Raw genomic sequence first — 261568 nt, forward strand, 5'->3', positions numbered from 1 at the left:
AGCTTTGGAGCCTATCCTGGCACTTGTTCTGTAGACCAGGCTGGCCTCCAACTCAGAGATCCGCCTGCCTCTGCCTCCTGAGTGCTGGGGTTAAAGGCGTGCGCCACCAACGCCAGGCAAGAATATTTTTTGTAGTGTTCATGAACCAATGTACAATTTGAATCCCAGTGGCCAAAAATAACATTTGATCGGGCTCTACCCACAGTTTGTTACATGTCCCTGTGACTTTCTTGCTGAGGTGACAATTGAAATAGTTGGGACAGAGACCAGAGGTTAATGTTTGACCCTTGTCAGGGTTACTGACCACTTTTATAAAATGAACTTTAGGTTGTTTTCTGAGTAAACATTCTAAGACTGTCTATATGCTACATATTTTTATCTTAAGATTGCCAGGGAGAAGGCTGGGTGTGTGCCTATATGCATCAGTTTGACTCTGCTATCTTTGTGTCCCGGAAAATGCTCTTCAAAACTACTGAGCTGCATCATGGGATTATAAGGCCAGGTTCTCAGGATCTTTGCTGGTATGGGTCTCCGGCCCTCCTGGGGGACAGTGAAGCAGGCACACACACAGCTGGGCTTCTTGTCCATGACGACCAGTCTCTGGCTGCCAGCTGGGAAGAGATCAGTAGTCAAATGGCACTAGTCACTGGTGTGGGCTGCCCCATGTTGGGCGCCGCCTCCTTTTCCTCTGTCTCCCCTCCAAGATGAGAGAAGGTGGCTTCAGCCAGCATGCTAGGGTGGGTAGCACTGCTAAAAACTTGCCAGCTGGGCTGGCAAGATGTCTTAGGGAGTGAAGTGGCTTGACGCCAAGCCTGACAACCTAAATTCAGTCCTAGGGACCCACATAGTCGAAGGAGAACCAACTCTTTGGTTTTTCAAGACAGGGTTTCCCTGTGTAGCTTTGAAGTCTGTCCTGGAACTCGCTCTGTAAACCAGGCTGGCCTCGAACTCACAGAGATCCGCCTGCCTCTGCCTCCCAGATGTAGGGATTAAAGGCGCGCGCCACCAACGCCCAGCCAAGAACCAACTCTCAAGTTGTCCTCTGGCCTCCACACTTAGAATTTTTAAATGTAATAAAAAATTAAGACAACTTTTGGGACTAACAGCTCTGGACCAAACTCTCCTGGGGCTATGGAAGGGTCTGCTTAGACCAGGGAGATCTGTCCCGTAAACTCAGGTGAATGCACTCTTAGGGGGGTTGCTACCGTTATGCTCCAAATAGCTAACAAAAGTGGGTTCTTAATTTCCAACCTATACCCATGAACAAAGAATGATCACAGTGTTCAGTTTTCAAATGAAACACTTAGTGTCTTTCAATGCCCTCATTTGTATTTTGCAACGTGATCGCAGAGGGAACTTTTGTAAAGGCAATGGGTGGGTTGGGGAGATGGCTCTGTCCGCAGAGAGGTTGCCTTGCAAGCCAGAAGCACCGGGTTCAATCCCCAGATCCTTGTGCAGATATCTATGTGTGGTCCCATAGACCCTCAACCCCAGACTGGCAGATCTCAGGCTCGATGGTCAGCCACTATAGTCTTCCTCAGGACAGGGAGAAACTGCATCAAAAACCGTGGGGCCTAGAGATCTGGCTCAGCAGTTAAGCACACTGGCTGCTTTTGCAGAGGACCCGGGGTTCAATTCCCAGCACCTTCATGGCAGCTCACAAGTGGAACTCCAGTTCCAAGCAATCTGACGCCCATTCTAGCCTGTAGCATCAGGGACACAGACGTACATGCAGACAAATACCCATATGCTTTAAATGAAGTGTGGATGGTGCCTGAGGACGTGCACACCTGCATGAACTCAAACACGTAGACACAAAGAATGTAAGAATACCTGATTGCCTGTCATCCGCCAACACGTGGTAATACCCACCTACACCTCCCTTACTGTTAACTGTGTAACTTCCCACTTTTCAGAAACTTTGAGATTTTTGTATCTAGTTTTTTGTATCAGCTTCACCAGGTTCACCATCATTGGCAAGACAGGAGACAGTTGTAATTAGTCTGCTTAGTGTTTATATTGACATTTGCTAATACCATAGACTATCAAAAGACTAGAGTACAACCAGCAGGTCCCTGTACCTGCAGTCAGTATTTCCCTCCTGGTGACTTCACTTCTCTACAGTCTGCTAACCGGGACTCAGTTAACAAATAATGCAAAGAATTAGGGGAAGGGGGTCCTTTCCAGTCTAACAATCTACGTGTGTTTTAATATAGGCATACCCACTGCACCTAACCGCTACACATCCAGAAGTTCTCACAAGGGCACAAACAGCTACTGAGTGCCACATTCTCCCTAATAGAAGGCGCTGGAGACGCCTAAGAGGTTATTTTAGCTAGGGTTTCTATTGCTGCGATGAAACCCCATGGCCAAAAAGCAAGTAGCTTATGCTTCAGCATTGCTGTTCCTCACTGAAGGAAGTCAGGGCAGGATCTGGAGGCAGGAGCTGATGCAGGGGCCATGGAGGGTGCTGCTTACTGGCTTGTTATCTTTTTTTGTTTTGTTTTGTTTTTTTGAGACAGGATTTCTCTAACAGCTCTGGTTGTCCTGGAACTCACTCTGTAGACCAGGCTGGTCTCGAACTCGCAGAGATCCCCCTGCCTCTGCCTCTGCCTCCCAAGTTACACAGAGAAACCTTGTCTCGAAAAGCAAGCAAATAAAGGTTACACAAAGAAATGCTGTCTCGAAAAACAAGAAAAAACAAGCCAGTACAGGGACCATCTGTGCAACAGAGTCCCACACAGACACACGGATGGTTATACAAGGTACAGGACAGGAAATAAAGCAGCCACATTCCTGTAGTGTATCCTCCCCCTTCCCCATTGGTAAGTGGGGAAGGCTGAGGATCCCTTACCCAGAATGCTTGGGACCAGGCACATTTTGGATTTCAGAGTCAACAGCTGGCTACCCCTAACCAGAGACCCCAGTATCTGAAATGTGCTAACTGGCAAAGACAGTGGGAACCCCAGTCTTCAGAATTGAGAGTGGCCAGGAGAGTCCCAGAGGACACCCTGAAATGTCAGGAGGGTCTCTGACTTGTCTACAGCTAGAATGTCTGGTTTTTAATCACAACAAGGAAGATAGTAAAAATCTACCTGGCCTGAAGATTTATTTCTCATAACCCTTCCTGATACAGCCTGCCTCTAGCTCCCTGGAGCCTTTCCCCCACATCCAGTGTTCTGGGGGATCTGAAGCAAGAACTTCCGACTTTGCCGTCGCTGACATCTTGGCCAGATAGTTCTTTCTCAGAGAGTCATCCTTTGCAAGCCCCTAAGCAGCACCCATGCTTCCTGCTCCCACTTGTAACAGCCACAGATGTGTCTAGATATTACCAAACAGTTGGCGATATCATCCCTGGTTTAAGATAATCTGCTCTTGCAGGAGCCCATGCCTCTGCTCTTGAGCATACATTGAAGGTCAATATCCTGTGGTCTGCTGTAACTTAGAGATGTGGCTTGGTATCCCAGATACGAGGAACCTTCTAGAAGAAAGGCTCCAGCTGGGTCTAGTAGCACACGCCCGTCACCCATCAATTCCCAGCACAGTGGAGAGTTGGTTTCACAGCCGATGGCCTGGGTTTAAAGTTCACCTCAGCCTCGGGTCAGGTGTGTGACCGGACAGAGCGGTTACTAACATTCAAATGAGTAGAAAGATGAAGTGGTTCTCGTCATGCCCAGTGTGCATAAACTCCTGCAGTAGTATCAGTGGAGTCCTGTCTAATGCTGAGAGACCACTCTGAGTTGAGAGAGCTACATATGGAGAGAGGCCTGGAGACCGGTCGAATTCTGTCAGTCACGTAAGCCCCTCCACGTCCTTTTTTTGGGAAGAGGAGTATTGAGACAGGGTTTCTCTGTGTGGCCCCGGCTGTCCTGGAACTCACTCTGTAGACCAGGCTGGCCTCGAACTCACAGAGATCCGCCTGCCTCTGCCTCCCTAAAGACGAGCCACCACACCCAGCTTCCATTTTAAATAAAATTTAAAAGTAAAATTAAAGGGACTGGAGAGATGTCTCAGAGGTTAAGAGCACTGACTGCTCTTCCAGAGGTCCTGAGTTCAATTCCCAGCAACCACATGGTGGCTCACAACCATCTATAATGAGATCTGGTGCCCTGTCTGATGTGCAGGCATACATGCAAGGAGAATGCTGTATACATAATAAATAAATCTTGTTTTGTTTTGTTTTTTTACGAGACAGGGTTTCTCTGTATTGTTTTGGAGGCTATCGGTCCAGCCCGGCCTCGAACTCACAGCGATCCGCCTGCCTCTGCCTCCCAGTCTGGTCTACAAGATCGAGTTCCAGGACAGCTTCCAAAGCCACAGAGAACCCCTGTCTCTAAAGAACAAAACAAAGTCAGATTTCACTTCAAATCTCTCCCCCACTGTGACACCCATTTGATGTGGGAGAAGACAGTTGTGCACAATGGCCACTGCCCACCTGGTGCCCCTAGAGCAGGGCCTCCCAGCGCCCATTGCTGGAGGCCATTTCCAGGCTGTGTGCACCTTTGGACAGCTCCCTGACTCACTGCTGACAGGCAGAGGGGTTTTACAGGAAAGTCCAAGGCCTGTGTGTCCTGGGTGTTCCCTGGACCTGCTGAGCTGGCCCTGCCCTTCACACCGTGGTGTGGGGTGATCATCTACCACTGTCACACCAAGACCCGTTTCCTCTGGGCTGTACTCAGGCGTGACGGAGCCTTCATGGAAGACTAGTCACCCCATGACTGTGTGATAATAGCCTGCGTGGAGAGTGTCCCCACCTACAGACAAGGACAGGGGGACTGCTCCACTCAGAGCCCTACCCTGCTCTCAGAGACCACCGCTCTCCAGGCTCTGGTCATCCGTGCTTGGTTCCGGGGTTTCTGTGGCTTGTCGGGGATTGCTGGCACAGAGGACTCCATATGACTTTTCCTGTCTTTCAAGATGTGTTTTTATTAAGCCAGGTGTAGCGACACACACTTTCAATCCCAGCACTTTGGAGGCAGAGGCAGGTGGATCTCTGAGTTCTAGGCCAGCCTGGTCTCCAGAGCGAGTCTAGGACAGCCAGGGTCACACAGGGAAACCAAACAAACAAAACCTCCCCAAAACTGTAAGGGCTGCAGAGATGGCTCACAGGTAAAGGTGCTTACCTCCAGGGCTGATAACCTGAGTTTGATCCCTGGGGCTCACAGGGTGGAAAGCGAGAGCTCGCTCTTGAAAGCTGCCCTTAGACTTGCACACACGTGTTGTGGCTTCTCGTGCCCCCACACCACAGAATAAACAGCCGAGCTTCATAAAAAAAAATGTAGCTGGGTCATAGATGTGTGGTGATGATGCCAGAAGCTGCGTCAGAATGACTGAGTAGCTGCTTCCTCCCTGGGAGCCACAGTCATTTCCAGGGAGAGGGAAAATGTAAATGGAGAAGGAACTGAAACCCAGAAACCACAAGGCTAATGGATTTGTTGAGGATGAAGCTGCAGGACTCGGTGAGGCCGGTTGCTGCCAGGAGCCAAACCTGCTGTCCTACTCTGGTGTGACTGCCCCGGAGTGCGGACAGACGGCCTCACCTGTGCCAACAGAAAGGCGACACGGACGTCCTAGACCATCGACACCAGAGCAGGGAACAACAGCACTGTGTTCAGACAGAATTATTTCACGGCCAAGAAAGAAAATGAGCTGCGGCCAGCGGGGCATGATGGCACGTACTGGAATCCTAGCATTTGGGAGGTTAAGGCAGGAGGACCAGAAGTTCAGGGCTAGCCTAGGCAACCTAAATCATAGTAACTCAAAGGATTCTGCCTTCTTTGCCCCATATTATCTGCACACCAGGGACTATTGGTAGCGAATGAAAACTCTTTGGATTATTACCCTGGATCCTAGCATGTAGGGGGAGGGGAGGAGCCAGTGCTCTTAAACCCTGAGCCATCTCTCCAGCCTCAATGTGGACTTATTTAAAAACTCACAGATCAAGCCGGGCAGTGGTGGTGCACACTTTTAACCCCAGCACACAGGAGGAGAGACAGGCACATACATCTCTGTGAGTTTGAAGCCAGCCTGGTCTACAAATAGAGTTCCAGGACAGCCAGGGTTGTTACACTCTGTCTCAAAAAACAAAAAACAAAACAAAACAACAACACACAGATCATTCTCTTTTAAATTTTTTTTATTTATTTGTCTGTTTTCACAGGTCAGTCTGGGTCTGCTGTACCCTAAGTCCTCCAGGAGTGACGAGGGAGAAGATACGTGTGCAGGAACTAGCGACTCTAGCAGACTCTGGCTGTAAAGCCAGATTGGGGGACCTAGGGGTGTTGCGGCCTCAGAAAGGCAAAGGAAGGACATTCCGGAAGGAGCTAACACCCAGGAGTGGTGACAGCCCAAGGGGGGGGGTGTTCCAGGTTTCGTAAGAAAGAGGTGGGCGTGGAGGGTGTCTCGCTAGGAAGCTGGGGCCGGAAAGGCAGAGGCTTCCTCACCAAGGATGGGTGAAGGAGGGATTTGCCTCGAGGGCGCCTGGGAGGTGCAGGGTGGGTATCACCTGCTCCTCACACTGAGTCAGGCTGCTCTGGAGCCTCTTTCCAGGGGCCCAGAGTTAGGTGAGGTGTGCTCTCGTTGTGAGAGCGAGTGGCAGAGGATGCTTTGAGGGAGGGGCTACTCCCTGTCAATCAAGATGCTATTCATTTTCCTTTCTCGTTTTCGCAGGTGTATGTGTGTGTGTTGCTTGTGTGGGGGCACCGTGCGCATGGGGGCGTCTGCACGTGCAAGTCCAAGGCTGAGTCTTAGGTCAGAACTCATCCTTAATGCATCTTGCATCTTATTGGTTGGGATTGAGGAAGTCTCTCACCCAAAAGCTGCTCTGGCTAGTGTGGTCCCCGTCCTCCGCCCCCGCCCCCGGCCCCCCAACCCCGCCCCAGCCGGTTTACTCTGGAGATTCTCCACCTTCTGGAATACAGTGGGCTACCATGCCCACTTGGTAGCTCATGTACGTTCTAGAGATCCCAGTCGTAGCCCCCATACTTGGGTGTGTTAACCACTGAGCAAGCTCCCCAATCCTATTTGCTTATTTTTGAGAGGTACTTGCTGTATTTCCCAACCTGTCTCAGACTCACTGTGTAGCCCAGGCTGGCCCTGAACATCCTGGCTCTCCTGTCTCCACCTTCTGCATGCTAAGACTGTAGGCATGTGCCACCTCGCCTGGCTGTGAGATGTCCTTTGTGTCTCTTCTAAAGTGCTTCTCTAAAAAGACATATATTTAGTAGTGGGTCCTGGAGAATGAACTCAGGTCGCCAAGCTTAGTGGAGATGCCGTTATCTGCTGAGCCTTCTCGCCGGTCCTCATTGCTGTCTTACATCTGGGGCTGTGGCTTGGTCTGGTGGAGGTGTCGAGGTGGGGTGGTTTTCACCACAGCCACCGACAACACACTCTGCCTCCACGCTCCTCTAGCCCAGAGCTGTCTCCCAGCCAGCACTGGCTGTCTCCCCAGGATAAAAGGGGGTCCCTGGGAGGGACTCAGACAAGGAGGATGGGACTGAACCCTGTCCTGTGGTTACGGGCTCTTCCAAAGGACTCAAGTTCAATTCCTTCTTGTTTTTTATTTTTCCCAGATAGGGTTTCTCCATGTATCCCTGCCTGTCCTGGAACTCACTCTGTAGACCAGACTGGCCCCAAACTCAGAGATTTTCCTGCTTCTGCCTCGGAATGGTGGGATTAAAGGCGTGTGCCGCCACCCCGGGGCTTCTGAGTTCAATTCTCAGCATATTAGGGGCCCACAACTGCCTGTAACTCCAACTCTGGGGGATCCAGCAGCCTCCTCTGTGGGCACCCCATCCCCTTCCTCACACACATACGCACATAAATTTAATGTTGAAATCTGTAAAATATTTATTTTGTTTCTAGCTATCTGGGTTATTCTGGGGCAGGATATACACAGGTGTCAGAAGAGGCCAGAGGTATCCGACCGACTACAGGCACCTGTGAACCACCGCGTGTGGGTGCTGGAACCCAACCTTGGGTCCTCCGGAAGAGCAGCCGGTGTTCCTAACTAATGACTCATCTCTCCAACCTCTGGAATGTTTTTTAACTACAAGACCTTTCCTTTACTCATTGAAGTTTCCTATACATGTATGCATGTGTGTGGGCATGCCTGAGTGTGTGTCCATAAAATGTATCTTGATTGTATCCTCCCAGGCCCCTCCCCGCTCCTCCCCTCCCCTCCCAACATGTCCCCCTTCGCCTACACGCCCTCTCCTTTTTTTTTTTTTTTTGGTAACCTGTTGAATCCAGTCAGCGCTGCATGCCGGAATGCTGGCCCGTCTCTCTGGGTTGATAGTGGGCAGGGAACCATAGCTACTGTGTTCCTGAGTGCAACCGTCATGGCCTGTCCAGAGGACAGCGCTCCTGGCACGCCCCCAGCCTCAGCTCTTACATTCTGCATGCTCCCCGAGTCTAGGGAGGCGGGGTGATTGGTGTAGATGCCCAGGTTAGGGCTGGGCACTTAACAGTCACTCGTGGCTCTTTGACCAGTTATGAGTCTCTGCGTCCACTGCTGTCCACGGCCGAGAGAAGCTTCCTGGGACAATTTTGGCAATTAATTGATATATGTTAATATTGCTCTGTTTACGTTTGTTAAGCATATATGTATACATACACACACACATACACACACACACATACACATATTCAAAAGCTGATGTAGCCAGAGAGGCTGTCTGACTGACCTAAAGCCACACAGCCAAGTGCATGACTCTAGAGCTGCAATCAGGGTCACAGCTGCCAGGCCAGGTCTGCTTGGTCCCTTTAACCCTGATTGGAGACACAGATATTTACCTAGAGGCAGTGGAGCAGCCAGAACCAGTGACTTCCATCCTGGAGATGCATGTTGTCCCTGAGGTTACTGGCCGGGCACATGGGAGACTGGGCAGGGTCATGACCCCATGGGCACAGCTGACAGGTCATGTGAGCTGCCACAGCCTCAGGCAGGAAGGTAAGCTGGCTACACATCAGCTGCAAAATGACAGCTACACAGTGGTGCCCAGGGCGCCTGCGATGAAGCCCCGCCCACACCTGCCAGCCCCTCCCCCACCGCCCATGGGTGCTACTAGCTTTCTCAGAATTGGCATCAGACAGACAAAAAGACCTGACCCTCCCGAACTCGATGCTCTAGCCCAGAGGGATAAACAGCACGTTAAGGATTGCCGCAGCAAGGCTTGGGGACAGTGAGGCCAGGCAAGGCCTGTTGATTGTGGCTGTGTCAGGTCTTGCAGGGACGGAAGGAGTACTTGAGTGAGGCCTGAAACCCTGCTTGTCCTGTGTCAGTCATCTCTATCCCCTCCTTCCTTGGCCAGGTGCATGGTGCTGTCCTGACTAACAGGTGACAAAGTCCAAAGACGTACACTTATCGGCTCAGGGTCACACAGCTGTGACCTGCTCCTTGACCCTGACCTACAGGAGCACGCCCAAAGAGTGCCTAGGTCCTGGGGGTTCGGTGGGGCCCTGGGGTTCAGAGCAGAAACAGAGGATACTGCTTTAAGGTGGATTGTTTCTGTTTTTGTTTTTTTAGCACAGGGTTTCTCTGTGACTTTGGAGCCTGTCCTGGAACTTGCTCTTGTAGACCAGGCAGACCTCGAGCTCACAGAGATCCACCCGTTTCTGCCTCTTGAGTGCTCCTGGAACTCTTTATGCACCACCGCCGCCCAGCTAAGGTGGCTTTTTAAAGAATTTAAAATGGCATGTATGTGTGTGTGTGTGTGTGTGTGGGTCTGTTCATGTAACTAAGGAGGCATATGACCTCCTGAGCTGGAGTTACAGCCATTTGTGAGCCAAATGGGTGCTGGGTCCTCAGGAAGAATCCTTCGCACCCTTGATGTCTCAGCCATCTCTCTAGCCCCTATGTATTTTTTTAAATTACATTGTATCGCCGGGCGTTGGTGGCGCACCCCTTTAATCCCAGCACTCGGGAGGCAGAGGCAGGCGGATCTCTGTGAGTCAAACCAGCCTGGTCTACAGAGTGAGTTCCAGGACAGCCTCCAAAACAATACAGAGAAACCCTGTCTCAAACGCCTCCCCCCAAAGAATTACATTGTATTTACTTGTTTATGCGCAGGGCTGTGTGCACTCCAGTGTGTGGGTCAGAGGACAACTGGTCCCTCGATCCCATGGGTCCCAGGACACCAGACTCAGGACATCAGGCTTGGACGCAGGCACCTTCGCCTGTTGAGCCCTGCTTTTCCAATGCGCTTCGTGTGACTTTTCTTGGGGAAATACAGAGAGACGTCTGTCCCCCTGGGCAGGGCACAGACCAGCCAAAGGAAGGGCTCCAGCCCACATCCAGCTTGGCAGTGCAAAGATTTTATTGGGGTTACTTGCAGGATTGTGGGCAACACAGGCACATCACCACAAAGCCTGCCTCAGCATGGGGGTGACTCACGAAGACTGCACATCTGAAGGCCCCTCTTTCATTCACTCATTCATTCATTCATTCATTCATTCATTCATTCAAGACAGGGTTCCTCTGTGTAACTTCCCTGAGTGTCCTGAACTCACTTCTCAGACCAGGCTGGCCTGGAACTCACTGAGACCCACCCGCCTGGGATTAAAAGCATGTGCCGCCACCACCACCACCACCTGGCTGGCGTCCTCCTCTTCAATCTTGTGGTGTCTCTAGCTCCCAAGCCCAAGCTGGGGGCAGCAGGGGAGAGGGTGCCACATGACAGGGTCAGGGTCCCCCGTAACCGCGATCACCACGACACAGTTTTGTCCATTTCCTCGTCCTGATTTGGGGCCAGGGAAGTCTGGAGGTCACCCCGGTGTTCGCTGTTCCACGAAGCTGATGGCAGGTTATACCTGAAGGGACCAGCAACCACACAGAACAGCAGCTTTGCCGAGACTGCACGGAGAGAGAGGAGAGGACTCCAGTCCCGGTCAGTGGGACTTTGTGACCACCGCCACACTTCAGGGATTAGGAGGGGAAAACAAGGCGCAGAGGGCCGGGGATGTGGCTCAGCAGATAGACTGCCCACTTGGCACCCATGAATAAATCTTTTAAAAGAAAATGGAAAAAAAGAGCTTACTGAACAGCGACGGGGAACAGGCAAGGTGTGTGGGAACCAACAGTGATGAGGACAGTGTCCAGACACTCACAGGAGACAAAGCTGCTAAAAATGACAGTAAGTCGGACCTGCCTGGGAACACATCTTTCCAGGGCTGTGAGGAGGCCTGTGAGGAGGTGGCCAAGGAGTCTCGGGACGGAGATGGCAGAGAGGCTCAGACAAATAGTTATTACTGAGTTTCCCCACCAGGGGGCGCGGCAGCCTAGCAGGCTGGGCAGGGCCTCATTGGTCACGCTAGTCCACTGCTTGACTGCCGCACAACACCTGGATGGACCCAGTTGTTAAACGCCAGCAATTTCATACAGCTGAGCCCAATATTGTAGCTGTTTGCTTGGTTTCCATCTGTTTCCCCTCTGGAATGTGTTCTTGTTGTTTTGTTTGTTGGTTTGGTTTTTAAAGATGGGTTCTCTGGATTGTTTTGGAGGCTGTCCTGGAACTCACTCTGTAGACCAGGCTGGTCTCGAACTCACAGAGATCCGCCCGCCTCTGCCTCCTGAGTTCTGGGATTAAAGGCTTTTTACCACCACCTCCCGGCTGGGATTTTGTTTTTTTTTTAAGTGCATGTGTGTGCACACACGTGTTTATGTATACACCCGTGAAGGCCAGAAGTCAATGTGCGTGTCTTCCTCAATTAGTTTCTCCCTTATTACTTTCAAAATTTGAGTGTATGTCCCTTTTGTCTGCATGTGTTCCACAGCATGAAGACGCCCAAGAAGGCGGGAAGGTGGGTCAGATCCCCTGAAACTGAAGTTACAGGCAGGCGGATCTCTGTGAGTTCGAGACCAGCCTGGTCTACCTAGTGAGTTCCAGGACAGCCTCCAAAACAATCCAGAGAAACCCTGACTTGAAAAAAAAAAAAAAACAAAAGAAAAAAGAAAAAGATGGTGCTAAGGACTGACCTTGGGTCCAAGAGCAGGAAGTGCTTTTAACTGCTGAGCCATCTCCCCAGCCCTTCTTGTAATTTTTTTAATTTACATTTTCTTTGTGTGTGTGTGTGTGTGTGTGTCTGTCTGTCTGTCTGTCTGTCTGTGTATGGCAGAAATGCACTTGACACCACATAGAGGTCAGAGGGCAATTTTTGAGTGTGTTCTCTTCTCTCACTGTGTGGGTCCTAGGATCCAGGTCTTGCCGGCTAGAGCCTTTACTACTAAAGACGTCTTTATTTTGAGACAGGATCTCTCTCCCTGAACCTGGAACTCCAGAGTTTGACTAGGCTAGCTGGCCAGCAAGTCCCAGAGCGCCTCCAGTCCCCAGGGCTGGGATTATAGGTGTGTGCCTCCATCCTGGGCTTCTTCATGTCAGTCCGTGCCTCCATCCTGGGCTTCTTCATGTCAGTCCGTGCCTGGGATTTGCTCTCAGGTCCTCATGCTTACATGGTGTCCTAGTTAGGGCTGCGTTCTATTGCTGCGAAGAGACACCATGAGCGCGGCAACGCTTATGAAGGAAAAAGCATTCAGCTGGGGTGGCTTCCAGTTCAGAGGTTCAGCCCATTATCATCACGACGGGACAGGGCAGCGTGCGGGCCGATGTGGTGCTGGAGAAGGAGCCAAGAGCTCTCCATCTTTATCCGTCAGCGCAGCAGAAGGAGTCTGTCACACTGGGCGTGGCTTGAGCATGTATGAGCCCCCAAAGCACACCCCCACAGAGACATACGTCCTCCAACAAGGCCACGCCTCCAATACCCTTTGGGGGCCGTTTTCTTTTTAAGCCACCAGACACAAGCACATTGCCCACAGAGCCACCTCCAGGGCTCCTAAAACAAAAACAAAAACAAAAACTGTATTGAATGAATCTGTGAACAAATCCTGGCACCATGTGTTTGCTTCTTGCGTTTAACAGAAGAGGTGGCTGTGAGTTGGATCAGAAGGGCCAAGGGGCTGGACAGATTGCACTTGCTCTCTCTCCCCCGGCAGGGCATGCGGGGAGGGGAGTCTGAATGGTGCCTACTGTGCTCCGGGCCCCAAGTTCAGCATGTCTCAGGTCGTCTCTTTCGCTGCTATTCTCTGGGAACGCAGTTAGTTTCTGTAACCCTTCCCCCAAATTACCTAGCCTAACCCAGAGCTTCCCCTAAGTCCTTACGTTCCCAGACCCTGCTGGTATATGCTCTCCTCCAGTGAGGAATAAATCCAACCTGCGGAGTTGAAATCCTGCCCCACCAGCTTGCCCTAAGAACCTAGTTTGCCTGCACTTGGACTGACAAGTTCCTAAGACTTTTACAGCGGCCCCCTCACACCTGAAGAGGAGTCCGCTTGCTACTTTCCTGCTCTGTAAAGCGATCCGTGTTTGGGGCACTTTCCCAGAGGGCCGGTGAGATGGGGGAGGATGGAGGATGCCCCCCACCCCTCACCCTCCGCCAGGTGACTGGACATCGGAGCCCACCTGGTGCTGTGACTAGCTGTCTACACAGAGGGCTACAGGCTAGCCAAGGATACACAGTGAGACCCTGTCTCAGAAAACAAAAACATTAAGAAATCTAAAACAGGAGCATACCCTGAGGACTCTAAGCCAGCACACCACAGAGACACTTGAGCATCCGTGGTCATTGCTACTCTAGTAACAGTAGCCAGGGAATGGGGCCAGCCTCCCTGTCCCTCAGGTGAATGATAAAGAAAATGTGTTACTTGTGCACAGTGGAATTTCACGCAGCCATGAAGAAGAATGTAGTCAGGACATCGTCAGGACAGTGGACAGAGCTGAAGGTCGTTATACTAAGTGAAGGAAGCCAGACCCAGAAATACACATACCACGTACTTCTCTAACGGAGGATCCTAGATGCTGAGCTGTATCTAATGTGTATGTGCATGGTGGTGGCAGGGCAGGTCACACACTTCTAGAAGGAGGTCATTGAGAGTGGAAGGGGAGATCGTAGGGAAGCAGGGAGAGCAGAATCATTTCCATGAAAGATGAAGGGGTGTAGGGGGAGGGGGAGGGGCATAGGGAAGAAAGAGGAATGTAGAGAAGAACCAACAAGAGCTTCCTATGTGTGAACCGACGACATAATGAAACCCATTACTTTGTATGCTAATATGAAAAGCCCAAATCAAATAAAGGCTGTTTCAAAGTGGGAAGAAACAGAAAGGTCAGGGAAACATCTCTGTGAGCAAAGGTGCTCGCTGCAAAAGCCTGAGGGCCTGATGTCTAGAACCCAGAGAAGGCTGGCTACAGAGCTGCGGAGATGCTCGGAGACAGAGAGATGGATGCTCAGAGACAGAGATGCTCAGAGACAGAGAGATGCTCAGAGACAGAGAGATGCTCAGAACCAGGGAGATGCTCAGAGACAGAGAGATGCTCAGAGACAGAGAGATGCTCAGAGACAGAGATGCTCAGAGACAGAGAGATGCTCAGAGACAGAGATGCTCAGAGACAGAGAGATGCTCAGAGACAGAGAGATGCTCAGAACCAGGGGGATGCTCACACAGGGAGATGCTTAGAACCGGGGAGATGCTTGGCATGGTTAAGAGTGTTCACCGTTGTTTCAAAGTGTCCAGATTTCCAGCACTTTCTTAATTCACACCCTCCTGTAGCTCCAGCTCCTGGGAGTCCGTGTCCTCCTATAGCCCACAAAGGCACCTGCACACACATGATCTCTCACACACACACACAAATAAACAAAAATAAATAAATCTCTCTTAAAAGCCAGATGCTATGACTCACACCTACCTCTGAGGGTGCTTACAAACGTGTACACATGCCCACAAACATACATGCACATACACATAATTTTTTAGAACGGAGCTAGAGAGATGGCTCAGAGGTTAAGACACCAGCTGCTCTTGCAGAGGACCTGGGTTTGGTTCTTGGTACTCATAACTGCTGGTAACTCCAGTTCCAGGGAGCCGATGCTCTTCTGGTCCCCGTGGGCACCAGTCATTAACACAGTGCATTCAGGCAAGACAAAAAATAAAAATAAATACATCTTTTTTAAAGGTTTAATTAATTATACTTTTTTTTTCTTTTTCTTTTCTTTCCTTTTTTTCCCCTGGAAGTCACTCTGTAGACCAGGTTGGCCTCGAACTCACAAAGATCTGCCTGCCTCTGCCTCTTGAGTGCTGGAATTAAAGGCGTGTGCCCACCAACACCCAGCTATATTTTGGTTTTGTTTTGTTTTTTTTTTTTCAAGACAGGGCTTCTTTGTGTAACAGTCCTGGTTGTCCTGGAACTCGCTTTGTAGATCACTCTGGCCTCAAACTCACTGAGATCCGCCTCCCAAGTGCTGGGATTAAACTATTTTTAAGTGTGGGGAGGGAAAGGTAAGTTTGTCTGGATATAACCTCACAAGTCAAGGAACTTCTACAAGCTCGTATGCATCGCCTGGTTTACAGGGGCACTCAGGTCAGCATGGGCTAAGACTCTGGTCTAGAGTCACACAGAGGGCAGCGCCAAAGCTGGGTCCCTGACTTTCTGTCCCCGCCTCCCCCTCCAGTAAGTACTCTGTGTGTTAGCATCTGAGAGGGAGGGAAACTGAGTTCCCTGGAGTTAGAGGAAAAGAGTTCAGCTACCCATGATGCCCTCATAGCCCTCTCTCCTCCTCCCTCCTCTCTTCCTAGTCCTCCCCTCCCATCACTTCCCCTCCTGCCCTCAGTGACTCCCCTCACTGGATTGAAGGCAGTTCCCTCCAAGACTGCCAGGCTGCTGAGTAAACCCCAGCCCAGCAAGGCCCAAGGTGAGGGCTATCGTCAGCTGCGTGTAAGGCCTGAGTCACTTCCTGACCCTTGCTCAAGTGGAGTCAGAGTGGCCGGCTGTGCTAGGGGGCGGAGTTCAGGGTGGCCGGCTGTGCCAGGGGGCGGAGTTCAGAGAGTTTCAGAGTGGCCAGCTGTGCTAGGGGGCGGAGTTCAGAGAGTTTCAGAGTGGCCAGCTGTGCTAGGGGGCGGAGTTCAGAGAGTTTCAGAGTGGCCGGCTGTGCCAGGGGGCGGAGTTCAGAGCGGCCGGCTGTGCTAGGGGGCGGAGCTCAGAGTGGCCGGCTGTGTTAGGGGGCGGAGTTCAGAGCGGCCGGCTGTGCTAGGGGGCGGAGTTCAGAGTGGCCGGCTGTGCTAGGGGGCGGATGCTCCTGGGCCTGGAAGGCTTTCCTGGGATTCCTTACCTTGCTGGCTTTATCATACTGTAGAGACCGAGCCCCTTTCTCTTCTCTCAACCCCGAAGGTGTCTCGGGACACCCTCTCGTAGCCTGTGTCCGGTCCTAGCATCTGGCTTCCTGAAACACAGTTCCTTAAACCAGAACCACAGACCCAAAGGGTCTCAAACTCCCACTGTCGGCCCTCCTTTGTCTCAGGACCAATGAAAAGGACAGGGCAGGAAACGGGCTGCGCTGAGGAAGCGGCAGCCTTACAACCATTCCAAGTGGTTTGGAGACACCACTGAGCCTTCCTGGCAGGAGCCTGGGCTCCAGGGCCACCACGCTCCCTTCCTCACCCAGCTCCGCCCTTCTCCAGCCCTGTGACCTTTCAGCTAATTACCTAACCCCTCTACGCCTGTTTGCCACTTCTCTGGTGAGGATGCCCAGCCTGACTCACAGTCTTCTGCCCTGGAGTGGAATATGTAAAACACTAATGGCCGGCACATGTCAGGCACGTATGTTTATTAGATAATTTTTTTCACACCCAATGGGCTGACTCTCTCATTCTCATCCGAGCTGTGATACGTTCCTGAAGCAGACGCCCTACCTACAACCCGTGCTGAACGTTTCTGTGGGGTTGTTCACTTGACATGATCTGCAGACCGTGTGGGAGAGGCGGTTGGGCAGTTTGGGGTCTGCGGAGAGCCTGGTGGGGTCCCCCGGAAGCTCCCTCCTCTGACAACGAAGCAAGCTGGCCCCACTCGTTCTGCAGAGAAGTCAGGGAGGGTGGGACACATCCACGGGGCATTCCGAGCTGTTCTGCCAGAGCACTCATGACTCAGACTGAGCACAAGTTCGCTCTGGGACCACACAGGACCGTGTCATTCATGCGGGCTTAGAAAACAAGAGAAAAACCTCTACTCAGAATTGGACATCTACTCTGAAGGTGAAGGCGGGGAACGTCTTGGAGTTAGACACCAGTCTGGTCTACATAGAAAGTTCTTGGCCAGCTAAGGGCTACATAGTGACACCCTGTCTCAAAAACCACCACCACCAATGCCAAACAACCATCCTGGGGATGGTGGAATCAGCTGCTGTTGACCCTGGGTGTAAGACCCCAGACCTTCTGTGGGAAGAACAATTTGATGCCTGGACTTTGTTTCAGAAAAATGGGGGAGAAGGGAAGATTTCTGAGCACTGGTCAAAGATGAACCTGAGGGCCTGGGAGTCTTAAATTATTTTTCTTAAAAAGAAAGTAAATGGGGGGTTAGAAGGCAGGCAGGGGGAGGGAAGGGGATGAGAGGAGAGAGGGGAAACAAATCTAATTTTTTTAAATTTTTCGAGACAGGGTTTCTCTGTATTGTTTTGGAGGCTGTCCTGGAACTCGCTCTGTAGACCAGGCTGGCCTCAAACTCACAGAGATCCGCCTGCCTCTGCCTCCCGAGTGCTGGGATTAAAGGGGTGCATTACCAACGCCCGGTTGATTTCTTTTTTTTTAAATTAAATTTGTTTCGGGCCAGGTGGTGGTGGCGGATCTCTGTTGAGTTCGAGGCCAGCCTGGTCTACAGAGTGAGTTCCAGGACAGCCAGAGGTACACAGAAGAGAGAGGGAGGGAGGAGGGATGGAAGGAATTCGCTTATAGTCCATGAGTTTTAGGTCCCTGGTTCTTGTTGTATTTGTGTCTTCCCCCTCCTTCCCTTTGATTTTTCCAGACAGGCCTTCTTGGGATTAAAGATGTGTGCCACCACACCCTTTTTTTCTTTATTTTTAACTATCTATAGAATGACATAGGTGCTGAGGGATGAACTCAGTTACAGGCTCTTAAACTCTCCATCTTCAAGGCTGCCTTGTGTCAGGGTCTTTTTATGTAGCCCATGCTGGCCTCCAACTCGCATTGTAGCCAAGGATGACCTTGTTTCCCTCCCTTCCACCTTTATTCTCTCCCCCACGCCTTATCTCCCTTCCTTCTCTCCCTCCTCAGGGTCTCACCCAGTCTGGCCTTGAACTCACTCCATACTGAATGAACTGGACTCGAACTCACAGTATCCCTCCTGCCTCTGCCTCCCCTACAGACCTGAGCCACCGTGCCTTGCATCTGTGGGGTTTCATTTCTCAAACTACCAACCCCGCCGCCCACCCCAGGTCTTCCTGCGGGGCTGGAGGAATCCTGGCAGCCCCGCGGGCACCCCTTCCCGCAGAGCACCCCCGCCCCCCGCACCTGCAGCAGGTGGCTGGCCGGGCCTGGGGCCTCGGCTGGGGATGGGCGGAGCCCGGAGCGCGGGCGGCGGGGCGAGCCGGGGCGGGGACGCACCTGGGCGAGGCGGCAGGTGCGCCGCCCCACGGGGGAGGAGCGGGCGCGGGGCGGGAGGGGACCGCGGCTGGACACCCGGGCCCGGAGCCCGCGGGCAGCCACCGCAGCCGCCGCGCAGGGCCGCCACCACGGGGTGCGGGATGAGCCTCATCCGGAAAAGGGGTTTCTACAAGCAGGACATCAACAAGACGGCCTGGGAGCTGCCCAAGACCTACCTGGCGCCGGCGCACGTCGGCAGCGGGGCCTACGGAGCTGTGTGGTGAGACCCGGGGACCCCGGGAGGCAGAGGAGCCGCGCGGGCCACCCCTTGGCAGCCTCCCCGGGCTCACCCGGCGGCACTGGGGCCCCAGTGGGTCGAGTCGCTGCCGAATCTGGTTCTCCAAGGCTGTAACTTTTCAAAGGGGCCTCGGAGTTCGTGGGACAGATTCCCTGCAGTTGCAGATGAGGCCCCACGAGGGGAACTTGCCCAATCGCAGAGTAGGGACTCCCGGCCTGCTCCGCATCCTGTCGGCGGCGTGACTGGTTCCTGCCCTGGTGCCCCTTCCTCGGTGTCCCCTCCCCCCACCTGCGACACAGACACACACAGACAGACAGACAGACACACACACACACAAACACACCACACACACAGACACACACACAAACACACACCCCTTTCTGCTGGCCCCTAAATTCCTGGTCACCAGCCAGCTTGGGGAATACTCAGTGGGGATGGCCTAGGACAGGGGCCGCCCCTCCCCCTCACCTGCCTGTGACCCCCGCAGCTCGGCCATCGACAAGCGGACAGGGGAGAAGGTGGCCATCAAGAAGCTGAGTCGGCCCTTCCAGTCCGAGATCTTTGCCAAGCGCGCTTACCGCGAGCTCCTTCTTCTGAAGCACATGAACCATGAAAACGTAGGATGCGGCAGGGGCGTGGCTGTGTTGGGGATGGGGGTGGGGGTGGGGAGGCAGGGAGAGCGGCCCAGGAGTGGCCTGCCCGGGGTCCTGGGTGCAGGGCCAGGAGAAAGACTCTCCCTCGCTCCTCCCTGGCTCCTCAGTTCCTTAGCTCTAGGAGGAGGTGCCAGGGCCTGCCCTGCTCACTTCCCAGAAAAAGCACTACCGTATCTCGCTTGTGAGGAGGAAGTAGGCACCGGGAGACTTTGTAATTGTTTTTGTGAGAACCCTGGGTCGCGCTGGGCCTGGAGACCCCACCTTCTGCCGTGCCCATATCGGGACCCCAAGACTGACAACAAATACGGAATATAATGCATGCCAGGCATGTTTTATGCAAATGCTGGCTAGCTTATAATAACCCACAACACATACCATCCATGGCACAGATGGGGAGACTGAGGCACAGTTATGCGGCTCATCAGCAGCCATTTGGCCATCCTGTCTGATGGACACAGCCAGTGGCCCAGCTCTGGACTAGGCAGAAGAGCTGGAGTCCATGCCCAAGAGTGATTTCAGAGCCTTGTATATCCTGAGCACTGAACTCTGTCAGGCAGCCTCTCCCCGGTGGCCTCCAGCTATGAAGGGAGGGGAAGGCTCTCCCCTGCCTCTGAACCAGCCCCAGGGCCCACAAAGACAGACAGCTGGAGACCCAGAGACCCTCAGTCCCGGAACTGAGGTCCAAGGTCCCAAGGCCTTCCGTCCTCCCTTTCTCTTCTCCCCACTGACCCCCGTGATTTGTTAGTTGGGAGTGGGTTTGTTCACCCCGCGCCCCAAAATTTGGGAGCAACGGGCTGACCATGTTCTCAGCCTGACTCTCCATCATCGCTATGGCAAACTCCCTTTTCTGCCCTGCCTGGGCCCCCATACTGTTCCTTCTGTAGCAGACGGTGACCAGGTGGCCCTGGGTGGCTGAAGGCCCGGGGAGTATGAGGAGGGGTGGTGGCTGTCCAGCCTCACTGGTGACCCTCTCCCCAGGTCATCGGGCTCTTGGATGTCTTCACACCCGCCTCTTCCCTTCGAAACTTCCACGATTTGTGAGTCGGGCTACGCTGGGTTTGGGGTATTGTCAGATCTTAGTGGAAGCTTGGGAATATTTTGGGGGAGGGTGGGAAGGGCATCTCCTGCCTCTGTGCTGTTACACTGGGGTCCTCTCTGGAGAGGGATCCCAGCTCTGGGCGGAAGGGTGTGGCGTGCCTAGCTCTCCAGAGCTCTGTACACTCGTTACCTGGCCTTGGCACTATGAAGAGGACTGCCGGTCCACTGGCCCCCTCCCCACTTCCTGGGGGCCAGGTGTGGGAGTGGGAGTGAGGCTCAGGTGGGCCTGAACTACCTGGCTGATGAAGTCTGGCTGTTCTAAGCAAGCAGGACATTTGGTTGCAAAGTGTCAGGTTTGGCCTGCACGTGCCTGGGCCTGGATGAGCTGTTTGGACGGCCCTGAGAACTCAGGGTGAGCAGCAGCCCAAGGCAGCCTCCATCGAGCTGCTTCTCCCCCTACCTCAGTGCCACGGGGGCTGTGGGCGTGTCTTGGTGTCTTGTGTTTAGAAGGGATCTCTCATGAGTCACAGGCTGGCCCCGCACTGCCTATGTAGCCAGGGATGACCTTGAACTTGTGATCCTCCTGCCTGCCTCCAATTCCCAAGTGCTCAGATCCCAGGCATCGGTGCCGGGAATTGAACTCGGGGCTTTTGTCATGCTAGGCAAGTGCTCTACCAACTGAGCCGCATCCCCAGCCCGCCAACTATGAAGGTTTTAAGCAAGGTGTTGGATACCGTCTGTCAAATTTGGGGGACGTGGCCAGCAGCTATGAGAAAGGAGCAGGGAGCACCCCGGGGAGAAGCAGCAGGGTCGAGGACCGGACCCCGACTTTGAGCTACAATAGTGTGGGACACGGAGGGCAGATCTGAGACCCCTCAGGCAGCACTGACGGGGGTTGCGTCTGTTTGGACATGGTGGCCGAGGGAGGTTTGTACGGGTGATGGGGCTTCCAACTCAGGAACCCACGGTGGAGGGACAGACCCGGAGGGACAGATGATGAACTCCACCTGGGCTCCTCGCCTCCTTACAGAGCCTTTGAAGCACAGGAGAGGGGAGAGTGCGTGTAGGCCGCCAGAGCCATCTCTGTGGGCGATAGTGAACCCCGGGGACAGGTCATGGCGAAAGCGGACACAGTGGTGTGGCCCCAGAGAACACCTTTCCTAGGAGGTGGGAAGGGTGAGCGGAGGGAGCTGAGGAGAGAGGAGGGCTGGCGGGCGACCCTGAGGGAGCTGACACTTAGCAAAAGGACACATGGGTGGGCAGGGGTCTCTGTTCTTCAGGTGACCCCTGGTGACGTCGATCCCAGCAGTTTAGGACAGAAGCAGAAAGCATGGCAAGGTTGTGAGCGACTGTGTGAAGGCCGTGGAGAAAGGGAATGGGGTGAACTGTTTCTCTGAGGTTGGAGAATGGGGAAAGGCTTAGAGATTTGTTTTGTTTAAAGTTGCGTGTGCTCTCCCACCTGCCCTGAAATTACAGGCAGTGGGAGTTGCCTTATGAGGGATCTCAAACTTGGGTCCTTTAGGAAAGCAGCCTGTGCCCTTTTCTTTCTCTTTGTTTTCCCCCTTCAGTTTTTCAAGACAGGGTTTCTCTGTGTGGCTTTGGAGGCTGTCCTGGACCTCGCTCTGTAGACCAGGCTGGCCTCGAACTCACAGAGATCCGCCTGCCTCTTACTCCTGAGTGCACCACCACTGCCTGGCTGGAGCAAGTGCTCTAAACTACCTAGTGACCCCTCCAGCCCTCAGCAATAGCACACAGAAGCAAAGAACCAGGCAAGGTGGCATGCACATGTAATCCTGGCACTCAGGAGGCAGGTGGAGACCTGTGAGTTTTAAGCCAGCCTTTTCTTCTCCATATTCAGTTGCAGGCCAGACAGGGCTACATAAGACCCCTATCTTAAAATCAAAGAAACGTGTGTGTGTGTGTGTGTGTGTGTGTGTGTGTGTGTGTGTTCATTCACTTTAGGGAACTGGGGGTGTAGCTCAGTGGGCAGTGTGCTTGCCCAGCATGAATGGCCCTGGCCCCACCCCTAACTCTGAATAAATTGGGGATGGTGGTGCATGCCAGTAATGCTAGCATTGAAGAGACAAAGGCAGGAGGATGGAAAGTTCAAGACTATCCTCAGCCTCATAGTGAACTAGAGACAAGATCCTGTCTCAAGGGGGAAAAAATAAAAACACATACATTATGGTGTGCGTGTGTGGGCACGTGTGTGTGCGTATGTGTGTGTGCGTGTGTGTGTGCGCGTGTGTGTGCGTATGTGTGTGTGCGTGTGTGCGTGTACGCGCGTGTATGTGTGCGCACGCGTGTGTGTGTGCGTGTGTGTGCATGTGTGCGTGTGCGCGCGTGTATGTGTGCGCGCGCGTGTGTGTGTGTGTGTGTGTGTGTGTTATACACACACCTTTTATAACCTATTGCTTTTAGTCCTGCACTTTGCCGTTGCCGCCCTGAGTCACAGTTCCGGGTTGTTGACGTTGACCTGTTTCAAAATCCCGCTTGAGTGCTTGATAGCACAGGGCCCCTTCATCCTCTGCCCGCGGAAGATTGTTTCCTGTTTCCTTCCTGGAAGGACATACATTTTATAGCTATTGGAGCCTGCTGGGCTGGGCGTGACCCTCCTGCGGGAGAAACTTTTGGATGGAAAGCAGAAGGAAATGCTGGCTGATGCTGCTGGCTCACAGCATCTTGGGATGGGGGGTGGAGGAGGGCAGAGCCAGGGTACCTTCGAGGAGTGTGAACACAGCCATCTGGTTTTACTGCGTATGCTTCAATACTGGTGCTCACTGTGGCAGGGTGCCAGGAGCTCAGGTTGGGTAAATCCTGCCTGTGTTCATGTGTATGGAGCCTCATTTGTGTGTGCGGGTATGCATGGGTGTGCATGCGTGCGTGCGTGCGTGCGTGCGTGCGTGCGTGTGTGTGTGTGTGTGTGTGTGTGTGTGTGTGTGTGGTCAAAGGTCAACCTCTAATGTTGTTCCTCAACCTTGTTTTCTTTTTTCCTTGTGATAGTTCATAGGTGTGTGTGTGTGTACATGTTTTGTGCGTGTGTGCTGCTCCATGAGTTTATGTGCCCCACATGCATGCAGGTGCCCACAGGGGCCACAAGAGGGCATCAGATCCTCTGAACTGGATTTACAGGTGGTTGTGAGCCTTCTGGGAACTGAACCCGAGTCTTCTGCAAGAACAGGGCGTGGTCTTTACTGCTGAGCCGTCTCTTCAGTCTCCCTCCTTGTCTTTTGAAGCAGGGTCGCTCTCTGGTTTGGCATTTAAGCCAGGCTGGCAGGCTAATGAGCCCCGGGACCCTCCTGTCTCCACCTTCCCACACTGGGGTTACAGCTGAACCCCATCACACCCAGTTTTTGTACATGGGTGCTGCGGCTTGAGCGTGGGTCCTCATGTAAGCAAGCACTGTGTCGGCTGAACCATCTCTCCAGCCCTGTTTTCTTTTCTTTTCTTTCTTTCTTTTTCTTGGTTTTTCGAGACAGGGTTTCTCTGTGGCTTTTGGAGGCTGTCCTGGAACTCGCTCTGTAGACCAGGCTGGTCTCGAACTCACAGAGATCCCCCTGCCTCTGCCAGTCCTGTTTTCTGTTGCCATCACGGTTGTTTTTCTGAGACAAGGCCATGTTGTGGAGACCAGGCAGCCCCGGGGCTCACCGTGTAACGCAGGCTGAACTTTAACAAGTGTTGGGCTTACAGGCATGGACCTTCAACACCTGCCTCTCCTCATGCCTTCTTGCCTGGTGTTGTACCCCACCTCTGCCCCTCTGGGGTCACCCCTGGGCCTGAGGGAGGGTAGGAGCCTTGCTAAGAAGCCTCCCGCCTTGCAGCTACCTGGTGATGCCCTTCATGCAGACAGATCTGCAGAAGATCATGGGGATGGAATTCAGCGAGGATAAGGTCCAGTACTTGGTGTACCAGGTGCTCAAAGGGTTAAAGGTGAGTGCGGCCTGGCCTGCGTGGTGGCCAAGGGCTGCTCAGTGCTTAGACTCAGCTCCGTGGTGGGAAAGATACTGGCATGGAAGCTGGTGCCTCCGATTAATCTCTCTCCCTCTCTCTCTCTCTCTCTCTCTCTCCCTCTCTCTCTCAGTACATCCATTCAGCTGGTGTCATCCACAGGGTGAGTGCTCCCTCTGTCATGGTTCTCAGGGACCCTGGAGCCCTTCCTCGGTGTGTGGGGTAGGAGCCGGGTGCTCTGGTGGCTCTGGTCAATTGGGAGCAGTAAAGCGACAGTTCTCAGGGACGTGGACTGTGGATAGTTCAGCCTTGGGAAGGCGAACGGGGTAGATTGGCTGTGTTAAGGGGCAGGCGAGACACTCTGGGGAGTTGTTGCCCACGGAGCCCTGTGCTGGCACTTCAGTCTCTAAGGACAGGGACATGGTGGGACAGGATGCAGAGTCCAACGAATGTCATTTACAATGAGGAAGCAGGCCTGGAGGGGAAGTGAAGTGGCCCAATGCTATTGCAGTGCAGCGTGTGTGCATGTGTGAATGCACCTGTGTGAGCGCATGCGTGTGTGTGTGTGTGTGTGAGAGTGCATTGTGTGTGTGTGCGTGCAGGTGTGTGAAAATGCAGCGGTGTGTGTAAGTGTACCATGTGTGGGTGCGTGTATATTTGAGTACACTGTATGTGCATGCACATGTGTGCATGTGTGTGTAAGTGCAGCATGTGTGTGAGTACACCAGGCTCTGGTTCAGCCTGGTGCTGTATCTCTATCTCCCTCCCAGGACCTGAAACCAGGTAACCTGGCGGTGAATGAAGACTGTGAGCTGAAGGTGAGTGGGTGGCATCAGGCCCACCGAGGGTGGGGAGAGGATGGAATTTTGGGCGAGGTGGGTCTTGTCCCTGGGAACCCTTCTCCTCAGCCAGCTCGTCCTCCCCGTGTCCCTTGAGCCATAGATCCTGGACTTTGGGCTGGCTCGGCATGCAGACCCCGAGATGACTGGCTACGTGGTGACCCGCTGGTACCGGGCCCCCGAGGTGATCCTCAGTTGGATGCATTATAACCAGACAGGTCAGTGGTCAGTTGCCCAGGGTGACCCTGTGACCTGCTCTAGAGAGCATCAGACGTCCACACCCCTCCTTCCTTGCAGTGGACATCTGGTCTGTTGGCTGCATCATGGCAGAAATGCTGACTGGAAAAACACTATTCAAGGGGAAGGACTGTATCCTTTGCCATCTGGGGACCCCATTCCCTCAGTAGCCGTATTTAAATGTGTCTCAGTGTGGCAGCAAGATAGGCTTCCTCAAGAATTATGTATTTTATTTTTCAGACAGGATCTCACTATGTAGCTCAAGGCCTAGAACTTGCTATGTAGTTCAAGCAGGCCTCAAGCTCACAGAGATCCGCCCGCCTCTCTGCCTCCCGAGCGCTGGGATTAAAGGTGTGCACCACCACATCTGACTTATTTTTCATCTTGAAACAGGGTCTCCTGTGTCTCAGGGCCCCAAACTCGTGTCGCCAAAGATGACCTTGATCTGCTCCTCCTCCTGCCACCTCCCAGGCGCTAGGGTCACAGACGTGGGTCACCGTGCTGGGCTAGGGTCACAGACGTGGGTCACCGTGCTGGGATGGAATCCAGGTTCTCATGCATGCCAGGCGAGCAGCCTTCTGAGGCCCAGCCCCTAGAATGGTTTTAAAGACTTCATTTGTGTGTGTGTCCATGTGTGTCTCTGTGAGGGTATCTGCATTGTGCAGTTGCCCTGAGAGGCCAGAAGAGGGCGTCAGATCCCCTGGAGCTGGAGTTACCAGTGGTTGGTTGTAAGGTACTTAGCGTGGGTTCTGGGGAACTGAACTTGGGAAAAGCAGGAAGCGCTCTCCTGCTCCCTAGAATGGTTTGAAAAATGCAGATGATCAGATGATAAAAAGGAGTCCTTCCGCCGGGCTTTAGTGGCGCACGCCTTTAATCCCAGCACTCGGGAGGCAGAGGCAGGCGGATCTCTGTGAGTTCGAGGCCAGCCTGGTCTACAGAGCGAGTTCCAGGACAGCCTCCAAAAGCCACAGAGAAACCCTGTCTCGAAAAATAAAATAAAATAAAATGAAATAAAAAAGGAGTCCTTCCTGCCCCCATCTCTGCCAGAAAATCCCTCGTAAGCAGATGGGGAGCCCTCGTGGGCCTGGCCAGTGAAGAGACAAGGGGCTGCCCACCCAGCTCGAAATGCAGAGGGAGCAGGGGAGGGTGGTTTGACAGGGTGAGTCTCAGAAAGGCACACCCTGAGCAACCTTCTCCTGACATGGTCTGTCGGGAAGTCGCCCAGAGACCTGCTCCAACTGTCCCAAGGCCTGGCCGTGGTTAGATGGGGCCGGAGCCAGGAGTATCTGCCAAGCTGGCTAGAGCAGGACTGGGGGTGGGGCCGGCAGGCTCAGAGCACCCAGAGCAAGGCTGTGCCTTAACTGTCTGCCAAGACCTGGACCAGCTGACCCAGATCCTGAAGGTGACCGGGGTGCCAGGCGCCGAGTTTGTGCAGAAGCTGAAAGACAAGGCTGTGAGTGGCACCTTCCCCTGGGGTCCTTCTGCCCTGGCAGACCCTCCTGTCCTCATCCGGACTTGGACTCTGACAGGCCTTCAGCCTTGCTTTCTCCCCTCAGGCCAGAGCGTGGAGAATTCTGTGTTTTTTTTTTTTTTTCCTTTTCTGTCTTCCAGGCCAAATCCTACATCCAGTCTCTGCCCCAGAGTCCCAAGAAGGATTTCATCCAGCTGTTCCCACGTGCCAGTCCCCAAGGTGAGTCCCGGTCCAGTCCCCGAGCGCTTGCCTCCCAGGCCAGGCCAGGCCAGGCGTGATGCTCGCGGTCCCGCCCCCGCAGCCGTGGACCTGCTAGACAAGATGCTGGAGCTGGACGTAGACAAGCGTCTGACAGCGGCTCAGGCTCTTGCTCACCCCTTTTTCGAATCCATCCGCGACCCCGAGGAGGAGACGGAGGCCCCGCAGCCTTTCGCTGATGTCTTAGAACAGGAGAAGCTCACCGTAGATGAGTGGAAACGTAAGAGAAGCCCCGCCCCCGCACTCCCTCTCCGCCCTAGGTGTCCGTGCACAGCTGTCCCCCAGCACGGCCCTTCTCCAGTAGGATTTTCTCCTTGAGCGGGTCCCGGCCCCGCTGTCTGATGGGTGGGCTCTCTCCGCTCGCCTCCCCACACACACCTAAAGCATCCGCCTTCCACAGAGCACATCTACAAAGAGGTCTCGAACTTCAGTCCCATCGCCCGGAAGGACTCTCGGCGCCGGAGTGGCATGAAGCTTCAGTGACCGTGGAGTCTGACCCGAAGCCGAGCCTGAGGACTGTGACAGGATCACCCTCTGCCTCAGGACCAGTATTTCTTGTCACTGCTTATGTCGCAGGGCTTATGGGGATTTAGCCTCCTGAGCAAACAGAAGTGCCTTCCAGTGGCCTAGGGATCAGCCAGAGAGGAAGCAGAATTCCAGCCTGCTGGTGGGGGGCTGAGTGGGGGGTGGGGGACTTATGATCGCAGCAGGCTGTATTAAAGCTCAAATGTGGACAAAAGCCTGGTGTGGGGTCCTTTCCTTCCTGGAGGGATGGGCTGAGGGTGTGTGAGCCAGGCTGAGGACCACGACAGTGGTGGGCGGGGTCTGCTTCTGGGGTGCAGGCAGCACGGGAACCAAACCAAGAGATATCTTCCCTCACATTGCTGGAGGTCAGAAGAGTAAGACCAGGGTGCCGGGAGGGCCATGCTCCCTCAGAGACTGCGGAAGAGTCAGCCCATCCTTCCTTCCTCCCTTCTTCTTATCTCTGCTGGCTGAAGAACCAAAGTTATCCTCAGTATTTTTGTTTTCAAGACAGGGTTTCTCTGTATTGTTTTGGAGGCTGTCCTGGAACTCCCTCTGTACACCGGGCTGGCTTTGAACTCACAGAGATCTGCCTGCCTCTGCCTCCCGAGTGCCCGGATTAAAGGCGTGCGCCACCACTGTCCGGCTTCTCTCAGCTTTTTCTCAGGGTGCCAGGCGTGGCCCACACCTACAATCCCGGGAAGCTGAAGATCTCTAGTTACAGGTCAGGTCTGCCTGGGCTACACAGTGAGACCCTGTCTCAAAACAACAACCGGGGTGGGCCTAAAACAGCAGCCGAGCGGCAGGGTTTGGAGTTAGGGCCCTTCTGGCATGATGCCATCTTGCTTATGTCAGCGAAAGCTTTCCAAACACGGTGTCATCCTGAGGTTCCAGGGGGATGTGAGTGGGGGCGTAGATTCTTGCTACAGACGAGCACAAAAGGAGGCCACTCTTGGGCCCTCTGCTCTGTTAGTGAGCCCAGTGTGTTAGGCCACTGAGCCCCAGGAGCTGCAGGTGGCCGGCTGTTGCTGGCAATGATCTGGAGTCCCTGATAAGATGAGACAGCATGGCTGGCAAGGGAGCACTGCAGCAGGCAGACGTGGGCTTTTCTTGGCTACGCTGGCAAACCTCTGTTCTTCCCACATTGCTTTTCCCCCCAGAAGAGGCATCTCAGAGCCGGACGGCCAGTGATGGCTTGACTCCTCCCTCTGCTTTGGCAGAACAAAGTCGCCTCTGCAGGGCAGTGGGCAGCCTGGTCTGGCCTCCGGCCTTGGGTTTCTGACTCCTGGTTCACCGTCTGCACTAGGAGAACTTGTTAGAATACCGGCTTCCAGGTCTGAAGGTGTAAACAGCCTGTCACCCTGACCCCAGAGTGGCTGTGTTATGTCACATCAGCCTGAATGGGGACACACGAAGCAGGAGCCTGACTTCAGTTACAGCGTGTCAGAGGCCAAACTAGACCCCTCTCCTGTGTTCCCTCTTCCCTGGGTGGCCTGCTGTGGACCATAGTCCGGAGACCCACCGTGAGGCTGTGACCTATGTGTTATCAGGTTAAAGGCTGTGCCGAGTCCCGCAGAAAAAGAGTTCTGTTCCGTGTGGTTCATTCCAGAACTTTGCAGAGTGGCTTCGCTCTCCCGGTGGCTCAGACAGAGTGTTTTTAGGGCAGTGAAAGTCTTCTGGTGACAGGCGTTTTGTTAGAATCTGTGCCCTTTAAAAGTAAATTTGCATGTTACCCAGAATGTGCTGGTGTTAGGCCACCGTGGTATAACCAGTGTACCATGTGCGTGCAAGACAGTAGCAGGACACCAGGCGTTGGTGGCGCACGCCTTTAATCCCAGCACTCGGGAGGCAGAGGCAGGCGGATCTCTGAGAGTTCGGGGCCAGTCTGGTCTACAAGAGCGAGTTCCAGGACAGCCTCCAAAGCCACAGAGAAACCCTGTCTCAACCCCCCCCCAAAGAAAGACAGTAGCAGGGGACTCATTGGAGGTGGGGGCGGTGTCCAAGGATACTCTCCACTTTCTCTAACCCTAAAACATCCTCAAAATAAGATCTATTTGAAAACAACAAAAACTCTGAGACTTCAGAGAACTGGCATTAGATGTCACAGCTAGGGCTGCTGGAGGCAGGATTGGGACCGGTGGGTGCTTGATGGCCGGCTTCTGCCAAACCCGAATGCCAGGGCTGCCCCGCCCTCTTCAGCACTGGCTCCCCAAGGCCTGTCACTGCTGGTTGTGTCTGTGCTGCCTCCTCCCCATTTGAGCAATCCTGTCAGGAGGACGCCTTGGCTGGGACTGGCTGGTGGGACAGCCCTGTCATCACCTGACCTTAGAGTTGCAAGGCTGGTTCAGGGTTCCTGTTTTGTTTTTTGATTTTTGTTTTTTGTTGTTGTTTTTCTTCTTCTTCTTTTTTTCTGATGCAAGATTTCTCTATGTAGCCTTGGCAGTCCTGTGCTCTGTAAACCAGGCTGGCCTTGCACTCACAGAGATCCGCCTGCTTCTGCCTCCCTAGTGCTGGGATTAAAGGCATGCACACCATCATGTGGACTTTTCGAATTGTTTCATTTTTTCCCCCAGGGTTCCTCATTTTAAATCCCTCCTCTGAGCCTCCATCTTGGTCCCAAGGAAGAGGTTCCGTCTTCTGCCTTTCCCTCGTACTTCAGTCATTGTCTCAGATTTACCAGTGTCCCTGCTTTCCATAGTCCTTCTGCCACAGCCGCCAGCCACAAAGGGTTACTGTGCACATTATCAGAGTAGAAGCTCCAACAAGTCCTGAAGAAAAAGTAGTGATTTATTTTGAGACAAAATTTCGCTATGTAGCATTGGCTATCTGGAGCTCTCTCTGTAGACCAACCATGCTGTCCTTGAGCTCACAGAAATTCTCCACCTCCCTCTTGCTGGGATTAAAGGCATATGCCATACACCCTGCAAGAGTTGTGTTTTATGTTTAACCCAGACCTTCTTAAACTTACTTAACCACAGGAACCCATTTTCTCCTGACAGTGTCCTCTGCCCGGTGCAGGAGACCCAACCCACACTGTTCCCAAGAGACTATATGTATAAGTGCCTTGTCTCCCCCTTCCCTGTAACTGTGAGGCCCCGCTGGGAACAAATACCTGTGGGCAAGTGAATGGAGGCATTATTGATGTCCCCAAGTCCCAAAGACTGTTTCTCTGTTCAGTCAGTGCTGTGATAATGAGGACGACCGCCGAGAGACAGGGCTGCACCAAGCGGCACCCCGGAGAAAACTCCCCACCCCCAAACAGCAGCCCCTCGACAACGACCAAACCCTAAAACCCAGCATCTCAAATCCAGGTTGTGTCTCGGTGACTGACAGTGCAGAGGGCCGCATGTCCTTGGGCATTGCCCCCGCTGGGGTCCTGCTGGCTTGCTGGAGGGAGTGAAGTGCGCATTGGCAGGCCCTGTGCCCCTGACCTTGGTGGGTGAGCTGAGCTTTGCCCTGGGTGGAGGGTGACTCAGAAAACAAGCAGAGACAAGCAAGCCTCCCTCCGAGCCAGGGACAGTCCCCTGACAACAGCTCTGTCCTCCCTCTCATGCCGCTGACTGACAGCTGTCCCTGCCGTGTCACTGCTCCTCTGCCCGGATGGACCTCAGGGTCCAGGTTGTCCCAGGGCAGGCATTGTCCCCTGGCTTGGCACTCGGTGGGTGGAAGCTGTCTTTGTGGGGTTATGGTGAGGCCCTGGAGTAGCTGCTGCAGGAGAGTGACGCCGGTGTGCCCGACGCGTGTATGGGATGCGTATGCGAGACGGCCCGCTGTGTAGAGCTGGAGCTGACAGATCACCACAGGCAGGGGACCCCAGCAGCCCTGCAACTGCAGCCTGGGAAGGAGGGTTCTCCTCCAGCTCTGCTCCTGGCCTCTGTGTCCTTGCAGTCTGTGATGTCCCCTGGGGGGTGCTCCCCCATGTGATGTCCCCTGGCGGGTGCTCCCCCAGCCCTTCCTATGCTTTGCTGTGGGATCTTAGCCTTGAGGCTCCTGTCTCTGTCTGGTTCAGTGAAGGAAGACGGCAGGGGGTGGGGGGCAAGCCCAGAAGGCAGCTGAGGCTCAATGCCACAGGTAGAACAGAGTATCCAAGGAGTTCATGGCCGCAGTCACCGGGGAGGCTCCAGCCCTGGAGCGGGGGAGCGTGGTTGAGCAGCTGCTTTCACTCTTGGCTGGGCCTGGGTGTCAGCTGGGGCTGCTCACTGGAGGCTCCTGACTTTTCTTTTGGCCCTAAATCAACCTCCCTTCAACTCATCGTTGTGATGCCAACAGGGTATGGCCACTGTCCCTTCCCACATGGGCTCAAGGCTAAATCCCCGATATAAGGTTACAGTCAAGCTACAACCACTGAGTAAAGTGTACCTGGGACTTTTTCACGATCCTTGCCACAAACCATGAATCTGTGACTACTTCAGAATTTAAAACTTTTACTTAAGTTTTTACGGATTTACTTTTTAAAGCCGGTATAGCAGTACACGCCTTTTACCCACCGCTCAGGGGACAGAGGCAGGCGGATCTTTGTTAGGACAGCCTGGTCTACAGAGTGAATTCCAGGACTGCCAGAGCTACACAGAGAATCCCTGCGGCCTGAGACCTGGAGAATAGCTAAATAGTGAGTCGTCTCGGGGGCTGGAGAGAGAGCTCGGTGGTGAGGAGCACGGCTGCTCTTCCAGAGGACCCGGGTTTGGTTCCCAGCACCTGCGTGGAGGCATACAGCCACCCATAACTCCAGTTCTGGGGAACTGGTTCTTTCTTCTGGTCTCCATGGTAACTGGATACGTGGGCACAGAAACAGGTGCAGGCAAACACTCAGACACGTAAAATACAATTAAAATAGTTTAGTAATTCTTTTAGTTTTTAACCGCTGCCTGCTGTTTGCGTGCGCGTGTGTGTGCGTGTGTGTGCGTGCGTGTGTGTGTGTGCGCGCGCGCGTGCGTGCGTGTGTGTGTGTGTGTGTGTGTGTGTGTGTGTGTGTGTGTGTGTGTGTGTTGATGTGAACGGGTGCCCTAGGAAACCACAAGTGGACATTGCCTCTCCTGGAGCTGGAGTTACAGGCGGTTGTGAGTCACCTGGAGTGGGTGCTGGGATCTGAACCCGGGTCCTCTGTAAGAGCAGCAAGTGCTCTTGGCTGCTGAATCATCTCCAGCCCAAATAAAATCATTTCCAAAAAAAAGCTTTCATAAAGGTACTCTGTTTCCCAAAGAGGTTACTGTGGCTTACCCCACCGTATAAAAATACTTGTGGCGGGAAAGCCCACTCAGCTCTGACCGGCCCAGGCCAGCACTGCTGTTTGTTCCCGTCCGTCTCTGCTGGGTGTTTGTGAGACTGGCCACCCCCACCCCCACCCCCACCCCTCTTGTTTGTTCTCCCAGTGTCTCAATCCGGCCACTCCAGCCATCCCTGGCGGATGTGGCGAACCCCTGCTTTTGCTTGGCACATGCTTAACAACCTCACTCATTCAAACCCAAGAGGGCGGCTATCGCAGATCTTATTGACCTAGCAGCGTTTCACGGGCATCACCCGAAGGATCTGCCAGCGACTATGAGAGAAAGCGCATCAGGAGCCTTGGGGCAGCAATGAGACCAGGGCCGAGCTGGAGGCGGATGATGGAAAGCCTCGCCCTTACAGGTGGACCAGTGCAGGAGCAGCAAGACCTGCGGTGCGGGGCTCAACACCTTGGCTCTCTGTTTATTGGCGGCTTCGGCCTTCTTGCTTACAAGATAATTTACTGTTCAAGGTCATTAAGAGCTCTCTAATCTCAGCAGACTTGTTGGAATGTAACTTCCTTGGTGCTGAAGAGATGACTCAGCGGTTAAGAGCTCCAGCTGCTCTTCCTGAGGACCTGAGTTCAATCGCGGGTACCCACATGGCGGCTCACAACCGTCTGTAATGCAGTTTGGTATCTGACGCCCTCTCTCATCACAGGTGTGCAGGCAAAATGTCCATTGGCATGAAATGAACTAAAATTAAAGTAAAATTTAAAAGATTAAAAAAAAAAAAGATTAAAGGCCGAGCGTTGGTGGCGCACGCCTTTAATCCCAGCACTCGGGATCTACAAGAGCTAGTTCCAGGACAGCCTTCAAAGCCACAGAGAAACCCTGTCTCGAAAAACCAAAAAAAAAAAAAAAATTAAAAACATGAATCTGTGATTATTTACATGGTCTTAAACATCCAACAGGAAAGTATGACCAAAAATGTAAAGTAATTCTGAGAGCGTTGATCAGTTTAAAGGGGTTGAGAGATAGCTCAGGGGTTAAGAGCACTGGCTGCTCTTGCAGAAGAACCGGGTTCAATTCCCAGCACCCAACCCACATGGCAGCTCACAACTGCCTGTAACTCCAGCTCCAAGGAATCTGATGACCTCTTCTGAACTCTGAAGTCACTAGGTAAATTTATACACCACATACATACATGCATACATACATACATACATACATACAGTATGAAACACTCATACACACATACAAAGTAACATAAATAAATCTACAAGGGGGGAAGGATGCAATCTGTCAAATTCCAGTAAATTACTATCTGATGCATCTGTCCAGCATTAAATCCTATTTCCCTGAAAGTACTCAAAATGAGAAGTACAGCAGGCTTTCTGGAAAGACGAACCAGTTGAAGACTTTGCCTTCTCTTGGAAAGAGATGCCAGGAGTCGAGTTTAGACAGGATGTGCCGCCATGTAATCGGTCAAGGCCTCTTGTGAGCTCTCCTTGCGCCTCAGAGTCTGCTCGGGCCTGTCTTCAGATCCCATCATCTGCGTTATATTTCCCCTTCTCCTCCTCATAACCAGCCACCTCACACCCAAACCCATGGCAAGGCTTTTTTTAATTTCTCACTGTGTCCCTGGGCTGGCCTCAAACTCACTATGTAGACCAGGCTGGCCTGCCTCGGCTTCCCGAGTGCTGGGGTTAAAGGTGGGTGCCACCATTCTTGATATTATTTATCCTTTCACACCAATGTTTTAAAAGATTTTTTAACTCTCCCAGCACTCGGGAGGCAGAGGCAGGCGGATCTCTGTGAGTGCCAGACCAGCCTGGACTACCAAGCGAGTTCCAGGACAGCCTCCAAAGCCACAGAGAAACCCTGTCTCGAAAAACCAAAAAAAAAAAAAAAGAAAAAAAAAGATTTTTAACTCAGACACTTGCTTTTGCCATAATACCTCTTCCTCAGGGATTTGGGCCCAATTCACTGGGGTAAGGGGTGACAAATGCTCTGGCCACTTCTAGATGAGAGGGGGCATCAGCCAGGTGGGTTCCGTCCTTGGGGTTCATGCTAAGGAGAGGTGGGATGCGCGATGTCCAGGGACCGGGACTGGGGTGATCCTGCCTTTGTATGAGGACATGCTCAAAGGTTGGCTTTCTGTAGTCAGTGCTATTTTTAGATCTCGAATCTGGGAGACACGAAAGCAATAAGTGTTGTGTGGTGTGACGTCTTCCGGCCCCTGTCCAACCTCGAATGGTGACTATCTGAGTTGCTTCTCTGTTGCTGTTATAACAACCCCGACTAGAAGCAACTCGGGGAAGAGAGCGTTGATTCCGTCTTACACTGTGAAGCCCGTCCGTCATGGAGGGAAGCAGGGCGGGAACTCAAGGCAGGAGCTGACGCAGAGACCATGGAGGAATGCTGCTTACTGACTTGCTTGCCACGGCTTGCTTTCTTTTTTTCTTTTTTCTTAAGTTGACTGAGAACTCACTAGAACAAGCTCTACAGTCTTTTTTTTTTAAGATTTGTTTATTTATTACATATACACCAGATTGAATTGTAGATGGTTGTCAGCCACCATGTGGTTGTTGGGAATTGAACTCAGGACCTCTGGAAGAGCAGTTATTGCTCTTAACCTCTGAGCCATCTCTCCAGCCCCCATGGCTTGCTTTCTTATACTCAAGATAGGCACCGCCCGCAAGGAGCTGGGTCTTCCCACATCAGTTATTAATGAAGAAAATGGGTGGGGGGCTGGAGAGACAGCTTGGTGGTTTAAGAGCACTGGCAGCTCTTCCAGAGGACCTGGGTTCAGTTCCCAGCACCCACATGGTGGCTCGAAATGGCCTGAAACTCCAGTTCCAGAGTATCTGATGCGCTCTTCTGGTCCTCTGTAAGTTCCAGACTTGCATGTGGTACATAAGCCATACATGCAGGCAAAACAGCTATATGCATAAACTAAAAATGAACATAAAAAAGAATTTTATGTTAAAAAAAAATCTGAGTGCAGACATGCTCGAAAGCCAATCTGATGGAAGCAATTCCTCAACGGAGGTTCCCAGTAGAGTATGTCAAGTTGACAAACACTAGAAACCGCCTCCACTCAATCACAGTTCATTTGTCAGCAACTGTCATCAGTTTCAGACAGGAGGATCTTAAAGGAATTCTTCTAGAGGCTTCTAGGCAATGTCACTTGGTCTTAAAGCTACTCACACCCATCCAGGGCGTTGGGTGGAGGGAGGAGCTTCTCTTCTTCCTGTGACATTATGATGTCTGCGACTCTAAATGACTGAACTCATCGTCATCAGTGACTTTGTTACAGTCATTTGTGACTGAGGGAGGCAAGCATCAGAGGCAGGCCATCCAGCAGAGAGAAGGGAGGGCAGAGCTGGAGAGGATGGCTCACCAGAGGCCCTGGGTTCAGGTCCCAAGTACACACGTGGCAGCTCACAACTGCCTGTAACTGCAGTCCCAGGGGAACCAGTGGTGTTCTTCTGGCCAATATGGGTGTGACATACACACACATGCAAATAAAAACCAATCTTAAAGAGAGGAACTATCCTTTTGGCAGCACTAATCTCTTCATTATAGTGAATGCACAATTCATTCTTCCATCTTTCTAATTCACAGCATTATAGCTTTAAAGAATTTTTTTGTAGCGTTTCTTTTTAATTTTACGTGTGTCGGTGGTTTTTGGCTTGCATGTACGTCTGTGTGTGCGCCGTGTGCACGCAATGCCCTTGTAGGTCAGAAGAGGGCGTTGGATCCTCTAGTGCAGCGGTTCTCAACCTTCCTAATGCTGCACCCTCTTAACACAGTTCCACATGTGCTGACCCCAACCACAAAATTATCTTCCTTGCTACTTTGTAATTTTACTACTGTTATGAATCGTAATGTAGACATCTGATATTTGACCCTGGTGAAGGGGGTCATTCGACCTCACCAAGGGGTTGTGACCCCACAGGTTGAGAATCACCGCCCTAGAGCCTGACTTACAGATGACCTTGAGCCACCATGTGGTGCTGGGGATCTCCCTCAGGTCCTCGGGAAGAGCGGCCTGTACTCCTAACTGCTGAGCCGTCTCTCCAGCCCCCAGTGTTACAACATTTTACAACTCTTACGTCATTCAGGGATATTTGCAGTGGAATTTTCCTGGTAGCAAAAGCATCCTGCGGTCCTGGGATGAAGCTGGGCAGTAGGGTCAAGCGACATGTGTGCAGCCTGCAGGAGTCCTTGGTCTGTGTAGCCCTGCTGGTCCAGTGATATTCCTCTGGATGGGTAGCTACTGGGACCTCAATATGGCAGGCCTCACCAGCAACTACAGACCACGGCTGAGCTCCCCCACCGCTGAAGCAAAGCCACGACCTCGCTGATTACAACGAGTGGTTATTTCCATAAGGAAGACCTGTTCTCGCCTTGTGCCTAGGCCCTGGGGAAACTCAAGCTGTGGTGCCCATGCTACCTACCCTCTCAGCAGTGAAGCTGCCTACCAGACTAGCCATTCCTGAAAACACAGCAGGTCGTAGGAATGAGTTACTCATACCCCCTCCATTCCAGCCCAACAGCTGGCCTCAGAGCACTGCAGAAAGTCCTAGTGAGGAGAGCCGGCCTTCCGACCGGGCGGCTCGGGACAACACCTGTGAGGCTGGTGTGCTGGTATTCAGGGTACATTAAGTGCTCTGAGTCACAAAGCAATGACTGCATGGTGGCAGCTGCTTCTGTAATTAGAGCAGATAGGTATGGAGACAAAGGGACGGCAGAGGGACATCACCTTTCATGATTAAGCCTAATGACTTACTCACCCATGAGCGCCCTCATCTCCATCACTTGGGGCTCACCAGCTTGGGATGCAGGGAGGACTGCCTGCCTCTAGGAAAAGATAGTGTTGTTAATTGTTTACGAGGGTTTTTTGTTTGTTTTTGTTTTTTTGAGACAGGGTTTCTCTGTTTTTCTGTGTGGCTTTGACTGTCCTAGAACTCGCTCTGTAGACCAGGCTGGCCTCAGACTCACAGAGATCCGCCTGCCTCTGCCTCCTGAGTGCTGGGATTAAAGATGTCGCCACCACCAACCAGCTGTTATTTTTATTTACATGTATGTGAAGGTATGTGCAACACGTGCACAGAGTATCTAGATGGGGCATTCGATTCCACTCCCTCCTGGAACCGGAGTTTCAGGCAGTTTTGAAGCATCCAACATGGGTGGTAGGACTGAACTCCGGTCCTCTGGAAGAGCAGTCCTTGCTCCTAACTGTTGAACCTTCTCTCCAGCCCCAACATTGAATCCTGTATCACATGATAAGGGTGAGAAAGTAGGGTGCCCATGTTGACTAGGATGACAGATACAGGCTAATCTTGTGCATTAGGAAGAAGGTTGCTGCTTCAGTGTGTGTGTGTGTGGGTCTTAGCGGACTGGGCTGTTGCTGGCTCTAGTCATACTCTATGATGTCCATTTACAAAAGCTAATGGAACACTCCTGTACCCTGAAAGGACAGGGTTACCCAAAGCTAATACTAATATATGTATAAATATTTACTACATCCAATATCACGTGGCCTTGTCTTTATTATTATTATTATTGTAGACAGGGTTTCTCTGTATTGTTTTGGAGGATGTCCTGGAACTCTCTCAGTAGACCAAGCTGACCTTGAACTCACAGAGATCCACCTGCCTTTGCCTTCCCAGTGCTGGTGTTAAAGGCACTGCCACTGCTTGGCCTGCTTTGATTCTTTTTTTAGTAATTTATTTAATTTTGTTGTATTTGCATTGGTATGGAGGTGTCAGATCCCTTGAAACTAGAATTACAGACAGTTGTGAGCTGCCATGTGGATGCTGGGAATTGATCCTGGGTCCTCTGGAAGAGCAGCTTTTAACCTCTGAGCCATCTCTCCAGACCCTGCTTTGACTCTTAAAAGCAAGCAAAGGTGGGGTGCTGGGACGGCTCAGTGAGCAAAGGAACTTGCCACCAAGGCCTGAAGAGTTAAACCCTTTGAAATCACACCGTAGGAGATAACCAACTCCTACATGCTGCCCCCCCACCTCTACTCTGGGCACCTTGGTATGAGTGTGCTAAATAAATAAATACAACTAAAGAAAAAAATCCCAAACATGCAGTAAAACTGCAGAATGGAAGGACTTAGAATATATATTAGGGGAGCTCAACGCAGTCTCAGAAAGAAAAGAAGCATCTGTTTCCCCTGATAGTCTGACCGTAGCCTTTAACATCTATGTTCGTATGTAAACAAGGATGACATGTAGAAAGGAGGACAAAACGTTAGGTGACAAGGACAGGCGTCACAAGGCGACCACAGAGAATGTTTTTCTAGTTTCGGCTCTCGTGGATTTTTTTCCTCTTTCTTATGGGGATAAATGAATTAAATATAAACGTTTGATGGTGGAAGTGTCAATTCCACTGTGATGTACCACAGCTTCAGAACGACTATTCTAGCTTTAGAGACTTCCACCATCTCAGGGAACTTTGGGTCTGCTCGACCTTGGGGTGTGTGTATGTAATTACACATTCTTCAAAATTAGGGTTTTTTTGCTTTGTTTAGATGAGACAGGCTCTCTCACAGGGAAGCCCTGGCTGGCCTGGAACTTGCTATGGAGACCACGATGGCCTGAAACTCACAGAGATCTGCGTCCTGAGTGCTAGGCTTATAGGTGTGTGTGTAGGGCTCACAAGAGTTTTAATAAAAAAGAAGAAAAATTAAAACACAAATGCTTAGAGTCGAGGGCAGAGTCCTTGCTTGCTTTGTTGAACTTAATTGTAGCACTGTTTAATGAGCAGGCCAGGGACTGATGAATTCAAATTCTTTAAAATAGCTGAAGATTAAAGGGAATTAAATTTAGTGCCTCTGGGATGTCTGATTCAAATTTGTTTTAAATGACATAATTGTTGCATGTTACATCTGAGATTACATCCCAGAGAACTGGTTATGTGTGAGGTTATGCTACAGGAAACCAATTTCCCATGTCACAGGCAGATGAGGGTGGCTGTAATGTCACCACTCGGGGAAACATGAGTGAGGTGTCACGGAAATGAACGAGGGAAGGCTAGTTACGGCATGATTAGCCTGCCCTGTGTCTTCAACAGCACTTAAATCACTACAAGTGCAAACTGGGATAGCTTCTCAGGGTATTTATTTGTTCATTTTATTTAGTGGGGAACGATCCCTCCCAATCACACAAACGAGGTCATGCTAAATGACTTTAGGAACCTCATTCAAGAAAGAAGTGGGAGATGTACATAGGCATGAAACTGTCGAAGAGTAAAAGATAAAAAAGAAACACATATGTAAATGTTTATATTTCAGATTGTAAAAGAACAAGACATGAAATTCCTATTTCTGTTCCTTGCGATTTTTTTTAAACCTAATGTAATTGCAAAATTCTCTTCCCCCAGGGCTTTCCCCTCCACAATTAATCTTTCCACACACTCCCAATGACTATTTCCCCAAGCGTTAGAACACTTAATTCACAGTACTTCAGCTTCAGAGCTTCCCAAACACTGCCGGGCTCTTGCCCAGCGCCACAAGCCACGCCCTTTCCTTCTTAAAAATTGGTTATTTTTGTAGATCTATTCCCATCTATCGTGAAAGCACCCCTGCAACGAAAACTAACTTCCTTGGTCTACTGAGCTGGGAACCTCTGAATTATTTACTTAGGGTGCTGAACACCTATACTTCCATGTTTGGCCCCTAAGAGTTTATTCTCTATCCTTCCAAAGGTAGCACCCGTGTCCTGGGTTATCAGAGCCAAGCAAGCAACTGTGAAAGTCTCCACCGTGCGAGCGGAGGCAACGCTTTCAAAATACGTCATTCATCTTCATACTCGGTGGCAGCTCACCCATACATCCTTTATAAGCACCATTAAGTATTGGTGTTTAAGACCTCAGTCATGAGAGGTAAGCTTTCAAATTTATAGGCACAAGGGGGTTGGCAAAGGGACCTTTTCTCTTACGTACTTTTCTTTTATTAGAACAAAAGCCAGTTTGAGCACACCTCCAAGCCCGGAGTTGCTATTTGTCAGGCAGGCGCCTTTTAGAAAGCCGCGTAGTGCATTAAATTAACCGACTCCTGGACAAATCTGATTCGGGGAGAAAAGTATTTCCCACGCCTAGAGTGACAAACGCAACTACGAGGCATGCTTAAGCAGACTGTCAAACTTTTATGTTTACTTAAAAAACAAAACAAAAAAAAAAACAACCCGCATAGAAGGAAGAAGTCAGGTCTGTTGCAGCAGCCTTGTGTGGAACAGGAGGCTCACCTGGACACACAACAGACGCGGGTCTTCCCCGGGCTGCCCTCCCTGGGGAGGGGAGGGGTGGACACCGCTAGACCTTTGTCCTGGGGACCTGGGGAGGGGCGACTTTCTGGGACCCGCGGGGCCACCTGTGCCGGTGGAAACCACGCACCGCCGGGACCTCAGTGGTCGCCCGGCGACACCTTTTGTGGGTCGATACAGGGGGCGCCCCCTATGGGGGCGGCTGGCGACTCCACGCTGCAGCCGGGGTGGGGGAAGGCCATGGCTCCCTGGATTCCGAGTGCGAACCCCGACTAGAGCAGCTCTGGGGCAGGCCCCGGGGAGAAGAAGCGCGGCGGCGAGCCGGGCTGCCTGCGCTCGGCCCCGCCGCGTCCGCACCGCCACCGTGAGGCCGAGCCGGAGACGGTGGGGACGGTGGCGCCGCCGCTCCGCGCTCCGTCTCCCCGCCGCCGCCGCCGCCACCGCGCCGGGCTCGGGCGGGGGCATCCGCTCCGGTCTCCCCGCGCTTTCGCGCTCCCGCTTCGCGTGCGGCGGCTCGAGCCGGGGAGGGAGCGAGGGAAGGGGTGGAGGTGGCGGGGGGGAGGCCGAGGGGCGGATCCTGCCTGGGGGCTGATCCCTCCCTCCCCTCGGCCGGGCTCCGTGGCGGCAGCGGTGGCGGCGGCTGCTCCATTCCCCCTCCTCCCCCGGGAGCGGCGGCCGGGCCGGGGGAGACGGAGCCGAGGGCCGGCGCGGGAGGAGGAGGAGGAGGCGGCGGCGGCGGAGGCCGCGCTCCCTCAAGCCGGGCCGCGCGCGGACCTGCTCGGTGGCCCGGCCCGCCCGCCCGTCCGCCCGCCCGCCCGTCCGCCCGCCCGCTCGCCCGCGCCCAGGGGTCCCCCCGAAGCGAGGGGCCCGGCCGGCCGCTGAGGTAAAATGGGGGCGGCGGCGGCGGGGTCGGAGCGAGCGGGGGCGGCGGCGGGGGCCGACGGGGACCGAGCGCTGCGCGCAGGGGGGCAGCCGGGGCGCACAGGGGCGTCCCGGTGGGGCGCGGGGGCGACGCGCGGGCTCTCCCCTGGAGCGAGGGCGGCGGCGGAGCCGGGGAAGGCGCGCGAGGGGGAGCTGCAAAGCGAGGACCCCCTCCCGCACCCGCCATCTTGTTTCTCCCCGGTCCTGGCAGCCGAGCGGCTAAGCCCCGCCCTCCCCGTGCTCTCCTATTGGCCAGGCTAGACGAGAGTTCCGCCCTCGAGGGGGCCGCTCTTGGCGCCCGGGTTCCCCCTTGACGGACAGGCCGGGCGGCCAATGAGTGCTCGCATCCCTGCCCCCGCCCCCTCGTCGGCTGGCGCTCGCCTTCTCTGTAAGGGTCGGACTCGGCGTCAGTGGCTGTGGTGCGCTAACCCTGTGGTGTTTGGGGAGATGTTTCTCTCCTCTCTCGTTCAGGGGCCGGGGCCGTGAAGACTCTCCCGGAAGAGGCGCCCCTTCACAGGGGGCGGGGAGCTTGTCTGGGGTCTCCCCTGGTCGCCTGAGTCTCCCGAGTGGCGTGCAGGGCGGGTTCGGTCCAATTGTTGAAACTCCTCGTTCGGGGGGCCAGGGTGAGGTGGGCGAGTCGAGTTGGGGCTCAGGGGCAGCGAAGGACGTGTCTTGACGGGGTGTTGGGGATACTAGAGGTGTGAGTAAGATAAGACTAGTGTACGCGAGGAAACTCCCGCCAAAAGTAACCTGGTCTGGATGTTAGCTCCTTGTGGGCGACACTCTTGGCTTTCCTCAGCAGCAGCCCTGGCTCGCTGTTTGCTCCTGGTGACAGCGGGGAGCCCCGAGTGGGGATCAGGACTGGAACTTGGGGGTGGGTTGAGAGAGGACTTCTGAGGCTGCAGATGTGTAGAGAGGGCCACTGTAGACTCTTCAAAATTGACACTCAAGTGTGTGTTCCCTCCCCCAGAGGCTCCTTACCTTGGGAGGGCTGAGGAATACTTCGTGTTTGTTCAGGGCTGGAGCTGCTTCTGAGACCTTGACTTTTCTCCCTCTCCGGAGACAGGGTTTCTCTGTGGCTTTGGAGGCTGTCCTGGAACTCGCTCTGTAGACCAGGCTGGCCTCGAACTCACAGAGATCCGCCTGCCTCTGCCTCCTGAGTGCTGGCATTTGCCAGTCCTGCCCAGCAACCTTGACGTTTGTAAATGATCTAGTGCCTCCAGGGCTTCGGGAACCTGAACAGAGTTGCTATCTCGGTTCTGTCTCCTTTGGCTCGAAATGGGGTTGTATACCTGCTACATACTGCTCCTCAGTCGGGTTAGTTTAAGTCACACCTTGGAATTTAAAGGCCTTATCACTATGGTTGTCAACGATAATTTATTGATCCTTCTTAAGAAAATATTTGCCAGGACGGTGGTGGCAGACACCTTAATCCCAGCACTTATAGAGGCAGAGACAGGCAGATCTCTGAATTCAAGACCAGCCCATTCTATACAATGAGTTCCAGTACGTCGGAGCTACACAGAGAAACCTTGTCTCAAACAACAAACAGTAGTTATTTTTGTTCATTCTTTTATCTTTTTGTTTTCATTTTTATGTGTATGGGTATTTTGGCTGATATATTCCTGTTTTCCCTGGGAGTCCAGATACCAATACCCTGGAACTGGAGTTAAGAGTTGTGATCTATGCTGGGTGTTGGTGGCGCACAGCTTTAATCTCAGCATTGGGGAGGCAGAGGCAGGAGGATCTCTAAGTTCGAGGCAGCCTGGTTTACAGAGCGAGTGAGTTCCAGGACAGCCTCCAAAACAATGCAGAGAAATCCTGTCTCGAAAAACAAATAAACAAACAAAGTTGTGATCCACAATGTGGGTGCTGGGAATCAGACCTAACTCCTTTTAACTGCTGGGCCCTTATATATTTATTTTTTAAGGAAGAGTCTCGCGGTGTGCCGTAGCTGGTCTGAAAACCTGTGTAGACGTGACTGACCTCAAATTCCACAGAGACTAGCCTGCTTCTCCCTCCCAAGTGCTGGGATTAAAAGAACGCCACCGCTATACCCTGCACTGCCCTGGGTTTATCAATGAAGTGTGGAGACAGAGACAGGAAAAACTTTGTCCAGGTTACCTGGGACTAAGATTCAAACCTAGATTGGTGCGAAACACCTTTGTAGAGATCGAGGCATCTCACTGGTGTTCTTAACCTCCCATCTTGAACACAGGAGATCTGGAGTCACATCAGCTTTGGCTGAGTCACAGTTTTCTGAGCTTCTGTTTCTTCATGCCTGAGATGAAGATAATACCGTTCACACAACCTCCCGAGGTAGCAGTGAGACATGGTACAAAGAAAAGGCCATTGTAGTGTGCTGAACTATCACCATTGTATCTCAAAAGTCTTCCTGGAAATGATGGCCTTGGTAACTGCCAGAAACTGCTCCTTAGGGGCTGGCATAGATCCCTACATCCAGAGAATGCTGCAGGAAGCATAGGGCTTTCTCTGCTACCCAAGGGTGGATCAGAGATAAATACCATGGGATAGAGATTTCTGAGGCAATAGTACATTGAGAATTCATCTCAGATACCACCCCCAATCAACTTGTCCTTGAGCTCAATGAAAATCTCAGAAGGCTTCTTAAAATTTAAAAGGTTTCGAGCCGGCTGTTGGTGGTGCACTCCTTTAATCCCAGCACTTGGGAGTCAGAAACAGGCAAATCTCTGTGAGTTCAAGGGCAGCCTGGTCTACAAGAACTAGTTCCAGGACAGCCTCCAAAACAATACAGAGAAACCCTGTCTCAAAAAACCAAAAAAAAAAAAAAAAAAAAAAAAGATTTCCTAGAGACATTCCCAGACTTTGCACGACTTTGCAAGTTTTGTAGTTGGAAATGCCCTACACAGTTATCTTAGGTGCTGCCTTCTGCAGAAAGTACCCTGGGTATTATGATTTGAAGCATTTCAGACATCTTTACTCTTGACAGGGCCAAGAGACAGAGTTTCTAACTATGGTAAGATGTCTTGGGAGAGGCCTTAGACCTGTGATTTAATTTTAAATATTTATTTATTTAGAGACAGGGTCTCATATATAGCCCTGGCTGTCCTGGAACTCACTCTGTAGACCAGACTGGCCTTGAACTCACAGAGAGATCCACCTGCCTCTGCCTCCCCAGTGCTGGCACTAAAGGTGTGTGCCACCTCCGCCTGGCCTTTTCTTGTGTTTTGTTGTTGTTGTTAGAAAGTAGATGGCAGTCTCATTGTCACAACTATTGTTTTCCCTCCCCTTTTCAAAACAAAACACATACATGATCTTCGCTGGGCATAGCAGCCTACATCCTGAATTTCAGGACAGCCAGGGCTATGTGGAGAAATCCTGTCTCAAACAAACAAACAAACAAAGACATGGCCTTGCTTTGTTTCTGGCTTTGAGCTCCTGGGCTCAAGCAATCCTTCTAATTTACTATCTTGCTTTTGGAATCCTTTACCATCGTCTTTTTCCATAATTAACTGTCTCACAGCATTGCATGTATCATTACAATATTAGATCTCATCTTGTGTCATGTCATAAGGACCCGTCTATGTTCTTTTAGTTGGATAGGGCTCCTTGAGGACAGAGATCATAGTGTTGAATTTGAGGGCTGGGGCAGGGCTTACTGTGTAAGCATGAAGACCTGAGTTTGACCCCCAGGACCCACCTAAACATTATGCAGAGTAGGCCTGCAACTCCTCCAGTACAGAGGGACTCCTACCTCTGCCTCCTCAGTGCTGGGATTAAAGGTGTACCATGACTGCCTACCTGGGATTTGCAATTTTAAAGTAATCAGAAAAAAAAAAGTTTCAGCCGGGCGGTGGTGGCGCACGCCTTTAATCCCAGCACTCGGGAAGCAGAGGCAGGCGGATCTCTGTGAGTTCAAGGCCGGACTGGACAGATAGCCTCCAAAACAATACAGACAAACCCTGTCTCGTAAAAACCAAAAAAAAAAAAAAAAGTTTCACTGATAGAGTGATGTTTGTGAAAAGACTAAAAGAAGGCGATGCCTTTTGGGTGCTTTAGAGGGTTGTCGTGTGGAGGGAACAGCCAGATCTCGTGGTGTCCACTTAATAGAAGGGTGAATGAGTGCATATAGCAATGGATATCCAGTTTACGCTTTTGTGACTCTCTCTCTCTTTAGGCTCATCTTTGCGGTTTCCAGTTGCCATGAGGAAGCCTCGACGAAAGTCACGGCAGAGTGCCGAGGGCCGGAGGTCCCCACCCCCATACAGTGTTAAGTGTTCACCCGCACGAGAGACCCTGACTTATGCCCAAGCCCAGAGGATTGTCGAAGTGGACATCGACGGCCGCCTCCATCGGATCAGCATTTATGACCCTCTCAAGATCATCACCGAAGATGAGCTCACTGCTCAGGACATCACCGAATGCAACAGCAACAAGGAGAATAGTGAGCAGCCTCAGTTCCCTGCCAAGTCCAAGAAATCCTCATCTAAAGGCAAGAAGAAAGAGTCCTGTTCCAAGCATGCATCTGGCACCTCCTTCCACCTCCCACAGCCCAGCTTCCGTGTGGTGGATACAGGTAGCCAGCCGGAAGCACCCCCATTGCCTGCTGCTTATTACCGCTACATCGAGAAGCCTCCAGAAGACCTGGATGCGGAGGTAGAGTACGACATGGACGAGGAGGACCTTGCCTGGCTAGACATGGTGAACGAGAAGCGTCGAGCAGACGGGCACAGTTCGGTGTCGGCGGATACCTTCGAGCTGCTGGTGGACCGGCTTGAGAAGGAGTCATACTTGGAAAGTCGCAGCAGTGGGGTCCAGCAATCGCTCATTGATGAAGACGCCTTCTGCTGCGTGTGCCTGGATGACGAGTGCCACAATAGCAATGTCATCCTGTTCTGTGACATCTGCAACCTAGCTGTGCACCAGGAGTGCTACGGTGTCCCCTACATCCCGGAGGGACAGTGGTTATGCCGCTGCTGCCTGCAGTCTCCCTCTCGGCCGGTGGATTGTGTCCTTTGCCCCAATAAAGGTGGAGCCTTCAAACAGACCAGCGACGGCCACTGGGCCCATGTGGTCTGTGCCATCTGGATCCCTGAAGTCTGCTTTGCTAATACCGTGTTCCTGGAGCCTATTGAAGGCATTGACAACATCCCGCCTGCCCGCTGGAAGCTAACCTGTTACATCTGCAAGCAGAAAGGGCTGGGTGCAGCTATCCAGTGCCACAAGGTGAACTGCTACACCGCCTTCCATGTGACATGCGCACAGCGGGCTGGACTCTTCATGAAGATTGAGCCCATGAGGGAAACGAGCCTCCACGGCACCATCTTTACCGTCCGAAAGACTGCCTACTGTGAGGCCCACTCCCCGAGTGTTGCCCCTGCCCGGAGAAAGGGTGACTCACCCAAAAGCCTCACCGAGGCGGGGGATGAGGATGGGCTGAAAGAGGGTGGTGGGGAGGAGGAAGAGGAACCAGCAGAGGAGGAAGATCAGGAAGGCCAAGGTGGGGTGGGCAACCCCCCCAAGGGGGTGTCCAAGAAGAACAAGATGAGCTTAAAGCAGAAGATCAAGAAGGAGCCAGAGGAAGCTGGCCGAGAGACACCCTCCACCCCCATCCCCATGGTCACTGTCCCACAGATACCCTCTTACAGGTGAGCCTCGTTAGGAGGGCTCTTGAGGGTCTTCTCCAAATGCAGTTGGATATCTGACCTCCTCTGGGCTCCCAGATTCAATCTTGTCCTTTAGAACCAGGATCCGTCTTGTGCTTTTGTCCGTGCCCTCTGAGTAATGTGTTCCCTCTGGTTCACTATGGCATAAATCACTTACGTTGCTTAGAAACCTGGGTGACAGTGTATCAGCCGAGGTGGTAGTTCTCACAGTGACACCAAATGGCGTTGTGAACAGGGTAACCCTCCACTGCTAACCACGCCGTGGATTTCTAGATGGCTATCATCTCTGGTCTTTGTACATGCAGGCTGTGTCCCTTATGTCACCTCATCTTTGTGACAACCCCGAGGGCTCCCACACAGGCTCCCCAAAGCCCATGGGGGAACAGAACTCTTCCAAAATGGGGAGCAACTGTGTTAAGGGTTCGATACCTGCCTTCCAAAAAGCTCTGTCTTGGGAAAAATGGGGACTTTTTATGTACAAGGGACATGGAAGGGGCAGTCCTCCTCCAGAAGCTTTAGATTCAGGGGAAAGTTCAGCTTTATAACCAAACCACCTGGACCTCCCTGAGAGTCTGTCCGCAGAGACTTCTCTGTTCCTGTGTTAAACTGTCAGTTCGGTAGCTGAGTCTGCTGGAGGGTTGGGAGCTTAGCAGGGAAGATTTTCCAGCAGAGGCCACTTCCAGGTGATCCCTTTAAAACATCACGGTAGCTAGGTATGTTGATATACACCTTTAATCCCAGCACTTGGGAGGCAGAGTCAGGTGAATTTCTGGGAGTTCCAGTTCAACCTGTCCTACATAGCAAGTTCTAGGCCAGGGAGACCCTGTCCCCCCCACCCAAAAAAAAAGGAAAGAAAGAAAAGCATACAGTGTTAGAGAAAGAAGGAGGGAATCTTGGAAACTATTCATCTAATGTAGTCCTTGCACCTTCTCCCATATTCCCAGATGAAGAAACCACAGCCACAGGAGGTAACGTTGTTCACTCCTTTGTTCATCCAATGAGGTATTTATTGAGCACTTACTACATGCCACATCCTGTTCTAAGGAGTGGGCCTAGGTGGAAAGGGGCAGATTCTGGGCTGTAAGTGCTGGGCTGTCTTCTGCCCGAGTCTGGATGAGAACGTTAGCGATAAAGCAGTACTGGCAGGTTGTAGGACATCAGTCATGTGAGGGAGCAGGAGGCCAGACTTGCTGCACTGGGAAGATACCAGAACAGGACGAGGACAGGGAGGCTCTGTCAGAACTTCAGCACCTCCTGAGTGTGTCTTCTGGACACAGCTGGCCTTGGTTATCTCTCTTTCTCAATAACTGGGTCAGCACTTAGTCCCCACCTGTAGGGTATCTGTGCCCTGGGGCTAGCTTTTGGTTGTTATAGCTGCTGTTTGAGGAGCCGCTCTACTGACTAAGAACAAATACACCATTTAATACTTTGCGTGACCTTTGGTAAGTTGCTTAATTGGACTAAGCCTGGGTTTGTGAGCAAACTCACCAGCCAGAGTCGTGAGGAATAAATGAGGCACTATGAGTCAAGTAACTTAGCACAGTACCTGGCAGGTAGTAAGCGCTCAATAAATGGTGGCTGCTGCTGCTATGTCATTAGGAGTCCTCCTCTACCTGCACAAATGCTGTTAACCCCACTGTGGCCAAGAGGCAGGGAGAGGGGCGGCCTGCAGGTGGGCAGGTGTGCTTGGCATGGGTGTTGGTGGGAGTCTGTCCTTTGGGGAAAGGCCTAGGTAAGCTTGGCTTTGGGGAAGGACTATCTGACCGGAGACGGCATTGATGGGCAGTGCCCGCCCAACACGCCCGTCTCCTAAGTTTCACCTCGATTAGCTATCCTTGGTTCTCTTTCTGTGGAGTGGGGCGAAGAGATAAAGCAGAGGAAAGCACAAGAAAGCACTGGGGCCTTGTTTACCCTGGGCGTGGACTGTGGCAGTGAAGGGTTCATGGATTCAGATCCATCCCGCCCGGGGCCGCCATCTTAGCTGCATTAGGAACGTTGGCCTATCCAACCTGTGTTCCTCAGGTGCTGCCCAAGCTTTGTGATTTGGGGACGGTGCTGCTCTGGAAGGTGTTCGCAAGTTTAAACCCAGATCCTAAGACTTCACTGGCTGCAATTTTAGAGCTTATATCCTCTTATATGTTTAGATTTTTTTTGTTGTTGTCATTTTTCTCCTTTTTCCATTTGGTTAAAAATTAGGCAGTTTTAGGATGCTAAGATTTTTTAAATGAAAAAAAAACTTTTTAAATGAAAAATCAAAGGACAGCTGGGTGCATGCCTGTAATCCCAGTTACTTGGGAGGCTGAGGCAGGAGGATCGTAAGTACCAGGCCAGCCTGGGTACTGTACTGAGACCCCCCATCTCTCACACATGTGCACACACACACACAAAAAAAAAACCCTCTGAGGTCAGATTACTTTGAGGGGTTACATTTGGGTATAGAAATCAGTAACCTGGCATACCCTTTTTTTTTCCGAGACAGGGTTTCTCTGTATTGTTTTGGAGGCTGTCCTGGAACTCGCTCTTGTAGACCAGACTGGCCCCGAACTCACAGAGATCCGCCTGCCTCTGCCTCCCGAGTGCTGGGATTAAAGGTGTGCACCACCAACACCTGCCTCTGGCACACTTTTTTTGAGCTTGGTTATGGCTTACCCCAGGGTCTGGTGAGATCCTCAGCCACAAAAGGCAGGAAACTGGCCACATAGCACACAGCTTACTCAAATTCCTGTTTTCTTCTTGTTGCACTCATCAAAAGGAGGCTATGGGTTCAGGAGCACAGGCCTGGCTCTCAGTCCCAGGCAGCCCGACTTCTGTGAGAGGGTTCCCTTGATAGCGCAGGGCTGCAGGGCGGGATGGAAAAGCAAGTGAAACAGGGATCGCTGAGATCTGGCTAGGATGCTGTGTGTAGCCTGAGCTCCCCACTGACCTGTCTCTCACCCCCCTGTGCCCCTACTCAAGGTTGAACAAGATCTGTAGTGGTCTGTCCTTTCAGAGGAAAACCCAGTTCATGCAGAGGCTTCACAACTACTGGCTGCTGAAGCGGCAGGCTCGGAACGGCGTCCCCCTCATCAGGCGTCTGCACTCCCACTTACAGTCCCAGAGGAACGCTGAGCAGGTAGGTACAGTGCTGATGGCGGAGGCTCCTGGAGGAGGGTGAGGGGAGGAGGAGAAGGAACGGTGTGAAGGTGGGTTAAACTCCTCCCTGAACCTTCCGAGGAGCCTTGGCCTGTGGGATCACCTCAGACCCGACGGCAGCTCCCCTGGAAGGAGACGCTTTGCATTGGTTCTGGTACTAATGAACCTCAAAGAGGCCATTCCCCTCGGACTGATTAGATCAGACCAGTTCTCCACTTCTCCCCGTGCCTTCCGTCTGTCTGGCCTGTCCGTAGTTTGTCTGTTGGCTGCTGTGTGTGTGGTCTGCTGTGCCTGTACCTAACAAAGGGCTTTCCTCTGTTTGGACAGCGCAGAAAACATGGCATAGGAATGGAATGAGGGATTCTGGATTTTGTTTGTTTTAGACTTGTTTTATGTGTATGGTGTTTTGCCTGTATGGACGTCTGTGTTCTCTGTGGGTGTCTGTGGCCCACAAAGACCAGAAGAGGATGTTGGATGACCTGGGACTGAAGTTATAAATGGCTCTTAGTCTCCACTTGCTTGTTGGGAACTGAACCCTGGTCCTCTGCAAGAGCAGCCAGTACTCTTAACTGCTGCACCATCTCTCCAGTCCAAACCCCTTACAGTTTGACAGTTTTACAAGCAAGAAGTCATTTTACCTCAGCTGACCCAAAGACACTCAATACTGCAAAGAAACCTTAACAAGCTATATCCACATGTTGTTTCCAAAATTTATGGTGGATATTTCTTGCTTCTAATCTGTTGACTGCTTTCAGCAAATGATTATCACAATACTCACACGCTCTCATTGAGTGTACACACACACACACACACACACACACACACATACGTCTGTCTGGGTCAGAGACATGGAAGCAAACATGACAAGATGAAGGCTATGCTTAGGTTGTAAAAGCTAATTGCACAGGAAGTCCAAGGCCTGTAAGATTGGTTATATCGTTCTCTTAAAGGCAGGTTAAACTTAAGCAGGCTGAGTACACAGTAGAACAGTAGTCTGACGACATAATCCTATTTGTTTGTTCTGGTGTTTTGAGGCAGGGTTTCTCAGTGTAACTTTGGAGGCTGTCCTGGAACTCGCTTTGTAAACCAGGTTGGCCTCAAACTCACAGAGACCCGCCTGCCTCTGCCTCCCCAGTACTGGGATTAAAGGTGTGCACCCCCCATTCCCCCTCCTGCTATCTGGTCTCTTGCACCTCTGGTTCCCCAAAGTCTCTGCAGCATTAGCAAACTACCCCCCCTCCCCAGTCTTTGTTCTGATTTTCCCCATGATTTGTTTGACACTGTGGATCGCTGTGCTCACAGATCTGTTTGGTACCTGTTTTTGTTTGCTTTACGCTGTTACATTCTTGTGTTTCAAATGCTGAGCTTCCTCCTTCGCTTAGCAATGGTGACCTCTTCCAGGACTGGATCCACGGGTTTTCTTTTACTTTGCAAGTGCAGGAGCCGTTTGCATGCACGCGTCTACAGTAGTGCAGTGCGTGCAGGGACTGGAAGCAGAATCCCCTGGAGCTGGGGCTACAGGAGGTTGTTGTAAGCCAGGTCCTCCGCAGGTCCTAACCCCTGAGCCATTTCTCCAGCCCTGGAGTCGCTGAATTTTGCTGTTTTACCAAAGTATTTTCAAACCTTAAGCAACTAGTGAGAACTTCACTTTGTGTTCTAGCCAAGGCAAAGCTCCAGGGTGAGATTCTTCCGACCCCGTCTTGTTAGTTTTCTCCTGAAAGTCTTGCCAGCTCCGAGGACCATAGCTGAGCAGCCGTGTCTCTAGCGTTGGGGAAGCGGCCCTAGGTGACCCTTCACTGTTCTCCTGCAGCACCAGGAAGCGTGGGGACAGGTCCTGGGTGGTGTGGGGGAAGTCGGGAAGAGGCGGGATTCCTGCATGTGGAAGCCCTCCGCGGGGAAGCAGGGCTGTCCTGTGGGAAGGGAGGAGGCCACAGCCCGTGTTCTTGCCTTGCTCAGCGGGAACAGGATGAGAAGACAAGTGCGGTGAAGGAGGAGCTGAAGTACTGGCAGAAACTCCGCCACGACCTGGAGCGGGCGCGGCTGCTGATCGAGCTCATCCGCAAAAGGGAGAAGCTCAAGCGAGAGCAGGTGAGCAGAGCCCCGCCCCGCTCCCAATAGAGCCCTATCTGTCTGTGGCAGCAGAGGACTCGGGCAGCTCTCTGGTGCCAGCATTCCTTTTTCCCGCCGGTGCTGAGCACTGTGGGCTCTGTGATCTGCCCACTGGGGATTGGGTGGAGTGCTTCTGCTGGGTGGCGTCTGTGTTTTGTGACTCAGCTCCCTGGGGCTGGAGCCTACCCAAGCTTACTTAGTCCCTCACACCTGAACTGGAGTTCCTGATTCAGGAGTTTGTGGAGGGAGATTGACCTGAATGGTATGAGAAGCTTCTGGAGCTATGGCATGGCATTACAAGATGACAGCCTCCAGCCTGAGATTCTCCCTGGGCCATTTATGGACTTGGAGCCATTTAAAATTTCTAGCCTCAGTTCAAGAACATTCTATAAGCCCCTGACCACAGGGAACGATAAGGTCAGTGGTACAGCGCATGGTTTAGGGGCAGGAGGGGTCTTGTCAAACTGGGTCTAAAGCCTGGCTCTGTTCCTTTCTATTTCTGTAGCACTAAACAAACCACTTAATCTCTGAATGCCTCCGCTTCCTCATCTTCAGTTTCGAGAGAGCAGCAGAGCTGACATCGTAGAGATTAGTTCATGTCTGCAAAAGTTGAGAATAGTGCCTGGCACATAGTCAGGACTGGCAAGGTGGTAGCTGCTGTCATTATTAGTGGTAGTACCGATACTCTGCCCTGCTGGAGTGTCTGCTGGGGTGCTCCACACATGACACAGAGAAAACGTTATTAACTGAGCGGATGACAAGCTCAAACTGTTCTCTCTAGCCCAAGAATAGCAGCTGTCACTCGCATGTTTTCAAGGCCTGGGTTAAAACTGTTCCTTCTTTCATTCAGTTCCAGTGTAAGCTCTCTCCTCAGGCAACAGTTTGAGTTCCATGCTGCATCCTGGGGGCATGTGTGGCCAGGGAGGACCTCTCAAGATCTCTACAGGTCAAACTGTAGTTTTTCTCCAGGCTTGTCCTATAACTTGGATTATCTTCCTAGCTCTGGTCAGGTAGCAGGTTTATGTTGATGTGGACAAGAAGCAGGAAGGAGCTTGTCTGTCTCATGGCATTGCCGTGTTTCATGTTAGGGCACACATGTAAAATAACATTGCACAGGGCACCACTGCAGGTGTTGCTTGAGTGGTGAGCCTGGACTCCTTGGTCACTCTGGACCCACCCACACAAACGTTCTCAGGGAGAGCTCTCAGTGTTGTGAGAGGCACATGTGCTCACCTTCAGGGTCATCTGTGTGCTTGCACTCAGGCCCAGGCTCACACGCTTTCTCAGTCATTTTCCAACCAGGTAACCCATGGCAATTCAATCAAGTTGTCACCAAACTTCGTGTGTCATAGTTATAAACTGGGGGTATTAATTTCTGCTTCAGTTTCTGTGTTCTTAATTGAGATAATACAGGGAGAAGAGCAGTATGGCATAATGGTCTGGAACATTCTGTGGAAGCCAAATGAAGCTCCGTACTAACTTGGCCCCATTAGCCATGCAACCTGGAGTCAGTTACCTGGTCTCTCTGTCTCCACTTCCTCACTTAATGTCACATAAAATGCCTAGACTGGCCCCCATGCAGATCCTCCCATAACGTATATCTATAACTAAAAATAAAGTAAATCTTTTAAAAATGCTTAGACCATTACTTGGGACCTAGCATGGGTCATAAAGTGTTAATTATTATAATCAATAATTGTTATTACTTCTGTAAGTTTTGGTATGGTTCTTTTGTTTTGAGAAACCCTGTCTCAAAACCTTGTGAAGAACCTATTGCACACGATTGATAGCAGCCGGGTTAAAGACTCAGTGCCTCTTTGTTTTTTTTTTTTTTTTTTGGGTTTTTTTTTTTTTTTTTTTTTTGGTTTTTCGAGACAGGGTTTCTCTGTATTGTTTTGGAGGCTGTCTGTCCAGCCTGGCCTCAAACTCACAGAGATCCGCCTGCCTCTGCCTCCCGAGTGCTGGGATTAAAGGCGTGCGCCACCACCGCCCGGCTCAGTGCCTCTTTGTTGAGTTACTCTGGTCACTCCTACTTTCCTTACAGGTCAGGGTGCAGCAGGCGGCCATGGAGCTGGAGCTGATGCCCTTCACGGTTCTGCTGAGGACAACCCTGGACCTGCTGCAGGAGAAGGACCCTGCACACATCTTTGCTGAGCCTGTCAGCCTGAGTGAGGCAAGTCGCCCCTCCAAGTATCAAACCCCTCCTGGAAATGACCTCTGAGGAAACCAAAGAAGGGGTGGGGCCACAGGGCGTCCAGAACTGAGGGCGGGGTGGTGTCTGACAGGTGTCTGGGTAGACCACGCCCTGAGGCTCTCAGTGAGCCTGACATGGCCACAGCAGAAAGTTGGGTGCGCCTGTGTGGCCCATAAATAGTTGTTGTAATTGTACAGGTTTTATATGTTTAGGTTCCAGATTACCTGGAATTCATATCCAAGCCAATGGATTTTTCTACTATGAGGCGGAAGCTGGAATCTCACCTGTACCACACCTTGGAGGAGTTTGAGGAGGACTTTAACCTTATAGTTGCCAACTGCATGAAGTATAATGCTAAAGACACAATTTTCCACCGAGCAGCTGTCCGCCTGCGGGACCTGGGAGGGGCCATCCTGCGGCATGCTCGTCGGCAGGCAGAGAGCATCGGCTATGATCCCGAGAGGGGTACCCACTTGCCCGAGTCACCCAAATTGGAAGACTTTTACCGATTCTCCTGGGAGGATGGTGAGAAGCTTGGATGGGTAGGGAGGAGAAGGACCAGGAAGAGAGACACAAGGACAGGGCCCAGAAAGCCCAGGGTCAGGGTGGGCCTTGGAGGTGCGAAGCAACCGTTGGGAGCCAATAGGTGTGCTCAGTGTGTGGCTGGGATAATTCTGAGGCTTCGGCTGGTGCACCGAGTGCCTGCTGAGTGTCAGGAAAGGCGTGGCTGTCTGTTTAGAAAACCACGGCCTATCAGCAGGCGTCATCTCCTGGAGAAGTGTAGCACTTGCCATGCAGTAGTGTAGCACGGGAGCACGGAGTGGGAGGACCAGAAAGTAGACTGCCTGTGAACACCCCACTACCCTGCCTGTCTCTGTTTGGTGCATAGTCACCCACACCCGGGACTGCTAAGCCATTGTGTGCCTGCCGTATGGCCATAGCTGTCACTCAATTGCTTCCTGTAGCTGTTTCCCACATTCTGGCCTATCATTCCTAGACAGCAGTGTTGTAGGGCCAAGCCCCACACTGACACTGCTGGAAGTCACTGACCTGAGCATTCCAGGGGTTTATTTTGTATCCAGATTTCTCTGGCCCAGCGTGAGTCACATGCTTCAGCCTCTTCTGTCCTCCCTTTTCCCTGGCAGTGGACAACATCCTCATCCCAGAGAACCGGGCCCATCTCTCCCCAGAGGTGCAGCTGAAGGAGCTGCTGGAGAAACTAGACCTGGTGAGCGCTATGCGGTCCAGCGGGGCCCGCACCCGTCGTGTCCGCATGCTTCGCAGGGAGATCAATGCCCTTCGGCAAAAACTAGCACAGCCAGCGCCACCACAGCTACTGTCAGCGAACAAGACAGGGTCCAGTGGGGAGCTGGCAGCAGGACCTCAGGGCGACACAGCTGTGCTGGAGCAGGCCCTGCAGGAAGAGCCGGAAGATGATGGGGACAGAGGTGAGACAGGGTCACAGGCAGGGTGCGGGGTGGGTAGGGTAGTAGGAGGAGTAAGAGGCTAACATCTCTTGAGAGTATCCTCCCAAGTATAGGTCTCACCCTGCAGGTAAGCAAAACCCTTGGCAAGGGTCTCCCTTCCGACCACCTTTGGGATGCTATTACAGATATTTAACAATCAATGGAAAACAAAATTTATTTTATCAGAGTAGATTGTGGCTCTTGTATTGGTCTGGGCTCCCAGGGAATCCAGGGGTTCTGGAACAGTTAGGTGCAGGGTTAAGGGAGGGTCTTAGACATTAGGGTGACGGAGTCCAGAAGCTTTGTACTAATTTAAGTATGAGGCAGTTTTGCATCTGATACAGCGGCACTGAACATTACAGCTAAATAGCTTACTCCACCACTCTGGAGTTGCTCTGAGAACAGGTTAGACTGGGATGTGAGAGGATAAGGGTGGGGACGTAAAAACTCTTCTAGCCTGGATCTTTTTAATTTTGTGTGTATGGTTATTTTGCCTGCTTCTATGCCTCTGTGAGGGTGTCAGATCATCTGGAACTGGAGTTACAGGCAGTTGTGAGTTGCCATGTAGGTGCTGGGAATTGAACCTGTGTCCTCTGGAGGAGCAGCCAGTGCTCTTAACTGATGACCATCTCTCCATTCTCCCCAGTCCCCTACTCCCCATCCTTTTTTTTTTTTTTTTTTTTTTTTTTTTGGACAGGGTTTCTCTGTATAGCTCTGGATGTCCTGGAACTCGCTCTGTAGACCATGCTAGCCTTGAACTCACAAAGATCCCCCTGCCTCTGTGTCCCAAGTGCTAGGAAAAAAGGTGTGCACCACCACCGCCCAGCTTGATTCTTGGTTTTGATCCCAGCTGGCCATCCCAGTCAGAGGTGTCAGACTATAAAAGGCCTAATTGATTCAAGCAGGTGGCTTTCTCAGGTGTAAAGGGACATTTGCAGCCGTGTTATGAGAATCACTTGGTAAGCTGTCTAAACTGTCCCCTGCCTTAGTGATTTAAGGACGCCATTCCCAAAAGCCCAGGAGCCATTTATGAGCTGAGCTACTTCCCATGCCTCCCCTTTGGTGAGGACAGAGTTATCTCACTGGTGCCCTTGCCCTGAGCCCAAGGTTTGGGGAGGCCTGCCACTCACATAGTCTACACCTGGGAGTTACCTCTACTTGGTAAGGCTCAAGTTGAAGCCAGTGGCCTGTTTTATTGTAGGTTGAGGACATGACTGAGAAGCCACACAGGACATCAGAAGGCTCTTCATAATTTTCCTAGGGCAGTCAGCATGTCGTTTGAATTCCACCCCTTGACTCATGCACAAGTGACCAATTGCCTTAGCATCGCCATGAGGGTTTCAAGATAAAGATGAAGAGGTTGCCATGGGGAGGTCTGGGCTATGGCTCTGGAGTAAAGCTCCAAGTGGAGCCGACTGTTTGGGAACCCCTGACTTAATGCCCTTGGTCTGAGTCCCTACATTTGCAGGCACCGTTTCTGCCTGCCGTGTGTCCTCAGAAAACAAAGTTGTCTTGGTGCGAGTCGTAATCCTCCAGTCTGTGCAGCTGAAACCTCACCTAATTACTGGCTAAGCAGGTGGCTTCCTCGGATATGAGTGACATTTGCAACACACACTATCAGGTCCCAGCTCTTTACAGGACGTCCACCTTCCCTGTATGATTTGCCTTCACTTTTTTTCTGTAGTATAACCTAGGCTTAAAATTCTTAGAAAACTTCCTAGTTGATTCTAACACAGAGCGAGGATTGAGAACTATTAAGTGTGTACAAAGCTGACCCTACCTTTTATCGTTTGCTTCCATCTGAGGCCTAAGAGGTGACAAAGCCATGAAACAGCTCATGCTCTTGTTCTTTGCTTATCAGAGTCAGTATCTGGCTTGTAGGAGCAGACTGTTGCTAGAATGTTCAAGCAGGCTCTCTTTTTCTCTAACAGATGATTCCAAATTGCCTGCCCCACCAACCCTGGAGCCTACCGGGCCTGCACCATCCTTGTCTGAACAGGAGTCCCCTCCAGATCCCCCCACCCTGAAACCCATCAGTGATAGTAAGCCTTCAAGCCGGTCCCTAAAGTCCCGGAAGGTGGAAGAGGAGGAGCTCTTGGAGAAATCAGCTCTGCAGCTGGGGAGTGAGCCCTTGGAATGTTTGCTCAGTGACAATGGCATTGATAGACTGTCTCTCATAAACCCTGACAGCCCTCCTGGTACCCCTCTCGGCGGGGTGGGCCGCCGTACATCAGTTCTCTTCAAGAAGGCCAAGAATGGGGTTCAGCTGCCGAGGAGTCCAGACGGCACCCTGGAGAATGGCGAGGACAATGGTACCGTGGGTTCTCCTGCTTCTCCAGCCAGCACGGAAGATGAGCACTGTTCCAGGAAGCGGCCAAGGAGCGGGAGCTGCAGTGATAGTGAAGGGGAGAGGTCCCCTCAGCAGGAGGAAGAGACAGGTGACCCCGCCTGTGACTTCTGCTATTTCCAGTCTGCCTTCCTGCTTCGTCTTGCCAGGGGGCGCCTTCCCCTGTCAGCCGTCTCCAGTGGCCTCTGAGAAAACAGGCTTAGAGCAGTTGTTTTCAGAGGGACGGGTTGTATATCGGACTGTCACTGGCCTTGAGGGGAATGTACAACTTAATATGGTAAAATGGGTCCTACTGTCACCTCAGTTTGCTCTTGGGATACTTTTGTCAGACACTGTCTTAGGCACTGGAGGAAAATTAGTGAATGAAACACGGAAATCTCTCACAGAACAGACTAAAGGCAAACGAGAGCTCTTGTATTAGAAACTTTGGAGACGATTAAGAAAACACACATCAAACCATCAGAGAAGAGGGCAGAGAGTGCTGGGTGGCATGAGACAGAGCCCAGAGGGAAGGGGGGCATTTGAGCAAGGATTTGAAGGAGCTGCAGGTGTGAGCTGTTTGTATCTAGGGGAAGGATGTTTTAAGGACTTGCATGTCCACAGAGCAGCCATGATGTGGCTGGGAGGGGAGGTCGCAGAGCACATCACAGGTGCTGGACCACTGGAGTCCAGTGGGGACAGGGTGATAAATCAGGCCCAGTCCCAGCTCCTCTAAGTAGCCCAAAGTGTGGGGTCTGGTGTTGGGTAACACTGCCAGAGACACTGGGGGAACTTGTCCCGGAGTTAGGAAGACTTCTCTTGAAGGTGCATGTAACCCCAAGGAGGAAGACACCTCTCAGGGACAGTGGGTGTTCACTGCAGCCTCAGTCAGCAAGGCACGGGTGGGACAGGACAGCTGCTCCTCCCTTTAGCTCCTCCTGGCGCTCATCCTTTATGTGGTGTCTCTGAGTTGTGTGCCTAGTGCTTCTTTCTCTCTTCCCTTTCTCCAGTGCTACCTTCCCTTCCTGCAGGCCACGCCTCTCTGCAGTAGGCTAGATGTTTAGGACATTAGAGCAAGAGCTTGAAGTTCGGATCCGACCTCCCATTGGCTGTGTGGCCTGGAGGGTGGTGCTCTTCCTGAGCCTGCTTGGTCGTAACTGATGTGGAAGACTAAGGTTGGAGCAGATTAGGAACACAGCAGATAGCAGCCAACAGTAGCAGCAATTGTCATCTCCTCATCCGTGTGTCTCAGCCCAAACAGCGTGGAGAACACTGCGCTTAAATGAAAGCCTTTGCTGGTAGGGACATCAGGCCCATCAACCTGGAGCCCTGATGCTTGTGGATGCTACAACAGTGTCCCTTTCCTAGCCCCCACATGCTGGCACCCGGGAACACTTGTGTTTACAACCGTCTTTGGAGCTCAGAAAGAAGGCATTGATCCTTTACAGGCAAGACACAGTGGGACTCTGTGACTCACATTGAGGTCATCACATTTGAGGAAGGACCAGGTTAGGGAAGCCACATCTTGCCTTAGGCACCTGCTCTCAGAAGTGTGGCTGGCCTCACAATTTTCTGGCCACGGTGTCACAGCTCCCAAATCAGGCCCAATCCACCTTCAGTCTCGGTTCAATGATCAGAGCTATAGGACTCTACAGTTAGAACTCAATAGATAAAAAAGGAAGCCTTCATGGTAAGGTGATCCTAGGACGATGAAACGGTCCCCTCTAACCGGGTGCCTTGCCGAAAAAGGATCCATACCAAACAGCATCCTCTACTTCACCAAAGGCAGGGGTGGAGCTCAGCCTGGAGCCAGGGTTCTGATGCTCCATTCTGCCCTCTTCCAACTCTCGCTAGCTCTGTGCAATAGATATCCCTAGATGTGCTTGACACTGAGCCCTTCTCCTGCCATAGCTTCTCCTGCCATCATCCCTGAAGAAGGAAGTTGCCAGCTGGGGTAGGGAGGGCTTGTGAGTGTTTTATCACCAGAGGCGGGCGGCTCCTCCAGCCAGAGAATTCCCTGCTAACTGAGGTTCAAAATTAGAGCAGGTCCAGGTGAAGTCTTACCTGGGTAGTCAGGGGTGTGCTGCTCAGGCAATGCAGTCTGCTCACTAGCTTAACATTCTCCGTGAGGGTCCCTCTGCTACCTAAGATGTAGTCCTTACAGGGGAGGGATAGCCTCCTACCCACTCCCCCCCTCTGAGGCATGTGTCAGGGAAGGGAGATTCTACACTCAGGGCTCACTCTGCGTGTCCTTGGCAGGCGTGACTAACGGCTTCGGAAAACACACCGAAAGCGGGTCTGACTCGGAATGTAGTTTGGGTCTCAGTGGAGGACTGGCGTTTGAAGCTGACAGGTAAGGATGTTTACCCACAAAGCTCGGGCAGCCTGGAGACCACCTTTTCCTTCATTCTCCATTCAGTGTCAGACAGAGCTTCCTTATTTTGTCCTCACTACCCTTCCCTCAGGCTCTGCTCCATACCTGGGAACTCTGAGGGAAACGGCTGACGGTTGATCGTCAGAGCCGCTCTAATAGAAGAGTAGTGTTGATGAATTTGTGGGGCTCCCTGCCCTGTTGCCCAGTGAAGCTACCATTTGAGACACACACACATACCCCAGTACCACATACACACATGGATGAACCCAGTTTGTTGCGGACATGGTTTTGACTAAGCCTCGTAGGGTTTCGTAGGGTTGGTCTCTTTGGTTTGAGCTTCCGTTCTGTGATGCTGAGGGCCTCATACGTGCTAGGCAAGTGCTCTACTAGTAAGTTACAACCCAAACCTTTTTAGGTTTCATTTTCTCTCTCTCTCTCTCTCTCTTGGTTTTCCAAGACAGGGCTTTTCTGTATTGCTTTGGAGGCTGTCCTGGAACTTTTCTCTGTAGACCAGGCTGGTCTTGAACTCACAGAGATCCACTGTATAGTCTTGGCTGGACCGGAATTCTGAGCACTTTCATTGCCTCTGCATCGGGAGTGCTGAGATTACAGGCGCATATACCACCATGTCTGGGTTTGGCCAGGATTTGAACTAGGGTTGAACTAAGTAGCTCAAGTTAGCCTCCAACTCTCAACCCTTGTACACCCCCACCCCACTTCCCAGCACTGACCTCTTCAAAGATATTGTGTAGGGATGAGCAAGCATGAAGTTTTCAAGGTCCCTTTTCCAAAGGCTCCAGGTTACCTGCCGTTGAGAAGAGATGGGCTTCTGTTGTTGAACCTGAAGGGAGGATTTCTGAGACAGCATTCGTTTATCCCAAGTCTAAGAGTTTACTGAGCCGGGCGGCGGTGTGCACGCCTTTAATCCCAGCACATGGGAGGCAGAGGCAGGCGGATCTCTGTGAGTTCAAGGCCAGCCTGGTCTACAAAGAGAATTCCAGGACAGCCTCCAAAGCCACAGAGAAACCCTGTCTTGAAAAACAAAACAAAACAAGAGTTTGCTGAGCTCATTGCCCTGCGTTTTCTGTTCAAGACTCTGGTTAGAGAGGGGTGCTTGAATGAGAGGACCTTGGTGCCACAAGGTGAGATGACTGCTGAGAGAATCCACCAGAAATCTGGTCTGTGTCTGAAGGCTTCTAAAGCAACCTTCACTGGCATGCACCAGCTGAGCTTCCTGGTGGAGCTGTGTAGGCCTCCAGTCACACGCTGGCCTTGTCCTGTGGAGACAGTTGACCAAGGCTAGAGGAGGCAGATTTCAACATGTTAGAACACGCTTCTTGCTTGCTCTCAGGTTGGAGTTCCTGGCTTCCTTCAAAACAGATACTTCAGCCAAGCATGGTGGCCCATACTCATAACCCTAACACTTAGGGAACCGAGATAAGAGAATCAGGAGCTCAAGACCAGTCTTGGCTGTATAGCAAGCCCTGCTTAAAAAACAAAAACAAGAGCCGGGCGTTGGTGGTGCACGCCTTTAATCCCAGCACTCGGGAAGCAGAGGCAGGCAGATCTCTGTGAGTTTGAGGCCAGGCTGTTCAGAAAGGCTCCAAAATAATACAAAGAAACCCTGTCTTATAAAACCAAAAAAAAAAAAAAAAAAAAAAAAAAGAAATTAAAAAACAAAAACAAGGCTGGTGGTGGTGACACATGCTTTTTACCCCAGCACTAGGGAGGCAGAGGCAGGCAAATCTCTGTGTTGACAGAGTGAGTTCCAAGACAGCCAGGACTGTTTCACAGAGAAACCCTGTCTCAAAAAACAAAAATAACCACTAAAGCTAAGCAAATATGTAAGTGCCCGGAAGTTCAGTTTACTGGAGATGGTAGGAGTGAGGTCAGCCATCGGTCCCCTACCAGCCCTCGGATAGCATTTTCTCTCACGAAGGGCACGCTTCCCAGCTGTGAGTCAGGAGAAGCAGGAGAAACGTTTGCTTTTGTGATGAACTCCAGCCAGCTCCCACTATCTGCTTTCTCTGGAGCTTCTGCTTGATAGAGGAGTTGCCCCTGAACAGTATTTCCTCTTTCAGTCTGCCTCTCAGAGTTTAAACTGAGGGACTGGGACCTCACAGGTGAAGGCAAGGCTGCCAAGCCTGATGGTGTGAGCTCAGTCACCAGGGTCACACAGTAGAAATAGCCAGCCCCACAGGCTGCCCTCTGACCTCCACACACAGGTGCATGACAGACAGACATACACACACTTTAAAAGAAAGTAAAGTAAGTAAAATTGGAGATCAAGGGTTCTTTCTGACTGAGTGTTCTCTCTCCCCATCCCAGCCTGCCTCCTCTCCATGCTAGGAAGGATATGAAGGAAGCTCTCTCTCTGTTGTACGGAAGCCATGTCACCTTTTTGTTGTTGCTGCTTTGTTCTCATCTGTTTTTATTTGAAACAGGGTCTCTCAACTTAGCTCTGGCCATCCCGGAACTCACTGTGTGGACCAGGCTGACCTCAAGCTCCCAGAGATCTGCCCACCTCTGCCTCTGCCTCCTGAGGGCTGGGATTTGAGGCATGCACTGCTCACTAACCCATGCTTAGCCCCTCTTGTCCGTTTGCTCCGTGGCTGGTCTCTTCCAATGGTCTCCTGAGCACCTTTCCAATCATTGTCGCACCCCATGACAGTCTCACGTACCCCAACGGTGAACTCACTGTGACAGAGACGGGCCCTTGGACTCCTGATTCCCCCAGCTCCACCTCCCAAGTGCTAGGATGACATTCACGCCCCACCACGCCCAGCTGTACCCTCCTTTGTGGGTCACTCCTGCAACTGCAGATAATTGAACGCCTATGGTGTGAGTCACTGTTGTTAAGATACATGTCAGTTCCCATAGCTCATCTGGTAGAGGAGGCAGATGGAGATTATACATATACAACTGTATAACAATGCAGGCTATCCTGCATTGGCCTGGGTCTTTGGGGCAGTCTGCAAAGCAAGCCTCAGTGACGTACATCTACCTCATCAGAACCATACGGAACTTGTTCTGCTGCAGCCTAGTTTCCCATGCCTTTCCTGGTCACGCTGGCACTCCGTCAGAACAGAAGTGTGTGGTGTGAGTGTGTGTGTGGTGTGTGTGTGATACTAGACCTGAGAACGTGAAACCATTCCCAGAATGCATACGGTGCATGCGTGTGTGGTGTGTGAGTGTGTGTGTGAGGTGTGTGTGTGAGTGTGTGGTATGTGTGTGTACGCGTGTACTTGTAGCTTTTCCACAACACCTCTCGGGTGCTCACTGGTCAGGGTCACAGCAGTGATGAGACAAGCTGACCTTCCTCATCCCTCGGCTGCCTTGCCCTGCTTTTTTTCCTCCTGTGTCCTAAATCTCTCCAGGGTTAGCGTGTGAACTTAGACTTCTGGTGAAGTCACTAGCGTTTCCAACTATACCTCAGTCTCTGAAGTCCATGGACAGGTTTTTTTTTTTTTTTTTTTTTTTTTTGGTTTTTCGAGACAGGGTTCCTCTGTGGCTTTGGAGGCTGTCCTGGAACTCGCTTGGTAGTCCAGGCTGGTCTCGAACTCACAGAGATCCGCCTGCCTCTGCCTCCTGAGTGCTGGGATTAAAGGCGTGTGCCACCAACGCCCGGCTCCATGGACAGGTTTTGTAGGGAAAGTGTACCAGATCATCCGTGTAAATTGAGTATTGCTGGTATTGTTTCCTAAACGAGTGCCAGCTTTGTTTACTGAAGGATTGTGAGTCATAATTTGGTTAAGCTGAGCTTTCTTATCCTAAATTCAGCTGTCTGACTTAGTGAAGTAGGATGCCACACTGTAGCCCCATCCCTTGCTGTGTCTAATCCCATCCAGAGTTTTCTAAGCATTTTGGCTGTTTTTTTTTCTTAAAAAAAATGACTCAAGGGAGATGCAAGCCAGCCACCCCTCCCCCCCAGGGAAGCAGGACATGTGGGTAATGAGGTAAAGCCTAGTGCTGGTGGCTCTCACCTTTAATCCCAGCACATCAGGAGGCAGAAGCAGGGGGATCTCTGTAAATTCAGGGCCAGTCTGGTCCGCAGGACAGGCTACACAGAGAACCCCTGTCTGGAAAAAAAAGAAAAGAAAATGCAGTAAAAAGCCATCAGCCATGTGACAAAGCATAGATTTAAAAAAATTGGTTAATTTAAGTGGAAGAATTAGCTAGTAACAAGTCTGAGCTATCAGCTGAGCATTTATACACAATATTAAGCCTCTCTGTCAGTTATTTGGGACTAGTGGCTAGGATTGGGAAAGAAACATCTGCCTACAATTAACTCATCTTTTAACCACCTTTTAAAAATCTGGTTGAAAAATTACAGACCAATATTTTTATTTATTTTTGAGACAGAGTCTTACTATGTAACTCATCTGGTTTGAAACTCACTCTGTAGATTGTCTAGCCTCAGAAATCAGAGATCCATCTGACTCTGCCTCCCTAGTACTGGGATTAAAGGTGTGTAGCACCAGACCCAGCAGCAATAGTGGATTTTAAAGTTTGATGGGGGTGGGGGCTCCCAGCTGCATAATTCTTTCCCCAAGGCTCCCAGCTCTGGATTGTGCATTAAAATTGCATGAGCATTTTTCAAATTGCCAGTGCCTTGGTGGCCTTGGTTCAGCTTTGGTTATCACTTCTTTTTCTTGTCTAATATATAGTTTACCCTCCCTCCCTCCCTCCCTCCCTCCCTCCCTCCCTCCCTCCCTCCCTCCCTCCCTCCCTCCTCTCTCTCTCTCTCTCTCTCTCTCTCTCTCTCTCTCTCTCTCTCTCTCTGTCTCTTTCTTTCAGAGAAGCCCTCACTATAGATCCCTGGCTGTTCTGGAACTCGCTCTGTAGACCAGGCTGGCCTCAGGCTCACAGAGATCCACCTGCCTCTGCCTCCCGAGTGCTGGGATTAAAGCATGTGCTACCATGTCCAGGATTTAACTTCTTTTAGAAAGTATTTTATTGCATTTGTGTGTGTGTTTAAGTGTGCCACCATGTTTGCAGAGTTTGTAGAAGCTGGTACTCTTTCATCATGTGGGTCTGGGGGATCAAACTTAGGCTTGGCAGCAAGTGCTTTTACCCACTAACCCATCTCACCTACCAGACTCTGCTTCTCTGAGTAGTGTTGTGTAAAGAAAGAAATTGGTCTCCTTTTTAGTTGGTAAAGAGAAAAAAAAAATCCCTATCCAAGAAAAACTTCACACACAAACCATTTGGAAGTGAGAAGGTTTTTTTTGTTTGTTTGTTTGGTTGGTTGGTTTTTTTCAGTTTAAAAATGTCTTTGCTAATTCTGGGAAGAAGATGTGCCTGTTATAGAACATTTGGAAAAGAGGCAAATTTTTGGACCTCAAAAATAAATTAGTTTCTCAAGATGAAGCTTGTGGAACCCAGAGTGCAGATTTGGACAAGTGAGAGAGAGGGCCTCATTGTGACTGGACTGTCCTCTGAGAGGCTGAGCTGAGACTGTGTTGGAGTTCTTACGGTTTGGGGCTTTTGAGGCAGAGTGTAGCAGTGTAGCCCAGGCTGGCCCAGAACTTCTGCTTCTGAACTAAAGGCATGCACCACTGTGCCCAGCCTCCCTCATGACCTTCCCTCTGAATGAAATGCTCCTCTGTGTAGGGAAAGCAGTCCCTCCGCAAGGGTGGAACAAGGATGGACTGGTTTCTGGAGAAACGTCCAGGTCTCATGTGCCATGGGTAGATATTGGCCTTTGGCTTTGGAGCTCCGTGCCTTTAGAGATGGAAAGCGGGAGTGGGTTTGTCACAATTAAAACGGCTCACTCGCTTCACCTCTCCGTTCTGTGTGCAGTGGCCTGACACCGCCCAAACGCAGCCGCGGGAAGCCTGCCCTGTCTCGAGTGCCCTTCCTGGAAGGTGTGAACGGAGACTCCGACCACAGTGGCTCAGGTGAGGATACTATTGAGGCAGAGCTGGGAAACAGACGTTCTGAGGGGCAGGCTGTCTGAACTGCTGCTACACTGCAGGGGCTCTTAATGTGGCTGACTATCAGTCTGTGAGGGGCCACACACAGACACTGCTAGAGAGATGGCCTTCACTCATGGGTCACTACCTTTTCTTTTTTTAAACTATCTTCAGTTTGTATCCTATTGCAGTGGTGATGATGATCATGACCCAAAGCAACTTGAGGGAAAGGTTTCCTTCTCTTTACAGCTTGAAGTCCATCACGAAGGGAAATTGGCCAGAATGGAAGCGGAGGCCATTGAGGAACTCTATGTACTGGCTTGCTCCCTGTGATTTGTTAGCCCGCTTTCTTACACAGCCCAAGGCCACATGCCCAGGGGTGGCATAAACCACAATGGGCTGGCCCTCCCTTATCAATTGTTAGTCAAGAAAGTGTCCCACAGACTTGCCCACAGGGCAGTGCGGAAGAAGCATTTTCTCAGTCAAGATTCCCTCTTCCCACCCTAGCTTGTGTCTAAGTTGACCAAAAGACAAAACAAAACAAAAAATCTCCCCAAACAAAAACAAACTAGCCGGCACAATTTGAATAGTTAACACGTGCCCATGGTAACGGAAACCCAGAAGGCTCTTATGAAAGCCTGCATTCCTCTCTGGAATGTCAGCTGCTGGCTTTCCTTGTTGTTTTTCTCAGAGCTACTTAATGTATATCCAAGCTGAAACTTGTTTGTATGTTGGAGAGTAGCGTGGAGGCCCCACTGTTTCTTCATAGTATTCCCTGGAAATCCTTTGTTTTCTCTCAGTTTCTCTCAGCTTCCCAGTGGCCCATTGTATCAGAGGACTCTTCGTCGGCTTCACTGTAGCTCTCCACAGACAGACTTTAAAATGCCTTCATCATCAGGGCTGCGTTGTGCATCCTGTGTGCGGAGGTCATTTCTTCTGGGACTATTAGGCTGAAGGGAGGGTGTAGTTACAGTTTTGGTTGGTGTTGCCTGGCTGTCGTTGGTGATAATGTGTGTCACTCAGAACCCTCTAGCTTTGCAGATTGTACCTATTTAGCATAATGGGAATGAGGACAAGGCAGGGGCAATGGGGTGAGGCTGGGGTGATTCCCAGATGGAGCAGGGCCAGGGCAGCCTGCTTCATAGCTCATGGTTGTCTGTCACATGCACTCCGGATGGCCTGCCTTTGAAGTTTCCTCTAATGCACAGGGCTCTTTCCCTGGTCCAGTCGCTTCCTTCTGTTTTTACTGTCATCCCCTTCCCCAGTGTGTGTTGACAAATGGATGCATGCCTTTAAGTTCCATTACCCTGTGACTGTCTGCTCTCAGACGGCGGGCGGGTCTCAGGTCCAGATGAATCTGTACATCTAAGCTTGAAGCCAGGAAGTGTATCTGACACACTTTGTGCTTCTGGTGGTGACTTTTTTTCCCCTTACTTTTTACGTCCCCATACTAAAAACGATGCCAAAGGATATTTAAAAAGAATTGCACTCTCATAGCTTCACCATCTGAACACAGCTGTCTCCACATCTGTGTTGCTTCCGTTTCTTTTAGGCACATTTTAACAAGTGCAGATCTGATACGCACACTTTTATACTCAACAGTTTTCCTCAGATACTTTTTCCTTGTTGGCTCATGAACTCTCTGTGCTGAAACTATCACTGGAACCATCTACCTGACAACCAGTGCTCTGTGATGGGCTTGTGTGTTCTAGTGGACACTGGGTTAACTCCAGCTTCAGCATACACAATATAATGAAGGCACATTTTTTGCCCCAAATCCTTTTATTGCCTTTTTTATAGTAAGTTTCCTGAGCAGATGGCTCATACATTTATTTTAGCGCTCCTGGGACACTGCACAGAATTGCATTGCAAAAGGCTGGACTGGTCTGCAGTTTCACTGGTGCACGGCTGCACTCAGCGTTAGGTTTTATCTGTTCATTGTTAATGTGCTTCACCCACTGGCACCGAAACAGCACCTTTCTTCCTCTCAGTTAAGGGTTTTACGTCTCTCCTCAGATCTGAGCCCTTTTCCTTAGCTGTGGGAAGGGTCACCTTGTTCACAGTTTGCAAGTGTGGGGAAGGAAAGACTTCTGTGGTGCTCAGAGTCCTAGTGAGGCTGAGGAGGTGCTGCTCCTGTCCCTGACTAAGCATTTAGGGTCACCAAAGACCCTGCTGGTTTGAGCTGCAGCTGGGCACTTGGAGGTCCCCTTGTGACCTGGTCAGAAAGACTCTTAGCAGTTGGTTCCACAGGGGTGTTCTTCTTGGGACTTTCCCCCGGGGAGGGCTCCCCACTCAGGTGCAGACAGCAGTGTCTGCTCAGGCTGGGGGATGGCCCTGGAGGTGAAGCCCTTATATTTTCTCAGGTTCAGAGGTGGGTAAACTGTAGCTGCCTGCTTTTATGTGACCCTTAAGCTAGGAACGGTTTTACATCTTAAGTTAGGAGACGATGGTATTTTATAACATGAGAATTGTATGAAATTCAAATTTCAGTGTCAGAAACACTAGTTTTGTTGGTGAGTCGAAATACTCATTTGCAGCTGCGGAGACCCTCTGGCTCCTAGAAGGATGAGAGATTTACTCTTGGGTCATTTAGAGGACTAGTTTGCTGATACCTGACCCAGCCTAAGAACTCCTAAAGAGAGGAAGGGCAAGGAAGAGGAAGGGTGGAGGGTGCTGCTGGTTCAGTCCTGGGCTGCCCCAGTCAGATAGAAGCCACAGGCAGGCTGTGGGGCACCATGCCAAGTCCCCTTTGGGCTCTGTCTCCTCCCCTCCCCCACCCCCAGGCAGAAGCCTCCTGATGCCCTTTGAAGACCGCGGAGACCTGGAGCCCCTGGAGCTGGTGTGGGCCAAGTGCCGAGGCTACCCCTCCTACCCTGCCTTGGTGAGTCTGCCCCAGACGACACCCTCCTGTCCCCTTTTCCTCCTGGCGGCTTTGGCCCCTGCCTTACCTTGGGGTTATCTGATTGGATCCAGCCAGCAGAGTGTGATGGGAGTCTGGGCATCTTTAGCTGCAGAGGGGTGGGGGGCTTTACCATAGCCTTCCTGGGGCAAACCAGCAAGCCCCCACACAGAAGGCTCCAGGTGTTCAGAGACGAGGTTCTCAGGGCTCTCGTAGCAATGTTCATTTACTTCTGTGTAGGAGGAACATTGCTCAGTGTAGTTTTAAAATGCTGCTAATAATGCTTAGCTGTGTTACTAAACATCTGCCATACTAAATCCTTGAAATGCCAGGGGCAAAAGAGAGCAGGGTCTGTTAGCCACTGTCTGCCAACTAATAAGCAGCAGGGTTGGAATTTGATTCCAGAGCTCACAAGCCTTCATTTTGAGCCGCCGTGTTAAAGATTGTCCCCTGTGTTGTCCTCTCAGGACCGTGCCCAGTATAAGCCTGTCCTGTGAGGCAGCACCACCTCTAGCCTTCGCACTCCACGCACACCGTGAACATGTCGGTCTCACACGATAAAAAGCTTCCATTGTGTCCTTTGTAACGATGACATCCCCCTTCAGTCGCTCTCATGTTCCACACTTTGGCCATTTCCAATTCTCCATTTAGATTTATTTCTTCACTGTTGTCAGTGAGCATCTTAGCTTCATCTTGGACAATCGTGATTGTTTTTTAGGAGTACCCACTAGAGCCAGCATCTATACAGAAGTCTGGCACAAGTTGCCTGGAAATTTAGTTCCCATTAGCAGTGGCTAACAACTATTTACCACCTTGGCTCTCCCAGGGTTGGGAGGAGATGGCCACAGGCTCTGGAAGACAGCACCAACTGGGGACCTTTGGGTCTCGTTAGAATCTCCTGGCCATTTTAAGTTATACAAAGTCAGCTCCGCCCGGCAACACCAGATGAGCCTTCTCGAGACTGGGCTGAGGTGTCAGCGCTCTCAGTAGTTTATTAGGGTCTGTGTCACTGGTGGGAATCACCAGCAACCTCTCATATGCACAGCTCTGGGCTCTTCCCAGCCCTGCCTCTCGGTGTCTCTTGAGCCTAACAGCAGCTTCCTAAGATAAGGCAGGAACTCTGCTCCTGTTTGAGGCGATGAAGGAACCCCGTCTCAATGATGTCATAGCACTTCCTGCAGCCATATTGGTTTGTTTTGCCTACCATGTTCCCCCTTACGATGGCGGGATGGCAGGTGTGGAAAATCCACACTGATCCAGCAGCTGGAGACACTGAACTGGAACCCTTGTAAAAATGAGACCCAGGACCCAGCTTACTCCTTGAGGAAGTGATTAATGCTGGCAGGTTTGGAGTGGTTTTTTTTTTTGATTGTTGTTGTTTTTAAATCTCACAATGCAAGAATGCTATCCAAAACTAGTCTTTAGAAAACACTGGGACATGCCATTAATCCCAGCATAAGCAGGTAGATTTCATTGAGTTTGAGGCCAATCTGATCTACACAGTTCCAGGCCAGCTAGGGTTATATAATGAGACCTTGTCTCAAAAAAAAAAAAAAAAAAAAAAGGAAGAAAGACTACGAAGAAGACTCGATCACCACCTGAACACAACCTGTGTTTTTATTTTGGTGCATGCCTTGTAGCCCTTTTCCTGTGCATGTAGATTTTGCATGTTATACTGTATTTTAATATTTTAAAAATAAATGAAGTGTGGGGGGGGTGTTTTGGAAAAACAGAGAAGAAAAAACCAATGCAAAGCACCCCGTCTAGCATGTTGACTAAACATTTGTATTGTTCCCTTTATTCGTGCGCTGCTGTTATGGTAGTGTGTGTGCGCATTGACTGTATGGTGTGTTGACTTCCCTCAAGCTTCATGTTCGTGGTCTGTAAATCTGCGCCGTGTTCACTGAGCGGATGGACCGTCATCTTCTGGGGTGTGACTCATCCTCCTTGTCCTCGCCCCAGCAGGTCTCCACAGTCCGTTCTTGACGAGCATGTGCAGGTGGAGACAGCAGGGCCCCCACTGTCTCACTGGTAGTTGAGGAAGCTTAGGGCTGTTTCTGTTCTCGTTACATCTCCAGCTTCAGTTCCAGGAAGAGTGGCAGGCTAGGAGATGGTTTTGACCGCTACATAGCGGGTGGGTGGTCTAGAGGTCAGCTGTTCTTAGAGTCTTTACATTTTTTATTTTAGATTTATGAATGTGTATGTATGAATATCTTGCCTGTACGCATGTGTGCACCATTGTACATGACAGGTGCCTGAGGAGGTCAGGAAGTGTCAGACTCTCCTGGAACTCAAGTTAGAGACGGTTGTAAGCCACCCTGTGAGCTAGGAGCTGAACGTGGGTCCTCTGGGAGAGCAGCCGGTGCTCTTACTGCTCACCTGTCTCTCGGTACCTCAGAGTAAACTCTTAGCCAGAGCGTCTGCCTTCACCTGCTTGTCTTGGGGGACATGGGCTGCTGGCAGACGCCCAGAGGTGTGAGAGCAGTTTATTATGAGAGGTCCCCTGGGACAGGGCTTAGGAATGAAGGTTGTTCTGTCTCTCGAGAGGACTGCTTCCTCTGCTGGCTTCCAAGTCTCTCTGCTCTTTGTGCACAGTGAGCCAACTGCTCTGGAAGTGGGGGCTGTGTTGGAGGCTGCCTGCAGCACAGCGGACTGCCTTTACGAGCATCTGGTTTCAGTCCCAGCCTCGGGTTAGCGCCCACCCTCCTATGCTGGTGCTTCCCTGACTGCTGATACCTGCCAGAGGTTGGCGTGAGATGGCGTGTGGATGGTTGTGAGCTCTGGGAACAGAAAGTGCTCCATGGGCATGGAGAACTGCACTCCTGCTCACTGGAGAGCTGCTGTGCTGTGCTGAGCCCCTCTCAGGATAAGATGGCCCTGCCCTTCTGGAGCTTGCTCCCAGAAGATTGGTTCCTCCAGTGGCTTTGGTTTTCCTTAAACCCTGACCCTTTCGGCTGTCCTTTTGTCTCTTCTCCAATCTGGCCACAGAGCTGTCTGACCCCATGTCCCTTGGGAAGGTGGTGGGTAGCCAGAGGCTGTTACCCAGAATCAGAGGTGTTGCCCCTGTTGCCAGGTTGAGCTTTCTGCATAGTCCCAGCCTGGCTGCCCACTGGGGCCAGGCCCTGAGTACTGGAGTGAATTGCAAAGGTGGTAAAGACAGCAACCCGGACGTGACCTGTAGTCCCTTTCTAACACGCTGAGGAGAAGGTTTGCCTCTCTGGCTTGGACATGGAATTGCCTGCTCAGCCCTACTCAGTCTGTCCATCAAGTTCTTTCATCCAGAAGATTGCTTGAACAAGGCTGGGGAGAGGATAGGACAGTGGACTGGGGAACAGAGTCAGGGCTTCTATTTCGGGGTGTGAAGGATCATGTGCCAGCCCCTCCATCGCCTGGTTACTTGTGTGACTGAGCCCTGTACTTAGGTTTTCAGTGCCTTGATAGTTGGTTCTATAGCTTCTCCCATTTCCCCTGCTCAGAGCCTGTACCCTTTTCTGCCTCCAGATCATCGATCCCAAGATGCCCCGGGAGGGCCTCCTGCACAATGGTGTCCCCATCCCTGTTCCTCCACTGGACGTGCTGAAGCTGGGCGAGCAGAAGCAGGCCGAGGCTGGAGAGAAGCTCTTCCTTGTCCTCTTCTTTGACAACAAGCGCACCTGGTAAGTGATGCAGCTGCTGCAGGACCCATGCACCTGGTAAGTGATGCAGCTGCTGCAGGGCCCATGCACCTGGTTAGTGGTGCAGCTGCTGCAGGACCCATGCACCTGGTTAGAGGCGCAGCTGCTGCAGGGCCCATGCACCTGGTTAGTGGTGCAGCTGCTGCAGGGCCCATGCACCTGGTAAGTGGTGCAGCTGCTGCAGGGCCCATGCACCTGGTAAGTGGTGCAGCTGCTGCAGGGCCCATGCACCTGGTAAGTGGTGCAGCTGCTGCAGGGCCTGTGCCGTGTGCCGGCTCCAGCCAGTATGAGGAGAAGGCTTCAGCTGGCCCGTGCTGCTTGTGGTAACTGTCCCTGATGACACTAGCTAACAGTGCTTAGAGTAAGGGTGGAGTGAGCCTCCTCGGGGAGTTCTTCAAGAGGAGTCTTTCACCAGGTAGCTTGGAAAGCCATAGGAGAGGGCCACAGCCCCAGGTAGAAGGAAAAGTCCAGCGACAGCACACTTTGAGTGGAGGTCTCAGCTTTTCTCTGAAGAGCTTGGGAGATGGTTTGGGATTGGGGATCTCTGTGCATCCGTAAGCCCACAGTCACTAAATCCCACCTGTACTTTGGAACAGGCATGACCTTGGGTAGGCAGCGCTCATGACAGTTAGCTAACAGAAAGAGACTAAGCACTCCCCACAGCTGAGGGAAGGTGTGTCCCAGCCCTGAGGGAGTCTGGACAATGTGGTGTCCTTTATGAGGGGCTTGGTGGCCTGTGGCTAACGAAGTGCAGTCACCCGTGGCTCTGTGTAAAGGAGGTAGAAGGGCTGGTTACAGACTCCCAGGGGCAGGCTCAGGCCTGCAGGGTTCCTGAGCCTGCCTGCTGGGTAAGTTGGGGCTCTCCTGTCTGCTGCTTTCCCTCCGCCTTGCTTGACCTGGTAGCTGGGTCCACAGGAGCCTCTGTAGGATCTCCTGCAGCCACATCTCAACTGTGCTTGCATTTCAGGCAGTGGCTTCCAAGGGACAAAGTCCTGCCTCTGGGTGTGGAGGACACCGTGGACAAACTCAAGATGTTGGAAGGCCGCAAGACCAGCATCCGAAAGTCCGTACAGGTGGCCTACGACCGTGCGATGATCCACCTGAGCCGCGTGCGGGGACCCCACTCCTTCGTCACCTCCACCTACCTGTAAGCGTGGGACTGGGCCTGCGTCTGCCTGCTTCGCCTCTCCTCTGTCCCTGAGGCACAAGAAGCCTCTTCTGCCCCTGCCAAGTGTCTGGCTGGCAGCTTCTTTCTCATGGCAGGCCCTGACTGGACTGGGTCTCCAAGGGCAAGGCCCAGTATTGACCAATCATGTGGTTCCCCTGGAGGGCCGCTGTGTGCCAAAAACTCCCACCCGAGGTCCCTGGGGATGTTCCACTGAAGAACCACTTAGAAGTAGAAACAGCTGAGAGTCTGGGCCGGCCAGGAAGGTGGACCTGGCCCACGGGGCAAGAGGTCCTAGGCTGCTTTTCTGGGGCCAACTGCTCCCTCCATGCCTCTCCCAGCTAACATACCTCAGGGCAGGCAAGGTTCTGATACTGATCCCAGAGATGTGCCAGGGTCCCTCGGGAACCCACTGAGCTCCCTCCCCTCCCCCCACACACCCCCCCTCCCCTCCTAGTCTCATCTTCCATACCCAGCCCAGGCTCTTCTCCCCCTCATCGCTCTCCTTTCTCCCTCGTGCCAAACTGACAGCAACGTCACCAAATGGATCTTTCTCTTTGATGCCCATTTCCTTCCTGGCCAGCTGCTGTGTTAGACAGGTGCCCGGCAGGCACCCGAGCCACAGGTAGAAGCGATCCACCTGTACCGACCTCTCCCTCACCGCTGACACGCCCAGCCCAGCTGCATGCGCGTGCCCTGTGGATGGCGTGGGTCCTGCCCCCCCCAGGGAGGGCCCGGCCGTGCACGAGCTCAGTGGGTGTTGAGATGGCTCATGTCTTCCAGCTGGCATGTGCTGCCTGTCCCCCCCCCTTCTGCTTGGCTTCTCTCTTCCTGCGGCAGACTTACGCCCTACTGTGTCACACGTCACCACAGGGGGCATGGGCTGCCCTCCAGCACCCTCCCCTGGCTCTGCTGCTCCTGCTTCCCAGGGCTGGGAACACAACCTTTTCTTTCAGACCCTGTCTTCAACTCCTCCCCTCCCTCCCTCCTCCACCTCCTCCCTCACCTCCAAAAGGAAGGGAAAACTGTGAATGAGGAACGCTGACTGACAAACCAACGCAACTTTCAGAGGCCTCTGCTCTGGATGTTTCTTTTCACCTCTTAAGCACCAAAGCCGCGGGCGGGTTTGCGGACCGCTGATTGCCATTTTGACTTCTACCTTGATGTTATTTTTAATTGTTTTAAATTTTTCATAGGGGAGTTTTGAGCAAAACAAAGTCCATGGGGAGATCACTGCCATTTTTACATACTCAGACTTTTTAAAATACAGCCAACCACCCACCAACTTCTTACACATTTGGGACATGAGCCAGAGTTTAAAAGGGAATCAACAAAACTCACAGAGAGGGCGGGATTCTGTCCAGTAAACAGTGCAGCAGCAGCTAGGACGGGACGTGGTGTATATAACTGTAAGATACCGTCGTAAATTACTCAGGCCTATACTCTCCATTATCGGAACCCTCCACTGTGCAGCCACGCAGTGTGGTCTAGTTAAAGGAGCCGATGCGTCCCCCTCTCCCCAGGTAGTTGGTCAGCTGTGGACTCTGTGACCCTTGTCTGAACCTGTGTTGTAAGATCTCGGGGCTTTCTCCCCCCCCCCTTCCCCAACACTTTATCTTCTATATTTCAGTCTCTGAGTCCCATTTGAAAACCTGCTCTTTTAGAACAGGATGCGGCTCAGATCCTGCTGTGGCACGGGGCCTCGCGTCTCTGTCGCGTCCGCTGTGAAGCACACGATGCTCTATTTATTGTAGAAAGTGACTTTATTTGCCTTCTAGAATTGTTTATAACAGATGGTTATAAGAGAGGTAATAAACAGAAAAATCTATGCCTGTAAAGAATACGAGAGTTAATTTTACCTACTATAATATGATGTCTTATTTTCTCTCTGAGAAATAAATGTTCTAATAGGCAATGGCTTGCCGTGTGTGTTTGGTATCCTTGGTGGGGCCTCCTATCTTAACCACCCGCTCCTCTGAAGGCAGAGTCATTAAGAATGGGCTTGTCTGTCCTTTGGATCTCAAGGGTGGGTGTGAGGCCTGCCCAGACTAGGGCTGAGGATAGTCCTGAGGGTTGTCACGCCTCCACTGTTCCCTTCTCTGGCCAAAGTTCTTTCTGAGCTGTGCTGGAGAAGTGGCTCCGTTGGCAGCCTGGCACCAGTCTGAGACTAAGGAGACTGAGCCTCCTTTTCTGTCTCTTCTGTAGATGGTCGTCTAGGACACAGATTGGTGTCACCGACTTAGAATTGGAAGGACCCAGCACTCAGGAGGCAGAGGCAGGCAGATCTCTGAGAGTTCGAGGCCAGGCTTGTTTACAAGAGCTAGTTCCAGGACAGCCTCCAAAGCCACAGAGAAACCCTGTCTTGAAAAACCAGCGAGAGAGAGAGACAGAGAGACAGAGAGACAGGCAACTGGCCTGGTCTTCTTTTACAGGAGTGAGGACTCAGACCAGCAGGATTAAAAGACATGGTCAAGGTCAGTCAGCTAAGAAGTGGGACCCGAGCCTGGGTCAAGGTTGGGCAGCTTCCAGGCCTTGCTGCTCTGGCGGTGATCTCTGAGGTGTTTGGAAAGGGACATTGTGCGTGGCCCATGTGGCAGCTGGAGGCTGAAGTCCGGTGTCTCCTGTCTAAGGAGACAAGCTCCAGCTTCTGACTGGCCATCCGGCCCCAGATTCCTTCCATCTCCACCCTCCCCGTGCAGTTACGAGTCCTGTCACAGGGCTTTTCCCCCTGTGCTTCTAGAGGATTTGGACTCAGGTCTTTGCGTTCATGTGGCAAGTACTTTGCCAACTTGGCCATCTCCTTAGCCCAGAAAGGGACATCCTGAAGCACAAACATGAGGGGACGCCCAGGAGCAACTTGCCTCTGAAGAGCCTGGGGAAGTGACCTGCTGTCCTTCCTGCCAGGACCCTCTGATGTGGCTGAAGACATAGCTTTTTTTCACCACCTTCCCAGGCCTGCTCGAATAACATGGATGCCGTGTGCAGATAGCCCTGTGTTCTGCGAACACTGCAAAGGCCCCCTGCTTGTAAGATGCTGCCATAGCTCTGAGGCCAAGAGGGTGTGGAGAGAAGATATGTGTGGTTGGACAATAGTTAAGTTTCAGAAGAAGGAAGCTGTTCAACCCTTGAGAACTGGGTTCAAAAATCCATATTTATGGAGTGTATTTTGAATTACAAAGGCGTCTGTAAAATGCAGAGGGTGTGTCAGGTTTTTTTTTTAATTGCTTCAACAGAATGCCTGACAGTTTTAGTTGAGAGAGGTTTATAGCCGGACATAGCGGCGCACTCCGTCTACAAATCTCAGCACCTGGGAGGCAGAAGCAGGCAGATCTCTGAGTTCAAGGCCAGCCTGGTGAGTTCCAGGACAGCCAGTGCTACATAAGAAAAACCCTGTCTTGAAAAACCAAAAAAAGCCTGGCGTTGATGGCGAATGCCTTTACTCCCAGCACTCGGGAGGCAGAGGCAGGCAGATCTCTCTAAAAAAGTATTTAATCAAGGACGAGGTAGGGGGCAGGTCTCTTTTCCTATTTGTCTGTCTGTCTATTGCAGTGCTGGGATGAGACCCCGCACCTTGTGTAAGCCAAGCGTGCTCTGCCCCCAGCCATTACAGTCTGTCCCTAATGTCCCTTTCAGTTGAACAGAGCAGGCTCTGATGGAACAGCCAGGTTACTGGCTCCAGGATTAAAAGGGGACTGGGAGAGCCCACTCGCTGTCTGCTGGCCTTGGTCCTCAGACGCACCCCGGACAAGGAAGGGGCAGAAGATACTGAAGTGACAGAGTCAAAGGACTCTGTCAGCTCCAGGGTGGCTCTTATCAGAGATGATAAGGGTCAGAGAGATAGAGGCTTTGTGAGTAGAGGCTTTGTGTGGAAGCCAAGTTCTGCAAATAGGATTGCAGACTCTCCTGGAACTAGAGCTAAGGTGTGATCTAAGGCGGGGGAGCAAATGGGCTGTCCTGGATTGGCCACACTTGGGCGCCTCCCCGTACTCCTTGTATGCAACAGGTTCAGGAAAGAAACCACTGAAATGGCCAGGCAGGTGGTGGCGCACGCCTGTAATCCCAGCACTCCGGGGGCAGAGGCAGGTGAACCTTTGTGAGTCAGAAGCCAGCCTGGTCTACAGAGAGAGTTCCAGGACAGCCTCCAAAGCCACAGAGACACCCTGTCTCGAAAAACAAAACAACAACAACAAAATAATTGGTTCACCGGGTTAGACTGGGGTAAAATCATTGGGAAAAAAACGAAAAACAAACAAAACATTGAAATGGGCCCTCTATGATGAAGGGGAAGGTTTTTATTGGAGATAAGAGAGAGAGCAGCCAGAGGCATCTGGGGGAGTCTTCTGTGGCTGTCTCTCGGGGAACAGGGAGAAGGGCAGGGAGAGAAAGCCGAGACTGTGGGGGCAGACAGCAAAAGTGGGGGAGTCCTGCCAGTTAGAGGGTTATGCAGGAGGGGGGCAGGTTAGCTGGAACGGCGGTGTGGAAACTGGGGGGGGATCTCATCTGTGGGAAGCTTGAGTTAATAGGAACCAGAAGCTCTCTCTCTCTCTGGAGACTGGGGCTCAGGCATAAATAGGAAAGTCACGGCGCTTCCGGGCAAATGGGAGCCACTTTGCATGGTTTCTAAGCAATGCCGAGTGTTTACTAGGTAGCTCAATTTTGGACCAAGTCGGTGTGTCTGTGCTTTCGGAGGGACACACCTGTGGTGTGCTCAGGGATTGACTGTGGGCCCTCCCTCTCCTGGGACCGAGATCTGGTTCCACCCTTCGACCCCTCACACCTTCAACTGCTCTTCACCAACAGGTCTCCACTGTCTTCCCTCCCTAGCTGTCAGGATTTTATTTTATTTTTTTTTAAGATTTATTTATTACATATATGGTATTCTGTCTGCATGTATATCCACATGTCAGAAGAGGGCACCAGATCTCATTACAGATGGTTGTGAGCCACCATGTGGTTGCTGGGAATTGAACTCAGGACCTGTGGAAGAGCAGTCGGTGCTCTTAACCTCTGAGCCGTCTCTGCAGCCCATCTGTGATCATGCGATTGAAAACTCCAAGTCCAGGGAAGTCTCTTTGTTCTCCTGTTTTTAACCCCCATCTCACTTCAGGTGCATGGGAATTATGGCGGCGCCACTGCACCTGGAGCTTTGTAGCTTCCGGGACTGGAACTCGGGTCCTCACACCTGCAACACACATGATTCACTCACCCAGCCTTCTGCTAATCCCACATCCAAACCTCATCTCCCACACTGGCTTTGTTTTGTTCTGTTTTTTGAGACTGGACCTCTTGTGGTCCGAGGCTAGATATGAACTCAGGACCCTCCTGTCTCCATCTCCCACCTTCTGGGATTCTGGGCATGCGCCTCCATGTCCCGCTGCAGCGGGTCAGTGCAGTGGGTGGTCTGGCTGTGACATGTGGTGTTCACTCCTGTGTCCCACTCTAGGGAGGCGTCATAATTGCTTCCCCGCTGTGGGCTGAGGGCATCTGGTGCAGGAACTGCACTGCTGTGAGTGTTGTAATTGTTTCCCTAGGGTGTCTGTGGAGTCTGGGTAAGGATTTCCCTAAGGCCCAGGCAGAGTCCTGGGGAGTGCACTGGTTGCCCAAAGTAGTTGTATCCATTCCCAAGCCTGCCAGGAGTTCCCTGTGGGTCAATGTTTGTTTTCCAGACTCATCTGGCTCAACACGGTTCCTCCTCCCCATGCTGGCTGGAGAAGGACCCACCCCATGACAGTCTGCACTCATGGGCTGTTGAGTGATGGGCGCCGTGGTGGCAGGAGCATTTTACGGTCAGTTCTGTAGCCAGCAAATGTCGCTGCAGACAGCAGGCTGTTTGAAGTGGGTGCCCAGGTGCCTCTGGGATGTGGAAGTGGAAACGGAAGTCAGTTTGTGTCCCCTTGTGGTGCTTTGAAAGAAAATGGTCCCTAGGCCCGGCGTTGGTGGTGCACACCTTTAATCCCAGCACTCAGGAGTCAGAAGCAGGCGGGTTGAGGCCAACCTGGTCTACTGAGCAAGTTCCAGGACAGGCTCCAAAACAATACAGAAAAACCCTGCCTCGAAAAACCAAAAAAAAAAGAAAAGAAAGAAAAGAAAAAAGGATCTCTAAAGGAAGCGGCATTATTAGGAAGTGCGGCCATGTTGGAGTAGGTGTGGTCTTTTTGGAGGAAGTGTGTCACTATGGGGGCGGGCTTTGAGGTCTCATGTGCTCAAGCCATGCACAGTGAGACAGACCACTTCCTGTTGCCTGCCTATCAAATATCGGACTCTCAGTTCCATCTCCAGCACCATGTCTGCCTGCATGGCACCGTGTCACACCACAGTGACAATGGACTAAATCTCGGAAGCTGTAAGCTGCCCCAATTAAATGTTTTTCCTTATAAGAGCTTCTGTGGTCAGGGCTGGAGAGGAGGCTCAGAGGTTAAGAGCACTGGCTGCTCTTCCAGAGGTCCTGAGTTCAATTCCAGCAACCACATGGTGACTCACAACCATCTACAATTCAATCTGGTGTCCTCTTCTGCCCTGCAGGCACACATGCAGACAGAACAGAAAACTGAATACATAATAAATAAATCTTAAAAACAACAACAACAATAAAAGGTTGCTGTGGTCATGGTGCCTCTTCAAGCCATAGACACCCTAGCTAAGACACACCCATTTCCTCTCATGTATGGCTTTTTCCTCTTTGAAAAAAATGACTGATACTCGCTTCTCTGAAGCTTGGAGTCAAACAAGATCAATTTTTTCTCCATTGATTTGCTTTTTCTGAGAGTGGTTCTCACTGCCAGGAAGGTTACACCATTATCCCTCCTTTATACCTCAGAGAGGGTGAGCCACACTGTGACAGGGCTGGGATTCTTCAGTCTGGTTCTAGAGCGCTGTGCACCATTCCCGTCTCTCTCCCCCAGTTTCGATTGTCTTTCTTCAGAAGCTCTCTGCGACGCCTGAAAAAGCGCTCCATCCTGGGTCCTGAATCCTGTCAGGCTCCTCCCGTGGCCCTTCCTCACCCACACCTGGACCTGAATGGGCAGCCAGGGTGTGAGGGAGGAAGCGCCACGGAAGGAACCTGTCTTCTTGAGGGGGCTCAGGATAGATTTGGCTGGCAGTGTTTACCTGGCGTGGGCGTGGCCCTGGCCTCCCTCCTCAGCACCACAGGAAACCCAGTGCAGGGAGTGGTACAGGCCCCTAATCCCAGCACTGGAGAGGCAGAGGCCTGAGGGTCGGAAGTTCAAGGTCACCCTCTGCTACTTAGCCAGCCTGGAGTGGATGAAGTCTTGTTTCAGGAAAATCAAACCAAACACCTCTTTATGGCGTCCTCAGGACCTTGCCAGGGACACAGAGAGCTCACTCCCACTGCCACGGTGAGCAGCCCAGGCTTGCGATGCCCTGGTTTGCCTTTGGCCGTGAATGTCCTTTGTAGGCCTCCTACGCCACGGAAGAAACCCAGGACCTCTGACCCCATGCTGGTCTCCACCCCTGCGACCACACTGCCTCCCAGCGGAAGCCCAAAGGCAGCTAGGCGAGAGGGTGATTCTGCACACAGACTTGCCAAGGGTTGTTTGCTTGCCTGCAAAGATCAGAAAGTTGAGAACACAGAGGCCGGGGGTCCGGAGGAACCTGCCCTGAAGTTGTCCGAGCTCATCTGTTTCTCAGAAGCAGAGCCGGCGGAAGCCACCCCTGCCCCCGTCGAGCAGGAGGCTGGACGAGAGCAGCGGAGCGGAGTGGCACCCCCCTTGACTCCACACGGTGCCTTCTGCGGGTCATCGGCCGCCTCGGGCTCTCCCAAGTGCTGGGATTAAAGGCTTGTGCCACCAACGCCCGGCGTGGGTCTTTTATTTGCATTTTTATTTTGTATGTGCTGTTTTGTCTGTGGGGTTGCCTGTGTACCACATGTGTGTCTGGTGCTCACAGAGGCCGGAAGAGGGCGTCAGATCCCTTGGGGCTGGAGTTCAGATGTTTGTGAGCTGCCGTCCTTGTGCTAGGAGCCAAACCCAAGTTCTCTGCAAGATCAAGAGAACCCCAAGCCGTCTCTTCAGTGTCCTGACCCCATGTAGTTTCTTCTTAAAAGATTCCTCCCAAACGAAAACTGGAACTGTGGTGTGGAAGCTGTCTCCAGCTGGGCCATCCTAGAGGCACAGGAAGTTTGCCGTTAGAATACCGTGTGTGGTGTTGCATATTGAACCTAGGGCCTTCCACATTTGAAGATGCAGGTAGGTTTGTTTTGAAACCAAAAATTGGCTGGGGTTGGAGAGATGGTTCGTTGTTAAGAATAGTTCATGTGCTATTCTTTCAGGGGACACGTGTTCAGTTCCCAGCACCCGTGGTGGCTCACAACCATCTGTAACTCCAGTTCTGGGGATCTGATGCCCCCTTTCCCACCTCCGCAGGCAGCAGACACCCGTGTAGTGCAATACTACTCTCAGGTGAGGTGCCCACACACATAAAATTTCCAAAATCTAAAATAAAAATTGTTTAAAATTATGTAAAAATTTTTTGAGATAGGGTTTCATTATGCAACCTTGACTGTCCTGGACCTTGCTCTATAGATGAGGTTGGCCCAGAACTCAAAGAGATGTGATTGCCTCTGCCTTCTGAGGGCTGCTGGGATTGAAGGCGTGCACCACCAACGCCCAGCCTCGTTTTTATTTTTTGAGTATGGCTGTTTTGCCTGCGTGTATGACTTGTGTAACATGTGCATGCAGTGCCCCTGGAGGCCAGAAGAGGGCAGCAGATCCCTTGAAACTGTAGTTGCAGAAGCTGTAAGTCCCCATGTTGGTGCTGGATTTCAGTCCCAGATCCTCTGGGAGAGAAGCCAGTGTTTTTTTTTTTTTTTGTTTTGTTTTTTGTTTTTTATCCTGAGCTGTCTTTCTAGCCCCCAGATATTAACTAAATAAAATCTTCATTCAGTTTTCTCAGCTGTGTCCCGGTTTCTTGGTTTGCCAAAGGTACCCCGCCTCTCCCTACCCTCAAGCTGAAAACCAAGCATTATCTACCTGTGAATCGCCTGGCTCATCCAGCCAGCCCCACGCCCAGGGCTCTCTGTGGCAATAGCTTTGCTGACTAGTTGTCACTCAGCCTAGCCACCCCGTCTGCCCGGATCACCAACCTTGACCTCCCTCCCTCCCTCCCACAACTCTCAAGCCCTGCCGCGCTCTCCCCGCAGTCACGTGGTTCCCGGCCCACAGGAGGCCGCGTGGTTCCCTTCCGCCTTGCCTCTTTCTCTCCCGCAGACTCCAGCCTGCATCTATCTCTGCCTTGGACTTTATTGCCTTCTCATAATGCAGGAATGCTGCCCGCCTGCCAGGCTCTCACGGCCATCATCGGCGGCCTTTATAACTCCCGTGCAGCTGGAGAATTACTGCCTGTTCTGCAAACAGGGAAAAATAGCAAATGCATTGTGTGGGTCACACTGTGCGTAAAGAGCAGAGCTGAGAGGTCAACCTGTCGGTCTGATCCCAAGACCTCCTCCCGTGCCTCGGAGCCCATCAGGCCTCCCCTCCAAAGAAGCCATAGCTGTCCCCCGCCCTACATCCTCCGGGTCTCCCCACATCATTTCCCCAGCTTCTCTGATGGTCCAGATCACACTGTCCCCTCCTCTTAACTCCTCTGGAGGCTCTCTAGCCTTGCCCAATTTAGTTGTTAATTTCTGTGTCTTGGATGGGTCTCTGGTTACTTCACATTTGCCCGTCAGACTCCCAGGAAACCTGTTAGGATCAGGTTTGGGGAAGTTGGGGGAAGGACGGTTCTCCTAATTCCCATTGCCAAAAGCCACTGGCTCCATCCTGCTACCCCCCAGCCTCTTGGGCGTGTTCCGATGGTCGCACCCCCTAATACATGTGATCGAGCACACACCTCGTCAAAAGCTGCCTTCCAAACCTGACAGAGTCTGAGGCTATCTGCTTAAGGTAAACACGGACTACTCCCTCCTTAGTGGCTGCTGGACATTGGCCTCGCTGTGTAATTCCAGCTTGGGTGATGGGAGCTCCTAGGACCAGGAAAGACTCGACATCACCACCTCCAGAGAGGCTGGGGCCGATTGCCACTTGGAGGGGGACAACTTGGTGTCTCAGTTCTAATTCTGGTCCTGCTGCCTTGTGTGGTGGTGACAGTGACGGTAATGGCTGTGATTATGGAGGAGGGAGGGCAGGAGAATGAGGGCTGGGGGAGGGATGAGGAGGAGGATGGGGGGATGAGGAGGAGGATGGGGGATGAGGAGGAGGATGGGGGGATGAGGAGGAAGATGGGGGATGAGGAGGATGGGGGATGAGGAGGAGGATGGGGGATGAGGAGGAGGATGGGGGATGAGGAGGAGGATGGGGGAGGAGGAGGAGGATGGGGGATGAGGAGGAGGATGGGGATGAGGAGGAGGATGAGGGATGAGGAGGAGGATGGGGGGATGAGGAGGAAGATGGGGGATGAGGAGGATAGGGGATGAGGAGGAGGATGGGGGATGCGGAGGAGGATGGGGGATGAGGAGGAGGATGAGGATGAGGATGGGGGATGAGGAGGAGCATGGGGATGAGGAGGAGGATGGGGGATGAGGAGAGGAGGATGGGGGATGAGGAGGAGGATGGGGATGAGGAGAGATGGGGGATGAGGAGGAGGATGGGGGATGAGGAGGAGGATGGGGATGAGGAGGAGGAGGATGAGGAGGAGATGAGGGATGAGGAGGAGGATGAGGGATGAGGAGGAGGATGAGGGATGAGGAGGAGGATGAGGGATGAGGAGGAGGATGGGGGATGAGGAGGAGGATGGGGGATGAGGAGGAGGATGGGGGATGAGGAGGAGGATGGGGGAGGAGGAGGAGGATGGAGGATGAGGAGGAGGATGAGGAGGAGGATGGAGGATGAGGAGGAGGATGGGGATGAGGAGGAGGATGGGGGATGAGGAGGAGGATGGGGGATGAGGAGGAGGATGGGGGAGGAGGAGGAGGATGGGGGATGAGGAGGAGGCTGGGGGAGGAGGAGGAGGATGGGGGGTGAGGAGGAGGATGAGGAGGAGGATGGGGGATGAGGAGGAGGATGAGGAGGAGGATGGGGGATGAGGAGGAGGATGGGGGATGAGGAGGAGGATGAGGAGGAGGATGGGGGATGAGGAGGAGGATGGGGGATGAGGAGGAGGAGGATGGGGGATGAGGAGGAGGATGGGGGGATGAGGAGGAGGATGGGGGGATGAGGAGGAGGATGGGGGGATGAGGAGGAGGATGGGGGATGCGGAGGAGGAGGGGGAGCAGGGAAGCTTTTGCTGCCTTGTGATCTGCAGTGCCATTTGGGGGCTGTGAGGAAAGTTCCCCCTTCCCGGGAGACATGCTGGGTTAGCCCCTGGAGCTACTAACCCTGGCCCCCAAGCCCCTCTTACATCAATCATTAACCAAGAAAATGCCCCCAAGGATTTGCTCACAGGCCAATCTGATGGTGGCAAAGCTCAGATGCGGCTCCCTCTTCACAGCGGGTGTCAGTCAAGTTGATGAAATACTAAGCGGCCATTCCCAGCCTCCTCCCCACCTCTCACACCATCTCTCTGCCCTGACCCTGATGTCCCCACGAAGCAAGTTGTAAGCAGCCTTCCTCCATGCCGTGGGTCTCAGGTCTCTGGCTTTCCCTCACGGTGCGCCGTAAGCTGCGAACTGAAATACCACGCCACCCCCTCCACTTGCAACGAGGACAAACCCCCAGAGCCAAACTTCTCCTCTGGTACAGTTCTGCCCAGCGCCGGTCCTAACTAAGATTAAACAGGGAGGCGCTTGTGGAAGAATGTTTCCAGTCTGGGGGGCGGGGCACAGGTGGAAGTCGGGGTTTCGGGGGGCACGGGGGGGCCCTGCGGGGAGGGGGTGGCTTGCAACTCTGTCCCGGCCGCAGTCTGTCAGTGGGAGGCACAGGGCGAGGCACTTGGCAGAGATTTTGCAACTGCACGCCGCCGAGGGCTGAGAGGCACCGCCTCGGTAGGGAGCAGGGAATGCTCCACTCCTAGGTGCGCGCGCTCGCTCGCTCGCTCGGGATGGGTGGAGAGCCTGAGGAAGCTGTGCCTCACCTGAGTTAATTAGGTGGCGAAGGCAGCATGGGGTCTGTAGGACCGGGACCCTGCCCATGACTCTGAGGGCCGTGTGCCTTTTATCCAGGCCTGGGCCCCTTATCGGTGTTTCAGGGTGCCTCGTGGCCAGGCTAAACAGGCCCAGGCAGTGGCGGGGTGAGCCAGCCACCCGTGGGCGCCTGGTGGGGCCAGTAGAGTCGCCACATTCCAGCCTCTTGGCTGGCAGGGAAGGAGACGGCGAGCCAGGGCAGACCTCCTCCTGTGGGAGGCCAAAGGCCCTGAAGATGGAGGAGCAGGTGTTCAAGGGGGACCCAGACACCCCTCATTCCATCTCCTTCTCCGGGAGCGGATTCCTTTCCTACTACCAGGCTGGCGTGGTGGACGCTCTGCGAGACCTGGCCCCGAGGATGCTGGACACCGCCCATCGCTTCGCAGGGACTTCAGCGGGCGCAGTGATCGCAGCCTTGGTCACCTGTGGGATTGAGATGGGTAAGACTGGGGTCTCTGAGGGGGCTGCCGGAGGCGCTCCTCCCGACAGGACCTTATTTACGTCCCGGGGATGGCTTTGGGAGACAAAGCCAGGTCTAGCAGGTGGGAAATGAGATGTTCAGTAGATGGCTGTCCGCCTCGAGGTGTGCCAGTGAGAACCCAGTGGTGAGCAGGGGCCCTCCACGGGTGTGAGCCGCCCTGCGCCCCAAGCCAGAAAGAAGGAAGCACAGCACCCCTCCTGACACACACACACTCACACTCACATACACACACATATTCACACACACCTTCTCACATACCACACATACTCACATTCACACACTCACATACACACACACATTCTCACACACTCACACACACATTCTCACACACTCCTCCCCCCTCAGTCCTGTCATGTGTGAGCTTGGGTGAGGCCTCCTTTGAAAGGCAAACACCTAGGGGAGGGCCGTTCTTCCCATCCTCCTGGTGTGGAGGGGATTCCCACCAGAAAGATGTAGGTCCTGAGGTCTGAAGAGCGGTGGCGGGAGAAAGCCAGGGACAGTGTGGCCTCACCTCTGCCCTGCCGGGTCAGGCGCCTCGGTGGCGCTATGTTGCTATGAGCAACAACAGTGTGGCATCAGCGCACAGGCTGCCCCACCCCCCGTGGCTGTGATGCAGCCCCATGTGGAGTTGAAGCTCTAGAACATTTTAGAAAGAAAAGACAAACTTTAATAGGGATGCCTCTCCTGTCAGGATGGGAAAGGGTCAGGGGTCTGTGAACAACCTGCAGCCAGCTGGGGACGAGGGCTGTAAGGGGGACTGTGTTCCAAAGATGTTCAGGGAGGGCCGCGCCCAGGAGTGGGGGCTGCATAAAGTCGGGTGCTGGGAGAGAACCTTTCGTCCGGTCCCGTCTCCCCGTCTCCCCACCGGGGTGATGAACCTGAGGCAAACCCAGTCAGAGGCGGTGACTGAGGGGTCAGGTGACCTGAGACTTCAGCCGCCAGCTCCAACCTGGTGCCAACACCTGTGGGGTCTCAAGACTGTGAGTCCTGGCCCTGGCGGCTCCTCCGTTCTGTAGGAACAGAGCCAGGTGCTGAGCTGAGCACCCCGTGCCTCTGTTTCCCCCGTCAGGGTAATCCCCGGGATGCCCTGACCTGGGGCTGTCAAAGGAGCGACTCTGCAGACAGGAGCGAATGAATGCTTGGTGACTGGGGCCAGGAAATGCTGGAACAACCCCCCCCCCCCCCCCGTATCTAGCCTGCGGGTTTTAAGGATCCCCAGCTGCTGGCCAGCTTGGGTTGGAAATAGAAACCAGGTAGAGGGGATGAGCATAGGAGTGGGAGACCGGGTATAGAATGTGCTGGAAGGCAGAGCTGATGAGACCAGCTAAAGTGTCAGCTGTTAGACCTCTGAGGAGGCAGCACCCACTGCCCCGCTGCCTGGGCCTCTGCACAGGAGGGGGGGAGAGGAGAGGAGCTCCCAGAGCATAGCTCACTAAGTGCCCGCGTGTGCAAGGTGCCTCTTTCTTTCTAATAGTTTGTAAGAAACAGTGGGGAAAATAGAGTTAAAATTCCTACCCATCCTGCAGCCTGCCAGCAGGGAGGATGTCAGGCCTTCAGTGGGGGCCTGGGGCAAGAGTTGGCCTCTCCTAGAGTTGCAGACTCCCTGCCCGGGAGACTGTTCCCTGGGAGGAGGAGGCCCTGGCTCCATCGCTCCACCCTCTCTCTGTTTTATTTCAGGCAGGGTCTCATGTAGCACAGGCTGGCCTTGGACTCTGTGCAGCCGAGGATGCCCCTGACTTCTGCTGATCCCCTGCCTCCTCCTCCCCCCAGGGATTACAGGCATGCGTTACCATGCCCGTTTTTTGTGGTGCTGGGAATTGAACCCAGGGCTTAGCACATGCTAGGCAAGCCCTCTACTCGGTGATCCACAGGCTAGCCTCAAGTCCCTGCTGCCCTTAGAGCGAGTTCTCAGAAGGATGTCATCCCAGTGAGTTTACGGCGGGACTATAGAATCAACTCAGTGTGTTCAGTGGGAGAGATCAGAAGTCTGCTTAGCCAGCCTGAGGCCACCACAGAGCACAGGAACGGAAGAGGCAGTGAAGAGGCCTCTGAGAGGGATCAAGGCCTCGTCCCAGCATGGCTCACGAGTGTGGCAGGGTGTAAGCCGGGGTCAGGTGTGCAGCCAATCCAGCTGAGCCCTGTGATTTCCTGATAAGCGGCATGTCCTTTGTACCAGGCCCCGTTCTGAGTGTTTAGCATATTAACTCATCCAGACCTCACAACCCCTGCTGAGGTGAAAACTATTATTATGTCCCACGACACAAAGGAGGAAACTGAGTCACAGGACACTTAGACAACTTGCCTGAAGTGATGCAGTGCTTGGGAAGGCACAACCTGAACCCAGTCTGGTCAGAGTGGGCACATTAATGCTTTTTAAACCATGTCACTGCTGAGTAGAGTGGACTCCTGTGGGCGGTGCTCCCGTGGGCGGTGCTCCCGTGGATGCTGCTCCAGTGGGCGGTGCTCCCGTGGGCGGTGCTCCCGTGGGGTGCTGCTTCTGTGTGGCGCTGTCTTTGTGGCTGAGGAATAGCAATGGGGGAAGGAGAGCTTTTATACACACCTGATACAGTGAGAAGATGGTCTAGAAAATATCCTGGGCCTGGGCATAATGGCACACAATTTTAATCCTAGCACATGGGAGGCAGAGGCAGGCAGATCTGAGTTCGAGGCCAGCCTGGTCTATGTGGAGAGTTCTAGGACAGCCAGGGCTATGTAGAGAGGCCATATATTAAAGCAAAGCAAAACACCAAAAACAAAGAATATGTTGTAAAGGAAGGAAGAGAGAGAGGGAGAGAGAGAGGGAGAGAGAGAGGGAGAGAAAGAGAGAGAATACTCTGGGGAGAGCATTTTATGTACAGCGTACAAGACAAGTCATCAGGGTGCTGAGCCATTATTGGAAGCTCAGTGGGGGCCGGGACCCAAGTCTCCGTGAAGCATTAGCACCAGAGCCCTGCTCGTTGCCTTGTTGATGGACTCCCCAGGTCCTCTGGTTGTCAGCAGTGCCGCAGTGAGCAGGCTGGCTGTACCTGGCATGCCCATAATGCCTGCAAGCCCTTCCAGACTTGACGAGCCTGTCATGGGCTCCTCTATGCCATGCCAGAGGATTGGCTGCCGTGACTGTATAGTCTAATCCCTAGAAACACACAGGAGAGAGAGAGAGAGAGAGAGAGAGAGAGAGAGTCTGTCTGTCTGTCTGCTCCCACATGTGGAGGCCAGAGGACAGCCTCAGGTGTTACACTCAGAAACATTGTCTACCTCCACTGAGTCAGTCTCAGTGGCCTGGAACTCACCATTAGGCTTGACTGCCTGGCCTGGGAGCCCACGTGCCTGTCTGGTGCCCACGGAATTGCTTCCCTCCTCTCCTCCTGTTTCCTTCAAAGTGTGCCCAGTTATTCTCAACCTCTTTCCTGTTTCCTACATGAAAAGCTGAGATGTTATCCGAAACTATACCTCCCCGTGATAAATACAGCCCATCTCTGTACTCGTTATGTCCCGCAATGAAGACATTCAGTATCATTTATCGGTTTATCCATTTAAGAGCTTTTGCTTTGTTTTGGTTTTATCTCTCCCTGTAGACCAGGCTAGCCTGAAACTCATGGTGATTCTCCTGCATCAGCCTCCTGTACTAGATTTATTTCTAAGGCTCTTACAGTTTTTACAGTTGGGAGGGGGATTTCCTTTCCCATGGCATTTCCTGGTGGCTCAGCAGTGACATCGGAGGATCTGAGTATTTTCCCTACTACTCTTGATCTCAGGGACTTGGCAGGCACCCTGAGTAGCTGTAAAATGTGTTCATTACCTCAAATTTTATGTGTGATCACTCTGTGTGTATAACTGGAGATCTGTTGCTTTTTGAGATTACTTTTTTTGTTTGTTTGCTTTCCGAGACAGGGTTTCTGTGTGTAGCCCTGGCTATCCTGGAACTCGCTCTATAGACCAGGCTGGCCTCAAACTCACAGAGATCTGCCTGCCTCTGCCTCCCGAGTGCTGGGATTAAAGGCGTGTGTCACCACCGCCCGGCTTGACATTACTTTTATTACATTTATTTGTTGTGCGTAGCGTGTGTGTGTGTGCATAAGTGAGTGTGTGTTCGCGTACAGGAGCACAAGGGCTGGGGTGAGCGTGTGGTCAGAGAGCACCGTTCAGGAGCCAGTTCTCCCCTGCCGCCATGCAGGTCCTAGGCACGTCCTTGCACAGCCTGGGTCCTGGAACCCTGACTAGGGCCATCAAGGGAATGAAGAGATGACAGACACGCAAAGACAGACGAGGCTAGGACGGGGCAGGCTGGGCTTTCTGATGGAGAAACCGCAGTACCTTGGAAGCTCAGTGTGTTTATTACATAAAGTTGAACACAGAGGCAGGGTAACTGCACACAGATAAACCAGGAGGCAGGTTTTATACAGCTGGACAAGGAGACGGGTTATTACACACAGATAAACCAGGAGGCAGGTTTTATACAGCTGGACAAGGAGACGGGTTATTACTTACAGATAAACCAGGAGGCAGGTTTTATACAGCAGGACAAGGAGACGGGTTATTACATACAGAGGGACAAGGAGACGGGTTATTACATACTGATAAATCAGGAGGCAGGTTTTATACAGCTGGACAAAGGAGGCAGGGTTATTACATACAGAGGGACAAGGAGACGGGTTATTACATACAGATAAATCGGGAGGCCGGTTATTATATACAACTGGACAAGGAGGCAGGGTTATTACTTACAGATAAACCAGGGGGCAGGTTATTGCACACAGATAAGCCAGGAGGCAGGTTATTACATACAAGTGGACAAGGAGACAGGTTAGGTTAATCATGTCTCTGCAGGGAGGCAGTCTGCAGGCTGGAAATGCCGGGGGAGGAAGCTATGGTGGACATTGTTTGTACACACTAACACATCCACACACAGACTAGAGAAGGCTTTGCCACCCCTGTAAGGCGGAGGCCTTGACACTGTCGGCGGTGCCCATGTCAGTCAGCAGCACACATTTAGTGCTTTAGTCCCTTAGTGCTTCCTCTGCTCCCCACAGTTTTGGGGATCAGACTCAGGCCATCAGGATTGGCAGCAAACGCCCTTACCTGCTGAGCCAGCCCATTGGTGCTCCGCCTTTTTTTTTCTTTTTCTTTAAGCAAAGTCTTATTTTATTTATTTATTTTTTCTGAGACAGGGTTTCTCTGTATTGTTTTGGAGGCTGTTCTGGAACTCACTCTGTAGACCAGGCTGGTCTTGAACTCACAGAAATCCTCCTGCCTCTGCCTCCCGAGTGCTGGGATTAAAAGCGTGCGTCACCAACACCTGGCTTTTTAAGCAAATTCTTAAACCCAGCCACACTTCTCTCTTCAAAACTGCTTCTGTCCGGGGCTTCTCTGACCAGACACTGCTCCATGCCCTGGGAAGCGGGCTACAGAGGGCCCACCCTATGGTAGGGGTTTGCCTCGCCCTGTATGAAGAGAGCGCAAAGGCAGTTAACACCCTGCCTGGTTGACATTGGAGATGACATCGCCATTCACGCTTCAGCTTATTTGAGGAGAGGCAATCTCCATGACAACCAGCGGGGTTCCAGAATTTCTGATGTAGCCAGAAGTGGGGCACGTTGTCACGGAGCCGAATTCTCTGTATTTCGAGAATAATGTCTTCATAGTGTATTTTAAATTGCATTTATTCATCCCTTTAGTATGTGTGTGTGCGCGCGAAGACTATGCTTTCATGGATCATTTCTATAGTTTGTTACGTGTGTGTATGTGTGTGTGTGTGGTGTGTGTGTGTATGTGTGTGTTGTGTGTGTGGGTGGGTGGGCGTGGGTGTGGGTGCACCATGGCTTACCTGTGGAGCTCAGAGGACAACTTTTAGGAGTCAATCCTTTCTTTCTACCACGTTGGTTCCAGGGATCAAACTCAGGTCTTCAGGCTCAGCATCAAGCACCTTCACACATGGAACCCCACCTCGACAACCCAAAAATAATTTGTGTTTCTTAAAGATTACTTGTGTTTCCTGTACATTGGTGTTTTGCCTGCATCCGTGTGAGGGTGTTGGATCTCCTGGAACAGGAGTTCCAGACAGTCGTGAGCCGCCATGTGGGTGGTGAGAATTGAACCTGGGTCCTCTGGAGGAGCAGCCAGTGCTCTCTCCATCCCCAGCCGGGGTAACTTTTTTTTCTCATCAAAGTATAAAGACTTAGTGGTCTGGCAGCCCCGCTCCCTCCAGCTGCTGCTACAGAGAGACCCCTCCGCTCAAAAAGAGCATGGCAGGCCTTCATCCCTACTGTCTGGGCTCCCTTCCCTGTCCTCCTCACTCTTCTTGAGATAGCTCTCATGCAGACTAGGCTTGCCTCCCTGTAGCCGAGGCTAACCCTTGAACTCATTTCCTGTCTGTACCTCCGAGTTCTGGGTCTCGCCACGCCTGGCTTTCCTCTTCGCAGTTCTAACATGACAGGAAATGCCACCTGGGTCCTAGAAAGACAGTGAGGCCAGCCCTTCCAGTCAGGGCCGCTTGAGGGAGCAGCCGGTTCCTCCAAGGAGAGGGGAGTGGGGCCGGCAGAGACAGGCTGGGCAGGGTTTGAGGCCTCTAGCAAGGATGTGGGAGGGGCGGAGTAACAGAGTGGAGAAACCGGCATGTCCGGAAGATGGACGGCACAGGTCACCTGACGTCACAGCTTTAGTTCACTGGGAGCTTTCCGGCAGGGAAGGTCAAGCTGAGGGAAGGGAGCAACAGGCTTTGGGGAGGCCCAGCTGGTGGCCACCTTGGGGTCCCCTGCGCTACTGAGCACATGGACTGAGGTGACCTATGACTGACGTGGCCCAAAGCAGCATTAAGCTAGATGAGCTGGGCTGGAGAGGGGACTCAGGCGGTAAGGTGTGCCCCGCCCTCCGAGCCTGATGACCAGAGAAGGAGAGACCTGGAGGAGCAGTCCTGTGACTCCCCCCCCGCGAACGTTGTAAAAGGAAGAAAGGCGTGTGATGTTCCCACCCAGTTTCTGCAAAGAAAAAATAAGAGAAAAGATTGGCGTGGTGCGGTACGCCTATCGGAGGCAGGAGGGTCGGGGAGTTGGGACAGCCTCTGCTCCCGAGTGCATTTGAAGCCAGCCTGGCCTTTGAAGACTGTTGTAGCGTATTCACCAGAGAAGACTGCTCGGACATGGGTTTAGGCCAACAGTAGAAGTCTTTTTTAGCCAGCTGGGGACTAACTACACTGGGTGTTTGGGATCCCAGCGTAACCCCGGGCCAGCTTCTAGACAAAAAAAAAAAAAACCATGTCCTGGGTTGACATACTTCGGCTGACGGGAACAGTTAGCCAGAAGCTGAAAAGCAAGGCTGCTGGACTTAAAGACTTTCCCAGAACGGGGACTTTGGTGGATTAGACTTTTGTTTTAGCTTTGCCCGACGACTGCTGTGTAGTGAACGACACTAACGTCATGGGGTCTGCTGTGCTATGATGTCCTCTTACATCAGTCCCCTCCCCCCTGCAGCAGCACAGGCTGTATTCACGCCTACACGCCCCCCACCCCACCCAGCCACAAAGCAGAAGGCTGCCCGTGGCTAAGGCGCTGTTCTGTAGCCCAGACTCAGGTCACCCCACTTTGAGAAGCCGCCAGTGTGGCCCAAAGCCTACAGCGGGAGTTTTCCTTTTCCCCCGACAAGTAACAAACAAAGCCTTTGGCTTTATTGACATGTAGTTTACTTACAGTGCACTTAACGTTTGTCTGGTTAATCGGTTATTCAACAAGCCCCGCAGTCAAATTTCAGAACATTTGGTTACCCCCAAAAGGAAGCTTCTCCTCCATCCCTCTGCTTCCCCCCCAAGTCCCCAGAGGTCACTGTAGCCACTTTTCATCTCTGCAGATGAGCGCATTTAACTTGACATGATTCTCCACATTTGACATGAAGGGAGACGTGTGATGTGTGTACTAATTTGCATGCGGCTTCTTTCCCTCAGCCCGACGTGGCATGACCATGTATTTTTTTTTAATGGTTGAGTAATATTCTACTGGGTAGACTTAGCTAGCGCAGCTGTTTACCCATTCACTTGGCGATGGACATGTGGGCTGTTTTTACTTTGACCTATGGTGAATAGTGCATCTGCGAACACTCCTGCCCATTTAGAAAAGGGATTTTAAAACCATGGAAGGCGGAGCGCGTTATACAGGATGGCGTTACAAACTCTCAAGTCCTCGCTGTTTAGCTGTTGCCATGGCCGAGGGCGCGCCCTGGGTCCTGGCTTTGCTTCGTTGCTGTAGAAGGCTGGAGGTGTGGCTCAGGTGGTAGGCGGGCCGCTTGCCTCGCAGGCAGGGGGAGCCCCGCCCCCAGAGCAGCAGGACCAGGCACTCCGGTCTTGCTGCCCCTGGCCTGCTCTCGGGGTAGGTAACGGCAGCTCTGCCGAGAATCCCCCACTGAATGCTGATCAGGGTCGCAGCTTTGCCACCCCGAGAACAGGAGCTGCAGAAGTCCCTGCAGTCGGGGGCGGACGCGCTCCGGGGCTCGCTTTCGTGTGGCTTCCTAGGTGGAGTTTAGCAAGAAGGGAAAAGGCTTTGGTCTGACCCCAAGATCCAGTCTCCCCTCCCCTCCACTCTGGCCCCAGATGTCAGCTGACTGTGGGACGGTGGGCGAGTCTCAGCCTCCCTGTTGGCACGGTGCCCTCTTGGAGTCAGAGGCTCTGGAGCTTCTGGAAACCCAGGAGGCTGCTGGGAGAGGTCGGAGGTAGCACAAGAGGGTTGCTCTACAGCGCGGGTTCTAGGTCCCCTAAGATCTGCGTGACATTCCCGGTAGACCCCGCGCCCGTTCCCAAGCGTCTGAAACGCCGTCGAGATACACACAGGTGTTGTTGGCTCATGGCGTGGCCTTGTCCACATCGCATCTGGTGGGAAGAGGAGGCAGACGCACCCCTCCACCCTGGGGTGGGACTTCGGGGTGACACGCATCTTGTTAGCCCTTATCTGTGGATCAGAACTTAGTCTCATGGCCTAGCCTGGTAGCAAAGGAGGCTGGGAAATGCGGGCTTGCTTTCAGGGGACCCCACTTGTAGGCAGGGAATGGAGATCCCACGGCTGAGGGGCAGGAGACGGTGGAGTAGTCTCTGGCAATGACTGTTTCTGGGTGGCATAAAATGACAGGGTGTTAGTCCAGAGTGCAGGAGAGGCCCCAAGCCCAACCCCAGCACCACCAAAAAGAAAAAGAATTGGGAAACTGTCCTCTGCCTGAGGCCAAGTTTGGGGCCAGAGAGCCACCAGGTCACAAGGCTGTGTTGGCTGGGGCTGGGCGTCTGTGGTGTCCTGGAAGCCTGGACAGTGCCGGCACTGAGCCCCCGCGCCCAGGCTGACCTGCTCTGCTCTCTGGAGATACGTTCTCCTGAGGTACAGACGCCCTCTTTCCCAGTTCCTCCGCTCCTCCCCTCTGCGATCTGCCCACTGCCCTCACCCCTGCTCTAGTCTACCCTAGTTCATTCAGTTTCCCGTCTCACATCAGTATGAGCTTTTTAAAAATCCTACTAAGCAGAATTTTAAAACATTGTGTGTGTGTGTGTGTGTGTGTGTGTGTGTGTGTGTGTGTATCAGAGGATAACTTGTAGGCATGGCTTCTCTCCTTCAACATATGGGTCCTGGAGATCCAACTCTTATTTTTATTATTATTATTATTGTTTGTTTTTTCGAGACAGGGTTTCTCTGTATTGTTTTGGAGGCTGTCCTGGAACTCGCTCTGTAGACCAGGCTGGCATTGAACTCACAGAGATCCACCTGCCTCTGCCTCCCGAGTGCTGGGGTTAAAGGCTTGCACCACCAACGCCCGGTTATAAGCTTTTAAACTCGTTTTCTAGAAAAGTGAGGTTAGGAAGGGTCTGCACGGCGTCGCCACCTGGGGAGCGAGGCTTTTGTCTCTCTTTGTCATAAGCGCTGAACAGGTCAGAGCTTTGGCTTCTGCCTGAGTATGTCCACGGCAGAGAGGGAAGGTGTGTTTTCCCATGAGGTCTAACCCTGCTCACATGTGCTATGTAGATTGGAGTGTGTGTCCACCCACCCATCACATACACATCTACCCACCAACCCTCTCAGCCACCTGTCCGTCTGTCCACCCATCAATCAACTTCAGCCTTGTCCTGCGCTGCAATTCCTACCTGTAAAGAGACGCAAATGGGGTCTGGGCTGGGATTCGTGTATGAGGGGCCGCCTGTCAGTGCACATGTGTGCAGGTGCACATGCATCTGTGTGCACGTGTGTGTGAGGTCATATGTGTGCAGGTGCACATGCATCTATGTGCACCCATGTGTGTGTGTGGGTCATATGTATGCAGGTACACATGCATCTGTGTGCACCCGTGTGTGTGGTCATATGTGTGCAGGTGTGTGTGAGGTCATATACATACAGGTGTACATGAATCTATGTGCATCCGTGTGTGTGGTCATATGCGTGCAGGTGCACATGCATCTGTGTGCACCTGTGTGGAGGTCATATGTGTGCAGGTGCATACAAACCTGTGTGCACCTGTGTGTGGAGATCATATGTGTACAGGTGCACATGCATCTGCATGCACCCATGTATGGAGATCATATGTGTGCAGGTACACATGAGCCTGTGGGGGGGTTCAGAAGTTTTTGATGTCTTTCCTCATGAGCCGTCTACCTGTTTTTTTAAGTCTCTCACACAGGTAATGGGGCTTTCAGTGAGGCTTGACTGACTGGCTAGTGAGCCTCAGGGACCTAGCTGACCCCCGCCCTGGCACTGGGCTTACATGTGTGCCCCTCAGTACACTCAGCTTTTATGCGGTTCTGGGGACCAAACTGGGAATCCCACGGCTTCCTGGCAAGCATTTCATCCCCTGAGCCATTCTCCCTGCATCTAGTATTTTTGACCCAGGATCTTAAAACTACCCATTTCCAGGAATTTTGAGGGGTTGCCTGCTTAAGATGGCACCAGGCAGTCTCACAGGCTTCGAGACTGATCGGCTCCACCCTTGCCAGCCGCGTTTAGTTGTTTTGGACTAAATTTTCACTTTAGATTTGCCTGGCGTGAAGCCTCCTCTGGCTGGAAATTGTCAGTACCAGAGAGTCCCCACAGTGTGACTTCAAAGCAAAATGCTTCTTCCGTGTGTGACGCATAAACCAGGGTCACCGCCCCTAGGGTCTAGCTGCCAGTGTGAAGATAAACAGTCTAGAGATGGGAAAGCCTGTTTGGGTGGACTGCTTTCATTAAGACAATAACAGCAGTTATTATTAGAATGTGGTTAGGTAGTCAAGACAGACCCATGGGGAAACACAGCTGGGATTTCTGCCTGCGGTTTGGAGCCAGGCACGGGTCTCAGGTTTGCAGGTTCCCCCTGCGGGGATTCGGAGTCTCGCCGGGGCTTCACTGGGAATCTGCTCACCCGTGCCTCCCCAGAGACCACCTCACCTCATCTTCCCCCAGCAGTCATCTCAATAGAAGGGAGAGCTGGCTAGCCAACTGTGATTGGCTGGGATGGAGGCAGTTGCTAGGTTACCAGTCCACTGAGACCGGGTGCATGAGTATGTGTGTGCAACCCCACCCTCCGCCCTACATCCATCCCACACAGCAGGCCTAATTCTCACACACCCAGGAAAGGATCCGGGGCTGCCTCCTGTGCCCCCACCCCTCTGTGCGGGGGGGAAGGAAGACAGGTCCAAGTTTTACCTCGTTGAGTCATCTCGAATAGCTATGCATCTCCTTGGGCCTCGGTGTCCCTTTTTGACTTCCGGAGTTCACTAATTCACTCATTATCTATGTAGGCATTCAGTTAATAGTGTCTGCCTGGGTTCCAGACACTGTATGGAATACTACAGATTAATTAAACCTCTTTGTTCTTGGGAAGGGGGTAAATATTTCCCACTTAATCAAGTAACATACACGTGCATCAAATTATCTCTTTTCTTCCCCTTTGGTGATTTTTTCCAGCCCCCAATTTTTTTCAAACTGAGCCTCTAGCTCTCCCCCATAAAAGAGGCTTGTTGCCAGGTTGGCTCTGAACCTCAGCACACCGTGGGCACACCTTCTCAGCCATGCCTCTACTATGTCCATGTATTTTTTTATTTTATTTTAAATGTACTCATTTTCCCCTGTACAGGTGTTTCGTCTGCTTGTGTGTATGTGCACCACATGAGTGAAGTGCCCATGGAGGCCAGAAGGGGGCGTCAGATCCCCTGGAACTGGAGTTCCAGATGGTTGTGAGCCACCATGTGGGTGCTGGGTATTAAATCTGGGTCCTCTGGAAGAGCAGCCAGTGCTCTTAAGCACTGAGCCATCTCTCTAACCCCTACTTTGTCACATCTAATAAAGATGTAGGGAAGGGGTACTGCCGTCTCCAGTGGAAGCCTGGTCCCTGGCCACGTGGGCAATTCCTGGTAAACCCAATATTGAGTGCATACTGGATGCAGGGAGTTTTCAAATTATCTCATAACTCAATAGTTTTTTGTTTGTTTTGTTGCTGTTTTGTGTGTGTGTGTGTGTGTGTGTGTGTGACAGAATGAGTTCCAAGACAGAAGAACTACACTGAAAAACCCTGTCTCAAAAAACCAGCTCTCCCCCAAAAAATGAAGGCTCCGAACCCAGCAGAGGTAGTGCTTAATCCACTCTCTCTCTCTCTCTCTCTCTCTCTCTCTCTCTCTCTCTCTCTCTCTCTCTCTCTCTCTCTCTCTCCCTCCCCTCCCTTGCTCCTCTCTCTGTCTGACACAAGGTATCACCATGTGAGCATGACTGGAGAACTCTCCATGGACACCAGATTCTCTTTGACCTTTGACGCAATCTTCCTGCGTCTGCCTCTTGCGCTCTGGGTGACAGGCATGAAGGATCATGCCTGCAGGTGCTCGATTCTCCATCACAGGAGACTTGTTTAGCAGTGTCAGTTTCCCCTCTGTCTTCCCATCACCAAAAAGATAAAGTGAGAGAGGAGGGGGAGACAGTCTGCCCCCGAGGACGGACCCTGAGCAGCAAGGAGGAATTCTGAACCAAACGCCAGGCCGAGAGAAGCCAGACAGCCGCCCCCTCTGTCCCTGGCTGTGTGTCTGGGCGGTACACAGCTGATTCCCAGACTGAACCGTTTTCAGATGTAAGGACCCTGGAAATGTCAACACTATTTTCGTTCTCTCTGCTGCTGTTCATCCCTGAGACACCCATCCCTGTGGGGTGGGTGGGCGTCGACTCAGAATGAATCCTGTTCTGGTTCTGGAGCCAGAGTTGAACAAGCACTCTCTGCTTGAGACACGCAGACCTTTGGCCTCGCATTCCCACTTCTGGGAATTTGTCCTGAACATAAGAATCCAGGGCATGGGCAGAGACCTTAGCGTGGATTGTTCTTGGTATATATATTTTAATTCATGTGTTTTAGGGGTGTTTGCCTGCATATATGTCTGTATACCACGTGCATGCAATGCCCACAGAGGCCAGAAGAGGCGTTGGATGCCCTGGAACTGGAGTTACAGACAGTTGTGAGTCGCTGTGTGGGTGCTGGGAATGGAACCTGGGTCCTCTAGAAGAGCAGCCAGTGCTCTTAACCACTGAACCATTTCTCCAGTCCTGTGGCAGACTATTCTCTAAAATTTGAGTGTGTGTAGTGTATGTATGTGTGGGGTGTGTGTGGTGCATGTGGGGTGTATGTGGTGTGTGTGTGTGAGTGGTGCATATGGGGTGTGAGAGTGTGAGTGTGTGAGTGAGTGTGTGTGTGTGAGTGTGTGTGTGTTGGTTGAGTGAGAGTGTCCCCATAGGACCAGATGTTTGAATACTTGGTCCCAGGTTGTTGGAAGTGTCTGGGTAGGATCAGGAGGAGTAACGTAGCCTCGCTGGAGGACGTGTGTCATGGGGTGACCTGAGCCATTCCCAGTCAGCTCTGCCCCAGCCACCGTTTCTGCTGCTTGCTGCGAGTTCCCTTGTCATGACAGACTCTCACCCCTCCACCCTAAGCCCAAGCAAACCCTTCCTTCCACGTTTGCCTTGGTTGGAGTGATTTCTCACAGAAACAGCTGAAAGTGGATTCGTTGGCTGTGTACATGCACTCAGGACGCCAGAGGACGCTTGTAGGAGTCAGTTCTCTCCTTCACCTTGTGGGTCGTAAGGATAGAACGCAGGTTGTCAGGCTTGGCGGGAAGTGACTTTAGGTAACCACTGAGCCATCTCACGGAGCCTTAAAGGCTTGCTTTTTTCTTTCTTTTATTTTTGTTTTTCTTTCTCTGCTTTTCAAGGTAAGGTTTCTCTGAATATCTCTCATCAGGCCGGCCTCGAACTCTCCGATCCACCTGCCTCTGCCTCTCATGTGCTGGGATTAAAGGCGGGCGTCACCACTACCACCTAGTTACAATCTATTTTTTAAATTATAAATTGGTATTTAGACAGGCATGGTGACTCGGGTCTATAATTCTTGCACTGAAGAGGTAGAAGCAGGAGGATCTAGAGTTCAAGACCATCATCCACTATATAGTGAATTCCAGGCTAGTCAGGGTTACATGAGACCCTTAGTCAAAAAACAAACCAAAACAAAAACCAACCAAACAACCAAATAAATAAATATAGAGGCCAAAAATAGGGTTCTGTAGGTAAAGGGTCTTCCTACAGAGTCTGGCAATCTGAGTTTAATTCCTGGAACTCACATGGTGAAAAGAGAAACTGACTCCAGGAAGTTGTCCTCTGACCTCCACAAGCACCCTGTGTCACATGTACACACACACACACACACACAGCACAGACACACACATACACACACACAGCACACAGCACAGACACACACATACACACACACATACACACACACACACCACACACACAGCACACAGCACAGACACACACATACACACACACATACACATACACACACACACACCACACACACAGCACACAGCACAGACACACACATACACACACACCACACAGCACAGACACACACATACACACACACACACAGCACAGACACACACCACACACACACACACACAGCACATACACATGCATACACACACACACACACGCATACACACACACCACACCACACACACATAGCACACAGCACAGACACACGCATACACACACACAGCACAGACACACACCACACACACACACACACACACACACACGCATACACACACACCACACACACACACTAAAAACAGGGCTAGGGCATGGTCCTGTGGGTTAAAAGCTTGCTGCGTAGGCTTGAGGCCCTGGGTTCTGGTCCCCAGGACCAACATTAAAAGCTGAGTGTGACTGCTGGGGGGGGCAAGGAAAAGAGGACCCCAGGGTTGCGTGGCCAGCTGCTCAGGTGCAGACCGTGAGCTCCCGGTTCAGTGAGAGATCATGGCTTCTACATGCACACGTGAGGGGAGGGGAGGGGCATCTACCCCCACACACACTCATCCCAGTACAAGTCAACGGTGAAAGAGTAGGTGCTCCTTGGCAAGGCACACACACAGATGAGGTTTAAAAAGCAAGTTACAAGTACGTACAGTAATACATAGCTCAACTCCCTGTGAGGCAGAGAACAAAATAGATCATCTGCGGAGATAGGCCAAACACTAATGTCTAGGTAGAGGAATTCTGAGACTTTCTTTTTCTTTCTATTTCTCTGCATTTCTGTCTTGGTTTGGTTTGGTGTTTTGAGGCAGGGTTGTGTGGCCCAGGCTCTCCTCAAACTCCTGATCCTCCTGCTTCTCCCTCCTGAGTACTGACTGGCTTGGCAGGTAGACTTGTGACTACGTGCCTGCTCTTATCTGACTTGTTTAGTGTGTGTCCCCACATGAGCAGGTGTGCTTCCTGTGACACAGCACATTTCCTTGTACCATCCCCAGGCACCGCCAGCTACTCCAGCTGCCCCAGCTACTCCAGCTGCCCCAGCTACTCCAGCTGCCCCAGCTACTCCAGCTGCCCCAGCTACTCTAGCTACTCTCCAGACCTGTAGAACAAGCTGAAGCAGGACTGAAGGGGAGGTCAGCGAGGTCAGCAACCTCCCCTTCAGCCTTTGCTCATGCCTATGCATGCTAAGGTTGGAATCGGTAAAATTGCCAGGCTTACTATTCCCAGGAAGGAACAAGAGAGATATGTGTTCACAGCGAAATATGGGGTCCCCACTACTTAATGCAGATGTGTTCTTTGGAGTCAGAAAAACAACAACAACATTAAACTAACATTTCCTGCCTGTGTGACTTCATAAGACACTTTCCCTGCCTCGGTTTCCACATCTGTACAACCGTGCTCCAGCACTAGTAGCCTGGTCTCCAGGATTGGGCTAGTAATCTGTAAAATGTAACTATAAAATGTGACAGGAATAAACTACCCTCTTATTTTGTCTCCCAATTGTTGTGTGTGACTTTGGGCAAATCAGTTACCCTCTGGGTGTGTCTGCTGCGGATCGATGGCCAGGCACTCAGAATGCCAGACTCTCCAAGCTGGAAAGCCTCGGCCCTTCCCGCCCACGCACCCGGATCTTGTTGACAAGGCGAGGCGCTTATGCAACCTCCGCTTGCTGCCTCCCACGACAGAGAGCTCATGACTGCACAAGTCCCTGTTCCATATTCATGACCCTTAACTTGAAGCAAAATTTTCCACATGAGACATTTGTTTAAGGACTGGTGGTGTCGCTCAGTGGTCAAGTACAGGCTTAACTTGTGCAAAGCCCTTGGCACCAAGAAAAACGAGTATTTGCGGGACTGGAGAAATGACTCATTGGTTAAGAGCACTTGCTATTGCAGGGGACATAAGTTCAGTTCCCAGCAGTCATGCCAGAGGGCTGGCAACTCTAGGGGAGCCCTCTTCCAGCTTCTGTGGGCACACACACACACACACACACACACACACACACACACACACGCGCGCGCACACACACACACACACACACACACGCACATGCATACACATGAATAAAAAAAAACCCTGGTTATCAGAGAGGGACTATGGCTAAGTTGGCAGAGTTCGTACCCGGCATGCATGAAGCGCTGGGTTCTCTCTCCGGCACAGCATAAACCAGCATGGTGGCACGGGCTGTAATCCCGGCACTGTTGAGGGGACGGTAGAGCCAGGAGTTCGAGATCATCCTCTGCTACTCAGTGAGGGTGAGGCCTCCCAAGCCTCTAAACGTAGGAATCTCACGCAGGACTCTCAGAACACAGCCTGGTAGCTGACCACGGGTGTGGACACAGGAGGCTGGGGAAACTGCAGGGAGAAAATATTTTTCAGCCGCTGAAAATTTCTGTTGTGTGGTCACACACGGTCAGAAGCAGACCCCCAGGTCCCTAGCTGTGGGGTACCTGGGACTCCTCCTTCACGCCTCTGTCCTAGCCACAACGGCAGAACTGGTCCTGAGTCCCCTGGGCTTGTGGATCCCAGACTTCTTCACTGTGAGCCGTGGGGTGAAGTGGTGACGTCACCGAGGTCCCCACAGTCCTGCACTGCTGGCTGACGACGGTGTCTTCGTGTCCGTGTCCCCCCCCTCCACAGAGGAGTACCTCAGAGTGCTGAATATGGGCCTGGCTGAAGTGAAGAAATCCTTCCTGGGACCTCTGTCCCCATCCTGCAAGATGGTTCAGATGATGCGACAGTTTTTGTACAACGTGCTGCCCGAGGACTCCTACAAGTTCGCCACCGGGAAGCTGCACGTAAGCCTCACCAGAGTCACGGACGGAGAGAACGTGGTGGTTTCCGAGTACACGTCCAAGGAAGAGCTCATCGAGGCAAGGCCCTGGCTGTGCCCCCACCCCGCACCCCGGGGGGAACCTGGACAGCCCCGAGCAGCTCCCTGCCAGCCTTCCCCTCCCCCCAGCAGCTCCCTGCCAGCCTCCCCCCTCCAGCAGCTCCCTGCCAGCCTTCCCCTCCCCCCCAGCAGCTCCCTGCCAGCCTTCCCCTCCCCCCCAGCAGCTCCCTGCCAGCCTTCCCCTCCCCCCCAGCAGCTCCCTGCCGGCCCCCCCTTCCCCCCATCTTCCCTTCTCTGCTGCCAGGAGCAGTTCCACGAGTGGTGACACAGAAAGGCCCACAGCCAGCCAGCGCCTGCCACCAGCCCGGTGACTTCCACACCAGGTCCCCTTCCCCTGTCTTCACCCGGCAGGTGCCTCTGGGCTGAATCTGGGGCTTTGGAAACCTAGTGATGCCCCTCCCGGAGTCCAGAGACCTCCAGACCTGGGTCTCGGTGTACCCCGGTTTTAGAAAGGATAAGGAACAGTACCCACGCTCCCGCTGTGTCCTCAGGAGCCTCGACAGAGGCTGTAGCTCAGTTGCTAGTGTCTGCCTAGCTGGCAGGAGGCCCTGGGCTCCACCCCCACATGTAAGCAGAGGTGGTGAAGGTCATCCACTACACAGCGGGGTGGAGGCCAGCCTGAGCTGCAGGAGACCCTGTCTAGAAAGGCGGGAGCTGTTTTGAGAACACCCGTTGTTGCAGAGGACCCAAATTTAGCCATCAAATCCACATTGGGTGGCTTATCACCATCTGTAACTCCAGTTCCAGGGGATCCGAGGGATCTGACTCCCTTTTCTGGCCTCATGGACACTCTTACACAGGGCACAGACACAGACACATGCATATATACATACACATAAATAAAAATAAATACTATCTTATTTTATTTTCAAGACAGGGTTCCTCTGTGTAGCTTTGGCTGCCGTAGAACTCGCTCTGTAGACCAGGCTGGCCTCAAACCCAGAGATCCACCTGCCTCTGCCTCCCCAGTGCTGGGATTAAAGGTGTGCGTCATCATCACATGAAATAAATATTTTTAAAAGTTTTAATGGTGCTGGAGAGACGGCTCAGCAGCTAAGAGCACTGGCTGCTCTTCCAGAGGACCTGGGTTCAGTTCCCAGCACCACATGGTGGCCCACAACCCTCTGCAGCTCCATTTCCAGGGGATCTGACGCTCCCTTCTGACCTCCACAGGCACCAGGCATGACGATTTCACCAAATATAAGTGTTGGTGAAACATTCTTACACACAAAATAAATCTTTAAAAATAAGAAGCCAGGCTGCAGTGGCTCTGTGAGTTCAAGGCCAGCCTGGTGTACAGAACAAGTTCCAAGGACAGACAGGGCTACACACAGAAACCCTAACTCAAAAAAAAAAAAACCATAAGTAAATAAACAAATGGTTGAATCCCACTTAGAAAAGTTCACACTGTGCCAGGGCCAAGCTCTCAGATACAGATTTTAGTGACCAACAGTGACCACTGAAGGGATCCTGGCTTCACTCAGCTTTTCCTTCACGAGATTTTCCATCTGCTATCTCCACTCTCTTCCTCTCCCCTGCCCGTGCCGAGCTCCCAGCCTCCCCAAACCTGGCCCAGCCCTGGGGTTGGGGTGAACAAGCGTTAGGCCCCTTGGATGACTGTTCTCACTCTTGGAGGGACGCCCCTCACGCCCATGGTTCGGTCTCCCTCCCAGCCTCTCCCAGCCCCCATTGCCACCATGACATCACAGACCACCACATCCCAGGCCACATCTCTGAGCTGTCCCATCTCACTTCCAGCCCAGTGTCCCCTGCTTGACCAGACTCCTGTCCCTTCATCCCACCCTGCCTGGTCCCCTCCTCTGGGGCCACACAGCCACGCTCGCCAACTCCATCTCTCTGCTACTGCACACTCCCAAGGATGGCCTCTCAGCCTGGTCCAGGCCAGAGGGCTGATGGTCAGCAGAGGACCCTGGATATGTCAAGGCCAACCCCTCTTTAGGACATCGGGTCCGACTCACCCAGTAGACCACTGAGGACCCTACTAAGGATAGCATGGGAACTGACGGTAGACTCTGTGTCCCAGGCCAATACCCTTACTTTAAGGAACTGGGGACTAGTAGGGGTCAGGGGTCAGCGGCACCTGATCGTCTCTGCCACCCACCCCAGGGCCTGTGGCAGCTCAGCCCTGTCTCTCCGCAGGCCCTGTATTGCAGCTGCTTTGTTCCTGTCTACTGCGGCTTCATCCCCCCAACATATCGGGGTGAGGTGAGTGACTGGGTGAGCTGACCCCTGGGATCTTAATGGGAAGGACATTTTCTACTGAGGACTCCTAATATAGACGGACGCCTGGGATCTTAAGGGGAGCCTCCTCTAATTGGTTCAGGGCCCTCCCTAGACCCACCCACCCCGTAGAGGACCCACCGAGTCAGGGTTCCAAGGCTTGGCAGGTTCTCCCAGATGGCAGTGTGCAGAGTACAGGCCCCAGAACACAGGGACCCGAGACCCTGACCGAGGAGACCCTCAGGGCCATCTGGGCCAGGGGTCACAGGCTTCCATGTGCCCATGGTTAACCCCGAGGTCCTAAGACAGTGGGGACTCTGCTTCAGCAGATCTGGGCAGGCCAAGATTCTGCACCTCTGGCTGGCCTCAGGGTGACCCACTAGTGGCCAATCCCCTGGCTGCAGTCAGAGTGGTGGGGATGTAACCTCTGGGCCAGACATTGTGGCAGCAAGTCTTTTTCAGGCTCCCCGGGAGAAAGCGAGACTGTGAGTGGTTACTATGCTGGCCACCTCTTGCTCAGTTCATAGGTGAGGAAGCCAACAGGAACCCCACCCCCACCTCAAAAGAAAGGGGCCTGAGGTGGGTGCCTGTGAGGTTGCGGTTACACAGAGGCCAGCATCACCGGGACGGCAGAGGGACCAGAATCCAGGGTCAGAGCATTAGATGAGAATTCCCGAGACCACTGCAGACACAGCAGGGGACCCACCACCCACCGTTTATTTATCTTGGGGACCTCAGCCTCATGTCTGGTCTTGTGGCCCTGGTACCCCACGGCCCCAGTTGCTCCAAGTCCTCTGCGGTTGGGCGTTGTCTTCCTCCTTGCAGAGGTACATCGACGGTGGCTTCACGAGCATGCAGCCCTGTGCGTTCTGGACGGACGCCATCACCATCTCTACCTTCAGCAGCCAGCAGGACATCTGTCCCCGAGATTGCCCCGCCATCTTCCATGACTTCCGCATGTTCAACTTCTCCTTCCAGTTCTCCCTGGAGAACATCACCCGCATGACGCACGCGCTGTTCCCGCCAGACCTGGTGGTGAGGGCCAGGAGGGTCAGAGTGGGATCTAGAATAGAGGGAAGCCTTGACTTTGTGTCTCCCACCCCCACACGGTCCAGGGTTTTGCCGTGTTTTTAAAGGGTTGCTACAAACAAACAGGGCTCACAACCGGCAGAGGGCTTGCCTAGCATGCTTGAAGCCTGGGTGGGATCCCGGCGCTGTGCAAACCCAGCCCAGTGGTGCACATCTGTAATTCCCGTACTGGGGAGGTGGAAGAAGGTGGATTAGGAGTTTAAAGTCGTCCTTAGCTACATATGGAGTTTGAGGTTAGCCTGGACTACATGCCACCCTGTCTCAAAACAAACAGAATCCTGTGGCAGCCTGTGGTCAGCAAAGACCAAATGTTCCCAGTTCAATACTCCTCAGAAAGGGCTTTGTGGGGGACTCTCATGCACCCCTCCCAACATCCTCTGCAAAGATACCATCACTATCCCCGTTTGACAGGTGGAGAAAGTAAGGCCGTGAGGGGTTACAGCTTCATAGTCAATGAAGGGTAGTGCTGGGACTTGAACCCGGACCCCAAACTCTATCCTTCCCATGACCCCCGTATGGGTCTCTGGTTCCCCAGAAATGCCCCCACTGTTTCCTACAGGGGAGGTTGTTGACTGACACCTGACACTCCCCCTGAGTCAGCAATCGCTTCCTAGTTCTCCTGGAGAGTGGGGAGTAAGGTCCAGAGCTTGCTGACATGGCCTTGGGTGGTGGGGGGAGGGGTTGGGGGGGTGAGTGGGGTGGGGGGTGTTTCAGCATGTAAAGCATGCCTGTGGTGGGGCAGTGAGTGACTCTCTTGGTGGCTGCAGCCGGCTAATCTTCCTGTGTCACCACCTAGATCCTGCAGGGTTACTACTATCGGGGATATGACGATGCGGTCTCATACCTGCGGAGGCTGAGTGAGTAGCTGGGACCCGAGGAAGGGAGGACAAGGGGCGTGGCGGGGCGGGGGTGGGAGGGCAGGGGGCGTGGCGGGGGCGGGGTGGGAACGGAGGAGACCCAGCAGCGTGCCCTGCCCAAGACGGGCCACTGTGGCTGCCGGTTGACTATGAGACAGTGTTTAGGATATTTCTAAACACGTATCTGTGAAATTGAAAACAAAGCCGGGGTTGGAAATGCATCTCGGTTGGTGGAGTGTTTGCCTGGCATGCCCAAGCCCTGGGTTCAATCCCCAGCACTGCGTAAGACGGGTGGTGCATGAATTGATGCTGGCACCCGGGAGAAGGCTGGAGGATCAGAAGTTCAAGATCATCCTTGGCTATACAGCTTCTCCCAGGCCAGCCTGGGCTGCTCAGGACCCTGTGTCAAGTAGATGTGACTAGTTACATCTGAGTGACATGCCGATCAGCAAATCAAAGGGGAGAACCATTGTCCTTTGCTGTCTGGGCCCAACCCGTGTCTCCTCTAGTCTTTATGGGATGAATAGAGTAAATACCGAGACTAAACACTCAAAGGTCATGGTATGGCGAGTGTCCTTGGGGGAAAGAGACCAAAGACCTGTCTGGACTCGGGGTTAACTCCTTAGAGTACAGTTTCAGATGGAGGGACTCCAGAGCCAAGGATGCTTACCTAACGCTGTCCCAGCCCTTTTCCGTGTCATCTTTGGGTAGCTGTATAATTTTTTGTTTTTATCACAGTCTCATGGAACGCTTGGCTTCATGCCTTTGAGTTCCAAGTGTTTCTTATTCTGACAAGGCTATGCTCTATGACTTAAAAAAAATACCTTGGACTGGTTGGTGGCACACACCTTTAATCCCAGCAGAGGCAGGCGGATCTTTGTGAGTTCGAGGCCAGCCTGGTCTACAGAGTGAGGTCCAGGACAGGCTCCAAAGCTACAGAGAAACCCTGTCTCAAAAAAAAAGTCTCAGAAAAAGAAGGATTTGGGGGGTGAAACTAAGGGTTGAATGTTATTTTCTATAATATATACTAGAATGTATACTAGAAATACATTCTTTCTTCAGATTTGTTTCCTGCTTCTCCAGTACCCTTACCCTCTTTCCTTACTTTGTCCATCCAGGGATTGAGAAAACAGAATGATGGGAGGAAGGGGAAACGAGGGAGGGAAGAGGAGCGAGAGAGAGAGAGAGAGAGAGAGAGAGAGAGAGAGAGAGAGAGAGAGAGAGAGAGCAAGAGCGCTTCCCAGCCCCACCCCAAGCTGTGTGTCCTGGGAAAAACCACTTCCGCTCTCCTGACATCATGAATTCATGCTAAGGAGCAGTGTTTAGCAATGGGTCTCTTGGAGCCTCTTTTCCCGTCTGTCAAGGGAGGGGGTAGCAATGGTAGTGACTACTTCCGAGAGTTGTACTGTGAGTACGGAAGGCACATGGATGGTGGCTTCTCATCAGAGTCCTGCACCCCTGTTTCCCCCAGAGCCTGGAACCCTCAGCCACAAGCTGGGAGCCCCCCACTCTCTCCTGGCTGATGCTGTTTGTCCGCGACTTGAGGTCGGGAAGATCATGTGATTTGATGCTTAGATTTTGGAGGTGACTCCTTTCCCCCACACCCCCTCTGCACCCGAGGCACAGTTTAACTTAACTACCTTCGAAGGTGTCTGTCCCGCTCTTGCAAAGGAAGCCCGGGTTCTTCCCAGGCGCCTTGTGATGCGCGGATCCCCCGCCAGATGGCGCCAGCGCACACGCATGCGTCCCTTCCTCACGCAAGGCCTCTAGGATTTTTCTCCTGGTACCGAATATGACCAGGAGCTGCTGGGACCCAGAGCCATACTACCGAGTCCCCACCCGCCGCTAGGAAGCTCTCAGATTGTTCTCTGCTTGCTGCGGGGGCGGAAGCAGTCATCACACACAGACCGGTGCTACCTGGACCCCACCTCCCTCCCTTGCAGAAGCTCTCACCCACCCAGATACTCCTGCAGCTGGGAAGTCACTGACCCAGGCTGCTCCCTGACAGGGAGAGGCAGGGGCTGAAGGATGCCAGTCTGCACCCAGTTGTGGCCGGCAGCCCCCACTCCCCACTCCCTCAGACAAGGTCCTCCTACACAAACACCATCGCTCACCTCCAAGGGGTTCTGGAGAGGCTGGGCTGGGCTCTGTCAGTGCTGGCCTAGCCTGCTTGAGAACCTGGGTTTAATTTCCAGTACTTCATAAACCTGGCAGGGTGGTACACGAGGTAATCCCCAGAGCTGGGGTCAGAAGTTCAAGGTCATCCTTGGTATGTGATAAGTTTGAGGCCAGACCAGCCTGGACTACATGACACCCTGTTTCAAAAAAGGAAAGTTTCCTGGGGCCCCCTTATGATTCCCCGCCCTCCCTCACTTCCTCATCGCCAAATCCCCCCTTAATCTGTTCTCTGTCTTCCTACCTCAGCTCCCCAGGGCTGGGACAACACTGTGCGCCGCCACAGCCGGCCACGTGTCGTGTTTATGTAGATTTTTTGCACACACCCTCATAGCAGACAACGAGCGCACCACGTCTGATGTGTTGTGTTTCTCCTAGACGCTGCGTACCTCGACTCTCCCAGCAAGAGAGTGATTTTCCCGAGGGTAGAGGTGTACTGCCAGATAGAGGTCGCCCTTGGCCATGAGCCCCCAGCTGAGCAGGGCCACCGTGATGATCCCTCACAACGGCACGAACAGGTGGCTCCCGGAGAGGACAGAAAGGACAGCCCGTCCCCAGCTTCCCCATCAGTGCAGACACCTGAATCCAGGGACCAGGGGGCTGTGGAGTCACCACCCGGTGCATCATCTAAGCGGTTACCCGCATCACCCTCGGCCCCGCCCCACCCAGGCCCAGTGGTGAGGCCCGAGCTGGCCGCTGGCCCCAGGGACGTTGGCCCCAGGGACGTTGGCCCAATAAATCTTCAAACTGCAAACCCGAAGCAAGGGGTGAAGGACGGCCGTCAGCTGGACGTGGCCGCCACCGCCGCCACCGCTGCTGCCACCGCCCGAGGCACAGACAGCTCGCCCTCTGTGTTGCACACCCCGCTGTCACCTGCAGACAGGCACAGCTCGGAGGCTGGGTCCCCACTGCCTGTGTCATCGCCCGAATCCCTTCATCATTCGGGACTGCTGCTCAGACACCCCCAGGCAGCCACAGAAGCCAGGACAGACCCCGGGCCCCTGCCCTCAAGTGCCTTGGCGCCACCTGCCCTGCCACCTGTGGAGGAGCTGGGTCCCCAGCAGCCCACAGGTGTGACTCTCCCCCCTCTGGCCCTCAGGGTAGCAGCTAGCTATGTGGAACTGAGAAACACCGGTTGGTGCATGTACCCAGCACCACTGACTGGCTGGAATAAAAACAAACCTTTTGGGGGTGGGGATTTTTCGAGCCAGGGTGTCTCCGTGTAGCTCTGTAGACCAGGCTGGCCTCGAACTCGCAGAGACCTGCCTGCCTCTGCCTCCCGAGGGCTGGAGTTGAAGGGGTGCTGCGTCTCAACGTCTGGCATCTTTGCTCGTACTTGTTACTTGCAAAAACTACCCAGTACCCCCAGCCTGCCACCCAACTCACACCCGTGTGTTCACTCCGGCTGCAGGGCCCCAATCCTCTTCACCGCTGGCAAGCTCGACGGCACCGGACACCAGGAAGCCAGCATCCCAGAAGCCTCCGGCGTAAGTTTCTCCTTCCCCAGGGCATGTTCCTGCCTTTGCTCAGGGGAGGCCCCAGCTAAGTGATGTTTCAGCCCTCCTGGCTGCCCGGACACTGCCCAGCTCTCGCAGTCCACGGGGCCCAGCTCTCGCAGTCCACGGGGCGACGGTTCACCCTTTGCTCCCTCTGCCCTCCCGCAGCGAGGCACCATGTGGAGCTTGCCTGTTGGTGGCGGGGATGCCATCCTCTGCCTCCCTCCTGCACTCACTGGGCGCTCCCTGTTCTAGGGCAATGGGGGCGTGTGCACTCCTGGTCCGGGGTCTTGTTTTGGGTGAAGCCACAGTTGGGAAGGCCTACCAGGCACACCGTCCTAGCCTGAGGTGGCCCCTGGTGGCGTGGGGGAGCTCTCGTATCTCTGTTGAAGCTGGCACGGCGGTGCATGGCTTTAACCTAGCACCGTGACCTTGAAGTGACCGGGAAGGGCTGAGCACAGGCAAGCCTGCATTCGCTACCCGCTGCTCTCCACCACGGGTGCGGTGAGACAGGCTGTTCCGCCTCCATGCTGCCTTCCTCCACTTCCTCTCAGTGATGGACGGTGACCTGGAACTGTGAGCCAAATACACCCTTCCTGCCTTAGGTTGCCGTGGTCAGGGTGTTTACCACACCCTCACACGGAGAGAGAGTGCCTCAGCTGTCTGGGTTGTGAAACCCACACTTTCCAATATCTCTGCAGGCAGGACAGGCCTAGCGATCTGTAGTTCTTAAAGATCCCTGGGAACTACATTTCCCAGGCTCCCTTGCTGATTGGGTAACTGCCCCCTCCCACTCCCCGACCTGGGGGGATGGGGGGGTCAGTCACTCCCTAGGGGAGGGAGTGAGAATGTGAGAATGAGGGGACGAGAGACGGAAGAGACGGAGACGAGGCAGGATTCTGATCAAGTCTCGTTTATTAAAAGCACCAACAGGGCTTAAGTAGGTCGGCGGCTGAAGGGCGGGGGGGGGGCAGAAGTTCTCCTTGGCAGGGTGTGTGTCAGGGAGCCATGTCTGCAGCTGGGGAGCCTGGAGCGCAGGCCTGGAAAGCAAGCGGACACAGAACTGGACACCTAACCGCGTGTCAGTCTCTAAGAGTGCAGTGGGGATATTAAGATGGCTGTCACTAAGCTGTCCTTATTCAGGGCCCTCCACAGGTGACAGCTGGATTGACCAGTGAAAGGCACCCACCTCCCCTTTCTTTTAGAAAAGCAGCGTGGAAACCATCTGTCCTTTTATTCTATCGTTGCATCTGGGTCTCACTCCGTAGCCCTGGCTAGCCGTGGGCTGGCAGCCCTGCCTGCCTCCGCATCCTGTTTATCAAGATGTCCTGCATTCCCCCACTGCGTGTGATTCTAACTCTACAGCTGGGGGAAGGGGGGAGGGGGAAGGGGGGTGTGGCTGGAGAGATGGCTCAGTGGTTAAGGATACAAACTGTTCTTAGGGAGAACCTGATCCAAGTTCAGATCCCAGCACCCACATTGGGCAGCTCACAGCAGCCTGTAGCTCCATCTCCAAGGGATCTGATGTCTTCTTTTGTCTCCATGAATGTATACTTACATAAGGACACACATACGTTTAAAAAAAATCTTTAAAAACCTTTGACAGTATTATTATGTTTGTGTGACTTTAACCTCTTCGTATCTACGTTCAGTAGGTAAAAGGTTGGGCTTTGTCTCCTTGGCCTGGTGCCGCCCAGATAAATAGTTAACAATAATCAGGAATGTTTGCTGGGCTTTAATCCCAGCACTTGGGAGGCAGAGGCAGGCGGATCTCTGCGTGTTTGAGACCAGCCTGGTCTACAAGAGCTAGTTCCAGGACAGCCTCCAAAGCCACAGAGAAACCCTGTCTCTAAAAAAACAAAAAGAAAAAGTGTAAAGAGAAACCTTTTCCTCTGCCAGCCGCTTTGGTTTTACCCTGCCAGCGTTGTAGTCCCCAAATAAACACACAGGAGTCTATATTAATTATGAAGCTGTTGGCCTTGCTTGTTTCTTACTGGCTAGCTCTGATTTAAGTAATTACCCCATAATTGTTAATCTAAGTATTTCTTTTACCGGAGAACTTTCCGGGCTTCCTACCCCATGGCGTTACATCTTGACTCTCTGTGTTTCTCCTTCCCAGAGTTCTCCTGGACTCCTAGTCCCACCTATCTAGATTCCTATTGGCCCAACAGTGCTTTATTGACATAATCACAGGACTTCCCACATCAAAAAAGAAAAAAAGAAAGAAATGTTGCTGGGGAACTCCAACCTTGGCCAGTACCACTGGGTGTCCTGAGCTGGGCCAGGACACTGCTGGTGGCAGACACTGTTCAGGCCATAGCCTGAACCTCCTTGGTTCTTTGCCCAGGGACTGTCCTGCTGTGGATTCAAACAGAGCAAACAAGAAGTTCAAGAAGAAACAGAAGACAAATTCGACCAGAGACTGTTTCCAGAGAAACCTTCGGTCCAAGAAGACAACTAGCAAACCGCAGTAAGTGTCTAACACTCGTGGTTGATGGACGGGGAGTCCTGATCTGCCTGCAAGCTCAGCGCTTGCGGTTAGGACATCTGGGCTCTCTGAGTCTCCGTTTTCTGACCTGCAAAACAGGTGTGTGTGTGTGTGTGTGTGTGTGTGTGTGTGTGTGTGTGTGTGTGTTAGAATATTATTTTCAAGTGTGTGACTTTTGTTTATGCCACATTTGTTTAACTCCGTGAAGCTGTGGTTCTTTGCCTGCCTAAAACACCTGATTGGTCTAATAAAGAGCTGAACGGCCGCTATCAAGGCAGGAAAGAGGAGAGGTGGGGCTGCCAAACAGAGAGGATAAAGAGAAGGAGAAACAAGGAAGAGAGTAAGAGAACAAGGGAGTGAGGGTATCAGGAGCCGCCGCCCAGCCATTTTCCAGAGAGGGCAAGCGGCTCCTCAGGGGCCCACAGCAGGTGAAAGCGGGGTTTGGAACGCTAGCTGATCCTGGTTCCCCCCACATGTGTCCTTGGCTTCTGGAACCCAGGCCTGCTCCTTGCCCACTGGACTTTCCTGTCCTCTCCACTTCTAAGACAGTTTGGGTCACCTACAAGCCTCATCCCAACCGGATCCAAGAATTCAGCTGCTCTGAGGTATGGAATCCCTCTGGGTGTCCCCCAACGGTGACCCTGCGTCTCCGGCTCCATCCTGAGCATGTCCTCTGGCTTCTTTTCCGTCCTTCCTTCCTGAAAGCCATCATCAGCTCTAGTGTATTGTGTAATCAAAGGACATCTGGGAGCCAGGTGTGGTGCTCACATTTAATCCCAGCACTTGGGAAGCAGAAGCAGGTTGGATCTCTGTGAGTTCAAGGCCAGGCTGGTCTACAGAGTGAGTTCAAGGCCAGCATAGTGAGACCCTATCTTAAAAACCAAAAAAAAAAAAAAAAAAGGAGAGAGAGAGAAAGAGACTCAGAGAGAGGCAGGAGGGGTCAGCGGATGCTGGAGGAGGTGGTAACACACACTTTTAATCCCAGCACCCGGGAAGCAGAGGCAGGTGGATTTCTGTGAGTCCGAGGTCAGCCTGGTCTGCATGTCAAGTTCCAAGACAGTCAGGGCTATGTAGCAAGATCCTGTCTCAAAAAATAAATCCGTACATACATAAATAGAATGAAGAGAGCTGAAGAGAAGCGCACAGATAACCTTCAAACTGAACCCATGTGTCTATGACCCACCTGCATCTGTACCTGGCATAGCACGCTAACCACACACTGAACTGAGCAGCCTGGAGACCACCCCCACCTCCCTGGAAAACAAGTATCAACTCATCTTTTGTAGATGGAATAGCATTTCAAACACCTTTTTAATCACTTCCTCCCTGGGACTCCCCTTGGCAAAGCAGCTAAGGGGTCTGGGATAATAAAGTGAACCCCTAAACTGGCTTTTGGGACAATCCCAGATCCGTGGTTTTGGTCTAGTGAAACAGAGGGAACGTCTGGGTGGAACTAACTTCAGGATGTCCTAGGTAGGGGCACTCAGAATGACAACTCTTTGTCCTTTCTTAGGGAGTGGGTGTACAGAACTCCTAGACTGAATCAGGAGAGACCCCAGTGACCCGGAGCCTGGGTCCAGCCTTCCACCCACACCCAAGGCTGCCAGTCGGGACCAGGGGGTAGCCTTGGCTATCCAGCACTGCAGAAGGTCTGCTCCCCCAGTGTGTGTGTGCTTGTCTGACGCACCTCCTGCCCAACAGAGTCTCTGTTTATAATCGCTGGAACCCTTCTGAAGCTGTTTCCTGGGATCCCCAAGAGAAGGACCTGACCAGCGCTCTGGGTTTCAGGATTTTTTTCAACTCCCTCTCCCTGGAACTCTACAGCTCAGCCATGCAGACCAGCAGCCATGGGCTTTCTCAGTCAAGGACCAAAAATGTCCCTTCCCTCAGCCCCAGTGAGGGAAAAACGTCATTCACGCAGCTGTGACAGTAATCTCAAGGAAGACATCTTCAGTCTCATTGGGTGACACTTTGGGGGACATGTGAAATTAAACATCTGCTCTCAAGCTGGCATGGGACAGCACCCCCAAAATTGCTTGTTCAAGTTCTTGAGGGTAGAGATGAGTTGAGAGAAGGGTTCCTCGGGGAGCTGCCCGATGAGTTGAGAGAAGGGTTCCTCGGGGAGCTGCCCGATGAGTTGAGAGAAGGGTTCCTCGGGGAGCTGCCCGATGAGTTGAGAGAAGGGTTACTCGGGGAGCTGCCCGATGAGTTGAGAGAAGGGTTCCTCGGGGAGCTGCCCGATGAGTTGAGAGAAGGGTTACTCGGGGAGCTGCCCGATGAGTTGAGAGAAGGGTTCCTCGGGGAGCTGCCCGATGAGTTGAGAGAAGGGTTCCTCGGGGAGCTGCCCGATGAGTTGAGAGAAGGGTTACTCGGGGAGCTGCCCGATGAGTTGAGAGAAGGGTTCCTCGGGGAGCTGCCCGATGAGTTGAGAGAAGGGTTACTCGGGGAGCTGCCCGATGAGTTGAGAGAAGGGTTCCTCGGGGAGCTGCCCGATGAGTTGAGAGAAGGGTTCCTCGGGGAGCTGCCCGATGAGTTGAGAGAAGGGTTACTCGGGGAGCTGCCCGATGAGTTGAGAGAAGGGTTCCTCGGGGAGCTGCCCGATGAGTTGAGAGAAGGGTTCCTCGGGGAGCTGCCCTCCAGAGGGCACCAGCCAAGCCTCTGTTGTCTATGGCTCTTGTCAACCCAGGCAAGAATGAGACCCCGGCCACAGTTGAGCTAAACTTGAAGGAAGCTTTATTAAAAGCAGGTCACAATGATGGACACTGGCCAGGTCCATACCTGGGCTTTCCACAGAATGGCCATGGATTGCCTTAGTCCAGTGCGTATAGGGGCAAAGCCCACAAGTGTATGTGCTTCCTTCATCCTATCAGGGGCAAGCATGTATCATGACGTTCTCCTGCCTAAGCACCTCCCACCTACGTGTGTGACCCAGCACATCCTGTACAGTTGGGGCAACCAGGCTTGTTGACAGAAGAGAAAACACATGGCTTGTTATCTTACATGAACAGCAGCCCCCAGCATTTCAGGAAGTGTTTCTGTCCTTGGGCAAGTGGGACTTACAGGTTAGAGGTATTTTCCTTTTGTTGACCAATTAAGCATGGTAATTTATACTTGAAAATAGCCCTCACAAAAACAGGGGCAGGGGCATCTGAACATGAGAGGAGGTGGGGGCGGGTAGGGGTGCCAGGAGCCAAGAGGCAAGGAGGCCAAGGGGTAAAAGGGTGAAAAGACCAGGAAGCCCAAATGGTTGGATTATATGGGGAAGGGCAGCCCAACCCCTGGACTGGGGCTTTCAGGGTAAGGGGTGGGGTACGCTAGCCAGGAGGAGCCTGTAGGGAATGAGCTAGGAGGTCCTGGTGACCAGGTCTGCTTTGGTACTTTAATAGGCTTCCCAGCCCTTTCTTTGTCTGGGTTTGAGACCTAACAAGCACTGCCTCGGGTTGAAGCCATCCAGAGCCCCCCAGGCTCAGCTGACGTGGAGCACAGATGCACCAGGCTCTGGGCAGGTTGGGGTCCTGGCTGGCCTGCACCCCACACTTGCCCTTCTCTGAACCCCTTGGTCTCTGCAAACACTGAGCGTAGGAAGGACGGCTTGGTTTGCTAACGTCTGCTGTGAAGAAAAACTGTCCTGCGGCTTGCTGCAAGGTGGTCGCTCTGGCTAGGATTTGGAGGATGGGGATCTCGCTGTTAAGTCTCCACATTCCCAGCCTGTCCAGCAGATGTGCCCGCAGCAGCTCCCTAAAAAGGAAACCACCCCAGCCAGGAGGCCCGGGCTACCCACAGGCTCCAGTAGCATTTGCTTAACAAATACTCAAATGCAAAAGCTAGAGCCCAGGCTGGACTTGGCCACTGAGGGCCGGGGGATAAATGTAAGCACAGAAAGGGACCCCGAGGCAAGGAGGCCTTGGAGGAGCCTAAACTTAATGGTGGTTTCAGGGAACAAAATGAGCGCTTTGAAAGGCTAGGGAGAGGGAGGTGGTGACTCAAATCTAAGGAGCAGGAGTTAAGGTCATCCAAGGCTACACAGTGAGTTAGGGACTTGCTTGGGCTACATAAGACTCTGTCTCAAACGGGATAGCCTCCTTACCACCCACTGCCAAAATAAAATCAAGATCCTTGGTGACTGACAGGGCTATCCCGGCGATCCAGTGCTATAAGCCAGGAGAGGCAAGACCTGGAGGTTGGCATGGCCGCAGTCCCCAAGGCACAGCTTCCATCTAAGCGTGAGGACCTTCATCAGCAGGAGAATCCGTCTCAGCCCAGAAATGCCAATTCCCTGGCACAGGGGGACGCGGCACCCATTAACTGTCTTCCCTCACAGCCAGTGTATGAAGCCTAGATGCTTCCAACGTCACCGTTGTCCCAAGGGTCCCGAGCCCCTTGTAGATTCTCTTGGCTTGTGTTAATTTCTCCTGTTTCGAGTTAATGAAGAGAGATCTTTGTACTAGTTCCAGGATTGGCAGATGAAACACAGGATGCCTCATGACTGGAAATCTCTGGTAAACACGGAGCATTGAGCGCCCAAAATTACAGTCATTTGCCTGAAATTCTGTCAAGGGCCATGAGGAATGCAGCAGGATAACTAACACTCAACAGGCCGACCTGGGAAGGTTGTGGGGCCACGTCATCTCTTCCCTAAGAATGGCTGTGGATGACTCCCGCTGCTTGTGTGCGTTTATCTCGTGAAAATAGTCCCTCTATTGGGTCCATACATCTGTGGGAAGTCAGGAGGATGACTTCCTTTGGCTGTATAATCTTGACATATAGAATTTATACTGGGTGCTTTTGTGTTCTCAAATAGGTCCCAGAGAAAGGAATTCCTCCTCACTGGGGAGTCAGCAGTAAGAGTCTCAGCATTACACAGCCTTAGCTTTTCCCTTTGGTATAGCGCTGAGAAGCTCCCTTTAATCAACTGATGTTGGGCAAAAATGCTAATGTGGATCAAATGGCACCCTTTCTCCTCCCTAAGTTCCGTGACTCTGTTCTCGGAAACGGAAAGCAAAACTCAGTGCATAGAAAGCATAGAGCTACAGCGTTCCTCTTTTTCTGCGTTTGCCAGTTACAAACGTCTAGCTTAATTAACCACACAAGCATAGCTTTACAGGCTAACACCCTTCTCCCTCCTTAGAAATCATAGCCCTTAACCCTCGCCACCTCGTAAGCCGTGCCCAGATGCTTACAAGCCACGTCCCCTCTGATCTGACCATTTTGTCAGATCGTACCTGCAATCCTGGCCTGAGATATGCATGCCTGGTGTCCTTGATATTGCTGAGAACTGCTAACTGTGTGTCTGTGTGGGCTATAAACTGGGAACCTTGTGGAATCTGAGAACTTTTGGAGAAAAGTTTTGAAGGGAGAACTTTAGGGGGGACAACTTTTCTTAGAAGAATAAAGAGCTGGCGAGCTCCTTTCAGTCAGCCCTACCTGCTTGCTGTCTGGCCAGAACCCCGAGACAACACCGAGGCTGGAACTTGGAGGTTTAACTTCAGATTTGCTGGGCAGCCTGTATTCTCACTTGCTAACTCTGCTGACTTAGTCCCTTTTAATCTCTTCTTCCCTTTGTTTTCTTTTTTTGTAGTTTGCTTTGTTTTGGTTTCTGGTTTTTGAGACAGGGTTTCCCTGTGTAACAGGTCTAAATGTCCCAGAACTCGCTCTGTTGACCAGGCTGGCCTCGAACTCACAGAGATCCTCCTGCCTCCGTAGCCCAAGTGCTGGGATTAAAGGCATGGGCCAGCACACCTGGTCCTTCAGCCTGCTCAGTGACTGGATTTATTTTGTAGCCCAGCTCATACTGGGTAGTGTTGGGTCTCAAAGAAGCCAGGGACAGGTAGCTAACTGAGGTGCCTGCTTAGCATATCAAAGTGGAGACTTCCCTCAGTCTCTACCCACACGACCTGACAGAGTCATCCCAGCGACCTTCCCATGGTCCCTCTCCAGGCACTCAGCTCACCCCCCTAATCCCCAACCCCCAGCTTCTCTGGTTCCTATACAACCCAGCCATTTTGGTTCTTCTCGGTCCATATGCTCTCTCTTGGCCTCTTAGTCCGTGGCTCCTCGCTTGACCGGATGCCCCCCTTCCCTCCCTCTCTCGACCCTGCCCCTGGGCTCATGCCCAGCCTACTCTGGACTCTTTCAGATGCCCCGGGCGGTTCTCTCTTGTCAGCCATGTCCTCATGCGTTCACTCAGACACATAGCAGAGGATAGCCTCCTTGCTCCATCCACCTCTGTGCCGTCACTAAAAAGGAGAGAGAGCTGGCTGGCCCAGTCTCTCTGTACCTGTTACCTTGACATTCACAGGGTTGTGGCCACAGTCACCAGGTCAATGTCTTGTTCCCAGTATTGCAGATATGTAGCCGGGGGCTCCTGACCACCCAGCCTGTGACCTCTTTGTCAACTGTGTCAGCACGGTGTCACCTCAAGGATAAACCACCTGAGAAACATCCAGAGAGAACCCAGGGCAGGGACAGCAAGGCTGCCCCCCCCCCCAGTCAAGCAGACTCTGGTTGTCCTGGATGGGACAGGGTGGTGGCCATCTTGTCTCTACTGGATGGGACAGGGTGGTGGCCATCTTGTCTCTACTGGATGGGACAGGGTGGTGGCCATCTTGCCTCTACTGGATGGGACAGGGTGGTGGCCATCTTGCCTCTACTGGATGGGACAGGGCGGTGGCCATCTTGCCTCTACTGGATGGGACAGGGAGCAACCATTTTGTTTCCACTGCGTAGGGCAAGGGAACTGTCCTCTAGCTTCCCTGGAAAGATCCAGATCACAGTCTGAGAAAGTCAGCATCTTTATTGGCTCAAACAACACTGTACAAAAGTAAGACTTGGATCCCAGCATTGGGCACTCATACCAAATACTCTGCTACCCAGAAGGTCATCACTGCTGATAAGAAACTATCTAGGGCTGGAGAGATGTCTCAGCAGTTAAGAGTACTTAGTGGCTCTCCCAGAGGTCCTGAGTTCAATTCCCAGCAACCACATGATGGCTAACAACCATCTATAATGAGATCTTGTGCCCTGCATATGAATATGCAGGGAGAACACAGTATACATAAATAAATAAATCAAAAGAAAAAAAAAGTATGTCCAAGGTTTGGAGAAATGACTGAACATGAGCTGCTTTGTGAGATACAGTGCCCTCTTCTGGCCTCTGTGAGCACTGCACTCATGTGCACAAACCCACATATACATAACTTAAATAAAAACAAAATCTTTGCATAAATAGAAGAAACTGTGTATAGTTCGATATGGTGGCACACACCTGTAATCCCAACTATTGTTAGGCAGAGAAGAATTACCAGAAGTTCAAGACCAGCCTGGACTATATGAGGTGAATAAAAATAATAAAAAAAAGAAAAACAAATGATGTACTAAAGGTTCCTGACCCTCGTTTCAAAACTTAGTTCTTGCACATCAGTGGCATCCCTGAATACTGCCCAAAATAAATCTATGAAGAGGCCACTGAATACCAAGAAAAACACCTTGAAGCAATAAAAAAAAATGGACCATTTTAGGCTTGAGGCTGGCCCCACCTGAGCCCAGGCCTCCCTCCCCTCACTCTCCCATGAACCCGATGCGCCCCCAGATAGTCTCCAAGGCTAACAAGACTGTGTCTGCCATCCAGGCTTTCATGCCCACGGCCACACCTTCCTGCTGACGGCCCAGGGAGTCAGTGGCCCTATCTGAGTCACTGGCCAGCTGGGTGGAAGGCAGAGCCATTTGCACCCATACCTCATAGTTGTATGAATAGACTCGGCCACCAGAGGGCCATCTCGGGACACTTCACCAGCTGGGAGCTTGGTTCCTGTCCACAACACACAGGACAGGAGCAAGGCTGCGTGTCCTAGGTCATGGGAGCGTGTCATCACAACTCTCGTTCATGGGGTGTGGTGGCACCTGGTTGTGATGTCAGCACTGGAGAGGTGGAACCAGGCGGATCCCTGGGGCTCTCAGCATTATACAAACCCACTAGGCGAGGCCCAGGTCAGTGACAGATTCTGTCTCAGGAAAACAAGGCAGATGGAACTGAAATCTGGCACCTGAGGTTGACCTCTGACCTATAACCACACACACCCCCAGCTAAGACTCATTGGAAGCTGGACCAGGCAGAGGTCAGTCAGTTGGCCTCCTTCACGATGGTGGCGTGCACAGTTGAGGCCTCTCCTCGATTCAGTGGGTAAAGCCTGCTCTCCTAACCCTAACCCAGGGCCCACCCCCTGGGCCTAGCCTCCAGGAGGGAACTCATTCTCAGACAGCGCCGACTATGCAGGGCATCCTTGTCCATTCTCCAGGCGTGTTCGGGAAGCACTGGTCCATCCTGCCGGTGCTTAACTTGTCCGAAAGAACTCGGGTGCGAGGTTGGGCCTTCAGTCTGGACTCTGGCCAGCCAGGCTCGTGATGTCCTGGGAGGGGGAGAAGCCACAGCAGGTCAGCAGGTCCCACTGTGCGAACAGAACAGCAAGGCTGTGCACTTAGCCTTGGCAGCCCCGCCCCGCCCCAGGCAGCTCTCCCAAGTCCTTCCTCTTCGGCTACAGCCTCCAAAGCTTGGCCATCCAAACTGCACCTGGCCCCTCCTGGTGGCCTCCAGGGACCACCGGCTCCACCTGCCTCGGCTGCCAGCCCTTTGACGTGTGACTGCCACTAAATTCTGTCATCGTGGTTTAGATCGTCTCGGAAGTTTGCGAGGAGGTAGCAAGTCTGAAGTGAAGCCTGCGGATTCTGACTGGGGGGCCGGCGGCTCAGCGGGTAAAGGCATTTTGCCTCTAAGCCTGAACCACGTGGTAGGAGAGCGCCAACTCCTACAAGCCGCCCTCTGACCTCCACACGTGTGCTAGGGCACGCACGCACGCACGCGCACACACACACGTGCACGCACACGCACACACACACGCACGCACACGCACGAATGCATGCACGCACACACACGCATGCACGCACACACGCACGCATGCACGCACACACGCACGCACACGCACGCACGCACACACACGCACGCACACACACACACGCATGCACGCACGCACCAAATAGGTGCAATTTTAAAGGACAGTTTTAAAGTCTAACTGAGCATAGCAGAAAAGCCAGAAGACGCCACCATAACTCTTGCTGTCCCTTGTGTCCCCCCCCACCGAGGCGTCCCTCCCCTTAGGTCTCACCTGCTGGGCCTTCCTGGACAGGAAGTGGGCATAACTGTGTCCCTTGTACTGGCCTCTGGACTGCATGAGGGTGCAGATGGCGCAGCTGTGGTTGACCGAAAACTTGTTCAGCGAGCCGAAGGCGCACGGCGGCGGTCTGCTGGCAGGGCTCCTGTCTTCCTCTGAGAGGCGGGCCCTCTGTCTGTCCAGGGTGGCCACCAGCTTCCTGAGGGAGGCATCTGAGAACCCATTAAAAAACTTCTTGAAGCTGGGGTACTTCCGGATCTGGAACAAAAGTGGAAGCGGTCGGTGCTGACGGTGGAGTCCCTCCCACCCCAGAGCCTGCCCCCCAGAATCCGTCGTGAGCTCCCCTCCCCCATTACGTCCCTCCGCCACCCACTGGCACTCATACACGTGTGGCTCAGCTACGGGGCAAAGCAAAAACTGAACACACAGACAGGCGTGAGTCTGCACACAGCACACCGCGCTGACCTCTGTCTGGCTACAGAAACGGAGAAGACCAGATGCCCTCTCCAAAATGGTTAGGGGTAGGAGCCAGATAGTTTGTGCAGAACGTTTAATGGCTTCTTAGCCCAACTCTAAAGTCCTTCTGGTCAGTTCCCTTCTCATATCTGGAAGGGATATGAGCAACTGGGGGGTCTCCCGGGGTGGCCCCAAAGACTTGGATGGCATGTGGTTTGGGATCCTGGCACAATGAGGGGGGGTAAGGACCTGGGACCAGGCGGCCCGGACAGCGGGGTGTGTGGATGCATCTTAGGGAGGGCTGTGGTCTTCACTCTCTCACTCCCAGCAGCCATGGTGGAGGCTGCTCTCGGGAACGCACAGTGTTGATTTTCCCTACCGCACATGGTGTGGGAACTCCGGGTGGATGGGTGGTAAGATGCACGTGTCCAGGGGCTGGCAAGTGGAAAGCTGAGGCGCTTTCACCCCCTCACAGGGGACCTGCCTGTCTCTCATGGGCAGGAGCCTGGGTGGGGACAGGTGAGCTACAAGCCTGAAGGAACTGGATCCAGCTGAGCTGCTCCCAGGCACGGCTGCAAGAGCTCAGTGTCCTTGCAACAGGATCTGAAGGCTTGGAGGGTGCAAGGTCTTGGAGTGCTGGGGATTTGGTCTGGGGAGCCATCGAACATTCTGGGGTGTGTGTGTGTGTGTGTGTGTGTGTGTGTGTGTGTGTGTGTGTGTGTGTGTGTGTGTGTGATGTATGCACACATGTACATAGAGGCCAGAGGGTATTGGATGTCCTCCTGCTTTAGAACTCTTCCTTACTTATCCGCTTGAGACAGGATCTCTCACTGACCCTGGAGGGAGGCTGGCAGCCATTGAACCCCAGCATCCTCCTGTCGCCCCCCTCTCCTGCGCCCATACATCTCTGGGCTAACCCTTTGTATACATGTGTGCTTAGGATTTGAATTCAGGCTCTGACTTGTACAGAAAGCTCTCTTACCTGCTGAGCCATCTCCCTAGCCTGCCTGCGTCCTACTGTGTTAAACTAGCGTTCTCTTCACCTGGCCCTGTGTTAGGGGTTCTCTACAGAGGCACTGTTAGGTCAAGTGGGGACTACCCCTATTTTGCAAAAGAGGGAACCGAGGCTCAGAGGGGTTAAGGGACACGTCCAAGGTCGCTCAGAAGGGGGGGGGAGCTAGAACCCGGGTCTCAGAGGAGGGTGCTGGAACTCCTGTACCCACCTGGGGAGTTAGAGCGGAACCCCTGTACCCACCTGGGGAGTTAGAGCGGTACTCACCTGCCTCCCCAGGTCACTGTCCACCTCTTGGAGACCTTCTACCAACTTACGGATGACGGATTCCTCTGAGGGGAGAAGGGAGGGTGAGAAGCTGTCCCAAGTGGCACCCGGCGTCCCTGACAGACCGCCACAGCAGCATAGCCGCCCAAATAAAGACTGAGTGTCCTCTCCACCTGTCAGACGCCAACTGAGGGCTCCTAATGTTAGGAATGGGGACACTTTTGGGGACACTTGCACTCAGAGTGGCCAGCCACCGGTGCTGCCACAACAGGAGGGCCACTCAGCTGGGTTACCAGCCCCTTGGTACTGGTTGGGGCCAGGTTCACTAAAGTGTGCTGGAAACTCCCAGAGAGGTCGATAGAAACCATTGGCAGCTCGAATAGACCAGGGTGGAACCACTTACATCAGTGAAATGGGCTAATGTCCCCCAAACCCCGTCTGGACCCTTCCCCAGTCTGAAGAGCACACAGATGATGTCGGTCCCCACTGTGGGGGTCTCCTGGGGCGGGGTTCAGCTGCCTTCTCCACTCCTAGGAGCATTCCCTCCTGAGCCTAAGAGCGGACAGAAGCTGTCCCTTGGGGGCAGGGTATACTGACTAGATTCCCAGGCTCTCTCTGGCAGAGGCTGCTCATCTGGTACGTGGTGGCTTCCTGCCTGTAAAGACTCTTCTGGGGTCCCGGATGGTTCCCCTCCTGTAGCCTCCAGCTTCTGGAACGCCGGGTCTTCTGCATGTGGTGGCAGAAACATAGATGAGTTTGGCCTCTGTCTCAGTCCTCGGGGAGGTCCTGGCCCCGCCCTACGTCTGAGGGGATCTCAAGTGTTTCCTCTCTGTCCCTCTGCTTCCTCACAGTCTCCAGCGTGACAAGCACACTGGACATGCCCACGCCTCCCACCCAGCAAAACCACCCTCCCTTTAGAGGTGCAAGGCTCAGCCTGGTCAGTCAGAGCTTCACCTTCCCCTGCTGTCAAAAGGGGATGGTGAGACAGCCCGCCCGTGTTAATGAGGTAGTGCCGTGTTAGGGGCATATACAGCAGGCGCCGCGTTGAGTACCAGTTATCACCGCACGCCAGTGGTCCCCTGGCTTAGTGCAGTCCCCTTCCAACAGTCCCCTGGTCTGTTTCTGTGAGTGTTCCCTGGTGACATATAGCACACAACCACAGATCTAGCGACGCCCTCGTTTTTTAAAAAGAGGGAACTCTGAGCTTTTTGGTGGGTGTCCCGCTGAAAACTGACCCCTTTGCCTCTCCACTCTTCCCACGACAGACAGCCCGCATCCATCAAGACTTGAAGTCACCATGGCAACACCAGGCCTGCTCACCTGGGCCGCTGGGGATGGAAGCTCTGTGGCCACCGACGCACGTGGGCAGGAAGCCGTGCCTCTTGGGTGGCCGGGCCTCCGGGCTGGCAGCACCCGGAGTCCCCGAAGACGCCTCTGTTCTCTTGGAATCCCTGGAGCCGTGTTTCCTGAGGGAAAAGGTGCGCCGGAGGTTGGCCTTCTTCCCCTTGCGGGCGGGGGCGGGGTTTTCTCCAGCCTCCTCTGCCTCCTGGACCTGAGCTTGCTATGGGGAAGAAGAGAGAAACTGAGGCAGGGCCCCTGACCTTGAGCAGGTCAAAGGTGAGCCATGGCCTAGGCGGCGTAGCCCAGCAGGAGGGTGGCGGCGCTGGGTGCTGGGGAGAGTGGTCTGGGGGGGGGCAGCACAGAGTTTAGAATAAAGCAAGGGGGTGAGAAGGGTGGGGTTCCCGGAAGAGCGGGCCAGCCGGGGCGGGGTCCTCACCTGTTCTCCTCTCTCTTCCTCTGAGCTTCGGAGCAGGGCCAGGATCTTCCGCCTGAATTCTCCTAGGGAAGACAGGGTTCCTCACAAAGCGCCAGGGCCAGCACTCGCTTTCTAGGGGGCACACCCCGGCCTTCTGCTCCTTCTCTGGAGTGCAAACTTGGGCCCTCGTGCCTAGGAGGCCCTCATACTGTCTGCTGTCTCCCCAGCTCCCCCCGCCCCCCAGATGTCTCCAGATGTGTAGACCTGACAATAAATATTTCACATCCAGGCCTGGCCAACCAAGCCGGTCACCTAACAGCAACACAGCACACAGTATCTGACAACACCTGCCCCCCCCCCCACTCTCCCCTGCTTCACAGACTAAGGCTTAGTCAAGACCTCCAGCAAGGACCACCCTTGCAAAATGAGGAAACTGAGGCTAGCGGATAAAGTGTGCTCCGGGCCCATATGCTGTCTCCACAGCCTGTGACTTCCCAAAGGGAGGCTGGAACAGGCCTCGGCCTCCCTCTCTCTGCCTCGGTTTCTCTTCCTTCAAATGGCAGTCTTTGAGTGGGGTCTCTGAGGGGCCAGGTACTAACGGGATTCCCAGGCTTTGTCCCCCGGCGTCCTCTCCGCTGGTCCCTGACATTCGGCTGGGGTGTGGAGCTCAGAGGAATGTGGGCACCCACCGGCTACGGACAGGACCTGCTGGGATCCGGGCTCCTCCGAGTCTGGGAAACAGAAGGGTGCAGTAGTGAGTGCCCTGTCTCAGCCACACGCAGCCCCTAAGCTCTGAGCCCAGGTGGGTGCCAGCTTGCCCTGCCCTCCTCCTCTGTTGGGTTCGGTGAGCTTTGGGACTGTGCCAGGTCTGGGGCTCTGCTGGGGGCCAGATCAGGCCTTCTCCAGCCCCGGGAACTCCTTTGCCTCTGTTCTCCGCTGCTTCCCCTTTCCATGGGGTGCCGACCTAGCCACCGCTTGGGATGGCCCACTAGGGGACAGAGGATGCCTGACTCCATGGCCTAAACTGTCCGGCATGAGAATCCATCCTCTTATGAGCCCAAACCCTTCCTCTCTAAGCCAGAAACTCCCCCTGGCCGTGGTGTCCCGTGAGGCCTGCTCCCGTCCGCCCTGAGGCCCAGGAAAAACCCATGTGACCAGCCCTTCTCCCATTCCTCTGGCTGTAGAGCTTTGATGAGCCACGTGATTACCTAACTTCACCCCTGCACCCAGCTTCCTCACCTCTAAGGCAAACTGAGATACAGGGAGCGATCTGAGTCAGAGGTAAGATGGCAGAGAGATAGAAACCAGGAGGGCTTGGGGCGCCTCACTGGTAGACTGTTTGCCCGGCAGGCACAAGGCCCTGGGTCCTAGTCCTAGCGCCACAGAACACAGGCGGTGGTGCGCAAGCCAATAACCCTAGCCTTTAGAATGTTCAAGGACATCTGGCTACACGAAGGAGTTTGAGAGCAGCCTGGGCTCCGTGAGACTCTGTCTCAGACAAACAACAAACCCAAAAACGTACAAGCAACAACAGCAAAAAGCAACACCCCGAAAAACCAAAATAACAGCAAAACGGGGGTGCGTGTGAAGAGTTCTCAGGGGCTAAGAGCACCGGGTGCTCTTTGCAGAGGACGCGGGTTTGACTCCCAGTGCCCACATGGCGACTCAGAAGCATCTGTAACTCCAGCCTAGGGGATCTGATTCTCACCTCTGGTCGACACACACCAGACATGTGCATGGTACCCAGGCAAAACATCCACACATATTAAGAGAAATGAAAACTGTGTCTGGGAACCAGAGCCCCTGTCTCTGGTTCTGCCCGGAGCCGGCAAGGACCCTGTACACAGTAGCCTCAAGGGCTGAGATGTGCTGCCCGCACCCAGGTGAGGCCACGGGGAGGCGCCCGGCTTCCGGTCCCTCTCCATCCCCAACCCCCTCCACACTGCTCAAGGCCTAGTGTGGACATCAGAACGAAGCTGGCCAATCCCAGCCCTGGGAAGACTCCCGAGCTGGAGAGAAGCTGCGGTTGCTATGGCGACTGCCAGAGCCTGCTCACCATGGCTGCTGGAGACAGAAGGCCGATGGCCACTAATGCACAGGGGTAGGTAGCCAGGCCTCTTGGGCCGCGTTTCTGGGCCAACGGCAGTGGCTGCACCCCCTCTCTTGGGTTCCTCGGAGGCAGGCTTCTTGAGGGACAAGGCTTTCTTCAGGCTGGACTTCTTCTCCTGGGATTTCTTCCTCGAGGGCGGCGTTGTTCTTTGAGGAGCCAAGTCCAGCTGAGGGACTTGCTGTGGGGGAGGAGAGAGAACACAGTCAGGCCCCTGACCTTGAGGAAGCCCTCAAGGCAGCCCCAGGCAGGGACAGCCCAGAGTGGGAGGTGGCCTCAGGAATTGGAGAGTGGGGCGAGCTGGGCAGGGAAGGTGGGGCTCGAACCCTGAGCTGCGGCAGCCCTGCAGGTCCTCTCTGATGCCAGTGCCTCACCTGCTCCTCCAAATGGTCCCCGGCATTCTTGAGTAATTCCACAATCTTCCAGATGACTTCATCCTCTGCAAGAGAACACCGACAGTATTTGGATCTAGTCCTAATGTGGCCGGCCCGGCTGGTTCCCTCGGGATCCATGACAGCTCCTGGGAGGTGGCTAAGGGAGAAGCCTCCCCCACTACCCACCTTACACTACCATACACTGCCCACCATACACTGCCCACCCAGGGCTGTCTTGAGTGAGAACTGGCAGAGTCACATGGAAGCATTTTTTGTTGTTGTTGTTGTTTTGTAGCCAAAGTATGACTTAAGTTGTTTTTAAATTAACTTCTAAATTCTATTTATTAGGGTAGAGGTTAGAGGACAACCTTTGGAATTCAGTTCCCTCCTTCTATTATGTGGGTCCCAGGAATCGAACTCAGGTCATCAGCCTTGGTGGGACAGCCCAAAGCATGACATTTTATGCAGGGATATAAGGCCAGGTGTCTGGGAATCCAGCCTGCCCTGCTAACTGGCCTACAGAGATCTGTGAGCATCAGCGTTGGGGTTGGTGGTGGTTAAGCATGTATCTTTACCTCTCTGGGTCTTTAGAGCTGTCCCTGTGAAATATGGGCCAGAATCTCCACCCTGTCTCTCTCGGGGGCTGTCCGGACATCAAACAAGGACCAGGACTTGGAAACATTTCCCAAGGATGACCCCCCACGTCTTCCAGCCTATGTAATTCCCAGGGGATCTGCAGAAAGGGCAGCCCCACAGCCTGAGGCTCAGAGAGGACCCACCACACAGCCGTCCCCACCGCCACTCACGCAGGAGAGCCTGTCCTTGGGTGGCGTGCTCAGGAGAGTCTCTGTGCCAGGGCTGGCTGCAGGGTTTCTGTCCCTCAACTCCAGCTCCCTCACCCAGCAGTACCCCCGGCTTCCAGTTTCCTGACACAGTCCACAGTGAGGGAACCACAAAGTGAGTACCTTACAAACTGGCCACGGAAATTCCTTTCTATCCCCTGCGTGGCCTGGCTTTTTAGAGAGTTAGAGGAAGCGGGAGTGTTGGGATTGGTCAGGAGCGGTGAAGGTGTCCTGAGTGCGTGTGAGGCTGGGTGTACTACTGTTTAAGTCCACAGAGCTGAAATGTCTTCTTACTCCCCGTGCTCAGAGAGAAAATTCTTCGAAGCAGTCTGACTGCTACTAGCTGTGGCCACTGGATGCTTCTTTCCATTTTTCCTCGTATCTGTTTTATTTATTCAAGCCCAAGGCCTCTTACACGCTAAGCAAAGTCCCTGCCCAACTATACCACCAGTGCCTACTCGATAGACAGGTGGTAGGTGATATAGATAAGATAGATTCGATAGGTGATTGATTAGATGATTCATAGGTGGATGATGGATGGATGATAAACAGATAAATGGTAAGTGGCCTCCTACAGAAGACCTTGAACTTTGTTTTGTGTTTTGTTGAGACTAGGTTTCTCTGTGTATCCCCTGGCTGTCCTGTAACTTGCTTTGTAGGCCTGGATGGCCTCAAACCTCTTGAGTTCTGGGATTAAAGGCATGTACCACTACTGCTAGGTAGGCTTGAACTTGTAGCCTTCCTGCCTCTGCCTCCCCAGTGCTAGGATTACAGGCGTACACCACCACACCCCATTTATGTGATGCTGGGGGTCTAATGCCAGCTGTGTGTGTGCCAGGCACTTACTCTACCGACTAACTGAGTCCTGGCCCCTCTTACATGTATTTTTAAATACATTTGAAAAGATCGAAAGCCAAGGCATGTTCCAACTGACACGGAGGCAGGAGTGCTTCCAGAAGCTTTTCTGGTACCCCTGCCTCCCTCCTGTTAGACTCTCCTAAAAGTACTCAGTGCCAGACGCGGCAGAATAGGCACTAAAGATGTGCGTGTCTGTTGAGACTCACCCCGAGAGGTCTCAGTGGTCACCCTGGGTCTGGTGCAGTCTCCTACCCACAAGGAAAGAAGGGTCCTAGCCATTTGGACTCACGGTCAGGCTTCTGGGGGTCCTCTTCCCATGGGGGACCTGCACCTTGGGCAGAGCTCTCTGAGGAGTCAGCAGGGCCTTCCTCGGCGGGCAAGGCCTGGAGAACTTCAGGGTCTGGTCTCCCTGGAAGTCACATGAGTAGAAGCCCGGGTTAGTGACATTGTTCTGACCTTGTTAAACCCACAGGTATCTCGGATTCCACAGAGTGGACAGGCCCAAATCAGAAACAGGCCAGGATTTCCCGGTGAGAAGGGGGGTGTCTCAGGGTTCCCCTCCCACCAGCTCTCCCCGGAGCATGGCTACGCCGAAGCCTCCAGCACACAGCCGAGGCCTCTGGGAGTGGAGGAGACTTCCCTTCACATCCCCAGCTACAGGGAAGCCTGCTGTCTCCTTTGACCACGGAGGAATCCAAGGCTCCGGAGGCGGCAACTACAGAAACCATCCCAGCAGATTTGTTCTTGGTAGGGCAAGGTCTAGACACCTGGCAGGCACCATAGGCCAGCGTGCGTGTGTGTGTGTGTGTGTGTGAGTGCGTGTGTGTGTGTGTGAGTGTGTGTGTGCGTGTGTGTGTCTGTGTGTGTGTGAGTGTGTGTGTGTGAGTGTGTGTGTGCGTGTGTGTGTGTGAGTGTGTGTGCGTGTGTGTGTGAGTGTGTGTGTGCGTGTGTGCGTGTGTGAGTGTGTGTGTGAGTGTGTGAGTGTGTGTGTGTGTGTGTACCAGCTACTTCCGCCCCTCCCCAAATCTCCCCGCACTTGTACCAGCTAGTGCGTGTGCCCACGCCAAACACTTGCTTTCGTGTGAGCTGTGTTGACCCATGAGACAGCAACTCTTGTATCTATTTTTGTGGATGGGGGACACATTAAGGCCCAGAGGGAGGGAGTCACCGGCCCTAGGCCACGCAGAATGAAGGATAGTGGCACCCCTGGTGAGTTGACCTCAGCTGTTCAACCTCATAGAAATGTCCCCCACTGTCCACACTTGATCTCGATTGAGGACGTTGAGTAGACCCTGGCCCTTGGGGTGGGACGATGGGGTCTGCTCACCCCTGCAGATCAGCCCCAGGTCCACTCCCTCGGACCGCGAGGCAGCCAAGCCGGGCAGTATGTCTTCTTGGCCGTCCGCCCCTGAGCTCTGGGGCCCTGTGGCCTCCTCAGCAGCAGGCTTCCTGTGGCCGTGTTTCTTGTGGCTGGTCCTCTTCTCCTGGGATTTCTTCCTGAGGCCTGGCTCCTCCCTCGCCTCTGGGAACTTGCTGGTCTGCCCTTTCCCTTTCGATTTCCTGCTGGCCTTTTCTCTGGGCTCCTCTACACCAGTCCTTGGGAAAAAGAGACTCAGCAGCACACTCGCCCAGCTCTGATGGGTCTGCTTCCGGGGCTTCTCTTTCTTGGTGTCTTCTGGGGGCCCAAGCTCACAGGGGAGAAATTCGCTCTCCTCTCCCAGAGGGAAGGCTGCGGCCACAGCTCCCTGGGCCTCTGCAAAGTGAGTCGGGCTCCCAGGACCTCTGTCCCCATCGCTGGCTGTCCGGTGAAGCACCTTCTTGTAGGTGGGCCCGGAGGGGTACTTGGAGTTCAAGGACTCAGAGTCCTTCTTGGGAACCTGCCGGTCCAAGGACTGGGCTCTCTTATCTGCAGGAGACTTCCTCCGGCCCCTTGGGGTCTCCACTGGGCTACAACCAAAACAAACAGCTCCCTCAGGAGAGCTCAGCCAAAGACTGACCCATGCCCACGGGCACTCATGTGCCTCCGTCGCTATGATGTCACCCTGTCCTGGTGATGCCCACCGCCCTCTCCTGGTGATGCCCACCGCCCTCTCTACTGGTGGTGCTTTCCAAGGCTTGTCTTGTGTAAAGTCCTGGACACCTCACAGGGAGGGGGTCACTACCCCCGTTTTCCAGAGAAGGACATGGAATCAGATTCTCGGCCGGCTGGCCTGACACCGCCAGAGTCACCCAGCCCTGCTGTGGTCACCTCTCTCCCCAGAAGATTTGGGTTTGCGACTCTGAAACAACTCTGGTCAGGAGGCCTTTCACTTCTTTTGGATTTTACCACCTGCAATCCCACTTGGGGCTGAACCTACAGCCATGAGCCAGACATAGCGTACATCTAGAACGGAATGCTCTGGTGTTTAAACTGATCATGCTCAGAAGTCATGCGGGCTTAAGAAAAGGCCAGTACAGGCCACTGGACTGCCTGACTGTATTAATTAGATCCAAGGAAGTTGAGCCAGAAGTGTTGACCAAACAGTGGTCAGGGCTTGTGTTAGCCAGGACCAAAGCACGGAAGCAGTCCATCATAGGACGCCATATTCAGCTCAGGCCCCTCCCCTTCCCTGAGGTGGGGCGGCCCAGGGGTCCATCCCACACACAGCAAGTTGGAGCAATCCCCGCCCAGATAAAAAGAAGGAGCAGCCATATTTAGAAAGGGCCGGTTGCTATGGAAACAGTTTTCCCCAGCAGTGGAGATGAGCTCAGCCTCTTTCCCCTGCCTTCACCACACCCACACGATGCTTCCAGAGTTCCCCAGGGAAGGGCAGCCCCGGGGTCCTCAAGCCCACTGACCCCTCTTCCTTCCTTGACAGCCCCCTGCCCAAGGTGTCCTGGCCTTTGACCCCATGACCGCCTCCTGGCAACTCTTTCCAGGTGGCCTCAAACCAACTCAGATCATCTCTACTTCCCCCCTCCCAACCCCTCTGCCTGCTCCTTTTTTGGAATGTTCTAGAAGCACTGCTCCAGATGGAGGTCAGGGACTGAGAGCGTAGCTCGCCAGAGTGGGTGAGCCAGTCACCCTAGAGAGGCTTTCTCTGTGGACATGTTTTCCTGAGAAGACAGTGGCCCACCTCCCCGTGTTACACAGCCTCTGTCTTTCTAGGTGCTCTCAGTCTGAAATTTTGCCCGTCTGGGAGTCCTCGAGGAGGAATGACTCTCTCCTCCCATGTCTGGCCTGATTGTAGGGGAATCACACCCTGGCCCAGACCAGGAGCCCGCAACTACCCAGCCACATTGCGTGGAAACCCAGCCATTGGTGTAAACACATTTATTGCTTAACTGAGAGTAGCCTTCAGAACAAAGTCCACCCTAGCCAGACATGCCTGGGTGATGCACAGGTCGCAAAGCCTACGATAGAAAATGGTTCCAGTGACTCATTTATTTATTTTATTATTTTGTTTTCGAGACAGGGTTTCTCTGCATTGTTTTAGAGGCTGTCCTGGAACTCACTCTGTAGACCAGGCTGGCCTCGAACTCACAAACATCCTCCTGCCTCTACCTCCCTAGTGCTGGGATTAAAGGCGTGCGCCAACACCGCCCGGCCCAGTGACTCATTTCACAGCCACAAAGCACCAGAGAAGTCACACCAAGCTGGCATGGTTTTCCCCAGCACGAGTCTGTGTGTGGTGCATTTTCTAGACTGAACTATGACCTCAGCATTACATTGACCTGGCCTGTTACCCTCATGCAACAAAGTGCTCCCTCCACCACCCCTGCAGGCACTCAACACACACCAATTCCTCACAAACACTGCAGGAGGCCTTCAGGGGGACACACCTGGCACACTGCCAGCCCGCCCTATCTCAGAATGTCCAACACCGTCTCTGTTTCAAGTAGAAGAGGCTAAAATCTCACAGCCAAGCTTGCTGCCGGCCTCCTCTCTAAGATCCGTAAGGAATGCCTGCGGCTTCCCTGCTGTTCCCTGGGTGTTTGTGGAACACAAACACTCCGCATGTGAGCCCTTCCACGCTGTGATCTCATTGCCTCTGACAGTGCCTCATGAATCAGACTGGCGTGGGGACACATGGTCAAAGTCCCGGTGCTGGGAGCAGAGAGCTGGGCCAGATTATCTGCTCACCCCATTCCAAGTCCCGTCTTCTCACTCCCACACCAAGCAACATCTAAACATGCCTGAGTGCTCAATGGACGTATGCACCCAAGACACGAGATTAGGAACCCAGAGTGGGCCTCGCAGCCCCGTGGCCCATGGCTATGCTGAGCTTCCGCAGTCTCTCACGGGCCCATGCCACCCACAGCTGTCAGTCAGGCTCTGGAGCCTTCCCAGGGAAAGTCAGGAGAGGCTAAATACAAATCCGTCATCCTAGATCCTGCAATGGCACAGCCCCTTTCACAGCCTTCCCACACGCTGGGCACTGACGTGCTCCTCAGGGACCCCCGAGCCTCCACTGGCATGCCTGGAACTGAGACATGGTGGTCTTGTTTTCCCGAAACACCGGGTCCATCCTGTGCCACACCTGGTCTCACTTGTTAAGCAGTGACAGTTCGAGGTCGCCATTTTTTCATGGGGCCTTTCTTGGATTCTTACAGTGCACAGGCCCTGAAAAGTGCCGAGCCCACTGCCCTGTAGTGTGGGAATCCTCCAGACCCATCCTGGCAGGTCCCCTTCCTGCACAGAGGCCAGGTCAGAAGGGACAGCCACCTTGGGCTCAACCCAAGTCTGTGGTGGTCTTCCTTTACATAATTGAGAGAAAGCCACCAAGCCCTTCACTATTCCAGCCTGCGACCCCGGTCACCCCATGAGAGAAAGCCACCAAGCCCTTTGCTATTCCAGCCTGCGACCCCCAGTCACCCCACATCTGTTGGCAGCCCATGGGTCCCTCACGTCTGAGCACACCTTGGATGCCCCAGCTGGTCCTTGTACACTGAGGCATTGTGGGAGGCCAGGGACAGATGCAGGTGGGCAGAGGCTCCTTCCTGCCCGGGCCTCGACCTCTGCAGTCCCAGAGGTGCCTTCCCCGAACACGGCAAAGTCCACGGTGACCCCCAAGAAGCCACAGAGTGCTGTGGTCGCTAGACTGATCTGGGTTCTCTTCTTACATGTGTGTGTATGTGCTCCTGTGTGCACACATGCATGTGTGTGTGTGTATGTGTATGTATGTGCCCGTGTGTGTGCATACCAGTGTGTGTGTATACATGTGTCTGTATGTGCTCGTGTGTGTGCATGCCAGTGGTGTGTGTGTGTACATGTGTATGTATGTGCCTGTGTGTGTACATGCCAGCATATGTGTATGTGTGTACATGTGTATGTATGTGCTCGTGTGTGTGCATGCCAGTGTGGTGTGTGTGTGTGTGTGTGTGTGTGGTGTGCAGGGGTATAATGTGAGTGGTATAATGTGGTGTATGCGTATGTGGAGTGTGAGGTATGTGTGGGGGTGTGTGCCATGATGACACACGTGTGGAGGTAAGAGGAGTCATCCTTTCTCTCCTCCTTTCTGTGGTTCTGGGGACTGAACTCAGGTCGCCAGTCTCGGAGGTCAGGAAGAAAGTGCCTGTACCTATTGAGCCATCCTGCTGGACGCTGTTCCATCTCTTTTAAAAACGAGAAAAAAAGACCCTAGGAGGGTCAGTGAGCTAGAAGCAGAGCCAGGCCTGGACTTGGGTTCCTTTTGGGTCCCTGAAATACCCACCCATTGCCCCGGTTCACAAGGAGAGGTTCAACCTACCTCAGACCACAGAAGTCGCTGCTGTCCCGGGACATCCCTGGGCTGGGATTGCTGGAGCGGGGCATTGCCCCCTGTTAAGTAGAAGTCCTTTGAGGTTCAGGTCCAAAGCGAAGCTGCTATTGCGGCTGGCGATATTCACAGGGGCTCAGAGCGTCTGGGCTATATATACCATTGTTTCCCAGGAGCTGAACTCACAGGTAGCCAACCAGAGGCAGGGCCGGCCCAAAGGCTCCACCTGTTGCTGCCCGCCCAGCCTGCTTCCCGCTCCTCTGGGCCGTGCCAGAGATAGGAAGCTTGGTTTAACTACCCGGGAGAGAGAGAGGAAAACAAGGGCAGTTTCAGTTGACAACTTCCTTATTATACCTCAGTCCCAGAACGAAACCAGCGTGACAAAAACAGCTTCAGCCTGGTCAGTGCGCAAAACTAAGAGTGAAGCCTCATGGGAAGCCCTGTGTGGTGTCACCTCCACAGCCTCCCTTGGCCTTGTCTTGAAGATCGCTGGAGAGAGAAGAGCAGTCCGTTGAGGAGATGCGTGTGGTGTTTCATCCGATGACGGAAGCCGTGTGTTCAGGCACTTCTATGGAGAGTGGGGTCACCACGGGCTTTCTGTTTGTTTTTGCTTTTAACATTTGTATTTAATTCTTTGACAAATTCACGCATAGACACAGTGCATCTTGATCCTGTTCATGCCCGACTCTCCCCTCCACTCCCCTCCAGACCCCACCAACCCGTGACCCTCCCGCTCCGAGTCCAATTAAGTGCTGTCTCTGTGTCCAAGGACAATCTACCAGCACTGCCCCCAGAAAAATGACTCCCTCTACCCCAGCAGCCAGCAGTTAATTCCCAGTAGTTTCTCAGTGGTGATGTGTTGTCATTTGGTTTGGATTTTTTTTTTGAGACAAAAGTCCTGCCCGACCAAAACTGGCCCTTTCCTGTTATTTTATCCTGCCTTTGGAAAAAAAAAAAAAAAAAAAACGACTCTTGCCAGGGGTTGCTGGCGCACGCCTTTAATCCCAGCACTCGGGAGGCAGAGGCAGGCGGATCTCTGTGAGTTCGAGACCAGCCTGGTCTACAAGAGCTAGTTCCAGGACAGCCTCCAAAGCCACAGAAAATAAAAAACAAAACAAAACAAAACAAAACAAAACAAAAAAAAATGACTCTTGGAGGAGGGTCTAGGTCCTGCCCTGGATGAAATGACAGACTATGGACACCCTCATGGAGGGCCTCACTCTCCCTGGGAAATGAGGGGGTTTTGGGAGGTTGGTGGGAGGGCTTGGGAGGAGGGGAGGGAAAGGGAGTGGGACCTGGGATTGACATGTGAAGCAACCTTATTTCTAATTTAAATTTAAAAATAAAAATTTTTTTAAAAACCATAGATCTGGAGACTGGAGAGATGGCGCCAAGGTTAAGAGCTGCTCTTACAGAGGACTTGGGTTAGTTCCCAGAACCCACATGGTAACTTACAAACCATCCATAATTCAGTTCAAGGCATCGGATGTCCTCTTTTGACCTCACTGACACCATGCATGTGCACACACACATACATGTAAGCAAAACACTTTATGCGCTTTAAACATACACTGGTCTTAGCCGTATTTGATGGTACATACCTTTATCAGCACACGGAAGGCAGAGGCAGGAGGATGTTTATGAGTTCGAGGCCAGCCTGGTCTACAGAGTGAGTTCCAGGCCAGCCAGGACTACGCAGAGAAACCCTGTCTCAAAAAACTATAACATAAAAACCAGAAAATGGTTACGGTGATAATCTTTCTGGTGCATTCTATATTACATAAAAAAGAAGCCTATGGTGGGGCAGGGCCAGGATTTTCCTGCCGCTCAGCAACCCTGTCAGACAGGCCTGCTCTTCGGTGCTGACGGAGGGGCTGAGGTGGGGTTGCGGTGGGGTCTGGGGAGCAGGGCCAGCCACAGGGTGTGTGTCTGGAACACAGTGCAGAGTACAAAGGATGTCGGGGTGTGCACCCGCAGTCCCAGCATGCCAGAGGTAGAGACAGAAGGAGCAGGAGTTCAAGGCCAACCTCTGGTCCATGGAAAATTCCAGGCCGGCACAAGTTACAAGAGATTCTGTCTCAAAAATGAAAAGATTTTTCAGGAAAGGCAGAGCTGAGCCTACAGCAGGCTGAGGTCTTTCCAGGGCAGGTCCTACACGCCTGCCCAGGCCAGCCTGACAGAGGGGGCTCTGTGAAGAGGGATGGCAGAGGCGGGGGAAGGGGAGATTGAGGCTATTTTGTGAAATTTTCATTTTTAATATTAGATATAGGAGTCCATGTGTGACTCGGGGTAGAACACTTGCTGGTGTGTGTGTGTGTGTGAGTGTGTGTGTGAGTGTGAGTGTGTGAGGTGTGTGTGAGTGTGAGTGTGTGTGGTGTGTGTGAGTGTGTGTGGTGTGTGTGAGTGTGTGTGAGTGTGTGTGGTGTGTGTGTGAGTGTATGTGTGAGTGTGTGTGAGTATGTGAGTGTGTGGTGTGTGTGAGTGTGTGTGAGTGTAAGTGTGTGTGAGTGTGAGTGTAAGTGTGTGTGAGTGTGTGTGTGTGGACCTGAATTCCAGCCCCAGTACTGAAAAATGAAAAGATGTAATGTGAAAAAGTGCACAGGGAGCTAGAGATGGCTCAGAGGTTTACAACACTGGCTGCTCTTCCGGAAGACCCGGGTTCAATTCCCAGCACCCACATGGCAGCTCACAACCATCTGTAACTCAGGTCCCAGGGTATCTGACACCACCTTCTGAGCTTCAAGAGTGCCAGGCACGCATGTGGAGTACAGATTTAGACGCAGGCAAATATTTATACATGTAAATCTAAAAAAAAAATCTAAAAGTGCACAAGTAATAATATAACTTGCTAACTTGGGTATAGAATAGAACAGTCCAAGTGGCATACTCTTATAATCCCATATTTGAGAGGTTAATACAGGGTCAAAAGTTCAAAACTAACCTGGGCTGCCATAGTGAGAACTTCTCTCAAAAATCCAACAACGGGATCAGAGGTGGTGGTGTGTGCCTTTAATTTCGGAGGTCCAGGTGTGTCTGTAAGTCCCAGGCCAGCCAGGGCTACACGGTGAGATCCTGTCTCAAACAGACAGACAAACAATAACAATAACAATAACAATAACAAACCCAACACCCAGCAATGGAGAAAAGAAGCGGGAAGTGTATAAGCTGACCACACGACCAACCGCGATACGGCGAACAGGAAGGTTTTTAGTGTAGCTGTGAGGAGGAGAGAGAACGAGGCAGACTGAACGCGGCCAGCGAAGCGGACTTGGCCATCAGAGAAGGGGGTCGGGGGAGAGAGAGGAAGACTAGGAGAGGACCAACAGTGACCAGCATAGAGAGGGGGCCAGGGAAGGAAGATAAAAGGAGGTGCTCAGCTGACACAGCAAGGCTTATTGTAAGGGGACTGAGTAGCTGGGGGGGAGGGGAGGCCCTGAGGGGGAGGGGCGGGGCCTGGAGCAGGGGAGGAGGTGAGAAGGGCCGGGATGCCCAGCTTGGACTCTGAAATCTGTAGCAGGTCCTTGTGATGCTGAGGGAGCCTGGGGTCCGGCATGCACTTTGGTAATCTAATAGGCACCATAGACGGCCATTTGTCCCTTCTGCCCGTGACAGGAGAATTGGCTCCTTTGGTAGAGGGAAAGGGCTTCAGGAGTTGCTGAGGAGTGCTGGCTTTTGTCTTACAGCCAGAATTTGGACCTGACCCGAAGGAAGTGGAGAGGGAAGGGTGGGGAGAGGGAGGGAGGGAAGTGGGGGAGGGGCAGAGGGATGGAGGAGGCAAGCTCCCCAGGACCCCTCCTCTGCTCCCCGCACAGCTACAGCAGCTCAGGTGGTTCCTAAGCTTGGTATGCACAGGTGTCCTTGAATGCTCCTGGTCTGCTCCTGGGTACCAGTGCCTCAAGGAGGGCCCATGCGACACCCACAAGAATGTGATATCAGCACAAATTGTAATAGCCAAAAACTCCAAATCTTGAAACGATTGAAATCCCCAGTCAGGAAAATGTATTCACAAATAGAATTCCTTTCTCGCTGTGGGCATGGCTGTGCGGCCCTGGGCATGGGGCCCCCAGTAAACTTGGTCTTGAGTGAAATGCAGAGGCCTGCCCTGCCTCGGGAGCAGTTCTGGGAAACAAAGCTAATTTCCCAGCTGGTGCTGGGAGTGTGGGGCAGTGCTGGTCAAAAGTCGGTTCCCATCCAGGCAGAGGGATTTGCATGTAGAAATAAGGCCGCCAATGGATTTTGCATACAGAAATGAGGCCTGGCTCCTCTGTGACCTCAGAGCAAAGAGCTTAATGGCAGCATGATGGCCTTCCAGGGCCACATCCATTTCCTGGAATCCTCAGATTCAAGGTCTAGCTCTCACTGGGCTCTCTAAGCCACCTACCTTCAGCATCCAATGTCCCCCTGCCCTCGGCAAGGGGAGCCAAGGGCAGAGACTGCACACTCCTGCCCAGAGTTGTCCTCAGAGTGAATGCCCCTCCTGCCCTGAAGTGCACTGTCTCCCAGTTCCCTGCCAGGTCCCCTTGTCACCAGCCTTCCCCTCCCCTGCTGCAGGGGCTTCCAGAATTCCCTTCCCTCGGCTGGTTGTGGGTATCTGGCCTTTGGCAAGCTGGGCAGAGCCACACTGTGACCCAGACATTCACCTCCAGGGGACCCACTGGGACCAATGACAGGTGTGTCAGTCAGGCCTGTGACTCAAGCCTTTCCATCCATGAACGTTTCGTTTTGGATTTGGGGTTTTTGTTTTATTTTATTGAGACAGGGTTTCTCTGTGAAACAGCCCTGGCTGTCCTGGAACTCACTCTGTAGACCAGGTCAGCCTCAAATTCACAGAGATTTACCTGCCTCTGCTCCCAAGTTCTGGGACTGAGGGACATGTGCCACCACTGCCCAGCTTTGTATTTAATTTTTTTTTTAATTTTTGAGACAGTGTCTCTCAATGCAGCCATGGCTGGCCTGGAACTTGCTATATTGACCAGGCTGACTTTGAACTCGCAGACACCCTCCCGTCTCTGCTTCCAACTGCAGAGTGTAAAGGAGTGTGTAGCTCAGTGGGGAAGAACTGTTTTTCCAGAGGCCCCAGCTCCCATGAGGCAGCCCGCAACTGTCTGTAACTTCTGTTCCAGGTTATCTGACACTCTGTCTCTCACACACACAGGCAGGCAAAACAGCAATGCACGTAAAGTACAAATAAATCCGTTATTAAAAAATAAAGGGAGAGTGACCCCACGGGTGATCATGATTGTCAAGAGTTTCTGTGGAAGAGAACCCTGGTGGATCAGGACCTAAGAAAACCACAGAAATCACACAGAAGAGATTTGCTGTATGTGTGTGGGGGGGGGCAAAAGCTCATATGAGCAGGGACAAAAGGCAGAGAAAGACAGACAGACAGACACAGAGAGTCAGGGGGAGAAAGACAGAGAGCGGGCCGTGATGGTGGGGACTTTTTAAAGTGTTGCATTTGGAGATGACATAGCCGTTGGTACTGAGTCCCTGAAGGCAGGCGGGGGTTGGGGGGCAGTGATACCCGGTTCCCAAAAGTGACTGCTCTCTCAACAGTGTAGAACATATGAACCCATCCTTGCTAGAACAAAAAGATAAAATGTTTCAACAACACTTAAGAGGCATGGCGGCACACGTCTGTAATCCCAGCACCCAGGAAATGGAGGCAAGAAGTTCAAGGCCAGCCTCAGCTTTGGGGAGTTCAAGGCTAGCCTGGGCTACATGAGACCTTGCTGCCTCCTTCTGCACTTGGTCAATGGGTGAGATGGCTCAGTGGGCAAGGAACGGATGATAGATTGAGTCAGCACAAATCATAAAGCCATGCTTACAAAAATGCGGCCAAACCAGGCATTGCTGGCGCACGCCTTTAATCCCAGCACTCGGGAGGCAGAGGCAGGCGGATCTCTGTGAGTTCGAGGCCAGCCTGGTCTACAAGAGCTAGTTCCAGGACAGGCTCCAAAACAATACAGAGAAACCCTGTCTCAGAAAAAAGAAAATGCTGTCAAAAGTAAATTCTGTGTGTTTGTTTTGTTGTTTGGACAGGGTCTGTAGTAGCCCAGGCTGACCCAGGACTCACTATGCTCCTGAGGATGACAGTGTATTCCTGATCCTCCTGCCTCCACATGTGGAAGGCGCATACACTTTGCTCAGTTTATGGGATGCTGGCCATGGAACCCAGGGCTCTGTGAGTGTTAAGCATTTCGCCAATTCAGCTATAGGTGCCTCTTTGTGAGGATGGCAGATCCTTTGGAACTGGAGTTACAGCTGTGAGAGGCCATGTGGGTTCTGGGAAATGAACCCTGGTCCTCTGGAAGAGCAGCCAGTGCTCCTAAACCCCCGCCCTGTCACTGTTTTCTAGAGAAGAGATGAGACGGGAGCGTTTGAGCTGCGTGGTTAAGGAGCAGCTTTTCATTCTCAGCCACGCGCCACGGCACGAGCCCCAGGGACGCTCCACGTCTGCGTCACAGCCATGGTGAGCCATGGTGAGCCGCTCTGCCTCATTCTGAAACCTCCTCCAGTTGATCCCATGACCGTGTGAACCCGACTCCTCCCGGTGGGATTAGCTGGAACCCAGACTACTTCCAGCAACTGAGGACGGCTGATTCCAGCTCACCGAGGTAGCTTATCTCCCACTGAGATAAGTAAAATCGAAGCTGCACCACGGGCCACCCTGCCATGACTCAGCTTGCTGTGAATTTTCCTAATTGTATTTTAAGCTGATGCCTCTCCTCTGCAAAGTACACAAAGGGTAAACCCGGTGTGCCGGTGCCAGGCCAGTCCTGCGGCATCTTGCAGAGCAGAAAGGGGGGCTCAGCAGCGGGGGGGGGGGACACCTGCCTGACTTGAGGCTCACCTGTTTTGGGTTTTGGTTTTGGTTTTTGGTTTTTATTTTATTTTTGAAATAAGATCTCTAATAGCCCAGGTTGGCCTCAAACTCAGAGTCTAGCAGAGGGTGACCTTGAACTTCTGACTGTTGGGTCTCAGGCCTCAGGCTGTCCAAAGGTCCAAAGGTCCGGAAAGGAGCTCAGCCTGGACTCTAGGAGGGTTTCTGGTGCTTCGATAAAAGCCAGCGTTCCCATCTGCAGGAGTCATCCCCTTACCCCTGGTAGAAGGGACATAAGATTGTGCCTCAGAGTGGACGTAGATTGTACCCGTGGCTGTATGTCAATACCCATGCTGACTCCAGGCTCCCTCCATCCAGATTCACAAGTACTCGTTACACATTTCAAAGCCCCCTCCCTAGTCTGGGGGTCCTTCTCTCCCGCCCCCAGCTCCTCAGCCTCCTAATAACTCACTGCTCTCTCTGTCCTTCCTATTCTCTGACTCCTCTCTCTCTCTCTGTCTCTCTCTCCTCTCTCTCTCTCTGTCTCTCTGTCTCTCTGTCTCTCTCTGTCTCTGTCTCTGTCTGTCTCTCTCTCTCTGTCTCTCTGTCTCTCTCTCTGTCTCTCTGTCTCTGTCTCTCTCTGTCTCTCTGTCTCTCTCTGTCTCTCTGTCTCTCTCTGTCTCTGCCTCTCTCTGTCTCTGTCTCTGTCTCTCTCTGTCTCTCTGTCTCTCTCTCTGTCTCTCTGTCTCTCTCTCTGTCTCTCTCTGTCTCTCTCTCTGTCTCTGTCTCTCTCACTATGCTCCGTTCTCTTTCTCCTACTATCTCTACTATTCTCTCCTGCTCCCCCTCCACCCCTGCCCCCTTCACCTCCCACTCTCTCACCCCCTTCATCCCCCATCCCCTCACTCCCCTCCCACCCCCCACCCCACCTCCCCACCCCTCCCACCCCCTCACTCCCCCTCCCCACCCCACCCCTGTCCTGGTCATGTCCACTCTGTCGGCTGTGCTCAGTCTACTTGTCTCTGCTCTGGGCTCTTCCAGATGTCTCTGTCCTCTCTCTCACATCCACAGCCAAAGCCTTAACCGTTATCACATTGGCGGTTTGGTTTCCTCACGCCGCGTCTGCCTTCCGGGTGCTGGGATGAGAAGTCAGCATCTCTGCAACTGATATAATTCTGTGTTACAGGGCTTCCTGCATGCTATGTATGCAACCTTTCAGCCAACCGAGGCCCAGCACCCCCAGGCCTGAGTGAGGCATCTGATGGGGTGGTTTGCAGAGGGAGTCTCTGCTCCTTCCACCGTGGTGGCAAATGTCTGGTTGTGGCATGCCAGGCCTTTAACCGCAGCCAGCAGGAAACTGCGATTATTCCTGGGTGACCTGACTCCTTCCAGTTAAGCCAGGGCTTCAAGGCAGCAATCCCCGTCTTATCCCAGGCGAAGGGCACCTTTCTGCTTCTGGGAACCTCTAGTCACCGAACTGATAGGGAGAAACAGCTTGGAGGGAACTTGCAGGGCATCAAACAATATTGGGACTAAACATATTTCCTACTCCTTCCCACCCTGTCGGAGGAAGCAGCTCCAGGAAGTACGGTGGGGACTGGCTCATGGACCGGAAGAGGAGACCAGACCCCATCAGCACCGTACCTCTCTCCCGGCACTGGACAAGCACCATCAACTCCTCTTAGAAAAATCCCCCAGGACTGGACCTAGGGGGGTGGCTCAGTTTTTGTTTGTTTGTTTTGGTTTTTGGTTTCTCAAGATAGAATTTCCCTGTGTAACAGCCCTGGCTGTCCTGGAACTAGCTCTTGTAGACCAGGCTGGCCTCTACCTCAGAGATCCGCCTGCCTCTGCCTCCCGAGTGCTGGGATTAAAGGCATGTGCCACCACTGCCTGGCTAAGAGAGGACTCAATGTTTAAAGAGCTTGCTGTGCTGGGGGAGATCTGAGGGAACTGGTTCATGTCCATCTATCAAAACGCTCTATCAGGGTAACCTGTCAAAGAGAAGTCTTTTTTTTTTTTTTTTTTTTTTTTTTGGTTTTTCGAGACAGGGTTTCTCTGTGGCTTTGGAGGCTGTCCTGGAACTCGCTCTGTAGACCAGGCTGGCCTCGAACTCACAGAGATCTGCCTGCCTCTGCCTCCCGAGTGCTGGGATTAAAGGCGTGCACCACCAACGCCCGGCCAAAGAGAAGTCTTAAAAGGCAGGGCCCAGGATGAAGACAGCTGGTAGGGAAATTGAGAAACTATAGTAAGTAGGCTGCATGCAGGCTACAGATTAGCTCTCCTGGGCCTGAAGGCAAAAGTCTGCTTTTGAGCCCACAGAAAGGGCAGCCCAAAATCTCAGGGAAGCAAGATACTGTCCGCCTCCCAGTGTCAGTTAACAGACTGATCATACCACACTGGGAGCCAGGAGCAGCTGGAAACCAAAGTCCAGGGTCACACAGGCAACCCGTGAGTGGGTGCACAGTGACATGGACTGCTGTCAGAGTCTATGTCCTCCGTGTGGGAAGGGGCTGCCCGGCCGGGTGGGGTCTGCGTTCCCAAGCCCCTCGGCGTGGGCCACAGCAGGAAAGGGGTGACCCTTCGTGAAGGCCATTGAGAGACCCCACTAGCAAGTGCGTTTCTAAGGAAGTGGGTGTGAGTGGGCAGAAGTGGCCGGTGACGTAGCAAGAGTTGTCACAACCCCTATGTTCCAGGCAGGAGAGACTTGGAAAGATTGTGTGGATGGGGCAGTAGGCAGGGGAAAATGAGTTTTTTGTTTGTTGGTTTTGTTTTTGTTTTTTTTTTTGCTTTTCTTTTTTTTTTTTTTTCTTCTTTTTTTTGCTTTTCCAGACAAGGTTTCTCTGTGTAGCCCTGGCTTTCCTGGAACTCACTCTGTAGACCAGGCTGGCCTTGAACTCACAGAGATCCATCTGCCTCTGCCTCCTGAGTGCTGGGACTAAAGGCATGTGCCACCACCTCCAGGCAAGGAGCTGAGTCTTTTTAATTTTTTATTAATTAATTTTTTACATTCCAGTTCCCCTACCTCCTCCCCTCCCGCTCCCCCTCACTCCTGTCCCCCACCTCCCATCTGCTCTTTGGAGAGGATAAGGCCTCCCCGAGGAAGTCTACTGAATCTGTCCCATCATCTAGTTGAGGCAGGACCAAGGCCCCTCTCCACCCCCCCAGCCCTGTGTCTAGGCTAAGCAAGGTATCTCTCCATATAGAATGATCTCCACTAAGTCAGTCTGTGCATTAGAGTTAGGTCTTGGACCCACTGCCAGTGGCCTCACACATTGTCCCAGCCTCACCATTGTCACCTATATTAAGGGAGTCTAGTTTGGTCTTATGCAGGTTCCCCATTTGTCAGGCCTGAGTCAGTGATCTCTCACTAGCTCGGGTCAGCTGATTCTGTGCGTTTCTCAATCATGGTCTTGACTCCTTTGTTCATATTTTTGCTCCTCCCTCACTTCGATTGTGCTCCAGGAGCTTGATCCAATGGTTAGTTATGGATTTCTGCATCTGTTTCCATCCGTTTCTGGAAGAGGGTTCTAGCTTCTCTGGGGTTGTGGATTGTAGGCTGAGTATCTTTTGCTTTATGTCTGGTATCTACATATGAGTGAGTGCATACTATATTTGTTTTGTCTGGGTTACCTCACTCAGGATGTTTTTCTTCCTAGTTCTGTCCATTTGCCTACAAATTTCAGGATGCCATTGTTTCTTACCGCTGAGTAGTACTCCATTGTGTAAATATATCATTTTTTTTTTTTTTTTGGTTTTTCGAGACAGGGTTTCTCTGTGGCTTTGGAGGCTGTCCTGGAACTCGCTCTGTAGACCAGGCTGGCCTCGAACTCACAGGGATCCGCCCGCCTCTGCCTCCCGAGTGCTAGGATTAAAGGCATATTTTTCTTTCTTTCCATTCTTCTATTGAGGAGCATCTAGGTTGTTTCCAAGATCCGGCTGTTATGAATAATGTTGCCATGAACATAGTTGAACAAATGTCCTTGTGGTGTGAGTATGCCTCCTTTGGGTATGTGCCCAACAGTGGTATTGCAGGGTCTTGAGGTAGATTGATTCCTAATAAGAAACTGAGTCTTAATGAAAGGGCCACTGAGGAGAGACTGGAGACAATGGCTCTTTGGCCAGGGTAGTGCCTATCAGAAGCCAGAGTAGTGCCTACCAAGCCTCCCATCCATAGAAAGCCACCACAGGATGAAGATTGGCCAAGGGTGGTGTCCACAGAGACAGTAAGTCCCCTCAGAAGGGAGCTATTTGGCGTGTCACATGCTGCATTCTGGCCACCAGAGTAGAGATGATGGGGGCCACTCAAGTCTCCCAGTCCTCACAGGCTCTCTCTCCTACCTGCTGGCTCGTGGCAGCCCTGAGCGAGCTATTACAAGGCAGAGGAACAAGCAATGTGTGTGACCTCGGCTGACATGGCCACGGGGTGACAGGTGACAGTGTGTGTGAAAATACGGTCCTGGTGTGGGCATGTCACTCTGTCTGCAGAGTGGGATTGGAGGAGGAGCATGTCAGAGATACCTCCCTGCTCGAAAGGAAGGCACAGTAGCCCAGGTTAGCCTAAAACCTACCTTCTGACTGAGGATGACTTGGAGTTTCTGATCCTCCTGTCTCCATCCCTCAAGTTCTGGGGTGATAGATTTATGTCTCAATGCCCGCTTTACATGGACTGAACCCAGGGCCTCTGAGAACTCTACCAACTGGACCACCTATCCAGCCCCGTCTCTCCATTTCACTAAGAACCTTCTGCCCCTAGCTCAGGTCAGACCTGATATCAAAGTCCCTTTTCTCATTTGTGACTGATAAGACCTGAGACGGTGAGTCACCAACTGTCAAGAAAATATAGCCTTTCCTGAAAATCACTTTCAAGTTCGGCTGGGGTAGGGTGGTCTGTTCTGAAGTTTGCAAAGGTCCTGAATGATGGCAGGACACTGGACCCTTGGTCCCCAGCTGGTGAAGACAGGATGATGGACCCTTGATCCCCAGCTGTGTGAAGACAGGATGCTGGGCCCTTGGTCCCCAGCTGGTGAAGACAGGATGCTGGACCCTTGAGCTCCGGTGGTGTCTCTGATCTTCCCCCTCTCTGGGGAGCCCCTGAGACTCAGGGTGGGGTATTGACCAGTTAGTCAGGTGTCTCTCTGGTGATTCCCACAGCTCCTGCAGATTCTACCCCCAGAGCTCTATCGGACACCCGTATCCCACCCCAGGCTGAGAACCTGAACTTGACCTTACCAGGAGCACATGACCAGTGACTGAGGAGAAATGACTTCTTGCTCAGAACTGCTGGGATTTCAAGGGTCACAACAGAAGCGGGGGACTTTCCAGGTGCTGCCTTCCCCGGGCTCTGCATTTCCTTTACTGGAGCATCAGTCAGTTGGAGCTGGGAAACCATCTTTGTTTACTTCTGCTCCACATTCATCGACTGTGCAGGAGACAGAGCAAGACTGTGAGTTACACCCCTGCCCGGGGGCTGTTTTAAACTGTGTGTAGCCCAGGCTGGCTTCAAACTGGCACTCTAGCACCTCAGGCTCTCAAATGCTGCTTTTGTTGTTGTTGTTGTTTGGTTAGTTGGTTGGTTTTTTGAGACAGGGTTTCTCTGTGGCTTTGGAGGCTGTCCCAGAACTCGCTCTGTAGAATAGGCTGGCCTCGAACTCACAGAGATCCGCCTGCCTCTGCCTCCCGAGTGCTGGGATTAAAGGCATGCGCCACCACCGCCCGACCTCAAATGCTGTTTTTAAGGTTCAGTTCTGCAGGAATGCTCAAGACTGTGGGAACACCAGACCTTGAGCAGAGACCCACTTCCCCTTCTGCCTGGGAGTAGGCAGCTGTAAGACAATGTTTAGTAAAAACATGTTTACTAAAAACGATACAATAAGTTCCTGGGAAAGGCCTTCCCACGGAAACCGCCCTGACCTCGACCTTGTCCAAAGACTAATCGCACCTTAAAAACCCACACACATCCACCTCTGGGTCAGAGCAGAACCAGCCAGGGGAGAGGAGAGAGCAGAAGCTTCTCTGGTGGGAGCTTTTCTTAGGAGGTTTTCTTGAACCTTTTTGGAGCCTGTTTAAAGTTTTCTTTATATCATTGAACGAGTCTCTGTGTTGTCAATCCCCGACACCCTCCGCACGTTCTCGGACACAGGCCGCGCAGCAGACGTGACAATTGGAGGTCCCACTGAGATCGTGAAAGCGAGGTAAGTGGACGGGGTTAAGAAACTATGGGGAATAGTTCCGGGAAGCTAGAATCATTGCAGTATCAACTAAAAAAGTTACTTAAAGAACATGGGACTGCAGTCAAGTCTAAAACCCTAGAAGGCTTTCTAAAATCGATCGAACGAGCCAGTCCATGGTTCATTACTGGGGGAAGCTTAAATATTCCAGATTGGGAGGAGGTTCGCAGTGATCTTCATAGACTTTTACAAAAAGAGGGATCTGAGTCCTTGCCCCCTACGACATTCTCCTTATGGAGATTAGTGAGGGGAGCACTTTTGACAGATAAGGTTCGTCACCGCCAGGTAGTTCAGGACACAAAAGAGGCTTTTTTAGAGTTACAAGAGACTGAGACTCAAGCCTCCTTGAGTTCAGGGGCAGAGAGTGATGATGAAGAGACCGTGACTGAAACTAGAGGCTCCATTGTTAGTGAGGATGAGGAGGAGTCTCTTAGTAACAACAAAAAAACGGGTAGACATCTCTGGGCGCGACCCAAAAAGAAGGACTCTGGTCAGAATCGGTTATATCCTTCTCTATCAGACCTAGAAAATGGAAGTAGCTCAGACTCAGACTCGTCACAGTCTGAAAAGGAACGGTTACTTGCTGAGATCGCGGCCCTTAAAAAAGAACTAAAAAAGATTCGAATTAAGGAAAGACAGGACAGGGAGAGAAACCCTTCCCCATACTCTGAAAAAAGGGACTCCTCCTATGAGATAACCCAGTCCTTCTCGGACCTGGAGGGAAGACCCAGAGGAGGGGTCCAATGCTGCCCGGTGGTGGCCCCAGTAATGGAAGTTCCAGATCTGAACAATTCTGGACAGGTCATTCGGCGTCATAACCCTTTAAATTTTAAGGATATAAAACAACTTAAAGAGGCAACTTTAAATTATGGAGCACAGGCTCCCTTTACACTTTCCTTAATGGAATCTTTTGCGTCTCTTAATTTGACACCTGGCGATTGGCAGCAGCTTTGCAGAGCAGCTCTGTCGGGGGGAGATTATTTGATTTGGAGAGGTGAGTTTCAGGAAAGATGCAGCCAGACAGCTCAAAGAAATGCACAGGCCGGACAGCCCCAGAGAAATGTGGAGATGCTTACCGGAAGTGGTCAATATGCCACCATTCAGCAACAAATGCAATATGACATCACAGTCTATGCCCAAGTGGCAGCAGCAGCCCAAGGGGCTTGGAAAGCATTGCCTTCCAAGGAAGGAGGGGATCATCTTTCCAAAGTCCTTCAAGGACCTTCCGAACCTTTTCAAGACTTCATAGACCGTCTCAGTCAGGTAGCAGAAAGAATATTTGGGGGCATTGGGCCTGCGATGCCAGTCATAAAGCAGATGGCATTTGAAAATGCAAATAAATATTGTAAGGAAGCCCTTCGCCCCTATCGCAATAAAAGTCTAAATGACTATATCCGGATCTGTAGGGACATTGATGGGAACTTCATCCAGGGCCAAGTGTTAGCTGCTGCTATTCGGCCCCAAGTGGGGAAAGAAAGACCTACTCTGGGAGGGAGAAAAACATGTTTCAGCTGTGGTAGGGAGGGACACTTCCGTAGAGAGTGCCCTCAAAATAGTACTACGGGTCTCAAGAGACCTGGTTTATGCCCCCCGTTGTCGAAGGGGATATCATTGGGCCAATAACTGCTACTCTAAAACTGACCGGGAGGGAAATTTCCTTCCTGCTAATAATAATCAGGGAAACGGGAGGAGGGCCCCGCCCCAGGGCCCCAAAACCAATGTGTACGGGGCAATGACCCCTGCTCCGGGCAGTGGCAGGATTCATTTTCTCCCCCAGAGCAACCCCTTCATATCTCAGACCTCCTTAGAGCCACCTCAGGGAGTGCAGGATTGGACCTTGCTCCCTCTGCCCGGGCAATCCTAACACCAGAAATGGGGATCCAGGCCCTCCCTACTGGGGTGCATGGGCCATTGCCCCAAGGCACGGTAGGACTACTCTTGGGACGGTCCAGTACTATTCTTCGAGGCATCCAGGTACACCCCGGTGTTATAGACCAGGATAGTGAGGGGGGGAGATTAAAATAATGACATCAGTGGGCAGTGGGGTTGTTGCCATCCCTGCAGGAGAACGGATTGCTCAGATACTCCTCCTCCCTACAGCTCCTTGTGAGGCTAGAAAAATTAAAGAGAAAAGGGGCAACCAAGGTTTTGGAAGTACCGGCCCGGCAGCATTTTGGGTAGCCACTATGGAGAACCGCCCCCAGCTTACATTAAAGATAGAAGGCAAGTCCTTTAGGGGCGTCTTAGATTCTGGGGAAGATTTCTCTGTCCTCTCAGATAAATTCTGGCCCCCCACCTGGCCGAAAGAGGAAGGGACAGTGACCCTCCAGGGAATAGGACAGGCTGTGCCCCAAAAAAAGCCTCAGAATCTTAAAGTGGCAAGACTCTGAAGGCCACACAGGGCTTTTCCAGCCATATGTTTTGCCTGGCCTCCCTATTAACCTCTGGGGACGGGACCTCATGCAAGAAATGGGAGTGGTCCTCACCACCCAGGCACCCAAGTCCAAAAGCAGGGGCCCCCAGATGACGCAAGGGAGGGGCTGGAGCCCGGGGAGGGAACTAGGTAAACTAGAACAGGGAGAGGTTTGCCCTGTGGCATCCCTCCCTTTGGAGACCAGGGCCCCAGGGGATAGGAAGGGTTTTGGTCATTTTTGAGGGAAACTGAGAGATCTAAAAGGCTGGCCAGTAAGGCTATGCAGATGTGTTAAAAAGGGGTACCAAGCTAGGGGTACCGGATTAAATCTCCAGGCCTTCGCCTGACACCAAGGTCAGGAAAGAAAGGGGAACCTGAGAGATCACCCTCAGTTGGAGGATGTATTAAAAGTGAGTAAATTGAAAATTGGTAACAGTTAATAAAGGAGGTACTGGTATTAAGTAAAAAAAAAAGAAAAAGACAAAGGTATATGGAATGAAAAATTTTGTTTACATTTAAGTTCTATTTTGTGAGTCATCTCTAAAAACTTTTGGCCAAAAACCTGGCCTCTCCACCTCGCATCTACAGAGTTACAAGGAGTAGGTACGGCTGTACCCCATGACTGTAGCTCAAATTGAGGAATGATAAAGAACATACAGGACTTTTTAACCCTTTTAGTTCAAGGATTGGCTGGAGTTGTTCTTTTACATAGATTTCAATTAAGGAAGCTTCATTGCAACAGACTAATCATGACCTAGGGAAAAAGGATGATTGAAAGATGCATGTATGTTCTGAATGTATGGTGTGGCCACACCGGTATGTATGAAATGTGATTGCGAATGTGTGAGTGTGAACTGCTTATATGATTAAAAGGATACTTAAATCCCTTCAAAAAATAGTTCAGAAGCTACCTAGATTGCTTTATATATAGCCAAAAGGAACATCCAGCCAGTCTGTTAATGTTTTAACAGAAAAATTTAAGATGCAAATGAGGCCTTGTCAGCTAGTGAGAGCTCTACAGGTTAGATTGGGAAAGACTACTCACAGACTTCCAATAATTTTCAAAAGTTATTTGGACACAGTATAGTTTACAATCTTTGAGTGATTTTCAGAAGTGTTTGGGAAATATTTAATGGATATGTCCCTTTTAATGGGCATCTACAAATAATCTAAGTAGTAATCCCAATTTACCTAGATAGTTAACCAAGGAGGGTAGACAAATCCTTCTACTGTTATGGTCCAGCTTCAACAGTTCAAAAAAGAAATTTTTTTTACAAAATAAAAATGGGGGAATAATGCCCCCAATCCCCACATGACTCATCAAATAATACACTCCTCATTTAAAAATTTTATAATGTGAATGCCAGTGAGCTTCAGACAGATTCTGGCATGATGGAACTTGAGCAACCATTGCTCAGGTCAAATGGAGACATCCATGCACTAGACAGTGGAGAAGACCCTAATTTGGGGTCGAGGGCATGTTTGTGTTTTCTTGTAGGAAAAGAATAAAGCTTCGGCAGCTGTCAGACCAATTAGTGAGATGCATGGAGCAGAGAAAAACTGGACCTGAGACCATGGGAGCCTACCTAAGCCAGTTTGAGTGAGATCTCCTAAATCAGTGTTCTTGACCCTTGATGTCATCGAATCTAGAGCCCAAGAAAGAAAGAAAACAGTCGGTTCGAGATTTCCAGTTTCTCAACAGACCTGCTGCATTAACCTTCCGGACCCGTGAGTTTTCATCCCGAAGCCAACAGAGAACTGGAAAGACTAACTGTCTGCCCTTGACACACCTTGAAACAACAGAATTCATTTTGCCAGTTTTCCTTTTAGGGGCAAAAAGGACCCATTTAAAATATTTGGACATTGGTATGGACTATGAGTGGCAAAAGCCTCTTTTCAGTATTTGAACAGGACATGGTCACTTGAAATATCAGACTTGATGGTTCCTGTTTCTGGAATCACGACTAGGCCAGTGTATTTTTCTGGAGATATGCAACTTGTCCTAATGCGACAACTATTGTTCATATTTTTCGTAATGCTACATGTGTGACATCAATGATTGTACCTAATGTATCTGTGCAAGTGCACTTTCTAAATGCTTTCCTGAGCAGATCTTGGAACGATTGTAAACTTTATCAAATTGTAAATGTAAATCACATGCGGGTTACCCTTGTAACAGAATGTAAATCACGTGTGGGTTACCCTTGTAACAGACGAAGGCTGGTAGAATGTTATGGCCCAGATCTGGTGATGGGTATGGTGATGGAGAGGCGCTATGTCGATGGGGGTCCTGGAAATGGTGGCAGTGGCAGTAGGCATTCTGGCTTTATGCCGAGCTCTAACGTGCCTTGTTCCAGAGACAAGAGATCCGTAACCAAGTATTGCTTAGCTTAGCCCATGGCAATCCCGATAGCCATGAAGGTTGGTTACAGATGATTTAAGGTTGGGGTATCTCCAATGACGGGCAACCTGTGGGGAAGACCCCTCCCACCTAAAACAGGGGTTCAAGGTCCCCCAAAGACGGGAAAGGGAGGGTGACCCTACTTGACCTAAGCCAGGAGTGCCTCATTTGAAAATAAAAAGGGGTGAATTGTGGGAACACCAGACCTTGAGCAGAGACCCACTTCCCCTTCTGCCTGGGAGTAGGCAGCTGTAAGACAATGTTTAGTAAAAACATGTTTACTAAAAACGATACAATAAGTTCCTGGGAAAGGCCTTCCCACGGAAACCGCCCTGACCTCGACCTTGTCCAAAGACTAATCGCACCTTAAAAACCCACACACATCCACCTCTGGGTCAGAGCAGAACCAGCCAGGGGAGAGGAGAGAGCAGAAGCTTCTCTGGTGGGAGCTTTTCTTAGGAGGTTTTCTTGAACCTTTTTGGAGCCTGTTTAAAGTTTTCTTTATATCATTGAATGAGTCTCTGTGTTGTCAATCCCCGACACCCTCCGCACGTTCTCGGACACAGGCCGCGCAGCAGACGTGACACAAGACGCTTTGGGATCTCTGAGTCTTGACTTGCAATTTCTCACTGGGAAGGGGAAGGGAGACGTGGCTACGGACAATGCCCCCCCATCACACACACACACTCACACACACTCACACACAGACACACACACAGACACACACAGACACACACTCTCACACACACTCACACACACTCTCACACACTCACACACACTCTCACACACAGACACACACTCACACACAGACACACTCACACACACTCACACACAGACACACACTCACACACTCTCACACACACAGACACACACACACACCACACACTCCACACCACACACACACTCTCTCACACACTCACACACACAGACACACACTCACACACACTCACACACACAGACACACACAGACACACACAGACACACACACAGACACACACACAGACACACACAGACACACAGACACACACACAGACACACACACTCACACACACACAGACACACACACTCACACACACACAGACACACACACACAGACACCTTTCTGACCACAGTGCACACTCAGTAGGACCACATCTGACAGCTTGCAGTAGACATGAACAATAGTGTCTGTCACTTGTTGGGGAACCACAGGCCAAGCGGAAGGGGACGGAGGCTGCAGGGAGAGTCTGATGCGGGTGGAACTCACTACTGCCTTCACAGGGCTCTGTGCCTCCGAGGGCGAGCAAAGGCCTCCAACCTCTACTGCCCATGCTTTCTCTTTTCTCTTTCTTTCTGTTCTCTTTGCCGCTGTTGTTTTAGGGACTCCATATGTAGCCCAGGCTGACCTGAAACTTCTGACCCTCCTGCCTCAGCCCCACCCCCACCCCCAGGCTGGGATCACAGGTATATCTTGACATGCCCACTGTGTCCTCCCTGTCTAGAACAGTGCCTAGTATATGGTATATAGTATATAATAGGTGCACAAGAAATATTCATTAAATCAGTGAACACGTCGTTCCTCTTCGGCTTCACATGACAGCAGGACGGAGGGTACAAACTTCACAGAGGCCAGACGGCGGGCTTCTCCACAGCCGGTAGGAAATGAGGGAAGACCCCTGATGCCTGCGGACAGAGGGCAGAGAAGTTTCTGACATGTATGTGTCTCTCTCACCTTATCCTCTGAGCTTCCCTTCACTGAGAGGTCCCTCGAGGGCCTGGAAGTCCGACAGAGCACGCCTGGTTTGAAGAGTTCTGCTCTGTCCACGGAAGAGAACCGCAGGATGCTACACCAACACAAACGGGGCCCTGCGCCCCCTGGTGGCCGTGGCTTTAAACTGCAGGCCTCTCCTTGAAGGGAGGCTTGGGACCTGAGTGTCGCCCCCCTTCCCATTGGAGTCCTATGACTCTCCTAAAGCCACCTCCCTAATGACGGTCCCCCTCGTACCCCCCAAGCAGAATTCCCTGTACCGCCCGGCCATTCCCCATGTCAGCGAGCCCTGGACCCTTTCCTGGGCCCACGACAGCTGCATTGTTTTTCCTGGGGAGCTGCGGAACCTTTACGGGGTGGGACCTCGCGTGGGGGCGCGGAACCTTTACGGGGTGGGACCTCGCGTGGGGGCAGCGAGGGGGATCATGGGTCATGGGCAGCTCTCAGAGGGGATTGCAGGACTCAGTACCTTCCTCTTCCTCTCTCTGTTCCACGCCCCAGGACTAGGCGACTGGGTTTGGTCCACCTGCATCCTCCCCGCTGCCCACCACCGTCAGAGGCACGGCCGCCACAGCTCTGCCCGACCACAGGCCACAACTCCAAAGCAGTAGGCCGGCAAAGCCTTTCTGACTCATGTCCAATACCTCAGGTCACGCACATGCTGTGGAAACCGACTCCCCGGCCCGCACCTCTAGGATCCTCTTTGACTCGGGTCAGCGTGGCAGCGTCAGCGTGGCCTCCTACTAGAAAAACCCAAGACACGGCAGGGCCAGCAGGACGAAGAAAGTACTAGAGAGACGGCTCGTGGGTAAAACACCTGCCGCCGCTGAAACCGGGGCTGGAAATCAGATCCTCATCACACACGTCAGAGCGCAGTGGGCTCGGTGGTCCCCCGGAATCGAAGAGAACAGCGGGGAGGGGCAGACCCTGAACCAGCTGCCTAGCGGGACCAGCAAGCTCTGGGTTCGAGTGGGAGACCCGCCTCAAAGTGTAAGGTGGAGAGTGACCCCCAGTGCCAACCTCGGGCCTCCACATGCAAGAACATACATGTGAATGTGTATCCTGCGTGCATAGAACACACCCACACATAAGCAAACAAACACACTGCGCGCCGGGCGTTGGTGGCGCACGCCTTTAATCCCAGCACTCGGGAGGCAGAGGCAGGCGGATCACTGTGAGTTCGAGGCCAGCCTGGTCTACAGAGCTAGTTCCAGGACAGCCTCCAAAGCCACAGGGAAACCCTGTCTCGAAACACCAAAAAAAAAAAAAAAAAAAAAAAAAAAAAAAGAAACAAAGACACTGCGCGCTCACACACACTCATGCATACTACACTCATGTACACACTCATGAAATAAATAAGCTGGCGGCGGCGGTGGCCCACGCCTTTAACCTCAGCACTTGGGAGGCAGAGACAGGAGGATTGCTGCAAGTCTGAGGCCAGCCTGGTCTACGCAGTGAATTTTAGGCCAGCCTGGTCTAGGTAAGGAGTTGCTGTTTATAAATAAGTAAATAACAGGCAGGGGAGGCAGCTGCGTTGAGTGCTCTCTGCTCTTGCGGAGGACTGGTTGGGTTCCCAGCACCCACGCTGTTCCCACTACAACTGCCTGTAACGCCAGTTCAGAAATGTAGCGCCCCCTTCTGGCCCCCGCAGGCACTGCACCCTTGTGCACATCTCCACACAACACAGACACACACTTGTGTTTTGAAATAAAACAAGGTTGACAATACTCTGTTGTGTTTGGAAGGATAAGGCCACAACAGAAAGTTTCTCTCTTCTACCTGGCTGGAGATCACGGACAATTTGCAGGAACTGATTCTCTCCTGTCTTGGGGGTCCTGAGGCTTGAACTCAGGTTGCCATGCTCATCGGGAAGAGTGTTTGCTCGTCAGGCCTCAGCCCTCACCCCACCACATTTTTTGAGGCAAGTTCTCACTTTGTAACTCAGGCTAGCCTTGGACAGCAATTCCCCTGCCTCAGTCTCCAGGATGCTGGGATTCCAGGCCTGAGGAGCTCTACTTCTAGCTGTTTTTAAGGAATAGTTTGAGCACACCTGTGGATCCCCCCACACACCCAGGGACCACTGTAGAAATTTTCCAGAACCCAGAGAGTTCTTGTGTCTTTTTTCTGTATCACCACACACACACACACACACACACACACACCACACACAAACCCCAAAACAAAAAGGAATTAAAACATGACATAGTGACACACAGTGATAGGAACGTGCCTATCAGCTGTCAGTGACATGAATTAATTAACTGAGTCTCGGCTGCCCCATCTGTAAAATGAGGATGATAACAGCAACCGTGTACCGAGGTCACGTAGAGTTGTCACGAGCTGCGGTGACACCATCAACTTAAAGATCAGTGTCCGGCATCAAGGTACTTTCCGAGATAAACAGACGATGCTTGTAATTGCCTGGCACGGGCCCAGTGCACCCAGAACGGAGCAAACGGTGACCCGCACCTCCCGGACTGAGTCACAGTGGGAGCCAAATGTGGGCTCCCTTACTTATGGTTAAAACCCCCGGGGTTCACCCCACACCAGCCGAGGGACAAACCTCTTCTCCACCGTGTTTCCATCCCTCTCATTACTTTTTAACCTTTTTTTGGTTTTCCGAGACAGGGTTTCTCTGTATTGTTTTGGAGGCTGTCCTGGAACTCTCTCTGTAGACCAAGCTGGTCTTGAACTCACAGAGATCCGCCTGCCTCTGCCTCCCGAGTGCTGGGATTAAAGGCGAGCGCCCCTCCCCTGCAGTGTTCTGTTGTTGTTGTTTTTTAGGTTAGTACTAGAACTCACCATGTAGCCCTGGCTGGCCTGAAACTATGTAGACCAGGCTGGCCATAGGTTCACAAAGGCTCGTCTGTCTCTGCCTCCTAAGTTCTAGACCTCAGGGCATGTGTCCCTTTCTGGGATCTTACCAACTAATATTAACTCTCCGACCACACGTTACACGTCGTACAGAGCATTTCTACGTGTGTATGTGGGCTGCAGAAGGACTACAATGGGCTAAGAGGCCACAGCAGAGTGGAAGCCATCACGAGAAGCAGGTGCTGGGGGCTGACACACTGACAGATGCAGGGGCCGCAGAGCTGCTAAGCAGAGACCGTACCTGCTGCTCTCACAGAGGACCTGAGTTCAGTTCCCAGCACCGCAGGGTGGCTTACAACCACCTTTCACTCCAGCTCCAGGGGATCTAATGCCCAATTCTAATTCCACAAATACCTACACATACAAGGGACACAGAAAGAGACAGAGACAGAGACAGAGACAGAGACAGAGACAGAGAGAAATAAGTAAATCTTAAGAAAACTAAGATAGCTCTGCCCACCCCCTAAGAAAGTGTCATGGGAGGGAGGACCAGAGAAGTGCTCCAATGGAGATGCTGCTGGAGGTGGGGGGAGCACCGCAGTCCTGCTCCAGAGGAGGTGGAGCACCACGCAGGCTGAGGAGGCAATGGGGAGATCAAGCTCCATAGGCGGCAACTGGGCCAGGCCACAAGTGGGGAGCAAGATAAACAGCTCAAGCCCAGGGACCCTGGGGGAGTCTCTGCCAGGCTCCCTGGACACGCACACTGGTGCACAGTGTTAGCCGCTCCCCCGTGGTGTTCAGGGACCCTGGGGGAGTCTCTGCCGGCTCCCTGGACACGCAACTGGTGCACAGTGTTAGCTGCGCTCCCCGTGGCGTTCAGGGGCAGTCTCCAGACCTGGCTCCTCTGATGACTGTGTCACACCCATGCTTCTCCAGTCACAGTTTGCTTTGATGAGTATACAGGGTGGGGCCCTTTCTATTTTTAGGATTAAGTTATCGGTCTGTTCCCCGTGGGTGGTACCAGGCAGGTGGTGGTGTTTACCTCAGCCTCTGTGTTTACGCTCCAAGTGGGGATGCTGCTTGTGAAATAGAGTCACCCGGCCAAGGCAGAACCCTGAGGTGCATCTGAAGCCCAGGACGATCACCTACTCTCCCGCCTCCGCCTCCTGGGCGACAGGCGAGCCCTCTGCCACCCCGGACTGCGTGCCCCCCCCCCCGCTGTTTGTCTCAAGGGGTCTTGGTGACCTGCTAGCTGGGGATTTTCAGCTCCTGAGAGTTTCTGGGCAGAGGCCGGAGCTAGTGAGGTCAGAAGAGGTGGAGAGCGCAGGGGTGTCCCCAAGGAGCCCTCTTTGTCATTGAGCAGGGCTGCATGAGGGGCTACCTCCCTCTTCTCTGCTACGGCACCCTCCACGGCTGCGCTGTCACCTGCTCAGGTGACCCTTGTTTATCGGCTACCACAGTCACCGTGATTCTAGACCCTGATGGCTTGGTCCCCACCGGTTTCCTTGATGATCCTTTCCTTGTCCGGCACATTTAGCTTTAGGGACATTCCACAAAGATGCCCCGTGTGTGGGGAGTGGGGTGTTTGAGGTCCTTCTCTGAGAAAGGTGCTCCAGGGAAAGAGGTTTGGAAACCACCCCCCACCTCCCCACCCCCCCACCATAAAATATTAGCTGTTATTAGTGTTACTCAGACACACTGGTTCAACAACAGACACTTCGGTCCTTTGCCAGTCTAGAAGGATGGACACAGCCCCATGTTTGCCATTATGAATATTTCCGTTCCCAAGATGTCAAGGAGGACGCACGGGTACAAGAATTCTCGGACTGGGCTCTGGAGAGATGACTCTGCTTAAGAGCCCTACTGTTCTTGGAGAGAGCCTCCCAGAGCCAGGGCTGGGACTCTGCCCCAGGCATCAGACGCCCTCTTCTGGGCTCCGCATGGTCCTGTACTCACAGGCAGGGTGGGCAGCGGGGGGGGGGCAATGGCGCTGCCCCAGCCACCCACACAAGGCCCAGCTCCGTCTGGTGCCAACCACTTGCTTATTTACTTAAATGTGGACGGGAAAGTGAGTCAGTCAGTAGGACCTAGTTCCTAAAACAGTTACACGTTTACAAAGGGTCACAAGTGTGGCCCGAATGTTCTCAGAAGTTTCAATAAACATGAGTCATAGAATCTGGGGCCATGGGTTCAGCTGAAGCCCGGTCCACAGACTAGGCTCTGGCTTTTCTGGATGCTGTGAGGCTGTTACAGCAGCAGTAGCCCTCTACCCAGGGCACGAGGTGACACGGGCACACACACACACACACCCTTGGACGCAACCGTGCAGGGACGGCCCGTGGGTGTATACAACCCCAAGGAGTGTTGTCACCACCCTGGAGGCCCTGGGACCTGCGAGAGTGGAGCCAGTAAACGAGGTAGCCAGCTTTGTTCAGAAACTCGGGCAAGTCACTCGCTAAGGGTTAAGAGGAATCGCAGGGGTCCAGGCTGCACACAACCACAAGAACAAACCACACGCAGGGCAAACGCCTGCTCTTCCGTGGAGACATATAACGTTTACCCAGGAACAGCAGCAAGAGTGATCCGAAGCAGATTCGCTCCATCCACTGCGCCTGGGGGGAGCACGGAATCACATTCCAGGAAAGGGTCCATGCTTTAAAGAATCAGGGTCACTAGACCCGTGGTCACATGAGCACTCAGGGTTCTCTTCACACAGACCCGTTCCTGGACCCCACTCAGGGTTCTCTTCACACAGACCCGTTCCTGGACCCTGTTCTGACAGAGCCTCGCCCAGGGTGTGCTCCCAGCTGTCTGCAGAGTCTGAGCATCAGTCGCCCAGGCCCTGATGGACGCAGAACGTCTTCCCTATCCCCGGCTGTGCTCCGCCTTTCTTTCCCGGTTCTCACCGGTATTTCCAGGCCTGCTTCTAGGACATTCATTCCAGACCACCCCACGAGGAGAAATCCACGTCTCCAGAGAGACAGACCCAGGAGGCCTGGCGATAATCTCCCAAGGTTGCTGCTTCTGGTGAACTGCAGGAAGACCTCGCACTAATCATTCATTCCTTCAACCCGTGTTTAATGAGCCTCTAAGCCGGGGAAGTTTGGTCTTACAGGAAATATGGTGTCCTGGGCTCCTGGGACACATATAGGTCTTGAACTTCACTATTATTATTCTTTTTATATAATTGATCTTTATTTCATTGGTATTTTGCATGCATGTACATCTCTGTGAGCTATCACATCTTGGAGTTACAATTGTAAGCTGTCATGTGGGTGCTAGGAATTGAACCCCAGTCCTTGGGAAGAACAGTCAGTGCTTTTAACTGCTGAGCCAACTCCCCAGCCTCGAGTATTATTATTCTCAGATGTCATGGTAAATTTCCTACGAGGCTGGAGAGATGGTTCCGCGGTTCAGAACTCCTCCTGCTCTTGTAGAGGAGCACAGTTCAGTTCTCGCGCTCCCTCGTTTGGCTCACAGCTCCAGGACATCCGATGGTCCTCCGTGGGCCCTGCACTCACACACGCACAGGAACACACAGACACATAATCAAAAATATAAATAGAATAATTTTTAAAGGATGTATTTATTTATTGCTGTGGACAGTGTTCTGTCTGCATGTATGCCTGCATGCCACAAGAGGGCGCCATATCTCATTACAGACAGTTGTGAGCTGCCTTGTGGGTGCTGGGAATTCAACCCAGGTCCTCTAGGAAGACCAGCCAGTGCTTTTAACCCCTGAGCCATCTCTCCAGTCCAAAAATAGAATCTTAAAAAAAAAAGCCAACCCTTGGGCTGGAGAGATGGCTCAGAGGTTAAGAGCACTGACTGCTCTTCCAGAGGTCCTGAGTTCAATTCCCAGCACCCACATGGCCGCTCACAGCCCTAACTCCTCTCTGGCCTCCAATGCCAGCTGCACACAACACACTCAGTGTGCACACGCGTGCCCACGTGCACACACACACACACACACACACACTAAGGTACAAAATAAAATGAATTTTAAAAACGGTGTTAAACTAACAGGCAGCCATTTTATTTTATTTTAAGAGAAAAAGAAACTCAGAAGTCTTGCTAAGGAGGTCGGTGCCCCTACAACTTCCCATCTAGCCTCCCGCCCTGTGTGGTTCGTTTGTTCCCAATCAGAACGAGAAAAAGTACAAGAGACAAGATGCAGACAGGGACCTTTGGGCTCTCACCAGCCCCGGCTGCTTCAGGTATGAAAGGAATCTTGACAGCAGTCCTGGCCAAGGCCAGGCTCGCACTCTTGAGTGTAGTATCTTCGGGGCCTGAGTCAGCAGACAACACAAGCCCTGGTGGCTGCACACGGGGGACTCAACACCTTGAGCTGGCTCCCACAGGCGTGGGGGTGTGGTTGTCGCTGTTCCCCGAGAGGCAGCTGAACCTGAGGGAGGCTAGTCTTGTTGAAGGGCCTTGGGCCTGGGTCCTGGAACTTGTGACAGTGCAACTTCTCACACACACAAACACGCACACGTGCGTGCGCACGCACACAGGTTCACTGCGCACACCACACAAACACGCACATGTACACATGTGCACACAAATTAAAAACCAAAAGGACCCCGCTCAGAAGAAGGAATTGCTTGTGCAGTGAATTGCCCGGCCACTGTCCCCTAACCCACACGGTGCTCCAGCTAGTGTTCAGTATTTCAGCTGTAACAGGTGCTTTACATAATTCAGAGACTTTTTTTTTTTTTTTTTGGTTTTTCGAGACAGGGTTTCTCTGTATTGCTTTGGAGGCTATCAGTCCAGCCCAGCCTCGAACTCAGAGATCCGCCTGCCTCTGCCTCCTGAGTGCTGGGATTAAAGGCGTGCGCCACCACCGCCCGGCTCAATTCAGAGACTTTTAAAGTATACAGGCGGGTTCACAGATGTTCCGTGGAGCTAGTACTCCAGTTTTTTGAAAGGAGCACTATGGATTTGAGACGGGCCTTAAAACAGCCAGTTCCTCCTCTGCTACCACAGGAGGAATACATGTCTTGTAGTGTGTGTGTACACATACATGTGTGTGTATATACTATATACATAAATATGTGTATACATTTGTCTGCATAAGGGGATCCAGGAAAAAATGAGGGTTTCCATTATAATTCTTTTCCTACTGTTTTGATATTAAAACCACATGAACCAAAGGATTTCAAGACATATTTTAGCTGTGTCCTATTCTGTGTGCCTGTGTGTGTGTGCACAGCATGGGTACATGTGTGGGTCAGAGGAAGACTTTCTGGACTCAGGTCCCTGCTTCTCATGTGGGTCCCTGGGATTGAACTCAGGCCATCAGACTTGTTGGCCAGCCCCCTCCTGGCTAAGCCATCTAGACAACCCAAAAGATGAACAAGACGGGCAGAGACGGCTGTTTCTGCCATTGTAAGTGGAAACACCTGGGGTCCCTCCTCTGCAATGGAGACACACAGAGGCTCTGTGCTCAATAACATGTTTATTCCGCTTTTTTCAAAAAAATAAAACAACACCTACTAGGAACTCAAAACTGAGCATACACAGAACTTGTAGTTACTAAACGTTGGAGCTGTGGCCCAGGAGGACCGGGGAGGGGGGCCGGGGGGGGGGTTGGATCTAGATACAGGTGACGGTGACAACTGCATGGCCAGAGGGTCAGAGGGCATGACCCAGGGGGAGGCCCAGAGGTTTCTGGAACGTTTCACAAAAGGACCCTCACAATGCTCTGTGCGGGTCAGGCCTTCACTCTTCACTCAGGCCTGATCACCGGCCAGCAGGAGGTGGGGGTGCGGGGCGGTGGCTTTCCCCACCATCTGTCGGCTCTGGACGTCAAACCTGCAGGCAGGCAGTTGGGCACACCAGCACAGACTCCAGCGGTGGGGCAGGGAGAGCTGGAGAGGACTCCCCGAAGGCCCCTTTAGGAAGCAGCCGGAGGGCCGGGCCTTGTCCGTCTGTCCTTTACTGAACATGGTACCAGAAAGCGAGTAGCAGCACATGACCTCTCATGAACTCCAGCACCAGGACAGGAGCCACCACGCCCCTGTCCAGTAGAAAACGCTGTGGAAACAAACAGTTGGTGTTAGTGTTGCTAATCCGCGCCGGGCAGGATGTCTCTGCAGGTAAAGGCACTTGCTCGATCCTAACGACCAGGGGGTCATAGGGGGGCAGGAGAGAACCGACTCCTGCAGGTTATTCTCCGACCTCCACATCCCGCAGTTTCTCGCTCCCTCCCGAGCCCCTCCCCCATCGCTAGTGCAAACAAAGTTACCAATTACAAATTTGAGACAATACAGGTATTATCAATGCATTAATTCAGATATAACTCCCGTCCTGATCTCCGGGGCACCCTTCAGGCACGCTACCCCAGGCCTCTGGCTTCCGGCGGCATCCCAGAACCCTTCCTGGTGGTCTCCGGGAAGCAAGCATGCTCCCTCTGGGCCAGGAACCAGAAACGGAGATGGGGGGGGGGCAACTGCAGACGGAGCTGGGAAGGAAGCACAGGGGCCCAGCGGTGTCTGTGCGGGGAGCACGATGGGAGGGAGACGTCAGACATGAGCACCGACCCAGCAGCCTCCTCACCGTCCTTGCCAGGGACGGTGGCACACACCTGTCACCTCCAGGGGAGGGTGGGGCTGGAGGAGCAGGAGGCTTGGGGAACCCTGAGCTAGACAGAATCCAATCCCTGGGGTAGTTTGAATGCAATTGCGCCCCCAACCCCCCAAGTTCAAAGGGAGGGGCACGATTAGGAGGTGTGGCTTCGGAGTGGGCGTGGCCTTGTAGGCGGAAAGTGTGTCACTGTAGGCGTGGGCTCTGAGGTCTCAGATAAGCTCAAGCCTCGTCCAGTGTCTCAGTTCCTGCTGCCCGCAGGTGGCTTCTCCAGCACAGTGTCGCCCCATGAAGATAATGAACTAAACCTCTGGAAATGTAAGCCACCCAATTAAATGTTTTTCGTTTATATGAGTTGTCCCTAGGCCGGGCGTTGGTGACACACGACTTTAATCCCAGCACTCGGGAGGCAGAGGCAGGCGGATCTCTGTGAGTTCGAGACCAGCCTGGTCTACAAGAGCGAGTTCCAGGACAGCTTCCAAAGCCACAGAGAAACCCTGCCTTGAAAAACCAAAAAAAAAAAAAAAAAAAAAAGTTGTCCCTGCCCAGGGCATTGGTGGCGCACGCCTTTAATTCCAGCTCTCCGGAGGCAAAGGCAGGCGGATCTCTGTGAGTTCGAGACCAACCTTATCTACAGAGCAAGTGCCAGGACAGCCAGGACTGTTACACAGAGATACTTTGACTTGAAAGACCAGAGAGAGAGACAGAGACGAGAGAGAGAGAGAGAGAGAGAGAGAGAGAGAGAGAGAGAGAGAGAGAGAGAGAGAGAGAGAGACAGAGAGACAGAGAGACAGAGAGAGACAGAGAGAGAGAGAGAGAGAGAGAGAGAGAGAGCTAGGAACACAGCAGCTTGGTCATAGAGCACCTGCCTGGCATTGATGAGACCCTGGTGTGCATGGGGGAGGGGAGGAGCCCTTCAGGTGTTGTCCAGGTCCCTCATGGCCTGCTGCTGCCCACCCACCTCTCACTGAACATACGCTTTTGTTTGGAGTTTGGTTTTGTCTTTTGAGACAGGGCCTTGCTGTGTCTCCGTGGCTGGCCTGGAAGCTCACTCTCCACACTACGTGGTGTATGGTCTTCGCCTCAGCCTCCTGAGTGCTGTGGCTGCCGGTGTACACCACCAGCTTCTATGTTTTCTTCCTTCAGGCATTCTTCAAAGGGAATGGACTGCTCCTGACTCAGCAGGGGCTCAGTGGCCTGCTCGGCCACCACCCCCGCCCCACCTCTAGAAGGTCTTAGGGTCTCGAAGTATACCTGCCCTTCGCCCTCGAGGCCTCGAGGCCTCTCTCTTTTTTTTAAGATTCATTGTTTAGCCAGTTTGGTGGTGGCACACGCTTTTACTCCCAGTAATTGGAGGGCAGAGGCAGGTGGATCTCCGAGTTCGAGGTCAGCCTGGTCTACAGAGCAAGTGCTAGGATGGCCAGATATGGGAAAACCCTGTCTCAAAAAGATAATAATATACATATATATTGATTATATGTGTATGCATGGTTTCATTATTATTATATCTATGTATGAGGGGGTGCACATGTGAATGCAGGTAGTACTGCAGAAGCCAGAGGTTATTGATGCCCCTGGGGTTGTGAGCTACCTCATGTAGGTTTGGGTGTTGCACTCAGGTCCTCTGGAAGAGCAGTATGTTCTCTTACTCGCCATCTCTCCAGTGCCTGCATGGGTATATTGTCTGCATGTACCGTTTGTGCAGCACTTGCATGCAATCCCCGCTGACGCCAGAAGAGGGCGGCAGATCACTTAAAACTGGAATTCCAGCAGCGAGCTGCCTTGTGGTTGCTAGAAATTGAACCCCAAGTCTCTGGAAGAACAGTCAGTGTTCCTAAACCACTGAGCCATCTTAGGTGTCACTCCTAAAGTTCTGTCTCCCTTTCCTTCTGTCTTTTGCTCCCAGGCACTCCCTACTATCTGATAGGTGAAAAACCTCAATACACCCCCCCCTTTGAGACTAAGAAGGTCGCCTCAGTGGAAAATTCCAAGGTCCCTTCCCCTAGGCAGGGAACCAGGTCTGATTAGAAAGAACATCTGGTCCAGAGTGCTAAGGAAGGAAGCCGGCAGGCTGTAGAGATAGATAAGTGTACATCTGACCTTGTGGTTTCTCCAGGGAGGATGAGTTATGCTCGCACTTCTGACAATCCCCTATTGCTTGCCCAGATCTGCACCTGCAGTAGCTCCACTCCTTACAATACCCCCATTGCTTTGCTTGCTAAATGTATATAAAAAGAAAACTGTCCTAAAGCCCGGCTCGTTCAGTTAGCTAAGCTGCTGAATCGCCCACAGACGCCTGTGTAAACAATAAACCTCTTGCGGTTTGCATCCAACTGTCTGGCTATTGAGCTGGGGACGTCACCGGGGTATTCAGCCTGAAGCCTGATTACCTCAGGTCTTTCAGTAAGTACACACTTCACTACTATTTAATTCCTTCAGAAACAAGGTTGCATCTCCCTCCCCCTCCCCTCCCCCTCCCCTCCCCCTCTCCCCTCCCCCCAGCAGGATTTGTGTCGCCCTCCTGATGGCAGAGTGGATGCCTGAGCAACCAGATCAATTAATGGAAAGCCACCAGCAACAGGGTAAGGAATGTGGACCTGGTTCTGTCAGGAGCTGAAAACAAGGAATTCGACCCTTTCTGAAGCTGACATCACCTAGAAAACTTGAATGTTCCTCCAGTGTGGCCGTGAGAAAACCCATAGAGCACTCGGTCTATACATCACCGTTTCACTGCTCACTCTAAGCCTGAAACTCACCCCCCCCCCCCAGGGCACTGAAGCAACTCCCAGTGCTGTTGGGAAATCTCAGAGAGGATCTCACATAATGGAAGCAAACTCTAAATTCTCTGTTGCATTACTATGTAACTCATGCCCCAAGGAACAGCCCAATGTCCCAAGCAGGCTAATTTGGTTAAATAAAGAGCCCTGTTCCCAGAGGGACAATTTCCAGCACCCATTAAGGTAAAATGCTGCTATTGGTGTTTTGTTTGAGACAGGATGGCAAGTAGCCCAGGCTAGACTCTCTGTGTAGCTGAGGAAGGCCATGAACTTCTGATCTTCCTACTGGGGTTACAGGTCTGAGCCACCACACCTGGCTTCTAAAATGTGGTGTCTTAAAACTTTGTACGTGGGATCCGGGTGTTGGTGGCACACGCCTTTAATCCCAGCACTCGGGAGGCAGAGGCAGGCAGATCACTGTGAGTTCGAGGCCAGCCTGGTCTACAGAGCGAGTTCCAGGACAGCCTCCAAAGCCACAGAGAAACCCTGTCTCGAAAAACCAAAAAACAAAAAACAAAAAAACTTTGTACGTGGAAAAATGGCCGAGATTTGGGGGTGGGGGTGGAACTGAAAGGGGTTAACTAAACTCAGGGCTTCACTTCTAATAATTTAAAAGTAAAGGGACCAGACCCTCACTCAGGCCCTGCTTCAGCAGCCATGACAGGATACAGAAAGGACACGTAGGCCTCGGACACAAGGAAACTTCAGATCCTCTGGCCTCCCAGAGCCTAGGGCCAAAACTGAACACAAAGAAACTCCAGACCACCCTCCCCCCCAGCCTCCTAGATGCTTGGTTCCTGGGAACTGTTTGACCACAAAAGAAACTCCAGGGAAAACCAAAACCTCCCCTGTAGTCTCCAGGATACAGTTCTGAAAACTATTTGGTATCTACGTATAACAAGTCACCTGCAAGTAAAAAAAAGCTATAGAAACCACAGAATGTTCCCTCTCAGCACTGATCAATGAAAATAATTGATACACAGGTATTTCATGCCAAAATATGACTGAGAAATGTTCCTAATTGTTCCCAATGTCAACCAATCAGAAACAAACTCGTACCTACTGATGTAATCCTGTGACTTTTGTCTATAAAACCTAGCAGTAGACAGGGAACTTCCCTCCCTCTGGGGGCTGCTGTGACAGCTAGCCAGTCAGGGCCCCTGCCACAGTTGGATGAATAATCATTAACCCTTGCTTTTGCAGTTTGGTGGGTCTGTCTTCCTGGTGGTCTCTGGGGATCTTTGTTACTTGGACACAACAGGGACATAGTAACAAAAACTATTTAAAATAAACAGGTAGAAAAAACCCCGAAAACCCCACATAACTTAAATGGCAAAAATTCACATTATTTTAAGAAGCACAAAACACTTGAATATGCTCGTGTAAGTAAAAAGAAGAAAGTGTGAAAACTGCTAAAGAAAATCAACCAGCTGTTTCTTTTTTCCCTTTTGGTTTTTCATGACGGGTTTCTGTGTAACCCTGTTTGTCCTGTAGTCCAGTCTGGCCTCGAACTCGGAACTCTGCCTCCTCTGCTTCTCAACTGCTGGGATTAAATGTGGCACCACCACAGCTCTGTTCAATCATTTTGGCCGGGCGTTGGTGGCACACGCCTTTAATCCGAGCACTCGGGAGGCAGAGGCAGGCGGATCTCTGTGAGTTCAAGGCCAGCCTGGACTAAAAGAGCGAATTCCCGGACAGCCTCCAAAGCCACGGAGAAACCCTGTCTCGAAAAACCAAAAAAAAAAAAAAAAAAAAAACCAAAAAACCACAATCAATCATTTTCACACACACATACACACACACACACACACACACACACACACAGGTGGTTTTTTGAGTCCCTTACTGGGCAGTTTCAATGACCTTTTGTCCCAACAGCTCCATAGTCAATGTGGCCACTTGATTTATAAATACCAGAGGCAAATAAATGTGCCACTGAGCCAGACTGAAAACAGTTGAAGTTGTTTAAACTTTGAATTAGTAGATCAAAGTCAAACTTAGGAGGTTTGTTTTTTTTAGACAGGGTTTCTCTGTGTAGCCCTGGCCGTCCAGGAACTTGCTCTGTAGACCAGGCTGGCCTGGAACTCAATCGGCCTGCCTCTGCCTCTGGAGCGCTGGGATTAAAGGTGTGAGCCTCCACACCTGGTCTTTCCATTTTTTTTTTTTTTTTTGGTTTTACGAGACAGGGTTTCTCTATTGTTTTGGAGCCTGTCCTGGAACTCGTAGACCAGGCTTGATCTCGAACTCACAGAGATCCACCTGCCTCTGCCTCCCAAGTGCTGGGATTAAAGGCGTGCGCCACCACCGCCCGGCTTCTTTCCATTATTTTTAAAATATATTCTGCAGAGCCAGACATGGTGGCATATCCCTTTAGCCCCAGTATCTGGGATACAGAAGCAGGACGGGTCTATAAAGTACATTCCTGGCCCCAGCTACAGAGTAAAACCCTGTCTCAGAAGACCAAACAGCAAACTAACAAAACAACAAGAGGTGTGATTTAAAGTCCCCGAGGGGGTTGCCCTCTTCTAGCTTGCAGGCACTGTATACTTAATAATTAATTAATTAATTAACTAATTAATTAATTAATTTAAAGTACCCGAGGAGGCGGGGCAGAGAGGAGGCGGGCAGAGAGGAGGCGGGCAGAGAGGAGGCGGGCAGAGAGGAGGCGGGCAGAGAGGAGGCGGGCAGAGAGGAGGCGGGCAGAGAGGAGGCGGGCAGAGAGGAGGCGGGCAGAGAGGAGGCGGGCAGAGAGGAGGCGGGGCACAGAGGAGGCGGGGCACAGAGGAGGTGAGCAGGTCTGTCCCAGGGGCCAAGATAGCTCTACAAGTCAAAGCCATGTGCATGCAAAGCCAGGGCAGAAATAAGGCGGGAGACGTGGATAGAAAAATGGTGCTGACAGCTCAGGAGCAAACCTCCAAATCATTCTCAACAATTCAATACGACATAATAGGCTTTTCAAAACCGGAACCTCCATGATCACGCTCCCCAGCAGAGCTTCTAGAAGAACACTACGCTTGCTGTGGGCTTCATCACCCCCGAGGTTCCAAACAACACTCCTCAGCCTCTCCTAGTTTCCCTTAATCTCTGTCACTGACCCCAGCTGCCCTCACCAGAGGAGCTCCCGATGGGAAAAATGCCTCTGTAAAACTGGGCTGTGGGCCATCCTCACATGCTAACGCTACTCAGATCCCCCCCAGAACACCCGGAAAGAGAATCATCTGTTGGTGGTGCAGGCCTTGGCCTGAGTCATCACACATCAGCTGCCCAGAGATGGACCCCATGTATGACAGGTATGAGACCAATGTTGGCTTGGCAGGTATAATGTCTGACGACCTAAACACCATCAATCCAGGGGTTCAGATCATCCCGGGACACTCTGGCCACCCGGCAGTCGCTGTTCTGTCTCCCTCCCTCCCCAGCCTGGCAGGCCCCTGCTGGGTACACTTTGGTCTCACCTCTTGATTGACTCTGTCCCCAATTCGTCTCAGCTGCATGGTCAATGCCTGGATTTCTTCCTGCTGACTCTGAGGCCGAGAAAGCTGTCGGTGACCTGTGAAACACAAGTGTGTAAAAGACAGCCATAGACTTGTGTGGTGTGGTGTGTGTGTGTGGTGTGTGTGGTGTGTGTGTGTGTGTGTGTGTTATGTAACTGTGTTTATTTCCTCTTCCCTTCCTGTGAAGTAGGGTAAGGGTCAAGCCATGGAAGTGTTTAGACAGTTTTTTAGCTACAGAGTGTCAAAGACTCCAGGGTGCTTTGAGAACCTTGTACAGAATAGATGTGAGCTGGGCGGTGGTAGCCACACCTTTAATCCCAGCACTCCAGACAGAGGCAGGTGGATATGGGTGAATTTGAGGCCACACAGAGAAACCCTGTCTCAAAAATAAGTAAGTAAATAAATAAGAGAATAAATGTAGATAAAGGACTCCCAAGTGTTTCAGGAATGGGAAGAAGGGATATAGTAAGTTATGGCTGTGAGGGTTGGAGGGATGACTTAGCGGTTAAAGAGCACCTGCTGCTCTTCCACAAGACCTAGGTTCCATTCCCAGCACCCAGATACAGCTCCCCGCCTTTGTAACTCCAGGTCCAGGGAATCTGATGCCTTCTTCTGGCCTGCACAGGCACAGACACACACATACAAGACAGACAGGTAGGTGACACGCTCACACACATAAATTTTGTTTTAAAAAGACTGCCTGGAGGGACACCTTGGTCTCAAGCTCACAAGGCCAGAAGCTAGAAGCTGGGTTTTTACATTGCCCGGCTAGGCTCTCAACGCCTCTCACCTTCGCCCTGCTGCAACCCAAGGCTCCAGCCCTAACTGCTCAGAGGCTCCAAGAAGCTGTCCGTAGAGATCACGTGCCACCCCAACCATCGAAGTGGAGCTCCAGGGGGCAGGCAGCTCCTCACTCCCTCCCTTCCCTCCTTTTCTTTCTACCCCACCCCCTTCTTAATTTTTCACTCTTCTCTTTTTCCTTCCTCTTCCCCCCCTCTCAGTTTTCCGAGACAGGGTTTCTCTGTGTAGCTGTCCTGGAACTCACTGTGTAGACCAGGCTGGCCTCGAACTCACAGAGATCCGCCTGCCTCTGCCTCCCGAGTGCTGGGATTAAAGGCGTGTGCCACCACCGCCTGTCCCTTCTTTCTTTAAGATTTATTTTCTTTTCACTTATGTGTGTTTGTTACAGTTGGCTGTGAGTCACCAGGTTGGATGCTGGGAACCATCTCTAGGCTTAACCACGGAGCCTTCTAATCTCTAGAATTTACAAGTCCCTTTTCCCACTGAGCCATCTCTCCCGAGCCTCCTAAAAGACAGTTTTATGGAAAGATGAACGTGGCCTGGCAAGGTAGCACACATCTTTAATTCCAGAGCCCAGGAGACACGGGCAGGAGAATCTATGAATTTGAGGCCAACAGGTATTCCAGGTCGGCCAGGGCTACACAATGAGACTCTGTCCAAAAAAAAAAAAAAAAACAAAATAAAACAAAGCAAGAAATATTTAAGAGCCGAGTGGTGGTGGTGCACGCCTTTAATCCCAGCACTCGGGAGGCAGAGGCAGGTGGACCTCTGAGTTTGAGGCCAGCCTGGTCTGCAGAGTGAGCTCTAGGACAGCCAGGACTACACAGAGAAACCTTGCCTCGAAAAATCATAATTAATTAAAAATATTTACAAATGGCTGGGCTTTGGTGGCACACGCCTTTAATCCCAGCACTTGGGAAGCAGAGGCAAGAGGATCTCTGTGAGTTCCAGGCCAGCCTGATCTACAGAGTGAGTTCCAGGACAGCCTCCAAAACAATAAAGAGAAACCCTGTCTCAAGAAACCAAAAAAAAAAATTACAAATGAATGCTATCTATTTCCGTTGATTTGAAGTTCTTAATCAGTTTTTCTCACCAGTGGCGCCACGCTACTAAGAAGCACAAGCCTTGGTACAACAAAGCAGTTGGCTATTTCTACAAAGAGATGAATGAATGAATGACTTTACCCCTGTCTTCTTGCAATTAATTAAAAAAAATAAAGTAAGCTGGGCATTGGTGGCCCACGGCTTTAATAAAGCACTCGGGAGGGAGAGGCAGGCGGATCTCTGTGAGTTTGAGGCCAGCCTCCAAAACAATACAAAGAAATGGTGTCTTGAAACCCGCCCCCCAAAAAAGTAATTTGTGCTTTACTTATGTATGCATGGGGCAGGGGGTGCCCTTGGAGGCCAGATGAAAGGGTGCAAACTCCCTGGGGTTACAGACAGCTAGCTGAACCAATATGTGAGCGCTGGGAATCCAACCCAGGTTCTCCTGCTCTTACCCGCTGAACCTCCTCTCCCGGGCCTTAATTTTCAAACAACACAATTAAAGTCCAAGTTTATGTTCCCAACATGGAGAAAAGGCACGTAATAAATGAAGCATATTTATCTTAGCCTGATGCTAACCGCTTACCTGAGGTTGTTGACATATCGGGAACTGGCTGCCTGCCGACAAGCTGGGTCATGTACTTCTCCAAGAGGTTTGTTTTGCCCGAGACGATCCTGTAACAACTTGTTACTTTGAAAGTTGGATTCTGAACTTCTTTAGGTTCGTGAACCAGTCTATATATAGGATTTGTTTGTTGTTGTTTTCCCTGCTAAAAGTATACGTCATTGGCTGGGATTGGCTGGTGCACGCCTTTAATCCCAGCTCTCAGGAGGCAGAAGCAGGCGGATCTCTGTGAGATCCAGGCCATCCAGGGCTACACAAAGAAACTCTGTCTGGAAAAAACAAAAAATACATCCTTGAATGGGACGGTGGTTGCACAAACCTTTAATCTCAGCACTCAGTGGATGTACAAACCTTTAATCCCAGCTCTCAGGAGGCAGAAGCAGGCGGATCTCTGTGAGATCCAGGCCATCCAGGGCTACACAAAGAAACCCTGTCTGGAAAAAACAAAAAATACATCCTTGAATGGGACGGTGGTTGCACAAGCCTTTAATCTCAGCACTTAGTGGATGTACAAACCTTTAATCCCAGTACTGGAGAGGCAGAGTCAGGAGGATCTCTTGTGAGTTTGAGCGTCTTTGTAAATTGGAGGCCAGCAAGGTCTACACAGCAAGTTCCAGGGCAGCCAGGGCTGTTACACAGAGAAACCCTGTCTCAAAAAAAAAAAAAAAAAACTAAAACAAAAGAAAAAAGAAAAGCACATTGTCAGACAGTGCTCCCAGTAAATGGTGTGTTTTGGTGTGTTAAATGGATTGCAATACTTTGAGTGATTTTCCACAACACATGGGTCCTATTCACGGGCGTGGGTACTTCTAAATGTTTTTCTTTTCTTTTAAACTTTATTTCATACCCATGAATGCTGTGTATGTGAATGTGTACCACATGCATTCAAGGCCTTCCCTGGGACTGGAGTTACAGCTGTCTGTGAGTTGTCACTTAGGAGCTAGCTAGGATCCGAACCTGGGTCCTCTGAGAGCAGCCAGTGCCCTTAAAGTGTTGTTTGTTTTTGTTTTTTTGTTTTTCTTTGTTTTTTTTTTGTTTTTTGGGGTTTTTTTTTTGTTTTGTTTTGTTTTTTCGAGACAGGGTTTCTCTGTATTGTTTTGGATGCTGTCCTGGAACTAGCTCTGTAGACCAGGCTGGCATTGAACTCACAGAGATCCGCCTGCCTCTGCCTCCTGAGAGCTGGGATTAAAGGCATGCGCCACCAACCCCCTGCTTTTTATGGTTTTTAGGAGACAGGGTTTCTCTGTATTGTTTTGGAGGCTGTTGGTCCAGCCCGACCTCGAACTCACAGAGATCTGCCTACTTCTGCCTCCCGAGTGCTGGGATTAAAGCCGTGGGCCACCAATGCCCGGCTTACTTTATTTTTTTTAATTAATTTGCTGACACCCACAGCAAAACACCAATGCACATAAAATATAATTTAAAAACCCTCGTATAGGCCGGGTGTTGGTGACTCATGCCTTTAATCTCAGCACTCCGGAGGCAGAGGCAGGCGGATCTCTGTGAGTTCTAGGCCAGCCTGGTCTACAGAGGGAGTGCCAGGATAGGCTCCAAAGCCACACAGAGAAACCCTGCCCCTTCCCAGTATCCAATACTGGGTTTGAGAATCAAAATTGTGTATCACAAACACGAACCACCATAGCTGGGACTCAGTGTGTTTGTGAACTAGTAACCACAGTAGGGTGAGATAAACCCTTACCATCTTACAGCCGACACTGAAGCCAGGGTTGACCAGTTCCACATTTCCTGGCTCCCCTTTCCACTCCCCACAGGACTTTGTTGATTCTGAGCACTCCGTGGGCTTGTAAACAGTCAACCCCGAGATGAGCCCTTGCCCTCTTCAAAAGTATAGTTTGCAGTGTTTACGGATTGCTCTCTGGGCTGCCATTCATTACTGATGACTCATCTTTTATTATTTATTTATTATGTATTTAGATTTATTTGTTTAAGTTGATGTGTGTGTTTGGCCTGTGTAGTCTCAGGAGCCCATAAAGGTCAGAAGAGCCATCAGACTGGCCAGACCTGGGGTGACAAGTGTTGGTGTGCAGCCCCATGGGTGCTGGGGATTGAACCTGGGTTTTTTGCAAGAGGAGCCACACGGGTGCTGGGAGTTGAACCTGGGTCAACCGACGCCACACCATTCTTTCTTTTTTTGAACAGGGCCTTACTGTGTAATCACGGCTGTCCTAGAGTTTGCACATAGACCGAGGTGGCCTTGAATTCATAGAGATCTGCCTGCCGCTGATCCCTGAGTGGTGGGGTTAAAGTTGTACACTACCACAGCTGACTTCGTTTATCTTTTGGCACAGAAGTTCATCTTGTAGCCCAGGCTGGTCCTGAATTGGCGACAGTTCCTGCCTTACCCTGGTACATGTTGGTATTACAGGCAACACCGATCTTTTTTTTTTTTTTTTTTTTTTTTTTTGGTTTTTCGAGACAGGGTTTCTCTGTAGCTTTGGAGGCTGTCCTGGAACTCGCTCTGTAGACCAGGCTGGCCTCGAACTCACAGAGATCCACCTGCCTCTGCCTCCCGAGTGCTGGGATTAAAGGCGTGCGCCACCAACGCCCGGCTAACACCGATCTTATTTTACCCTGTGATTCCATTTTACCTGCCGTCTGGTATGCAAAATACACCATCCACTGTTGACAAAAGCACAGGATATCCAAATAAAGTAACAAAACCGGAAGACAGTCCGAATTGCGTTCCGAATGTCGGGCTTGGTAGCAAGTGCCTTTGCCAGCTGAGGCATCTCACTGGCCTTGACTTGTTTTCTTTTTTTTTTTTTCAAAACAGGGTTTCTTGCCGGTCGTTGGTGGCGCACGCCTTTAATCCCAGCACTCGGGCGGCAGAGGCAGGCGGATCTCTGTGAGTTCGAGGCTAGCCTGGTCTACAGAGTGAGTTCCAGGACAGCCTCCAAGGTCACAGAGAAACCCTGTCTCGAAAACAAAAACAAAAAAAAAACAAAAAAACAAACAAACAAACAAACAAAAAAAACAGGGTTTCTCTTGGTCACCCTAGCTGCCCTGGAAATCACTCTGTATACCAGGCTGGCCTCAAACTCAAAGATCTGCCTGACTCTGCCTCCTGAGTGCTGGGATTAAAGGCCACCACCGACAGACTTGGTTTTCTTTCTGTTTAGACAAACCCTTGTGTCAAGTGCTGACTTTCAATAGATTTCAGCAATGGACCCCTCTGCTATGTAAGAAACCCTGACCCAGAAGCAGGTTGTGTACAAATGGTTTAGCGCCAGGTTCCACACCAATGTGTGTTGATGTGAAGGACAAGAGGGTGGCACCCTTTCAGGATGACCCCAGCTTGTTTTTCTTAATGCATTTCTTTTTCTCTTTAAATAACTAGATAGACCGGCCAGCAAGCCCCAGGGAATCTGCCTTCCTCTCAGACCTGGGATATGAGCATGCCCCACCTGGCTTTTTACTGAGCCAGACTCAAGTACTCATGCTTGCATAGATAGAGCTTTCTGGCTGAGCTTGGTGGTAAGATCTGTAATCCTAGGAGTTGTAAGGATTCAGGCATTGGGCAGTGGGTGGCACACACCTTTGATCCCAGCACTCTGGAGGCAGGGGCAAGCAGATCTTTGTGAGTTCGAGGTAAGCCTGGTCTACAGAGTGAGTTCCAGGACAGCCAGGGCTACACAGAGAAACCCTGTCTTGAAAAAACAAACAACAACAAAAAAAGGATTCTGGCATTATGCTGGCTTGCCCCTGTCACCTGGCAGAATACTCTCAGGCAGTACCCTGGTCAGCCCAGGTGCAAAGGACCCCTTTAAAAGAAAGAACCCCCCCCCCCCACATAAGCCCTTAGGCTCTCCTCTCTTGCCTGGTTCTCTTTTTCCTGCTCCTTGGTTCTCTGCTGTCTTTTCCCTGTCTCTTCCCCTCAGCTCCCCGGGGGCAGACAGGACTTTTCCTGTCTCCCTCTTCTCCTCTGTCCTCTGTGTCTCTTTTTTTTTTTTTTTTTTTTTTTTTTTTTGGTTTTTCGAGACAGGGTTTCTCTGTGGCTTTGGAGGCTGTCCTGGAACTCACTCTGTAGACCAGGCTGGCCTCGAACTCACAGAGATCCACCTGCCTCTGCCTCCCGAGTGCTGGGATTAAAGGCGTGCGCCACCAACGCCCGGCTCCTCTCTGTCTCTTTACCTCTTTTCTCTTTCCTTCCCTCCCTCCCCTTTCTAGTAAAACTTCTCACTAAGCTCTCTCTGCCTGGCATGTTTGTCCCTCCGCCTCGATCAACCTCACCCAAATCCGCCAAGGTCCCCCTTGCTCTTTATAATAACAGTAGTCAAGAGGCAGGAGGATTGCCACAAGTATGACGCCAGCCTAAGTGACAAAGTGAGTCCCAGGCCAGCCCGCAGTATAGAGTGAGACTCTGTCTATAAACAAATAAATAAACAAGAAAAGTGTCTTCTAGGAGTGCAGAGGGTTCCTCAGGAAGCAACAACAAGGAATTAATGTTCACTGTGTGGGGAGTGAGGTCTGGGGTCGTCTGGTTTATTACGAAAATCTGGATGATGAAACTTCCCTCCCTCGGTTGTTTTATGGGTTGTAAAACGTCATGAAGAATGTCCTATAGAATTTGCTGGCAGCAGATGCAGTGTTTTTAGGAAATGTAATAAACTCATTAATTGAATGACCCTATATTGCCTTCTGAATCAGCCATTATGAACAATGACCATTCCGGGCCTGCCAATTTGGCTTTCTAAAGAGTTACAGTCTCAGGGGATAAATATACCTCAGAGGTGATGGGAAAGTCCTGTGTATATGTCAATAAAGCACTGTTGGCCAATAGGGAAGCAAGATAGGTGGGACTAGGAGTCCAGGAGGATTCTGGGAAAGAGAGACACAGGCAGACATCATGTAGCCGCCATATAAGTAACAGGTCCTGACCCTTTCTCCAGTAAGAGAAATACTTAGATTAACAATTATGGGTTAAATACTTAAGTCAGAGATAGCCAGTAAGAAACAAGCAAGGCCAACAGCTTCATAATTAATACAGCGTCTTGTGTGTTATTTGGGGACTACAACATGGCAGAGTCAGGCGACTGGTGGGGAAAAACCAAAGCTGCAGACAAGAAAAAGGCTTCTCTCTACAGACAGCCAACAGCTTCATAATTAATACAGTGTCCTGTGTGTTCATTTGGGACTGATGCGGCTCTGGAACCAGGCTGGCAGGAAGACTTCACACTACACAGAGGCTTGATATTTGGGGGGGCATTACATTAAAAATAGAGTTATAAAAATCAATACAAGCCAGGTGTTGGTGGCGCACGCCTTTAATCCCAGCACTCGGAAGGCAGAGGCAGGCGGATTTCTGTGAGTTGGAGGTCGGGCTGGTCTGACAGCCTCCAAAACAAACAAACAAAGAAAATCAGCACAAATACTTTGATGCCTATCCAAAAATCAGTGCCATGGCTGGTATGCGGATATATGAAATCGAATAAAGGAGGAACCCTTTTCATCTAACTATGGATTAAAATGTGTGTTTCTGAGTGTCTCCTCTGGTTAACAGGTATTAAATGGTAGATCAGGACTGATAAGGGGACATGGAAATAAAGAGGGAGCCATCGTCCTTCAGTCAGAGCAAGGAAGGCAGCAGGCCCTCTGTGTGGCAGCTTTTGGGGGGAAAGCTGTATCAGCGTGTTCCTTGTAGTCCCAAGGCCCAGTGATCCCAGCCGATGTTCATTACTGTGTTGGCTTTGTTAGGCAGGTGGGTTTTTTGTTTGTTTTTGGTTTTTTGAGACAGGGTTTCTCTGTGTATCCCTGGCCACCCTGGAACTCACTCTGTAGACCAGGCCTCCAACCGTGTGTGTGTGACTGCGGAGCTTTCTTTCTAATGAAATGTGTGCAATCCTTGCGATTGAGCAATCAGCCGATCTGATAACTGAAGTACAAAAGCCAGCCACCTTTCCTGCTCTGATGCAATTTACACCCAACACAGCCAGGCTCCCCGCTACGGTGAAACCTACAGGGCGTGGCTATAGCACATGGTCCCGTCAAGCTCAAAAAGGTTGAGAAAAAGTTATTTTCCCTTCCCATGCATCTTTTGTCCTTTTTTTTTTTCTGTTTTCCTTCCTTTCGGCTGCAATCCATATGCATCGGTCACACACCGACGTTCGGGAAGGCGAGGCTCGCTCTCCTAGGAGCATCAGCCGTGCTGGGACCGCCGAGCATCTCTCACCATCAAATCTACCCGGGCGGACGCAGCAGCGCACGAGGCCCCGGGCTCACGGCCTGGGGCGCGGCGGGGGCGGGGCGTCCCGCGCGGCCTTCCCGGCGTGCCCCGCGCGGAGGGCGGAGGCGGGGTTGGGAACCCTGACCGGGCGGGGCCGGGTGACTCAGCCGCGTGGCCGCGGCCGGGCGAGGGGCGGGGACGCGCGGTGGCCGGAGCGCAGCGGGGCCCGGCGACGGCGGCTGCTCGCACGCTCGCGTCCGGGGTGGCGTCGGAGCTCCGGGGCCGAGAAGGCGGCGGCGGACGGTGAGTGGCGGGCCCGGCGGGCGGGCGGCGCGGGCTGATGATGGCGGCGGGCGCCGAGCGGAGGTCTTGGGGCCCTGCGCGGGCTCCTCCCCGGCCCCAGAGGAAGAGCCCGGGCGAGCGGGCCGCCCCGGAGGGGGACGGCCGCCCGCCCGCCCGCAGCCCGGGCCGGGGAAGGGTTGGTCGCGCTTCCCGCGGGACTCTGGAACCTTCCGTCGGGGCCTGCCTGTCGCCCCTGTGTGGTCATCCCACCCTGGCGTTTGCAGAACCGGTTGTTTTCTTGCAAATGCGAAGTTTTTGTTTTGTTTTTGGAGCAGACGGCGTCTCGGGCCCGCGCCGTCAGAAAAGTTCCCCTTGGTGGGGGATTTTGTCATTCTTTGGGAACATTCCAGGGTTGGGCCGATGTGCTGTTCTTCTGAAGTACAGCTAATGTTTTCGGTGAGAATTCAGCAGACGGACAAGGCCGACGAGGAACTCTTTGGTCGACTTAAGAAAAGGCATTCCTCTGCCCTTTCACGGTGTCCGTTCGCTGAGAAGCCATTATTTCCCGGGAAGTTTTGGTACATGTTTGTTAGTTGTTTGTTTTTTAAAGGTCTCCCGAAGTGTTGGGATAATACTAGTTGTACTGAGTTTGGAATTTAGAACATCAACCCCATTCCTAAAGAACATAGACGCAGTCCCGAGTAGCAGTTCTCACGCGTTCCTGCCCCTTTAAAAGGTTTCAGGACCCTAGCACGGCTCTCAGAATTTGATTCTAGACATCTGGGGTGGCCTGAGTCGGCACCCACCCCTTGGTTTGGGCCGCACTGGTAAGCCAGGGACCAGACCTTGGGAAATCCTAATTTGCCTGGCCTCAGAATAGTAAAAAACAAAACAAAAAAAACAGACCAGTCAGTGTCTTTCTTTTTTTGTTGACTTACTTCTCTCAGTTCGTATCCAGGCAGGAGAAGCCCGGGACTCCGGAAGGCAGTGTGAGAAAGTATAGTGTTTTCTGGAACCTGACATCAGCATAGGAAATGAAATGGCTTTCATACATATCCTGTTATTGCCTCGGTAGGAGAAAGATCGCTTGTGTCTGGTTAGCTTGCCCTGTTCCTTTCCGGAGTCTGTTACTAGGAGCATCAGAACGTAAGCTATGCCATTAGGTCAAATCTCCCTCCCTCCCCACAGAACCAGCCAGTGCCTTGAGACTCCCACAGCCTGGAGGTCTCGGACCCTCTGGGGTGTTTACCAGCCACAGTGGTGTTTATGTGGGCTTTTAGTTCACAGACCGAGTAACCGAATAACGCCTATCTTCTGCAAAGCACTGAAGTCATTTTATAAGCAGTGTCCCAGATATGGCCCAGAATTCCCTTGCTCTCAAGCAGAAATGAGGGTTGGATGACCTCCACGTCTGCCAACGGTGTTTTCCACTTCTTATTGTCCCTTCAAATAGACCCCACCGGTGACCTTTAAAGCCAGCCGTTAGTGGGGCATTTTCTTGGCTTTGGTATCTTTTTGGATGTCTGGGTTTACTGATTGGTATTTTTTGTTGCTGTTGATGATTTGCAAAATGTACCTTTCTTTCTGTTGTCCTGAGCGTCTTGACTTTTTTTTTTGGATGCATCCCACCTGCCTCAAATCTGACCTCCCCAAGCTTCCACAGCTAATCAGAGTAGAAAACTGAAAGAAATTGTTGGATTGTTAAATGATTTAAGTTGGAAAACAGAGTTGTTGAATTATGAAACTTAATGGAATAAGCGGTCCTACTATAAATTTACCTAGTACAATCCTTTCATCTTTTAGGTTAAAAAAAAAAATCCAAGGTAGGCTAGAGATGTAGCTCAGAGGAAGAGTGCCTGCTTGGCTTGTGTGTGTGTGTGTGTGTGTGTGTGTGTGTGTGTGTGTGTGTGTGTGTAATACTCCCCTGCCCCCAACACAAAAGAGAGATGGTATGGCAGAGTCTTGGTTCCTAGCTTCCGTCTTGCCACTAAATAAATTAACTATTTAACTGCTTCAGAAGGGAAAGGTGCAGAGAAATTAAAAGGTGAAAAAATGGAGAGACTTTGATGTGACCACAAAACCGGTATTATCTGGAGCATGAAGGAAAATGAATTCTAACCAAAGATCATGAAGATGAAAGTATGAAAATAAGCCTCCGCTTTATTAGGTATCAGGTTGGGGTTGTTGGGGGAAGGTGCTGATGGTTTGCCTGCGTGTGTGTTGTGGGTGTGGCCCTATGTGCCTTTACCACAGGATGCTAAGCCCTCCAGATAAGGTGGTCAGATCCTCTGGGACTGGAGTTACAGATGGTTGTGAGCTGCTTGCCATGTGGGCACTGAGGCTGGAACCCGGGTCTGCAGGGCACTGCTGACCACTGAGCCATCTCTTCAGACCATTTTGTTTTCTGTGACAGAGTCTCAAGTGTCTCATGCTAGCAAAGCCACAGTGATGGAATATTTGCTGGGATTTTCTGTGTGATAGTTGTGATTAAGTTCCTAGGACTCAAACCAGGCATGGCGACAACCACTTTTAATCCTAGCACTCAGAGGCAGAGGCAGGCAGAAGCCACCTGGTGAGCGAGTTCCAGGACAGCCAGGGCTACACAGAAAACCCTGGAGGTGGGCTCTTAGGACTTTTAACTATTTTCTGTGTTAATCTAAATTACATGTTCATCCAAAAATTTAATTTTTGCCATAACTACTAATCTTCAAATTTTGTGGTGCTAGACATATTTGTGCTCCGGATACAGGTTGAGGGTCCAGCGAGATGTCTCAGTAAATTGCCTGCCGTGTAAGCATGAGGACCTGAGTTCGTATCCCTAGCACCATGCAAAGCCAAGTGTGGGAGCGTATGCCTGTAGTCCAGCTCTGAGAGGTGGAGGCAGCAAGATCGAGGCACATTAGCCAGCCAGGCTGGTCAGTTGGCGAGCTCTGTTTAGTGAGAGACTGTCTCAGATAGAACAAGACACCAGATGTCACCCTCGGGTCCCCACAAACATTCGTGGGCATGGATGCTGTGCACCACAGAGATATGCTCGGGTGACCCAGACTGAAGGCTGTGCAGCAGGGTTCAGACGGCTTTGGGTTTGGAAGTATTTGCGTAATGGGGACTTAGGTCATGAAATTTGTTTGTCGTATGTATCCATGGTCTGAAGGTACTTTATGTGATTTTTAAAAAATAATTTATTTGTATTTTATGTACATTGATGTTTTGCCTACATGTATGTCCGTGTTAGGGTGTTGGATTCCCAGAACAGGAGTTATACACCATTATGAGTTGCTGTGTGGGTGCTGGGAATGGGATTCTGGAAGAGCAGCCAGTGCTCTTAACCACTGAGCCATCTCTCCAACCCCTTTATGTGATATTTTTAAAACTGTGTATGAAACAAATTTTATAGTTTGGAATTTTCTACTTGTGGCTTTGTAGCTAAGATGAAAATTTGGGGATTTTGAAGCATTTCAGATTTCAGAGTTTTATTATTTATTTATTTAGGTTTTTTGAGACAAGGTTTCTCTGTATTGTTTTGGAGGTTGTCGTGGAGCTCACTCTGTCGATCAGGTTTGTCTCAAACTCACAGAGATCCGCCTGCCTCTGCCTCCTGAGTGCCGGGTTAAAGGTGTTTGCCACCACCACCACCCGGCCAGATTTCAGAGTTTTAGAGTTTACCAACTTCATCATTTACATTCAGTGTTCCTCTGTGTGTGTGTGTGTGTGTGTGTGTGTGTGTGTGTGTGTGTGTGTGTGTGTGTGTGGGCACAGGTGGGTGTTCATGTGTGCGCATGCGTGTGGGGTCCATAAGAAGCCTTGGATGTTGATGAAGAGTGTTCCACCTTGTTTTGTTTTGTATGTGTATAACTGGCTGTCGGGTGAGCTCTAGGGATCTGCCACCCCACGCCCACTTTTTCTTTTTTCATGTTTTTCGAGACAGGGTTTCTCTGTGGCTTTGGCTGTCCTGGAACTCACTCTGTAGACCAGGCTAGCCTCAAACTCACAGAGATCAGCCTGCCTCTGCCTCCCGAGTGTTGGGATTAAAGTTGTGTGCCACCAATGCCCACATTTCACTACTTTATTTATTTATTTTGGTTTTATGAGACAGGGTTTCTCTGTATTGTTTTGGAGGCTGTTGGATCAGCCCGGCCTTGAACTCACAGAGTCACTACTTTTTTTTTATTTTATTTTTATTATTATTATTATTATTTTTGTTTTTTACAAGACAGGGTTTCTCTGTATTGTTTTGGAGGCTGTCCTGGAACTCTCTCTGTAGACCAGCCTGGCCTCGAACTCACAGAGATCCGCCTGCCTCTGTCTCCTGAGTGCTGGGATTAAAGGCGTGTGCCACCACTGCCTGGCTTCACTACTTTTTTTTAAACTGAAGTTATTTATTGCATTATTTTGTGGGGACACGTGTGCATGCGCCTGCTGTGGTCTGCATGGGGGTGTCGGAGGACAGCTTGCAGGGTTCCTTCTTCCTCCCTCCCTGTGGTTCTGTCAGCTTGCGCAGGCAACTTTGCCTGCTGAGCCTGTAATTTATCAGCTGGCAACAGGACCCCAGCTTGGGGCCTGTTAAGTCAGCTCTCTGCCACTGACAGCACCGCCCTGTCCCCACCTGTCAGGTTTTGGTCTCTCTGAGGCAAAACCTCACTGGTGGACCCCGGCCCCTCCTGCTCCAAAGCACTGACTGGGGTTACTGGTGTGGAACAGCACAGTGACATGTTTTCTGTTGTGTATTTCTACCCTTTTCTTATATATTCTTTGTGGTTGAGAAGGTATTTGTCAAGAAGGATATTTTGTGTCTTTTTTTGGTTCTTCGCCAGTGTGTGTATGTTAGCTGTCGATATTTCTTTATCTTAAGATAGCTTGTGTTGTATTTTGAAAATAGTTCCTCTTTTTTTTTTCCCAAGATGGGGTTTCTCTGTGTAGCCTTGGCTGTCCTGGAACTCACTATAAACCAGGCTGGTCTTGAACCCAGAGATCCACCTGCCTCTGCCTCCCAAGTAATGGGGTTATACTCTGAAAATATTTCCTATGTCCAGCACTTGCAGACATTGGCTTTTGTTGCTGATTGCTGTGACCTGTGCCGGAGAGCACAGCTACAGTGTCAGTCCATTTAAATGTTTGCAGCCATGCTGACTGCGTCCAGCTCTAGTCAAGAATCCAGGAGTGCTTGGGAAGGGTGCTCTGTGTGTAGTCCTGGGTTCAGTGGGTCAGGTCTGTGCAGAACAGACGCTGTTGTCTGGTGTCCATGTCCATAAGCAGCTTTACGAGAACCCCGCCGTGCTCACGCACGTGTGATTTGCTCATGGCTGCTTCTCTGTGCTGTAGTAGCATGGCCTACAAAACCTAGAATGTTTACTGTCTCACTCCTCACAGAAGAGCGTACCATTCCTGTTGGAATTCTTTCTTCAGGGCTCCTGCTGAAAACTTGGCTACCAGGAAAGAACCCTATCAATATTTTACAGGGTCCTTCCTCCCACCATTGAGCCTTTCCGGTCTCCCCCAGGGTAGCATCGAGAGGCTGACAATGTCTGCTTGGTGTCACCAATTCTGAGCTGCTGTTTTCTGTCCGACTCTATATACAGGCTCTAGGCAGTTGTTTCTAAAAGTCTGCTCTCTGGAAGAGGAAAGTGGTAGAAGTCAGACTTGCTTAGTTCTTCCCACCAGGCTAGGGGACTGCAGTGTGCGAGCATGTGTTAGGGGTCATGGGCTGCTTGTGGGGAGAAGTGACATGGTAAGCTTTACAGCAGCGTGGTTTAGGGATGGGTGTAAGACCTGAGCTCAGTTCCCACCAACCACATGGCAGCTGACAACTGCCTGTAAGTCCAGTTCCAGGGGATCCGACACCTCACACAGAGTATATACAGGCAAAACACCAGTGTACATCAAGTAAATAAGTAGGTCTTTAGGGAAAAAAAGAAGAATTAGTGCTGGAGAGATGGCTCAGTGGTTAAGAGCACTGACTGCTCTTCCAGAGGTCCTGAGTTCAGTTCCCAGCAACCACATGGCTTATAACCATCTATAATGAGGTCTGGTGCCCTCTTCTGGTGTGTAGGAATACATGCAGGCAGAACACTGTATACATAATAAATAATAAAACCTTAAAAAATAATTAGAAGGTGGAAAAAGGCAAGGTAAAAAGGAGAACTTAAGCAGCATAGGTCAGCGTTTTCTTGTTCTATTAGCTTAGTTATGTGTGCTTATCTGTGGCTACATGCATGTAAGTGCAGGAGCCTATGGGTGCCAGAAGAGGGCGTTGGATCCCCTGGCGCTAGAGTTAACAAGTGAGTTGCTAATGTGGGGGCTGCAAACCAAACTCAGATGCTCTGCAGGAGTGGCATGCGCTCTTAACTGTGTCTCTCCAGCTCCTCCTTTTGCTGCTGTTTTTACATAGTCTTTGAAAACTTCACTTGTATACAATGTAGCTGCTCATACTCCCATTTTTTTCCTCCAACACACCCCCCAGCTCCTCCCAACGCATCTCCTTACCAACATCCCAACATCGTGCCTTTGAGTTTAAATAGTGCTACCCATGGTGCATGGTTTGGGATGTGGGGTCATGGGTATCCTACCTGTGGCCACTGCCCCACTCCATGCTGGAATTTTTTACTATTTTGATACTGTGCGGGTAACAATAGCTGCTGTGAGTTCGTTACAGCAGGCAGTCTTAGCTGCTGACACGCGCTCACAGTGACCCTCACCTTCCAGCGCTTACATTTCTCTCCATTCCTTCTTGGATGTCCTGAGCCTTAGGGCGGTTGATACGAGGTCTTCTCTATGATGAGCGCTTGCTGTTGCGTGCTCTTAGCACGTGGAACAGTTCTGAGCATCTGTGCTAGCCACCACGCTCTTTAGTGTGGCTTTTGGATGCTTAATAGTTGCAGGTATCATATGCCAGGTCTTTGTTTGGTTTGGTTTTTTGAGACAGGGTTTCTCTGTGTAGCTTTGAAGCCTGTCCTGGAACTTACTATGTAGACTAGGCTAGCCTCGAACTCACAGAGATCCACCTTCCTCTGCCTCCCCAGTGCTGGGATTAAAGGCGTGTGCCACCATCTCCTGGCCCTTTTTTTTTTTTTTTTTTTTTTACATTAGCAGCGCTGGGTAGTGGTGGTACACGCCTTTAATCCTGGTACTCAGAAGGCAGAGGCAGGTGGATCTCTGGGTTCAAAGCCAGCCTGATCTATAGATGGAGTTCCAGGACAGCCAGGGCTGCACAGAGAAGCCCTGTCTACAAGCGAGTAAACAAACACAGGCAGACTTTCAGCTGTTGGACTTCGTCTGCCACCTCTTTTGTGGTATGAGTGATGCCGAATTGTGTTCCGCCACTTAATAGGAAGAAGTCAGCGCGTGGTGGCAGGTGATTTTAATCTCAGTACTCAGGAGGCAGACCTCTGAGTTTGAGGACAGCCAGGGCTAGAGAGGCCTCGTCTCAAAACCAGGAAAAATGATCCTGTAACTGAACCCATTCATAGTGGTTGTAAAAGCCATGTAGATCTCTGATGTTACAGGTAGATGTCTTTTACCAACACCACAAACCACGGAAGTCCTTGGGAACCAGTTTCCTGGTTTCTAAACCGTACACATTCCTTGTCCTCCAGGCGTCCTGTCTGACTATGAATGTTCACCAGGGCAGTGATGGTGACAGGTTATTGCAGCCAGAGCTCAGCTGCCTAGGAGATGAGACCTTAGCTGCCACTCAGAGAAAGAGAGCAGCAGCTTGGTGTCCTGTGGACTCATATTCTCACTTACCCCCTAGCTACCAGCAGAGGGGGCTGACGCACACCCAAACAGCTTCCCCCGAGGAAAGAGGAGTGGAGAGTCTTAACCCGAGCAGATAGTCATACCGCCACAGTGGATCTAGCTGACCTCCATAGAGAACCATCCACCTGGCCCAAGTGTTTAAAACAACTGCCGCCCACTTAGAGTCAGGAGACAGATTGACCTCGCTGTGGTCCCTACCAACTACAATGCAGTGAGACCGTCCGTCCCTCAGAGTTCTGTTTGTAAATAGAGTGGACAGAGCTGTTCCCAGTCGCCCTTCCTCAGGGCTGCTGGACCTGTGTGAACGGGAGTCTTGACTCTGGCTGGCCGGTCTGTATCACTGTAGACCAGGCTCTTCTAAACTCTGAGCAGCCTTCCTGCCTCTGCCCCTAGGGCTACAGTGACAGACATGCACTGTCACACCTCACTCTCAGATAACCACTGTTAGTTCTTGTTTTTTTTTTTTTTTTTAATTTATTTATTATGTGTACAGCATTCTGCCTGCATGTATGCCTACAGGCCAGAAGAGGGCACCAGATCTCATTGCAGATGGTTGTGAGCCACTATGTGGTTGCTGGGTACTGAACTCAGGACCTCTGGAAGAGCAAACAGTGCTCTTAACCTCTGAGCCACCTCTCCAGCCCAAGTTCTTGGTTTTTTAAACTGGAACTCTGTTTATTTGTTTTGGTGGTTTTTAATGTTTGTTTTAGTTTTTTTGTTTTTCTGCACGGGTTTTTTTTTTTTTTTTCTGTGTAGCCATGACGATCCTAGAAAGTGCTTTGTGGGTCAGGCTAGCCTCGAACTCACAGAGATCCATCTGCCTCTTGCGTGCTGGGATTAAAGGCGTGCAACACCACACTTGACTCAGTTGCTAATTCTTTTTTTTTTTTTTTTTTTTTTTGGTTTTTACGAGACAGGGTTTCTCTGTTTTGGAGGCTGTCGATCCAGCCTGGCCTCGAACTCACAGAGATCCGCCTGCCTCTGCCCCCCAAGTGCTGGGATTAAAGGTGTGTGCCACCAACGCCCGGCTTCAGTTGCTAATTCTTTTTTTTTTTTTTTTTTTTTTTTTTTTTTTTTTTTTGGGTTTCTCGAGACAGGGTTTCTCTGTAGCTTTGGAGGCTGTCCTGGAACTCACTTTGTAGACCAGGCTGGCCTCGAACTCACAGAGATCCGCCTGCCTCTGCCTCCCTAGTGCTGGGATTAAAGGCATGCGCCACCAACGCCCGGCTCAGTTGCTAATTCTTAACTGGCTGGACTTTTTCTCATATTTTTCAGCCTATATTTTTAAAAAGGTAATCACTATTTACTGAGTACAAATGCATAAAAATTTTCATATATATTTTTTTTAATTTTTTTGTATGTATGAATGCTTTGCCTGCATGCATGTGTGGAATCACATGCATGCCTGGGGTCTATGGAGGCCAGAAAAGGGCACCAGATTACCCAGAACTGAAGTTTCATATGGGTGCTGGGAGTTGAACCCCGGGTCCTCTGGGAGAGCAGGCAGTGTTCTTATCACTGAGCCTCTCTCCAGCCCATAGTATATTCTTTAGAGCAGAGGTTACAGAATGGCCCAGTTTGGCTACAGCCCATTTGTTAAGGTTTTAGGGTTTTGCTTTTGTTGGGGGGGCTCTCAGGTATCTCAGGCTGGCTTCACTTGTTAAGTACCTGACCTTGAACTTAGATTCCCCTGCCTCCAGTTCCCCAGTACAGAAGTGTATTGCTGGGGTCAAACATGGAGCTTTAAGCATGCTAAACAACTACTTCACCAACTGAGTAACAGCTTGTTTATAAAGTTTTGTGCATATCATGGCTTGTACAGGTGGTCAGAGTGCAATTTATGGAGTTAGTTCTCTCCTCCCACCTTTCTGTGGCTCGGGTGTGTGAGACAAGCGATTTCAAGATAAAAAGCAAATGTACATCCTACAGAGAAGGGTGCCCTCGCCTGCCTAGCGGTCCCGGTCCTCAGGACCATGTAAACCACGTGCGATGGATGTCACATGCATGCAATCCCAGAACTGCCATCCTCAGTTGAGAGCTTTCACTCAGGGGCAGCCTAGGCTCGCAAGACCTTGCCTCAGAAGTGGAAAGAGGGGATTTTTTTAATAAATTGAAAGACAATAGCCTTTTGGTGATAGAAAAAAGAGATCCCAAGAGTAACTCTTCATGCCACTTGACTGGGCCTTTGCTGCTGACAGCAGGGTCCTGATGAGGAATACTGATGTGGGTGGGGGCCACTGGGATTCTCTAGCAGCATTGAGAATGGGTTGTTCTGTGAAGTTCTGGAAACAGTAATGTATGGGTGAGTTCCTAAAATACAGACAGCAATGCTCGGGCTGTAGAGGAGTCCTGAGTCTACAACAGGAGCCTGGCATGCATGAGGCCCTGGCCCTGTGTGACCAAGCACATGCTCTAATCCCAACTTTTGGAGGGACAGGGAAGAGGCTTAGAAATCAGATGCTGTGGCTATCTTCAGCTACATAGAGTTTAAGGCTAGCCTAGACTACATGAGATCCCAGCACTCATGTTGGGCGACTGCTTAGCACCTGAAACTCCAGGTCCAGGGATCTGACTTCTTCTGGCCTCCCTGGACACTTGCACACATTCAGTCCACAAGGCCAAAATCTCAGATAGGACAGCAAGGGGGTGTGTTGTTTAGAGGTGGGGATGAAATGGAAGTATGTACCAGACTTACAGGGGGCAGGTCACCAGCCAGCTTCCAAATCAAGACACTGACACTAGTTATGGTTAAGATTTATTTACTGTGTATACAGTGTTCTGCCTGCGTGTATGCCCACATGTCAGAAGAGGGCACCAGATCTCATTACAGATGGTTGTGAGCCACCATGTGGTTATTAGGAATTGAACTCAGGACCTCTGGAAGAGCAGCCAGTGCTCCTAACCTCTGAGCCCTCTCTTCAACCCCATCTTCATTTTGTCTCCGGGCTTTTTACCTTTCTTTCCTTCTGTGTATCTTACTTTCACTGCTTCTGGGCGTGTCCCCCTCTCCCCCTTGTTCTCTTGGCTCCTCATGATGCCTGCCAGTCCCACCTGTCCGCCTCCTGCCTAGCTGTTGGCTCTAATTGAACAAATGCAGTGCAAACAAATGTAACACATCTTTGCCTAATTAAAGTAACATTCTGAAACAGAAGTAGGAAGTGATTGCTTCTGAACGCCAGCTTGGGGGATGCAGGAGACTGCCGGGCCACCGTGCAAGCCCTGCTCTTTGGTCCAGTCTCTGCTCTCTGCTTTCTGTTTACTCTAGACTCACAGGCCCTGTAAAGTGTAGCTGTTCCTCCCTTTAATCTCTGTGCATCCGTGCCACACATGTGGAAAGAGTTACACAGCTAGTTTTGTGAGGGGTGGTTGGTGGTTTTGGCTTTTCAAGACAGGGTTTATTTGCAGTCCAGGCTGTCCTGGAAATTGCTCTGTAGACCAGGCTAGCCTCAGATTCAGAGGTCTGCCTGCCTCTGACTTTAGAATGTGTGCTTTTGTTTTTAATTTTCTCTAGTGTTTTGGCTGTGAACACCCGTGGCTTTAGGTTTTGGTTTGTTTCAGAAACAGACATGGCTTCGTTTTCTTTAGATGTTTGCTCTTTAGTTACGTGGTACTTGTCTGATCTTGCAGATTTGCACCTGACTATGCCTCTCAGCCAGCGCGCCATCAGTATCCTTACATAATGCCGCTCCCTGAAGACAGCAAGGGCTCATGCTTCCAGAGTGGAAGCAAGCGGAGCCATGAGCCCTTCATCGTTTCAGAGAGATTTGGAAACAGCGGCGTAGGCTTTGGAGGTAGCTCTCACTCCCAGGCCCCAGAGAAAGTGACACTTCTTGTAGATGGCACACGTTTTGTTGTCAACCCTCAGATTTTCACTGCTCATCCGGATACCATGCTGGGAAGGTAATGGTAGCTCTCTTCTGTGTACCAGTAGATGCCCAGCCTCGGCTGACTTTCCTTTCAGGCTTCTGTGGGGAAGGCTAGGAGAGTAGTGGGAGCCTGATGCCTTGATGGTTGCACTTATATAGCCAGACGAGGAGTATTTCTCTGCTAAGGATCACGGGAGCTGCTGAACCATGCCCCACCCTCTTTAAACACACTGACTTGCTCTGAGTTGCACAGGTTGGGGACGCTTAGAGAGTCTGAGTCGTGTTGTTTTCCTTCTGGGCGAAGCAGTATTAGAGATGGTCAGCAAGGGGCTGGAGAGATGGCTCAGCCGTTAAAGGCTAGGCTCACAACCAAAAATATAAGAGATGGTCAGCAAGAACAGTGACACCATTTTAGAAAAAACATTTGCCTCCCACCCATTTCTAATTGGGGGTCTTGTTTTTTTGGGGGGGGCGGTTAGCAGTGTTGGAGATTGAACTGGGAACCTAGGCTGTCAGGCATAGGAGATGAGTACTTTACTGAGCTAAAGCCCTGGCCTATTGCCAATTTATTATTTAACACATGGAGGTGTTTTGTCTGCAGGTGTGTTGGTGCAGTACACATATTTCAGTGCCTGCAGGGGCCGGGAGAGGGCGTCAGATCCCTGGGACTGGAGTTAGATGGTTGTGAGCTACTCTGTGGCTGCTGGGGATGTTCATAGTGAGAGCAGGCCTCCTCGTGGCAATGTCAGGGTGCAGAGGAACCTCACCTGTCTGAACCCCATGGCTAGAGCAGCCTGGTGGAGGGGTGGCTCCAGAGGGGAGGGAATGCAAACCGACCCCACGGGTGGATGGTGCTGAAGAGCAGGAGGAGGGGAGATGATGCACAGGCAGCATCAGTTGGGTGACCATAAGCTCTTGGGCAGCAGGGAGGGCATGCAAGGCTCCACCCACACTGCAGAGCCCTGCACAGCTTCCTCTGCCGTTGCCACTGTGCCGTGTCTGCCGTCTCAGACCTCGCTTGCTTCTTTCCCTTCTTTGTCTGAAGGAGTTTCCTGAGGCGTGCATTCATCTGAGAGGCATCGGGTCCCAGTGCTATGCTCTGTTGTTTTTTGTTTTTTTGCTTTTCGAGACAGGGTTTCTCTGTGGCTTTGGAGTCTGTCCTGGAACTCGCTCTGTAGACCAGGCTGGCCTCGAACTCACAGAGATCCACCTGCCTCACGAGTGCTGGGATTAAAGGCATGCGCCACCACCCAACCCAATGCTATGCTTCTAAAGTATGCTGCAGAGAGTAGGGTGTAAGAGGGCAAGAAAAGCCGCCTCTGCAGAGTCCTGCTGGAGAAGGTGACACTGTTGCTGGTCTCTTTCAGAATGTTTGGACCAGGAAGAGAATACAACTTCACGAGGCCCAATGAAAAGGGGGAGTATGAGATTGCGGAAGGGATCAGTGCCACTGTGTTCCGCACGGTGCTGGTATGTGCCGTCTCCTTTTCTGTCCCCATGGCATGCGTGCTGCACGGCGTACTCTGAAGTGCACCGCAGTTGACTGACTCACTCGGGTCTCTGGTTTCCAGTTGCCTTTCCCTCTTTATTTTTCCTGCCTGTAACTTCTAATTCCTTGCTTCTGTGAGCTCAGTCAGTTGTCAAGCTGTGGTTAAACCTGAGCTTGTCTTCCAGTGCTCAACCGGTTGACTCCCGGATCCCACCACCTCCATAGCGTCAGGACTTCCTGGGGTTACAGGAGCCATTCCTGTGCATTTCTTTGCCTCCATTTCTTCTTCCCAATCTGTCCACAGGATTATTACAAAACGGGCATCATCAACTGTCCTGATGGCATCTCTATCCCAGATCTGAGAGACACGTGTGACTATCTCTGCATCAACTTTGACTTCAACACTATCCGGTGTCAGGATCTGAGTGAGTATGGAGCCATCAGCTACGCTCAGCCAGCGCACTTGCCTGTGCTTGAGTGCGGGAGTGTGGGGTGAGTGGACATCTGCCTACTTCCGGTGGCTTCCCTTGCACTAAGGGGTTGTGGGGAAGTGGAGTAACTGAAAGAAATCAGCAGGGGGCGTGGCTCACAAGCACCGCTCCAGCACTCAGAGGGCTGAGGCAAGAGGATCACCTAAGTTCAGGGCCAGCACGGGCTACAGAGTGACCCCTGTCTCAAAGGAAAGCTGGGACGCTGAGTGGTAGAAGCTCACCTGCACTGCGAGGCCCTGGGCTTCATTCTCGGCGCCAGGTAAACTGGCGTGGTGAGGCCGCCTGTGACTGCAGGCAGCGTGACGAGCAAGTTTGCCTACCGGTCACTGCTGCCTCCCTCTTGGTGGCAAGTGTCAGTGAGGCAAGGGCCGTGGTAAAGCCAAACAGCGAAGTGTAAAGCCAGTTCACCTTGGGGCAGGAGCTCTGTCTCAGAATGCCTCATGTGTGCATCCTCTGATGGCTGCAGTGTGTTTGTGGACAGGAAGTGGACTCAGCTGCCTTCTCTCCCAGGTGCTTTACTCCATGAGCTGTCCAACGATGGTGCCCACAAGCAATTTGACCGCTACCTCGAGGAGCTGATTCTGCCCATCATGGTGGGCTGTGCCAAGAAAGGGGAACGGGAGTGCCACATCGTCGTGCTGACCGATGAGGACTCTGTGGACTGGGATGAAGACCACCCCCCGCCCATGGGGGAGGAGTACTCCCAAAGTAGGGGCCCTGTAGGGTGCATGCTTTCAGCTAGAGAAACAGCTGCCTGGGTTAGCACTCAGACCCCAGGCTCTGCAGACCCCACCACAGCGTGTAATGGCAGAGGGCCTGGAGGGCAGCCGGCAGCAACGCAGGCCTGACCTCTGCTGTGACGGCTCTCCGTTGGATGGCATTGTCAGATTCTCAAGTTGGGGGGGGGGTAAATTCTCAGTTCATTTAAATCTCATTGACTTGGTGTTAATTCAAAACTTAAAAAGTGGGCTTGGAAGTTGGCTCAGTGAGAAAAGCACTTGGCATGCAATTGTGAGGCCCCAGGTTCAGATGCCCAGCACCCATAGCAAAGCTGGATGTGATAGCACACGTCCATCATCCCAGAGCTCCTCTAGTGACGTGGGAGGAGGGACAGAATCCCTGGGACCAACCGCATGGGCCAGCAAAGCAGAGACCCTATTTCAGCCAAGCTGGCAGGCAAAGACCGAGGGCCCAGGTTATCCCGCCCTCCACACGCATGCTCAGGCTGACACATTCACCACGTGCATCGTAGAAGGAAGGGTGTGCACTCAGCTGCTTTAAGCCTGCTCCACCTCCGTGTCCTTCTGCTTGTGTTCTCTGTGTAAAAAGCTGTGCAGTCCTCTTTGGGCTGCTTAACACTCCATTCATGAATGGGCCGTGATTCGCTTGCCTTGTAGGACATTGAAGCGGTATACATAAACGATGCATAGTCACACACCCCCACCCCCACCAGGGTTTCTCTGTGGCTTTGGAGGCTGTCCCGGAACTAGCTCTTGTAGACAAGGCTGGTCTGAACTCACAGAGATCCGCCTGCCAGGACAACTAGGGCTACAAGTTAGACCCTGTCTCCAAAAACGTTTAAAAAAAAAAAAAAAAGGGCCGTGTGTGAGCTCCGCGCTGCTTCCCTGCCTCTCAAGCAGTGCTCCAAAGCTCACCCCAGCAGACTCGCCACAAGCCAGCAAGCCCAGGGCTCAGGGGGTGGGGGGAGGGTGGTACAGGCTGGATGCCATCGTGGGTCACCTCTCATTCCCGTGACTAACCCCAGCTTTTGTGTTTTGTTTTGTGTCAGTACTTTACAGCTCCAAGCTCTACAGATTCTTCAAATATATCGAGAATCGGGATGTTGCTAAGACAGTGCTAAAGGAGCGGGGTCTGAAGAACATCCGCATTGGAATTGAAGGTATTCCAAAGTCGAGGCAGGGCGGGCGGGTCTGAGATTCAGGACAGACAGAGAAACCCTAGGGATAGGGTGGGTCTTTGGGCATAGCTTGTGCCTCTGACCTGGTTCACACTGGTTTGAGAACAGTTCACATTTGCATGCACTGACGGCCGCCCTGCTTTGCTGCTGTGGTCCTGAGGCCTGCATTCGCCTTTTCTCCAGGTGAAGCAGTGGGGTCCCGTGGGGTGACTTCAGAAGGTGCCTGGGTAACCCTGAGCAAGAACATGTTTCTGGGATCTAGAATTACCCTTTTGAAAAGCAGCTTAAGAATTTAAGATTTCCCGGCTATAGTGGGACAATCCCAGCACTCGGGGGGGCGAGGCAGGAGAGTTTCTGTGAGCTTTAGGCCAGCTTGGTCTGTGTAGCAGTTTCCAGGCCAGCCAAGGCTACACATTAAGACTCTGTCTTTTCTTGAAGTAAATAAGGTAGAAACTGAGGCTGTCTCCCCTTTGAGGGGTGTCTGGACGCCTTGGGTCAGGACTGTTTGCAGCCCAGGTGCTGTGCCCCCACTGCCCACAGAGCTCATCACTGCATGTGTCTGACCGGGAATTGGAAGTCAGCGGAGTCTTTGGATGGGCTTCATGAGCCCCTTTGGGCTTTCTCTTCAGTAAACAGTGCACATGGCATTTTTTCACTTCTCCACGTCTTCTATCTGTGCCCTGCTGGGCTTTTGTCCTGTGGTATTGTTCCCAACAACTAAAGGCTCTTGAAGTTAGTAAGTGGTTTCTCTCCCCTTTTCTAAATTTAAAAGGGGGAAATCCTTGTGACTTCCCATAGACCACTCCCTTCCAGGGCACGGGGGCCTCGGGAGCACTGATCACCTGCCACAGAGCTTTTGCGTCTTTGCATTTGGAAGTAGATGCCGGAGCCAGCACAGTCTGCCCGGGTTGTGAGCTCAGTGTTTTCCCGTTGCAGGCTACCCTACCTGCAAAGAAAAGATTAAGAGGAGGCCTGGCGGGAGGTCTGAAGTCATCTACAATTACGTGCAGCGCCCCTTTATCCAGATGTCATGGGAGAAGGAAGAAGGAAAGAGTCGCCATGTGGATTTCCAGTGTGTTCGCAGCAAATCCCTCACTAATTTGGTGGCTGCTGGAGAGGACGTCTTAGAAGACCAGGAGATAGTGATGCACCACCCTCCGCAAGTGGACGAACTCGACCGGTTAAATGCCCCCCTCTCTCAGATGGCTCCTAATGACTTCCAAGATTAGGGACAATCAGGTCTGTCCTCCCTCGCCAGAGCTCTTCGTGTGGGTATCCTCAACCCATCCTCCCTGTCCTCCTGTGGTTTCTCACCGTAAGGAGATGCTTCCCCCCATCTATTTCTGTCCCCTCTGTTATCACGCCCTTTTCTGAGTCTGCCTCTGGCCGGGTGAAGCAGCCCTCTGGTAATTAGACGACCAGTTTAGCCGGCTGTGGTAAACACTTTGGGTCTGATGTTGTTGGTTGCGTCTTGTATAACTGTAGGAGGATAAGTAGACTCCTGTCGCCTCGTGGTTGGCACAGTAGTCACATCCTTTACACCCAGTGGGTGGGCTTTGCACCAGACAAGTTGCTTAATAGTGAAAGGACCAAACATCAAAGGAGACTGTGCCGGGGCAGGTGTGCCAGGGCAGGTGGAAGGCAGGTCCCAGGTGTCATCTGGGCAGAGTGTCTGAAAGGAGTCCCCACGCGCTCAGACTTAGCTCTGCATTAGCACAGGAACAGTCCGGCATACGAGACAGGGTCCGCAGCAGGAAGAGCGTGGCCCGCCCGCAGTGGTAGTACGGCCTCTGTCTGGGGATTCAGAGCCCAAGCTGATGCTTCATTTGGAAGTGAAATGGAAACCAGGTGGCAGAGTGGCTCCAGATCAGGCGGGGACAGCGTGTGCTGTGGGTGTGGCAGGAGACTTGGTACCTTGAGGTTCGCTTGGTACCTTCCTGTGAGCTCCAGAGGAGGGTTGTGGTGAGTGGATGGAATTGTTACCCAGAGTTCACACCAGTACACTCACGTCTGTGTTTCTTCTCTCTCTCTTTTTAGTAGCCCATTAGCTCTGGAGCATGTTCAGAAAATCGGCTGTCCTCCCCAGGGTCAGGTCCAGGCCTTGCCATTTGATCTGTTCACCCTGCCATGTGTGGTAGATGGTAATCCAGATCAGTGGTCAGCACCTTCCTCTGACGCTTCCATGGCTGTCTGCAGGGTCAAGAGCCAGACAGCCGTATCTGGGATTACTTTACCCTCAACATTTCCCCATCGTGGGTGGTGCATGTCAACTGTTTCCTTCAAGTTCCTTAAAAGAACACGGTTGTTTCTTGACATCTGCTCCCATTGGGCGCTGTATGGTATACTGCTTGATGGCTTGGGGAGAACAAGGCTGCTCTTAGGATGTTTTCTTTGTCATGGCAGCATCACAGTGGGAGCTGGTGTGAGATCTTCCTTGCTCAGGAAACAGGTGTAACTAAGCAACCCTGGTTTTTGTGGTGATCATTGGTGTTTCGGTGAGGCTGAAGGCCAGCATCCAGAATGCGGATTAAGGTTATTCGTGTCCAGAAGTTACTTCTGGGAAGTTTACCAGCTCGTGTTTGAGGCCAGGTTTGGCCTTGACTTTGTTGGTGCTGTCTGCTCACCGGTGGCTGAGTAGCCCAGGCCCTGGTTCAGTGGTGCTTTCCCTGTGCTGATCCATTGGCGGCCACTGGAGGGAGTGCGTGTCCGTGTGCAGTGTTAGGTGTGGGCGTCCTTTCTTTGTCCTTCCGAGATGGTTGGCTGCCTTTATGAACTAGGTCTTACTGCATACCCCGAATAAGTCATCGTGCTGTGGCTCCAGCAGTCTGAAGGCTCATCAGTGGCATTGGGTGGTGGGGACCAAAGGATGGCCGGGGACACTCACAGGCCGTGTGGAGAGGAGGCTTCTTTCGACCCTCAGCCCCACCCTCTCCGACATGTCAGTCCTGTAGTCTGGTGCTCACCTCAGTCTTGCCTGCTGTCCCCAGAGTTGGGACGTTCTTTAGTGCTCCTCGCAGGACCAAGGCTGGGGTACAGTAGTCTTTGGAGTTGGTTACTGGCTGTATGAAGGAGAGGACTTCTCTAGTAAAGAGATGGATTTGGAGCTGATGTAGCTCTTGTGAGTGCCTGAATAAGTAGGTCAGGCTGTGTGCACAGAGACGGTCTTGTGAGAAAGGTGACTGACTACTCAGTCTCAGCAAGACGGAGGATAGCTTGCACCTGAGGCTTGACCGCTTAGTGTGTCCTTGTAGCCTGTGTAGCTGTGAGAAACACCTGCTACACAGAACAGGGACACAGTATGAGAATGTCAGGAATTACACGGCTCTCCGTGGTGGAAAAAGGTGACGGCAAAATTGGAAGATGGAAGAGAAGAGACTGGGTGGGTACAGGAGCCATAGTTACTTCACCAGCACCTCAGAGTGTCCAGGCCTGAGAGACACTGGAAGCAGCACGGAAGGGACATCCTCTCAGCCAGACGGTGTGTTGTAGGAGAGCGAGTGCTCAGAGCACAGGCTTCAGCTGTGTCACTCAGCTTGTTTTTACGTCAGAAGTTTTAGTGGCACACTAGCAGCCACTTGTTGACATCTGCAATTTCTGAGGTGGGTTCAGGGAGCTCAGCAGGATGCTGCCGCCTTCCCAGGAGGCAGAGCCACTTTTGTGTCTGGCTGGGATCATTTCTGGAAAATTACATTTTCTCCTAAAGGCAAAATGCTTGTAGGTTTTGCCTCTGACTTTGTATTTACTTTTGAAGTTGCACTCGTTCACCTACCAGTGTTTACGGAATCCTGTATATGGGATGCTTTTTCTATAATAAAATATTTTTATTTGTGTCCATTGTTACTTACCTAGAAAGGAAAATCACAAACAAACCTAACAGATTTAAAGGGTGCTGCCTCCTGGCCAGGACAATGAGTGCCTTTCCTTAGGACACGGGCTTGCCTAACCCTGCCAGGCTAAGCCTGCCTGTGCTCTTCCTCCTGCTACCCTAGAGACCCCACACTCCAGCCAACCCTGACCCTCAACCTAATATAAAATCAAGCACTTAGGAGACCAGAGATGTCCGTGGACTGGGTTAGTTCAGATCAGGTGAGAAACAATGCAAGTCTGCAGGGCTTCTGGTTCTCACTCCTGTCTGACCCCATTCTAATCACGTTTCTAAGTCCTTGGCCCAGTTACAAGCGAGGTGTCCACCCATAGGCATCCAGGGGCTGAGGACAGGTGGCCTGGTGGGTGGATTCCCAGGCAGTGCTTACCCTAAGCTGGTGTCCATTAGGACAGACCATTCCCTCCAAAAGCCTTTAGTGTATGACAGATAAATCTCTAGTCCAGGTCCATTGAGAACCAGCCTAAACTGGAATGTTACTGAGAACAGTTCACAAGCTCTTGGGAGTCCCTTGAAACAAATCAGGAAGGACTTCATGCAAGGAGGTGGTATTCCTAGCCAATTCGGATCTATGGGCCACAGTAAAAGTAGCTGTCACCAAGGAACAGGTAATGGGGTGGGTCTCTTGAGTTCAAGGACAGCCAGGGCTACAAAGAGAAACCTGTCTCTAAAAACAAAACAAAAAAGCTGGCTGGCCAATAGCTAAAGCAGGAGAGAAAGACAGGACTCCCAGGGGAGAGAGAAGAACTCTGGACAAGCATCAGAGGAGGAGATTGACCCGCCAGATGTGGAGGGGTCCAACAGATGGTAAACGAGCCACGTGTAGAGCAGTACTGACAGGTTAAGCCTAAGCTACGACCAAGCTTAGATAAAGTCTCGTGTCCTGCAGGCTACTGGCCTGTCACAGGGCTCGGCCTGCTAGATGTACTCTGGTGTGGCTCCCAGCACCCAGCATGGACCTCTGTAGGAAGGACGCTTAGATGCTTTGGGGGCACAGAGTTCTGTGAAAACGCACTGTAGAGCCTCCTGTAAGCTGGCATTAGTTTTCATAGTTGGACATTTAAGAGACACGAGGAATTAAGGAGTCGGCAGGCTCAACTGTAACTACCACATAGGTCACACACAGAGACCATGGGAAGACCATAGGACAAGGGGACCCGGGAAACGCGCTTTCCAGGGAGAGGAATCTGAGGAGAACCCTAGGTAACCAAAGGCAAAGGTCACCTATTGAATCTCACAGATGCATCCAGAAGCTGGAGCGATGGCTCGGCACCGAGAGCTCTGGCTGCTCTTGCAGAAGACCCACACCGTTTGGAGCTCCAGTTTCGGGGTCTGATGTTCTCCTAGGCTCCTTGAGTGCACAAAGAAAACACTGGCACACTTTAAAATCATTTTGTAAAGCGAGTTTTTATGAGAGCCAGCCAGGAGGAGCTGGTAGGCAGCTGGAGAAACTCGGGGACCCTGATCCAGAACTGACGGCCACTTCCCATGTACCCGTCCGTAGGCAAGGCAGTGCGCTCGACTTTGGTGGTTCATCCTCAACACCTACCTACCCCTCCTGCCCCTTCTCCCCCTCCTGCCCCTTCTCCCCCTCCTGCCCCTTCTCCCCCTCCTGCAGTGGGCTGCTCCAGCCGCCAAGTCTTGCACCAATATATCAATCGCCTAATCGTATAGCCTCACCTTTCATGATATATACACGATTTTGACCAACAACCTACTACCTGAGGAGAGCAGATGAGTTTGGGAGCAGGCTAGAGCCCATGCAACTCACCCTCCTGGGGCAGGGGCCATCCCAGATTGAGAGCCCCATTGGGATTACAATACCCCAGGGGGCATTCTAGCTAGAGATCATAAGGCTGCCCTCAGTGAACTGTGATAAGCTTCTGGAGATAGTTCAGGAAATTGCCTTACACAGACCTTACAGTATACTATCCTAGAACCTGAGAACCCAGAGGGAAGACAACTTACCACATTTTTTCCCAGAACTCCCCTGACATTAGGGTTGAGTTTAGGCGTCTGGAGAGAGGATGTCTTAAGGGTGGCTTTTAAGGTGTACCATGAGAGAGACGAGAAAGCCCTTAAACACAAATACCAAATGCCAGCCAAGGCCATCTGACCAGCCTCGGAGTCTGCCCGAGGGTTCCCTTGCCCTCTGAGGCTCGAGGACCACAGCGTCTGTGTTTTAAATGTGGTCAGGATGGGCATCGGGCTTGAGCTTGCCCTAATCCCCACGCGCCATTCAAACCGTGTCCAAAATGCCAGGAAGAGGGGCACTGGTCCGTGGACTGTCCCCATGTCCCTAGTGGCAGGACATCAGACACAGACAGCCCTGGCTGACTTCCTGGCTCTAGACATGGACAATGGCAAATGAAGGAGCCCTAGGCTCTCTTGACCTGACCACTGTCATCTCTGACAGAGCCCGGGCGGACATCAAGGTATTGGGGCCATCCATATCCTTCCTCTTGGACACCGGTGCCACATACTCAGTCCTGCGGGAGTTCTGGGGACCCACCTCTCCTCGTCTCCTCTTGTTCCGGGGTGGGGACAGCCTTATTACGGACCTCATGACATCCCACTGACTCAGTTGCATTTTCTGGACAATTCCCCTCACTCACTCATTCATTTCTGGTTATATCTGCCTGTCCTGCACCCTTTCTGGGAAGGGATCTTTTAGCCAAAGTAGGAGCCTCCATTTCTTTTTTTTTTTTTTTTTTTCCTTTTTGGTTTTTCAAGACAGGGTTTCTCTGTATTGCTTTGGAGGCTGTCCTGAAACTCGCACTGTAGACCAGGCTGGCCTCGAACTCACAGAGATCCGTCTGCCTCTGCCTCCCGAGTGCTGGGATTAAAGGCGTGCGCCACCACCGCCCGGCAGGAGCCTCCATTTCTTTTGCTCCCATTTGCCTAACTCCAGACTCGCCAGCCTCCTCTCCTCCCAGCCACCTCTCCTTCAGGTTCCAGCATGTCATCATTTCCTTTGCCAGCCTGTCAGGTGGACCCCAAGTCTGGGACACCCAAACCCTTCTGTGGCTAGACACCATCCCCGTTGTCATTCCGTTACGGGACACTTCACAGTCCATCACCCAAGTCCAGCACCCACTCCTACTCCAGAGCGTTGGGGGACTCAAGCCGTCATCTCTGACCTAGGAAAAACCACTTCCTCCTACATCCTCTCCCTTTAACACCCTATGCTGAAGGAAGCCTAATGGGACCTACCGCCTAGACCTCTGGCTCACTCACTCTGCAGCGGTCCCCCTCCATCCAGTGGTACCTAACCCTTAACACACTTCTCTCCACTATCCCCTCAGGAACCTCGCGTTTCTCAGTTCTGGATTGTTTTGTTTTGTTTTACCAGACAGGGTTTCTGTTTTGGAGGCTGTCGGTCCAGCCTGGCCTTGAACTCACAGAGATCCGCCTGCCTCTGCCTCCCGAGTGCTGGGATTAAAGGTGTGCGCCACCACCGCCCGGCTCAGTTCTGGATTTTAAGGAGGCCTTTTTCTCTATACCTCTCGACACTCAGTCTCAAACTATCTTTGCTTTCACCTGGCCTGACCCTGACACCTCCACACAGCTCACCCGGACTATACTACCTCAGGGATTCCAGGCCAGCCCATACCTATTAGGCCAGGCTCTGGTTTCTGACCTACTCTTTCTCCCCACCCCAATCGAAGCTTATACAGTATGTAGATATTTTACTTTGCAGCCCATCCTTAGAAGTTAGCCAGACTGACACCTCTGCTTTTTTAAATTTCCTGTCCAACAGGGGTTATAGAGTCTCACCTTCCAAGGTCCAACTGTCCACTCTTGAGGTCACCTACTTGGGACTAACCATCACCTCAACTCACAAAGCTATTACGTTAGACAGAAAGAACCTAGTCTCTTGTAGTCCCTTCTGCTAAAGAGGACATCTCATCGTTTCTAGGAATAGCTGGCTCCTACACCCCTGGATTCCCTTACTCTCTCCTTGCTCTACTTCAACCCAATACTGACTCTTCCCCATCTCACTCCTGCACTGAAACCTTAGAGAGCTACTGCCCCATCCCTCACACGTACAGGAGGGCGCCCTTACCTGGTACACAGGGCAGCTCCTTTTTACATGGGGGGACCCGCAGAGCAGGCTACGGCATAGTGTCAGACACCAGGCTGCTGGAGGTACGGGCACTCCCCGCCCACACTACTAACCAGCAGGCTGAACTAAGAGCCCTCACCCGTGCCTTCCAGTAAGCACAGGGACAATCCCTAGATGTTTACACAGACTCAGAGTACGCCTTTCACATCCTCCGGCCCCATTCTGCTATCTGGAAAGAGTAGGGCTTCTTACTACTAAAGGAGGCTCCATAATAACTCAGGTCAGATTATGGCCATGCTAAAGGCCTCCCACTACCCAAAGCTACAGAGAATATTCACAGCTGTCTCGTCAGCTCCATTATCTCTAGGGGCAACAGCCGGGCTGATGAAAACCCAACTCACCTCACCCACCACAGCGAGTTCATACACTACAACCCACATCCTCAGTCACCTCCTGACACTCAAAAACCCTGTCCTAGGGACACCGGTCCTTTCGTCCCAACAGTCAGGCTCTGTCTCATTTTGTCAAGGCTCATCTCCAGCCCACCCCTGAGGACTTACGTTTCTTAAGAACTATCACTGCCTCTTGTAAAACCTGTCAGATGTCAGACTCTAAGTCCAGGTATCGTAATCCCCCCTTTTCCCACGCACCAGGCCAGGGGCTCTCTCCCAGGGACTGACTGGCAGCTTGACTTTACCCACATGCCCACAGTCAGACAAGTCTCCTGGTACTAGCTGATACCTTCTTGGGGTGGGCAAAGCGTTTCCAGCCACTAACAAAAAGCCTAGACAGTCCCTGACATCCTCCTCAGGGAAATTATTCTCCAGTTTGGAATTCAGTCAGACAATGGTCCTGAGTTCACCTCTCAGATCTCCCAAACCCTGTCTAACGTTCTCAACGTCCCTTAGCAGATTCATATTCCTTATTACCCCAGTCTTGTTAAAATGTCACAGGGGCTTCACCTTGACTGGGAAAAGCTCTTGCCTCTGGCTCCCTTCAGGCTCAGGGCTCTCCCCAACGACCCCTTTCCATGTCACCCTTTGAGCTTATGTACGGGCAGCCAGTTCTAACACCTGCTCTCTCACCGAAACCCCCACCTCTCCCTGATCACCCTAACTTCGCCATCTCCATTCCCTCCTGTGGGACTTTATTGACCACTCCCTAACTCGACCATGTGCTTCCCCAATTAACATTGGGGACCAGGTCCTTCTCTCTCCTCCAGACCAACGACCCTCAAGCCTTCCCCCTAAATGGCAGGGCCCCTTTCAAGGTAATTCCTGTCACTCCAACAGCTGCTAAGCTTGAGGGCCCCCCGCCTGGATTCGCTTATCCCACCTCAAACCCTTTACCTCTCCACCTGAAGCTCACCCCTCATACACAGCTACTGCAGCAGGATCCTGTTCCTTAAACTTCAGCAGACACCAAGGTCAACTACCTTGTCCCCATCTCAGAAGAATGAGGCTCCACCCCTACAACCGTGAGCCTTTGTGCCTCCTGAGTGAAGCTAAAGGTCTAAGAGGCACCAGAGCATTCCTGACAGCTTGGACTGCAGGGAAACCACCAGCTACCTCAGGATGTGGTAGCACCCAGCTTTCTCTCCCTTGCCCAAAGATGGTCAGCGCCCCCCAAGTCATCTGGAGGCAGTCTTCACGATTTGGAGCCCCCCGTTCCTGCCCTACCTGACACCCCTCGTTTAATCTCCCACCTTCTAATATAAGAGGTGGGATTGTTGATATCCTGGCTTCTCCCTCTCCCCGGGCAACCCGGCCCTATCCTGCTCCCAACTCCTCTCCTCAGCACCGGCCTGTCACTCCCTGCCAGCCCTTTCCTGGGCCTGTCTCTTCTTAGGGAGCCTTTCCTGGTTGTGGGGGCCTCTTAAATCCTTGGGGCTCTTTCCCCGCCCCGGGATCATTCTTCTCCAAGTTACCTTCCCTCGACCTGGGATCCAGGTCGCTCCTCACTGGCTGCATCGAGTACGTGTTAGGCAGCTGCATAATGCCTCTGCATGCAGAAACCATGAGGACCTGGGGTCCGTGACTCCAGCTTCAATTGCTGAGACTTGTTCTAAACCGTTCCCGTTCCCTATATAAGCAAGCGCCTCCTGCCTGTTCTCTTTCCATTTCTGCTCTTGATCGATTAATTCCTACCCCTCCCTTTGCTCCCGTTCCCAATAATCTCCATGTGGGTTTGAGTTAGGTGGATCGTGTTTCGTCGCCCGAAGCTGCAGCACGTAACAACAATAACTGCACTTGCTATACAAGCCTGATGTCCTGAATTTGGTCCCCTGGATCCTTATAGCTGACATAAAGAACCAACTGCTACAAGTTGTCCTATGACCACCACACATACAAGTTGTAACACACAATAAATGAATGTTTTATAAATTAAAAAAATACTTACGACTGGGAAGTCATACATTTTAAGTTTGAGGATTCTGGATGATCCAGTGACAACACCTGTCCAGCGAGTGTTTTGTCCCCACAGACAGAGGTAGGAGGGGCCTCCATAGTCTCTCAATGAATATAAATTCAGAAGACCAGCTCCAGGACAGAAGGCATTTTGTATCAAGAACAGTGCAATGATCCAATATCTCTGGACAAAGATTGGAAAGGGCCTCCAGGGCCCTGCTTCCCTGGATTTCAAGTCACAGATACTTTACAGCACGTGAAATAAAACCACCACCGAGCTCCCCTTGTTTTCACAGTTTATTCCCAAGTTGAATAGTAAAATGTGGGCATCTTCCCCAGAACTAAGCACCCCAGCACACGCTCTACACTACTCCATTACTTCTCCATCCAAGCTCACACACTCCTGCAAACACACAGGGTTCAGGACCCCAACTGTTTGGTAGTACAGAGCTCAAAGCCACCCCACAGGCCCGTCTACCTCCTCTGCACCAGGCTCTGAACGACAGGTCAAGGAGCTAACACAGCCAGCACCCCTACCCAGAGTCAAGACTTCCTACCATTCCGCTTTCTTCACCTAACACATGGAAACCAAAGCAGCTTTGCTTACAGCATTCAGTCTTCTGTTCTATTCTCTCAATGGCTGAGCTAGGACAGAGCTGACCTTCAGTGTCAAGTCTGGCAGAGTGAGTCCCAGTCATAGCTTGGCCATGGCGCTGCAGCTACCTCGCAGGTGCAAATAATGCTTAACAGTTACCAACACCTGAAACCAACTCTAACAATGCAGTAGCATGGAACCTCCAACGTTTTTCTGACGTAGCAAAAGTTTTCCAAAGGTGGCAGCAGCTGTGACAGACAAGGCACTTTGTGCTAAATTCAGTGTTTCTCATGAGAGAATGCCACAGCGGAGGCCAAGGCAGCCCTAGGTGCAGGCAACCCTTTTGGGCGCAGGGGCAAGGATCCCCTGGGAAGGCATCTGCAAAGGAAAAATTTGTAATCACGATTCCAAGGCAAAATGGCTACTTAGAGTTGGGATCGGGAAATACCAAGACGAACACAATTGCACCATGAGTGGAGTGAGCTGAGGACTCATCGGTGGGCTGGGTCTGCCTAGACTTCCACGGAGGCCGAGGTCTTGCGTGGCAGCACTTGAGCCTCCACCGGGCTCTCTGCTGAGTCCTCAGACACAAGCTGTCCTGTAGCACTTCCGGGCATTGCTGGTAGGCAGCGCGTATGTATCAAGATCGCCTCGTAAAGCCGTTGAGAGAACATGAGTGGTCCAGAACTCCTTGGCAGTGCCCAGTGGCTGTGTGGGCTTTCTAACAGCAACGAAGGGTCACACTAGTGCCTCCCCTATCAGCATTCTGGAGACTGCACCAGGCTTTTGGGTGCGGAGATAGGTCAGCGGGTGGGGTATTTGCCCTAGTACCGTAAGTAAAGTGCACCATGAATGAAGGCTGTGGAAAGCCACTCGGCCAGGCTGAGGCATGGGGAGAAAACACCCACACCTGCAGGACGGAGGTCGTTCCTTCAACCACACTGTTGGCTGTTCACACAGACTTTCATTATTGCGTTATTTCTTTAACTACAGATTTTTCAGCTATAAAGAGAAAAGAAATACTTGGTGGGCTTGGCAGGTGGCATATCACCACAACACAGGCATTGGCTGGTACTCCGTGTATATAATCTCAGTAATGGTGGACGATGGCTCTTTCCCCCCTTCATTCTGATGAACTTAGGAAATTCTAGTTCTCTTTGAAACACCTAGCAAACTGGCTCACAGGGCTTCTAGAGAAGCAAGACAGCTGCTTATGGCCGACGGAGAATGCTTGTCTTTGTCCTATGAGTTTCCTGGTGCACTGTGGAGGCACAGCCACTTACATCACATTGCAGAAACTTGACTATGCATGTTAACCGGTTCTACAAACTTCTTGGAAGTCTTTCAAGACTGAGAGGAAAACGGCAATGTTGTATAGGGGCCTCTGCCCAGTTTAGGGCCCCAGCACAGCCTTATTTTGCTGCCTTCATGTAGGAAGGTATGGCCCCCCTGGCCGTCAGGCCCTCAAAGCGCTTGTAGGTGTAATTGATGAAGACCCAGTCTTTGTTCTTGTAGTCACTCTCAGGATGATTACTTGTGGTCACTGGCAAACAAACAAATGAGACTGAGTCCTACCTCAAGGACAGCTAGTCCCAGAGACATGACACACTGAAGAATACAGCACAGTTCCCATTCGAGAAGGATTAATTTTCAATGTGCAAATGTTCTATTTTGTGATGGGAGATGGTGGCACACGCTTTTAATCCCAGCACTTGGGAGGCAAAGGCAGTCGGATCTCTAAGTTTAAGGTCAGCCTGGTCTACAGAGTGAGTTCCAGGACAGCCAGGGCTACACAGAGAAACCCTATCTCAAAAGCAAAACAAAACAAATTCTAGTTTGCTTAACTATGTTCTCCGAATTTCCTATTTCTGTATAAATATTTTTAAAGTTTTATCTTTTTGCTCCTGCCATTTCATGATTTAGGTTTTGTGACTTGCTCAGCCAGCTCAAAGTCTAGACACAGATTTGTACTCATGTTGCATTCAGTAGTCTCACCGCTACCTGACAGAGATTCCCCTCCACATTCTGAGAATCTGTAAATGTCACCCCAAAATGGCAGGGAAGGACGCAGCTCTGAGGCTGCAGAGGCCATCTGGGGGCAGTAGGGGTAGGGATTACCTGTGGGTTTAAGAATATCCGACTCTGGAAATTCATCGAAGTTGGAGGTATCATCAATGCTCTTGATTTCAATAGATATGGCAGCCGGTCTCTCCCTGCCAGGAACACACACACCAAATCACCAGGCAGTATTCATGCGGAGGATGCCGACCAAGTCTTTCCCAGAAGACCCGTCTGACATTGGAGGACTACTCCGCTGATAGAGAGAAGTTGTTTTCTCTGAATGCTAAATAAGCCAATTGGCTGCATCTGAGTCAAACTATCATTAAAAACTTGTAACTCAGCCAGTACGATGGCACATGCCTTTAATCCTAGCAATCAGGAGGCAGAGGCAGGTGAATCTCTTGTGAGTTCAAGGCCAGCCAGGTGTACCTAGTGAGTTTCAGGACAGCTGCGGCTACACGGAGACCCTGTCTCTTTTTAATTGTTTGGTCTTTTGAGACACAGTTTCTCTGTATAGCCCTGGCTGTCCTGGAACTAGCTCTGTAGACCAGGCTGGTCTCAAATTCAGAGCTCTGCCTGCCTCTGCCTCCTAAGTGCTGCGTTTAAAGGTGTGCACCACCATTGCCTGGCTGAGATGCTGTCTAAAAACAGCAAAACCCAACCAAACATTCCATCAGAGAGACAGGAGAACAGCTACAGTCCAAGTCAATGCACCCCTAAGGAGGAGGACTCCTAGAAAGGAAAGAGCTTCTAAGCAGCCTGCACTGGACTCTACCATGCCTCCACTGGGAAGATAAAGTCATCAGGATGTTGGCCACAGCGGAGCCAAGGAAAGTGGACTGTAAGCCCCAGGCTAACTTCTCAAGGCCAGCCTGGTCCACAAAGGGAGTCCCAGGACAGCCAGAGCTGTTACAGAGAGAAACGCTGTCTCAAAAAACAAAAACCAACAAAACTCAAGAGTCTAAAACAGAACACAATTATAAAATGGCAACACACTTTGGGCTTAGTAATCCTTGAGAGCTAATGACAACAGGTGCTGTAGCAGGTGGCGTAGGAGCCCAGGCCACACTTCCACGCTGCCCTCTCCACAAGCTCCCCTTCCCCCTCCCCCCTTCCCTCCCCTGCCCTCTGCTGTCCTCCCTCCTCTTCCACCTTCTCTCACTGTCCTCTGTCTCCCAGAAACAGCCTCATCTGCGGGAGGCTCTCAGCCTGAGCAAAGACAGCGCTTCCCTTCCTTTGCCAGTCACCGACTGACTCGTTTTCACCACAAATGAGACTGGCACTAGGGAAATCACAGTCCGGGCATGGTGGCAAGTGCTTCTATCCAAGCACTTGGGAGAAGAGTGCGGAGAGTTAAGAGTTCATGATCATCTTCGGCTACAACCCTCCTAGGCCCGGCTGGGCTGCAGGGGACCCAGTCTGTGTTCCGTGAGACGGCTCCGTGGGCAAAGGTGCTGCTCCACAAACCTGGTGACCTGATTTGATCCTGGAGCCCATGTCAAAGTTAAAGGGAAGAACGAACTCCACAGTTACCCTCTGAACTGCCCCCATGCACCGTGGGATGCATATCCTCCCCCCCCCCCAACAAGAAGTGAAGTTAAATCCTGGAAAGTGTAACACGGCGCCTACCTGATATGTTCCCAGTCAACACCTTCAAAGAAAGGGTTACTTTTTATTTCCTCAACTCCAGAGGCTCCGATTCTATGTTCCCACTCACAGCAGAACCTGGGAAACAGAGGCTTTTCAGCACACCGCAAACACCTTTCTTCAGAAAAAAGAATAGCCAGGCTCCTGCATGCTCTTACCCAACCCCCACCCCTGGAGGGAGGAAGCAGAACACCCAGGATTCATTCCTGTCACAAGACTTAGTGTGGGAGACACTCTGCTACCTCAGAATCAGGCCCTTGGCTTTCTCGGAGATGGGAACTTCTGGGGGAAAGGTCAAAGTTTCCTTCCAGTTCATCACCTTCTTATATGTCTCTTGCGGGGTCTCGGAGCAGAAAGGTGGGTACCCTGTAACAAGTAGGAAGTATGGAGCTTTATAGCTCAGAACCGGGAGTCTGAGGTAGTTCTCAGCACAGCTCCACGTCTGACAGCAACTCACCACCTCTGCATGCTCATTCCTCCATCATACTGGCAGGATTTTCATTCTCCCCAGAAAATATCAACCCCCTTTTGTTTTGTTTTTCAAGACAGGGTTTCTCTGTGTAGCCCTAGATGTCCTGGAACTCTCTCTGTAGACCAGGCTGACCTTGAATTCACAGAGATCCGCCTGCCTCTGTCTCCCGAGTGCTGGGATTAAAGGCGTGCGCTGCCACAGCCCAGCTATCTACACCCATTTTTCATGCTGCTAACTCCAAGTGAAGAGCGGTACCTCTGATACCACTTAAAAGCAGCTACCATTGGAGTGGAGAAAGAAAGGACAAGCAGAGCTGCAGTGTGCGTCAGCATTCGAGAAAAACAGGGCACACTGTGAAAAGAGGACCCTTCCTAGGGAGGGCCGCACATGGGTGAAGCGTCAAGCAAGCTGTAAGGGAAAACATGGGTTTCAAAGAGACCATTATGGCCTCTTTTTTGTAGTTTACTCCAAGTTCGAGCAAGATGATAAACACTTGCACTCCCTATGGCCAGCCTATCCTCCACATGGAGGACATTCATTGTTCCCCCAAGACGACCAAGTGATTCCAAACCCACCCTGTCATCCACAGACTCACCTACTAGTGCTCCATGGCATATGGCCACGCTGAGAGCTGAGAGATGTGTTCCCTAAACAGAGACACACACCATCCAAACACAAGGGGAAAGAGAGGAAGAACAATTCGCAAACCGAGAGAGAGAGAGAGAGAGAGAGAGAGAGAGGGAGGGAGGGAGGGAGGGAGGGAGGGAGGGAGGGAGGGAGGGAGGGAGGGAGGGAGGGAGGGAGGGAGCCTTGGTTAAGCTCTTTGTACACAACAGGTACTTGATAAGTGAGAGTGGCTAAAAGGCCCAGATGGAGAGAGTGAAGGAACAGAAGAAATGAAAAACAATAAATGACCATCACAGGCGACACAAGAGGTGAGGAAACCCACGAATACAATGGGACTCATTTGAAAGAGCTGAGCTGGCCAAGTGACACAGTGTAGCAGCGTGTAAGTCTTTACAGGTGTACAGAAAGCCCTCAGGCAGCATGCAACTTACCAATAAGCATCTCATACATGATCACCCCCAGTGACCACCAATCACAGAGCTTGTTGTACCCAGTCTGCATGAAGACCTCAGGAGCAATGTAATCAGGAGTTCCCACTGTGGAGAAGGCCTGAAATATGTACACACGTTAGGGAGAGCCGGCCAGGAGTGAGTGCCCAAGCTCAGAATGCTATTCCTGACCAAAGGCCTCCAGCTCCACCATGGGCACCCAAACTGCACGACAGCCCAAGCCTACTACAAACTCATCTGCTAGAGCACTTCTCAAAATGAACAACGGAGCTTTGTTAGTAAGGCAGAGGCCCCTTCCCAAACATACCCAGAGCCCATACCATAAACAACCCATTAAGAACCAGGCTCTGGACCTGAGTGAGCCTTCCTAATTCTACCAAGGAAGAGCTGGCTGGCTCAATGATGCAGATAAAACCTGACATACAAACTCAAAGTCTGAGAACTAGTAGGGACAGACCAGTTTGGAGATGAAATGTCTTGCGCCAAATCATCTCTCTTACCAACACACACTGTGTGGCCTGAGAGCGCCACCAAGGGAAGCCTTGTTAGTGAGAACTGAAGTCGTAGTGGCCAAAAGCATACAGATGTCTTCTAGATGGCAGGCTTTCTGGTTCAGCTGGTAGCTGAATTCCACAGTGGCTATATGATTTACACCCCACCAACAGTGAGTACAGGTTCCTCTTCTCCACACCCTCTCCATGCTCCTTGTCAGATCTGCAAATGGTCACCATTCTGACTGCACTGAGGTGTTATTTCAAAGTAGTTTTAATTTGCATTTCCCTGATGGCACAGTATACTGGACATCTGTTTTTGAGACAAGGTCTCAACTACATAGCCCTGGCTAGCCTGGGATTCATGATAGAGATTAGACTGGTCTCGAACACATAAAGTTCTCTGTCTTTGTCTCCCAAGAGCTGAGATTAAAGGTATGCACTAGCAAGCCTAGCTGAATACTTTTAAAAATAGTTACTTGCCAGTCGGGCGTTGGTGGCGCACGCCTTTAATCCCAGCACTTGGGAGGCAGAGGCAGGCGGATCTCTGTGAGTTCGAGGCCAGCCTGGTCGACAAGAACTAGTTCCAGGACAGCCTCCAAAGCCACAGACTGTCTCGAAAAACCAAAAAAAAAAAAAAAAAAAAGTTACTGGCCATTTGTGTTTCTTTCTTTGGAAACTATCTATTCTGGTCACTTCTGGTCACTTGCCCATTTGTTGATGGACAGTTTTCACTGCCCTGGCATTTAATTTTTGCAGCTTCTTTGCAAATTCTAGATATTAGCCACTTGTCTGAAATGTATCTGGTAAAGCTGTTCTCCGCTCCAGGCTGTCTGCACTGAGGGTTTCCTGTGCTGCAGAAACATCTTATTTCCATGAGGTCCCATCTGTTGACACTTGGACTAGTCCCTGTGCTAGTATTGCTCTACCCCAATATTTCAAAGGTTACCCCTCCACATTCTCCTAGAAGTTTCAGGGGGGTTTTATTGTTGTTTGAGAAGGATTTATCTACGTATCCCTGGCTATCCCAGAACTTGCTATGTAGACCACAGAAATCCACCTGCCTCTGCCTTCTGAGTGCTGGGATAAAAGGCATTCCAAAACATGCTCAGCCTTGTTTCAGGTTTTAAATGAAGGCCTTTGGTCCACTTTGATTTTTGTACAAGGTGAAAGAATCTACTTTCATTTCAAAGTACAGCACATGTTTAATTTCTGCAGTAAAAACCCGGCACCATCTGCTGGAAAGGCTATCTTTTTTTTCATATTTATCTTTATGTGCATTGGTGTTTCGTCTGTGTGTACCCCTGTGTAAGGGTATCACATCCCCTGGAGCTGTAGTTACAAACAGTTGTGAGCTAGCATGTTGGTGCTGGGAAACTGAACCTCCGTCCTCTAGAAGGTTACTCAGTGCTCTTCACTGCTGAGCCATCTCTCAACACCATGAGGGCACAATTTTAAATGTGGGCATAGTAAAACATAAAAAATTTTAATTCCCCTCTCCAATTCTGATTGCCAAGTACTTTTTCTACCACAAAGTAAGAAAAAGTAAGGCAGACGAACAGGAGTCCTGATTTGCCGAAGGGGATCAACAGTTTAACAAGTTTGAGAGGCTTCCTGGAGGTGGGCATGGGGGTACACCTATAATCCTACTATGTTGCTGGAATCCAGAGGATTGGGGGAGGGGATTCCAGGACAGCCTAGACTATAGGAGATTTATATAAAATAAATGTATAAAAAGACAGCTCCGTAAGTACTCAAAGCAGATGTTCACACTTAGTCTGACCTTGCAATCCCAGGTTAACTAAGCCATTCGTACCTCGGAAGGGAGGACAGGAAGAAAGATGTGTTTCCCACTGGAAGGCCAGATGAAATCACCTCCAAAAACTCAGCAGCAGAACAGCCTGTCGCCTGCCCTCCCTCACAAGGCCCTTTGGGCTCACAACACAGTGACAGCGCTGCTGCAGCCTGAAGCACTGAACCGGGGTGGGGGCTCAAACGCTTATCAACTACACACATGCACTTTTTTGGGTGGCGGTGTTGTTACTGGCGATGGACAGTACTGGGGACAGCACCCAGGGCCGTGTTCAAGCCAGGCCCACTCTGCTACTGCGCTCCATGCCCAGCCCATTTGTATTCACTCTAAAGCTTACTCGGACTGGCTTGTAGTGTCTTAGATGTCTCCAATGTTACTTACCAACTGGCGTCTGTTTCTTTTCCAGGTCTCTGCTTTCCTTTTGGAATTCATGTTCTGGAAAGCTAAAAGTGGAGAAACCAAGTCCTAGTCAAAATTCAGAAAAGAATGTTTACTGCTTTGGTTGCTCTGGTACTGGTCACACCACACATCCATCCACTAAATCTCCGGGTGAAGCCAGGCATGGCAGTGGGAGGCAGAGGAAGGCAGATCTCTGTGAGTTCCAGGTCGGTCTAGGATACACAGAGACCCACAATCTCACAGCAACAAAGTAAAACAAACAAACAAAGCCCAATCAACTCTGGTGACTCGCTTTTCATTCCTTTATCACCTCCAATACGGGGCGCCCAAGCGCTTTTGTTTTTTTGGATTTTGTTGTGGCACTGCTGGGCAAGCAGTCTACTCCTGAGCCACAACCACGCTTTCTGTTGTTCTGTGATCACCTCCCAGAAGCATGCTTACACTCCGTTATTCCCTCCTGGCTCTGTATGTTCTGTGTTCACGTACTCAGATCTGGTTTGCAGCACTCCAGAAAATCCCCATCAGTATGAATCTGCAAACCTACAGCACTCATAATTCTGAAACTTATCACAAGACCCAAGAGCAGCAAGTACACTCCTGGAGATAGCTATGGTGTACTGTAAGTTTTCTAGGACAAGCTGTGATCTGTGTTCATGTCCGTGCAGGTGGGTCCTGTACTGGTGTGTGTGTGTGTGTCTGTGATGTGTGTGAGTGTGTTGTGTGTGTGGTGTGTGTGTGTGTATGGTGTGTGTGTGGTGTGTGTGTGTGTGTGGTGTGTGTCTGTGGTGTGTGTCTGTGGTGTGTGTGTGAGTGTGTGTGGTGTGTGGTATGTGTGAGTGTGTGTGTGGTGTGTGGTATGTGTGAGTGTGTGGTGTGTGTGGTGTGTGTGTGGTGTGTGTGTATGTGTGTATGGTGTGTGTGTGGTGTGTGTGTGTGTATGGTGTGTGTGTGGTGTGTGTGTGTGGTGTGTGTGTGGTATGTGTGTGTGGTGTGTGTGTGTGTGGTGTGTGTATGTGGTGTGTGTGTGTGGGGTGTGTGTGTGTGTGTGTGTGTGGTATGTGTGTGTGGTGTGTGTGGTGTGTGTGTGTGTGTGTGGTGTGTGTATGTGGTGTGTGTGTGGTGTGTGTGTGTGGTGTGTGTGTGTGTGTGTGTGGTATGTGTGTGTGGTGTGTGTGTGTGTGTGTGTGGTGTGTGTGTGTGTGTGTGTGCCCACACGCACGTGTGTCCTGAGCAACACAGGTGTCTTTCCTTAGATGCCATCTACCTTTCTTTTCTACTTTTTTCTCTTACTTCTTTTTCTGAGGCAGGTCTCTCACTGGCTTGGAACTTGTCAAATAGGCTAAGCTGGCTGTCCACTGGCCCCAGGGAACCCTCCTGTCCCCACGTCCTCAGTGCTAAGTTGCAGCCATGTACCTTCATGCCTGGCTTTTACATACATTTTAGAATCAAACCTGGTCTTCCTGATTGCAGGGCAACCACTTTACCCACTAAGCCATCTTCCATGCTTTGATACCCCTCAGGCAGAAAAAGAACACCTGGTGTAGTAGTTTGAAAGAAAATGCCCCCCAAAGTGACACTATTAGGTGGTGTCACTTGTTGGAGGAAGTGTGTCACTGTGGAGGTGGGCTTTGAGGGATCTCATATATGTTCAAGCCACCACTCCCACTGAGGCAGTCTACTTCCTGTTGCCTGCACATCACATGTTGCAGCTGCTTCTCCAGCACCATGCTCCCCACCATGCTGATAACGGACTGAAGCTCTGAACTGTGAGCCACCACCTCGATTAAATGTCTTCCTTTATAAGAGTTGTGGCTGTGGGGTCTCGTCATAGCAACAGAGCCCTAACTACGACATTGAGTAAATCCAGTCTGGAGCTGTTCTGAGAGCTTTGACACCCAGACCTTCCTAGCAGAGTTCTCCAGATGTCCTTCTCAACATCTGCCTTAGCACAACTGCAAGCACTCATCCCACCTACTCAGAGGTACAGGACGTACAGAAAAGCACTGCATTCTTCTCTGTAATTCATGGTGTGAGAGTTCCCCATGATTCCTGCACAGTTTAGTTAGCAGGAACAGGCGACTGACATCACTGCTGTACTTACTGAAATCACTGGGGAGGCTGTGGTTCAGGTTCCTATAAAATTCTGTCCTATGTGCTTTTTTCAGGCCTGTGCAAAGGCCAAAGTCAGAGAGTTTCACATGGCCCTATGAGGGAAGAAGGAACACGATGAAGGATGGACAAACACTGTTGGGTAGGGAGAACACTGTCTTCTGGTCCTTCCAGTATCTTATACCTCTAGGTAACACACTGCTCCCCACCCATACTGCTAGTGAAAAACACACAACAACAAGCTACTAAAATAGTGCTCCTGCTGGGTGTGGTGGCGCACATCTTTAATCCCAGCATTTGGAAAGCAGAAGCAGGTGGATCTCTGAGTTTGGGGGCGGTCTAGTCTACAGAGCAAGTGCCAGTATGGCCAGGGCTACACAGAGAAACTGCCTCAACACCCACCCCCTAAAAAAAAAAGACCATTCCATTACAGAATCATAGTTCAGAGACAGGATGTGATTGCAAGCTGACCTGTAAAAAGGAAAAAACATACAAAGTGGGTCACCGTCCCCATGTCATCACAGCATGTAAACAGGCATCAGCCAGGGCTGCCTAGCTCGCAGTCACACTGGTCAGGGTGGCACACCTCCACATACCTTGCTGTCCAAGAGAAGGTTGTCTGGCTTGATGTCTCTGTGGATGAACCCCAGCTGGTGAATGGAGTCTATGGCTAATACTGTCTCTGCTATGTAAAACTGAGTTTCCTCTTCTGTCAGAGTGTCTTTTTTCATCAATAAGGTCATCATGTCCCCTGGAAGCAGAAAAATACAAAGCCACCAGCATACACACACAATGCATGTACACACACACACACACACACACACACACACACACACACACAATTAATGTGAGTAAGAACCAGTTTTTGGATACAAGCCAACTAAACCCAACTGTGCCATGTCCCAGAGACTGACCCACAGGGCTGACATGGGAGGAAACAGCAAGAGGTTTCTGACACTTAAAGAACACATCTCACACCTAAGGTAGGTAATGATGACTGCTACACTGTGATTTGACTCTTTTTCAGAATGAGAATTTCTCCCACGGTTACAGTGTATTTGCTTACAGCAATATTTTGGACTGGGGAGTGATAATTTACTTTTCCTTTTTTGTTTTTTGTTTTTGTTTTTTTTTTCAGGACACAGTTTCTCTATGTAACAGCCTTGGCTGTCCTGCAGTTCACTCTGTAGACCAAGTTCGCCTTGAACTCACAGACATTGGTCTGCCTCTGCCTCCTGAGTGCTGGGATTAAAGGTGGGTATGGCCACTGCCCAGGGAATGACTTGCTTTACTTTTATGTTTGCTCCATTATCTGTAAAGTTGTCTACATCTAGAGGCAGATGGCAATCCACACAGGTTGAATTGCTGTCATTGGAATGAAATGCTAAATAGGATGTAAATATTTAGGGAGACTAAACACAAGGTTTTCCACTAACACAGTGAGGCACACTAGTAGGAAGGTGGCCTGTGGGCGGCTGAGCATCAGTCCACAAACGCTGAGCCCACTACTCTACACTGGAGTCTACTGCCTGTTGGGAGCTCACTGACAGTTCTCAGGACCATGGGGCCTTCTCCTAACACCTTACTAGAGGGATTTACCCATTATACAACTTTGAACCTGCAAGGTGAGAACTTAGAGCTTAGCACCAGCATCATAAAGCAAGAGAAAAAAAAGATTCATACCCTAAAATTCAGCAATTAAACAAAAGCAAAGAAAATGTGTAGAGTAGCTAAAAAGCTAAGAATAACAGGAAGGTTCAGTTTCTGCCTCATGTACAGCTACTTCCAGGAGGAAACAAGGAAAAGAAAGACCTCTGACCTTGGAGCCTCGTGCCACCTTCTGAGGGGCATTTCATTCACAACTTTTTTTTTTTGTATTCTTGGCAAGAATTTTTCCCTTGAACAAAAACTAAGCAATTAATTATATAAAAACCCAAGACTTGAAAAGTCTGAGTCCTCAGCATTCCTGCAAGCATCCTGAGACCACGGATAAGGGGTGAAGTCAACCTAAGGTTACTATGCAGCTGTCACTCCCTACCAAGAGAGCAGCTGATGGCCTCACTGTGTGTTTGCCCAGATGGTGGGAGAGTTCAGGCTGGCTGGTCTATGGCTGTGCACAGGAATGGCTGGGGAGACACACGGTAAGGACCTGGTGGCCAGGCTGTTTCTTACCATTTAGAGCTGGCACATAAATGCTGAAGACAAAAAGGGGTGGGGGCATTCCACTAGCCAACTCTACCATAATCTCGATCTGTTGTTAGTAAAACTACCGGTGACCCTAGGTCTAAACTAGGGGGTGTCACTAGATCAATATAGTATGTCCCAATAAATTATATTTGCTTTGTTAAAAACCAAAAGGAGGGGCTGGAGGCTCAGAGGTTAAGAGCACTGACTGCTCTTCCAGAGGTCTTGCGTTCAATTCCCAGCAACCACATGGTGGCTCACAACCATCTACAATTCAATCTGGTATATATATAATAAATAAGTAAATCTTAAAAAACACAAAAAAAAACAAAAACCCAAAAGGAAATATGGGGACTGGGAGGAGAGGACAGGAGGGAGGGAAACTGTGGTCAGGGCATAAAAATAAATAACTGCGAATGTTCAGAGTTCCTGGCGTACCAGGAGAAAATGTCTGCAGCACAGATGGGATACTCTGCTCCTGCTTTTTCTGTAGCTGTCTAAGCTTGAAATCTTGGAAAGGAGGAGTGGGCTCTAGATATCAATATGGGTGAATAGAAAAATCACTCTTTAATAATAAATCCGTTGAAGCAAAAAATTCTATGGCTTCAGTGTGGTCAAGTGGACACCATTCCGGATTCCTGTAAGCAGGAAAGCGGGCAGAGCTCCCTACTTTGCCTATACATGTCTAAAGGAAAAAGAAACAGGAAGACTTGTCCGTCTGAAATGGGGAGTGAATGAAAGGCTGAGACCTCAGAGGCACCAGCACAGGGCGGGCACTGACCTCCTTTATAGACCTACAATCAACACAGAAAGCGACTCTGTGAGCAGTTACAAGTAGAAGGGAGGGTTAATTGTTGATGTGAGAGAAAAACCACAGAACAAAAGGGAAATCGACCTTTCATTGTGAAGTAATTACCTCCAGGCAGGAACTCCATGATTAGGTAGAGGTTTAGCTTATCCTGAAAACTATAGAACATTTTCACAACCCACAAACTGTCTGCCTCCACTAGAATGTCACGCTCCGCACGAATGTGGCCAACCTGGAGGTATATGCATTTGATTAATGACAAGCCTTGCTCTGCTGTAAACTGCATATCTGTTTAAACAATTTCAATACTGTTCTGAGTATTTACCTGTAGTTCTGCTATCACAAACTGACCAACTTGAAACTGACATTTGACCTTTGAGATTCACTAATAGAAACCTGCTAAGAAAGGCTTCTAAATCTGCCAAAATGAATGACTGGCTTCAACGCAACAGCAACTGTAGCAGTGCTCTGAAGTAAACCTCTGATTAGTTAAAATTACAATATGTATGCCCTAATAATATTTTTTTCTAAGGCAGAGTCTCATGTCTTCCATGCTGGCTTTGAACTCACTATATAGCCAAGGTATACCTGGGACTCAGACCCTCTGCCTCCATCTCCACAACTGAAGATTATAAGCATGTACTGACACATGGGTTTGTGTAGTGAGAACCCTGAACCAGGGATAAACAAGCACCCACCAGCAAGCCCAGCCCACAGCTCTAAGGGCCGAAAAGGATAAACAGCCCCACCCCAGACTGCACTATCCAGGTGAACTTGCATTTATCTGAGGTTTTGTGCCTGGTTCTGGTTTCATTTTGCCTGAGGTGGAACCCAGGACCTTGCTTATCTACAAAAGCACTCTACACAAGAGCCCATGCTCCCCAAGTGCCCAGGTGCACGCCCTGCACAGTGCCATAGAAGTGACAGAGGCTGGAGTGACAACTCTAGGATGCCATGATGCCACAGCCCTTGGCCCACTGCTGTGCACTACTCCACAACATAAAAAATGAAAAGTTTTGCTGGGCGTTGGTGGCGCACGCCTTTAATCCCAGCACTTGGGAGGCAGACGCAGGCGAATCTCTGTGAGTTCGAGGCCGGGCTGGACCGACAGTCTCCAAACCAATACAGAGAAACCCTGTCTCGTAAAACCAAAAAAAAAAAAAGTTTTTTATGGGTTACAGATTCAAATTCAGGCATTTCTAGTTTTCTACATTTGCTGCAACATCTAGGTAAAAAGAGACCGAGCTACAGGCAGTGCAGGGGAACTGGTACAGTTGTTAAGATAAAATGCCTTGGGGGTGTGGCCAGCTGGTAAACAGCTTGTACAGCATGCATGAAGCCCTGGGTTTGATTCCCAGTACCATGTACGGCTGGGGAGGAGAGGGAGGGACATCCCTGCAAGTCTAGCACTGAGACAGAAGCAGGAGGGTCAGGAGTTCAGGATGACCTTCCTCCTCCACTACATAGCAAATCTGAGGCCAGCCAGGCTACATGGAACCCTGTCTCAAAAATTATGATGACTATATCAAATTCACAATATTCAAAATATGTAATAGTAACCAAAACATGATTGCATATTCTCAAATTACACTCCTCTTATCTTTTTTAGGTGTGGCAAGACCTAAAGATGGGCTGAATCAAATCTAAGTTCATCACGGTCAGTCCAAGCCTGTGATAAAAGTTTTACCTTAAGTTCTAACAATATGTTACAAAGTAAAAGGTGTATAAAGATTGGTGAACTGGCACTTCTATGGCTCTATTTAATACAATGCTCACGCAGTGCCTGTGTTGTTGGGATGCTATCCCATCACTTGTTAGGAAACACACACTATCGTCTCCTGACATAGCTAACCTTCCTATTCTCCCACACTCTGTGGGACTTAAAAGCATAATAATTTACATATCTGAGTTTTCAGTCTCCATTAACATGGTTCCTTGGGAAACTGTGTGATAGCTTCAATGTGTGAAAATTCTTAGGTTTTTGCTAGGTGTTCTTTATGGTACATGGTGATAAGCACACTGCTATGAAACCACAAAACCAGCCCAACATCTACCTTGCCTTGCCTTAAACACAGAAAGCTTGTGAAAATTCACTGCTGCTTGCTGACCTGGCTGTATCAATGGCATTGTCAGTATGAGGCCAGTAGACTGTGACCTCTGCTCTCCTGTGGGTCCCTACCTCCTACAAAGACCCAAAGAAAAGAGAAGGTACTAGTATTACCACTTATCACTCATCTTGGAGGACAGGATGGTGACTGTAACATTTCCTGCTTGTCAAGAGAAAAGCTAACCACTGGGAGTTCACCTGAGGCTGACATGGCAACCAGAAGCCTGGAGATCTAGAAGTGGGGTCAGCTGGATGGAGCCAGAGGCCCACACCACAGGTCCTCTTCCTGCCATAGCATGGAAGGCACTAAGGAGGCTGACAGACTAGTCAGCCTTGCTCGTCCACAGCGGCGCAGCCCCATCAACCGCGCTGAGAGACAGCTGTCTGGCACTAGCTAAAGCTCATGCCTTGTGTTTTAAATGTTTCTAGGTAACACAAGTATCCCCTTTGTGGGGCAGAATAATAACCTGAGCTGTCAACAGGTAGTTATAAACGCTGCTCAGTTCAGAATGTAAACCAATTTACCTATTTACAACATGGCAACTTAGATTCTCCGTCTAAAACCCCAAAACTGAGGACGGAGCTGTACTGCCTACTTCTCACACTCACCTAGCAGCAGCACTGAGTGTCCTTTCAGGACTTAGCTGGCCACACACTGGGATCAAGGGACAGAACTGAGCCCATCAACTAGAGGTGACCTGAATAATTAATTTAGTGTTCCATTTAACACATAAGTTAATGCACTATTTAAAAATTCGAATTCAGGGCTGGAGAGGTGGCTCAGAGGTTAAGAGCACCGGCTGCTCTTCCAGAGGTCCTGAGTTCAATTCCCAGCAACCACATGGTGGCTCACAACCATCTGTAATGAGATCTGGCACCCTCTTCTGGCCTTCAGGCATGAATGCAGGCAGAATACTGTATATATAATAAATAAATAAATCTTTAAAAAAATTTGAATTCATATTTACTTTCATTTAGAAGATTACATACTAACCTTAAAGAAAGAGCAGTATTTAAGAAGAGTGTATGACTTCTATTTAGATCACCTGCCACCATGCTGGACACCTAGTGCCTGCTACCTGGAGCTTCCAGTCATGATGTACCTGCTCAAAAACTTTCCCTTTTTCTAACTATTTTTCTTTTTTGAGACAAGATCTCTCTACATAGCCCCATCCTGTCCTAGAACCCACTACGTAAACCACGTTGGCCTCGGACTCATAGAGATCCTCCTGACTCTGCCTCCCCAATGCTGGAACTAAAGGCTTGAGCCACCATGCCCCTTCTTCTAACTGTAAAGTGTTGTGTTTTGTAAACACGTGTGTCCTTGTGTGTATGAATGGAGGTCAGAGGATGGCTTCTAGGAATCAGTTCTCTCCTGGCACTCTGTGGGTCCCACATGATGAAGCTCAGGCCATCAGGCTCCGAAGGCAGCTCCTGACCACTCTGAGACTCTCGCCAGCCCCACTTTATAACTCTTGTGACTGCTAATGAACTGATACAAGTTATTTTTTAAAATTTTTATTTATTATGTATATAGTATTGTGTCTACATGTATCCCTGCAGGTCAGAAGAGGGCACCAGATCTCATTACGGATGGTTGTAAGCCATTATGTGGTTGCTGGGAATTGAACTCAGGACCTCTGGAAGAGTAGCCAGTGCTCTTAACCTCTGAGCCATCTCTCCAGCCCCTGACACAAGTTTTGAGTGCTGCCTAAAACTATAGGAAATATATATGGAACACTTAAGTGAGCTACAAATGTCCTGACCAATTGACATAGAAACTACTTCCTCCCTGCAATTAAGTGGTTCTCCTGTTGGTGGCTGCCCATCTACAGCACTGTCCCCCTAGGTACCACATTAACAGGTCTCTAAAGCACTCTGCGTTAAGTTGGTATCTACTTAAACTGCAGTAATATCTGAGGAGCTGTCTGTTCTCAACTGGAATCAAGATTCCAAGGCTTTCAAGTAAAACATGAAAAAGAAACTAAAATGACTAAATAGTCACTGTGTATACGGCTATTTTGTCTGAGTACCATGTGAATGCAGTGCCCCAAGAGGCCAGGAGAGGGCGTCAGACTCCTTGGGGCTAGAATAAGACTGCTGTGAGCAGCCATGTGAGTGCTAGGAAGTGAATACAGGTCCTCTGGAAGCGCACACACTGCTTTTAACCACTGAGCCTTCTCTCCAGCCAACACTACTCAATTTTATTTTATTTTATTTTCTCTTCTTTCTTTTCTTTTTTCTTTTTTTTCTTTTTTTTTTTTCTTTTTTTTTGAGACAGGGTTTCTCTGTAACTTTGGAGCCTATCCTGGCACTTGCTCTGTAGACCAGGCTGGCCTCAAACTCAGAGATCCACCTGCAAGTGCTGGGATTAAAGGCGTGCACCACCACCGCCCAGCACACTACTCAATTCTGAGGTGGCACTTGAATGTCGGCAGACAAAACAAGATGTAGCGCCAGTCTCCATCCTTGCTGCTGGGCAAGGAGAGTTCTGCCTGGCACAAGATCTCTGACCGTACACTGGAATTCTACAGCATCACCCACTGCTACCTATTTCTGGGCAACCAGATCTACAGGAGGTCTACTCTCTTACTTTTATTTGGTGGGGTGGGTGTAACTAGGGATGGAAGCCAGGGCTGTGCGTATCATGGGCACGCACTCACTACTAAGCTCCATGGCAGGCCCAAAAAGTGTTCCTAACCATAAAGGAAACTTCCCAGTGCTCTGCCATTTGCATTTTCCAGACTAATTCAGAAAATGGCAAGGTGGCCTCTCTTAGGCACTGATGAAACATGCAGAAGGCCCGTCTTCGGTTTAGGTATAAAGAGTGTATTCCGACCCTTCTGAGTTCTACCTCTCCACTCAAGAAATACAAAAACAAAATTGTTATATCTCAGGATGGGTAAGAAACTCCCATCCTAACAAGTGTGAGGCCAAAAGCGGTCACTCTGGGTAAGTGTTGCTGTGATAGCTGGAGACCCAAAGCTCCCTTCACAGCCTCAACTGGGAAGCAATACTCAAGGTTCACAGGCATCATTCGCATTTTGAAACACCTAAGTAGGACCACATGTATAATATATATGAGAACTAACTAGAGAAACCGTAATAAAATAAACAGAACAACTGAGCAAAAAAAGCAACTTGGATGACAAATTCACCAGCTGACTAATGGCAGCCCCGCAGAATATTACCTGCTCCTTCTCGAGCATGTCTGCTTTGCGGAGGATTTTCATGGCATACACATGCCCCGTGTCTTTCTTCTGAACGAGCCGCACCTGGAAGGTTACAAAAGCAATGCTAGGTTGAGTTCACACTACCAAGCTGAGGATTTGTATTTCCATCACTGGGGATCAAACCCGGGACTTCACAAATAGTATTTACACTAGAAAAGCATTATAATTTGAATATAAGCAGTAACTAGCAAAACAGCAGACAATACTTTCTAGTGTTACAAATGAATGTACTTTGCAGCCAGGCCAATGCTGGAAAGATCTTCACCTATCTCTGCATCTGAATGCTTTGACTGCTGGTTGACCAAACTAAATTTAAAGCCTTCAGTTTCAAATTTAAGGCCTAGTTAAACCCATGACAAAAATCAGCCAGTCAGGCTTGGAAAGTCTAAGTAATAATCACAATATTTAAAACGAAAATAGCATATCAGGTCTACTTGCACTTGAGTATAGTAACCTTAGTACTCAAGAGGCTGAGGCATGGCTGCCACCAGTGTGAAGCTTGTCTGGACTATGATGTGACTCTTTTTCAAAAAACAAAACGAAACAACAAACCATGAAAGCAAAAGCTTATAAGGAAAAAATGTCTAAAAGTTAAGAAACAAGCAACAACAAAAATCATGACGATGGCACACGCTTTTAATTCCAGCTCTCAGGAGGCAGAGACAAGATGATCTCTTGTGAGTTCCAGGCCAGCCAGGGCTACACAGAAAAACCTTGACTAACAAAAAAACAACATAACAAAAAGCACAACAACAAGAGGCGGGGTCTTCACGTGGCAGCGCCGTGTGCGGGGAAAGCACAGCTCTAGAGCGGAGGCTCCAGCTCCACTTCTGGTCTTGGAGCAGTGTGCAGCTTCAGTCCTAATCCATAGACACCACTACAAAACGGGCTGCGTCATTACAGGAGAATGGCTGCGTGAGTATACTGAGATCCTTCAAAAAAAGTACCTTCAAAAGTACCCTGACGGGCTGGAGAGATGGCTCAGTGGTTAAAAACACTAGCTGGTCTTCCAGAGGTCCTGAGTTCAATTCCCAGCAACCACATGGTGACTCACAACCATCTGTAATGACATCTGGTGCCCTCTTCTAGCCTGCAGGGACACATGCAGACAGAACACTATATACATAACAAATAAATAAACCTAAAAAAAAAAGTACCATGACATCGGGATCTAAGCACGACCTATAGCCCCAATACCTTGAGGGTTGAGGCAGGGGGGTCACTTAGACTACATATTATGACTCTGTGCAAAAGAAGAAGAAAAAAGGAAGTGTCAGCTGGGTAGTGGTGACACATGCCTTCTTGGGAGCAGAGGTAGGTGGATGTCTGTGAGTTCAAGGCTAGCTTGGTCTACAGAGTAAGTTCCAGTACAGAAACCCTGCCTCAAAAACACCTAAAAATAAAGACAGTCAATGCCATCTGACAAGACAGAGAAGTGATCTGAGACAATGAACTGGGGAAAGAGAGAAGACAGGAGAAGTAGGGGTGACCTGCACGCCTGCCCCCTTGAACCCCATGTTTGTATACTTCAAGCTGTATACACAATCGGGAGATCCTGTTATATTAGTAGCTGTGATGTTCTGGAATAGTTTTTTACCTCACCAAATGCTCCTCGACCTATGACTTTTAAAGACTCAAAATCTTCCAGTCCAAGCCTTGTTCTCTTTAACCGAAGAAACTCCGTTTCCTTCCGAGCATGTGCTGATCTCCTGAGTCGTTTCTAATGTTTAAACAAAGGAAAGTTGAAATTCTGAAACCAGGTCCTATCTGCCTCGCATAGCTGGGAGCAGGGTCACACTAGTCTATGCATAATCTTCTCACACATAACTGTGTCACACAAGCATCCTTGGGGGGGGTCCCTAATCCCTGAACTGGCCATCAGATACAACAAGCCACACTGAAGGGGATCTGAGAACTGCTTCAGCAATCCACTGCTCTAACATTTCGAATGAAGAGAGACAAATCTATTTGCTTTGAGCCCATTCTTAGGTTAAGTGTGTTTTTCTAGGTCCTCCAGGACCTGTGCATACTACATGCCCGAACCCCCTATTTTCCTACATGTATTGGGCATTTGCTGTCATTGTCCTGGGTTGTGTCACTTGGATTTCGGGAGTCATTTCCAGTGCTGCCTGGTTACCTGCATCATCCCATATTGGAAGTGTTTTTGCCTCACATATCTGGGCAGGGTACAGAAAGGCTGACTTGAGCCAATGCTTTGCTTTGATAATGACATCAGAAACAGACCTTACTTCTATGGAGCCTTTTCATTCACTCATTCATTTACAGAATCATCCTGCCTCAATTTCCAAATGTTGGGATTACAGGCATGAAACACCACGATCCTTCTAAAAATGCTCACCTTGTTCTTTTACATTTTAATTTAGTCTTGTTAATTTCATCTTTTCTTAGGATTCTAACACTAATTAATTATAACTGTGACTAAAGATACTCCCTCTCCCGAGTATTTAATTAACTTCTTCCTCGGCATGAGTAACTCAGTGAAGGCATGCCATCTCTCAAGTCCTGTCATTGAGCCAGCTGCTTCTCTGGCACCAAACTAACTTGATGGAGAAAGCACAGCTTGGTCCCCGGAACCCAAGGAAAACCCCACATACATCACCTCCTCGTCCTTTAGGCCTTCTTCTTCCATCACCTTTTCTAACTTCTTTTGTCTAAGATAAACAAACACACATATAGAAATAGCATTTCATTTTAACAAGCCTATATGAACATGATTGTTAGCCACTTGTAAGGTATTCATTAGGTGTACAGTGTAGTTTTTTCCTTGCCAGCCGCCTAGGCCCTGCCACAGTTGCAGTCCCCAAATAACACACAAGACACTGTATTATTATAAAGCTGTTGGCTGTTTGCTCTGTTTTTTTACTGGCTAGCTCTGACTTAAGTATTTAACCCATAATTGTTAATCTAAGTATTTCTCTTACCGTAGAAAAGGGTCTGGACCTCTTATTCCTATGGCGGCTACATCATGACTCCCTGTGTTTCTCTTTCCCAGAATCCTCCTCGACTCCTAGTCCCACTTATCTTGCTTCCCTATTGGCCAACAGTGCTTTATTCAACAACCAGGTTTACAGAATGACATCTCCCATCAATTAGGAAAAGGAAAAAAAGCATTCATTTAAGTAAAAGTTCCTGAACTACATTTTCATAAATTTTTTTGATTATTTGTTTTGGTTTTCTTTTTTTTTTTTTAAGATTTATTTATTTATTACATATACAGTGTTCTGTCAGAAGAGGGCACCAGATTGAATTGTAGATGGCTGTGAGCCACCATGTGGTTGCTGGGAATTGAACTCAGGTCCTCTGGAAGAGCAGTCAGTGCTCTTAACCTCTAAGCCACCTCTCCAGCCCTTGTTTTGGTTTTCGAGACAGGGTTTCTCTGTATTGCTTTGGAGGCTGTCCTGAAACTCACTCTGGAGGCCAGGCTGGCCTTGAAGTCAAAGAGATTCACCGGTCTCTGCCTCCCCAGTGCTGGGATTAAAGGCGTGCGCCACCACTACCCTACAAATTTACAATCGTTGGTGGCGCACGCCTTTAATCCCAGCACTCGGGAGGCAGAGGCAGGTGGATCTCTGTGAGTTCGAGGCCAGCCTGGTCTACAGAGCGAGTTCCAGGACAGCCTCCAAAGCCACAGAGAAACCCTGTCTCAAAAAACCAAAAAGAAAAAAATTAAAAAAAATAAAAAAGACTGTATAAGCTACTGAAGTAACAGAAAAGCCAGGCAGGGTAGTACACACCTGTAACACCAGCATTTAGGAGGTGAGAGCAGGAGGATCAGGAGTTCAGAGCCAGTCTCATTCACAGTAAGTTCAAGACCAGCCTGAGCTCAGACCCTGTGTTAGTGTTTTGCCTTCATGTATGTGTGTGCACCACATATGTGCCTGGTGTACACAGAGGTCAAAAGAGGGCATCAGGTCCCCTGGAACTCGAGTTACAGATGGTTATGAACCACCATGTGAGTGCTGGGTACCAAACCCAGGTCCTCTGTAAAGAGCCACCTCTCCAAAACCTCTAGGGTACTTCTTAAAGAGCTCAAACACACAACAGTGTGCAGATGCATTCATGACTACTACTTATAACTTGCTCCCTTTATACCCAGCTAGGCTCCCTTCCTGCCATAGCCTCATTGAAAAGTAACCAAGATACAAGAGGACTGGTCCACGCTACAAGAGTTGAACAAACACATTTGTTATTTCTGTTGATGAGACATACAAAAGCAAGAAAAATAGTATAGAAATAGCAGAATTATATATCTCCATGATCAACACTGAGAAATACCTAAGAAAAACCCTAAAAGTTACTATTACACAATTGTTGAAAAATTCAACATATTAGTCCTTCGGTTCTATACTCTAGTTTAACTGATACATAGTCAGTGAAAACCATTAGAAGGATGGGACTTCCCCATTCTGGGACTTAAATAAAATTAACCCTGGATCACTAATCATCATGGACATTCTAATGAATTTCAGATCACATGAAACACTGTAGAGTTAAGAAACCTAAGAAAAGTCAGGCAGTGGTGGCATACACCATTAACTCCAGCACTAGGGAGGCAGAGGCAGGTGAATCTCTATGAGTTCAAGGCCAGCCTGGTCTACAGAGTGAGCTCCAGGATAGCCAGGGCTAAAGCGAAACAAAACAAAACCCTAAGATCTAAGAGAATAGCTGCTGCTCTTCTCCCCTTTCCTCTTCCTCCTATTTCTCCTCCTCTCTTCCTCCCTTTCCTCCTCTTCTTCATCTTCTCTTTCAGTCCTGGGGATTGAACTCTAAGCCTTGCACACACTAAACAAGTACTGTACCACTGACCTATACTGCCAGTTCCTGGGTAAGACTATGTGTGAAAATTTACAGGGTATGTACATCTTAAGACAGCAGAGCACATGTCTTCAGTTCAGGGGGAAGAGCAGCCGTTATTATGTAGTAAGTTAGGTGTGTGGCTTTAGTTATTCCTCCACAACAGCCTTCAGGAAGGAAAAAAATGCATAATAGTTTATCAGAGGAAATGCCTGTTTCCTTGGTTTTAATTTGATAGCTATAAACCATCCAAACCATTATTTTTCATGAATAGGTAATTATCAATACTTAGTGGGCACCTTGGGCGTACACCAGAGGGAACAGGAGGAGAGTCACTGTTCTAGAGAAGCAGATTAGAGGCTAAAGGGCTAAAGAAGGCAAACAACCTACAGGAACTACAGAATGTGTGCAGTCTGCCAGCGGTAGCCCCAAGAAAGTGGGACGCACACCGTAGCATGGTGGGGCTAACACTCGTGTGGTTAGTATTTTAAGACAGGGTCTCATATGGTCCAGACCAGCCTTAAACTCAGCATTTGGAAGAGGCTGTGCTTGCATTCCTGGCCACCATGCCCGAAAGTGAGCCGCTCTCAACCTACCTGTGGGGCTTGCCATAGCATTTCCATGGATCGGCTCAATCCCTCCTGTTTTACTTGTACACAAGAGGTAACTCCCAAAAGAGGTTTATTCTTTCGTTTATCTCCACAGATCTCCCCATGCAGCAAGTCTTCTGTCTGAAGTGAGCCCTTAGCTGGATTTGATAGCACATGCCTGTAATAGCAGCACTCTGGAGGCTGAGACTGGATTGGCAAAGGGCCAGTCAAGGCTGCATGTGACACCACACCAAAAAATAAAGTAAGCTACGTGGGGGCGCACACCTTTAGTCCCAGTGCTTGGGAAGCAGAAGCAGGCAGATCTCTGTGACTTTGAGGCTAGCCTGGTATACACAGTAAGTTCCAGGACAGCCGGCGCTACATAGTAAGACCTAATAGGTTTTTGGGTGTTTTTTTTTTTTTTTAATAAAACAGCTATCACCATCATCATTGGCTAAGTCTTTAGAATGGCAAGTGCTTGCATGCTATAGCAGTCCTTCAAGACAAACAGCATCACCCCCACATTCCTGGTGAGGGAGCTGACAAGCAGAGACCTTTAGGAACTAGCTGCTAGTCAAGACGCAGGATTCAAACCTCCCAAGGATCACACTGCTAGATCACACTGCTTTAATGATGTATGTAAGTGATATGACCACGCTATTTCTTTTTATAATGCAATAGAATTGAATCATTGACCGGCAGATGTAGCTTTACTAGAAAGGATCTGTAAATCTATCACACTGTCACTCCACGGCAGTAGATGGGCTATAACATGGCTGCTGCCACCCTGGTCTCCTTTTTTGTTGTACAACACATGCTACAGCAAGTTTTTCATTTTTGTCTCTGTTTTGTTTTTTGCTTTGTATATAATACACAGACACTCTACCATTGAGCAACATTCCCAGCCCCAAAATACAATGTTTTCAAGCAGAATTCCTTACCTCATTTCTCGTTCTTCATGTTGAGCAATAAGGTTGCTATAGAAATTCTCCAGTGTCACTTTGGTCATTGTCACCCTTTCTTTTGTATGATTACTCATGGATGAGCAAGGTGTTGAACCTGTCATTGCCATGGCTGCCAGAAGGAAAGAGAGGTATTACTATCCATCTTCCGGTTGGAACCCCAACTTGAAGTGCTCCCCCATCCCCTGGTAGAGACGTAAAGGGGTATAACCTTTCTGGAGGTCAAATGAGTTAACACCTGAGTCAATACAGAGTCACCTGGGAAGGGAATCTCAATGACTGTCTAGGTTAGAGTAGCCTGAGAACATGTCTGTGGGGAATTTTCTTGATTGCGTGGATGTGGCACCAACTACCCACTGTGGGTGGCACCAGACAGCTGGAGACAGGGCTTCGCAGTTAGGAGAACTTGTTCTTGTACAGGACTAGAGGTCAGTTCCAGCCCTCTGACGCCCACCCTCTTCAGGTCTGCAGCTGGGGTGTGTACACACACACACACACACACACACACACACACACACACACACACACACACACACACACTCACTCCACATACAAACACATGATTGGGCCGGGCGGTGGTGGCGCACGCCTTTAATCCCAGCACTCGGGAGGCAGAGGCAGGCAGATCTCTGTGAGTTCGAGGCCAGCCTGGTCTACAGAGTGAGTTCCAGGACAGCCTCCAAAACAATACAGAGAAACCCTGTCTCGAAAAACCAAAAAAAAAAAAAAAAACACATGATTGAGAAAAGAAGCGCAGCTCTAGCAGACAGCCTTCATTCACGGCTCTTGCTCTGGCCTCCGCTGTGGTGAGCTGCTCCAGGAGGACTTGTTTCCTCGACTTCCACAGTGATGGAGTGTAACCCAGAACTGCGAGCCAAATGAACCTTTTCTCCCTCAAGTTGGTTTTGTCAGGGTATTTTAATCACAGAAACAGGAAACAAAACCAAGGCACCAGGTATGGTGTCATACAATTCCAGTACTCAGGAGGCACTGGCAAGACACCCTGTCCTAAATTAGCGGATAAAGACCATGAACCAAAGCAACTTGAAGAAAGGGTTTATTTGGCTTACATAGTCCATTGGCTGAAGCCACGTCAAGAACTCAAGGCAGGAACTTGGAGGCAAGACCCAAAGCAGAAGTCATGGGTAAGTGCTGCTTCCCGGCTTGCTCTCCATGGCTTACTTAGCTGCTTTCTTTCTTTTTTATTTTATTATTATTATTTTTTTTATTTGGTTTTTCCAGACAGGGTTTCTTTGTGTAGCTTTAGATTCTGTCCTGGAACTCTCTGTCTCTGCCTCCCAAGTGCTGGAATTAAAGGTGTCTGCCAACACTCAGCAAAACTTTTTGGGGTTTTTTGTTGTTGTTGTTTTTCAAGACAGAAGGTTTCTCTGTGTACCTCTGGTTGTCCTGGAATAGCCTGGCCTCGAACTCAGAGATCTACCTGCATTTCCCTCCTGAGTGCTGGGGATTAAAAGCATGTGCCAGCCATTACCACCTGCCAATGAAACATTTTAATGACAAAAGAAAATTAGAAATACCATAAATAAATATATAATAGAACTAATTGAAACTATGAAAAACCCCTGGCCGGATGGTGGTGGTACATACCTTTAATCCCAGCATTTGGGAGACAGAGGCAGGCTGATCTCTGAGTTTGAGGCCAGCGAATGGTTTATTGTGTGAATCCCAGAAGAACAAAGGCTACAAAGAAAAATCCTGTCTCAAAAACAACAACAACAAAAAAGAAAGTATGAAAAATCCCAGCAAAATATATTCAATTACTTAAAGCAAGGGAATTCAGAAATGGTAGCACAGGCCTGCTATCCAGAGAGGGGAATGTAGGAGGCACAGGAGCTCTAAATCATCTTCAGCACAATGAGTTTGTGGCCAGCCTGGTCTATCTAAAAGACAGAAAGTCCCGGTGTTATTCGTGTTCTAACTATAGGAAATGAGAATATAATTTTGATCTAGAATGTAGTTTTCTGTAATTGATCAGTAGCTTTGAGATTTTCAATTTCTACAATTAAAAGAATCCCATGGTGAGCCGGGTGGTGGTGGCGCACGCCTTTAATCCCAGCACTTGGGAGGTAAAGGCAGATATATCTCATGAGTTCCAGGCCAGCCTGGTCTCCAAATCAAGTTCCAGGACAGGCTCCAAAGCTACACACAGAAACCCTGTCTTGAAAAACAAAACAAAACTTACAGGTCTAACATTTATAAAATGCCTTTCCCCTAAAGTTTAAAATCTCACTTTGCGGGGCTGGAGAGATGGCTCAGAGGTTAAGAGCACTGCCTGCTCTTCCAGGGGTCCTGAGTTCAATTCCCAGGAAACACATAGTGGCTCACAACCATCTACAATTCAATCTGGTGTCCTCTTCTGGCGTGTAGGCAGAAAATTGTATATGTAATAAATAAATAAATAAATCTTTAAAAAAAATCTCACTTTGCACCAAATTAATCTATATTATCATACGTGGCCAGATGGTAGACAAACTGAACTGCTCCAGCACGGGTAATGGTACTCAAAACTTATCCTTAGCCTGCTTTCTTGGATGTATAACCACTTCCTGCCTTCCTCCACCTCCCTCTCTCATCTGCATTTCTTTGGCAGGGTATGACTATGTAGCCAAGGCTGGCCTGGAACTCACTCTCCTTCACCACCCAAATGCTGGGTCTACAGGTGTGCACCACCATGCCTAGTGATCTCATTCTGTCCTTTACCACAACAGAAAGCAGAGCAAAACTCAGAAGTAATAGTAAGCCATTTTTTGCCGAGTGCACACACCTTTAATCCCAGCACTGGGGAGGCAGAGGCAGGAGGATCTCTGTGAGTTTGAGGCCAGCCTGGTCTACAGAGCGAGTTCCAGGACATCCTCCAAAACAATACAGAGAAACCCTGTCTCGAAAAACCAAAACAAACCAAACAACAACAAAAAACCCTTGTTATTACTAAGAGGAAAAAGTGGGTTAACTTAACACCAGTAGCAGGCTGTGCGTGTGTGTGTCTTTGAGCAGAGTCTCACTGTGCAGCCCTGGTTGGCCTGGATTAGCACACTCTTGGTTGGCCTAATAGTGATCTACTGCTTCAGTCTTAGTGCTGGCTTAACGGCAGTAGCTTGTTGTGAATATATTCAGGCAAAAGCTGTATAAACAAAATCAAGGTACTATTTTAGAACCAAACATTTTGATCCATGACAACAAAAGTATTCACAAATCCAAAACACTGAATTATTTGAACCTACTTCCAGAAAATACCACATTTTTTTTTTTGAACAGGGAAGTTCCTACCAATACAACGGTAGAGGATTAAAAACAAGAACTCTGAGCCAAATGGTGGTGTCACACACCTTTAATCCCAGCAATTGGGAGGCAGAGGTGGTAGATCTCTCTGTAGGCCAGCAGCTAGGGCTACATAGAGAAAACTTGTCTCAAAGGGAGACAAAAAAAAACCCCTCTGGCTTATGAAACTTGGGTGTGGTTTCTTATTTGTCAGCTTGTACGCCCTCCACCCACAATGAAAACCACATGCACTCAAAGTGAGTTTGGAAAGAATACTTAAAATTAGATGTTAAAAAAAACCAACAGGGCAGTAAAATGACACCAGGTAGAGTGCGTGTCACCAAGCATGAAATGAAGACATGTGCTGAATGCCTGGGACCCACATGGTCTTTGGAGAGAACCAACTCCTACAAGCTGTCCTCTGACCACACACTTGCCACGGGAAGCCACCTCAAGCCTCCATCCACCACACACCAAGCACACACAAAATAAATAAATTTAAAAATAAGGTAAGTGAGAGTTGCCTAAAATTTTCTGGAGAGTCTACATAGACACAGTTACTCTGTGTGTGTGGGGGGGGGTGCCAGCCTTGAACTTATGGCAATCCTCCTGCTTCAGCTTAGGATTCCAAGCATGAGCCACCACAACAAGCTCTATGAGCAGTTACATTTTTTTTTAATTTTGTTTTCATTTTTCTCAGTTAGCTTTGGCAATCCTGGAACTTGCTCTGTAGAGCAGGCTGGCCTTGAACTCACAAAAGATCTACCGCCTCTGCCTCCCAAATACTGAGATTAAAGGCGTGGGCATCACCACCTCTGTGCCCTAGTTAACAACTAAAGCACAGCTCAGTGTTAGAAAATCAGACAGACACACAGGCAGACAATGCCTTCCATACAATGAGTAATTAGTAAGTCTAAGGTGAGCAAGCTAATGATTTTTAGTTGTCAACAGCTGTTGGAAGGGAGAGAACATTTACAGACTGGTATATAAAGAACTGGACAACAGGCCATAATTCACCAGTGACAGAGGTGGCCCGTGCCTTTAGTCCCAGCACTCAGGAGGAGGCAGAGGCAGAGGCAGGTGGATCTCTGAGCTGGATGGCAGAGTGAGCTCCAGGACAGTCAGCACTAAACTGGGAAACCCTATTTCAAAAAACTAATAAAAAACAACAAATAAATGAAAAACGGTAAAATGTCCCACAGGAAGCTGAGTGTAATGGCACAAAGCCTTTAATCCCAAGGCAGGCGGATCTCTGTGAGTTGGAGACCAGCCTGGTCTACAGAGTGAGTTCCAGGACTGCAGAGCTACATAGTAAGATCTTCTCAAAAAAGAAAAAAATGGGGGAGGGGGACAAGTCAATAGGCTATTAGGGTATTATGTATACTCAAAGATGACAAATATGTTAGGCTCACAAAATCATCTTTTTCTTTTCCTCCGAGTATCTAACGCAGTGCTTAGGACTACGATCTACACTAACTCCCCTCGGAGCTCACTATGTAGACCAAGGCTGCTGCAGGCCCAGAGGTAGGTCTGCTTCTGCCTCCTGAGTAACTGTGTGCCCACCACCACACCCTGCCCTCCTAACCTTTGCCCAAACCCTTCTGTCTTCCTCCTTCTAATAACCTTTAATCGTGAGATAATGGTTAATATTGCCCAATAACACTGCAAGCGTTCACTGGGTCGGCCAACTGCTTCTTCCAAGGCAGGGCTCTCCATAATTCTAGCTTCCTGCCCTGACTGAGTCCCTGTCCTGTTTACTTCCATCAACCCTGCAAAGTTAGGGAACGGTGGGCAAGGAAGTCTGGGGAGGTTATTGTTTTTTAATTAACAAAGCATAAACTCCTCCTAAAACTCAGTGCTCGGCGCTGTGAACTCAATGAGGTCCAATGACAACCACTGTTTCAGGAACTAGAATTATGCCTGTCTGGTGGACTTTACAAATAGCACCTCACCGACATTTTATTTCTTTGTGATGGGAAGATCTATCTTTCACTGGACAATTCGAGCAGGGGCCAAGGCTAGTCCAAGAATCACCAATGGAGCAGGGCGTTGGTGGCCCACGCCTTTAATCCCAGCATTCGGGAGGCAGAAGAAGGCGGATCTCTGAGTTCGAGACCAGCTTGGTCTACAGAGCGAGTTCCAGGACAGCCTCCAAAGCTACACAGAGAAACCCTGTCTCGAAAACCAAAAAAAAAAAAAAAAAGTCACCAGTGGAGCCGCTCCTGACTATGGGATAGCAAACACCAGCCAGGTATACTTGCTTCAGTATCTCCCTCAAACAGAGGTGAGCACCTGGAACCTTCACACGTTTGCCTGGGAAGCAGCGTGTGGGTGTCCAAAGCCCTTACTTCCAGCACTGGGGAAGCAGAGGCAGGTGGACCTCCATGAAGTCAAGGCCACTGTAGTCTCCGGAGCAAATTCCAGGCCAACCAGAGCTACACCGTGAGACCCTGTCTCAAAACAACCACCCACGCTCTATCTGCGGCGTCCACGCTCCTGCTTTGAGTGGAGAGCATGCGGTCTGCAGAGTCTGGAGGACAGGGCAGTCCTGTTATGAGGAAGCTGGTATCTGATGTTTGGGGTGGGGCTGGGGAGCCGTTCTTGCAGCGATGGTGGTTTTCTGCGTAGGGAAACCGCACGTCCTGGCTAATTCTCAGCCAAGGTGAGCTGAAGGAAGAGGAAGCGGCGGCTCTACCTCACCCTGACCTTCCTAGTCACTCTGAAAGAGAACAAGATTCCCCCGTGGCGTCGGGTCCTTTGCAGGGAAGGGAGGGCAGCGCTGGCAGCCGTTATGCGCTTTCTGGCACGCTTTCCCTCTGACTCCTCGGCCACTTTTTCCTGTCCTCCAGCTCGGTTCCTTCCCACAGTTCTCCCCTCAACAGTCCTCGGGCCATTCGCGGCGATCTTACGGTACCCCCAAACTAACCGCCAACTAGGGGTGGGGTGCAGCCTCCGAGGTCCCACACCGACCCAGGGGGACTCTGGAGCTGGCGTCCCAGGGGGAGGCTGGTGCTGACCGAGGTCCCGGAGGGGACGGGCCGGTGGCAGCCGGCACACAAAGCCGGCGACCAGGGAACGAGGGAGCGGCTGCCCGTCCCGGCTGCACGCCGGGTGGGGACCGAGAGCGGAGGGCAGGGGACGGACAAGGGGGCCCTGGGGACCGCGGAGCGAACGCTGACAAGAGGCTTGAGAAGGCCCCGGAGCGCACGGAAGCCGACGGCCGAGGCCGGCGAGCCTGGGGCAACCGCCGCGAGACACTCACCAGACCCGGGGGAAGGGGGGCGCGGGGCCGGCGACGGCGACGGCGCAGACGCGACGGGAGGCGGGCGGCTCTCCCGAGAGCGACCGCGACGCGCCGGGGACTCCGAGGGAGCGCGGCCGCCGAGCCGCGACGGGAGAGGACGCAGGAAGAGCCCCAACTGCCGGAAAAGACGGCAGCGCGGAGGGGCCCAGGCTCCCCGGTACCCCTTCGGTCTGTGGCGAGGGGCCGCCGCGGCCAGGACTGCGCATGCGCCACCCTCCGGCGGCGCGGCCCCGACAGCGGCACTGCGCGTGCGCCGCCGCGCCCCGCCCACATCTTCACCCCTCACCCGGCTGCACCCAAGCAAGGAGGCGGCTTAGGGAAGCCAGTTGAGTGCGGTGTGGGGCGTGCACCGAGGTGACTTGGGTTGGGCTGGGCTAGTTCGCCTTTGTTTTGTTTCTTACTTTTTCTTTTGAAATAATTATACGCTCACCAGAAGTTACAACACGAAAACACTGAAGTTCCGTAAAGGCCGGCAGCTCCCGGCCAGCTTCTCTCTCTGGGTCTTTATATAATGTCTCAACACCCGGAAATTGACTTTGGCTCTTTATCAACTACACCAATGCATTCAACTACCGTGACTGGGATTTAACGTTTGGCATGCCCTCGTGTGACGGTGTCTATAATTCTCTGAAATTTAATCAGAGTTTCCCCACCCTCCCTAACTTCCGATCATTGTAGCCATAGTCGGTTGGAACCCTTGGCTCCACCTATTTTTTTTTATTATTGTAAAAGGTTAATGTGCTTCGCGTGGGTTCAGGTGAGCTCTCACACGTTAGAGCTCTCCGTTGTCCAACGTGTGAGCACAGAGCTTGCCTTAAAGGCGCTAGTTCACACCCAGAGAACTTAACCGCCGTGCCCTGGATTGGAAAGTTTTAAACTCCTGGAAACAATGATTAGGGACCCACCCAAGGTCCCGCCCTGCCTGCAAAGGGGTCCTTTGGGAGCAAGAAAAGAATCTTCCTTGTGTTATTCACTCCCTGAGCATTTTGTAGTAAGCCTTTTCTAACTGGTGAGACCATAGGATCTGGTTTTCTTCAAGCGTTAAATCCCAGACCTTGTTTCCTTCGTGGTCTGAAAAAGGCTTGACTGTGTCATCTTCAGAGCCAGTTTCCTTTAGTCTAAAAACAAAAACACGGCTGAAGAGAAGAGCTGAATAGAGCACTGATTGCTCTTTCAGAGGACCTGGGTTCGAGTGAGTCCCAGAACCCACATAGCAACTCACAAAGGTCTGTGACTTCTATAACTCCAGTTCTGGGGGGATCCATTGCCCACTCCCAGCCTCTGAGGGCACCAGGCACACACATGATACATGGACATATGGAACACCCCCACACATAAAATAAATAAACTGCCAGAGTGACAGTGCACCCCTTTAATAACTACTAGGGAGGCAGAGGCAGGCGGATCTCTGTGAATTTGAGGACAGCCTGGTCTACAGATTGGGTTCCAAAACAATACAGAGAAACCATCTTGAAAAAAACAAAAAAATAAGAAAAAATAAAATACAAAAACAGGGCCTGCAAGATTGTTCAACAGATAAGTTGTCTGCTTCTAAGCAAGATGCCCTAAACACAATCCTGTAAGGAGTCATTCTCTGTCCTGCCAGCTCCAAACAATGACACAGACACAGAGACTTGTTTTGTTTTTCAAGTCTGAGTTTCTCTGTGTAACAGACCTGGCTGTTCACTCTGTAGACCAGGCTAGCCTAGAACTCACAGAGATCCGCCTGCCTCTGCCTCCCGAGAGCTGGGATTAAAGGTTAAATAGGCGTGTGCCACCGCTGCCCAGCCAAGATTTATTACTAATTACGAAAGTTCGGCCTGCAGCCTCGGCTTGTCTCTAACTAGCGCTTATAACGTAAATTAACCCATTTACATTAATCTGCGTTCTACCACGTGGCTGTTACCTCCTCCTGCACGTACGGCTTGTCCTGTGTCTTTTTTCTTCCCAGAGTCCTCTCTGTCCCCAAAAGCCCCGCCTAACCTCTTCCTGCCTCTATTGGCCATTCAGCTTTCTATTAAACCAACCAGAAGGCTCCGTGACAAAGACACATCTTCACAATGTACACAAATATTCCACACCACGATCCCCAGGACTCAGAAGGTGGAAGGAGAAAACCAGCTCTGCCACTTGTCCCCTGACTTGCAGGGTTACGCTTCTGGTCCTGGACCAAACCCTGAGATGCTGCCAGGTGTTGGTGGCGCACGCCTTTAATCCCAGCACTCGGGAGGCAGAGGCAGAGGCAGGTGGATCTCTGTGAGTTCGAGGCCAGCCTGGTCTACAGAGCCGATTCCAGGACAGCCTCCAAAACAATACAGAGAAAGCCTGTCTCAAGAAAAAAACAAACGCTGAGATGCTGCTGCAGCTCTGATGGCTTCCGTTTTGTGCCTGTATGATGGACTGTGTGCACACTGCCTGTATTCAGTGCCATCAGAGGGCAAGAGGGTGTCAGACCCTCTGCAAATGGAGTCGCAGAAAGTCCATAGCTACTGCGTGGGTGCTGGGCACGGCACCTGGGTCCTCTGCACCTTTTAACATCTCAGCCATCTCTCCAGCCCCCCTTTTTTAATTTTTAATTAAATTGTATTGAAATATTACTTACCTTGCTACTGCTTTTTTTGGGGGGGGAGTTTCGAGACAGGGTTTCTCTGTGGCTTCGGGGGCTGTCCTGGAACTAGCTCTTGTAGACTAGGCTGGTCTCCTTGAACTCAGAGATCCACCTGCCTCTGCCTCCTGAGTGCTGGGATTGAAGGTGTGTGCCACCAATGCCCGCCTGCTACTGCATATTTTGACATTTAATTTTTTTTTTCTGAGCCGGTCTTATGTAGCTCATGCTAACATCAAACTCAGTTTGTTGCTGAGGATGAACCTTGAACTATTGAAATCCTCCTGCCTCCTCAGCCTGCCAAGTCATGAGATTACTGGTGCAGGTTACCACAAGTGTCATATTTATACCTCTTGAAAACGAAGTTCCAAACCAAGGAGAGGTGGCTTTGGAAGCTGTCCTGGAACTCACTTGGTAGTCCAGGCTGGTCTCGAACTTACAGAGATCCGCCTGCCTCTGCCTCCCGAGTGCTGGGATTAAAGGCGTGCGCCACCAACGCCCGGCTCCAAGAACGGTTTTAAAAACCAAAAAAGCAATAAAGCAAAACGGGGCTGGATAGAGGGCTCACTGGTTAAAAGTATACCCTGCTCCCTAAGAGGACCCAAGTTCAGTTCTTAGCATCTACATAGTCACTCCCAACCGTCTGTAACTCTAGTCTGCAGGAGATCTGACCTGATGTTCTCCTCTGGCACTGCATATATGTGGTGTACAAGCAAAACGCCTGTGCACATAAATTAAAAGTAAGTGGGGGGGAAAAAGCAAAACAAGGTTGGATAGAGAGCCTAGTGGTTAAGAACACACATTGGCTGTGCAGGAGACCCAACATCTATACTGGACATCTCATAACTGTCTGTAACCTCGGCAGGTCCTCCAGAGGCACCTACGCTCACATGCACATACCCCACCATACACATATATGTGCGTAAATAAATTAAATGTAAAATGTTTTTTTCTAAAAGAAGAAGAAGAAGGAGAAAGAGAAGTTGTTCTAGGCTTTTGGTTATGTAACCCAGAGGTCGAATGCTTCACCAGCATGGGTTTGTATGCCAGTTCCAAGGTCGGGCAGAACCCAGGTTCTGCCTTTCTCACAGCCCCAGGAGAAGCTGATGATGCTGATGCAAGTATCACCTTGGAGTACCAAGAAGGACCAGCATCCCTAATCCTCTATCAAGACCACAGTTCAGGAGATGCTTATGTGGTATGATGCTTGTGTGTGGGGGGGGTGGGGGTATGTGCACGTAAATATAAATATGCGTGATCCCACCACCGCTGCTCTCTCCCTCATGAGTGGAGAGAACCGATATCGATGCCGGGCATGTCTCGCTCTATCACTCTCCATCTTAGTTTTTGATCCAGATCTCTTCACAACACTTGGAGCTCACTGCCTGGCTAGACTGGCCAGCAAGCTGCAGTAATCTGTCTCCGCCAGTGCTGGGGGTACAGACTTGTGCCAGCACTCCTGTCTTTCACATGGGTACTGCAGATTTGAACTCAGGTCCTCACGCTTACACAGAGTTTTCATTGCTGTGAAGAGACAACATGACCACTGGCAACTCATAGAGACGGCATTTAATTGGGGCTCCCTTACAGTCTCAGAGGTTCAGTCCGTCATCATCATGACGGGGAGCATGGCAGCGTGCAGACAGCCGTGGTGCTGGAGCTGAGAGTGCTGCGTCTTGTAGGTAACAGGAAGTTGACTGATATTGTTGGTGGTAGCCAGAGCATAGGAAACCTCAAAGCCTGCCCTCACGGTGACACACTTCCTCCAACAAGGCCCTACCCACTCCAACAAAGCCACACCTCCTAATAGTCCCACTCCCTGTGAAATTATGGGGACCAGTAACATTCAAACTACCACAGACCCATATAACATTTTGTTTTGTTTTGTTTTGTTTTGTTTTGTTTTGAGACAGGGTTTCTCTGTGACTTTGGAGCCTGTCCTGGAGCTCACTCTGTAGACCAGGCTGGTCTCGAACTCACAGAGATCAGCCTGCCTATGCTTCTGGAGGGTTGAGATTAAAGGCGTGTGGAACCACCACTGCCTGGCACCTTTTCTATTATTAAACCTCAGTTGACTTAAACATGCTATTCCTGGTTTTCTTTTCAGTGTCAAAGCCATGAATCCACGGTTTTGCTACACTGAGGTTTTCAAAGGTTACAGGATGCCCAGGTGGCTCGCGCCTATGACCCCAGAACTGAGGACATAGAGGCAATCAGATCTCTGAGTTAGTTCGGGGGCCAGCCTGGTTGTGCCACTGATAGTTGAGGTCAGAACTGGGGGCTTCCAAGTTTTTGGTCTCTTACTAGGGCAGCAAGACAGGGAAATCCTTTAGGCAGAGGGTCTGACCAGACCAGACCATCCTATAGGCCAGCAGCAGGGACCACAGTCACTGTCGGGACTCTTCTCCTTTATGAGGTCAGTGAGGCAGAGCTTGTGTACAGGGTGGAGTGAGGGCAGGCTCTGTTTCAGTTGATAAGTTAGGTCGTATAATCACTTTACATTGCACACCCCATAATGCGTCTGATTTGGACCCTATGCACCCCCAGACATTGCATGGTAAATAGAGGGTTCTTCCTACAAGTTCACTTGATGCAATAATTTTGCCTTAGTGGGCATGAATCCAAAACCAGTCCAGGCAGGGCGTTGGTGGCCCACGCCTTTAATCCCAGCACTTGGGAGGCAGAGGGGGGTGGATCTCTGTGAGTTCCAGGCCAGCCTGGTCTACAAAGATACACAGAGAAAGTCTGATTCAAAAACTCAGGAAAAAAAAAAAGAAAGAAAAACTCGCCCACCATCCAGAGAGCTTCACCTGAGCATACCACACACTGAGCCACCACTGTCTAGCTGCTGGGTGAGTTTTTCAAAGAGCGATAAGAATGATGTACGTAGCCCAAACCAAATAGAGTGCCAAGTTTCTGCTGAAGCCTACATTGTGAGATCTAGGCCAGCCCAGGCTACATCTCAAAATGAGGGGAAGAGTGCTAGAGAGACAGCTCAGCAGTTATGAGCACTCTTCTAGAGGACCTGGGTTCAGTTCCCAGCATGCGGAGGCTCAGAATCATCTGTGACTCCAGTTGCAGGGCTTCTGACTTCAGAGAGCAATGCACACTTGTGGTATACAGACATGCATTCAGGCGAAACACAGACCCATACCCACATACACTCACACCTGCTCACACACACAGACACACACCATACACACACACCACACACACACTCACACCTGCTCACACACACAGACACACACCACACACACAGACACACACACCATACACACACATCATACACACAGACATACACACCACACACACACTCACACAGACACACACTCACCACGCACACTCACATATACACACACTCACACCTGCTCACACACACATACACACACACCACACACTCACACCTACTCACACAGGCACACACTCACCATGCACACACACACCACACACACTCACACCTGCTCACACACACACACATACACACACACATTTTTTTTTTTTTTTTGGTTTTTCGAGACAGGGTTTCTCTGTGGCTTTGGAGGCTGTCCTGGAACTCACTTGGTAGTCCAGGCTGGTCTCGAACTCACAGAGATCCGCCTGCCTCTGCCTCCCGAGTGCTGGGATTAAAGGCGTGCGCCACCAACGCCCGGCCACACACACATTTTTTAAAGGAACTCCTCATACGGCTGAGGGTGACATGGAGCTGTGCTTCTGTCCCCTCACTGCTAACAAAACCTGAAACTTGAAAAACCTCAAAGAGGGTAAGAAAGACAAAAAAAAATAGCTTTTCATGTTATTTCGTGGTTTCAGACTTACAGCTCTGCTGACTTGTAGTGCAAAGATGATTTCCTTGACTCCCACGTTCCTGCCTGCTTGGAGGTTTTATTTTCTTTAAGTTGCATGATTAATGATGAGGAGAAAAGGACTGGAAAACTCTTAAGAGATACAGTTTTAAAGTAACTTTTTCCAGGCCACCACACTTGCACAGTACAATGAGTCAGTGTCTCCCTGGGAAATGGGTCTGAGAAGCCAAGAAGTGATAAAGGGGTGGCTGGTCCAAGGCCACCACCCAAGGGACATCTGCTTTCCCGGTCTATCCTTTGCAAATGAAGGTATCAGGGCCAGGGAGGGTGGCACACCAGACAGGCAGACCCTTTAATCCTCGCAGGCAGGGGGCAGAAGCAGGGGGATCTCTGCCAATTTGAGGCCAGCCCATTCTACACAGTCTGTTCCAAACAGGGCTCCACAGTGCAACTTTGTCTCGAAAATAAATTTCTGGCTGGGCAATGGTCGGGCACACCTATAATCCCAGCACTCGGGAGGCAGAGGCAGTCAGATCTGTGTGAGTTCAAGGCCAGCCTGGTCTACAGAAAAAGTGCCAGGACAGGCTCCAAAGCCACATAGAGACACCCTGTCTCGAAAAACCAATAAACAAACAAATTTGCTGGGCGGTGATGGTGCACACCTCTTATCCCAGCACTCGGGAGGCAGAGGCAGGCAGATTTCTAAGTTCAAGGCCAAACTGGTCTACAGAGCAAGTTCCAGGACAGCCAAGGGCTACACAGAGAGACTCTGTCTTGAAAAGTCAAATAAGTAAATAAATAAATAAATAAATAAATAAATAAATAAATAAATAAATGGTCAGGAGTGGGGGAAATATGCCAGCATGGGAGCCTGCAGAACAGAGTGAAGAGAGAAAAGGAAACTCTAGTTTCTAAATAAAAAGAGGGCGAAAACATGTTCCCAGGAACAGAAAAAAAAAAAAAAAACCAAAAAACCAGTAAGCCAGAAAAGAAAGGGATAGGGTGTCCACTGACCTCACTGTTTGGTTGGGAACCTCCCAGGGAGACAAGGGAGTCACTGAGACTCTTTCAAATGGAGGGGTGGAGAGCTGTATGAATCATGAGTCTCTCCGGCTCCTGGGGGCCGGGGGGGGGGGCGGGGGGGGGACACGGGGGACGGGGGGACGGGGACGGACTTCTAAATCTTCCCAGATTTTCAGAGACCTGAGAACTATTTCAACTGCCAACTGATAATCTATGTGTGCCACATCTATAGATGAAGGAAAGCAGAGGGCTGAGAGATGTCACCTGAGTTACATTATCGCAGGACATCTCAGAACCGTCCACAGCCCTATCAGGTTCACATATTACACAGGATTTTCCAAAATTCATTTGAAAGGGTTGGTGGAGTACCAATTAGCATTTTCCTAAACGTGGGAGCCAGAGAGATGGCTCAGCAGATAAGACCAAGTACTGCTCTTGAAGAGGACCTGAGTAGCTGGGCGTTGGTGGCGCACGACTTTAATCCCAGCACTCGGGAGGCAGAGGCAGGTGGATCTCTGTGAGTTCGAGACCAGCCTGGTCTACAGAGCGAGTTCCAGGGCAGCCTCCAAAACAATACAGAGAAACCCTGTCTGGGGGGGGAGGAGAGGACCTGAGTTTGGTTCGCAGCACCCACACTGGACAACTCGCCACTGTAACTTCAGCTCCCGGGCATCCAACGCCATCTTCTGGCTTTCGTGGGCACCGGCACTTGTGTGCCCATATCCACACACTTATGTAAAATTTAAAAATAAAACAAATTATTATTTTTTTTTTTTTGGTTTTTTTCGAGACAGGGTTTCTCTGTGTAGCTTTGGAGGCTGTCCTGGAACTCACTTGGTAGTCCAGGCTGGTCTCGAACTCACAGAGATCCGCCTGCCTCTACCTCCCGAGTGCTGGGATTAAAGGCGTGCGCCACCAACGCCCGGCTACAAATTATTTTCTTTTATTTTCCCTAAATGTGTGATCCAGCTAGCACGGCCATGGCGAAGATGTGGGTTGTGGAGACGGTTCAGGGCCAAAAAGGTCACCTGCTCGACCTTGTGTGGCTTCAAGAGCCTGCTCTTTGAGGAGCTATAAGCGCACCTCACACTGAAATGAACCAGTTGCTGGAAACGGGAGGCACTAGGCGTCTCTCTCCCCCAATTGGCAACTGATGCCTGTTCATCTCAGCTCTCTCAAAGCTGGAAAGATGCAGGCAGTCGGCGTTGGAACTGAGCTTAGAACCAGAAAAGGAGGGGAATCTCAAGCCCCGGGATACTCGTCGAATGAAACTGTGCATCCGGAACCAATATTGTAAGTAAGTGGAGGGGGGAGGCTATGCTGAAAATTGTAGCCCTCGGGGATGGGGGGGTACCAGCCTACAGGGAAAGAGAGATTTTTTTTTTAAACATTGGCCCAGTTCGAAACGCTGGAGCCTCTTTTTTTTTTTTTAAAGATTTATTTATTTATTACATATACAGTGTTCTGCCAGAAGAGGCCACCAGATTGAATTGTAGATGGTTGTGAGCCACCATGTGGTTGCTGGGAATTGAACTCAGGACCTCTGGAAGAGCAGTCAGTGCTCTTAACCTCTGAGCCATCTCTCCAGCCCCGAAAGAGAGATTTCTTACCACTGGGGGCTTTTAAAACTTCCTTCTTGAGGCAAGAGGGAGCCCAACAGAGAAGAGCAAGTACTGCTCTTGCAAAGGGTCTCCTTTCCGATTCCCAGCACCCACGGGGCAGTTCACAGCCATCTGCTGGTAGTTTTAATGGTTCCAGCACCACCTTCTGGCCTCTACAAGAACTGCACACAGGTGGTGCAAATACTCCTACACGTCAAATAAAACTAAGTAAAAATAGGGCTGGAGCTAGGCGGTGATGGCGCATGCCTTTAACCCCAGCCCTCGGGAGGCAGAGGCTGGAGGATCTCTGTGAGTTCAAGGCCAGCCTGGTCTACAAAATGAGTTCCAGGACAGCCTCCAAAACAATACAGAGAAACCCTGTCTCGAAAAACCAAAACAAACAAACAAACAAACAAACATACATAGTCCCTGGCATATTGCCCATGCTAGGCAGGAACTCTGTTACTGAATCTCAAGCTGGCCCCCAACTCTCCTTTTAAAGCTTTTGTTTTGTTTAAATAATGGATCAAAGATTATAAAAGTTTCAAAGTAAAATTCACATTCCTACTTCTTTTGCCCAAACCTTCCCCTGCCCGGCTATTTTGTTGTTCTTTTTTGTTTTGTTTCAGACAAAGCCTCATGTAGTCCAGGCTTGCTTCAAATTCACTATGTACTGAGGTTGCTTTTGAACTCCTGATCATCCTGCCTCCATTTCCCAGGTGCTGGGATTATCAGCATGTACCACCCAGCCCAGATTTGTCCCTCACCCCTCTCCTCCCCTTCCCGGGATGAGGAACTGGATTACTGTTTTGTGCTTCTTCACTCAAATCGAGGCAAAACTGCACACAGAGACTTATGTTGTCCTTTTTAAATTTTTGTTTATATTTTTTTTGTTTGGTTTTTCGAGACAGGGTTTCTCTGTGGCTTTGGAGGCTGTGCTGGAACTCGCTCTGTAGACCAGGCTGGCCTCGAACTCACAGAGATCCGCCTGCCTCTGCCTCCCGAGTGCTGGGATTAAAGGCGTGTGCCACCAATGCCAGGTGTTAAATTTTTGTTTATTTTTATATATAGTCGTGTGTACTTGCATGAGTTTATTTGTGTGTTTTGTGCTCATGCATGTGGAGGGCAGGGAGTATTGGATTCCCTGGAACTCGAATCAGGGGTGTATGAGCCACCTGATGTGGGTGCTGGGAACTGAATTGGGGTTCTCTTCAAAAACAGTAAGCACTCTTAGCCCCTGAGCCAACCCTCCAGCCCCTATTTTCCTCTTTAAAAAAGTAGCCTGGGGGGACTGGAGAGATGGCTCAGAGGTTAAGAGCACTGGCTGCTCTTCCTAAAGGTTCTGAGTTCAATTCCCAGCAACCACATGGTGGCTCACAACCATCTGTAATGAGATCTGGTGCCCTCTTCTGATGTGCAGGCATACATGGAGGCAGAAAGTTTATATATAATAAATAAATAATCTAAGAAAGAAAGAAAAAGGTAAAAACAATGGCCTGTTCTTTTCTTAGGCAGGGTTCTGTTTGGGTGCTACTTTCCTGGTTTAGGAAGAAAGGAGCTGGTGCCCCATTCTCTGATGCTGGGGGAGGGGCTGCTCTCTCTCTCCACACACACACACACACACACACACACACACACACACACACACACACACACATTCACCCCGCCCAGCAGCAGCTCAGCCTCTCTGGACTACCTTTGTGGTTTTATTTTATAACGTCATACTCGCTTGGCTGGTTTTGTCAGTGACAAACTTGAGGGTTCAGGGTGTGGTTCACAGATGCTGGTCTTTCATGGTTTAAGAAAATCCAGTACACACAAATGTCAACATTTCCAAAGCAAATTAGGGAGTGGCTGCTTGCATTACAAATGAACCTTGAAAATGACTCATTTAAAGCTTTTTTAAAAATGTATTTACACACAGGCAACAGGTTTTTTTTTTTTTAATACACTCTGTAGCCCATGCTGGTCTGGAACTCATGGGTGACACTTTGTCTCTGTTGGGCTTTAATTATTAATTAAATAGCACTTAAATGTGGAACAAAATTCAAAATAACAAGGAATGCAGGTCCTCCACCTAGGCAGACATGCTGGGACATGGCTGTAACTCCAGTTCTTGGGAGGAAAAAGGTTAGAAGTTCAAGGTCAACCTTGGATAGTTCAAGGCCAGCCTGGGCTCCATGGGACCCTATCTTAAAAAAAAAGAAAAAAGAAAAGATTGTTAAATGGTTCAACCTGTAAAGGTGCCTGTAGACAAGCCTGAGGACCTGGATTCAATCACTAGGACCCATAGGCCTCCACAGACACACAGGTAGGCACACTCATGCACACACACACACACACACACACACACACAAATATAATTTAAAAAGCGAAAACAGGGCTGGTGAAATGGCTCAGTGGATGTAGGTGTCTGCTGTCAAACTTGACCTGAGTTCAATCCCTGGGTTCCACAGGTAAAGGAGAAAGCAGGCTCCTGTAAGATGTCCTCTGACCTCTGTATATGCATCTGTGCAAACACATACATACACAAACTTAAATGACTGTAAACTTTTAAACTAGTGCGTGTGTGTGCATGTGAGTGTGCATGCATGTGTGTCTGGGGAGATGGCTCATTGGTCAGGAGCGCGGGCTGCTCTTCCAGAGAACAAACTCTCTCCCTCCCCCCTCTGTTTTGAGTGAGATCTTACTGTTATCTTATTCTGGTCTGGACCTCGTTATGTAGCGCAGGCTGACCTTACACTTGGAAATTCTGCTTCAACCTCCCAAATGGGGCCTGAGTCACTATGCCTGTCTTTTTCTTTTTAACTTTTAAGGTGCTCTTTTAAAAAGGAGATTACTAGCTGGGCGTTGGTGGCACACGCCTTTAATCCCAGCACTCGGGAGGCAGAGGCAGGTGGATCTCTGTGAGTTCGAGGCCAGCCTGGTCTACAGAGCGAGTTCCAGGACAGCCTCCAAAGCCACAGAGAAACCCTGTCTCGGAAAAAAAAAAAAAAAGAGAGAGAGAGATTATTGTAGGGTGTGTTTGCATATGCAAAAAATATGGAAAGATGCATAAGAAACCAGTAATAGAAGAGACTCACGGGAGGGAGACTCTGTGCTTGGGGATCAAGGAGGATGCTTGTGCATATATTTTTTGTTTTTTTTTTTTTTGTTTGTTTGTTTGTTTTTCGAGACAGGGTTTCTCTGTGTAGTTTTGGAGGCTGTCCTGGCACTCGCTCTGTAGACCAGGCTGGCCTCGAACTCACAGAGATCCACCTGCCTCTGTCTCCCAAGTGCTGGGATTAAAGGCGTGCGCCACCAACGCCCGGCCTTGTGCATATATTTTATCTTTATTTTTACTTTATGTGTATGAGTATTTTGCCTGTATTTGTCTGCGTACCATGCTCATGCAGTGCCTCCAGAGACCAGACGAGGGCGCCAGATCCTCGAACGCCGTTATAGGCAGTTGGGAGCCACCACATGGATGATGAAAACGGACCAGGCAGGTTCTCTGCAAGAGCAGCACACACATACTTGCACACACACACATGCGCTCGTGTGCACGCACGCACACTTGCTTTCTTTTTTTAGATAGGTTCTCGTGGGGTCCAGGCTGGCCTCAATACACTGTACTTAAGGGTAACCTTGAACTTCTGCTCTCTAGCCTTCACCTTCCAAGCGCTGGGATTCTCCTCTCCGTCTCCATACAATGCTCTTTCCCGCTCCCCTTCCTACCATGGAGTCTTCTTCCTCCACAGGGGCCTTTAGACACTGAGGGCTTTGTTGTTGCCAAGTTTGGCTTTTCAGGTTCTTTTCTTTTTTTTTTCCTCCATGAGCCAAGTCAAAACTTCCCAGGACCCCACAGACAAACTCTATCCACGACCCCAAATTGTTGTTCAGGTAGACTCTCCTCTGCACTCTAGACCCTGTCTCCACCTGTTACTCTTCGTCAGCTGGCGAAGATGAAACACCCGACCAACAAACGTCCTTCCTGCTGGCATCAGGCACCTGGAACCACTCTAGTGACTGTTTCTAGCTTACCTTTCTTCCGTTTCCGCCAGCCTTCCTTACCCATCCCAGTCCTCTGCATCCCATCTTTACCCAAACTTATCCTCTGACCTCCCACTCCGAATAAATCAGGGCAGGAGAGCACCCCTCACCGCCGTCAGAGCGGGAGAGCACCCTCACCGCCGTCAGAGCCGTCAGAGCGGGAGAGCACCCCTCACCGCCTTCAGGGCGCAGACGCCGGCACCCACTCCGCCCCCCCCCCCCCACACACACCGAAGCTCATTTCCCACGCCCGGGTTTGGTTTCTTGTTTCCTGGCTCTTCGGGGGCTCCGTCCTCTCTGGATTTCCCGATGTCCCTCCCTTCTCCTTCTGTCAATGGTTTCGAGCCTCCAGAGGCTTCAGGCTTGAAAACCTCTTCCCCCAACTGTGACTCCATTCTCTTCCTGTCCCACCTTCAGTCCTATGTCTTTCCTGTTCTTTCTTTTTATAATTTATTCATTCTTATTGTATGTACAATGGCGTGGCGACATCTTGTTTATAGTCTGACAAGCAGAGCTTGCCTGAAGGTCAGAGGGCGGAGCTAGCCACTAGCTAGCCATAGAAGTCTGCGGGTCCCTAAGGACAGACCGGAAGTGAGATGCTTGGGGGCAGAGAGAAGAATATTGGTGGGAAGAAACAAGAACTCAGCTCCTTCAGTCCGAGGATTTCATAAAGTTAAGAGCTTTAGTGGCTGACTGCTCTGCTTCTCTGATCTTTCAACTTTTACCCCTTAATAGTGGCTGACTCTGGGCCTTTATTATTAAGACCTATTAGAACTCCTGTTACACATTGGTGTTTCACCTGCATGTATGTGAGTGTGAGGGTGTCAGATCTTGGGGTTACAGACAGTTTGTGAGCTGTCATGTGGGTACTGGGAATTGAACCCAGGTCCTCTGGAAGAGCAGTCCGAGCTCTAAGCTGCTGAACCATCTCCCAAACCCCTCCTTTTTTCTTTTTAGTTTCTTCTGATAGGATCTTTCTGGCTGGCCAGGACCTCTGTAGACCAGGATGGCCTTGAACTCACAGATCTGGGATCAAAAGCAGGTGCCACCACACCTTGTTTTAATCCTCCCCTAAAGTCCCAGTCTCCAACTGTTCTAGACAAAGCTGGAAACAGTTCCTCGACGGTAGCTAATGGAGTCCTCTTACTCTTGCTTGCCCTGGGTGAGCATGTGTGGTCACTGACTGACCCCTTCTCCTCCAAGTCCTTGTGACCATGTTTTGTAAACGGCTCAGCTGGTAATTGCTAGCCCAGGGACTGGATTTTCTTCCTACCTGACAAACATCTAGTTATCTTTAATTTACCCTTCTCCACCCAGCAGATCGGTCTGTACAAGCCAGATGCCTGTGCTTGTCCACATAGCAATTACCTCAGGTTGCAATTAGCTGCCTTGGGGTCGTTCTATACCTCCAGGCTACTCCCTGGGTTCTACAGAACACCTTGGGATTTCGGTGATGGCAAGACACAGGGGAGATGGCTTTCTGCTCCAGGACATCACCTGCTCTGCAGGTCATGCTGTGGTGTCCTGAGAGAGGGACCCAGAACGCTTCCTTCCCTTCCTTCACGGGTCATCATTTTCTGGTTATTCTTCCGGACACTGCCAAATGTGATCTTTGGAAACCATGAAAAGCAGCACCACCATGGATGCAGGTAGCTGAGGTCCTGGGTCTGAGGCCACACACCAGGGCCACAGGAAATAGGAGACAGTTTCCGGAGGTGGAACCTGGGGACTTGTACAGGGTAGGCAGACACTCTACCACTGAGCTATTTTCCTGACCCTGGTTTTAAGATATTTATGGGGGCTGGAGAGATGGCTCAGCAGTTAAAAGCATATATTTCCAGAGGACCCGGGTTCAAATCCCAGCACTTATGTCAGGTGCTTCACAACCACCAGTAACTCCAACTCCTGGGGTGTCCGACTCCGCTGGCCTCTTCATGTGTGTGTCCTCATGTGCACACGTGTATACACAGAAACATACACACGGTTTAAAATTAACTCTGAAAGAGGAACTGAAATACATGTATTTGTGTGTGCACATGTGTCTCTTGTGTAAGTAGAGTCAGAAGAGAGCATTGGGTGTCCCTCTCCCCGTCTCTCCGCCTGCTCCTCTGAGGCAGGGTCTCTCCTTGAATTCAGCCAGCCTGTGCACCTCCTGCCTCCCTCCGGGAGCTGCGGTTATAGGCCTGTGTGAGACACCTGGCTTTCTCGTGGGGGTGCTGGGGTTTGAACTCTGAACCTAAAGATGGCACATGAAGCCCTGTCAACTTTCTGAGCCGTCTCCCCAGCCCGTTTGCTTCTTTGAGTCTAGGCTTATGCTGACCTGGAACCTGCCATGTAGCCTAGGCTGACCTCAAACGCAAGAGTAACCTTCCTACCTCAGGGCTCTCAAATGCTGGGATTGCAGACCATCCTGCCCAACTCAATAGTATGTCATGCTACCTAAGAGTTCCTGAAGATGACAGTTCCTAGGCAGCTCCTCTCAGCCCCACCTCTGGCTGGCACTCAGCAGGCCCCGTCTTAGCTATGGGAAGAGCAGCAGCAGACTTGGGAAACCCAGAGTTCTGAATTCTCCAGCCAGCACCTCCTCAGGCCGGGCTCCACGCTTATCTGGAAGTGGAGGGGATTCCGTGGAACCTGTGGAACCTCGTCTGATCTCTACAACACACGATCTGTCCCCCATGGAGTCAAGGCACAAAAGCCAGGAAGAGACTCCTCTGTTTAGCCCAGTCCATCTGTCTCTAAATTGAGGCAACAAACATCTATTTACCTGAGGCAGAGGAAGGCCTAGAGAGATTACAGGCCTGGGGACAAAAGCCATTAATGCTCCAGAAGGAGCCGGTGGCCCAAGCCTATAATCCCAGCCCTTGGGAGACAGAGGAGGAGGATCAGGAGGCCAGCTTTAGCTGTGCTGCCTGGGCTACGTAGACCCTGTCTCAGACAAACAAGTTTCCAGATAGCATCCTGACACAGCCCCAGGGACACTGAGCAGCTTGGGAAATGTGGGTTTGTAGACAACAGGAAAAAAATCTTAAACTACCTGGTGCCCATAGAGAGCAGACAAATAGGTGTTATAGAAAAAGAAAAAAGTCTTCCTCGTGTCCTCTTCAGCCTCACAAAGAGGGATGTCTGGGTGACACATGGAAATTCTGGAGCTGTTGGAGTGAAGGCACGTGAATCCCCTGCAATATTAACAAAGACGCACACTTCTGCCTACATGCGGCTAGCAACCAGCGGATAGTGGCCCATGAGGCCCTTAATTACCTAAGTGGCCTATTACCTGCCTAGCCTACCATCTCGACTTCTGACCTTTCTTGTCCCTCCGATTCCCATTTATTTATTATCTCTTGTGTGAAGAAAGCAGCAGAAGTCTTCCTCAGCCAAAGCCCTCGGATAAGTGTGAGGGAAGAAGTCACAGGTTTGAGAAAGATTGTCTTGTTCACTTGTAAATTAAGGTATTTCTTGTTTTATTTATTTTTGTGAGGCAGGGTTTCTCTGTGGCTTTGGAGGCTGTCCTGGAACTCTCTTTGTAGACTGCCACCAACGCCCGGCAAGATATTTCTTAATTAGGGCCACTCCTTTAATCTTTAATTCTAGCACAAAGGCAGAGGCAGGTGGCTGTCCGTGAGTTTAGGACAGCCAGGGCTACACGGCGAGACACTTCTCACAGAGAAGAAAGGACAAAGGAAACCTCCTTGGGTGGGTGGGGGTTGGTGACACAGCCCTGTAGCCCAGCACTCAGGAGGCTGAGGCAGGAGGATGACAAGTTCAAGGCTGCTCTCAGCTGCCACGTGAGTTTGAGGCCAGCCTGGGCACTTAGGCCCCCGTTTGTTTGCTTGTTTAAAGGGCTGCCTCCTCGTTTTTCAGAATCTCAATCCCCAGGGCAGGTGAGAGGGTGCGGAAGATGAGGAAAAGTGAAGAACCCTCCCGTGTCACAGCCGCTGCTGCCCCCCAGTGGCCGGCCCTTGCACACCACCCCGAGCTGGGAGAAGAAGAGGGACTCCCGAGAACTTGACCCTGTCGGGGTGCAGTGCTTGGAAATCTGCCCGTCCGTGCCGGCTTGAGGAAGGCACGGGGAAGACTGCGGGCTAACCGTCACCCCTGACCGCCGCCCCAGCGCAGGGCTGACTCAGGAGGTCCCCGCGGGTGCTTGGCTTTCTCCGGCGCTGGGAGCCTTTGCTTCAGTACTCTTGCAAGTCTGCTCTTTGGAGAGAGAGCTTCAGGGAAACCAAAGAATTGGACTCTAGGGAAAGCTGCTGAGTGAAGTCATAAACAACGGGCAAAAAAAAACTTTTCTGTGTATTCATTCTTCTTTTTGTTCTGCTTTTTCAAAACAGGGTCTCTACATAGCCCTGGGCGCCCTGGAATTCACTATGTAGACCAGGCTGGCCTCTCCCTCCCTAGTGCTGGGACCAAAGGCGTGCACCACCACCACCACCACCAGGCTGATTTTTTTAATAAAGCTGTTTTTTCCTCTATGGATGTTTTGCTTCTATGTCTGTGCGACACACATGTGTGCTTGATGGCTAGCCTGGAACTTGTTATGTTAGACCAGACTGGTCTCAAATTCACAGACATCTTCCTGTCCTTGATGGGATCAAAGACATGGGTCACCATGTCTGTCTCAAAAAAACAAGGTTTCTTTGTTTTGTTTTTCAAGACAAGGTTGTCATGTATAGTCCTGGCTGTCTGGGAACTTGCTCAGTAGACCAGGCTGGCTTTAAACTCAGGGTATCTGCTTGTCCTTGCCTGCCAGGTGCTAGGAAAAAAAGGTGTGTGCCACCACCTCCCAGTGACAATACTTTTTCTTTTTTTTTTTGTTTTTGTTTTTTTTTATTTTATTCTTTTTTAAGATTTATTTACTTATTATGAATACAACATCCTGCCTCCATGTATGTCTGTACTCCAGAAGAGGGTACCAGATCTCATTGTGGATGGTTGTGAGCCACCATGTGGTTGCTGGGAATTGAATTCATGACCTCTGGAAGAGCAGTCAGTGCTCTTAACCTCTGAGCCATCTCTCCAGCCCCGACAATACTTTTTCAATAAGATTGAGTGAGGGCATAGTGGTGACTCATGCCTTGAATCCCAGAATTTGGGAGGCAGAGGCAGGGGGATCTCTGTGAGTTCGAGGCCAGCCTGGTCTACAGAGTGAGTTCCAGGACAGCCTCCAAAGCCACAGAGAAACCTTGTCTCGAAAAACCAAAACAAACAAACAAACAAAGGACTGGAAAGATGGCTCAGTGGCTAAGAACACTTTCTGCTTTTATAGAGGACCGAGCACCCTTGTGGCGGCTCACAACTTTCTGTAACTGGAGTTCCAGGTGATCTTATGACCCCTTTTGGTCTCTTGTGAGCACTAGGCACCCCGGTGGTGCATAGCCATTCGTGAAGGCAAAACACCCATGCATGTAAAATAAAGACTGGAAATTTAAAAAGAATTTTAGAACTACAAATAAAAATACTGAGCTCTGCTGGGTGGTGGTGGTGCACACCTTTAATCCCAGCACTCCGGAGCCAGAGGCAGGCGGATCTCTGTGAGTTCGAGGCCAGGCTGGACCGACAGCCTCCAAAACAATACAGAGAAACCCTGTCTCGTAAAACCAGAAAAAAAGCACTCGGAGGCAGAGGCAGGCGGATCTCTGTGAGTTCGAGGCCAGCCTGGTCTACAGAGCGAGTTCCAGGACAGCCTCCAAAACAACACAGAGAAACCCTGTCTTGAAAACCCAAAAAAAAAAAAAAAAAAAAAAAACCCAGAAAAAAAAAAAACTGAGCTCTGTGTGGTGGTTCCCATGTGTAACCTGTGTAACCTTAGCCTTCCTGAGCTGAGGCAAGAGGGTTGTTTCAAGTTTTAGCCAGCCCGGCTGTGCATCAGAACCCTGTCTCAAACCTTCCTTCAAAGATTATGTAAAAAAAATAGAATCATGGACTGGAGAGAAGGCTCAGCGATTAGGAGCACTGGCTGCTCTTCCAGAGGACCCAGGGTCAATTCCCAGCACCTGCATGGCCACTCACAACTGCCTGTAACTTCCAGGGGGCTCCAGTACCCCCCTCTTCTGGCTTCCACAGGCATCAAGCACACATGTGTGTTGCACAGACATAAGCCAAACATACACAAAAAACAAAAAGCAATCCCAACAAATCCTGAACCTGCAAGCTGGTGGCAGGCTATCTGGGAGCTGCTGTTCACACTCCTGCTGTCCATGCAGGAGTGTCAGGAGGTCATGGGCGGAGTGGGTGTCACTACCAGGCTACCTGCTGGTGTGGGAGGATCCCAGGAGGATGTCAGGACACCCTGAAGCTAGGGAGAGGGTGAATCTGTATCCTTGGCACAGGCTACCCTACTCTGTGAACTTACTCCATGGAGAACCCGTAGAGAGGACAGAGAGACCCAGAAGCTAGGAAATGGAGTTTTACAGTGTCTGGTTTCACGCAGAAATATTATATCCATTTCCACTTGGCTTTTTTTTTTTGTTTGTTTGTTTGTTTGTTTTCGAGACAGGGTTTCTCTTGTTGTTTTGGAGGCTGTCCTGGAACTCGAGTTGTAGACCAGGCTGGCCTCGAACTCACAGAAGATCCGCCTGTCTCTGCCTCCCAAGTGCTGGGATTAAAGGCGTGCGCCCGGCTGGCTTTTTTTTGTACATTTTTAGACAAGGTTTCATGATGTAGACCCTATTTCCAAAACCAAGAAACAAAACAAAACCAAAGCCAGGCATTGTGGCATATACCTTTAAAACCCAGTGCTCTGAGACAGGCAGGTGGTCTACACAGCTCCAAGATAGCCTGAGTTACATAGTGAAACCCTGTCTGGGGTAAAAAAAAAAAAAAATAAGTGAAATTAAATTAAAATTCCCTCAATACCACAACAGTAACAACAAAATATCCCCTCCCCAAACCCTTTCCCCTTTCATTCAAACGAAGCGTCAATGTAAAAATTATTGTCATCCTGAATTCTTTATTCTCGGTGCCTTCAAAAATCCAGTATTTTCTTTCTCTTTTTCCTTTACATCGGAGACGGAACCATCACAGATGCTTGACGGCTCTTGCATAAGACAGTAGGGCCCTACCTAGATCATTTTCCCAGCCTGCTCCCCTGAGCTCCGTGTCTGGGATTCGACTTCAGGTTTGATTGCATCACCCAACTCTTAAGCCCTCAGGCTTCTATGGTGCAGTGAGAAAGAAGCCACCATGTAGACAGGACGCCAGGACGAGCGAGCTGGGCCCAGAGCTCACGGGGAGAGCCGTTGACCCGGCTTGGGTGTTGAGCATTGCAGAGAGATGTTGTCTGATTCCTCTACTCAGAAACCCAGGCCGGCCAACGCAGTCCCTCTTCTGGTTTGTTTGGGTAACCCTGCTGCCTTCTTCGTGCCACAGGGCCCAGAGGTGTCTCTGGGAGTGCCCCTGATGGTCCTTGGTTCCCTTAACTCAACCCCACACTTTTGTAGATAATCGATTCTCCCGATAACCCTCAGGGTAGTCACCTAGACTGAGTCAGGTAGTCAAGGAAGCGCTATTATGTTTCATGTTTCTACTGAAACTTGAAGTCAATCACAATATTTAAAATACTGCTCTTGTTGGGTGTGATGGCCTGCTCTTTTAAACGCAGCACTCGGTAGGCAGAGGCAGGAGAAACCCTGAGTTGGAGGCCATCTTGATCTTCGGAGAAAGTTCCAGGGTAGCCAGGGCTACACAGAAACCCTGCCCTGGAAAAAAATTAAATTTGATTAAATCTTGTGCATAATAATTAGCTCCTGGCTGGGTGGTGGTGAGCATGCCTTTAATCCCAGTACTTGAGCGATGATGGATCAGACAGAGACAGGTGGATCTCTGAATTTGAAGTCAGCCTGGTCTACAGGAGTTCCAGGACAGGCTCCTAAGCTACAGAGAAACGCTGTTCCAAAAAACCAGAACAACAACAACAAAAATAGTGTCTGGTCATCATTCTTGTGGAGTATCTTACTTTTTGTAGTGCTGGAGATGGAATCCAGCCTCCTGCACATGCTGGAGTCAATCCCCAACTACTGAGTGACATCCCTAGTACTGGCTTTTTTTAGGATCCGGGAAGCCGAGGAAACACAGCTTTGCCTTGAACTTGGTCCTGGACTGCAGTTAGGAGTGTCCAAGCTGCATCCCAAAGTCTGAATGGATCCAGGAGAGCTATGAATGCAATCCAACACATTTGTAAATGAAGTCATGGGACAGTGTCAAAACATTTGGCACCCTTGGACACAGAGAGCTCTAGGTCAGGATGGGCATCTGAGAGAAAGACCCTGTCTCAGACACAAACAGAACACACGTGCTCACTGGGCATGGTGGCTCACACCTTAATACCAGCACT

At 51.1% G+C, this 261568-nt stretch overlaps 6 protein-coding genes and 2 long non-coding RNA genes across 17 annotated transcripts; 4 read left to right on the plus strand and 4 right to left on the minus strand.

Annotated features, from left to right (window-relative positions):
• Positions 1–12133: 12133 nt before the first annotated feature.
• LOC110343673 lies at positions 12134–19205 on the minus strand. 2 transcript variants are annotated; one of them, XR_002385984.2, is made up of 3 exons: positions 18655–19205; positions 16156–17022; positions 12134–12828 (listed from the first exon to the last, which is right to left on the minus strand). It is a non-coding gene; the product is annotated as an uncharacterized LOC110343673 (long non-coding RNA). The 2 variants fall into 2 exon arrangements; XR_005871332.1 differs by lacking the exon at positions 16156–17022.
• Mapk13 (mitogen-activated protein kinase 13) lies at positions 18494–27899 on the plus strand. Its single transcript, XM_005084904.3, has 12 exons — positions 18494–18698; positions 19204–19333; positions 20348–20406; positions 24229–24337; positions 24489–24518; positions 25126–25173; positions 25298–25412; positions 25492–25563; positions 26805–26884; positions 27043–27121; positions 27204–27380; positions 27561–27899. The coding sequence occupies exons 1-12, from the start codon at positions 18580–18582 to the stop codon at positions 27641–27643; spliced, it is 1101 nt and encodes a 366-aa protein (XP_005084961.1). The 5' UTR covers positions 18494–18579; the 3' UTR covers positions 27644–27899.
• Positions 27900–41967: 14068 nt separating this feature from the next.
• On the plus strand, positions 41968–76903 carry Brpf3 (bromodomain and PHD finger containing 3). 2 transcript variants are annotated; one of them, XM_040732178.1, is made up of 13 exons: positions 41969–42048; positions 46246–47716; positions 50690–50846; positions 52823–52954; positions 55020–55148; positions 55382–55694; positions 56315–56617; positions 58567–59073; positions 61221–61314; positions 67138–67235; positions 70034–70131; positions 73651–73805; positions 74791–76903. In XM_040732178.1, the coding sequence occupies exons 2-13, from the start codon at positions 46272–46274 to the stop codon at positions 74972–74974; spliced, it is 3615 nt and encodes a 1204-aa protein (XP_040588112.1). In that variant the 5' UTR covers positions 41969–42048; positions 46246–46271; the 3' UTR covers positions 74975–76903. The 2 variants fall into 2 exon arrangements, with proteins under 2 accessions (XP_040588113.1, XP_040588112.1); XM_040732179.1 differs by lacking the exon at positions 70034–70131 and having other exon boundaries at positions 41968–42048; positions 74791–74929.
• A 9942-nt stretch (positions 76904–86845) lies between these two features.
• Pnpla1 (patatin like phospholipase domain containing 1) lies at positions 86846–127905 on the plus strand. Of its 5 annotated transcripts, none has more exons than XM_040732250.1 (10): positions 86846–87501; positions 104960–105192; positions 107373–107438; positions 108279–108488; positions 109339–109399; positions 111953–112645; positions 112986–113061; positions 115418–115540; positions 116034–116163; positions 116676–116959. In XM_040732250.1, exons 1-10 carry the CDS (start codon positions 87069–87071, stop codon positions 116688–116690), a joined length of 2040 nt encoding a protein of 679 aa, XP_040588184.1. In that variant the 5' UTR covers positions 86846–87068; the 3' UTR covers positions 116691–116959. The 5 variants fall into 5 exon arrangements, with proteins under 5 accessions (XP_040588184.1, XP_040588183.1, XP_012979811.1 ...); XM_040732249.1 differs by lacking the exon at positions 116676–116959 and adding an exon at positions 117072–117590 and having other exon boundaries at positions 86848–87501; XM_040732251.1 differs by having other exon boundaries at positions 86850–87501; positions 116058–116163.
• On the minus strand, positions 95201–104960 carry LOC106022403. Its single transcript, XR_001197401.3, has 3 exons — positions 104770–104960; positions 104441–104674; positions 95201–96628 (listed from the first exon to the last, which is right to left on the minus strand). It is a non-coding gene; the product is annotated as an uncharacterized LOC106022403 (long non-coding RNA).
• Bnip5 (BCL2 interacting protein 5) lies at positions 122334–138451 on the minus strand. Its single transcript, XM_013124358.3, has 12 exons — positions 138124–138451; positions 133722–134341; positions 132684–132803; positions 130695–130759; positions 130270–130501; positions 128813–128944; positions 128235–128296; positions 127778–128018; positions 127055–127183; positions 126458–126522; positions 124717–124980; positions 122334–123963 (listed from the first exon to the last, which is right to left on the minus strand). Exons 1-12 carry the CDS (start codon positions 138186–138188, stop codon positions 123928–123930), a joined length of 2031 nt encoding a protein of 676 aa, XP_012979812.2. The 5' UTR covers positions 138189–138451; the 3' UTR covers positions 122334–123927.
• A 43818-nt stretch (positions 138452–182269) lies between these two features.
• On the plus strand, positions 182270–201697 carry Kctd20 (potassium channel tetramerization domain containing 20). 3 transcript variants are annotated; one of them, XM_040732048.1, is made up of 7 exons: positions 182270–182369; positions 193731–194003; positions 195337–195439; positions 195763–195883; positions 196460–196657; positions 197739–197849; positions 198804–201697. In XM_040732048.1, exons 2-7 carry the CDS (start codon positions 193783–193785, stop codon positions 199094–199096), a joined length of 1047 nt encoding a protein of 348 aa, XP_040587982.1. In that variant the 5' UTR covers positions 182270–182369; positions 193731–193782; the 3' UTR covers positions 199097–201697. The 3 variants fall into 3 exon arrangements, with proteins under 3 accessions (XP_040587982.1, XP_040587981.1, XP_040587980.1); XM_040732046.1 differs by lacking the exon at positions 182270–182369 and adding an exon at positions 182789–182926; XM_040732047.1 differs by lacking the exon at positions 193731–194003 and having other exon boundaries at positions 182333–182369.
• A 6811-nt stretch (positions 201698–208508) lies between these two features.
• Positions 208509–240372, minus strand: Stk38 (serine/threonine kinase 38). 2 transcript variants are annotated; one of them, XM_040732556.1, is made up of 14 exons: positions 240128–240372; positions 233566–233698; positions 229840–229891; positions 228817–228939; positions 227178–227261; positions 221988–222111; positions 219484–219638; positions 218880–218982; positions 216761–216822; positions 214058–214175; positions 212770–212893; positions 212510–212605; positions 210938–211032; positions 208509–210362 (listed from the first exon to the last, which is right to left on the minus strand). In XM_040732556.1, the coding sequence occupies exons 2-14, from the start codon at positions 233694–233696 to the stop codon at positions 210232–210234; spliced, it is 1398 nt and encodes a 465-aa protein (XP_040588490.1). In that variant the 5' UTR covers positions 233697–233698; positions 240128–240372; the 3' UTR covers positions 208509–210231. The 2 variants fall into 2 exon arrangements, with proteins under 2 accessions (XP_040588490.1, XP_040588491.1); XM_040732557.1 differs by lacking the exons at positions 228817–228939; positions 229840–229891; positions 233566–233698; positions 240128–240372 and adding an exon at positions 228167–228286.
• Between the last annotated feature and the right edge of the window lie 21196 nt (positions 240373–261568).

Source organism: Mesocricetus auratus, unplaced genomic scaffold (genome assembly GCF_017639785.1).
Source record: "Mesocricetus auratus isolate SY011 unplaced genomic scaffold, BCM_Maur_2.0 Super-Scaffold_100027, whole genome shotgun sequence".
In the NCBI taxonomy this organism is placed as follows: Eukaryota; Metazoa; Chordata; class Mammalia; order Rodentia; family Cricetidae; genus Mesocricetus; species Mesocricetus auratus.

Bases quoted from the DNA above. Each gene is read 5' to 3' on its own strand.
- Mapk13 (XM_005084904.3), top strand. From the start codon at position 18,580: ATGAGCCTCATCCGGAAAAGGGGTTTCTACAAGCAGGACATCAACAAG. The intron at 24,338-24,488 runs GTGAGTGCGGCC...TCTCTCTCTCAG, and splicing joins AGGTGCTCAAAGGGTTAAAG to TACATCCATTCAGCTGGTGT. The intron at 25,174-25,297 runs GTGAGTGGGTGG...CTTGAGCCATAG, and splicing joins ATGAAGACTGTGAGCTGAAG to ATCCTGGACTTTGGGCTGGC.
- Brpf3 (XM_040732178.1), top strand. From the start codon at position 46,272: ATGAGGAAGCCTCGACGAAAGTCACGGCAGAGTGCCGAGGGCCGGAGG. The intron at 59,074-61,220 runs GTGACCCCGCCT...TGTCCTTGGCAG, and splicing joins TCAGCAGGAGGAAGAGACAG to GCGTGACTAACGGCTTCGGA. The intron at 67,236-70,033 runs GTGAGGATACTA...CCCCACCCCCAG, and splicing joins CTCCGACCACAGTGGCTCAG to GCAGAAGCCTCCTGATGCCC.
- Pnpla1 (XM_040732249.1), top strand. From the start codon at position 87,069: ATGACTCTGAGGGCCGTGTGCCTTTTATCCAGGCCTGGGCCCCTTATC. The intron at 105,193-107,372 runs GCAAGGCCCTGG...GTCTCTCCGCAG, and splicing joins CCAAGGAAGAGCTCATCGAG to GCCCTGTATTGCAGCTGCTT. The intron at 113,062-115,417 runs GTAAGTTTCTCC...TTCTTTGCCCAG, and splicing joins GCATCCCAGAAGCCTCCGGC to GGACTGTCCTGCTGTGGATT.
- Bnip5 (XM_013124358.3), bottom strand. From the start codon at position 138,188: ATGCCCCGCTCCAGCAATCCCAGCCCAGGGATGTCCCGGGACAGCAGC. The intron at 128,019-128,234 runs GTGAGGACCCCG...TCTTCCCCATAG, and splicing joins AGGAAGAGAGAGGAGAACAG to CAAGCTCAGGTCCAGGAGGC. The intron at 126,523-127,054 runs GTCAGTATACCC...TTCTCCCCTCAG, and splicing joins AGAGAGAGCCTGGGAATCTA to AGGAATCCGTCATCCGTAAG.
- Kctd20 (XM_040732048.1), top strand. From the start codon at position 193,783: ATGCCGCTCCCTGAAGACAGCAAGGGCTCATGCTTCCAGAGTGGAAGC. The intron at 195,440-195,762 runs GTATGTGCCGTC...ATCTGTCCACAG, and splicing joins CTGTGTTCCGCACGGTGCTG to GATTATTACAAAACGGGCAT. The intron at 195,884-196,459 runs GTGAGTATGGAG...CTTCTCTCCCAG, and splicing joins TATCCGGTGTCAGGATCTGA to GTGCTTTACTCCATGAGCTG.
- Stk38 (XM_040732556.1), bottom strand. From the start codon at position 233,696: ATGGCAATGACAGGTTCAACACCTTGCTCATCCATGAGTAATCATACA. The intron at 216,823-218,879 runs GTAAGTACAGCA...CTCCACTTTTAG, and splicing joins CAGCCTCCCCAGTGATTTCA to CTTTCCAGAACATGAATTCC. The intron at 212,894-214,057 runs GTAAGTTGCATG...TACTTGTTACAG, and splicing joins CATGTATGAGATGCTTATTG to GGTACCCACCTTTCTGCTCC.